This window comes from Plectrocnemia conspersa, unplaced genomic scaffold, assembly GCF_051122295.1.
Source record: "Plectrocnemia conspersa isolate PC_06_02 unplaced genomic scaffold, ASM5112229v1 ptg000009l, whole genome shotgun sequence".
NCBI classification, from domain to species: domain Eukaryota; kingdom Metazoa; phylum Arthropoda; class Insecta; order Trichoptera; family Polycentropodidae; genus Plectrocnemia; species Plectrocnemia conspersa.
The window spans coordinates 24,296,761-24,585,118 of NW_028277173.1; the positions used below are offsets into that span (position 1 = coordinate 24,296,761).

General features: G+C 30.4%; 24 protein-coding genes and 2 long non-coding RNA genes across 60 annotated transcripts; 12 read left to right on the forward strand and 14 right to left on the reverse strand.

The window, feature by feature from the left end:
- Positions 1 to 2,465: 2,465 nt before the first annotated feature.
- LOC148232348 (uncharacterized) lies at positions 2,466 to 6,421 on the forward strand. The gene is made up of 7 exons (XM_088191350.1): positions 2,466 to 2,522; positions 2,596 to 2,754; positions 2,883 to 3,064; positions 3,141 to 3,502; positions 3,569 to 3,773; positions 5,669 to 5,892; positions 5,951 to 6,421. Exons 2-7 carry the CDS (start codon positions 2,601 to 2,603, stop codon positions 6,054 to 6,056), a joined length of 1,233 nt encoding a protein of 410 aa, XP_088047476.1. The 5' UTR covers positions 2,466 to 2,522; positions 2,596 to 2,600; the 3' UTR covers positions 6,057 to 6,421.
- Positions 6,408 to 9,294, reverse strand: LOC148232349 (uncharacterized). The gene is made up of 3 exons (XM_088191351.1): positions 8,943 to 9,294; positions 7,516 to 7,989; positions 6,408 to 7,441 (listed from the first exon to the last, which is right to left on the reverse strand). Exons 1-3 carry the CDS (start codon positions 9,198 to 9,200, stop codon positions 7,121 to 7,123), a joined length of 1,053 nt encoding a protein of 350 aa, XP_088047477.1. The 5' UTR covers positions 9,201 to 9,294; the 3' UTR covers positions 6,408 to 7,120.
- Positions 9,295 to 9,497: 203 nt separating this feature from the next.
- Positions 9,498 to 12,202, forward strand: LOC148232350 (abasic site processing protein HMCES). The gene is made up of 5 exons (XM_088191352.1): positions 9,498 to 9,632; positions 10,550 to 10,778; positions 10,846 to 11,040; positions 11,517 to 11,729; positions 11,799 to 12,202. Exons 1-5 carry the CDS (start codon positions 9,613 to 9,615, stop codon positions 12,096 to 12,098), a joined length of 957 nt encoding a protein of 318 aa, XP_088047478.1. The 5' UTR covers positions 9,498 to 9,612; the 3' UTR covers positions 12,099 to 12,202.
- Positions 12,203 to 14,702: 2,500 nt separating this feature from the next.
- Positions 14,703 to 15,802, forward strand: Samtor (S-adenosylmethionine sensor upstream of TORC1). The gene has a single exon (XM_088191614.1). The coding sequence runs from the start codon at positions 14,747 to 14,749 to the stop codon at positions 15,704 to 15,706; it is 960 nt and encodes a 319-aa protein (XP_088047740.1). The 5' UTR covers positions 14,703 to 14,746; the 3' UTR covers positions 15,707 to 15,802.
- A 740-nt stretch (positions 15,803 to 16,542) lies between these two features.
- Positions 16,543 to 24,101, reverse strand: Kcmf1 (Potassium channel modulatory factor 1). 4 transcript variants are annotated; one of them, XM_088191611.1, is made up of 8 exons: positions 23,846 to 24,101; positions 20,833 to 21,000; positions 20,620 to 20,756; positions 20,426 to 20,545; positions 19,766 to 19,860; positions 19,204 to 19,381; positions 18,959 to 19,122; positions 16,543 to 18,702 (listed from the first exon to the last, which is right to left on the reverse strand). In XM_088191611.1, exons 1-8 carry the CDS (start codon positions 23,859 to 23,861, stop codon positions 18,414 to 18,416), a joined length of 1,167 nt encoding a protein of 388 aa, XP_088047737.1. In that variant the 5' UTR covers positions 23,862 to 24,101; the 3' UTR covers positions 16,543 to 18,413. The 4 variants fall into 4 exon arrangements, with proteins under 4 accessions (XP_088047737.1, XP_088047736.1, XP_088047739.1 ...); XM_088191610.1 differs by having other exon boundaries at positions 23,726 to 24,101; XM_088191613.1 differs by lacking the exons at positions 18,959 to 19,122; positions 19,204 to 19,381.
- Positions 24,102 to 25,594: 1,493 nt separating this feature from the next.
- Positions 25,595 to 34,002, forward strand: Hat1 (histone acetyltransferase 1). Its single transcript, XM_088191353.1, has 7 exons — positions 25,595 to 25,865; positions 25,994 to 26,163; positions 29,675 to 29,846; positions 30,220 to 30,376; positions 32,970 to 33,284; positions 33,352 to 33,520; positions 33,599 to 34,002. The coding sequence occupies exons 1-7, from the start codon at positions 25,808 to 25,810 to the stop codon at positions 33,764 to 33,766; spliced, it is 1,209 nt and encodes a 402-aa protein (XP_088047479.1). The 5' UTR covers positions 25,595 to 25,807; the 3' UTR covers positions 33,767 to 34,002.
- A 312-nt stretch (positions 34,003 to 34,314) lies between these two features.
- On the forward strand, positions 34,315 to 38,035 carry LOC148232354 (uncharacterized). Its single transcript, XM_088191243.1, has 5 exons — positions 34,315 to 34,402; positions 34,750 to 34,848; positions 34,911 to 35,009; positions 37,642 to 37,740; positions 37,807 to 38,035. Exons 1-5 carry the CDS (start codon positions 34,315 to 34,317, stop codon positions 37,944 to 37,946), a joined length of 525 nt encoding a protein of 174 aa, XP_088047369.1. The 3' UTR covers positions 37,947 to 38,035.
- Positions 38,036 to 38,358: 323 nt separating this feature from the next.
- Positions 38,359 to 41,619, reverse strand: sstn (stepping stone). Its single transcript, XM_088192981.1, has one exon. The coding sequence runs from the start codon at positions 41,523 to 41,525 to the stop codon at positions 40,005 to 40,007; it is 1,521 nt and encodes a 506-aa protein (XP_088049107.1). The 5' UTR covers positions 41,526 to 41,619; the 3' UTR covers positions 38,359 to 40,004.
- Positions 41,620 to 47,474: 5,855 nt separating this feature from the next.
- On the forward strand, positions 47,475 to 49,778 carry LOC148232356 (U-scoloptoxin(01)-Cw1a-like). Its single transcript, XM_088192319.1, has 4 exons — positions 47,475 to 47,685; positions 49,093 to 49,311; positions 49,378 to 49,520; positions 49,583 to 49,778. Exons 1-4 carry the CDS (start codon positions 47,602 to 47,604, stop codon positions 49,680 to 49,682), a joined length of 546 nt encoding a protein of 181 aa, XP_088048445.1. The 5' UTR covers positions 47,475 to 47,601; the 3' UTR covers positions 49,683 to 49,778.
- A 1,024-nt stretch (positions 49,779 to 50,802) lies between these two features.
- Positions 50,803 to 56,412, forward strand: LOC148232357 (uncharacterized). Of its 12 annotated transcripts, none has more exons than XM_088192239.1 (6): positions 50,864 to 50,916; positions 51,802 to 52,407; positions 54,891 to 54,943; positions 55,014 to 55,089; positions 55,158 to 55,252; positions 55,330 to 56,225. In XM_088192239.1, the coding sequence occupies exons 2-6, from the start codon at positions 52,137 to 52,139 to the stop codon at positions 55,333 to 55,335; spliced, it is 501 nt and encodes a 166-aa protein (XP_088048365.1). In that variant the 5' UTR covers positions 50,864 to 50,916; positions 51,802 to 52,136; the 3' UTR covers positions 55,336 to 56,225. The 12 variants fall into 12 exon arrangements, 4 of the variants coding, with proteins under 4 accessions (XP_088048365.1, XP_088048366.1, XP_088048362.1 ...); XM_088192240.1 differs by having other exon boundaries at positions 50,866 to 50,916; positions 52,003 to 52,407; XR_015810660.1 differs by lacking the exon at positions 51,802 to 52,407 and having other exon boundaries at positions 50,803 to 50,916; positions 55,138 to 55,252.
- LOC148232358 (uncharacterized) lies at positions 51,653 to 53,409 on the reverse strand. The gene is made up of 2 exons (XR_015810662.1): positions 53,258 to 53,409; positions 51,653 to 53,048 (listed from the first exon to the last, which is right to left on the reverse strand). It is a non-coding gene; the product is annotated as an uncharacterized LOC148232358 (long non-coding RNA).
- A 3,510-nt stretch (positions 56,413 to 59,922) lies between the features above and the next one.
- Positions 59,923 to 68,530, forward strand: LOC148232359 (uncharacterized). 2 transcript variants are annotated; one of them, XR_015810661.1, is made up of 6 exons: positions 59,923 to 59,991; positions 60,727 to 60,802; positions 60,871 to 60,965; positions 61,047 to 65,324; positions 65,537 to 65,582; positions 68,312 to 68,530. XR_015810661.1 is itself a non-coding variant. In XM_088192241.1 (4 exons), exon 4 carries the CDS (start codon positions 64,442 to 64,444, stop codon positions 64,778 to 64,780), a length of 339 nt encoding a protein of 112 aa, XP_088048367.1. In that variant the 5' UTR covers positions 59,923 to 59,991; positions 60,727 to 60,802; positions 60,871 to 60,965; positions 61,047 to 64,441; the 3' UTR covers positions 64,781 to 65,535. The 2 variants fall into 2 exon arrangements, 1 of the variants encoding a protein (XP_088048367.1); XM_088192241.1 differs by lacking the exons at positions 65,537 to 65,582; positions 68,312 to 68,530 and having other exon boundaries at positions 61,047 to 65,535.
- A 1,215-nt stretch (positions 68,531 to 69,745) lies between these two features.
- On the forward strand, positions 69,746 to 72,085 carry LOC148232360 (uncharacterized). 11 transcript variants are annotated; one of them, XM_088192188.1, is made up of 6 exons: positions 69,746 to 69,820; positions 69,967 to 70,088; positions 70,168 to 70,220; positions 70,290 to 70,365; positions 70,414 to 70,528; positions 70,606 to 72,085. In XM_088192188.1, exons 5-6 carry the CDS (start codon positions 70,424 to 70,426, stop codon positions 71,842 to 71,844), a joined length of 1,344 nt encoding a protein of 447 aa, XP_088048314.1. In that variant the 5' UTR covers positions 69,746 to 69,820; positions 69,967 to 70,088; positions 70,168 to 70,220; positions 70,290 to 70,365; positions 70,414 to 70,423; the 3' UTR covers positions 71,845 to 72,085. The 11 variants fall into 11 exon arrangements, 10 of the variants coding, with proteins under 10 accessions (XP_088048314.1, XP_088048311.1, XP_088048312.1 ...); XM_088192185.1 differs by having other exon boundaries at positions 70,434 to 70,528; XM_088192186.1 differs by having other exon boundaries at positions 70,168 to 70,209; positions 70,434 to 70,528.
- A 1,546-nt stretch (positions 72,086 to 73,631) lies between these two features.
- Positions 73,632 to 81,251, forward strand: LOC148232361 (calcineurin-binding protein cabin-1-like). The gene is made up of 2 exons (XM_088192182.1): positions 73,632 to 73,744; positions 74,003 to 81,251. The coding sequence occupies exon 2, from the start codon at positions 74,004 to 74,006 to the stop codon at positions 80,307 to 80,309; it is 6,306 nt and encodes a 2,101-aa protein (XP_088048308.1). The 5' UTR covers positions 73,632 to 73,744; position 74,003; the 3' UTR covers positions 80,310 to 81,251.
- Positions 81,252 to 83,245: 1,994 nt separating this feature from the next.
- Unc50 (Unc50 RNA binding protein) lies at positions 83,246 to 84,719 on the reverse strand. Its single transcript, XM_088191589.1, has 6 exons — positions 84,313 to 84,719; positions 84,181 to 84,246; positions 83,991 to 84,111; positions 83,791 to 83,927; positions 83,624 to 83,725; positions 83,246 to 83,478 (listed from the first exon to the last, which is right to left on the reverse strand). The coding sequence occupies exons 1-6, from the start codon at positions 84,551 to 84,553 to the stop codon at positions 83,342 to 83,344; spliced, it is 804 nt and encodes a 267-aa protein (XP_088047715.1). The 5' UTR covers positions 84,554 to 84,719; the 3' UTR covers positions 83,246 to 83,341.
- A 5,800-nt stretch (positions 84,720 to 90,519) lies between these two features.
- Positions 90,520 to 113,689, forward strand: LOC148232363 (proclotting enzyme). The gene is made up of 7 exons (XM_088191571.1): positions 90,520 to 90,876; positions 109,970 to 110,032; positions 110,295 to 111,206; positions 111,268 to 111,460; positions 111,715 to 111,875; positions 111,941 to 112,194; positions 113,409 to 113,689. Exons 1-7 carry the CDS (start codon positions 90,822 to 90,824, stop codon positions 113,565 to 113,567), a joined length of 1,797 nt encoding a protein of 598 aa, XP_088047697.1. The 5' UTR covers positions 90,520 to 90,821; the 3' UTR covers positions 113,568 to 113,689.
- Positions 94,311 to 95,884, reverse strand: LOC148232364 (uncharacterized). The gene is made up of 2 exons (XR_015810592.1): positions 94,428 to 95,884; positions 94,311 to 94,385 (listed from the first exon to the last, which is right to left on the reverse strand). It is a non-coding gene; the product is annotated as an uncharacterized LOC148232364 (long non-coding RNA).
- Positions 113,690 to 115,669: 1,980 nt separating the features above from the next.
- On the reverse strand, positions 115,670 to 168,508 carry GluClalpha (glycine receptor alpha 1). Of its 8 annotated transcripts, none has more exons than XM_088192071.1 (10): positions 168,464 to 168,508; positions 143,819 to 143,914; positions 143,341 to 143,453; positions 124,677 to 124,747; positions 120,093 to 120,162; positions 119,790 to 120,026; positions 119,592 to 119,726; positions 118,965 to 119,117; positions 118,618 to 118,892; positions 115,670 to 116,470 (listed from the first exon to the last, which is right to left on the reverse strand). In XM_088192071.1, exons 2-10 carry the CDS (start codon positions 143,896 to 143,898, stop codon positions 116,282 to 116,284), a joined length of 1,323 nt encoding a protein of 440 aa, XP_088048197.1. In that variant the 5' UTR covers positions 143,899 to 143,914; positions 168,464 to 168,508; the 3' UTR covers positions 115,670 to 116,281. The 8 variants fall into 8 exon arrangements, with proteins under 8 accessions (XP_088048197.1, XP_088048196.1, XP_088048194.1 ...); XM_088192070.1 differs by having other exon boundaries at positions 115,670 to 116,473; XM_088192068.1 differs by having other exon boundaries at positions 115,670 to 116,515.
- A 17,645-nt stretch (positions 168,509 to 186,153) lies between these two features.
- mRNA-cap (RNA guanylyltransferase and 5'-phosphatase mRNA capping enzyme) lies at positions 186,154 to 193,680 on the reverse strand. Its single transcript, XM_088191689.1, has 11 exons — positions 193,431 to 193,680; positions 191,321 to 191,457; positions 191,084 to 191,251; positions 190,913 to 191,019; positions 190,612 to 190,849; positions 190,408 to 190,543; positions 190,192 to 190,337; positions 189,946 to 190,111; positions 186,837 to 186,937; positions 186,572 to 186,762; positions 186,154 to 186,511 (listed from the first exon to the last, which is right to left on the reverse strand). The coding sequence occupies exons 1-11, from the start codon at positions 193,614 to 193,616 to the stop codon at positions 186,384 to 186,386; spliced, it is 1,704 nt and encodes a 567-aa protein (XP_088047815.1). The 5' UTR covers positions 193,617 to 193,680; the 3' UTR covers positions 186,154 to 186,383.
- A 1,563-nt stretch (positions 193,681 to 195,243) lies between these two features.
- Naam (Nicotinamide amidase) lies at positions 195,244 to 207,225 on the reverse strand. Its single transcript, XM_088192769.1, has 8 exons — positions 207,030 to 207,225; positions 202,297 to 202,483; positions 199,443 to 199,547; positions 196,786 to 196,920; positions 196,540 to 196,668; positions 196,305 to 196,473; positions 196,099 to 196,241; positions 195,244 to 196,027 (listed from the first exon to the last, which is right to left on the reverse strand). Exons 1-8 carry the CDS (start codon positions 207,110 to 207,112, stop codon positions 195,938 to 195,940), a joined length of 1,041 nt encoding a protein of 346 aa, XP_088048895.1. The 5' UTR covers positions 207,113 to 207,225; the 3' UTR covers positions 195,244 to 195,937.
- A 15,163-nt stretch (positions 207,226 to 222,388) lies between these two features.
- Positions 222,389 to 224,716, forward strand: Prosalpha7 (proteasome alpha7 subunit). The gene is made up of 5 exons (XM_088192261.1): positions 222,389 to 222,512; positions 222,674 to 222,880; positions 223,995 to 224,243; positions 224,311 to 224,423; positions 224,494 to 224,716. Exons 1-5 carry the CDS (start codon positions 222,492 to 222,494, stop codon positions 224,666 to 224,668), a joined length of 765 nt encoding a protein of 254 aa, XP_088048387.1. The 5' UTR covers positions 222,389 to 222,491; the 3' UTR covers positions 224,669 to 224,716.
- A 2,253-nt stretch (positions 224,717 to 226,969) lies between these two features.
- LOC148232369 (organic solute transporter alpha-like protein) lies at positions 226,970 to 250,236 on the reverse strand. 3 transcript variants are annotated; one of them, XM_088192264.1, is made up of 8 exons: positions 250,177 to 250,236; positions 246,469 to 246,737; positions 229,572 to 229,723; positions 229,351 to 229,499; positions 229,202 to 229,291; positions 229,034 to 229,130; positions 227,416 to 227,668; positions 226,970 to 227,353 (listed from the first exon to the last, which is right to left on the reverse strand). In XM_088192264.1, the coding sequence occupies exons 2-8, from the start codon at positions 246,629 to 246,631 to the stop codon at positions 227,118 to 227,120; spliced, it is 1,140 nt and encodes a 379-aa protein (XP_088048390.1). In that variant the 5' UTR covers positions 246,632 to 246,737; positions 250,177 to 250,236; the 3' UTR covers positions 226,970 to 227,117. The 3 variants fall into 3 exon arrangements, with proteins under 3 accessions (XP_088048390.1, XP_088048389.1, XP_088048388.1); XM_088192263.1 differs by lacking the exon at positions 250,177 to 250,236 and adding an exon at positions 249,992 to 250,127; XM_088192262.1 differs by lacking the exon at positions 250,177 to 250,236 and adding an exon at positions 246,841 to 246,907.
- Positions 250,237 to 257,212: 6,976 nt separating this feature from the next.
- On the reverse strand, positions 257,213 to 263,958 carry LOC148232370 (arylalkylamine N-acetyltransferase 1-like). Its single transcript, XM_088192298.1, has 4 exons — positions 263,785 to 263,958; positions 258,500 to 258,713; positions 258,160 to 258,429; positions 257,213 to 258,039 (listed from the first exon to the last, which is right to left on the reverse strand). The coding sequence occupies exons 2-4, from the start codon at positions 258,692 to 258,694 to the stop codon at positions 257,866 to 257,868; spliced, it is 639 nt and encodes a 212-aa protein (XP_088048424.1). The 5' UTR covers positions 258,695 to 258,713; positions 263,785 to 263,958; the 3' UTR covers positions 257,213 to 257,865.
- Positions 263,959 to 268,930: 4,972 nt separating this feature from the next.
- Positions 268,931 to 271,121, reverse strand: LOC148232371 (uncharacterized). The gene is made up of 4 exons (XM_088193101.1): positions 270,915 to 271,121; positions 270,389 to 270,837; positions 269,564 to 270,054; positions 268,931 to 269,497 (listed from the first exon to the last, which is right to left on the reverse strand). The coding sequence occupies exons 1-4, from the start codon at positions 271,032 to 271,034 to the stop codon at positions 269,259 to 269,261; spliced, it is 1,299 nt and encodes a 432-aa protein (XP_088049227.1). The 5' UTR covers positions 271,035 to 271,121; the 3' UTR covers positions 268,931 to 269,258.
- A 1,468-nt stretch (positions 271,122 to 272,589) lies between these two features.
- LOC148232372 (V-type proton ATPase subunit D) lies at positions 272,590 to 274,529 on the reverse strand. The gene is made up of 6 exons (XM_088192470.1): positions 274,394 to 274,529; positions 274,051 to 274,168; positions 273,826 to 273,973; positions 273,449 to 273,664; positions 273,251 to 273,381; positions 272,590 to 273,184 (listed from the first exon to the last, which is right to left on the reverse strand). The coding sequence occupies exons 1-6, from the start codon at positions 274,432 to 274,434 to the stop codon at positions 273,098 to 273,100; spliced, it is 741 nt and encodes a 246-aa protein (XP_088048596.1). The 5' UTR covers positions 274,435 to 274,529; the 3' UTR covers positions 272,590 to 273,097.
- A 1,917-nt stretch (positions 274,530 to 276,446) lies between these two features.
- Positions 276,447 to 284,544, reverse strand: Dip-B (Dipeptidase B). The gene is made up of 10 exons (XM_088191755.1): positions 284,425 to 284,544; positions 280,316 to 280,502; positions 280,166 to 280,254; positions 279,932 to 280,076; positions 279,737 to 279,864; positions 278,275 to 278,650; positions 277,678 to 277,860; positions 277,492 to 277,613; positions 277,001 to 277,172; positions 276,447 to 276,739 (listed from the first exon to the last, which is right to left on the reverse strand). Exons 2-10 carry the CDS (start codon positions 280,499 to 280,501, stop codon positions 276,578 to 276,580), a joined length of 1,563 nt encoding a protein of 520 aa, XP_088047881.1. The 5' UTR covers position 280,502; positions 284,425 to 284,544; the 3' UTR covers positions 276,447 to 276,577.
- Between the last annotated feature and the right edge of the window lie 3,814 nt (positions 284,545 to 288,358).

The window sequence follows — 288,358 nt, forward strand, 5'->3', positions numbered from 1 at the left end:
TCAAACACTACCAATTAAATTTAAAAACTTGTTTACTCCTGCGTATATTATAAAAATCGCGAAAATTCTCATTTTGGTGTTGTATGTCCCATAATATATTAAACTGTCACACTACTGTTGAAAGAGTTACGCAAAATTAATACTGTATTAATACCGAAAAAATTGAGGTGTTGACAATGACGATAACATGGCCTAATTTTGTACTTTCTTTAGAATAACAAAAATAAAAGGACAATTTAATTGTCTTCTTATTCGTTGTGCAGATTAGGTGCGAGCATTGGTCAGAATAGTGAACACTATGAATAACTCTCCGCAGCGAATCATTTTTCAAAGAAAAAACAACAGATTTATCCTACATAAATGCACTAACGATTCGTTTTATGGAGAAAAGTATATATTTTAATACACATGTGGGAGGGCTATTTATATTATAAAACTTAGGGGCGCTGTTTTTTCATCTCTGGTTGACGCTGACAAGCTAGAAAATTAGCGGGTCCGCTCCTCATTCATTGTATATTCTAACATATAATTTCAAATTTCAATAAAATTATTACTGCAGCGGCTCAATCTGTGTCTAATTGCCACCCGTCACCTCCCGTCGGCAAACACATATCTCTCAAAACATTTTTTTGTTAAACAGCACCCAAAAGTTTAAATGTCTATGAAATAAAAAATATGGTTACTTTGAATGCCTTAATTATACAGCTTTAAAAAATCTTCAATGAAAGAAAGAAGTATGTTATACATACTAAGTATTAAAAAGCAGTAATGTTTTTATTTACGATTGATACAGTTTATATGTTTACAAAAGTAGCGCGTCCGAACGCCCGAAGATTGCCAGTGGAGAGAAAAACCGTCATACCAGTTTTACCCAAGTACCGCCAAGTTTTGGCCATAACGAAATCTAAATTCAAATATAAATAGGTCCCTATATTGAAATATAAATAAGATGGTGATGGGTGGCAATTAGACACAGATTAAGCAGCTATAGTAACACTTTATTGAACGATTTGAAGTTGCTTAGAGTACGCTCGGAATAAGGATTCCGGTTTGTTATTGTGTGCGTGAGCTGTGTGGCTCAAAACAATTTCGCTCAGAATATTTTTTTTTTATTTTAAAAGAAAATATATGTTTATTTAACCTACATACATCTGAGCTAAGTTGGAAATTTCAACGGACAATTAAAAATATATTATATAATCGAAGAAACCAGACATTGATGTCATTAATTAAATATTTGCAAAATTCAAAATCTTTCACTAGTCAAAATAATAATGAAGTCTTTAGCTATTCTTCAAAAGCAAAAAGATATAAAATGGGGAAAGAAATTATTCGCAGATTGTTTAATGGCTCGACGACTCTATTAAATCATTATAATCTATTGAATAAATTAAAAAATTATCATTGGCGCAACGATAAGAATAATAACTTTTTTAAGCTTTACAGAGAATAATGTAAAAAAACCAACAACGTACGGATTAATGGAAAAATAATTAAAATATTTTAATCCACGGGTAAGAGAACAAATAACTTACAGTGTATATTTGAAGCCTTGATATCAATGAACCCAGATATGCCCAAGAAATTTTGTTCTCTTAAAATTTCATTTATAAATAAAAAACAATGGCACGAGTTTAGTGACCTACCTATGGGACAGTGGGCATAACTGGGTTAAACCAATATCAACACAAAATTATTTAATATAAATCACTAGAGAAGATCGAACTTCTCTGCCACACTGCACTTTAATGACGAATACCAGCGTTGACGAATCAGCGACTGTCCTTAAAAGAGAAAGCGAGACAATGAAGTATACGCTAAATCGCTTCTCCCTCTCATATACATGTACACGCACACAATAACAAACCGGCATCCTTATCCCGAGCGTACTTCAGCTAGTTGTTAAGAACTAAATAAAGATGTCTATGATATTTTTCATCATTTAATAATCATGGGCTCTCACCTTTAGCACAATTTTAATGGAACCACTATTGCAGCTTACGTTTTTTAACAGAAGCAATATCAAAAGTTAAGTTCACAAGCAGTTTCTTCTGCTTTACCACCTGTTTTGAACTCACACAATTTCTCTTATTTTCTTTATTTAATTTAATAGTACAATTTGAAGCAAAATTATTAATAAAACATAAATCGGTGATTTCAAAATACAGATCGTAAAATGCACTTTAAAATATTAAGATGAGCCCAAATAAATTATTAGTAAATTTAAAAAGAATGTCAGATTTTTGTATATATTTTTTGAATAAATACAATCTCTCCTATTTTTTCTTTCTGAAAAATTGTTATTTGGATCAATATATTTAGAATAAAACTATTTATTATGGTTACCATACGTCTCGGTTTCGCACCATTGTTCCCGGCCGTCGCGCGGTAAAAAAGGTTACCGCAAATATTTTTGAACCAAAATTTCAGGGATGACCTTTTTATTTTTAGCTCCCACCAGACATGTTTGTTCGAAACAAACGAAAATATTAGCTGTCCCGGCTTAAAACTTCATAATTATGGTAAGCTTATTATTAATACTTGTGTGTAATACATGATTTGATATAAGTTTATTTATATTTTTTTTATTGCAAGTGATTATGGTATTAAAAAAAACAACCAAGAGAAGTTTATTGTCACTTAGTATTTGGCGGTTGTTCCGGTTGCGGCGTGTCGTCATGGAAGACCTCGTAGCTTGTGTAAAATCGTGTATAATATCGAGAAAGGGAGGCATACCTATCTCAGAATTTAATCGTAAGCCTTAATTTAATGATTAAATACAACACAGCTTTGTTCAGCGGTGTTTTCAATTTTCAAATGTCGTGAATTTGTTTACATTGAAAACGTAGTCAATTTTTTAAACAGCAATTTTTACATTTAAGCTGATTTCAAGAACTTAGTCGGCTATGATGTACCGTTTGAAAAATTTGGATTCAAGAAACTGGATACGTTTTTGTGTAGCATTGACGGAGTCAATATTGTGCATGGAAATGTTACAGCAACGAGTGCCAAAACAAAACATTTGGAACAATTGATTAGTAAGCAAAAGAACAGTAAAAAAAAAGTAAAATCTTTCAAAATGCCTTTGACACTCAGAATATTTTAAAATGCTTATTAATATTATTTTATAATTATTCTAGAAATATAATCAAAAGAAAGTTAAGTACAACTGCATTAAAAATATTAACGCGCCAATCGTTAAAGATATAGTAAAAAAATGTCCTCCAAAAGTGCTTGTACAAGCTGCAAAATGCTCGCCTTTAATCAATAATAACACGAAGAAGAAAATTGTTCCTCTGATGAATCTAAAAGATAAAAATATGCAAATTGGTAAAAATGGCACAAAAAATATAACATCTAAAGAATACACTGATATCTCAAAATATCACAATCCAAATTATGTCGATTTTGGACAAGTCACGGAAACTTTAAAAATCGTGGTCGATATTCTACAGCAGCTTGATTTTGTGCCACGACCTAATCGAGATTTTGTCGACAACAGGTAAATAGATTCAATGCTCGACCTTATCTCTATTAAACATTTAATAAACTTTTATTACTATTTCAGCTTCAAGTATATAATTGAAAACCACGAAATTATCGGCGACGACTGCATGTTAGATTTTGCACTTCATAGCATTTACATGTGCGAAGATATTTATTATTCGTCTACCTGCCGTTCAATATTGACCCTGAAGGATGCTATGCTTTCCGTTTTCCACAGTCAGTCACCGTATCTTCTTATATGTTGTGGAAGTGTCGATATTCATATGGTAATCAAATTTGTATATATTATGTGTTTTCAATTAATTATATTATTAACAATTATAATCACAATTCCGATCAATCATCTTAGACTAAAATTTATAGCTTTTACTGATCTCATGGATAAATACCAAAATAATTAATTTAAACCAAGCTAGGTCTCTAATATGTAACAATAAAAGTATGCAAATTGATAAAATAATAAAGATTTATTTCATTGTCGCTGCACATATCAAGGAAAATTCTATGCTGAAGTAGCATGATTTTATTCTTCGACACTTAAGTTTCAGTCTGTCTGTTATATAGTATTGCGGGCCTTTATTTTGTAATTTCTGCATGTATATGGTAGAGCACCAGTCTGAGTACTCGACCATGTATATATTCTTACCTGGCTTTGTTATATGTACTAGACTTCAACAAACTATATGGTTTAACCCTTTCATTGCGGATGACTTCTATAGTAGTCGTCTAGAAAATCGACAGTACTCATTGAGCACCGAAAGGTGCCATAAACCTTTGAGCCTAATAGTATGGTTATTTAGTGTAATTTAAGGCTGTAAATCACTGGAATTTATTGAACCATAATATTTTTTTAAATATAGCATGAATAGGTGCCCCCCATATATTAACGAATTTCGAAATAACGTGCAAAAATATCAGTCGCGATGAAAGGGTTAAGTAAAAGCTTTCGATCCATTTGTGTCACACCTAATCAATGACTTGAATTATTGCTGAATATATATTATTTTCTTCGAATATTTTATCAACATCATTTTAATGTGATAAAGTTGATCTATGCTTGAGGAAGTTAAACTGTTGAGACGAAATATCAGGTGCTTAAAAGGCAGTTTCTCAAATAACTTTTAATAACATGAAAAAGCGATATTGGGGGGTATAAAACGACATTTTTTGGCGGATTTTGGTCGCTGTGGTCTTGAGATGAGTTAGTGGGTTATCTGTAAGTCCAAGAGCCACCATCAAGCGAGTTCTAGAGTAAGTTTGTGTTGTAAGTGCAAGAGTATTGATTGAGTGTCACATTCTTTATACCGGTCCTTCAAGAAAGCTTGGACAAATGGGAGAGAAGGCAAATTTAGAACCAATTATGTTATTGTTTAACTCTGTCTCTGAAAGTTTAATTGTTTCACTTTGTAATCATTGTGTAGATGACCACTCAATAATTACAAAGTGCAACAATGCTTATTCAATGTGAGGCCATGGATATTTTTTCTAGACTCAAAGTTTATGAAAACATTGTTTAAGGAGTTTTTATGTTGTAGTAATTAATAGCATTCGAAAGTTTGCCAGGGGCTATCATGAACAATTCTCGGGTGTTTTGAAATGGCGATTTCACCAATGTCTTTTGGTTTTCTAAATGGCCATTGTATGAACCCTTACAACTTCACTTAAAGTAAATATATGCTTTGACAAATGTAAGTGTTAATAATTATCTATTGACACATTAATTTCTCGATGACGTCTCTTTATACCACATATTGAAACTACTTCTTTCAGTTTTTTTTTTAATAAATCAAAAATATGCTTACATATAAACGAGGGTTATTGATATAAACAACAAACTTGATTTAAGAGTTATTGATGCAAACAACTAACTTTATTGTATATATTTGTTGTGCCTTTCATAGTTAACCTGTTTAAAAATAAACCAATAAATAAAGGTCTGCAATAGGGAAACCACTAAAGGTGTACAAAAGAGTTTTGTTGTACTTACTAGTTTTTACTAAACCTCCTTGAATAAAATAAATTCAATTGAATACATGCCCTCAGTTTCTGCGAATTTCATCTCTGCATTATTCGGTTCGTCTATAAATCTAGATCGAGTAACTCATTTCTAATCCCTAAAAATAAGACTAATGGAATATTATAGATTGTCTTTTTCTTTCAGAATATGCCGTTAGATGTAGTGATCCATAACATGCGACAACTGTTGTTGCTAACAATTTTATCTGGTAAAAAAGTAGTTGTATGCACGTTGCCGCCGTCGCCTGACTCTCGTATAAACGATGCCATAATATCGTTCAACTCTTGGTTGCAATTACAAAAATGCGTCCAAGTGATTGATTTATATTCATTGTTCATGAAGCATTCGAAACATAAAGTGTTTGATAGGTAATTGTTTTCAATTTATTTTTTTAACATAAGTATTGTAATGTTAATTTTTTTTCAGGTTAAACATAATTATTTGCGGTTATCGGTATTTCATGTGGAGCATGAAATTTCAACGTATAATTAAACAGAAATTAATTCAAGAATTGCCTAAATTTTTTTTTTGATTTTGAATGAATGGTAAATCAATTCATTCTTATTATGATTTAATTTATTTTTTGTTTCCAAGGCACTAAAGATAGATAACACAGTCTTTCAATCGTTTTTGAGTTATGTTTTTTATACATAAATTGAGTTTATGTATTGGAACATAGAAATTTTATAAAATGATGTCGAGATTGATTTTTAAGTATGATGACGTTGCCTTTTTTAATTTTACTTTTCGCCTTTAGACGATGAAAGAAAAGCAAAGCGTATTTTGTCATTTTATTACATATAACAAAAAATGTATACCAAAGTATGAAGATGGGATCAGCTCGTCGATTTTTTGTAGTTGTAATGATATGAAAATAAATATGTTTATATTGTCAAAGTTATTTTTTTAATTTTACAACAAATTACAGTTTCATATATGTATGATATTGTATTGTAACCATATACAATTTTTAATTTTACATACATACATATGTAAAATGTTTTTTGCGTCACTAAAAAATTGAATTGTCATTTGATCTTATTAATTTTATAAATAACCTCTACCGCAATGTGATAATAACAAAAAATTAATACAAATATAATTTCAGTCCAAAATACTGAAGCTACTACATTTTAAAGGTAATTCTTAAAAATCAAATGTAGTGCATCAAAAAGTAGAAAGCTTTGTAACTCTTCACAAATTATCAAACATGAAACAGAGATTCAAATATTTAGTACAATATATTTTCGTATATTTTTTACTTGAAAAAAATATACGAAAATATATTGAAATTATTTATGGCTTTACAATTAAAAATAAAATAAGACAAAACAATAAAAATAAAATAACTATAAATGTAATACATTGTCAGATAAAATACACTTTTATGACTCATTTGAATGTAACGTAAAGATTTATAATCAACCGTTATATGAACCACGAAAATAAGTTTTGTAAACTAAAAACCGCCTTGCATAGAAGTTTTCAATATATACTTAACTCTAATTCCAAACACCACGCCGTATGTTATACATAACATAAGAAAATACTCAAAAATTTATAAAACTACATCTTTTAGTATATTTTTGCATCATATTAATATAACAAAACTGGCGTAGGTTGGCTTATATTTTCTTCACAGCCTATAACTTTCAAAAAAGATGCCGTAGAAGACGAGTTCTTTTCGGGTACTTTGCTCTGTACCATGATCGCCGATCTCGTCAACTTTTTGGTGATCAAAGATTTCAACGCCACTACTGCTTCCTTTTGTCCGCTTGCAGCGGCTATCCGCAGTAAGTCTTCGGCCGCTTGTGGATCACGGGTCAGTCCTCCTCGACCCTGACCGTAAAATACTGCTAAATTGTAAATAGCACCTGGATGATTTCGAGTAGCTGCTGCTTTATACAACTCCATTGCCTATAAAATTTTAACATAATTTATTAAATATCTATATGTCCAAATTTTTAAAGGTGTACAATCAATATGCTTACCATTTTTTCATCCCGTTTCACTCCCATTCCCTTTTCGTAGCACAACGCCAAGTTATACAAAGCTGGCGTGTAGTTCTTTCTAGCTGCTGATTGAATCATCACTACTCCCTCTTGGGCGTTGCCTTCCTCTATTGCCGCAATTCCCAATTTGTTCTCGATGGAACGAACAACATTTTTGAACTCTTGTTCAGCGCTCGACACCTCTTCGTTAATGTGAACGGTATCGTTGGATATATTAAATGGCACGGCTAACTTATTAATGTTGTTCAATTTGAATGGCTTAACGTTGAAGTTGTCCTGTGACTCGTATTGCGAGAAAGCAATAGGAGACAGAGACAAAGAACGCATATCTTTGATGTGGTTAACGATGAAATTTTGGTAATGGTGATTGTTGAGATCCTTGTCCCAGACAATATTTCTCTTGCGTAGGCATGTTATATGACTAGCGTACCATCCTAGCACTACAGCTCCACTCTAAAATATTCAAACAATTAAATTATAGATACAAAAATTACATCAATATGTGTATATCGTTAATTTGGAAGAGTACTGTCTTGACTATACTTCAATCCGATTATTCGAATAATGAATATAATCGTATATTTTTAAACAATTTGTATAATTGCATTCAAACATGTTTAATTCCCCCTTGATGTTTCACTGAAGTATCACCATAAGTTTCTTAATTTTATCATACCTTCCCAGTGATATTTTTATCACTAATTTATCTATATGAAAAATTTGTTGGAAACTATTATTCTAGTATTTAGTGACGACTATCAAGCTCTAAAAAAATGTATGTAATGTTTATTGACACATTCTGGTCAATAAATATCACATATACAAAATAAACGCTTTTCCCGAATCCTGTTTAAACGTTGCTGGTTCCAAGAATTAATATCTGGAATTAATTTTAGTGCATTTTGGCCAGAATATTTCGTGTCTATTCAGAAAAGCACGTGTGGATTTGTGTTTGTCATTGTTTTGAATTCACATTGTATAAAAAGTGTTTATTTATATTAAAACTGATTATTTTAGAACTATTGTTTATGTACAGACTTGAACTACAACTTTAGTGTAAAATTTGAATGAAAGAATGTGCACTGGAATCTGATTTTTCAAAATAGATTTGTAATAGAAAAGAGCCCAACTATCAACCGAGAAAAATATGTGGATGGACTATTACAATGCCAAATGTGTTTGTTTATTTATACTGTGTTTTTTGATGCCAAGAAATTCAATAGAATCAAAAAAATGTTTTGTATAGAAAAGTTAATTTATCTTTATTGATAAAATTTGAAATAGTTGGCAGCCCTTGATGTGTATTTATTATTATTATTATTATACAAATTGATAAGATGTTATGCCATGACAGTATTCTCCTTACCCTAGGATATGTTTATAGATTGAGAAAGTATGAAGGTTACCCAGGTAAAGGCGTTGATCCAAGCCTCGCAGAGGTGCCTCTGGAACCAGCCGTAGGTGTGATGCTTTGTGTGCGAGCCGCCCGCGCTGCCGCAGGGCCCCCGGGGATCGGCGACGGAGGGCGGATTCCCCGCGCATCCGGCGTCGCCCCCGCGGGGCCCCGGGCCGTTGGCCGCGCTGCTCGCTCCGCACCGGACGTCTACGTGACCGACGCCTCTTTGAAAGCCTTCTCTCACGCAGTTCGCTACGTACCTCCACATCGCACGTGCTACTCTAATTTCATGGCGCACTAAACCTACAACTGTCAAATGGCTGCTCTTATCGCATCGACAGCTGCAAGGCTAAAAATAGAACGACCGTCCTTCCTCGCCATTTTCTTTATTTTCAGCGTGCAGCTCGTTGTTACGAATGTTCGATGAAATAAAATATAATATATGCACTATTAATTAAATAAATAATTTTACAACACAAATAAATGATGAATCAAATTTAAAAATTAAATTTCATTACATTTAATTGTATTGTAAATCTTCAATTATTATATACATACTTATATAGGTATATTTAAATAATAGCGTTACTTTAACATTAATTAACGCATGTTTTTTTACGCTAGCAACACTGGACCAATGTTATTGTTTGACAGTTCAATTTCATCTTTAATTCGTAAACATGTGTGGGCGAATTGCTTTGTAAGTATGAAACACTAATTTATCTGTCATTCAACCATTTTTTGTCAAAATAATTATATAGTGACTGTATGTTTTTTTAATAAGTAAGCTAGCAATATATATATAGTATTTTTTTACTATTCATTTTTATCCTTTTATAAATTAAAATATAAACTTTCCGTAAATTAAATTAATTCCGGATAAATATTGTTCCCTGTGTTGGTAAGTGGTATTCTGACCTTTATGTAGACGTTCAATTTGTTCGACCAAGGATGGTTTTTATTTTGACTAGTTGAGAGCTTTAAATTTTGATATTTACATATTAGGAGTTGTCTCAAAATTAATGTAATTTTTTCAATAATACTCATATAGAATTATTCAGTATTAATTGCATTTTTTATATATATTTATAATATAATTTCCATCGTCTTTCTTTCACCTCTCTAATAAATCACCGATTCCCTTTTAATTGGCCAGTATAAACATAGAAAGGTCGGTGTTTCTTTTCAATTTGATCAAAAAACAAATAAATCTAATGGATGTTCAAAAACTATAATAAGTTTTAGAACCTTCATTAGTTTAGGTTTGAGTTTGAACAGCAAATGGACGTTTGCAACTGTTACAGTGAACGTCGTTTTTTACATGTATCATGCCAGTCAAATGACATTTTAGAGCTTTAAATATTTTGGCCATGCCTCAACAAAGCATCTCTAAAATCATAATGTTCCCCCTGTAACAAAAAACATGGCCTCCATGAAAGAATTAAATAATAGAAAGAAAGGACATTTCAAGTACTGAGAAAAAATTCATCAAGAAATCGTTAAATATTAATAATATGAATTGATAAATAGCATAATAAATTTTGATTAATTAATTCTAGTTTTCTGAATCTAATATCCACTCAGTCTCTAAAACAACTTTTGCTTTTTTTAAAACAGAACTTTAGATCCTGCACTCGTTGTCGCTGCTTGTGCGTACAAAAGAAGAGGCGAATCAAAATTCAGCAAACCTCAATGGAAAGATGAATCAAATATGAGTAAAAAATATTCTCCATCATACAATATCGCACCTACCGATGTAACTCCAGTTATGCTACCGGATTCAGATTGTAACAATGCTTATATTATAAAACCGATGATGTGGGGAATGGTACCTCCTTGGCACAAAGTATTCACGATTTAATATTTTTTTAATGTTATATTTTTACATGATCTAAGTCCATCTCACTCAATAGGGAAGTTATAAAACTCACGGCTTAACAACAAACAATTGTCGTTTAGAAACAATGTTAACATCAAAATTGTACGGAGCGTCCATAAGAGAAGGAAAACGTTGCATAGTTGTAGCCGAAGGATTTTACGAGTGGCAAACCGTAAACAAATCGAAACAACCGTATTATATTTTTTCACCTCAGATGGACGATGTAAAGGTAATCGAATAAGTTACGTTTTATTCAAGGCTGTGGAGTCGTTGAAAATTTTTCTCAAGGTCCGACTCCGACTAAAAATTTCTATAAGATAATCTTAAAATATTAAATTTATTTTTAAATATTTTATTAATTTATTTTCCTGTAAATAATAACATCTTTGTTATTATTTACATGAAAATAAATAAAAGAAGGAACAAAAAATAAATACATTAATACTTCATAGGATTAGTGCCGCTCCATTGTACGCCGGCCGATGGTCGGTCGACTGTTTTTGGGTATTTGATTAAGTATGTAATAATATTTTCTTACTTCATATTACCGACTTAAAACGCATGGCGCACAACGAACAATTAAAGAAAATATTGGTCGGGGTGGAAAGGGTTAAAAAGAAGTTGGAGTCAGTCGATTTTTACGACTCCGGCTCCATAGTTCTATTTTAATTATAAAATATATTAAAGATACATAATTTATTTTAGATGTACGACTCGAACACTTGGTCTAATACATTTGACGAAGCTAAAGGTTGGAGCGGTGTTAAACTTCTTAAAATGGCTGCATTGTATAATACGTGGACTTGCGATGGTGAAGTTCTGTATAGTTATTCTATTATCACCATGGAATCAAACGATACAATGAAATTCATACATCATAGAATGCCTGCATTTTTAGAAACAGATAGTCAAATAAATGTATATATTTTAATATACTAATTTTTATTATTATATAATTTAATTTAACCACATGAAAATTTATTACAGGATTGGTTGGATATTAAAAATATTTCTGCAAAAAATGCAATCGATTCGTTGAAACCAGTGACTGAGTTGCAATCGTATCCTGTTTCAATGTCTGTGAATAATTCTCGGTTTAAAGATTCTATTTGTAACAAACCTATAGATAAGTTAGAATTGCTGAAACCTGTAATTAAAAGCAAGCAAAACAACAACTGTGGATCGAAGAAATTAATGAATATGTGGTTGAAAAATGAATCTACAAATAAAATTAAATCCGAAGATGATTTGTTACAGGAACATATTAAAAAGAGGAGATTAGATTAAGTTTCATTGTATTTATAATTTATAAATTGATATTTGTATATTTCAAAAAGTTTTGTTTACGTTGCTATAATTTATCTATAAAATAAATATGTAATATAGAAAAATGAGTTATTATTTCCTTGGTAGGAAAATATTTAATAAATCAAATAGTTTTAAAGTAATGCAATAATTATAGATGCTATATGAAGAGAGGGGAAACATATTGTTGATTCAAATCATATTGTAAATATGCTGAATTTAAAATTGTACCCCACTAAGCTCAGAAAAGCAAGGTCTATATTTCCCGTTCCTGTCCAACAAATCTTGGACAGGAACAGTAGTTGAAAAAAATGAATCTACAAACAAAACATAATCAGAGGATGACTTTACACACAAATATTCAAAAAAGGAGACTTTGACAAACTAATATAATACAAAAACCGACATTTATACGCAAAGAACTGTGCCAGTCCTAATCTAGCACTATTTTTTTCTTTAATCATTAATGAATATTCTTTACAAACAACTTCGTTAACAATAATGTGTGTGTATTTGTGTATGAATTAGTATTTAAACAAAATGCTGTTTCGTGAAATTAAGTGCATTACTGCTGAATTTTTGCTATCTTATTTTTCGATAACGCTCTTTAAAAATCAATTATTTGCTTGTTTAAAATATATACTCATAATTTTATATTACCAACTTGGCGGATGGGTGACAATTAGACACAGATTGAGCCGCTGCAGTAGTATTTGATTGCGAAGTTTATAGTTACATGTTAGAACATGAAAATGAACGATGCACGAAGTACCACCGCCGAAGTTCACAAAATAATCTGCTGCCGTCACATCAGTGTTACCAGAGTACTACTAAGTTTTGGCCATAAGATAAAAAAACATACATATATAAATAGCCCACCACACTAAGAATTTTTAATTGATTAGTAAATGAAAACAAACCGATTACGTTGAAAATACACATTTGAAACCTTAAAATTATTTACTTATCTTTATATTCTTTTTATTTCTGAGCTGTTTTCTTATATTAATTACCATAAATCATAAAATGTATACTGAGAGCAAAAAATAATTAATCTTTCACATGTAATATATTGATAATAAACGATATTATGGGGGCCAATATAGATTTGTTATGGCCAAAACTGGTCGGCGCAGAAATAGCGGTGTTGTGACGGCTCCCTCTCTTCCGGCAAGCTTGTAAGGGTTCGGACGCGTGCCGTCGCGCGTCCGCCCCATTCTAACCATGTAAACACCGTAAACCGTTAAATAAATATTACTGCAGCGGCTCAATCTGTGTCTCATTGCCACCCGCCATCATCACAGCCCATAAACTGGTGACCCCGACGTGATCCTGAGCACGTACATGGAGTCAGATTCAAAATGGCAGACACAGACGCCGCTGCAGTACAAAAGCCGAGCCGCTGCTGAGCTGTTTGCTGCCATCCCGCCGGTGCTTCCCTGGACCCGGACTCGAGCTGGCGGACCACCAAGACGATGGGCCTGCGCCCCCGACCATGTGCCGCCATCGTCAGCCACCGTCGCCACTGACAGACGCCGCCACCGACCACGTGACCCAGGAAGCACCCGGCGCCGCCACGCGCCTTCAGCGGGAAGCCACCGAAGTGCTGCCGTAGACCAGGCTCGAGTGGACCACGCGTGACCCGTCACGCACCCGTAGGGCTACGCCCCCGCGACTCCGAGCTCGAACCGCATGTTCGGGGCCCGTCACGCGCGCGCCCTGTGTAGCTGCACCGACGCACCACAGGGCCCCGAAAGGTGCTCCCGGACATGCCCGTTCTTCTCGCGCCCCCTGGAGCCCTACGCGCCGCCCGGGTCTACGCGTGTTCCACTCGGCTTGGAGCGAGGCACGCCGCGCGTCACTGGAGGCCGCGCCGCCACACCATACGTCACGACTTTGCTACTTTTGCGCCGCCAGCATTTAATCAACAGCAGCGCCAAGGCCCCCATACCTCCCCCTGGTTATAGTTCGCAATTGTAAATTGCTAGGGCCGGAGCCGTATGGGGGCCAATATAGATTTGTTATGGCCAAAACTGGTCGGCGCAGAAATAGCGGTGTTGTGACGGCTCCCTCTCTTCCGGCAAGCTTGTAAGGGTTCGGACGCGTGCCGTCGCGCGTCCGCCCCATTCTAACCATGTAAACACCGTAAACCGTTAAATAAATATTACTGCAGCGGCTCAATCTGTGTCTCATTGCCACCCGCCATCATCACAGCCCCTAAAATATTATCGATATAACTGAATGACTATTGATGTTTGGTGCGCGGGTGGAAATTAGACACATAATAATCTGTTGCAGTATTTCATTGAAGATTATAATAATTCAAATTTTATTAATATAATAATGAATGAACGGTGAACGAGGCAGCATCGCCGCGCCTATCCGTCAAAATCCATCAACAGAATATGTCGCCGTCAGTGTTAGTATTATCAAATTGCTGGCAAGTTTTGACCATAATTAAACCTATACATATATAAATGGGCCCCTACAGATGTATTATTAAAAAACGTGTTAAAATATTGTAAAAGAGAAAAGATTTAAAACAAATTATTTATTTATTAAAATAATCATGGTCAAGTTAATTTTGTTAGGACCGTGTTATTTTGTTGGACGTTAAACGTCAAAATTTCATGACAGGTTATTTCTCTTCGGCGATGAATAACGAACATTTAAAATGCGCAGACACCGTGAAGGGTATGCATCGTCAACTACGCGAAAAGGCTGCTGCGTTAGGACCCGAAGAAGCCTGGAAACAGCATTTATCACAATGCGAACAGAGGAAGCACTACGCCTCCACTATGCACCGGCTAGCCATTCTTTGGGAGGCTCCTTCGCGAATTTCGTGGATCATAGCCAAAGCTCGAGAGTATTTCTGCGAAAAACTATTACTGCACTGGCGGCAGCGCGAGCAGGATCTAGCGGCTCGCTTGGATCTACCCATATTTACAGAATTTCTTCAACCAACTTCAACGCCAAAGACCCTCGACGTTGGCAGTTGTTATAATCCATATTCTAACTGTGATTTCATGGACGTGACACCGATAGATCTTACTCCTGCTGTTCCCAACGTTTTCACGTGTGACTTTTTAAACGTTTTCGTGGGTGATAAAACTGAAATATGTAACGATACTATCACACAATTTGAGATGAAATCTTATGATATTGTTATATTCAGTTTGTTTTTGGAATATTTACCAAGTCCCAATATGCGCTCTAAATGTTGTAGAAAAGCTTATGAATTGTTAAAAACAGAAGGCATTTTATTTATAGTAACTCCAGACTCTAAAAACGTAGGAGCAAATGCTAAATTATACAAAAATTGGCGCTACGCTTTAAGTCTTATGGGATTCACTAGAATCAAATACGAAAAACTTACATATCTCCATTGTATGGTATTTAGAAAGTCGATTTATGTTGAATTGCCGATAAGATGGGCTTCGCTACATAAAGAATCTTATATGAACGAAAATATAAATATACCTCAAGATTTTCGAATATTAGGTCCAGAAAAATCAATCACGTTAATAAAATATGATAGTGAAGAAGTTTCAAACCTGTTTGAAAATTTACCAAAAGAAACAGATTCATAATATTTTTGAACAAGACCAGGATCGACTTTTGTCTATTGCAGATTTATATAATTTTTAATTGTTTAAAATTAATAAAAATAGTATATTACTCATAAATTCATTGTTTTATTATTTAATCCTTTGGGTAAAATTAATATGATATTTGTTTTTCATTTTTCTACATTGTATTTTATTTCTTGAAAATTCTCGAGTCATTGTTAACACGTTGAATAATAACTTTGGTAGATCTAAAAAGATATGTTTGGGATTGATTAATGTGTAAGAAGGCTGCCAATTGTGATGAGATGTAAGTAATAAAAAAGGGACTCAAAATGTATTCATTACATAGATAAGTGAGATTTTTTAGTAAATATATCAACACATTACGGTCCATTCACAGGTTTTCGCGTGTTAGTGAAATTTAGCGCCTTTTTGATAGTTACAAATAATAGAACTTAATTTTGTAAAAACATCGTATGAACATAAAGATTTTTATCGAGAGGCGGTAATAAATATATATTTATAGTTATTTTGATAAAAGTCACACTGTCAAAACATTTTTTTTTTTGCGAAAGTAGCTGTCTGTAATGTGTTAACACTATTTTTAGGTAAATCACTAAGTAAATGCGCATTAACATCATCTTTTTTTGTATAAAGTAGAAATGATGGGACATGCAAATTTGTACATACAGTATTCAATGTTTTAATCATATAGCACTTAAACAATAAAAGTTATACATTAGCATATGAACGTATTATTCTATTATTACAGAATAGCTTCTGTGAAATAAAAAAAGGGGGGGGGGGGTTAATTAAAAACAGGGTTTCACAGTATTAGTGCATAAAAAACAAACAGCAAGTTTTATTATTTTTATATTTATACAGATATATTGTTAACATACCCTCTTCATATACATATTTACTGCCGACGTTGGTATTTTACCAATGTAAAGCAAAAGATGCTGTCCTTTTTATTTTAAATTGAATATACATAATTTAATATTTTAAATATAAATACATATGAACAATTAAAGTAAAACCATACAAACAACATTTTTTTCGTCAAATCAGCAATATTATGTTCTTACATGCTGCATCATCAAAGAGTATAATTATCATCGATTTAGCAATAAGCAATTACGTCTGTCAGTTCAAAGAAATTAAGCATCATTGCTCTAACTTTAAATATTATTTCAATAGACTGCCGTTTATAAAATTTAATTTGAAAAGTTAGTTGCATTTTCGATAGGCTCGGTAGAGTTCAATCTATACTAAGACGTAAAATGCAAAAACCTTTCTTCTTCGACTCTCTCCGTGTCTCATCATTGCGAGTAATAAATTTCTATAACATTATTAAATAATAGATTTATCATTTCTCTCTCGAATTACCCATAAATTATTCAAACTAATGTGAAATATTTGTAAACTATAAAGCAAATGGGGCAAAATCAAAATCTACCAAGTCTACCGTATTAAATATTTTAAATTTGGGCCTCAACATGTTAACCGTCCGTATCATCTAAATATAATTTATAAAGAAAATCTAATTTATTAGTTGATGATACCTAAAATATATTGAGAAAAAATAATTAAAAAGTAAAGCAACACATTTAAGACACTATCAAAATAAGTCTTGACTAGACAGTATTTATAAGCCTGTGATTTATACGCTATTCCATATTTTAAAATAAAGAATGTTTTACTAACGAGTTATTTATATTATCCAATGAAAAATCATTAGTGTATTATCTTTTAAAGTAACGCCTAAACGTGACGTATTGGAGGATATTTTTACACGTTTAAAATTGAGCCAGCCTGTACATTAATTTACATGCTTCGATAGCTTTTTCACAAAATACAAAACGATCTTAGGCAATTACAAGCAATGACGAAATTTCAAACCCAATCCCAAAAATTAAATTTCCGTTCCATAAAATACAACAATATCTATTTACATATTGATAACTGACAATAATAATAATATTATTAAATAATGAATAAATCATCATTTATTAAAAACAAACATAAATTATTGTATAGAGACACGTTGGTATGATATATCTACAGCAATAGTGGTGTGTGTGTGAGCGTGATCGGATATCAATTCTAAAGGATCTTTCAAACTTTTTATCAATACGCATTTTATATACATATGTAAAAGATCTTAAGGAATTTAAACATTAAAAAATGTAACAAAAACGATTTTTTGTATATAATTTAATTTGAATCGTAACTTATACTTTTAACGTCTATCAATTTTCTTCGACACCGTTGCGGATGTTTTCATCATAAAACGCCCCGATAAAGCTACAAAATATAAATTTTAACATACGTAGGTATACGCATACATGTATTTAAGTAACCGAGTCTACAGGGGCAACGGTTTTGGAACAGTATGCTATTTTATCTCGCTTCGATGTTCATCTAAAACTACTAGTAATAATACGCAAACGAACGCAATACGTGAGTATTCATATTTTGAAAAAATTTAAACATTGCAACAAGTATTCAATATCCACGACACATCTTTAGAATTAAAATGTAAAGGTGCACTTCTTGTTCATATATTTAAACGAAAGTAAATTATAAACAAAATGTAATTTGATCACGAGACACCTACATATGACTTGGATATATTAGTTAAATACTACTAGTGCTTGAATTTCCATCTCGTTGCGCCCCCAAATGTTAGACCCTGTTCGGCGATCGCGGCGGACATAGGCAAAGCCTACCTCCCCTCGGGCAAGTGAGACGCTCTCGGCGGTTCTGGCGCACTTTTCAGTTCTTTGCGTTGGTGCGGCGCTGGGGGACGGCACTTGCAAGGTGGAGTGCGGCTCTTGGTGGCGCGAGGATTGGGACGCGCCTGGGGCTGCACGGGGGGCGGGGGAGCGGTCGCAGGAGGCGGCGCCCCCTCCACCAGTGATCCCACTATTATGGACTGTACGAAGGCGGCTCTCTCGCGCATCTCTTCCTCGGCGGCGGCTTGCTCTTCTTCAGACGGACTACTGTTCAGGAATCTGCAAAACAAAAAGAGTAATCTAAATCATACGGTACACACCGAAGGAATTAAAGCTGCTTGTTATTTTATACATTACAGATTTTACAATAATAACGAGTAATAAAAAAATCATTTCTGAGAATTGTTTCACTTTTTTACTGATGAATTAAGTAATAAAATCAAGCAGCTCCAACCCTTTTAAAATGTTAATTCAAACACAAAAAACTTGTTAAGATTTGGTTAGTCAGTGACGACACGTGATTTTAATTAAATACCTAGATAATAGAAACTGTGATGATACGGATGGTACATCTGGTGCCGGATGAGGAACACTCGGTACAGTTGCAGGAGCGGCCGTCGGTTGGGCGTTATTGGAATTTCCAGTTAGCGCGGCGGCTTGCCTTCTCGGCAATCTATCTAGTTGTTGTTGTCTAGCCGCCTGTTTGTGAAAAATGTTGTCTTGTAAATTTCCAATAAACGTGAAGTTGTTTATCGTTGATCGTTTTCTTTGTCCACTTACTGTAGCTTGTTGCCGCTCTAATTGTAATTGCATTTGTAGCTGTTGCAACTGTGACGGCGCTTGCGAAGAATGGCTCAAGGGTCTACGCACGCCCGACAGCTGCGATAATAATTCGGCTATTGGATCGACTACCGCATCGCGAGATGAAGGCGATAATGCGCTAAGACCACCAGATGTACTAAAATTTGGTAAATTAATAAGTGTTAATATCGTCGGAATGAGCTGCATTTGTTACAAGGCAAACGTCACAAATCAGTATATATTTCTTGTGAAGAAAGATTGCCTAGCTAATACGATGCAAAGCTTTATTATTATTTAGCAAACTACAGCGATCACTCAATTAAGCAATCTTACAAAAAGAAGCGTAAATATAAATACAATAAAACCTCATGAGGTTTTATCATATACAATTAAACATAATGGAACCCAATAAAAATCAACATTTTTACATCATAACCAAGAGAATTGTGCAACTTTTGTTAACCTATATGAAATTAAGAAGTAAAACTTCATAATCATTGGACTCCATCGTTAAATCAATATACATATTGTTTAAATATACCCGAAGTGCATATTAGATCTTCTAGCCCGAGTACCTCCTCGTCCGGAGTGCGGTATCCTTCGAACGCCTCCATGCCTAATAGCACTTGGCTCATCGTGCAAAGTGGTTAAGGAACATGTTGTATAGTAAAATTATTATTAAAAGCAAGTATCGATGTATCAAATTAATACGCTTCTTATTTATTCAGTTTTTAAAATTAAATGCAAGACAATAATGTGCTATCTACACATAAGGAAAAGATTGAATCGAACATCAAGTTTAGCAAATTGCTCGTTGAGCAATGTCTATTTATTAATTTATCACGAATATTTCTGCATATGGGTCAAATTGTGTGAATATGATGTACATCTAATGATAGTATATAATAATCAATATATACCACCTGTGAAGAAAGCGTATAAAATATTACTTATGAAATGAGGGTCACCCTACATCTATCTAAGTAAAATAATCAATTGTATTGCTAGTTTTAAACTTAGGTTGTAAGCTAAATGTATTTATTCACTAATTTATTAATATTTCAATATTTTTTTGATTATAGATATATGTAGAAATGATTAAATATCGATAGTGAATACTATCAGTTCATAAATATTTATCCAAGATTATTATTTTGCGTTACTAATCAAAAACAAGTTCATATAAAATTAAAAAGGATATCAAAAATGAAATCAGGTCTCTGGGTCCGGCGCGATGCTCTAAAGTCAAGTGACCGGCAAAGTCATCAGTAACTAAATTTGGTTCTCCTCCTGGCGCAGCCGCGCACACAGGACACACGACCTGTTAAAAAAACGTCACCAATTAAAGCATAACATAAAATTTAAATCAAATATAAAATGAGAAAAACTCGTTACTTCTTTGGACATTTCTGAGTGCTCGTTGGTAACGTGCTCTTGAAGCGTCACATCGGTGAAGCCCATCCGATTGCAAAATGGACAAGTGTACGCTTGTGGCTGTTCTACTCCTAAAACCTCGCCTCCGTAATAGAGCTCTGAAAGATTAATCAAAACGGGTCAAATAAAAGTACGGTCTATAAACTATTAGCCGTACCAATTCAGATAACGTACCAAAGTCCGATCTTGTTAGAATGCACTGCATCGGATGCTCGGCTGTGTGTCGAGATCCGGCAGCTCCACTTTCGTAGCATGATGCGCAAAGATCGTAATCGTAGCAAATAAGGCATTTGTATCGTCGTCCTCCGAAGTTGCTTTTTAGACAAGAATCACAGCTTACGCCTAAAAAATATGAAAAAATATATATTATTATAAGTAAATAGAAACATCGATGATGGATGAATGTATATAAAATATAGAATTGAAAATTTTTCATTTTTATATAATTCTTGAAACAGCTTTTGCTGATTGAATCTTTAAATAATTGAATAGAGTAAGCATCGATGCTACATCAGCACGTTTGTTTTTGTTGTGGCTATTCTGCTGCCCAGTGATGAGTTGCAGGATTTTTTGTTGTTGTTAGCATTATATACGAGACTGAAATAATCGTTTTCTTTGGACGACATTCAGAACTAATATTACGTATTAATTTATTATATTATTCTGATTCAAATATTTAAAAGCAAATTTAATGTATGTCATATTATAAATAAGCTTATCTTTGTTCGAGCTGTTTGAAAATTGACCTAAACCGACATCTAGTGAAACAAACGTGCTATTGATCATTAACAATTAATACATATAATCACTTTTCGAGATAGTTTTCTACAATGAAAACGACTTGCAACATATGAGAGACAAAAGCTTCTAAATTTTTCATATTTATTGAAAGCATACATTTAAATTTCTACAATTAAAATATAAAACGTAGATAGTGATTGCATCTTTAGAGCAATAACACACATAAGAGAATAACAGCAACGGACCAAAATTCGATCATTGAGGTACTACAGAGCATGTCGTTTGTGATATTTAAATTGTTGCCTATCCAAGTGATTACGAAAGAACCTCGTTAGGTCGTCAGATAACTAGATATTGTTCAATTCGTGCATTTTTGAAGGAGAATTGCAACAAATAATTAAGATGTAGTTTATAAACATCTAAATTAGAAACGAAATAATAAATACTTTAAGCTACTGTGGACATTTTGAATAAATTAAAAATAGCCACATTTAGTTTATATAAAGGTCATTGTATTTTTATTAGGATAATGTAATTTAAAATCCCATTACTGGAGTTCCACAAAGTAATAAAACAACAGTATCGAGTATAACATATTCGAAAGTTATAATTATAACGCAATTCTTTTTCAAAATAAATCTCATTGATTTATAAAATGATCTTTCAAAAGAACAACCGACGGAATTGTTTATACAAATGAAGGCAATCGAAGGAAGAAGTCGATATAAATATTTGGACGTGCTGATATTCTTTTCAAAATATCATCATGTCCATATAAGTAATTATATTGAAAAGATACAGTAGTAATTAATCGCTGAGTCTTCACTTAACACCGAACGATTGGAATGATTTTTGGCAGTATAGTTCTTGAAATAAATTCGTTTGTTAACGCGCGAAGAAGAGTGGATCATTTACAACAAAGCCACAAAGCATTTTGTGAAACTGAAATACAATATTTGGCAGTTTACACTAAAAATGTATCAAGAATTGTAAAAAAAATCAATTCTCTTGAACGAAAATGTCAAGTCAGTATATGAAATATTAACTCATCTGCTATACTCTGAAGACATTTCGCCAAAAGACTATCATTTGTTTAACCCCTTTAATGCCAGAGGGCTGAAAAATCGGGCCACACTACTTATGCAAAAACTGCATCGGCTGATTTTTCGGACCTGTATTTTTAAATTGTATTGTTATTTATACCTATTCAAAATTTTTGTCATATGGAAACTTCTAGATTTTCTATATATTAGGCATAGCTAATTTATTTTATGACATTTCCTAGTATTATTTTTATGTGTGACAAAGTAAGTAGCCCTCGGGCATTTTTTTGAAATGGGATGCCAGATGAAGCAAACAAAAAGCGAGTATTGCAGAGATGTATATCTTTCACCAATTTACACATTCTAGTCCCCATTTAAATATTTTACCCAAAGTGGATATTTCATAATTTTACAAATTATATTCATTATTCAGTAACATTTATAGTATATATAATTAATACGTTTGTAAAATGAAAAAATGGTTATTTTATTATTTCATCAACTAACAATGGATTATACTTTTACTACTACGTTGTATACTGGAAACTTGGTTTTATTTGTTTTTAATTTTCTTTTTTTAATATTTTTTTATTGTTGTTCTAGTTTTGTAAAATATGGATAGTATCTCCTATTATAATTATAGACGACATAGAGAACACACGGATTTTTTTTTAAATGGTAAAAGATGATTTTTCTATAGTTACCTGGTATTAAAAGGATTAAGCATTTAAACAACGAATAACATTAAAAATATTAATTGATTTAAGGACATAAAATAAATAGGTGTCCCTCAAATTTAACAATAATTGGAGTAGTTTTTGGCTTTTAAGGAAAACAGTAGTGAGATTTATGGTGCTCACTAAGCCCGTCGGACCATACCCCAATAAAAACAGTCAACAAGACATCAGACTGAGTTGTTAATTATTAATCAACGGATGTCTAGGTGACATCAGGAAACTCTAGAAATGATCTCTCACACCATATCAATTGAAAAATCGACTGGTGATAATAACTAATAAATTATTATAATTTTTCACTGCACGACCAGCACAGCAGATTACAAAGTATTAAAATAAGGAGCACAATTTGAACAGAGGTAAAAATGTCACAATAGGTGCGACCTTGTCGTCGGAAGGAGAACGCAGAGCGCAATTGCGGTGCAACGAGTGCAATCCGTCTAAATATAGACGGGAAAGGGGTAAAGGGGGCAAAAGGGTCGAAAGGGGCAAGAGGGGCAAGAAGGTAAAGAGGGGCGGCGGAGGGTGAAGAGACGCGAGAGAGACCTCGGTGCAGCCTAGGGGGGCGCCGACGGATGCGGGCCGCGACCTCGGACCAGGTGGGGGCGTCTGCGACGGAGGCCTCGCGACGCTCGCGCAGCCGGACAAGGGCAGGCGGCCACTCACCCTCGTGTCGACTCATGACTGCGGACGGTGCGGGGCGACGGGCGGGCGGAGGCCGAGACGGCGGCGGGGGCGGGGGCGGCGCCCAGACCGACCTAACCCAACTGGCCGTGACGTCACGCGACCATGGCTCCGCTGCAACTTCAGACGGACGGGGGGCGCACGCGCACGCGCACTCGCACTCGCAACCGACAATTTTCACGCCTTGTCACACTGCGCAATTCGCCACTGCTGTCGACTGTCGTGCTCCCTTTTTGTCAAAACTCTCTTTTTACAACAGGTCACACTATTACGGCAATTTCTAACACTATTTTTTATTTTATATTTTATTCATTTTTTCTTTTTTATTAATAATTAAATTGCGGTATATGGCCAATTAATTACAGTTTTCAAATTCATTTCTGTTTATTTATTTAGTTTGTCTTGATAATTATATAAATTCGCTAGCCTAATGCAAACTTCAGATATTGGTGCATTTTTTTCTCAACTGTAATCTGTTAACACAGTCACAAAAGTTCAGAAGAAACCTTCTAACACTGATTTACTTCGTTTTCATTGAATTAATCGCGAGAAATGATTGATGGCGGAGTAATATTTAACTCTAATATTTATTTATTAATTTATGTACATTGAATTAAGACCGTCGTAACTTAACAAGTTACACCAATGCGTCACGATGGTCGAAAACAATAATTGGATTATTGCAATACACAAAAATATATATCTTCAAAATAATGCACAAACAAATAATACATATAAGGAAACAAACAAAACTTATCACAAAATAATACAATTAAATGATGGGAACCAGACCAGCTCCTCGCAGCTGACATTAAACAGGTCGATGTGCAATGCCAGCGTATTGAGGAGCCAGATGGCGACAGCCAATCATCTTGTTTTTGCCTGGTATGTTAAATAAGCTATTTTATCCTGGAGACTTTCATCAATATTGCACAATTTTAATATAAGAATTTTTTATTCGCACTATTTTTATTGATTTTAATGTTAAAAACACGTTGGTTTGAATATTATTACCCTTACTGCTCTGCGGATAGGAGCATACTGTATGCTCCTATCCGTGGAGCAGTGAGGGTAATAATATTCAAACTAACGTGTTTTTAACATTAAAATGAATAAAAATAGTGCGAATAAAAAATCCTTCCCTGCGCGATGTGAAAAAAAGTGTACTCTAAAAAATGTATAAACTCATGATGATGCTGGGACAATCTTCGTCGAAATATAGAGACTCATTCAAAAAACAAAATGAACACGAAAAAAACACGTAAATATTTTTTTTAATGTATATGTATATAATATTACATGTGGAAAAGTTGAAGTCATATCATTAAAAAATATACGTAAATATATTTATTTATATATCTGTTGGGGAAAATTCATTCCCATATTACATATTTAAAAAAATATTTTCGGGACTTTCACGACGACTTTTTTAAAATTGGGGGCGAAATTGTAGTTTTATTTATGGTTAGAGGAAATGCTAACCAGTCAGTGGTGTTTTTTGAATATTTAAATTTTACATAAACATTAAATGCCATGCACTTTTATAATCAAAGTCAAGGGGAACAAATGCTCATAACTGTATTTTTTGTGATAAATAGAGTCAAATGATAAATAATATTATGCAAAATATTATAATACAGATTATAAGCGTTTTATTTCGAACCTCTTACAAAAATATTTAGGATAAAGGAAACGACAATTCGTTCGTCAATGGTCACAAATAGAGGTGTTGTGCCCAAACGTGCGCGAAGACTTCTCGGCGGCAGATTATCGGTTGCCAGAGTTTCGGCGTGCTGCGCCTCGTTCGCGTGTCTTGGCTTCGCCGCTTCGTCTCCGTTCGTTTCATAAGAGCTACGACTCCGCTGCGCCCCGTCGGTCCCCGCCCACCACTCCTCCCGAAAGCGATTTCGATTTTGGCGGCAATTTAGTTTGTAGACATTCGCCATGGAAGAATTTACTCACTTGGTCGTCGACTCCAATGAGGCGATGGAGCTCAAATTAGGTACAAATCTTTCGATATAACTCGCGGTAACTCCCCAATTATAAATCCATAGGCGATTTATGTGTTTTTTTACCTTCCACACTTTACATAATTCTGACATAAGTTTAATTAAGTATGCAATTTTTTAGTTCGCACTGTTGAAGACATCGAGGACGAAAGTAAAGCTTTCAAGCCGGAAATGTCGCATCAAATCTTCGGCGAAAACGAAAACATCTTCGGATATTCAGATCTTCGGATTCGACTGTACTATACGGCCGCTTCTCTACAAACCTTCTTAGGAATCAGTTATTCCCATAAAGTAAAACACTTTTCATTATGTTTTTAACCTTTAAGCTACTTTTTTGTTATTGTACGTTTAGTTTATTAAAAAAATCCTTTGTTTATACATTTTATTTATTTATATACATCACTGTTCAATGCTACATATTTATGTAGCAAAACGTTTTGCTACATAAATGTCATTTATAATAATGTGTATAAATAAATAAAATGTATTAACAAACGAAGAAATATTTCTTAGAATAATGTTACCTGATAACGGGAAAGTACCGCTTTTTTATTAGTTATAATGGTTAAAATCATGACTCATTTTCGGGTTTAACACATTGTTTACGGAACACGTTTTTTGGTGACTGGTGATGGAAGTCAGATAACGTATTTATATGGGTTATTTTCACGACGGATCATTGCTCTCCGTTAGATCACAGTTCACACTACAAAAAGCACTTCCATATTTTTTGTATATGATTAATTGTAATTTAAATCAATATAGTTTCAGTTATATATTATTTTGGCCAATTATAACTGTTTTTTTTTGTTTCATATGGTCAAAACCTTGAAATAAATAGTATCTGCCAGATTTTTAATGGACTGCTTTTGTACTGCAATTCTCTCCAAACCTTTCTGTTTGTACCTGTGTAGGGATGGTTTATTGACATGGGCTTGGAGAAAGGGATTTTTTTTGTTTTACCTGTCCATTTTAAATATAAATTCTCAGAACAGTTTTTTTCCACTTATTGCTTTGTGGGTCTTTCCACAAAGCAATAAGTGGAAAAAAAAGCCTTTTTCTAAAAGGTTCATTGTTGACAAGCTACTACCTGCACTTGTGATAGATAGATTGGCTCTAATCTTGGGAAAGGTATTTTCTACTTAATTTTGTATTGGTTATATACTTGAAACACAAGTTAGATCAACCCACAATATTCATATACACTACACGGTACTAAGCAATTCACAAACATATTTTGTATATGTAGCTTATACAAAAATATTAGTATACGATAGTTGATCTTCTTCAGGAATAGAAATGCACTTTCGAGGTGTAGCCTTTTTGCCGAAAATCAACTAATTTGTTTACTAGCTTTCACAAATTTTAGGTGTGTCTTTCTGCGTTTTTTTTGTTTTATTATATATAGTATATAGGAATTAATGACACACGTCCATCCCAAAAAAAGTTTTCTTCACCACTTCCGCGATTTCCGCAGAAAACAATAGATTGATGCATATTGATCAGCACGATCCATTCCTCCCAAACTTTATGTAATTAATAACTATTTCAATTACTGATCCACAACGTAGTTTTCTTTGAACCTTTTTGAATCCTGATTTGTTACATGTGCTTAAAAAAGTTATATTTCTTTTATCCTTTCATGAAAGTAGCAAATTTTTACCGTTTTTTATATGCAATTATGTTTTTTCGTAAATTTAGGTTTTTTAATTTCTTCTGGCACACATTTTCTATTGGTCATTATGGTTCCGGCTAGATAACATTTCATTTTCATTAATTCGTCCGCAAGTTGTATACTATACTCTATTTGCGTTAACATAGTCAGTTAGAGAGCTATCCATTTCATCATTATTCATAATTGAGAAAGAGATGGCAAGCTTTGGTTATAATATAAACACGATATTCCTGTTTATATTTGGAACAAATTTATAGAATTTAAAATCATTACTATATTTTTTATGTTTATCAATCGGAGTAATGATACGTATATTGAATGTATATCCGTATTGTGTGCTTTCGAACTAATAGTAGGGGTGTATACCCAAACAAACTCTTTCTCAATTATGAATAGTGATGAAATGGATAGTTCTCGAACTGACTGTATTAACGCAAATACAGTATAGTATGAAACTATCAGTATAAATGTGATATCCTTCGGAACCTGATTTTTTTTATATAAATGAATTCGTATTCTACAAGTTACTGGTTATTACTGCTAAAGAAAACTCATCTATACTTGCATAATATGGCAAAATAGAATAAATATATGCGGTCTCTGTTTCTAAAATTACATGAATTTAATGGGTTTATTCGGGTTATATGTAATAATTTTACTACAGATTCATCAATTGATATATTTTTATTTGGTATGAATTTTCAATCTGAATAGTTAAGGAAATTGCGTATCTTTTTATTAAACTTCTCAAACTGTTATCTGGTAAATTTATATTTAAATGCAGCTTTCAGAACATTTGCGTAAATTTTTCCCTTTCGAATAAAAAGTGATTCTGCTGTTGAATTTCGTTGATTATAATTTCTGGAATGTTAGCAAGTGGCATCGTCCCCATATTTAAAATAACACCAATAAATGCTAAAAATTCACTTCCTTGCACATCAATCCACAAGTGCCAAAGGATCGTCTGACTAATTGCATTTCATCTATTTTTTCTTCGCATACTAATTGATTTCTTTCACAATATGGTCAACCAATTCCTCGGTGAAGAACAAATTAAAAAATCTACGGGGACTTTTATATGTGATGGAATTTGTGGTCCAATTGTCTTAAGGAGTTGAAATTTATTTCATATGGAACATGATCCACATTTGCCCATACATCTCCAATACTTATTCTTGTATTTACTGCTCCATTTGCTATTGCTTCAAAATTTTCTTGGGTTGTATCACATCACTGCTATTGTTTTCACTATCAATGCCTGTATCCTCTGCATTATTGTACACAGCAAAAGTAAATTCATCATCTCCACTAGTTAGTTTTTTTACGTTTATTCGACATTTTTTGGATTAAAAAGATTTTTTAAAAACGGCTTAGAAGACGTGCACTCGATCGATCAATATTTCAAACTGACACGAATAATGTTTTTCGGATCGAGAATTTTGAGATACCCTGTCACATAAATTCCCATGTTTATTACATATGCTGTGCTCCAATTCAAAATAAAAATAAGCAAACCAAAAATTAATGAATTGTAGTAATAATTCATTTTTGTTACCCGAAAAAATTCGTCGAAAGATAAACATCCATTACCACAATCATTTTTAAATTTTATTATTGATTATTACGAATAATATATTATTTTATAAAATACAAAAGAAATTGAATAATTTAAAACAATAAATAACATTAAAAATTCTACTGATGTATCGCATATGAGATTCTAATGTCGCAACGGAAAAACGATCATGCCACCATAATGGTGGCATAACAAAGGGTTAAACATTTTCCATGTAAGTTTCTTATTAAACCCGAGATCGTTGATTATTTACATAAATGGGTAACACGTATATCGTCGTCAATTAAAAATCCTAATGTTATATTAAAATTAATATTATAAAAAACTATATTACCGCATCTGGTTTAAATAAAAATTTGTAATTCTTTATTTTCAAGTTTAACCGATACTTCTTACTAAGAAGACAATGGCGCTTTTTTATGACTTATAAATGAGAATTAGACAAAAATCAATAAAACCGTACCGTAGCCATCATAGTGGAACATTTAGTAAAAATCGATGTTCGACCTACCTTCGAGTTTTCAAATATTATTAATTTTTTATTATTTCAGATTGACCCGTTGCAGTTTGACGGAGTAAAACCAGATGACATAACCGAAAAATTAAACGAAGTCCTAACCCCACAGTATCATACCCACATTGAAGGTTTCATTAAGAGTCTAGCAAAAGAGGATTCATTTGTGCCGTATGGAAAGCTGTTACATTCATTCTCTGTGCCTGAAGGTGACTACACTTACAATTAGTTAATTTACTATTGAAAAATAAAATTTGCTCACGCTTTGATCTACGTCGAAAGGTTGATATAGGTTCCGCAATTCTTAGTAAGCGAACGAGGTCTTCTCTACTCCACATAATGACTCTTACTAATTTTATTTCACTGTTTATTTTTATTATACAAAATATTGATGTTTGTTTTGTGATGAATTTGCATTTTGATTGTTTTGTATGTTTCACAACTTTGAATTGCGTAATCAATTAATCAGCAATTTTTTGTTTATAAAATAATTACCTTTAAATCTGAGAAATAATACAATAAAATTTGAATAATATGTGTTTATCGTTTTATAAATCTTATTAATTTAACTTTTTCTTTTAGATAATGTAACCGAGAGAAATTTTGAGGTATACTACTGCGAAGTAGACACTCGTGGATTTTTGGACTTTCACCGACGTCTTCAAACATTTTTACTGTGGTACATAGATGCTGCTTCTTTTATAGATGTTGAAGATGATGAATGGAGCTTTTTCATAGTGTAAGTTAAACAAAATATATTCATCTAATAAGATTTCCTATTAGTATATATCTTGTCCAGATTATTTGAATAATGTTCGAGTAACTTGAATTTAAGACTAGAAAGAAGTGGCGTTTTTTTTATATATTATATTTCTCTATTTCAACCATACATTTATTTATTTTAAATCTTCCGTTGTAACCTTCCGTTGTAAAAGACATAAGACCAATCTGTTACAACGGGGGTAAATCTGTACCAACCGAGTAAGTCAATCAGACATTATGAATACCTACAAGTAAGTATTAGCTACCTGACATAGTTTAAAATCATAAAGAAAAATTATATAAAAATATTGGAACAAGCATTATTTATTAAAAAAGCAATAAATTTAATTAACCTCTAAATTAAAGATTTAATTAACTGATGATGTTACGATTGAATAAATTAAAACTAATTACCTGAATTTATTTATATGCGAGGGCAATCCTTCTAACGCTCTTGAATAAATTTCTTAATTACTGTATCGAATAAATTTGTTCGATTCTGTATTTTTCTAGTAAATTTTTTTTTTGACATTAGTGAAAGCGTGAATAGCCTGGTTTTACCCTGAGTATTGCGAACTAATGTTTTTATGCGTTTCAAACATGAAAAGGTACGTACAACTGGAATAGTGGAGATCAAGCAACAAAGCTTATACATTTTTAAAAACAAATTCTTAAAATTTCTTTTTAAGAATTTCATAATCCCGTAATTGTTCTGGCAGAAAAATCCAGAAGACTATATATGCCCATCAATTCACATTTGAATTTTGATGAATCAAATAAACCTCCATACGTCGATTTCATGGGAAAAAATTCATAGGGTAATGAAGATATCAATTTGGAGAATTTTTTGGAATCAACTAATACTTACATTCTACTACAGCAGGCATGGCGAACCTAGGGCACGCGTGCCCGAGGTGGCACGTTTGAGAATTTGGATTGCACGCGAACGATTTCCAAGTTCAAAAATATTTTTTAATTTGAAATTTAAAAATTAAAATCTTGATTAAATAACCCGTGAATTATTTATTTATTTCATTTTATTAATTATCAAATGTTTTCTAAGATAAACGACAATCGTTTTAAAAAAATAATTATTTATTTTTTCTATCTTGGTAATTTTTTTACTCCTTGGGCACGCCACACAATCGAGGAATAATATTTTTTTTTTTTTGGAGGATTTTTGGCACGCGAACCCAAAAAGGTTCGCCATGCCTGTACTACAGTGTCAAATATCTCATTAAACAAGCGCAGATACTTTTTGTCGAAATTAGCTATATCATCTTTACGTCATTTTTTGGTGGCTTGATATCTTTTCTGTCTTTTATTAAAAATCGAAATCTTTCGACGATGATCCATAACATTTAGTGACCATAAATGTATTTGTATCATCGATAATATTATAAAAAAATTCGATTAGTTCGAGTTTATTCTCATATATTACACAGTTGGAAATCATTTCTTAACCTCAGATGCGAGTAACGTGTGTGTTTCGAATCTATTCTGAAAATATTTGTTAAAATATGTCATTTCAGTGAAATCATATCGGAATATATTTTCTCTGGTAAATATATATTTTTACCAGTGAAAATATAATTTATCTAGCAGGTAGGTGCTAGTAAAATTATATGATTCACTTTTACATACCGTTCATTATTTATTTATGTGTAAATGTTACAGCGAATGTGTATTTTTCAGTGAAATTATGTTTTTACTAGTGAAGTTCAAATACATTTTCACTAGTAGATATGTATTTCTATTAGCAAAAATATAATTTAACTGATAGGCGTTAGTGAAATTACATGCTGCCCTTAAATGTCTATGAAATTCAATTTGACAGTTGTAAAACGTCCATTTGCTGTTCAAACAAAAACCTAACCTAAAGTTAATTATAGTTTTAGAACTTTAATTAGGTCAAGTCTAAAATAAATAAGCGTAAGAAGAAGTACAGAGAGGCGTTACATCTCGCATATTGCTCCATAGATATGAGTGTTTATATCAAAGTATATTCAAACCACTTCTGAAATAAGAGCGTTGGTCAAAGTATATTTAAATCGAATTTTGGTCAATAGGAGGGCGCAAAAACAATTATCACTTCGAGCGTTCCCACTTTTCCAAATTTTTTGTTCCAATTTTTAAAAATAATATTGCAACAAACTAGTTTTGCTCGTTGCAATATTATTTTTAACATCCAAAATTTTAGAAAGGTTTACTCTTATGCTCCGAATCTTTACTAATTAATCTAGTCTCATTGGCAATTTTATTATTTGCATATACATTAAAAAAGTATAGTTGGTAAAAAAAACAGTATTTGACATTCTTTGTCTATTTGATTCAACTTTCATTTCTATATTTTTCTTGTAATATCAACATGTCGTTTATAGCAATAAATAATTTATCCAAATTTAGTACGTTTACACTTTAATAATCCAAACGTGTTATCCATATTTTTGTTCTAATGTTCCATTTTATGGGTTTTGTAATATTACAATAAGTCATCCTAAGAAAATGTTATGTTTAACTTGGATCTACAAATCGATATTATATAAAATCATCTTTTTTATATGTTGTAGATACGAACGTTATAAAACATGCTCTGGAGACACAAGATGGGCTGTTGCTGGACTGAGCACCGTATATAGATATTACGCTTATCCTTGTCACAAACGGCCTCGCATCTCACAAGTGCTCGTACTGCCACCCTTCCAAAGAATGGGAATCGGAGCTCAGCTTTTACAAGCTATATATTTTCATTTCCAAGCTGAGACTAACGTGATTGATATAACAGTGGAGGATTCGTCTGACGATTTTCAACGTGTAAGAGACTTTGTCGACGCTCAAAACTGTAGTGCGTTACCTGCGTTTGATCCTAAAAATTTAGCAAAAGGGTAAATATTTAACTGCTTTTAATATAGAAATATAGTTTGATATTTTTTAATTGTTACTCTTTATTAGATTCAACGATGAAATGATCACACAAGCTCGAACAAAGTTCAAAATAAATTCTAAGCAATCACGAAGAATTTACGAAATACTTAGATTAAAAAATACCAATTTAGCTAATCCTGTGGAATATAAATCTTACCGCCTTGACGTCAAGAATAGATTAAATGCACCTTTCCAAGTATGTGTACATTTATACGATTTATTATTTGATATTAACTATGTGATGTTTATGATATGTGATATAAAATTGATTTAGAAAAAAAAGAATGACGCCTTAAAATTGAAAAAGGCCCTCAAGCCTGAAGAATATGCTGCCACCCTCTCGTCCTTGGGCACCGAAGAAACTTTTCAAAGGCTCCATGTCCAATATCAATCACTGGAAGAGAGTTATAAAAAAGTGATTGATCGATTGGAGTCATCCTAAACTACCATGGGTTGTGAAGTCGTAAAACTGAATGTGCCGTAACCATTGCACATATATTATATCTTTTAAGACTGAGTCATTGTTGCCTTTTGGTATTTTTTTATTGTACTCAATCGAGATTGATCGTTTCATACATGTTATATTTTAAATGTTGTCACCATTGAATCTTTATGTGTATTAATTTTATATCTGTACTTCATTTTCCACGACTTGTGTACGTTATAACAAAATAAAAATATAAATTTAAGTATCTCGTTTAATTTACAAATCGAATATTAATCATCGATGAGTATAAATCGAAGCTATTTTACGAAGGATTTTTTTTATCGAAATTATAAATAATCAACTTCCATATTAATATCAATACAATATTTCAATTATTTGCGATATGCTTCCACTTAATTAACTATGAAGTGTTTTTATTATATTATATTTATATATTGATTTTATAACTATTTACCTTAATATAGATAAGCTCTTATAAAAGGATGAGCTTTTGGACGATTGTCAATAGTTATCCCTGCGTCGAAGGTAAAATAACAGTCACGATGAAGGGATTCATATTGTGTCTAACTGCTCTCGCATTAATTGAATGTGTTTGTTGCAAATCATTCAACGATCAGATATCTGGAGCTGGTGAGTATTTCATATTAAATTCATTATTTTGACCAGGACGATAGATGGGTGGTTTAAGTCTGACTACTCACCTCAAAGAACTGGGCTCGAATCCCATACAGATCTTAGTGCTTTTAAATTTCTATCGTGTCTGGGAGATCGGAATTAGTGATTATTATATAATTGTATTTCCGATCGATCATCGCAGATCAGGTTTACCTAGATTTTCCTAATCTCACGGATGATTAATTAAGTCATACATATCTGGTATTGAAAATTCTCTAATTATGAGTTAATACAGCTCATAAAGAATATCTTATATGTATTAAAAAAATATAACGAAGCAATTCATCTACACTTCTGTTCAGGCAAAGATGATGACTTTTTAAACGGAGGATTTAATCCTGGAAAAAGATGCGTTAACATGTGGGATGATGGCTGCATCAATGGACAACTTCCTGGGTCAGGTATTTCCACCTATGGTCATAAATAATAATTGATCATATTGTAGATTTTAAATTTATTATAGGCAAAGATGATGACTTTTTAAATGGAGGATTCAATCCCGGAAAAAGATGCGTAAACATGTGGGACGATGGTTGTATTAATGGACAAATCCCTGGATCAGGTATTATTATACATAATTTTTCATACACTTGAGTACCCAAGCTTTTTTAATCAATTTAGTTCTTGTAAAACTAAATTGATGTAATGGTTTCTCCTTACCTTTGGTTTGTTAATACATATGTTATGCAAATGCAAAAAATAGGAATAAGGATGTTTTTATTTTAACACATTGAATACTGGGCATTATTCCTAAAAATGGAGCCGTGCGGCGGGGATTATTTGCGAAATTTAGGATACAAACTTATTTTTTTTAAAACATCGTAACTCTTTAATTAGTCAACGTTTTAACGTCAAATTTTAAAAACAGATTTATAATGATCGTTTTTTTGTATTCGCAATGATAAAATCAGTAAACGTCAAACTGTGGATCGCGTACCAATAAAATAAAATATAATTTTTAGTTTAGAATAACCAAATATATATATTTTTGAATAAAAACAATAAAGATAATAATAAAATGATGATAAAATACTGTTGTATATAATAAAAACCGAAAATATCTAATTTTGTGACCCATACAATCAATTCAAAATTTTTAACACTTGACGGTCAAGTTACGCAGCGATATTTGCACGACACCCAACTGTCCAATTTCGAACAAACGTAACGTTTGCCTATGGCTAAATGTAATCTTTTATTGTTTATGTATTATTATTTTATATTTCTGTTATAATTTATGTATTATTATTTTATATAGTATATTTAATATAATTAAAAATTATCAGTGATTCTAAACATTTTATTGCTTTAATATTATATATTTACCACTTTTTGTATTTTTACCACACGGTACGCAATGTGTTAAAATAATGAAAAACGCGCACTTACTGTATACTTCGCATCCAATAAAGACTCGAACCACCAATGTGCTTGGATAGTTACACAAATTAAAGTCCTAATTTTTGCAAATAATCCCCGCCGCACGCTCCATTTTTAGGAATAATGCCCGGTATTCAATGTGTTGGTAATTGAAAACATGTTGAGAACAGTTTATTTAATTTGAACAGATCGGGATCATTTCAGGTCTAAATATTATAAAATATCACATTTGGGATTGATGAATCTGCATTTAAATGCCCACGATACCTCTACATACATATATATATATAGCAGAAAAACATTATATTTTACATTATAAAAATATGAAATTAATTTACTGTAATTTATTTCTTAAAAAATAGTATCAATAAATGAAGGAGTACGAAATAAATAAGCATTACAAAAATATATTGTAAACCTAACCAAATATAATAATGCAAAAAGTTGTAAAATAAATTAACGCAATTAAAAGTTGAGAATCACTGATTATTTTGTTATAATGCTTCGGGTTGATAATATGTACTTAGATATTAGTTCTAGCTCAACATTTCTTTTTTTTATGCGGTTACCTTTGAATATTTTGGGTTTTTTGTAATTTTGTAGATAAGAATTTCAAGAAACATATCTCTAAAAAAATTACCATCTTTACCTGAATCAAACCGATAAGGTGGGGTTTTTCGTTAACATTTTTTTTTTAACAGCGTGCGCTTAGCCTAACGGAAACGTTACATTTGTTCGAAATTGGACGGTTGGGCGTCTTGCGAATATCGCCGCGTAAATCGACCGTTAAGTGTTAAAAATTAATTAAATATATTTATATATTATTGATATGTGATTCGCAATTTGGTATTGAGTGATTTCACTGTTTCTAATAAATAATATGTGAGATAATTCCATAGAAAAAAATTGTATATATATATATGTAAACATAGATCTTGAAACGAATTTATTTTACCCGAGTTTTGAGCCTCTGGAATTTAGAATTTCTACTTTTTTGAACTATTTTTAGTTAATATGATATTAGTAACATCTGTAGGTAAATCCCTAAATAAATACGTTACAGTAAATACGCAGTTTACGTGGGTTTTTTTCGTATGAAGTTAAAATGACGAAACGCACAAATTTGTGCACACCGACGCAACGGAAGGTTTCTGAAACGCACAAATTTGTGCACACCGTACGCAATGAGTTAATACTCATTTAAAAATCTGTACAATAAAATGTTTGCCATTAGCATGTCCTGCATATGTGTATTGTTCATAAGATCCATTAGGTCCATTTTTTTTCTTTCTTTGCGTTTAGTAATATTTTATTATTATAATGTGTATTTGGTTTTATTTCTAAGAATTTAAAGCAATGCAACAAAAATGGAATCATATATTATCAATCATTATTTCTATTGTTCAATTTCATCATAAAAAAACAGGTGCAATTTAACAGAGAATTATTTTAATTCCGTATAACGAATTCTTTGTGAATTTATGTCAGATAAATCAAATCTTCGGAAATGAGTTATTCATGGGGTGTTCACTGTTCTGACCAATGCTAGCTACGCTAGCTTGCATCTAATTTCTCCAACAGTAATGCACAAACAGCTCATTTTAAAGAACAATTATTTTATATATTGCTCATTAAAATTGTCCTCTAAAAATTGTTTTTTTGAGTTACTGTTCTGAATTATTTTTTATTATTTTTCTGTTGCTTTTGAAAAATATTTCAGGCATGAAGTGGTTAAAATGTTTTAATTCTAGATATAGCTGTATTTTATTGATATAAATTAAAATAATCGTGTTACAACTGACATCTTGTTAAAGGCAAAGACGATGACTTTTTGAATGGTGGATTTAACCCTGGGAAACGGTGCATCAACATGTGGGACGATGGTTGTATTAATGGACAGATTCCCGGATCAGGTGCTAATTATTTCATTATTATTTACCTCATACTACATATTTATATTCAATAATATATTTTTATAGGAAAAGATGATGATTTCTTAAACGGCGGATTTAATCCCGGAAAGAGGAGCATCTACGAACAAAATGACAACGACCGTTTGAAGAAGTTAATAGCTTTCAAATATTTACAAGCAAAAATGCAACGACACAATAATTATTAATATTCTTTTAAATTCATGATAATGATGAACATTTCCTTGACATATCTTATAATTAATGAATAATAAAACAAATATAGCATCATATAAAATTTATTTTATTAATCTCTTCTATGTATACATATCTTTCATATTATTATCAATTTGTAAAACAGTTTTTCTTAATATTATAATATTAATTATCTATTAATATAAGGCACTCAATCAGGCACGGCAATTTCATCAGGATATAAAATTATTTATAGCGAAAACTCGTACTGGCAAGCTAATACGATTTAAATTGTCATGGTTTATATCAATAATAATCACATTCCGATAAGACGGAACGTTTTAGATAATTCACAAGACATTAACGAGGTTCCGTTTTACATTTAAAGGTGGCAATTGTCATGTTAGTACTTTTTTACTATAATACTTTTGTTTAATTATTGACATATATATTAGGGTACCCAGATGTAATGTCGTTTTTTCTGGTGAGCCAGTTCGGACTGCGGTACGGAACAGACGTGTTATAGAAATTTTATGTTAGAAGACTTTGGTTTTACAACTAAAAATTGCTCTCTTTACCATATCTTGATTAATGGTAAACTGTCCATTGAAAGAGCATTTACGGAATCGCATGCTGTACGAATTCCATTTAAAAAGAAACGCAAAAATTTGTACTGAAAACATGAAAACGTAAGGAAATGTCAAAGATGGTTTAGAAAAATCAAATCTGGAAATTTTGATTTAAAAAATAAGTTTAAAAGTAGAAGATATAGCTTGGTTGACAAGAGCCTTTTGCTGTCTGGAGCTAAATCAAATCAAGGATGTCCATCGATGAATTGTTCAGGAGAGTTGGGACTTTCTGGTCAACATCCAAAGATACCTTCATATATCAAGAAAAAATTTGGAGAGGAGTTTGGGTTCCTCACGACTTATCGGACCAAAACAAGGGCACTCGCCCGCCCTCATGCTGCTAAATTAACTTAAAAAGGTCATTATTTCTGTGGGAGCTAAAAAAAGATCATTTCGGAAACATTTGTTCAAAAGCTATCTTGGAAATTTTTGTTTGAGGTCAGATTGCCGCGAGGCTAAAAAATATCATTTCAGAAATTTTGTTCAAAAGCCATTTCTGAAAATTTTTTGATGATAAATTTATAGGAGAGTTTAAAAAATGGTCTTTTTGGAAATTTTTGAAAGAGGACGTCTGGTCACTTTTTTAACTCAAAATCGAAACAATTTTATGAAAAAAAAATTATTTGCCTAAAAAGTGAAAGAAAGTGTTAAAAATGATGGAAATTATATCATAAAAAATTATTGCAATAAACTGGTCAAAATACTAGCTGATGTTTCATTACATAAAATCAAATTACATCTGGGTTATTATTTACATAAATTGAAATACAATAGAGCTCTAATTATCCAATCTTCGGGCAATACTGATATCATATTTATTTAATTATATAGACAAATGTACAGTGCACATTGGACTTTAAGGAATTCAATAAAAGTTGTTTGTGTTTCGGGGAATGAGCCAAAATAATTGCATATAACATGTTTTATATTTTCCGTGAAAGACCGTTCGCTTAAGAATATATATTTCATAGAGAAGTTGCTCAAATATAGAGTAGTGTTACATAAAAGTTGAATAATTATAGCTCTAGTGAATTAAAAATATGTTTAAACAAAATCGGTCACAAGTCAAGGTACCAAACAATAGTAGCTTAAAATAGGAATAATAAATTTATATTATATCGCCATTTTAGTATCAACTGTTATCGGTAAGTGGCAGATAACAATGAGACGATAAGTCAATTGAATAATAAGTTGGCACCATATATTTCATATTTATTTTTAACAATAATTACTTTCATAAAAATATAATTTTTAACACGGATGTATATTTTGTAAGATGGTATTATAATAGTTTTCATATAATACTTTTGAGTCATATAAATTTATAATAAAATATATTCACAAGGTGATGTGAAAACAACATTATTCTAAGTAAAGCTATTTGTAAATAAATTTGTGTTTTTTACTATATTAATAATATATGTATTAGAATAAGGAAATAAATCATAATTGGTGGGAATGGTTCCAGTGCTCCATATTTACCGATTCCGGTTGTTGCTGGACGTTTCTCATTGGATTGCAAGGCAAAGGTGCCTTCTGTTTTTGCACACTGTTATTATTTTGCCGGAATTTTGTCGAATACTTGTAAAAATCTGACATCTCGAAAGGCTTAGATACTTCTCGATAAGGAATCCACTTCCCGGACTCGACAACCGTGCAATTTTTGGGCGATTCGAACGCCACGTCGGGACTTAATCCGCTCTGCGAAGTCGAAGGGCTGGTTAAAGGAGTCGCGTATTCAACATTAGCGTTCATGTCTTGGGCGCTCCGAGAAGGCTTCTTTGGCGGAACATAAGACTCTCTCGATAGATTCAAACCAGCGCCCGAGGGCGAATCTAACGAAGACTCGTACCATTCCTTCTCCTTCACCTTTTGATCGTGCATTTCTTGCATTTGATTAGCGTAAACGTTGTCTTGATACATCTGCGACGAGTTACTCGGTGCTAACGAATACGACGAAGCGTATTGAAAGTTTTGTTCGTGTGGTTGCGGATAGAATTGTTCGCTAGGCGCTTTTCTCATTGTCGGCATTGGAAATTGTGACTCGTTGGTCGACATGGGATACATATGCGTATGAGACATAGTCGGAGAATGTTGCATGATTGATTGTGTTTCTGTATGATTGTTATAATCGCTGTGCGAAGTCAAATGATATGTTTGCGTCCTTTGTAAAGTGTTTCTCCGCGAAGATTCGCCTTTCTTGCGATGAACGGGCGGACCCACCATATGGTGAGCTTTCAACTGTGACGCATATTGATAAATCAACGGAACTCCGTCGACGATGGGAGAAATGGGCTCGCTAGACATACCCATTCTAGTATATCTGGTCGTGATATCCGGATGACTCGAACTGAAATGTGTTTCATGAACTCTAGATAAATTGCCGGTTTCGGCGTTATTGTTGTAATACAATTTGTTCATTTGCTCAGTTGTTATTGTGTGATGTCTAGAATAAGATATAGGCAAAGTTTCCGCCGCCGATGGATACACTCGCCTTCGATCTCTCGTCTGAGTGCGTTCGACTGTCGGCTGAATCGCGTGCGAGCTGTGCAGAGAAAAGGTATCGTGCGAAGCGTCGGGTGAACTACAATCGGATATAACGACGGAAGCGGAAGCTGAAACGGGAGCAGGCGGCGCCACTTGACCTAGACTGGAAGTCGATCCAGAATTAGGAGCCGATAATCTATGAGATAGTTGTCTCCTCGCTGTGCCGGAATCTATCGTTTGTTGTCTGGGCGAATGGCGGATTTTCCTGTTCGCCGCCGGGGGAGGCGCAGGCGGCGCTGCTCTCTCTGCGACGGGGGCTTCGGACGGGAGCACGCCCGTGAGTCGAGCTTCTTGCACACATAGTCGGTACAGCTCTTCGTTCTTGGCAGCCAATAAAGATTCCAATTCTTTCTTACGCGCGTTGAGCTTGGCCGCGCGCTCAGCGTGAGACTCGTTGCCAGCAGTGCTGGTGCCCATAACGCCGCCGGCGCCCCCGATTCCTGGGGGCTTCGAGGCAGACCGGCCGAATGACAGCTAGCAATTAGATGCGCTTTGCTTTTAATTTTTTAGTCTTAACAATTTGGCCATAACACCTATGTTATGCAATAAAAAAATCATAAAATAAATAATACTAACTATTATAAATTCCAATAATTTTATAAATTTACAGAATCCATAAATATATATTTTTACTCTTTATCTGCAATTTGTCTGTAATGAGGGCAATAAGCAGCATTTATGTCAGACTGAATTAACCTGAACTGGGGGAAGAAGCTTACTATTTCCTGTAATCAACAAGCTACCAAAGCTAGTGTGTTACTTTTTAAATCTTGTTTCAAAATTCATTTGCTGTACACGTTTTAATCTTCTAATGCGATTTCTAGGTTTATTCCTACGTAATTGGATGATAACGAGTGGCAATTTGACACATATTATCCGATCAACTCTAGTCGCCAAAAGTTTTTGAATCGTCATCTTGCCGATTTTGCAATCACAAAATGTCGAAAAATTTGTTTGTTAGAAATGTGATAATATTATTTTTGGCGTAGTGTTTTAAGATATTTATAATCTTAATGCATTTTAATGCAAATCGATAAGTATATTATATTTATAAATATTTATTAGAACTATTTTCAAAATAAAATATTTACTGTTTTTAGAAATTCTATTACATTTTAAAATTCCCTTACAATTTATGACCGTTTCTCCGTGTTATAGACATACATGATTATAATTTATAATAAAATAAAAAGTGACGATAAATTTAAGTATTCTATTTACAAAAACTGAAATGCCTCGGCCCTGCTTGTAGCTATCATACCGAGTTAGGATGATTCTCCAGTCAATTGATATATTTAACGAGATATCTACGAATTTCACCCTTTACCGAGCCTATGCCGAGGTCTCGTAGCATCATTAGGCACATACCATGGTGCGTCTACAATAACAGTAGTTTACAGCGATTTTGACCCATTACATTTGACAACATTTCTTATGTGAAATCGCGCGCTGAATGAAGTCAAAAATTAAGAAAGTAGATAAGAATTTTGGATATTGCTAAATTTCCATATTTTTTATTAAAAAAAAAAGTGTTTTTACCAAATTGCAAATATATCCAGTTTCAGTTGATCGATTACAAAGAAAAGGATGAAACATTTCGAGTTTTCTATGTTAGTAGGAATGTAAATCAGACAGTTGTCAATAATCACGCGTGTTAAAAATGTCAATGTTAGTTTGCAACATCAAATTTTATTCCCTGATCTTAATCTTGGGGATGAAAACGATAACGTAAAAAGTATATTGAAGATTAATATTTACTGCGCTTGTCATAATGTCATTTAAACTTTTATTAATGTAAACAAAATCTATGATTATGTTTGTTACAAAAATTAAGTTGTAATGGTAATAATAACAGATAAACATAATAAAGAAATATGGGCAAATGCATCTTTATTCAAACTATCAATACCCACAAGTTGAAATAGTCTTTTAAGGGTAAAAGGGTCTCTACATGAAATTTCATTAAACGGCTAATATTTCAGATGGAGAATGTGGTCTAACCAGCAATTGTACGATATACTTAACCAACTTTTAAAGATTAGCCAATATAATTGAGCTGGTTTTATGTAACGCATACAAAAGGATAGACAAATACAGAATTTTTTAGACAAGATTTTTGAGCGGAGAAAAGCTTGAAGGCCTATATTGAAGTGTATTACATAATTATCAATTTATTAACAATAATATATTATATATAAAGTTAATAAGAATAAAAAATAAACACTTGATATTGTCTGATCAATTCTAGAGATATCCACATTTAATTATCCAACTGAATTTCTTCAAGCGTTTAACCCAAAACAAAGCAAATTTATATAAAAATTGAACGGATACAGTGTATTAAAATTCAAGAAATCATAGTTAGAGATCAGATATACAATAACGATAAGTATACAATTATGGTGTTTGCTTTTAATTATCGTCCCAATTCGCATGTCTCTGCTCTTAAAATCCTTCCAAATGAAATCTTTGAGGTCATCTTATTTTACGAAAATATCATTCAATTCTAAGCGTATGTTTGATGCCTAATATGGTATTATATGAATAAAGTACTGTCGATTTTCTTTCATTTTATTGCACATGCATGAACGTATATATGTTTATAATTAGTTCGCGTGTACAAGGAGTTTAAAAAGTAAACATATTTGCATGTGAAAATGAGAACAAATGTTTTTTATAGTCGAAGGACAGACACAAATCGAAAGTTAACGTGTTTATTTTTTACTCTGTTCATTCACGTAAAACACTGTATAGCTTATGATATAAACTTGAGATTTCGAAATTAGGCTACTGCTACGTATTCAGTTTAACGGCAATAGGGTGGTTCAGATGTTACTGAGAAAATTCTAAGCAAATGAATATTTTACTAATATGAATTAGAACCACATTAAATGTATCTTCTTACATTACGACCATTTTACCTGTACCTGTTCTTGGCACATGCGTTTATTCTTAGTTCAAATTACAAAAGGTATATACAATATTTCAAACAGTTGGAATATGGGCGTACGATTTGTGCACTAAATGAATATTATCGTAAAGATACGTCTTGTCTATGCAATTTAGTTAAAGTATTGAAGGTAAATGTTTGTCTGGGCAATACTTGGAGTGAAAGTGGAAGCGGCTGCTTTTCGTTGTTTGCAATGGTGTAAGCTTTGCTGAACTCGAGTTCAGGGCTAAAATATCGCATATTTGGAAACGAAGTAGGAGGTTCAAGACTGTTGACTTACAAGCGTTCTAACTTAAATACTATCGGGTAAAGAATCAACGGTATCTTATTTGACCTCAATAACCTTGAGCAATCTGGATTATTTAAAGTGCAACTGAAATCTCTTTTTGTATATTTTACTTATTAGACTTTCTAGCTGTTTCAACAGACGATCTCGTTTTAAGTTGCACAAATAAAGTGTGGAAGTTTCACTACCTGATATTTGCTTGAAGAAATGATGCTGATTATTTTTTTGTTTATTTATTTTAAAGCACGCATTATATCGCAGTTTCTTTACAAATATAAGAAGCAAAATTCCATTCGTTTCTTTAAATCTTTTAAGAAATCTTGTTTAAGTTAATATGTAATACGGCGATTATAGATAGGGCGCAGCAATTTTAAAATTAAAGTTTTGTTCATGCACGTGTGCCGAATAGTTTTAAGAAGAGCTTTGGGATATCGCGAGGCCTAAGGTTAACGAGCAAAAATGACTACTATGTAAGATTCTAAAAATAAAAACAAATAAAATGCTGTCTAGAGTCACGATCGCGTCCTCTTCCGATGCCCGTTAGAGCCAGATCGCTGATGGCTATCGCCGTCCAGCTCCTTAATACGCCGTGAGCAATTGATTTATTATATTATTAGGGTTAACATGCTAAGTCACGATATTCTTAATTTTAATTAAAGTTCTATTGAGTTGACAATATTATAAAATTTTGATTAACTGATGATATAAATGGCAGTCCAAATATACTTCTACCCAAAACAATTCAAAAATAAAATGTTTTATGTTATTATTAATTTTTATACTGAATTTTATATTTATTTATTCACAGCAACTATTATTATAATAATAAAAAAAATAAAGAAAGTACTATTTAAAATGATAAACAATTCAATATAGTGTTTTCACTTTTTTGCTCATTGATTGAGCTTCGGTTTTACTTCCCAATTAATGAATAGTGTATAAATATATCTATTTTATTATGTTGAATCATTGTCCATACTTAAATAACAATGTTTTTTTAATATTCAACGAAATGAAAGTTCTGATACTTAAACTAAGCTGACTGAAAAATCTAGAGCTAAAAATTGGCAATTGGTCTAAATTGAAACGGATCAGCTGTACAATTGGTCAACTGATGTTTGTTGAATAACAAAGCTGAAAACAAATACATACTCTGTAATTTACTGAGTTATATACATATATATTATAATGCACGTGCATAATCGAAATAATGAAACTACAGAGAAGCGTAAACGAAAGATCATTGTGCTTCAAGATGTCACTTTCATATATATTACAATAACGCCAATTACGCGTTCAGTGAAAGTGAATTGAGTTTGTTCTGGAACACCTTGTCGCGTGTGTTGCCTCAGACTAGATTCGTTTACCTCTCGATAATGTGTAATAAATGCCCGAGGGTTTAACACGTTAAGTGCAGCATATTTTTGTTATCATAATACATTTTAGTGTTAACATTTTTAATACTAGAAAAGAGTCGAAATTTTGTTAATTTTATGATATTTTCAATATAATAATAAACGATATTTTGTCAAGGGAAATAAGTATATGTATTTTTATTTTAATGTATTACACACTTATTGCGGTTTTTTTTAGCAAGTTTTTTTCTATTTGAAATGCCTTTTTACATTGTATATTTTATAAAAGGAAAAATAAATCTATTCCAATGTAATTATTTGCTAATAATTGAATAGTGTAAATACAGTAGTGCAAATACACAGAAAGTAAACTATGCTGTTGCTACAACTTTGTGCTGTTTTCGGAATGGAAATATCAAACATAATTTTTTTATAATTTGTTAGATTGGACACATTGATTAACACACTATAATAAAAAAGAGCCACCTGAAAGTCATGCGGTAATTTTTCTTTATGGTATGAGCATTAAAAATAAGTTAAGTGAGATGGAAAAAAATCTTAATTAAATTTCTATACATTTGCAAATGCTTGCCTGTAAAAAATGTTATTCATTTTATTAATTGGGATTAAAATTGTGTTAATAAAGTCAATATAAAGACACCGCAATAATTTGATAGTCTAATTTAAATTTATATTACTTTTTTAATTTCTTACTCAAGATTTTTTTAAACCATGTAATCATATTTTTGTTGAATAGTTGTCATTTTTAAACAATATTCAATGACTAATAAACTTAGCTGAGATATTTACAATGTATATTTTTTAAAATAGTTTTACGGTGATATAATTAATATAATCAAAACCGTTATAACGTGGTTTTAGGGTCTCCTGGAAATATTTGATAAAACTGCATTGAACTTTTTTGAAGTCGCGTCTTTAGGGCCTCTGCAATAGTATTTTTTAAGAACTCTAAAGAACTAATGATTCTTTACATTCTTCATTCTGAGTTTTGCTCTAACAATTTTTAAAATGTTAATTATTGAACATCATTTATAATAAAACGTATTTGTAGAAGATCCTATATCATTACCCAGTAGAAAGCAATAATTGAAGTGTTTTACCAAACATAAACATGAGGAAAATCATTTGGTTTGGAACAACCAAGAATTTGAAGAGATTTTACTGCAAATTTTCAGAAATTATCGTAACCAAAATTTTTAACGGTTCCTTAATTTACTACATATTTTATTCATGGTCTTAGACACATGCCTAGAAATCACTAAAAATTGTCTGCAGTATCATTTGTTATCACAGAAAAGCGATCACAATGGTTTTGCTTATAGAAAGTCACACAGGATACATACTTTTACTTTATTAAAGGAATTTTACTTTACAAGCAGATTTTTACATTATGGCTTTTAGTCTAAATGAGTTTATTTTCTTATTTGTCCAAGCTTCGACATACTTGCTAACATCATGATTTTTAGGAGAGAATGACAAGATAAAAATATAAAACAATCGATATAACAACAATAAATGGTTTCATTAAAATTCACACGAGAAAACACTGGATTTGATACAGCTTTATCTAGACGCACATCTTTAAATGGTTATTAAAAAATATGCTAATATATTATAAATTTGAGCATAAAACAATAAAAAAGGTAGAGAGCATAAATTTAATTAATTTAATTTTAATATGCACTTATTTTCACAAATCATTTGACAGTGAAGGTGTTAACGTTTTTTTACTTTTACATTAAACGATACTGTTCTTGGCAGTGTGCAGAGGTTATTGCTAGGTAGTAGACGCAAAGCTCTCGTTGAAAATAGCTTTAATAATATACGAAAGAAAATTATTGCTTAATACAAAAATCTCTGTATTAAAATTTTAAAGTAAAAATGAGGAATCTCGAAAAAATATCGTTGCTGTTTTCAGTTTCTTTAGCTATTGTTTTGATTTATGCTGAAGCTGTCAAAATTCAGGTGAATTGTTTAATTTTTATTATATAATATTTTTGATAAAAAGTTGCATTGTTGTAGATTTTCTAAGTCATTCAACTAATTTTTGCTTAAATTACACAATGATATTTAGAAATATACATTTATAAATATAAATTAAATTCAATTTTTGATATAAATATTTTTATTTTATTGGACTTCATTTTTAATATATTTATTTTTTAAAGAAAATAAAGCTTGTTAATTAATATATGTACAATTGCATTCAGGTCAACATTCACTACCTTTTTAATATCTATTGATATATTATATAAATTTATTATTATAATAATAAATATTTTTAAATGTTATGTTATTATTTTCAAGTGTAATATTTAGTATATTATAAAAAAATGCTTAACTTTAAATAAATCTTATTTATTTGCTAATAAAATAATTGCGATTTATGACCTTTAAAATTAAATATATATTTTCTCAACAAATAATTATCAATATTATTTAAAATAAGTAAAATTTGCATCAACATATTTTTAAAAATTGTTTGCCATTTTATTTTGTTGGTGGATTAAAATTCCAGAATTCTAATTTGATTGATTATTAAAATAAGTATAGTGTTTAAGATATATTTTTATCTAACCATTGTGATAAGGATCCTCTTTTATCGCATGTTAGAATAATATCAAGAAATGGATCGTTTCTGTTACGTAAAAGAAACGCAAAACAAACTTTGTAGCTGCGTTTTATTTGTGGTTAAGGTTTAACACATGAATTATTGTTAATGGTTCTGATTTAACTAATGTCTTTAGTTGCCCGTTATCAACTGAAGAAGAATAAATACCACCCGTTTTAAACTCACAAAATAATATTTTATCCGCTATTTCTTAAACCTTTAATTCAATAGTGAATAATGAAATGACACCGTAATTGTTTCCCTAGTAACCTAACATAAAAATAAAATGATAATTGTTTTGTTTTAATGTCCATTATATATAATAACCAAAGCAAAAACCAAAATATTTATTACTGCTATTCTCAATCGCAAATTATGCAATTTATCGATTATCAACCTGAAGTTATTACGCATTTTACTTCACGCTCGAGTTACGTTAACAATGCTGTAACATTTACAAATGTGCAAATAGGCAATCAACATCTATTGTAAATTATATATCATTCAATTGCAGTGAATACCAGTAGGCTATCCAGCCAATTATTATTTACAAAATATTTGCTTACTCCAAAAGTTAATTTGAAACCAAGCATGAAATCTTATGCAAATTTTGCAAAAACTTTCATGTTGTTAATTATACATTCAAATTGTGTGTTTTCAAACATGAAACCGAGCATAATTGCGATATTTCATAACTTGAACTGTTGCACAATACAGTACAGCGTAGTTTTATGCTTAATTTTATACTATGCGCTTTTTAGCCAAGACAAACTTACCAAAACTACCACTACGATGATTACTATGAAGTCCAACCTAAAAAGCCTTTGAGAGAGCACGAGAAACCGCAAGATTTGAGCAAAGTTCCTGGAGTTCCCGGCGTCGATTATCCTATTTATCACTCTGTACCACACACCAACTTTCATTGCGGAAATGTACCAGTTCACCCAGGAATGTACGCCAATGTCGAAACTGGATGCCAAGTAAATAATTTTTCTATACTACATATTAAAATTATATTTATTATTTATATTGTTTTACCTTTAAAGGCATACCACATTTGCCACGATGGACGCGAAGGAGATCAGGGAGCTAAATTTTTATGCACAAATGGAACACTATTCAACCAACATATATTTGCTTGCGACTGGTGGTACAATGTTGATTGTTCTCAAGCACACTCTCTCTACAGGTCCATATTAAAAAAATATTTTATAATAATTATTATTTTAATACTTATTTTTTTATTAATAGTTTGAATGCCGATCCAGAGAAGAATCCGTTCGCACCGAAAGTCAAGAAAGTTCCACAAGAAGAAGTAATAAAGGGAGATTACTACAACGAATACTATTAAACAAATATATTAATTAAGATCTAGGTGTATGTGAATAAATATTTATTTCATAATATATGTATGTAATATATTTCCTAAATAAATGATTTGCTTGTAGTAAAGTTGTTTTCCTTTAAATTGCCCTAATTATTTATTTATTTTAATTAGGATCGCGGCCTTAATTCGTCATGATTGTATAAGATAATACATAATTGTAAGTAAAGGTGATCCAAGTTCAGATTCTGTAAACATCTAAAATAATTAGTGATCATGTAAATCATGTAAATCAGCCTTAAGTCTGATTTACACGATTTACATGATCACTAATTATTTTAGATGTTTAGTTGTACGTAACAATGAACACAATTGGCATTACGATAAGCTTGCAAAGAAACAAAGGTCGCCTTTTCCGCTTCACTTTTAAGTTTTTCTAAATACACTTTATACGTGCAGTCTAAAATTACATTATTGTTAGTTTTTTACGATTTTCCGATTAACTATAGATATTGTGTATTGTTTATGGACGTAGTAAAAAAATACTTTTAATATAAATTATAAAAAAACAGCAACAATTATTTAATATACTAAATAAATACAATAAAACTGATCAACGACGAGGAAAAATTAATAAGACAGTGAAAGAACCATGCGCTTGTACAAACAATACTGGGCCAGAATAAACTAGCCCAAAATTATGGAATTGTATGCGAACGGACCCGCGTCAACCCTTCTTGCCCTAACGACGGTATAGCTCTAGTAGCTTAGTAAGACACACACGCGCCATAAAAATGTACTAAGCTTAGAGGCAGAGATTACTAGCCTTAGCAGCCGGAATATACGACGCGTAGTCCACGTTGGTCACCGATGTTCCCACGTTTAATTATTACGTTTACGTAAATAATAATTAATTAAATAATGATTGTCAATTAAAAAATTGCATACTTACAATGATATACTTATTTAAAGCTTTTTAATCTATATTATTTCGAATAATTCATTTCAATTATTGATAAGGCCCAGCCCCTGGGGATCCTAAAGACAAGCTGCCCTTGCTTGCACTGAGCATCAAAATCCCTAGTTACGGCACATTCCGACACGTATTTATTATTATTAAAATTTATTTTGTACTGGCAATATTTTTAACAGTTTAAATTCATATTGCTCAAACCTAATTCATATTTGGACCAAAAATAAAATCTGTCAGTTGAGATCTGACGATTGTTATTGAAGTGACTGCCGCATTATATTAAAATTGGTATTCTATCAATCCATTTAATTATTTTTGCCTTGTCTATGTATATTGAAGTGGTCCTTATTTTTCGACTTTAATTTTTTTTTTGACGCATACCCTTATTTTTTCGTTTTATGATTATGATTTCACTTTAGTATCACCCCTCACGCTGAGTACGCAAATTTTGTCAGTGTATGCGCACATGCGCGCGCACATCAGTGGCGTAAAACATTTTATTATGTATTTTTAATAATTATTGTTTAATAGGCACGGATATATTTATGAATTTCAATTATTGCCTTTTGTAATTCGGTTAAGATTTTCATATAAAAAATAACTTTACACAAATTACATGAAAAATAATACACAATAAACAAAGTACATGTATTAAAATAATCTCACTAATTACACAAAAAAAAATCTTACAAATTCATAAAAAAATATAAAAATATAAAAAAAATATAAATTATACAAAAAAAGATAAACCTTATAAATTGAATAAGTTTACAAAAACAATAGAAATTATTTTAACCCTAAGGTTTTTTTTTATGTGTAACTTATATTTCTTTAATGTTTTTGTATTTTTTTATCTTTAAATAAAAATATTAACCGAATTATAATATGTAGTAATTGAAATTCATAAACCTGTCTAGTCAGATATCGGTGCCTATTTTACATAATAATTAATTAAAATACATAAAAAATGTTTTAAACCACTGATGTGTGTGACGCTTTACAATGTATGGGTGTATGTATGCCTGTAGTGACAAAATTCGCGTACAAAGGTGTGCTGGATGATCCTATAGATTATTCCCAGTCACATTGTGGCGTTTGTTTAATCAGTATTGTAGTTCGTAACAAGCATCATGTCCATGGAATTACAAAGTTCGAAAAAAAATATATTTTTAGTAGGGGACTTGTGTCATCAAATATCGGAGTCCAAACTTCCGTCAAATCGCCAAGTTCTCTCAGTGCTATTTTATTATATTCGTGAGGTTAAATTAACGGTCAGTGAAAGTGCAAATCTCACCATTCGTGAATGTGTTAAATTTTGGGAAAAGGCAAGAATACCCACGAAATCTTTACCTAATTGCGTAAAAAAACTTTTAGTCTTGTATCAACTTTGGAGGGATCTGCAAAAAGATGCTAAAAAATCCCAAGATGTTTACGAGCGCCGTAGAGAAAAGTTTAAAAACAATTTAGAGAACCTATTTGATATTGCACATGCAGATGCACTTCAGTTAATGAATATAGAAGAAGATAAGATCTTTTTGCAGCAACAGAGAGAGACAAGACGGTCCAATTACTTAGCTGGAGTTATTAGAAAAGTTGTTGAAAACGAGGAAATTCAGCGAATAAAATATTTTTCTACTGCATCAACTTCATCGACAGCGTATGATATTACAGTTCCTAATATACAGGACGATTCTATACCCAGTTTAGATGAGGATGCTGCAAATTTGCAAGAGAAGTTGTCAACTACAACCGAGAGCGCACAATCTATAGCGAAACGAGGTAGGAAAGATTTTATTACTCCAAAATTAGCATCAACTTTAGAGAGTTAGTTGAGTATAAGAGACGCAGTTTTTATTCTGCAGGCAACAATCGAGGCTCTTGAATATAATATAGACAATTTTCTAATAAATAAGTCATCTATCTAATGAGTTCGTACAAAAAACGATAGGAACGTGCCAGAGCCATTGAAGTTGATTTTCAAAGTAACATGCTAGAGGTTGCTACTCTTCACTGGAATGGTAAATTGCTACCAGCTCTTAATGCTTGACGTACTAAAGAAGAATGTCTTCCTATTATAGTTTCATATGGAAACAAGGAACAACATTGCTGCACTGAAATTAGACAATTCATCCAGTAGAGAGTAGGCACAAGCTTTTTGGAATGCGATCAGCGATTGGAATCTCGAAGATAAAGTGCAGGTCCTCTGTTGTGATTCCACGGCCTCGAATACAGGTCATTGAAAAGTGTGTTAGAAGCTAATATTCACCAAGTTAAGATATTTCACTTTTCAAAATGTTCAAAGAAAATCGGGAAAACGTTAATCCCAATGTAATTCAATCCCACTGAGAAATCGTAAAAGCACATTTTAAGAATTCCGAAATCGAGGCATTGCTACGACTACTGAGAGTTAATAGAGCTATCTATCTTATTTTAGGCGGTGATGTTGATCAATGTGAATTGAAAATTAGGCCACCAGGTGCCATGCACCAAGCTCGTTGAATGTCAAGTGCAATTTACTCTGAAAATATCGCTACTCAGCTCTCAGTTCAAATTAACCTAGAAAGACAAGATATATGTCCTTGTTTATTGTGACATCATATGTTAAGTCACGAATGCAATGAATTTCAGCAGTAAAATCTCCTTACCTAATTCTGTGCTTCATTATATGAAAATGTTAATGAAATCATCTCAAAAGCAGCCTTAAAGAAGTCTAGCCAGCAATTATGGTATTTAACTGATAAAATAGCTGTCTTGTTAGAAAAAAAAACAGAAAGAAACAAATGCAAAATTTGAACAAATAAAATATTAAGAGTTTTAGGCATCGATACAATCCGTCAAAAATAGAATTTAGCGGCTCATTGTATGGTGAGCTTATTAATAAATTAGACGTTGTTCATATTTACATATCCTTACTATTTATAAAATTACTATTGATTTTTTTTAGATAAAAACGTTAATGATTTCATATCCATCGAGAGTAAGAATTTTCTCTCTCGTCTCAAACTTAATGATGATTTTCTCCACGAGTGTCCATCTTCATATGAAACCAACGCTACATTTTTGGAAGCCAAAAATAGTGTATCGTCGATTAAAGCAGTGAACAATGCTAATTCAAAGCTCTGATTACAGTAGAAGAGGAACAAAAACAATATTTGCTTCGTTGTGTATAAGAACACAGAGATGAACCCCGATTGTAAAAAAACACAAACGAAAATATCCCCAGTAATTACTTTGTTTAAATGAAAAATGTTTATCAATTCATGATTTCAATACTTTCTGTTTTTTTTCCTGAAATTGCACGAAATTTGAAATTTTGCCTTACAAATTGGTACTAATTTCCATTTTTTTAAACATAGAACATGTTTTTGCTTTTACTAACCGCCTTAAAACATATGGAATAAGTATCTTATTTATCTATCGAAAATTTGCAAAAGCATCTTCCATGTTCCTTAGTTTCATACGTTCGGGGCAGAGGCTCACGGAGAGGTGCGAAGTGCCGATTTTTTTCCTGTGTTGTCTATTCGGCACGGATTAACGTTACCCTAGGGAGCTGATATTTCACTAACGAGTGTTTAGGGTTAAATATTGTAGAATAAATTTAAAGGGTATGCGTATCGGATTTTGTAAAAAAATATATTTTGTCTGTATAATATACGTTCAATATACTTATCATTTCTCCGATTGATTGATAAATATAAAAAATATAGTAATGATTTTTATTTCCATAAATTTATTCAAAATATTAACAGGTAATGATAAGTATAACGAACGTATTGTGTGCTTTAGAGCTAATAGTAAACCCAAACCTGCCATCTCTTTCTCAATTATGAATAATGATGAAATGTATAGCTCTCAAACTGACTGTGTTAATTCAAATAGAGTATAGCTTGTGGTTACCGGATACGACCACGAGTGTCACTCATGGTTTCAACGGAAGAGGTTAATGTGTCTTCGAGTATAAGAAGAGTATATGTTAGAGATAGCCAATTTTATTTTCAGTTAATATAACTTCTCAGTGTCATTATATAGCAACGTGGCAGCAAAATCCACGCACCATATTTTTGTATAAAACTATATTTGAAACACATTATTTTTACATTGGTCCTAAAATGAAGAATAAGAAATTTATTATTATTTATATTGTTTAACGCCCTGAAACTGGTATGTGGCATATTCATTCCACACGCCTTCTATAACTTCTTGTTAATTTTAATGGTTATAGATAATGCTTTTGTATATTTTTAATCACTTTATCTTTGCAGAACATGACATTGAAACATTTGATACTATTAACACAATTGAATGTAAAATTGAAGTAAATAAAATATAATATGTTACTGCATAGTATATAACTTAATCTTAAATACTGTTTTCTCCCTTTCTAGTATCTTTCAAAAAGCGAATATGGTGACTGCAGTGAAGATACAAATATGAACAATGTAGACGACATGTTCGAAATAGGTTATACATATAATACGATTACATTATAACATATTGTTTCATTTATAGATTATTTTATATGATTTCAGAAATGCACGATGTTAAAGATAATATACATAAAATAGATAGAATTGGTGTGAATATTTTATCTAACCAAATTTGTAATGTTCAAGAGAAAACGCAAGTATTAGTCCAATTCATTACGATTTATATGTATTTTAATATATACAACTAATATAAGAAATACAATTTTAATTTTAGATATGAAGAAATGAAAAATGTATTAGTGTTCAACTTGGAGCCGTTGATATGAATGGAAATTCTTATAAATTTGACTGTGAGACTGAAACAAAACTTTCACAACATATTCATACGTGATTCGACATTTGTGACTTTAAATCTGATAATAATGAAAGATCTCAGAGGGTTGCTAATAAATTTGCATAAGAAAACGATGGTAAAACATTTAAAACTGGTCAATATCTTGCAAATCATTTGAATACTTATAATGATGCTCGCAATTTTAAATGTTTAAAATGTGGTAAAACATTTATAACGAATCAATATCTTTCTCGTCATAAAAAAATTCATAGTGATGCTCGTAAATTTAAATGTGAAAAATTTGATATAATTCTAATTATTCGAAAACTTATAGGGATGCTCGTAACTTTGATTGTGATAATTGCGATAAAACATTTTTAACCAATCTATGTATTATATGGCATATCACTACTCATAGCGAAGCTGTTAACTTTTAAAACCAATGAACGTCTTTCACGTTATATGAAAACTTATAGCGATGTTCTTAAGTTTGAATGTAATTTAAATAAGCTAAGAATTTTGCATCATGACAACGCGAGGCCTTGACTCAAGAAAAAGAAATAAGGAAGTTTGAGTTGGAAGTTTTACTCCGTCCCCCATATTCACCATATCTCGCACTGTCTGATTACCACCTATTTAGGTCAATAGAACATCTTTACGGAAAAAAATTTAAAATGTTGACCAGGTGAATTTTTTTAGAAGTCTTTTTATAAAAAACCAAAAGAGTTCTACAAAAAGGAAATTAAAAATTTGTCATTGATAATGATGGAAATTATTTTTTAAATTAATATTTAATATGATTTTGCAAATAAATGTTTTCTGCAAGCAAACAAAAATTTTGGTTACTTTTCGGTCTCCCTAATATAATATAATAGAAATACCGAAAATCCTGGTTTTCATAAATTCAATCCTGGTATTTTGAAGCATCCGTTTTAGTCCGGTATTTTCTTGAGTCGGCATCCCGGTTTACAACACAAAAGCTTGGTGGGCTGCAGGTTCAATATCGCTGCTATAATCCAAAAATTAAAAGACAACTTTAATTTTATTATTTATTTAGTTAATATAACTAAATATTTATACACTAAAAAATAACAATCGAAATATACATATAAAATATAACAAACAGAATGTATAAAAAATATACACTAAAAAAATGCAATCAAAATACACATATAAAATATAATATAAACAGAAGTACATAAAAAACTAATATTTATTTCTCAATGCATGAAGGTGTTTCTTTATTCCATAGAGGAAACCCTAGTAATATATGAATTCACACCTCCGTACAATATCCCTCTGGCGGTACTCGTTCTCTTATACCTATCTAGCATTAAATTATCTCTATAGTATTAAATCTATGTACATTTTTATTTCTAATTAAAATACTCTTATAACATATTATTTTCTGACATATAAATACTAAAACATTATTCAATATTCCTTGAAATATCCAACCATTCCAATCTTTCAATCATTCTGTAACTACTAAATCTATTTTTATTTAAAACTACTCCTATTGCCCTATTTTGTAATTTTTGCAACATCGCCTTATTTAATTTATAAGGTATATAAAATATTGTCGTACAATAATTTTAGTGGTGCAATATAATACTATTGTAGATTATTTAAATTTTATTTTATGTAATTACGGTGTTCCTTAAAATTAGATTTTATATACAATTACTTATAAATATTTAACATTTTCATGTATTTCTATAATATAGTTATGTGTAACTATTTTTATATTATTATCTAACATATCTTTATGATTAATAATAAAATGTTTATTTTAAACCATCTTTCTATTATACTAAATTTGTTATTTACAACTTCTTAACATTGTCATCTATACAATAAATTAGTGTCGTCTGCAAACAGATGTATTTTACATTTTCCTATTTTAATTATATCATTAATATACAGTAGACTCCTCAATAATACGGTAAATTGGGGATCTGCTATTTAGGTACCCTTACTTTATGTGTGAGCGAGTCAAAGGGAGGATATCTCACAACACTGATTCCTATGTATGTATTGCAAAAACATGTATGAATATTTTCTGGTCCCCGACTACACCCAACAAAATAGCACGTTCCCAAATTACCGTGTTATTGGGGGGGTCTACTGTATATATTATAAACAACAATGGTCCTAAATTTGGACTCCTGTGGTAAAACACAGTAAAAAAAATTAAAATTAATTTCTTAATTTAAGTAAAACAAATTTTAACAAACAAGGAACTAGGACGCAGAGTGTGCTTCTTCTTTGTCATCTTCAATAGGAGATTGGTCTTGTATCAATACAGGTGGTTGATTGTGTATGAGAGGAACTGATGTAGGGGTTCGATTACGTGAATTGTATGGTGCAGGAGAACGTATAATTTGTGAGTAAATAATTGTTATGTGATGCAGCTGATTGGTATGGCATAGGACACTGTGACATATCATGGCGATGGTGAAGAGTAGAATTCAGGGGAGTTCTGGGATGAATAAGGTGAACCGTCTGATACAAAACAAACCCCGTTCCTTGTCAATGTGCCCATTGCGCCTTCGAAAAGTACATCAGCGACTATTTTTTCTGCATAATGTTTTTGGTTGGGAGCTAGTCGATTTAATCGTATACCCCAGCTTTTTGCCATTAGATCAGATTCACATTCCGATCTTGTGAAACATGCTGTAGTTAAATCCACTAAAGGATCAGTTGGTGTTGTTTTTCTTTCTTTCTTTCGAAGTTCGTCCTTGGTTTGCTGTGAAGGCGACTGCTGTAATAAAAATAACATATATTTGTAAGTGGACTTGAAATCATTTTTATGTTCGAAAGTATTCTTTTGCGAGCATGCATTCTCTGATATCAAATATAAAGAAGATTCTACTCTTGAAAATATAATTTGATTTGCAATAACAGATATTAACATGGACATAAAATAAGTTTGCCGTAGCGAGAAAGGTATTGGAAGAAATACGTAGAATGAACATTCTAGAAAAATATTCTCAGTTCCAAATCTGATATGATTAAAATATACATATAACGATCTACTATGTAAATTACTAAATAATGATAATAAATATTATTTAAAAAATGTTTAACTAACCTCATTGCCTTCTAAAAACAACATTTCATTGTAATACCAAAGCGTTGGCTGGGGTACAACGTCAGCAGAGGCGCCAGACCGTTTTATCGAAGCTATTTTGTTTTTTTCCTTGTTAAAATTGGTTCGTAATGTGTTTATTTTTCTTTTTAGTAACTCTTCCGTGAACTCCGGTTTACAAGTCCGTAATAATGTCGTAATTTTTTGTAATGCAACGGATCGTTTCTTTTTATCCAGGTAGTCGAAACTTTTGACTTTCCATAAAATAGGACATTCTCTATACAATGATATTAGTAACAACACAAAATCGCGTTCTGTCATATCAGTGTTCGCCATGTTCGCGAGCACGCTTGAGACTAAAGGCCGCTATACACGGTCCTTTCCCCTACTGTGGCAAATAAATTTGCGCTTTACTGTGCTGTGTAATATACACACATGCAAAAATAAATGATTTTAAATTGCAATATTTATAAATATCGCATGTAATAATAATCAAAATTTACTTGCTAAAAATAAAATATAATCGACTGAACGGCACAAATAGTTTAATAGAATACATCTATACTATTTTAAATCATCTGTATACGGAAGAAAACTTGAATTTGTAACTGCCTTATTTATGTCATTAATAAATAACATAGAGAGCAGAGGGGGCCGGTTGGATCCTTGAGAAGCTCCCGAAGGGATGAAATACTATTTTGATAATCGGCCACCATATGTTACAAAGCTGTTTACGATCATTCAAATAACTTGAGAATAGCCGAGTTAAATCATCAGAGTAACCCCGAGGTCCGACAATTTTTTTAATAATAATCCATGAAAAACCTTGTCAAAGACCTTCTCAAAATCTGTATATACGACGTTTACTTGAATTTCTGCATTAAGAGATTTACTCAACAATATAATGGTGTGGGGACACGACGTTCCACAATTTACGTTTCTTTTTTTATCCGCTTCTACAAAAGCGTCCGTGATGCATTGGGGCTTTACTCGAATCGCCAGTTACGAATCGTTCACTTCTCTTTTCTTTCTACTGGCAGCACTTAAAGTCATTTTGCCTCAGTGGAAATAAATAATCATTTTTTCAAACTAAAACAATATTATTTTTTTAATTATGTGCTATTCGTGCATTTTTAAATCTAAAGCAAATAAGGTTAGATCTTTAAAATACCATTTATTTGTAAAACTGTATTCAGTGTGTCTATTAAAATTACGACTCACTTGGGCAGTATTTATGGGAAAAAGGGGGGAAGTAAAAAAATATGTTTGCACCGGTTGTTAAAATCTCTAGTTACGGCACTGTCTAATATATATGTATTACAATAAATTTTATTTTTTACGTGCTTGTAAAAGCTGTAATTAAACTTTTATCAGAAAAATTGAAACATCTTAAGTATATACTGCTCAAAATTATTTCATGTTTGGACCAATAATAAAATCCCGCCAGTTGTGATTTGACGTCTACTGCTGCTAATTTGTCGCAATGTCTTTGCCGCATGATTTCAAAACTGGTAAATCCATCTAAATAATTATTATAATAATGATTATGCTTTGCCCAAGCAGATGTATTACCGGTTTCAAATCCATATCAAATGTTAGAGTAAGCCATATTGATTTTCGGTTAATATGTTCTCAGTGCCATCAGATGTCATTGTGGCGATAAAATCCACACAAACATTTTCTTATTGTACATATTCATTTCACACGCCTTCTTTAAATTCATATTACTTTTAATAATTATACATAATGCTTTTGTATATTTTTTTATTACTTTATCTATGCAGAACTTGTCATTGAAACGCTTGATACTGTTAACACAATGGAATGTAAATTTGAGGTAAATAAAATGTACTATTTAAATTTTCTATATGTATGCTAGAAATACCATAATAAATACATGTTTTTCAAGCAAAAAAAGTAAGTAAGATAGTAAAAAAGGATTTGTAACAAGAATATATGTGAAGCAGTGGCAGTCGATGAAATACTTTCCCTCTCTATCGCTCGCGTGTTAGTATCTAGAGTGAAAGAGATGTGAAAGTATTCGCTATGAATGCCTGTTCACTTTTAATGAACAGTTTATATTTTCCTGTTCGTTTTTGTCATTATCGTTACTTGTTTAACATAAAATCTAATTTTATATAAATATGTTTGAAATTTGGTAATAAACAACAATTTTTTAAAGGCTGATATATCGGTTCTATGGTATTAAAATGGTTAATCTTAAATACTATTTTCTCTCTTTCTAGTGTCTTGTAAAAAGCGAATATGGTGATTGTAGTGAGGATACAAATATGTACAATGTAGACGACATGTTCGAAATAGGTTATACATATAATACGATTACATTATAACATATTTTTTCAATTATAGATTGTTTTATATAATTTCAGAAATGCACGATGTTAAAGATAATGTACGTAAAATGGATACAATTGGTGTGGAAATTTTATCTCATCAAATTTGTAATGTTCAAGAGGAAACGCAGGTATTAGTCAAATTCATTACGATTTATATGTATGTATTTTAATATATACAACTAATATAAGAAAAATAATTTTAATTTTAGATACGAAAAAATGAAAAATGTGTTCAACTTGGAGCCGTTGATATGAATGAAAATTCTTATAAATTTGATGGTGATACTGAAACAGGACTTTCACAACATATTCATACGCGGTTCGACACTTGTTACTTTAAATCTGATAATAATGAAGAAACTCAAATGGTTGCTAATAAATTTGAATATAAAAATGATGGTAAAACATTTAAAACTAGTCAATATCTTTCAAATCATTTGAATACTAATAGTGATGCTCGCAACTTTGAATGTTTAAAATGTGGTAAAATATTTAAAACAAATAAATATCTTTCCCGTCATAAAAAAATTCATAGCGACGCTCGTAAATTTGAATGTGAATTAAAAACTAATGAATGTCTTTCAAATCATATGAAAATTTATACTGATGCTCTTAACTTTGAATGCCAAAAATGTGGTAAAAAATTTAAAACTACTCAAAGTCTTTGTAATCATTCGAAAATTCATTGGATTACATACATTCGAAAATACATATAATCACCCGAAGCTAGCCAAGAATTTATTTATGATTCTGACTCGGACATGGAATTAAGTGAAGATGAAAATATGGATCTTACGGAAGTTGATATTGATGAACTGAATCGTTCTGAAGTTGAAGGTACAACAACAGTTCCTCAAATTTTAACATCATGGTCATCCAGACCCTTCATTCCAGTAGTACACGAATTTCATGCATCTTACTCAGGAAATACTATACTACATTTAACAGAAAATTTGTCTGAATTAGATTTTTTGAATATTTTTCAAATAAAGAAAGGACCAGCAGAGTTAGACTTTCAAGTCTTTGAGCTGAGATTGAACAATAGATCGCGGAAACCTTCAAAAATAGAATCAGCAGTTCGTGCAGCTTTACGAAGAAGCTGGATTAAGAAGAATAACAAAAGAAACTAGAAGAGGCAAGGATCGTTAGAGTCAATCAACAACTAGAAGGACCTGATCAAACTGAGAAAATTCTCTTATGTGAATCGATGTAATATCAATGTTGAAAAAAAGAGACTTAGTTTGTGAAGAAAGTTTATTAAATTAAACAATTAAAGAATTGATCATTTGAATACGGAAGAAAGAAATTCGTGGAGAGCTGCTCGCCGCTCCTCGGCCGTCTGCGAGCACGGCCTCTCTGGCCCACGAGCCCACCTTCCAGGTACATCGAGCTGGAAGAGATTACTTCTCGAACATCGACCTGTGCTCTCGTAGCACAACACCCTGGTCTTTGAGCTCTACCTTGAGGCGCAAGAATCGCTCCCACCGGACACATACCTCTACAAGTCCGACAAGGCGGACCAGTCGAGGTTCGACGCAAGCCTCCGGACCCGCAGCCTTGTGTCCGTGTAGATAGATCTAGTGACCTCCGGAGGCGAGGTCGAGAGTTTCTCTAACTCTGAGGCACAAACGTCTGGAGGCAAACTTTTTAAATTAAAACTTTTGGTAGATCACGCCAGAAAGACGTCAAAGACGTTTCAAATGAAAATCTATGTATAGATGAAAGCATAGTAATGTTCAAAGGTCATTGATTTCATAATTTATTGCGGCCAAGGGGCGGATATTTCGGATGAACAATGTTTAGGAGTATCAGGTTCCGTTGTCAAAGATTATGTTGGTAAAGGCCATAACCTTTGGGTGTACAATTGGTATAGCAGCCCATCATTGACAATGGGAGTCACAACATTGTGGACCTTTGTTAGCTTTAAAGTGGCATGATAAAAGAGAAATGCATATGCTTATTACTCTTCGCGGCCCGAACTGCTCCCGACGGCCCTCTACAATGCCGCGCTGCGAGCAGAACGTTTTCCCTGACTGGAAGACCGCAGTCGTTAAGGCGATCCCCAAATCCAGCAAAGATCCCGGATCGGGCTTAGATTACCGTCCAATCGGCCACCTTTCGATCTTCGGAAAGGCGCTGGAGAGACTCGCGACATATAGGGCGACCTACGCCATGCGCCCCAAGCTCAGCAGGCTGCAATACGGCTTCACGAAGCAGACGAGTTTTACGGGCGCTCTGATGGATGCCGAGTGCCACATCACCCTTCATGCCACACAAAAGTGACTCGCGACCGTCATATCCCTAAACATCAAGGGAGTGCTCGACAACGCCTGATGGCCACTCAGCTGATTGCTGTCAGTGAAAGAAGACTGCTGGTGCTCTCGTGAATTTTTCCGAGCTTTTCCGATATTTGGAAGGCCTTAGTAATTTTCCGAAAAATTATCCGAGTGCTGCATGCAACACGCCAAATTTGGACTTTTCTGGAATTTTTCGGGGAAGCGAACTGTTTTTCGCGAATTTTTCGCAGCCATTCATGTTGGAAAATTATGAGATGGAGAAGAGCAGGTTGCGGCTTAAGGCTGCAATCGCAAACCTTGAGTGATGTATAAAGGAGCACAGAAATGTACACGTCCTCATCAAAATTAATTGAGGCAAAATGTGTCTTCATGAAACTAGAAGACTGCATAAGGCGCGCTGCGAGGGCTGTGGGAAAACACTCCTGTGTCTGCTGAGTCCGCGCCTGTGCCCGTGTCTGCGTCCGAGTCTGTGTGTGCGTTTGCGCTTGCGTCTGCGTCAGCAGATTGGAAGATTGCAAATGCAAAAAAACAGAAAGAGGGCGCCAAGGAGCACAGCGGAGAGGGTTGCTCAGGCGCAGGCCAGGAAAAATGCCCAGGCAAAGTTAACACAGGCAAAGGTCGTCACGACGAACAACACAATTTTCAGCACGGCATAGAAGAATGCTCCTGTGAAGTGCGCAACGACAGTACGAGTCCTCCAGGCCCCGAGAAACGAGGCAATCGCCGTACCTAAGGGCGCGGCGACGTATGAAGACGAGCTTGAAGACAGACTAGCGTCTCTTCATCATCAGGAGGGCGCATTCCTTAACGGACGGCAGACCCTCAGGGTCAGCTGATTGCTGCCAGTGAAAGAAGACTGCTGGTGCGGTCATGAATTTTTCCGAGCTTTTCCGACATTTGGAAGGCCTTAGTAATTTTCCATCCTCTACGGGGCTCCTGAGTGGGCTGACTCCACGAGGGTGGAGAGAACTTGGCTGAAGCTGGCTTGAGTTCAGAGAACGAGCGCGCTAAGGGTCGCTTCGGCCTACCGCACGGTCTCAGAAGCAGCCATACTGACGGTGTCCGGCATACTGCCGAATGACCTCCTCGCGTTCGAAAGGAAGAACATCCACAACAGGCAGCCGAAGGACGACGCCAGAAAACTCACCTTCGAACGCTGGAAGGAACGATGGAACGCGTCACCGAAGGGTCACTGGACACACAGGCTCATTCCTGACCCAAAGGCCTGGAGCGAGAGGGGTCGCGGAAAACTGAGCTTCCACCTGACCCAGGTGCTAACCGGACACAGCTGCTTCGGCGCCTACCTCATGAGGATAAGCAAAGAGGCCACGGAAGAGTGCCAACACCGCGGAGACAAGGTGGACGACGCCAACCACACGCTGTTTAAGTGCACAGCATGGATGCAAGAAAGGACCTGGCTGAAGGAAGCCCTCGGCGACGACAACGACCCGTTCATGCTGCAGACCAAAGAAAAATGGTCAGCTTGGACGGCGTTCGCCACGACCGTAATGCGGGCCAAGGAAGAGGACAAGCGAAGCAGACGACAAGCTCGCAAGCGCCGAAACACCCGCGTGAACTACAGCCGCAACACTCGCATACGAGCAGCGTCAGGAGCAGACGATGACTGTCAAACGGTTCACAACTAGCTACGTGAGTGACAGTTGTCGCGCGCACATACGGGTGCAGTAGGAGCGGAGGGGGGGGTTTTAGTGGGTAAGAACCCCACACTGTCTCTGTAGAAACAGTGGTGTCTTATTGAAGATTTCCCACCTCAAAGAAAAAAAGGGTACTCGAGCTAAAAATATAAATATGGATTCAGTTACGACGCTTATTTTATATAATAAATGGGCGCAAGGATGCAATGCGCCACATGTGATCATCCAATGCGCCACGTGTTGGCCACCGCTGTGTTAGACCAATATCTGAAATTGGAGTACTGACATCTTCTATCATACCTAAGTTTTGCGATACTAAGCTCACTATGCAACTTGTGAACATTAGGAATAAATTAACAAATGAAAATTCATGGATTTTTATTATTAGTAAGTCAGAAATTATCACTATTAATTGCAAGAAAGAGAAACCTTTTTATGTAAGAATTTCAGGTTTAGGAATATTGAAGCTAAACAAAGATTGTATCGCATATACTAAATCTACTCAATTAGTTCCGACTAGACTTTATACAAGTCAGTTTTTACAAATAATGCCTCCTTTGAATATTTTATTCGATGATTGTTGTAACGAGAAAAGAATTAATGATACTATGGAAAATGTATATTTGTCAACAATGTATACAGCCAGTACTAATTTGAATGATTTATATTATGCATCTCATAAAATAGACATGTTTAATGAAGAATAATAATATGAAATAAAGTTAAAGAATATAAAACATAATAAAGGTTATGGTTTTTTCACTTATTATTATCATCAATACTAGCTTCTATTGTATCTGTTAACCGCTAACAACACACCGGTGGGTCGCCTGCTTACTTACCGCACACGCTAACGACACACCGGTGTGCAACGATGATTTCTCCATCGGGTAGATAAGTTTTAAACCTCAAATATATAATATAAATGTGTCATCTATGAAGGAATCATAAGTTTTCAAAAGTTATAATTTTAAAAGTTTTCATACATAAATTCAAAGAAAATCGTATAGATGGCATCAGGGTTGTCAATATAATTATTTAGGTAAATTATTATACAAGATGTAAGCAATTTTACATGTTTAAGTTCAACTAGGAGTCAGTTGTGGGATAAATTAAAGCATTGGAATATCTCATTAGATATTTCCTCTTCCCATTCCCTTCTTCATCGAAGGGATACTGAAATTAAAATATTCTCATATATTACGTGTTGTTTTTGCTCTTAAGTAGGCACACATGTTTATCATTTATGTTTTCAAGATGTTCCAATATACAGAATGATTTTTTTTCTAATTTTGACCTCAGTCTATCGGCGAATTTGTTCAGATCGGCATCGGTTTATTGTGATCGTGACATATTTTCGGAAATTTTGCTAAAAATCTGTGATAAAATATTTCTAAATTTTTGAGAATTATATTTTCTAATAACCCCAAAATGGATAGTGACAATAGTGATAATTTATTACAAGACACATATACAGATGAGGAATATCTCATTTCCAAATTGGGAGATAATGTAATTTTTGATTTGGATGAAAATTATGAAGATTTGGAAGAAGATGATGGTGAAGGTCTTATATCTCAAATATCCACTGGCGATGTTTTTACTTGGAAAGAAGATGAATTTAGTCCAACAATTTACGCATTCGACGATAATCTATCTGGATGTAAAATGAATAATATAAACGAAGATAACAAGGAAGCAGATTTTTTTAAATATTTCGTGGACGAAGAAATTATAACTCACTTGGTTACAAAAACTAACCAAAGATATGCAAAAATTGCAGAAAATCAAAGCAATTTATCCATGCGCCTAAAGCGGTGGGTTGACACAGATAATGATGAAATTCATGTTTTTTTGGCATTGCTTTTGCTGCTGCCACTAAATTCAAGAAACTCCCTCGATTGTCATTGGTCCACCGATCCATTACTATATTCGCCCATTTTTTCTGACACAATGCCACGAGATCGCTTTCTATTACTCTTACGAATATTATATTTCACTGATGAAGAAGAACGTCATGTTGGAGTCCAGCTTACGAAAATAAAGCCAATTTTAGATATGTTTCGACGAAAATTTTCAACAGGATTTGTTCCATATCAAAAAATTTGTATAGATGAAAGCCTTCTATTATTCAAAGGTCGACTAATTTTTCGACAATTTATTCCATCCAAAGCGAGTCGTTTTGGGATAAAGCTATTCGTTTTATGTGATTGCAAAACAGGCTATATTTTGGATGTAATTGTCTACACTGGAGCGACAACAGAATATGAGACCGTAACGGATATGGGGGTAGGAGCAACCGTTGTCATGTCACTTCTTTCATCAAAATATTTAAATATAGGCCATACAGTTTATCTTGATAATTGGTACACGAGTCCAAAATTATTTCAAGCGCTTCATGACAAAAAAACTAATGCCGTTGGTACAGTGCGTAGAAATCGCACTGGAATGCCAAAATTTGCGAAAAAATTAAAACGTGGCGAATCAATAGCACTTCACACAGATACCATTATGGCTCAAACTTGGAGAGATAAAAGAGACGTTACTATGCTTTACACTATTCACACCGCCGAGTTTATTGAGACAGGAAAAACAAACTATAAAATTGGAGAAGCTATAACTAAACCAAGTGCTGCAAATGACTACAGTAAGAATATGGGAAAAGTTGATAGGAGTGATATGATGATATCGTTTGTAAAATCGACCAGAAAGACCATGAAATGGAATAAAAATTGTTTATGCACCTGATTGATTTGTCAATGTTCAATGCCCATGCCATGTACATGAATAAAACTGGAAAACGCGTATCTCTCGGAGAATTTGCTCTAAAAGTCATACAGCAATTATTAGATCAGCATAAACAGCCCCAATCTCGTAAGCGGAAGTCTGTCTCTACATGCTCGTATAGGGGCTAATACCCATTTTATGGGTTTTTTGCCAACTTCTTCCTCAGAGCCGTCTACCAGCACGAGAAACATAAATAGAAGACGATGTGTCGTGTTTGCAAAAGCCAAAAAAAGAACGGCTACTGAATTTTACTGCAAACAATGTAATGTGCCAATCTGTGCAGTGCCATGTTATGAAATATATCACACAAAAGTAAATTTTTAATATTTATGTGTGGTGTAATTGTATAAACGTACATAAAAAAACAATGTTATTTGTGTTGAAAAAAAATTAATAATAATAATAAATATAAAAATAATAATAATAAAATAATCCTTTTAGGATTTTTGTAGTTACTGTCGCTATATAATGTGAATTTTTTATTTGAGTTATAATAATAATTCTAAAATTTTATTATAAATAAAATGTGTGTGTCAACCCTAACGCCAGATTCGTAAACATGTGCTAGAAGCCTCGAGTTAAGGTCTTTTGAATAGGATTTTGTTTATTCAGGATCGGGAACATCTGGAACACATAACTTTTGTAGGTAAATTCTAGTTTTGACAATATTTTTGCATTCCGAAATTTCTTAGCGTACAGGGTATTATAGTATAAATTACTTATAGCGGTTAACAGGTTAAATTAATTCGTTACTGTTATAATAAATTTGCATAATAATTTGTTATAATAATTAATAGTTGTAGAAATGTTGAAAAAGAATATAGTTCAGATAATTCAGAAAATAATGTTGAACTTCAAGATATTTCGCCAGAAAATTATACAGAAAGTCCAAACCTTAAACGAAGAACCAGACTAAAGAATAATGTCAGATAAATGTTCAAAAAGAAAAAGAAAGCAAATATGTAATTATTTAAAATATCTATACTTTTGATGTTATCTTAAAATAGTACACTGTAGTTCATTTTATTATATTTTATTGTAACACTGTATTTTCTATTATGTAATCGGAAAAAGAAAAAATATTTTATTAATTAAGATAAATACTTAATTATGTAGTTTATATATGTATGTTGATCAGAAAAATAAAATATAATATTGAATTAATGGTAGTGTTTATTGTGTAATCAAGAGTATCATTATTGTAGTTTATAAACACGAAGAATGTTATCTTATGTTTATTCTTATAATATATGTATTCTTAATATTGTATAATTTAATATTGAGACGAAATTTCTTTGCTGCGACGTAATTTGTTTTATATAAATAATACAATTTTATATTTATACATCTGATTTATTATTTAACCTTTTCCCAAACAAAAGTATACGTATTTGTCATTAAATGATCGATATTCATGGATCTCACTAATCCGGTATCACAATTGGTGCTACTCCAGATCCAGACGCGCCACTAACGGAATCTTAAAGAGCACCTCTTATAACGAGAAATTCGCATAACAAGCAAAACAAATTGTAAAAAGTGACTCGCTTAACGAGTGTCGTTTCGCATTACTAGTGATTAAGAGAATACCGAGAAATCTTTGATTATGCCAAAATCGTTCTGTAATAAGACCTGTGAGCGTAATATATTTAGCTGTCAAACTATATCTCCAGCTAATCATTATCGTATTTATATTGATTCATATGATACAAATTGTTTCGATTAACGAGTGTTTCGCATTACGAGTAAGATTCTGGGACACTTAAATATTAAAGTAATATACATACAATATAAGTTATTTATTCTATAGTGAAAATGTATAATTATTTTATAAAACCAAAGCAAAATTAATATTTAAATAGTGTGTCAATAACGCATTTTTACAAATAGTGTGTATAATATAATATATCTGGAGAACTGTATTCAGTTCATTTTCGCTAATTATGATCTTTTATTTTTCACTAGGGCAGTATTGAGGGAGAAGGGGGAGCAATAAAAAAAATACTTACACCGGACTTCAAAATATCTAGTTACGGCACTGCCCGACATATTTTTATGTGGATTATATTTGATTCATACATGCTTGGAAAAGCTGCAATTTAAATTTTGTCTGAAAAAATTTCAAACGTTTTAAATTCATATTGCTCAAAAGTATTTAATATTTGGGCCAAAAAAGCAATTCTGTCAATTGTTGCTATTTGACGTCTATTGTCACCATGGCTTTGCCGCACTGTATCAAAACTGGTATTATATAAATCCATTTAATTACTTTAACAATGATTGTTTTGTCTATGCAAATATATTTAAAGTTTTAAATCCATATCGAAAAACATTAATGTGTCTTGAGTGTAAAAAGGCTAAATGTAGGAGTAAGTAATTTTGATTTTCAGTGAATATAATTTCTCCATGACATCAGATATCATCGTGGCAAATAAATATGGTATTTACATTGATCCTAAAATGAAAAACAAGAAAATTGTTATTATTTTTATTGTTTAACGTAATAAAACTGGTATTTCAATTCAATTATTTTTAATTTGAATGGTTAGGTATTGTTTTTGTATATTTTTTTTATCACTTTATCTTTGTAGAACCTGATATTGAAACGTTTGATACTGTTGACACACTTGAATGTAAAGTTGAGGTAAATAAATATATTATGTTACTGCATAGCATCTTATTTAATCTTAAATACTGTTTTCTCTCTTTCTAGCATCTTGTAAAAAGTGAACATGGTGACTGCAGCAAAGATATAAATATAAACAATGTAGACGACATGTTCGAAATAGGTTATACATATAATACGATTACATTATAACATATTATTTCAATTATAGATTATTTTATATGATTTCAGAAATGCACGATGTTAAAGATAATATACATAAGATAAATACAATTGGTGTGAATATTTTATCTCACCAAAGTTGTAATGTTCAAGAGGAAACGCAAGTATTAGTCCAATTCATTACGATTTATATGTATTTTAATATATACAACTAATATAAGAAATACAATTTTATTTTTAGATACGAAAAAATGAAAAATGTGTTAATGTTCAACTTGGATCCCTTGATATGAATGGAGATTCTTATAAATTTGACGGTGAGACTGAAATAGAACTTTCAAAACATATTCACACGCAGTTCGACGCCCATAACATTAAATCTAATAATGATGAAGAATCTCATAGGGTTTTTAATAAATTTGAGTGTAAAAATTGTGGTAAAAAATTTAAAACTAGTCGATATCTTTCAACTCATTTGTATTCCCATAGCGATGCTCGCAACTTTGAATGTTTAAAATGTGGTAAAATGTTTAAAACGAATAAATGTCTTTCACGTCATAAAAAATTTCATAGTAATGATCGTAAATTTAAATGTGAAAAATGTAGTTTAACATTTAAAACGAAACAATGTCTATCACGTCATAAAAAAATTCATAGCGATGTTCATAAATTTGAATGTGAAAAATGTGGTATAACATTTAAAAATTATCAATATCTTTCAACGCATATGAATACTCATAGCGATGGTCATAAATTTGAATGTGAAAAATGTGGTATACAATTAAAAACTAAACGATATCTTACAAATCATATGAAAATTCATACCGATGCTCTTAACTTTGAATGTCAAAAATGTGGTAAAACATTTAAGACTAGTCAATATCTTTCAAGCCATTTAAAAACTCATAGAGATGTTCGTAAATATGAATGTGATAATTGCGGTAAAACATTTAAAACCAATCAATGTCTTCTACGTCATATCACTATTCATAGCGACGCTGTTAGCCTTGAATGTGTAGTATGCGGTAAAACATTTAAAACCAATGACCGTCTATCACGTCATATGAAAACTCATAGTGATGTTCGTAAGTTTAAATGTGTCATATGTAGTAAAACTTTCAAAACTAATGAACATCTTTCATATCATATGAATATTCATAGTGATGCTCGTAACTTTGAATGTGAAATTTGTGGTAAAACATTTAAGACTAGTCTATATCTTTCAAGTCATATGATCACTCATACCGATGCTCGTAACTTTGAATGTTTAAAATGTGGTAAAAGATTTAAAACTAACTCGTGTCTTTCATTTCACTTGAAAACTCATAATAATATTTGTAACTTTGAATGTGAAAATTGTGGTAAAATATTTAAATATAGACAATCTATTTTTAAACATATGAAAATTCATAGTAATATTCATGTCATTAAACATAAACATATCGATGAGCAATCTTTCATTTCGCAAGAGAACTCATAGAGATTCTTGCAGCTTTGAATGTGAAAATTGTGGTAATACTTATAGATAGACAATGTGTTTTGGAATGTCAATTAATATCTGATTATAATTTTTTAATTTATGTATAAGAGCACTTTCTTCGTCAATGCGCCAATTTACCACAAAATGTAGTAAATCACTTACTAATAATATAATTATAGATATAATTTTGTGATGAAATATTTACTATTTCAGTGTAATAAATTTATCAAATTATGACTAACGACTTGTTATTATTAATAAGTTATTTATCTATTCGTCTAATCAATAATTTTCCAAAACCTAGATATGACTATCGATGTATATTTTATAATCGGGTATATCTCTTTCCATATACATGATATCCCATATTAATCTCATGAAATTTATTAATGATGCTGAAGATTTCCAATAGTATCGCACTGATTTATCTAACTGTAACGATACGAACCTACGACTTTAATCTCGAAAAGTATGACTTATACCATTGCGTAATCATATGATAAGAACAACTTTAAAAGTTCGCAGCATACTTAAACTTAACACAATACAGGTCTGATTACTCAGACAGCGGAAATAGTTATTAGTTTACAAGCACCAAGAATTGAGAAACTAAGTTCGTTACAACTAGAAATATCCAGTCAATATCCGTCTATCTCACTTCTGATAAAAAGAAATAAATAGAATTATCAATTATCGTGATATGTTTTACGTTTTAATTAATTTCACTTAATGAATCTACAACTTCATCGATTTTTTTCTGCGTAATATAATTATATGTAGTATGTTTTTTATTCCGTCTTTTTATTTGTTGAAGGCATCTGAGCTTTTTATGACGATTTTTTGAAAAAGTGTAAGTATTTCATTTTCGCGCGTAAAAGTCTCTTTATTGGGGTAACTTATAAACTTATTTCCCGAGGTTCGGAAACAGTATCTAATAAGCAAAAACTTTATTTGTATTAGTCGTTTGTAAATTATTTGAATTTACTGCATGTTTTTTGATTTTTCGAAAACCATTTGTGATAGTGTTATTATAAATCTAATGAAAAATGATTTAAACGAATTGTGCTTTTATCGTGAAGAGTCCAAAGCGCCTATCAATGGCAGTCTTTAATTTATCTTTGGAAAATCTGAAATTAAAACAGCGATATTAAAAAAAATACAGTTTACACAAAATTTTAAAGATGTGTTTTAATTTTTCTAAATAATCCACTGAAGATATTTTTAATATAAATAATTTTTAAGTCGGTAATAAATCCAGTATATAGTTGATTTAAAACTTTTATTTATTTGTATTTGCATATTTCATCGAATAAACGTATATGTATATATAAATATTAAAAATAAATTTGTATATTTTAAACATCGGTTAAGTTCGGCCCTGGAAACACATAAGCGCTAGGTAAAACGTATTAATTTGTGTTTATACATGGAAAGTTATGGAATTTTTATTCTTTGATTTTTACACCCTATAACTGAACACCCCCCTCATAATATTTAATACACAACTGAATTTTGCAAAAAATAATGCGAAGATCTGTCACACATGGCGTGACAAAGCCGTATAGACGTTACGACTTGGACGTAGTTTGTTTTTCACCGCGAACGCCGCTTCTATATATTCTCTATTCTGTGGTTGAAATAAAACAGTGTTAGTACTTGGAATATCCTTCATTGATTTTACCAAAATTTGTAATTTATAATGTAGCTACGCAATTGTCATTATTTTCAATTATTTTATATTATTCGAAATCACGTATATGAACAATTTTGTTTCGTTGGCCAAAATTAAGAAAAAAATAAAAGAAGAAGAAGAAGAAGAAGCGGTTGCTCGGCGTCTGACGTTTGTTGCCGGCTGTGGTGGGGGTTTGCTGTTTGCTGATTTTGATATTTGATTATTCAGGTAAATAATTAAATTTTATCTATAAAGCTATTAATAGACACCTAGACTAAAATAATCAATTAAAAGTTGCATACATCTAGTAATTTATTTGTTTATTATGGATATTCTTTAAATAACACAAGTGTCATAATAGATTATTTATATTATATCTATACTGCAAAATTGAAATATTAATAGAAATTAATACGTTAAACATTAATTATATGATTCAGTGTTATGGCTTTACAGTAAGATGCATCAAATATTATTTTGTTCTAGAATGATACGAATCGCAGCACTGAACGAAGAATCGGAAGACGAAAGCGAGTCTGAAAAAGAGGAGGTAACCAGAGAAGCTTTGGAAGAAATCGCCTTACAACAGTATGCAAGAACTCTAGAATTACAGAAGAAAGGAAACTACAAAGATGCGCTCAAATTGCTCCAAGATTTGCTGGACACTGAATTGCTGTATGAAGTCGAGAAACCGCTGGAAAAAGATAATATAACAAGACCGCTTTTAAATTTGAAATATTTGTGCTACCGAAATGTAGCTTCAATTTCATCACAATTAGGAGATTATGAATCGGCTATAGAAGCTTATTTGGAAGCTTCCGAATTGGACGATAGTGATATTACACTCTGGTACCGGCTAGGAAAAATTAGTCTTCAGTGTCAAAAGTTTGAATTGGCATCTTTTGCGTTTCAAAGAGGCGTAGAGTGCAATCCCAAGCACTGGCCTTGTATTGATAATTTAATTACGGTGTTATTAGGCTTGGGAAATTATAACGATTGTATTTATAACATTTATAAAGCTCTCGAATTAGATCCCAATTATTTTAGAGGTAGAGCATATCGTAAACATATCTTTACAGATTATAAATATTTACACGAATATCTAATTATCATCAATCCTATGTTCAAATGGAAACTAGAAGACGATGACAAAATTTGCGGTGAAAAATATGATAAGTTAATCAAACAAGCATATGTTATAAACGAAGAATATATAAATAACGTTAATAAGAATAAGATTGTTGAACTTCTTCCCGTGCTAAGTCTAAATAAGCCGATTAAAAAATTGTCTTGGTTAAGTTTGGGAGAGTCTTTGACGGACATGCATTTATATATTACGGAGAATCTATTGAGTCATGCTTCGGTGGTTGAAATCGGTTTTCCTGATAAGAAAATCGACGATGTAGCTATAGAGCCGATGGATGTTGATCAAGAAGTTAAAGTTTCATCCAGTCCGTTGACAGAAAATGCTACTTCGGATATTAAAATCGAAGTGGAAAAAGTAGACGATAATAAAGCAAATAGCGAAACAGAAAAGGAACAAAACGATCAAGATAATCAAGGACAAGAAGGGAATAAGTCGGGGAATGAGGGTAAAGATACTAAGAAGGGATCGACGAGACGCAGAGGTAGCTCTTTGAGCTTCTTGGAACAATGGGAGTGGTGTACTAAGAGAAGATCGTCAAGAAAAAAGACAGTCAATAGACAAGATCGAAACGATGAAAATGTATATGAAACATTAAAGCGTGTCTTGCCTAATAATCTTTTATCGGATGATATGAAACCTAAAAAAAATAAAGAGTTAAATGCCGACAATTCAATGGATACGATGGATATTTATAAACTATTCGAAGAGAAGGAACAGAAAGCTTCTGATATATTAATCGAAGAGAAGATGTCTGATGATACTTTATATTTCAACACCGATAAAGAAGAGTCAGATGTTGAAAATTTCATTAAAAAATACATTGAATTTAAATGCGATATAATAGAAATGTTAGACGAATACGTTTTGATCTTGTCAAAGTATTGGAACGTTAAATTGCCATCAAATCTAGGTGATGTATTCACAAAAGCTAATAGATGCTCTAAACAACATTATAATCCTCCGCACATTTACGATAATGCAGATGATAAGATCAACAAGTTCATCAATACTAATTTGCTCCATTTAGAAGTCGAAGTTGACGGATTGTTAAGGAAAGGCGACGATAAAAGCGAGATTGTCGATGTGGAACTGATTGATACTTTAAGGTTTTTGTGTACGAAATTCGAAGGTAATGCAAGCGAAAACGTGGATGTTATAATACGATATCTTTGGGTTAGATGTCACGCGTATTTATATCAAGATAATACTGAATTCTCTCTCGATTGCTTGTATCAAATGATGTATGAATTAAATTGCTTAGAAGATAGTGGAGAATCGTATGCGTTACAAGTGCCAAATTTCATCTGTAAGCCGTTGATAAGTAAAAATGTCATTATAGATTTGTTGAAGTCTTTAGAGACGAATAAAAGATTATCGACAGTTTTGCATATGTACGAGATGGAAAAGTATGAAGAAATACTGCCGATATTACAGAATTCCTTTAAACATTGCCAAATGCAAGCCAATAAGCAAGAGTGGTCAGAAATGGGTCTAGATTGGGCCGTTCATTTAGTGATATTGTTAGAAATACTGTGGAATCTAGAAAATACAGAGCAGTGCTTCATTTGGGCGCTAGCTTGTTTGCACGAAGCTTTAAAACAATATTTACTATGCACGCCTGGAAATACGGATTACGATAAATGGTCAATGACGGTAATCAAAATATTGATGACTATCGAACATATCGTTAAGAAGGAAGGCAGTTTTTATTTTGAAGTTCTGCCGAATAAAGCTCTGGAGCTTCTAGTTCAAGACATAGTCCAAATTATCGTGCATCAATTAGACGATTCAAACTCAACGGAAGAAATGCCGATTAAAACGGCAGTTCCTTGGGTACTTCTTCATTATATTTTGCAACGAGAAGAAGACTGCGGAAGGATGAGTAAAAAAGTTCTGGATAATGACGCGGCCGATAGAGAAGATATACCGCCTTCTTTGATGGTTTTGTTTACCGGACATGATTATTTAGGAAAGAAAGGTTGGTGCTGTGTAAATGATGGTTATTTATTATATTTTACGTTGAATACTGTGATACCTCGATTACGATCGCCGGCTTTGCTCAATGTCTTAGAAACTGTAAGTCAATGTTTAGAGCAAATCGTGTTCTGTTTATTCGGTCATCCATCTAAAAAGACAAAGACGCGATATTTATACGATCATAATGTCACTCCTTCTAAGTTAGATTGGAATTTAGCTCAACAGATATTCGAATTATACAGACCTTACGAGATGCCGGAGTTTAATTCGTATCGATTAGGTTCGATCTCGTCGGAAACTGAGCAATTGTTTCAAAGGATGCTATCGCTCTTGCCGTCTTCGTGTGATCCTCAGCCTTATATCGTTGAAGTCATCGCCTACATTGAAAATAAAAAAGACGTTCTCCCCTCGGTTACTTTCAACTATCCGTATAAGATACGCGACGTATATTATCTATTGGCGGATTATTATTTGAAGAACAACGAAACTATCAAAGCGCTCAAGTATTACACTTACGATATTGTATTAAGCAAGTGTCGTTTCAATTCTTGGGCAGGTATTGCGTTAGCTAGGGCAAGTTTGCTCGAGACGAAATTAAATTCATGCGAAACATTCAAGACTGAAATGGAGTATCTTAATAGAGCCGCAGCCGTCGAAAGGTGTTTTAAAAAAGCGCTTGAAATTGACGCATCTCATTCAATGCTATGGATAGAATACGGAGCTTTTGTGTACGGAGTGCATTCGTTTTGCTCACGCATGCTGAAACAAGCTAGTGAGTCGTTAAGTATGGAAAACTTTGAAACGCTAGAGAAACGCAAGAACGATATGTTGAATACGGCACATAAATGCTTCGTATCCGCTAATCGCGAATGGATGATCGAGTTTGAATCCGAAGATAAAACATTGCAAGACGAACGATGGCTCCATTATTATATGCTAGGAAAAATATCTGAAAAAATGAGCGATCCACCTGCCGTATACTTGGAACATTACATAAAAGCCGGTAAATTTTTATTAGAAAACAATGCCACATATCCATCTAAGATCAATTATAACAATCCTCAGAATTTATCCGTTGAAGCGTTGGAGATTCATTACAGGATTCATGCTTCTATTTTAAAATATATAGAACAGCACGAGAATAAATCAATTTTGGGAACTGTGGGTAAGTCGTTCAAAGACTGCTTGGCAAAATGTTTATCGGGTCCGTTTTCAAAGAAGAAGCAAGCAAAAGAGATACAAGGCGAAAAAGAACCGGAAATATCCAACGTAGATAAAGATGCGGAAAATGTAAATCAAGAAAAAATTGTTAATGATGCGTCGAATAATAAAAGATCTTTGGAAACGAGTGACGATTCAGAAACATCAAATAAAAAGCCGAAGGTAAATGAAAACGTTCCGGTTGAAAAAATTCCAGAAGAAATAACCGATTACTCGAAAGATTTGGTGAGGGGTGATATGTTAGAAACTGCCGGAGAAGTCGTTGTTTGTACAGAGAAAGATTCTACTGAATCTATCGAGAATGGAATTACAGATACAAATGAAGATAATATGCAAAACGGCATTCAAATGTTACAGCCGACCGACACTATTGAACAGAGTAATGAAAAAGATAAAAATATAGAGACAATCGAAGCCGCAATCGTATCGACGGAGATGATTTCTAACGGGGATGAGTCGAAGAAAGATGATAAATATGTAGTGTCCGATAGTAGAAGGACGTCTCAAGAAAGCACGACAACTAACACTGCAACATCAAAAGACGATTCTAGCAGCGATAGTAGTTCGTCGTCGAGTTCCGACGATTCTAGCTCTGATTCGAGCAGTGTCGATACTAGTAATGAGAGCAATGCCGCTAAAACTGATGCAGAAAAAGTTGATACTACAGAAATGACGCATGATGAAATATGCGAAATAATCGCTATATGTTTAGATAATTTAGAAGATTGTGTGAGTAGATTCCCGCAGCATTACAAAGCGTTATATAGATTAGCGCACTATCATTTTTATTATAAAAAGGATAAGAACGTCGAGCGTTGTAGAGATTTGATGCTCGGGTCTTTTGTTGGACGCAATACTGTTAAATTACAAGGATTGTTTTGCGAGAGGAAGAATAGTAATTTTTTCAACGCTATCTGGCGAATACCGGCGAGTGAAATAGATAGACCTGGAAGTTTCGCTTCGCATATGAGTCGCTGCGTCTTGATTACGATGGAAATACTCAAAGAAGTCGACGATCATAAGACTTTATTAGATTTGAGTATGCAGTTACAAAAAACACCCGAAGCCGAGAAGAAGTATTTACGGGATTCAGAAAGATCAGAACTATCTCAGCAAGCGTTTTCATTGTGTACACGGTCACTCAAAGCTTTGTTCGCTAAGTACGGTCAGCAATCGACTGGGTCTTTATCTGTTCAAGATAGAAAGAGCATATCTAATTTCATGTTGGATGTCTATCGATCGTATCAAAAGGTTCAGAAGCATAATCCTTCTAAAGTCCAAACGTTTTCGTCGCTTTTAATCGATTGCCATAAACTGCTCACCACCGGTTCGACGAATAATGAATCAACGTCTTTAGAACATAGTATCAGGTATTGTCAATCGTATATATCTGTAATGAAACAACAAGCTTCACATTCGGCTGCCGTGTCTTCGAGTACCACTTCAAATAGCACGGTTACTGTGATTCCAGTACCAGCTAAAAAACCGGCTAAACAAGTAGAACAGATGAAACTGGCAACACCGGCGATTCCTACAACCAGCTTTTTGCCGACACTAGATCTCAATCAATCATTCGCTAAAAATATGTTTAATCAAAATATAGCCAACCCTTTAATGAACTATATGCCTACGATGGATCCTTTACTATCGGCTATATCGTATCATGTTTCAAATATGGAAAACATGGGTTATTCGCCCAGTACGAATGTCAACACTTTTAGATCATTACAACAATTAATATCTTCGTCACTAACGAATACGTTTACCCCTCATAATATTAAACCGACTCCCGGAGTGACGATCACGAAATCGAAATCATCTGATTTACTAAAAAATATCAAAGCATCGCAGACTTCGAACTTAAAAAGATCGTTGAGCGTAAATCACAATTATATACATAAACCTAAAACTCATAAGAACGCCAGTTATTATCAAAGCTTTAACGCCTCTCAAATGGGAACAAGCAAAAGCACTACTTCAGCCGGAACTTCGTCCAAAGCTACAGTTTCACAGTTATTAAAAAGCACAGCTGCAACTTTAGCAGCAATGCCGGGTCATTCGTCATCTGCTACAAATATTTATAACGTTCAAATGAAAGCAGCTCATACTCCGATTCCTCAGCCAGTAGCTAACAGTGCAGGTTTAGCGAAACCGGCCCACATGAACACGTCTAGCACGGTGGGTGCCGCCCTTCATACAAAACCGCCTTTGCCTCATCAGCAGATAAGTCCAGGAAAAACGTTGCAAGAAAAGTTGGCCGAGCGACAAAAGCAGAACCCGAATTTGCCGAAGAGTTCAAAGAAACCGAATTCGCCCATGGCTATCGCCACTGCAGCGTTTTCCGGTAAAATCCCAGCTTCATTGACTATCACAAAATCGGCGACTGGAAAACCTGCTCCCGTTTCGAACGTAGATACGTCTGAAGTTATCATACTTGATGATGATTAGTATTTTTTTGTGTTATAAAATTAGTGCTGCTTTACAATTATAATTTTGGGCTTTACTTTATATTTCTACCTTGTGAATTTTTTATGTATTGTAGTAATAAATATGAATATTTTGTAGATTATGGTATGAATATAATAAAAATGTTAAATATAAATCACTTTAAGAGTTTGAGTGTTTTTTTTTTATTAAAAAAAAATACTCAGCCTCGTAATTTAAAAGTCAAATTTCACTTTAATTTAATTTTAATTACATCTAGAAAAACACGTTAACTTGAAATACTGTCTTTTTGCATATTTTATTGCATACTAGAAAGAACATATTTGCCAAAAGTCATGCTGCTCGAGAATTTCAGAAACTGGAAACCTATTAGCACATTACGTGCCATATTTATGTATTATTTTGTAAAACTATCGTTAAGAGCCACTGATTATTTCTGAGTCATTTATAATTCTAATGCCTTTAATGGCTTTAAACATTTGATATTGAAAATTTTGTATAGTTAAAAGATTATAAAAAATATTTGTATTCCCATAATTACTTATTATTTTTAAGGAATTATTTATTTTAATTGATTTTTAAGAATATAAATTTTAGATCTCTCAAAATCATAACTAATGGCAAAGCGGGCGTAGATGGCCTTTAAAGTGTTAATAAACCTTTTTTTTTATTTTCTACAAATTAAAAATAACTTCAATAAAAAGACAGAAGCTGTGGAGCATTGCTCGTAAATTAAAAGTCATGGTTAATAATTATAATTGATTGGGTTTTCTCAAATTTTTCTAATCTAAGCTAGATTTATATAGAAGTGATTAATTATATAAGCTACGTGATAAGTACTGAAATGAAGTGTTCCACTATGGGCTAATGAACTTAGCTCATTAGAGTATTAGTACTATATATGTATAGAAAAACTATAAATATATAGTATCCAAGTAAGATTTATTCGTCTTTTTATTTTTCTCACAAATTGTTATCTTCCTATCCATTACTATTATTCTGTATTAATAATGCCAAAGGGCATAACCTCTCTATTATATAATCGTTATCGAAATATTAACTGATTTCATTTTGTCATTAAGTTAGCTGGAGCATATCGATGGCTTAAATCAGGGGTGGCCAACCTGCATTGCCTTGAACATTTTTCCGGACCGCGAGATTCATCACACTTTTACAAAATATATTTACTTTATAATGGCCGATACCTATAGACAATTTTTTACTCCAAAAAAATGTCTATTGTGTATGTAAATCTAATATGGGGATATATAATTTTATGTGGCCCGCGGAGTTATGATGCATTTCCAAAGTGGCCAAAGAGAATATCATATGTATAGGTATAAAACAAATCTAGTTCTAAGAAACAGTGCTATTTCATTTTATGACGTGTTACATTCATATATTATAATGGTCTTCGAGAAAGCTTGTAGAACTAGGTGAAGCCAATTGAGAGTTATTGGGCACCGTCCGATAAATATATAAGATCAGTGTTTTCGAGTTTATAAGCTTATGTAGAAAAGGGCTTAACCCTTTGAGTAGTACCTCTATACAAGTACGGTGGTCGATCTTTCAATGTTTTAAGGTACCCCAGATAGTTATATATATAAGTGAGAAGTAATAAATAAAAAACATTGTATTTATATGTTTTATTAATTTAATTTAATTTAAATGATTTTTATAGAAAATAATAATAAAGTACGAAATATAAATAAACATCATTCAAAATATTTTATAAAAAAATATCGCGAGCCTCTGAATTAATAAAAAAAATTCCACAAAAGCCAAATGTATATAAAAAAATGGGTCAAATAATTTGATGAAATTTAATAATAAAAAACATAGTGTAATATAAAAATGCTGACAAATTATGGAGCAATATGTAAGATGCGATGTCTGTCTGTATTTATTCTTCTGCTTATTTTCCTCTGAGAGATGAGTTGGCTTAGTTTGTATTTTAACTTGAATTAAAACTATAATTATTTTTAGAACTTTCATTAGGTTAGGTTTGGGTTTGAACAGCAAATGAACGTTTCGCAACTGGCAAATTGAGTTTCATAGGCATTTTAGAACAGTATATTAGCGCCTATCAGTTAAATTATATTTTCGCTAGTAGAAATATATATCTACTGGTGAAAATATATTTGGACTTAACTAGTGAAAATATACCTTCACTGTAATAAATTCGTTGTATTAATGTATATATTATATTACTAAGTCATATAATTTTATTGAATATACATATACTTGAAGTCTTATAATTTTACTAGCACCTGCCGGATAAAATATATATCTACTGGTGAAAATGTATGATTTTACTGAGATGACATATTTAAAAAAATATTTTCAAGATAGATTCGAGTCTATTTTTTCTAGATTTTCTTTTAGGAATAACCACATGAAACTTAATGTATTATTTATTTATTTTGCTGCATTAAATCCAGTTGTCAAATTATTGATAATACAATCAAATCTTTTTTTTATATTGAAATTTGGGTCTCCATGCTTTGCGTAACTACTACGAGGAAGCCATGCCACTGTATCTTACATAGGAAAGTTAATTTCATTAACTATAACTTAGATTGGCGCAAGTATTGCTTCTTTTTGAAGCCATTTGATTAGATGCTTAAATTTAGATGTTTATCTTCATAATATTATTTAAAAAAACAAAGTTGTGTTGACTTAGAAATTTACAGCAGGATGTTCTGTAAATATTTATTTTAATAAAATAGACGAACTGAAGGATATATTTTTAATATTATAGTTATATACAATAGATATGAATAGAGAATATAAGAAAAATATTTTAAAATGATTCAAACATAATACTTTATTTAATTTAGTATGCAGTAAATATAATATATATATTTGTAAATTATAACATTAAATAATTAATTGTAAATTATTGCTGAGTTATAGTAAAAAAATATTTTCTTTAAAAATTTTAGTGTATTGTTAATTTTTAATGGTTTTAAGCAATATCATACAAAATAAGTCTTTCCATTCTAATTAAATAATATTATATATGACATAAATATTTATACAACACGAGATAAATAAAAATGAGTTAAAGACAAACTGATGTTCCAGCCTAACGCTAAAGTTACAAAATAAACAATCATCAATATAGGAAGAGGCATCAGTAGTAATCTAGTGTTTTGAATATTCGGCAAACCTGAAACAGACATCAAACATTAAATAATATATTAATAATAGATTTAAACGTTTTTTTATCATTATTAAAATCAAATAGGTAAATCATCTCAAATTATTCAGAAGCTCAAAAATATTATAAAAAATAATTATCAACTTGTGCTTACAATTGTATCCTAGAAATGTAATGTAAAAGTAATATCCAACAGATGTTAACCAAAGATAGTTTCCGATGATACATGAAAGAAAACCGCCGCTACTTAAAAAATCTGAAATTTGATAAACAAATTATATATAATTATGATAAATTAATCGTATCTCAGCGATGACTCACTATGAAATAATACTAATTGAAAAAAGTGTATGAGAGTGAGCGGTGGAAAAAATGCATTCATATGAACATCAAACGCATATCCCCATTCTACGTCTTGGCCGAGTGTATCTTTTCTCAAGTATTTATTAGTGATAGACCTAAAAATAATATTAATAGTCAATAAAAATTATTATAACTATAATATAAATATTCAAACGCACCAGAAGAGCGTAGCGACCAATAACGCAGCGCCGATGAAATCGACAAATACTACATATAGCAAAAACACCACAAATTGGCCAAACGTTAGATTTAAAGCGAATGCAAAACCAATGGACGTTACTGAAATATTAAAAAATATATTAAAATTGTAATTAAAAACAGTTATAGTTCCTGCAAAAAAATAATTACCACATAACCATATGCTTAGTAATACAAAAAATGCAGGATCGTCCCTCGCAAATTGTGACTTCGTTTCTAGAATTGAGATAAAAATCGTATTAAAAATATGAGTTGCATTTTAAGCGTTTGCTTGAAACTTACGTTTTCTATATTGGAAGTTTCTGTAGACTTTTTGCGGGGCGATAAACAGATAGAGCATTTGCCACAGGCCGTACTCAAAGTCCATTTGTCGAAATTTGAATATCCGTCGCAGATATTTGTATCGTTTCGACGCTGCAGTTTGCTCGTTCGATTGATAGTTTACTGGAGCAGGCAATGGTGAACTACTTCTTGGAAAGTTGTTGAAACTAGTGCCGGGAACGGGCGACGTGGAATACTTCATTTTTAGCGATTATCGAAATAAACTTTTAGTTGTCTTTTAGGTAAATGTATTCATGATAGAGTCTAGATAAAATATAAACAAGTGTCAAATGATAGAATGACGTATAAATGAGCAATAGTTAACCAACACAAAGATTTGACGTTTGTGATTATAAATATAGTATGCCATAATAACACGACGAAAAACGACCATGAGCAAAAATTAAATATGTATATGCGAAAAAATAAAATTTATACTTTAAATAACATTTATTTTATAATATTGCCTTTATTAAAATAAAAGAATAATAATATTATATAAGACTCGATATTATAAAACTTTTATTAAATACTTTGACCACGGTTGACACCGATAGAAGTCATCAAGAAAATCGCCAGTATGAATTAAGCACCTAAAGGTACCATGAACCTTTAATTTAAAGTTAAAAAACACTTAAATTTATTGATATATTATTTAAATAACGTATGGTATAAATAGGCGCTCCCCCACATATTAGCAACTTTTGAATAGGCGTTCAAAAATATCAGCCGCAGTGAAAGGGTGTATTATAACAGTAGAAAAATATATTTGATTTATATTGTAACGGCCTTAGTAAGCGAGGGCCGGCCCTAGAATTTTTTAGCGAATCAGTCAAAAACTATGTTGTCTCCCCCAGAGTCCTAGCCAAGGAAATTGTGTGGGGCGGGGAACGATGATGATTCTTTGATTCGATTATTCGTTGCATTGTAATCGTTATATAATAAGAATTTCAATTTGACGATTCGTGAACTGTTAATAAACTGCAGTGTGATAAACTGTTGTGTTAATAAACTCGTAAGCATTTATACAGATTCTTCTAACTGTTGCAGTATCGAAATTTGTGAACGATCATTCAGCAAGTTATATATTATTTTGACATATTTGTGATCTTTAATGGAACAAACAATTTAAGGCGGCTTTCATAAATTATGTCACGGACTAAGAAGGAGCAAGGGGGAAGGGGTTAGTGACTTCGTGACGGTGTGAAACAAGCAGGAGTCTGACTCATTGACATCAGGTAAAAAATTCGCCAAAAACCTGTAACATCAACATGGAAGCCGCCTAAGACGCTTTTTTGCTTTTCTTAGCATTGAAAAAGTAACATTAGAAAGAAAAATACAATAATATGTTCGATCAATTTGCATTATCAAATTCAAGAAAAATTAGTATTTCATAAACTGTAAATTGATTTTTTAAATTAAAATGATGCTATTTAAAAAACAAATTTAGCTAATCTGTGTATTTGCTTAGGTACTTGTGTTTTGATATTTTATATGTTTTTTATTTTGCTGTTATATGATTAAGTGGATATTTACGTACAACTCAACTAAAATGCATTTAAGTGGCTAAGAATAATGTTCGATGACTAAATTTGATATAATTTAATTCGTTTGTCTTTTATTTATGTTTTGTCTTAATATCAATATTGTATTTACTGTCAATTTTTTTTAACCATATATTCAATTTTTTCTGCCATAAAAATTAATGTTGATAATATTTAATCAATTATCACTTAATATACGTATTTAAAAATTGTGAAAAAAATTAAAAATAAGAGGGGGGGGGGGCGTGGAGTGCCAAATAGAATTTTTGTTTTTAAGACCTAAGGGCAACTGACACTTGGTCGTATATATAAGTACATGAGCTATAGAATTATTTATTATATTATTTTAAAATATCATCCGTTAGTTCTACGGAATAATTTTGAGTGGTTATTAATTCTCATTGATCTGTGATCGCGTGTACGCTGTTACATGTACGCTCGCCAACCATTTTTTTAACATCATTGTTTAAAAAAATTAAGGAAATATTACGCTTTTATTTCTTTTTGGCACACCCCTGGAGCTGGCGCCCCAGGCAATCGCCTGCCCTATTTGTCAGTTTAAGAACATATATTTTTTTATTTATTAATTAGAAATTATAATATTATGACTTGATAGGGTGGAAGCTCCAAGATTGAGTTAGGTAAATAGAAATTGATATTAAAAATGTATATTGTGAGATTTTTATTAGGATAAAAAAAATTTACAAATATATGTTCATCTATTTTATTAGTATTTTTTAAAATTGTGCTTTTAGGTTTTGCTGCTGATGGGGGCTTTGCAGTCAAAATAGATGTAAGAAAATCTGGTAACAGTTTATTGTTATTAAATATAGCTGATCACAGAGAAATAATGTCAAATTGTATTTTGTAGACTAAGTGCTGGTGGATAAGCTGATGTAGAAGTGATGCCCTCTGGATGATTCGCTGATGTTTTTCGTGTTGAAAGGTTTGCTGTTTTAACTTTTTATGTTGTCTGCCGTCTCGAATCGTTTGATCGCTTTTTCTCGAATCGTGTGATCGTCTCTCTTTTAGTGGCTTAATCGCTTCCTCTCGAATCGTGTGTTCGTCTGTCGATGTGACAAAGCGACACATCTGTTATACTCTTGATTCGAGACAGCTCTGTCGAATCACGTATGCGGATGTTGGTGAGCCAATTGCATCGCTTGATTATTCAAGCAATGAATTAGCTTTCGAAATCGTTAATGCAACGGGTAGATTACAATAGCGGTTTTTACGCTGGAAAAACGCATTGTCTATCGCATTCTTTACGCACAAAAGGGTAGTTGTTATGGTGTTTACGAGGGGTTAATGGGCGGATATGCTAACAGGGAGATGGTCTCGTGAATTTATGCAATTGTGATATTAAGTATTCTCCTATTGTTAGTTAGGCCTTTTGTCAAAACAATTTGCTATTTATTTTTATAATATTTGAAATGGTCGTTTATTTGACCTTAGCGTTAATAATGTACCTGGTTGGAACTCCCACAGTCATATTTTTAATACAAGATAATATAAAAAGAGGTTATTGGTTTCAATTTAAGGGAAAGCACAAAACCTTTTATATCTCGAATAAGAGAAAGAGCCAAGATTAAACTGTAAATTTTGTCCATTCTTAAAATACTTGCCTTTTTAGGTTAGTGGTTGAGTGCATATCGTGAGAACCGAATAGTTTTTTTTATATTTTTACTATTCAGAGATTTCTTTAACCCTCAACCGGTCGAAATATTTTTGTAACTCATCCGGTTGAAGTGTCTAATGTACACATAAGAGTTTTTGTGACACATATTAACTGTTTATCTATCTTACTAGTATTACTTTTATTTACAAAATATTTCATATTTAATTTTAAAATATATGTTAACATTATAAAAGTCGCGAAAATGATATTTTTAATAATAAAATTATTTTCAGTTTTCACATAATATTTTTTTTAGCATGTTTATTGCAAATATTTTGGCAACATTTATCACATGTTTGTCTCTGTTGCCTATTTTTAATCGGTACGCAAATATCACATTTTCTTTCTTTTTATTCTATAATTTTCAGAAAGAGCGGTTTCATTCTCGATATTATCCTACAAGTGTAGTCATATTTTATACATTACTTTTAAAATCAGGCGTTGCAACCCTACGGTCCTTCGTCAATTAATTTTATAGCAATTATTCATAATTTTACAAATTTTATACATGCAATTTCAGCAGCGTCTAAAATATTGTGATAATACATGAATGTCCATCATCCGTTTGATCAAATGTATCTACTCCTCTTTTAGTTGAGTTACATTAATTAATAATTTTAGGCTTACTCTTATTTGTTAGATTAAGCTTTTTAGAATGATATATTGATGATTAATACTAATTAATTTATGACTTTGCACTTCTAGGTACGTAAGACACCATCGAAAACTTTTTAGTAAATCCATACAAACTATAATTATAATTATTAATAATTTTATCCGAGTAGTGGTGGAGAAGTTGGCGGAGGGATGACGTTCAGCGGATGGTCCTCGGATTTCTTGTAGTTGTGGCAGCAACGGTGTAGTTGCTGTCTGTTTCTCTCTGCCTTAGTCGTCTCTGGGAGCCTCTCTCTGGCAGTCTCTGGCCGTGTGTCCTTCGTTCCTTGGAGACAGGCCTTAAGTATCATAGCTAATGAAAACTCTCGCGAATCATAACCGTGCAGCGATCATTCAGCCAATTCTTGCTCGTTTATTCGACCAGCGAAATATGTCTTCCGCAGGTCGAATTGTGCAACGGGACGAATGTAACTTTAAGGTGCTTTTTGTCGTCTGGGGATATGTTGTTTCCGCGTCCGTTACACAACAGAGAAATATTCTTCCTATGCATCGGAGGTAATTACAACGTGTTATTAATGTGTTACCTTTTTTCCCTTGGACTAACGAGGGGTTTTGTGTGGTCTGTTCAGTTACACTCTTTTGTCACGTTAATTTTTATTATTGTCGTGGTTACTGTGATTAAGTGCGCGAGTTTCAAGAAGAACCCCCCCCCTCACAAAGTCATTAGAGTTTATTTTAAACGTGTCTCAAAGATTATAAAAAAACAGTTTAAAGAGTTTTTATGGTGATTGGTGGCATTTAAAAGTTTGCGTGGTTATTGTGCAATTCTGGGTGTGTACACTTTCTTTTGTACACAATCAATCAATATCCTTTTCACACCTCAGATGCATTATTTTATCACTAATAACTAGTTCAATCCTAAGCATAATCATAAACAACATTTTAAGGGGAAATAATCGACTTGCTGTTAATCTATCGATTAATTGACATTCAATGTCAAATGAAAGTTTTAACGCGCTGTGAAACTGTAGAAGTCGAAAAGGCAAGACGAGAGAATTGCTTTGTTAAAGAAGGTTCGTCAAAACCTACATCGATACAGTTCTAAAATTGATGGTTTTACTAAATCTAATCCCATTCGGTATGATACTTGGCATTTAGCAATTCTATATGATAGCTTAATCATATGAGATTCACTTATATTTAATTTATTCCTATTTTTAATTGAAATGGATTCCTGTTGCTTAAAAAAATCGGTGTCTTCATTTGCCAATCTAAAGGTGTTTTTTTTTTAAATAATGAAGGTTTCATCAAATTATTTGAGAATATTCGATGACAATTGACGCATTTGAGAAGGAATGATATTGATAACGTATGATATTGGTAAATCCATATTTTATAAAAGCGGAATTATAACAAATTTTAGCTAATAAGAAAAAATAATCCAGACAAATAATGTATTTTGTTCCAATTTTGTTCCAACAAGACAATCAGTTTCTTATGATGGTAGGGCATTTTCAATTTTAAGAAGTCATAATGAAAAATTGTGTAAGTACCGAATCCACAGTCAGTTTGCTGTTAACTGATACATTAAAAATTCGTACCGCAATAGTGCATCGGCATTCTTTTTGTGAATGCATTGTTTACGTATGCAGATGTATACGAGGGAGAACCGATACACGGGCTTAAGAATATTTGTTGTCTCGCTTGTTCTTGCTTAAGGTTTTTCGTTTGTGTCAGATCCGGCTATAAAAATAAATATTTCGGACCATTTCGCACAAAATAAATAATATATATAATCTCAACTCATACGGTATGATTATGTTAGATTAGCGTGCGTGTGTTTTAGATAAAAAGTGGAAGTTGTGACGTTTACTGGTATAGCACTGGTACTAGCTATAATGTTTCCGGTTTTACGTTAACGTTTATTTTTTTTTAATTTTGACATGAATATCGTAGGTTACTTTTACTGCTTTTGTGATATTTAATAACAAAATTTAAATTATAAAATTTTGTTAAAGATTATAAAATTGAAGTTGTTAACTGTTTCATCGACATCCTATTACCAATGAGCACGGCGAAAATGATGCATCATTTATGTAACATATTTGATGTAAACATTAAACATCCGCATCAGAAGTGATTGTAATTATGCGCATACATAAATTTGATAATAAAGAGAAGAGAAATGGCGCCCGGACGGAACGAAAAGAAAATTCCGGTAGGACAACAATGAAAAGTCAAGGTAAAAAGGCGGTGATGTAATCGTCGAAAAGAAGAGACGAAGTGGGAGCGACAGACTGAAGCTACTACCACCAAAGAGCTCGGGCGGCTGTCTCTCACGAACCATTAGCCAGTAATGTTGGTGGCACTGACAAAACTCTGGCTGCTTTTACTTTCGTTTGTGATCAGGATAATCGTTTAAATAAACTAAAAAAAAATTGGTTCAGAACTAAATCAATTTATTTTTTCTAAATTAATAATACACATTATGTAAAAATTTGCTATTAGAGAAGAAGAAAAAGAGTAAACGCTTTTGTTATGTGGTGTTATTGTTTAGTGATTTTGTGAGTGAAGTTAAAATATTAAATTGCAAAGAAAACTCAAGTGCTACCATTGTTGTAAATTACAATAAAATGGGTGTATTAGATAGCGTTACGCTATGGATGACAGTAAAATTTTTCATAACAGGTATTTATTATTGATTTTTTTAACTTTTACTTTTCACCGTTTATTTGACGCTTTCCCCTTTTCTCAAAATAATCAAGTCACTGATCTTGCGAAAATTTTCTATTTTCTTATTATCGTCTGCTAATCCTTCAGCTGCTTTAGAATTAAAAATCACACTTGTTTCGCTTGCATCGCAATGCAACAATACACAAATGATTTTTAACCCACTTTTAACTCTATACGCAAATTGAAAGTGTCATTTTTATGTGTAATAAAGATATTGTATTTTGTATCACCGTTTCAATTCCGGTTCTTCAGTGCGTGAATCAATCGCGATCGAGTTTTCACTTCTCACAATATTCAGATTTCACGTCCGAACTCTTTTTTGCACATTATATGCAAATCCGAGTGATATAACAATGATAATTTATCGCCTGAGAAAATCTGCACAATCGGACGCAAAAAAGAGAAAATCGGGATTTGTTCAAGGATCAGGATCCCATAAGAGTTTATTGCCTTTTTAACGCAGAATCGACTTTCTAAAGTGACATGCGAAAGATGCTATTTGTGCTAAGAAGCCGGATCTTGAGTCCAGGTGATTTCGACGCCTCCATACACCGAATGGGCCATGTGCAATTTTTTTTTTTGCTTTAGTGATCATGATTATGTGATAAAATGGAAATAGTTTGCATACTCGATTTTTAACGGAAAACTTTCAAACGCGTACGAATTTGCATCTTAAGGCCTTTTGTGGTGTTCTCTTTCGTTTTCGATTTGGAAAGGAAATAAAGACAATAGTTTGTTGAATGTCTAAAATCGGGTAGGAGGAAAACATGGAAAAGACGGGTGACGCGCCGCAGAGAAACTTTCTACTCGTACACTAATTCAATGGTACATCTTTATTGTTCGCTAAAAATAAAATGTATTATAATGGCTTAGTGTAATTGAGCGATTTCACAACCCTGTGCAAAAAAGACGCAATTTCACGCCCACGTAACACCTAATTTTCTAGAAATGGCGGCGATAAATATTTATATCAGATGCTCGAGATGATGTGGGTCAACGAGTCAAGGTTCCAATTGTGCAACGCCGCTTATATTATAATAACATCAAAGGGCAATTATGCCACAATTTCTTTCGTTGGTATACCTGAAAATGCGGAGACACAGTTAGTTATTAAATATTATACCGAGCTCTGTTTGAGCTCACGTTTTTTAATACATTATTTTGAAATTAGCCATATAATTTATCCAATGGAAAATAAATATATATGTACGTCTATGTCACCTAGTCTTTAAGTCGTATTAAAAATCGGTAAAGTTTGCCTTGACTTCTAAGGCTCGTCTCGGTTGATTCGGTGTAGCTCCGTTTCGTGCGAATTGCGATGAAGCGTAGTTGTGGCGGTAGTAAGCTCCTGACCCAGTACCAAGTCTACTGAAAGGAGAGGGGGAGAGAGGAAAAATTCCCGGGGCCCGTTCTCCTTGAGGAGCCCAACTGAAAAAAATCATAGCAAGAATATATTTATAAAAAAAGTAAAAACCGACCTCAAATAATGAATCTGAACTAAAGATGTTTTAGATGTACCTATATACTAATGTATTTCAGGTATAATTTTCTTTAGTCCCTTTTTATACATATACAATAAATAAAAGGAGCGGAACATTGCCTTCAAAAGCTCCCACTTTATAGGTAGTTCTTATACAATAAGCATTAAAATTTGTTTGCAAATTATTGTTGACTTTATTGATTTTTGTACGCTTAAAAAATATTAGACATGAGAGGAAATATTAAACGAATGTAAATTAGTAGTAATAGATTTAGGTATTCGATCTGAAAATTCAGATCGTATTAATCGTATTAAAATAACTCATATTTATTAGAATTATGCACTTCACATCCCACCAAATGCAATACATTATACTTTTAGGGTATGTTCGGGGTTGAAATTGCGTGTTGATTGGCATCGCGTGTTAAAGTAAATGATCCACTTCTCATCTTCAGTAACAATTCGACTCAAAAATTAATCTTTCTGTTCTAGAATCATTAATTATTGGCATATTGAGATACGCTGCGCGAGGTTTTTCTCAGACAATTTGTGAGATACATATATTCTGCAAATTAAAACCTGTCCTATTTTTTAAATAGCTGTGAATTAATGTAGATGACTCGTTGAGCTTTTGTGCTAGCTTCTGTATCGTTAATCTCAGACCTGCGTTGATGGCAGCTCTAATATCCTCACTAACAACCATGGACTACCTGCCCGTAATGTTCAATGTCAAAATTCCCGGAACGAAATTTTTAGAATCATATTTGACATTTTATAAATTTAATAGCATCCCTGCCCATTGCATTACAGATATTTTCAACTATTATGGTCGCATTATGATAGTTCAAACTCACACACGTATAGCTTAACTGAGATTATTTTATCTACACTGTCATTTTTTATTTGAACACCGCAAGAACAGTGAAATTATTATTTATTTATAAAAAGCTATACATTTTTGCAAATGTAAGAAAAATACGCAAAGACCGATGGGATAACCTGACACATTAGCTATTAAATATTGGGCCCCAAAATTTACGATGGCAGAATTTTTACCAAATGAACAAATTATACTAAAAACATTTGTGAAGTAGTAAGTGATTAATTTGATATCAGTAAATAGCAAAGTAGGTTTTAAATTACGATATGAAGGGTAATCCTGGATGTGGGAGACCAGCAAAGATACACGATGATGTCCTGGCTGCAGACATGGAAGCAAATCTTACTAAAGCTATACATTGTGTATACAACAGTGCATAGGCACATTAAGAAGATTGGGAAGGTTTGGTGGCCAAGTTTATGGATTTTATACGAATTGAGCAAAGAAAACATAACGCAAGATACGTATCTTCATATAGCAAGAGCTTCTGGATTTTGAAGCTGATCGCTTTTTTTCTTAATTATTTAATAACCGGAGATAAGAAATGGATGTTGTCCGACAAGACAGTGGTTGTTAAAAAATCAGGTAGAAAAATCTACATCAAAGCCAGGGCTCACTGTATAAAGAGTTTTTTGTGCAAATGGTTGGATTGAAAATATATTGTGCATTACGAAACTCTTAAATCGGGCCAAAAACATCAGCAAGCTTGTATTGTGATCAGCTAGAACGCTAAAACAAGGAATTAAAAAGATACATTTTGTATTCAATAGTTATACAAGACAATAATGCGCGTCTCCAAGTGGCGAAATCAAGGAACAAGGAAAAAATAAAGGAATCTATTTATTTGTAAGAGTTAGTATGGAAGACTACGCGCTGCGTGCTGTGTTAGCTTTTAAAACGACGGAATAGCGTAGTCATTAACGTCTCAGATTAGTAACTCTGAGGTTGCGGGTTCGAGCCCCAGCAGCGGCACTCGAATTTTTATTTATAAAAAATGCACTATTATAAAAAAACGGCCCCAGCTGCAATGACATCTATTGGTTATAAATTATACTACACATAATAATTATTAATATAGATGTCACTGATTCCCAGACTTTCAGTCTGATAGTTAATACTTACTTGTAGGTATTCATTATATCTGACTGACTTACTCAGTTGGTATAGATTTACCCCGTTGTAACGCATTGGGCGTGCTCCTGTGCCTTTTAAATTTACATCTATAAATATATTTATCATTTATTATTAATTTATTAGGTAAGATCAATTACTATATTTGTTTTAAGGTTTAATGTTTATTTTATACCCAACCTATTAAAAATGAATAATATTTTTTCTTGATCTATGAGATTTAAAACTAAAATATTTCTGAAACATTGTATTTGGGATTTACTTCAGCTTGTGATAATTTAGTAAGCATTTCATAAATAATAGTCATCAATATACCAACATTTTTTTTTTGCCATTAAAGCTATATAATTTAAGCAAATAATTTAAACAGTAGTTTTCCATATCACATCTTTACTTTCAGAATATCTTACACTAGTTTTAAGTCTTTGTGACTTGAGTCCTGTAAATAATTGGGCTCTTGCTATAGTGTAACCGCGGACTGAAGTAAGCACGACCTCCTACTTGAGCTGTCGCGAGTAATTATGAGGTGAAGGCGAGCCAATAGATGGTTTCCTAAATCACTAATCAATTTTGGGAAATGGATATGATATCATAGGGATTAAGAGGAGAATAATAGGTAGCGGCGAGTCGCGCTCCGCATATCAAAAAAAGAACACTCTCATGAGAGCAGCTACAATTGCAAGAAGCTTGATATATCCATAAGATAATATCATTGAATCAACTCTGAATAAAAAATAGCACTAGTATAAAATTATTTTTAGTACTAACCTTATATCTCATATCTTAATTTTCCGAATATGTTTAGTAGTATTATTATTATCAAGATGGCTTTATTTTAATGATTGCAAAATAGAAAAATATATTTATGTAAGATTTTTCCCTTTTCATAATCTCTTGTCTTTGTTTGGTTTTTATAAATTAAATTCTCTGTACGTGTCCTGCATAGCTTGCGACGTTATACGATGCAAGTTACATAATTTAAAAATTAGCGTTCGTTCGATTCATCGCTCTTGTGTAACGAAGTATAAATGTATTTGAAAACAAAGAGGATCGCCCGTTCTGGTCGAACGCAGCGTAGCGTTCATTTCTCCGAAGACGAAAAGTGAAAGCTGAAGTAGCTCTCGCTCTCGGCACAGATCCGCCTCGGGCTATGGCGAGGTTACTGCACGAGATTCGATAAAAAATATTATTATTCAACATGCTCTTTACGCGACACGTAACGTTATTCAAACGCGATCTTCTTTTCGGACTGCTGCAAGGCTGGCAGCTCGGAACCGGTCTAAAAGCGATTTATGGATGCCAAATGTGATCACTATCAATTTTATACTATCAGCTGGTCCAGACTTTGTTATAAGGTGCAATGACAACAGTTTTCTTTTAAAGCCTCATTTACAAAAAGAGATAATACGATTTCTTTGCACCCTAAAAAAATGTTTTTCATTTAATAAAATACTATAAATTTAAAAAAAAAACAACAACTGACCAAAAAAAATTAGACATGACGTCTCTAATTCTAACCTAAAAATTCTCGGGCTATACCTCAAATAAAATCTAAAAAAATAGTTTTGAATCTATTCCGATTTTTTTTTTTGAAATATGTCATTTCAGTGATTATATTGGAATACATTTTCATCAGTAGATATATATTTTTACCAGGGAAAATATAGTTCATCTGGTAGGTGCTAGTGAAATGATATGATTTCAACTTTTCCATATGTAATAATATTTATATACATTTACATACTTCACTATCATTATTCGATGTATAAATGTGTATTTTTCAGTGAAGTTATATTTTCATTAATAAAGTTCAAATACAGTTTTACCAGTAGATATATATTAGGGGTACCGGAAAGAAAACCATTATTTTAAGCATCATAGGTTTTATTGAAATTTTATTTTCATACTATTTTACATATTATAAAATATAATCCCCATAGTTATCTAGAACTGTTTGCCAACTTTTAGGCATTTTTTGGATTCCCGCTTTATAACAATTTGGTGGTTTCGAATTAAAATAGGAATTTAAATGATTTTCGACTTCCTTCAGATTTTCAAATTTTTTGTCCTTAAATGAATGTTCCATAAATCTAAAGAGATAAAAATTAGAAGGAGCGAGGTCTGGCGAATATGGAGGATGCTTTAAGACTTCAAAATTTAAATTGCATATTTTTTCACGGTTCATCTTTGCACTGAGAGGGTGCGCGTGGTCGTGTAACAGAATCACTCCTTTTCGGTTTATCAAATTCGGACGTTTCACTTTAAATTTCTCATTCAATCTTTCGAGTTGTTGACAATAAACTTCTGCAGTTATCGTATCACCCAGTTTTAACAGTTCATAATGGATAATTCCACGAATATCCCACCATACACACAATAAGACTTGCGAAGGGTGAGGTCGGGCTTAGGGGTCGGAACAGGTACTTCTTTCTTTGAAAGCCATTGTTTTTTTCGCACCACGATGTCGTATACTATCCACTTTTCGTCACTAGTCACAATTTGATCCAAATATAGGTGAATTCTGTTTCTTGACAACAGTGAATCGCACGTGTTCATTCGCTTCTCTTTGTTCGCTACGGACAGCGCACGGGGAACCCAAACACCCATTCGATTAGTTTTGCCGAACTTTTTTGTGTTCTTGCACTGTAGACCACGGAGCAGCAAGTTTTTGGGATAAATCCTCGATACTTTGACGAGGATTTGATTACAAAATGACCTTCAGCAGTTCATCGTCGAATTTCGAAAGTCGTCCTGATTTCGGAACGTCTGTTAAGGTCCTATCGCCAGATTTAAATCGCCGGAACCAAAACTGGCATCTGTTTGCTGTTATTACTGCTCTGTCATAAAGGAGCAAAAATAATGTTCTAAATTCACTTATTGTAAAATCTTTTATTATTTTCATTTGTTGTCTCTAATAAATATTTGAATTAATTATTTACAGTCGAAACAACGTCTAGCGTTCGGCCTCCGTTCACAAATCCCACTCTGATTCTCCTTTTTACCAGTGGGTCGGGCCTATTTATACGGTTACATAAAAATTGAGAAATATCCTACGATAACATAAACAATAATATAATAATATATATAAAAGGATACTTAAGTGATAACATTATCTGTATATTTATAACAGCTCCATAAATTTCAATAATGGTTTTAGCTGCCTTAGTTGCTTTCCAACCTTGATCGAAAAAAAAGTAGCATGCAATGCCGTATGTATTGTTCGATTGCTTCTGGTTTGCTAATTTTACCCTTAAAATTAAAAAAATATTTATGGCGCAAAAAGAAAGCCAAGGAACAATACTATAGAAAAAAAAACTTACAAAGATGCTCACTCTACCTTGTCCAGGGTCAAACTGATCTCAAACAAGGAATGTAAAAAAAAATGGAATCTTTTCCGGTACCCCTAATATTTCTACTAGCGAAAATATAATTTAACTGATAGGCGCTAGTGAAATTGTATGCTGCTCGTAAATGTCTATGGAAGTCAATTTGACAGTTACGAAACGTGCATTTTCTGTTCAAACCCAAACCTAACCTAATGAAAGTTCTAAAAAAAATTATAGTTTTAAAACTTTCATTAGGTCAAGTCCAAAATACTAATTAAGCCAACTCACATCTCAGGTGAAAATAAGCGGAAGGAGAAGACGTCACATCTCGCATATTGCTCCATAGTTTGTCTGCACTTCGATATTACACAATGTTTTAAAAATATGATAGCTATTCGTACCAATATTACTACGGACTTATGATATGAAAGCATTAGTTAAAGTGTATTCTAACCGAATTTTGGTCAATAGGAGAGCGCAAAAACAATTATCACTTCTTAGAAGGCAAAAGCAATAAAATCGGGTCGGTGCCGTCGCAGTGGCAACGTTCGGCAACGAGCGTTCCCACTGCGACGATTTTATTGCTTTTGACGTGGATTTTTGACTTCTGAGAAGGGATAATTCTTTTTTACGCTCTCTTATTAATCAAAAATTTGTTTTAGCTTTTCTTTATTTGAGGTGTCTTCCCTGTAATTATTCATTAGTAGCCATTGTACATATTTGTTTTTAAACAATGCAGTATCATATTTTGTATTGGTTTACTTGACCTCTTTTTTATGTTCGGTAAAAACCCGTAAATAGCTGTTCTTGTTATTTTAGTATCTGGAAAGAATCGATAAAATTTTATTATATTGTAGTATGAAGACTGTAAACAAAAATAAAGATTATGTTGTAAAATATGCCAATACACAAAAACATTTAATTTATAATGTAAATTCTTGTACGATATAAATGCTGCTTGATATAATAACAACTTTTACATTGATAATATATTATATTTTATAATTGCATTCCTTGAATGTAATAAAAATCTTAATGTCTTATATACTTGGCAATATTATTTAATATTTGCCTCGTAATCAGAAAAGTTTTCGTTCTATATCAATTGATTTATCGTTATTAGTGTAATGTATTCATATTAAATACATTGGATTAAAACTCTGTGAAAAACATATTTTATAAAAAATATTTATTAACCGATAGAGAGTTGATAAAATCTCTTTGTTCTAATAGGGGGACGGGTGGACCCCAGACATATCCAGAATTCTCTTAAGCAATGTATTCATAAATATCCAAAAATTAAGGATAGCTTATGAGTAGCTATATTTTTTATTTTCACAAACATCTTAAACGGTTATGTTCTTGTTGACCTTACGTAATAGGATTTTGCCATTTCATTGCCGGTGTTAACACCCTTCTTTGATCGACTGTAATGCAAAACCACTTTCCTTTTCCTTTCGCCTTCTTCTGCATTACAATCGTGAAATTCTGCTGCCATCTTTATACTTTTTGGGACATCGACACTAAAATAAGATTTAATCGATCATCAACCGTTTTAATAAAAATATAATTTTAATAATATTAGTAATTATAAATATATAGCAAAATCATTTGATTATATAGATATTGCTTCTTTTAAAAGTAGCAATATTTAACTAATAAATTATATAATTTTCATTATTAGGTATACTTTTCTTCCATCAATTTAATAATTTCTTGAGGTTTTAGGGCGAATATTTTGTCGTTCTCAACAGATTTTTTTTTATTTTGATTATTTTTTACTTTCGATCTTTTGCGATATAAGAAGAAGGGAGAATATATTTTTTAAATTTGATTCAAAATTTTTTATTATAACTTACGATATTGCTACGTGAGATTAGGTAAATCAAGGAAAACTCAATCTAATTATAATTATATATAAATCATTAAATTTGTCAATCGTGCTAGCGTGAATTGTTTTGTTTTATTTTAATATCCAACATAATTGTTGGGTATTAAAATAGGGTTGAGTTGTGTATAATTTTTAACAACTCAATTTTAATGTGACATAAAAATGGTTTACGATTACATTATTTTCAAATAAATTATGCGGTACCAATGGGCTCAGCTTTGACATCCTCACAGTTATAAAGATTGATTAAGCAATATTAATTTTTTCTGAATTTTTTTTGATATAAAGCAAAGGCGCTCTTTCAAGCATAAATTTCCAGTACGTTATTCGTGTATTTACCACATCTTCACCGTATATTTAACACGCGTTTTTAGTCGCGGTAGTCGCACTACTTCCTTTTTATACGTCGTTAATTTTTATTTTATTTTGGATAATGGTATATTTTGAGTTTTTATTTTGGGATTAAATATAAGAAAACTGTTTCAAATCAGGAACGGCATAAATGTTTGAACAATAATGATAATCTGCAGAATATTTTAGAATTGCAAATGCACAGTTAAATGAAGTTTGCTCACTAATAAATAAATGAAACTAATGTAGTTTGCGATGAAACAAAGGGGCGATCAAAATTTACTTGAATTAAAAAACAGTGAAAATGCCTTTGTATTTTTAATTTGGCCAATGAATCCACAAAATATTGTTGCCATTAAATAAAATAAAGTCACATTTAACCGGTATAGTTTTATTGGGCGAATTACTCACAATAGGGCATATTAATTAAAATGCTTTTTTATTTAACAGATCGCGTGAAATTTCTTAATTGAGACGATTCCCACGTCTGCTATTGTTACATTTACAACTTTTTATCCGGTCTCGAGCGAATGCGACACAATTTTCGCCAGGCATTGTTCTCATAATAAAATATAATAATAAAAGTCATGCGAAATTTCTTTATAAATTATTCTACTATTAGTAATAGTTTTTTTTCTATTTACGTACATATATCGCTTGCGATAACCGCAGTTATACAATGCTGTTTGAGACGTGCATTAATGCTCGATTGACATGCGAACGGTGTTTTCTATCTGGTTGCGTGACTCGCAGTTACCAATATTATGGGCCGAATAAGCGCTAACTCTAAAATCGCATAATATCCATTGAAGAATTTCTCGTTTAGAGTTTATTGCTTTATGTGCGTTATGATGGATTATGATAGCGACTTTCTTTCTTCGGTCTTTTTCTTGACCCAATTCGCGTCCGGTAAAAACCCATACGTGAGTCATTGCCGTTACGTTGATATTTGTGCGACAGTGATGCAACTTGTTTGTGAATCGTTTTCGAAACGATTGATTCACGGCTGTCGTTTAAACGATGACCGTCTTTGAACGGAACAGGAAGCGTGAGTCGAGTTTTTTGAAAACGAAAGTGAAAGAACATTCACCACCGAGCTGTTGGTAGACGTGGTCTATTGGTCACGAATTAAAAGTTCAATGTGAGGCTATTAAACTTTTTTTAATTAGCATTCTTGCATTATATATGTATATGTACAATCATTACTTTCCTTTTCCTTGTGATGCTGTTGACTCACAACATGCCGTGTTTTTGAAATTGTCTTTCAAGTCATTTTGCTTCAAACAGAGGGCAGGTGGAGGCATTTTCCGCTCCTTGAATTTGGTCAGAAAAACGCATGGCATTTATTTAAATACTATGAATCATAATGAAAAATCCCTAAAAAAAAACTATAAAAACAGTCTCGAATCTATCCCGAAAATATTTAAAAAAATATGTCATTTCAATATAATCATATCAGAATATATTTTTACCAGTAGATAATTTTTTTGACTAGTAAAATTATATAATTTTAACTTTTCCATATAAAGTAATGGTGAAGGGACTATTGCACACATGGCAACTGTTCACAGGAAGATTGCTCACACGAATATTAGTCACAAAGCAACTGCTCACACGAAAATTGGCTACAAATCGATCGCTCACAAGACACTTTACAGAGTAGTTGCGAATTATGACGGGAGTTAAAAAAAACAAATTTCTTATATACTAATTCATTTTATATTTTTTTTGAACGAGCTATAATTAGTATAATATAAACAAAAACTGTAACTGAATGGACCACTATAATAGCCCTCGTTATGTTTAACGATCATTTGGGCATAAACAATGCGTTGTAATTACGTTCTAAATACAGAGGAAAATATTTATTGTGTTGCATAACGATTGCGCAAACAAATACGCCATCGGGCGACAAAAACAACGTTAGCATTCAACCTGAAAATATTAATTAAACAAATTTTGCCTGTAGAATAAACAAGCGCAACAACTGGTTGACTGATCGCAGATTTGTTATAATTCGTCGAAGAGCTTTCAAATCTACGATACATAATGTGGGTCTTCAAGAGAAGATCAGCCAGAGAGGAACAGAGACCGATCACGACTACACTCTGCTATCAGAGACCTCAGAGGATCATTCTAAGGACATCATTTCTCCGCCGGCTCCTCCACCAGCGCTCGTAGAACGATCAGCTATTTTATAATTATGTTTATATCTATCACTGTTTATTGATATATTTAGTTTAACACATCAGATTTAATCACGTTTTCATATTTAGAATGATCGATTTTTATAGCAATCTAATTGCTACATTATTATTTTACCCGGATGTTTTTCTTGTAAAACAAGATAAAAAAATAGTACATAAATATTTATTAATTTCTTATTTTAATCAATCACTTTGCGTCCTGTTTATTTTGCGATCGATTTGTGACCAATTTCCGTTGTGAGAAGTTGCCTTGTGACTAATGTTCGTGTGGGCAATAATCCGCATGACCGTAGTAATATATACATTTACATACTCATAATTATTTATTTACATGCGATGTAAAAATGTTACAGTGAATGTGTATTTTTCTGTGAAGTTATATTTTCACTAGTGAAGTCGAAATACATTTTCACCATAGATATATATTTCTACAGTGAAATCATTTGCTGCTCTAAAATGTCTATGAAGCTCAATTTGAGAGTTTCGAAACGTTCATTTGCTGTTCAAACCCAAACCTAACCTCATGAAAGTTCTGAAATAATTATAGCTTTATAACTTTTACTAAGTCAAATCAAAAATACAAACTAAGCCACTCAACTCTCAGATATTACTATGGACTTCTAATGTAAGAGGGCTTATCAACGTATTTTTAAACCGTACGTTGGTCAATAGGAGATCGAAAAAATAATTATCACTTCTCAGAAGGCAAAACTTCACGTCAAAAGCAATAAAATCGTGTCAGCGCCGTCGCAGTAGGAATGCTCGGTAACGAGCGTTCCCACTGCTACTAATAAAATATGTACTGGGGATATGGAATATGAAGCACATTGTGCAGGGGCGCAGACCTTTGGCGACTGGTAGTGTTTTGGTGTCGTGGCGCAGGCTTATGATAGATATTCTTTAATGGGCCTCATTTCATAGAAGCAGCTTAAAAGGCTGCAGCCTCGATGAAAGAAGTCATCTACGGATAACTAAGCCCTTTACAGATATCTTATTAAAATTCTTAGCTGCGTTAATTCATTTTATGGAATGTATAATCTGAGGATGCTGTTTTTAGTACTAGTTCAGCGGAGATATGCAGCGACCCTCGGATACAATAGTTTATGCCAATAAGAAAAACTTATTTTCTTATAGATCCAAGGGACATAAATCACGTTTTATAAAACTTTTTTTATCAAATCTTTTATAACTGTTCAATACAAAAGCTAACATGTCATAAAAACTAAATGTAATGATATACATTTTTTAAATATTTATTCTTTGACCTTGTTCAAAGCATAATTTCTTTGATTTAACTGTGCTTGTCACTAAATGTTATCCGTTTTCAATTTGGCTTAGTTGCACTTTAGGAGCATGATAAAAATATAGTCACCATAATATTTAAATTTTTGTTCTTTTGTATGACCGTATAGTTGTGTACACCTTTTTCTGATCTATGAATATATTAAATAAAAGAATTGATTACTTTCTCAAATAAAACACAGATTTATCATAATATATATAATCCTAATCTAAAGAAACGCTGGATTTGGAACGATTTTTATATTGTATTGTACGATTGATAATGAGACCAAAATTTATACTAATATTATTATGACAATAAATTTCGATTGTCTTTGATTTAACTAAGCTTATCTTAATTAGCTAAAGTCGTTTTAAGGCGCTATTGTATATTATTTTTTAAGTGTTAACCAGCTTTAAAAAAACAAGGTATTAAATATAATGCGCTGCAAATATTTTTTTGACAAAAACATGATTGTGATTATATGTGTTTATATATTTAAGTGATCAATTTCTTTCTCTGTTTTTCCATAATTGTAAAATTACATAAATGCGTTAATAATTTTGATATCTAAATTTAAGAAGAAAGTTAAAAATAGCAAAACAATGCATGTGCGATTTTTTGCTCTGCATTTAAATACAGGCTGATTATATTTAATTTATAGTTGCTTATACATCATGGTATAATTAAATATGTAACGCGGTTACATCTCTGTAAATAATTTGATAAGACCAACATATTGATAATAGATAAACTAAAATTTTGACCTCATTCTATACAATATACTAATTACAGTATAATACATTTCTTGAGGGTGACAAATTACAACCGTAGTTGTAAGTTCTTAATATAATAACTTAATCGCACACTTGTAAACATAATATTTATGTTTGCGCCGACTTTAATTATTGACACAAATTAACTCTCACTCGGACGCTGCAATCTCGCATTGCTCCCGTGCAAATAATGAGGTGAAAAACGGTGAAAACCTCATGTGAAAACGACCTTGTGACGCCAGTAAATTATAAACAACAAGGATTGCTTCAAATGGGCATAAATATAGGCGTTCTGAATAAATTATGATAATTTATTTTTTTAGACATAATTATTTTTTGCTGTGAGGGTCAAAAGCCATAATCTTCATATTTTTTGACCTAGGAAATGAATGCAAATATATTAATAAAATCAACATTGGTTTACAACGAATATTTTTCAGAATTAATCATATTAAATTTTAACGTAAAATTATTTTGAAGAATCATTTTGTAATTAACAAAATAACGATTTATTTTCATATGCTATGTTTAACGGCATGAAATATATTTTAGTAACTGTTTCATTAAGGATACTTATGAACACTCAATTATATTGTTATAAAATTCATCCGCAGCTAAACGCTAATTAAAACAATATTAAATTTTGATTGAGTGCATTATTAACAACGAACTGCCTTTCACAAATGTTTACGATGTCATTACAATAAACATAAGCAACTTGGCTATGATTTTTATAGCCAATGGCTGTTTTAAGCACAACGTTTCTGCGCCCTGATTTATTTAACCAGACTTGAAATTTAATTTTCGTATATTCCTCTTTATTAAAAGTCGTATAGCATACATTATTTTTCTTTTGTGATCGTATGGAGACTATTCATATACTTAAATACATATGTATTATATATAAAATAATTTTAATTATACTTAATATTAATACAACCAAATTCGTTAAATAAGCAATTCATTGTACTATAAAACAAATTAGCATAACAAATATTAAAGTTGATTGTGTGCCAAAACACAATTTTTAACAATTGAAAAAGTAAAATCAAGGTTTATTACGTCATTGGTGTCATTACCAAGATCTTCACATTGAAGAAAGTATTTTTAATTTTGGTGATTGTATATTGTTTGCGAAGATATTTTATCTAGTCATAAAACATATCATCGTATGTTTTAACTTTTCAGTTTACAAATTTATTATTTTACAGTTTTTTTTATAGTACTATAATTGTGAATTTATGGTGCTCTCTAGAATCTCAATAATAAAAACAACTTTACTATTGATTTTAAATAAAAATTGCGAGAGAAATAATACCAGTGGTTTGAATCTCATATGAACCTTAGTGTTTTTTTTATAATTTTTATCGTATGTGGTAGATTAGTGATTATTATTATATATAATTATAATTCCGATCGATTGTCCGGCAGTAGTTGAGAGACTGAGAGTGTACGCGATCTGCGTCGCGTCGCATGGCACTCCATCTGGCGGCTATTTGAGCCTCGTGCTCGCCCTTGCTGTCGTCGTAGAAATTATTATGAATTTTAATAAGATAATTATATTGTTTCTTCTTAAATAAAAATTCTATTTTTGTCAAATAAATTTCTTTAAATTTTGCGAATTAAAAAAAAAAACTACCCATAGTTTGCGCACCACTGTGTTATAGTACTAAATATATGTAATTGGAATATTCATTTGACTAACAGCTTTTATTCATAATGCTGTAAACGGGTGCTTCTAATGCAAGTCTAGGTATTGACACCGACTGTATCTATTATTTAGCTGCTTAAGCAAACTGCATAAGCAATAAGTTTTATTATGCTCCTCGTCTTCGCGGCACATTTAGTCGCACGCTCAAGAGGTATCTTATGAAAAATCTTGAAAAACAATTAAAAAGTAGATGAATAACACAGTTTTATATTATTTTGAAAAAGTCAATTTACACTTAAGCTTAATATATATGTAAATATATATATTTTTATATTAGATTTATATTATAATATTATTTTAAAATGTACGAAACACGATGACCGACATTGATTTTTACCTGTTTTTATCATATCTAATCATGATTCTTATCTAAAACATATTTCTGGTGTATTAAAATAAAGTTCACTAATAAAATAACAATACATAAAAATAATGTATATTATTAATAAGTTGTTTTACACCTATGCTTTTCGTCAGTAAATCGCTAAGCGCGAAGTATTGTATATCAAGTATACAACCTGATATTATAAAATACAACAATACGATTCGCAGGTTTTTTATTATTATTCATAAATTAGAAAAGCAACTTATAATTAATATATGGAACTATATACAATCTAGCTCAATTTTTATTTAAATTATTATTCCGCATATTCATCCGTGAGATAAGGAAAATCTAGGAAAACCTAATTTGTTTTAATCGATCTAAATTATAATTATATTTTTATTCTCAATTCCGATCTACTATTTACGATATAAATTGAAATGCTATGGTATATATTATATTTTAATCCAGGTCTTACAAATATTAGTCATCTACATATATCAGTGGTTCATTAAAAGCTAATAATTATTAAATACTATTTCTTAACTGCATATTGCTATATATTGTAGTAGCATAATTAAAATTAAACCTTTTAACATTTATTGAAATATAAATTAATATAATCTTTATTGCATCTATTAATGTTTAGCTTTAGAATGAATAAAACATCATGAAGTTTATATTATCGACACATAACGTAACATAAGGTTTAATGTATAATTAGCAATGTCATTAGATGAAATTGCTAACTGTAAATATTCAGATTTATTTTATTGTTCTTTAGATATATGTTACGTAGTTTTGTTCATATATTTAATCAACTCACCTAACATTTTGAGTTTTACTAAAAGCCTAATAAATTTTGAGTTATAATGTTTACATGTTATGTAATAAAAGTTAGTAATATAATGTGCAATAATAATTTCACAGCCTCTACTCTTTAGTCATGTATTCAATTTCCTTTTTGAACATTTTGGAAATTCCATAATTGTGCGATTTGTGGTTTGATTTAGCAATTGACCACGAGAGAAATTTACTTAAATGATGACTATTCGTGGAAGCTGTTACGGTCGTATTATATTACACATTCAAAATGTATGTGGAAAGTTTCCGCAAAAATTTATTTGCCTAGCATTTTTTTATTTCTTTTTAACTTGCAAAATTATCTGATCTTGAAAATGCGTCGGTGGATTGTTTGGAGTTGATCCGTGGCTGAGTTGAATTCTCAACTTTCTACTCTCGTTTTTAATCAAGACAATAAACCCATAAAGCAATAAGTATTATTAGATTAAAATATTAAGGCCACGAAAGTTCTACAACCAGTTTATTATTATTATTATATATTGTACACTTAGCACTGCAACTTGACAATGGATAAAAATATGTATTTATATGTTTATATTACGCTAAATTAGTATATATCATATTAATAATTATTTCGTTCTTAGTAATGCATTATATATTGGGTTATTTCATATGAAATGGCTGATTCTTTTAGTGAGATATTAACCCAGATATGCCCAAGAAATACTGTTCTCTTAAAATTAAAAAAAAGCAGCACAACTTCAACAGACGACAAGCAACACTGAACTTAACAATATTCTGGATTTTATTGTTTAGGAGTGATTATTAGACCCATTTTATGAGTTCATTCACGTTTTGACTCATGTAAAAGTTATAAAAACGTCATAATTGTTAAAAGCAATGGCACGAGTTTAGTGACTTACCCATGAGACAGTGGGCATATCTGAGCTTATGTTCCATTTACATAGTGAATAATTTAACAATGAACGTATAAAAATGTTTATTTTTAAAAGTTGTGAAGTCGTCATTATTTTTTAGAATATCACTCTGATTACTGACTTTACCTACTTGTTTTGAAGAAATAATATACATGTTTAAAAATGTGGTAATCTGTAAGGGAACGGTCAAAAGTCAAAACGAGTCAAAATTTCCTATCCTAATTTGTTTATTTTTGCAAGTATGAGTTCTCGCATAACTGTGTATCAATATCGCTTTAATCTGTTTATTTTATGGTTATTTTTATATGCATGGTTTAAATTTCCATACAATAAAATTATACTGTAATAGTTTACGCTGGTTTAAGACACTTTTGAAACATGTTTTGTAGCTTCTTTGCCATTTAAACACTGTACTCATCTCTTACGGTTATCGTAGATAATCGATTTCTGATCGCAGGCACTGATTCACTATTGTTATTAAGAACTTCAATTCGTGCGGTACCCATTTGTCTATTCATGGAATCCAAACAATTGTCTGTAGATTAGTTTCAATACTGTTTAGATCAAAGTCTTCATGGGGCTTATTTTTAATTTATAGAACTAACGCCTTAAATATTCTCTGACTAACTGTACCTTCGCTAAATCCTAAATTTCCATTTCTCGTGCCCTGCGTTGAATTGTATTTCAATTTGAACTCGCACAAAAAAGGTAAAAGAGCGCAAAAAATAAAATTTGACTACAAGTCAGGCGCGTACGGTGAAATACATTCCCTTTCGCTCGCTCGCATGTCAAGTGACGAGAGTGAGAGAGATATGGGCGTGCGTTACATGCGTACCGCACGCTTCATAAGATTCCCATGTCGTCTGGACGAAGTACCGTTACACGAAATAGCATGCTTTATCTCTTTCTTTGTTGCGTGCGACACCTCTCCCACTTCTATTTCTAGGGGATCGGCATCAGTTCTGGATTGTTAAATAAATAAATTTGATTAATCTACAATACCACTAACTTTATTGCATAAGTTTGCTACTTATGTATCTGATTTTTTTTAATTTTGCGCAGAATTTCAAAGATTTTTTAAATAAATATAATTATTATAGACATTATTAAATGTGTTCCTACTATTGTTGTTTCCAAAAGCAATAAAATATTTGTATTTATTATAAGAAAAGGGCATTTTTATATAATAAAAATAAAATAGTGAATATTTCTTTAGAAGCGCAGGGTAACACCCCCACGGTGTATGGCTGAGAGGCAAATAGTAGTGGATTCTAATTAGAATGTAACGGTAAACCGTCGAGCTCGATAGGGAATCTTATGATGCGTACCGCACACCCACTTCTGCGAAAGAAAATGTATTTGCTGCAAATAAAACAAATAAATAAAGAACACAATACCCTTTTTGAAATAAATAAATAGTCTTTTTCCTGAATGAATAAAATTCGTCCACTTGATATGAAACAATAGTATTTTGTTCAGTGACATTATCAGTATCTTTATTAATATTATAAATGGCAAAGCTTGTCTTGATTGACTATTTTACAATTTAAAAAATCAAAACTATTTTACCGGCTATTTAAAAACCTAAAAGGAGTGACTATAAAAATTAGCAATATAAGATTCAATAAAATCAATTCAGTGATTAAAAAAATGATGGCAGTTGCAAAACGTACAATTTACATAATTGACAAGATAATTTATGATCACAGTACAAACTAATACTAACGTTAGTAGCCCTATTATGCTCGCGATTAATTTAACTTGTAAAAAATATGCTATGAAACGCAGTTTGCTGTAAAAGCAATAAGTACATTTAAATTCTTCATTTGATAATTTGCTTTGTCAGTATAAAAAGCAGTCTATCATTATGATATGAATAAATGCTTACCTCATTTGATGTGCATTGGTTTGTCAACAAAAAACTTTAATCATGTTTCATTCCACAGGTATTTTGGTACTGTCTACGGTTAGCTGCACAAAAGAATATTCGAGTAGATCTAAGAGGCAAGGTGTGTACTATCTTATTAATATATATATATATATATATATATATATATATATATATATATATATATATATATATATATATATATATATATATATATATATATATATATATATATATATATATATATATATATATATATATATATATATATATATATATATATATATATATATATATATATATATATATATATATATATATATAGAAAGTTTTAATGAATGAGTAATTAGGCATAGTTTGATGTTTAACTAAGAATTTTGTAGTTTATTCATTCCAGCCGCAATGGTCTTCTCCAAATGGAGGATTTGCTCCTTCCGGTGGAAGATGGGCACATCAATTTCGCCAACCAGCTCCGCGAAGATCTCAGAGTTACTATTACAACACAGACGATCAAGATCAGTTTGAGATGAACACTGAAAGATTGTTTGGAACTTCTTCTCAAGGTCGGCAACCAAACACTAAGACGAGAGTGTATCGCCAAGATGAAAACGTAGAAACAAACAAAGCGTTGGGTATAGCTGCAGAAGAGATTAGAGGAAGCAGCAATGACTCTGGACGCTTACTTTCCGACACTGCATTCTCGACTATATCAGAAACTCTCAGTGCCATAAATACAGTAGGCCATTATTTAGTAGGCATTGTCGATAGACAAGAGAGAGACGAAACGTCTGAAGATTCGAAAGCTTCTCCAGGGAAGTTACCAGATGCCATATTGACAATAAGTAAGAACGTTCTCGGTAGGAATGTAACCGATACTTTAGCTCCATTCGTTAGACAAGCGTTGCCTCAATCGAATAAAGGAAACGATAGGATCGATCCTGGAAGTAAAGGATGTACAACACCAGAAGGCAAGCAAGGCACTTGCGAAGATCTCAGCAACTGTCCTCAGCTCCTTCTCAATTTAGGAAACTTGAGACAATCACTTTGTTTCAAGAGCTTATTCGTTCCTGGAGTTTGCTGTCCCATCATCGGAGTCGGATTCAACGAGCTACCTATTACTAGTACTCCAACTTATGCTTTCCCTATAACCACTAAAAAACCTTCGATTATATATCAATCGTACACCACAACTACGACCACCACACGCAGGCCTGTCACAAACTCCGTGCTTTCACCGGTGTCCAGCTCGAATGTGGCAAATCAGTTTAATTATACCAATTACGTTGATCCAGATGGTGAGTGCAATTGATATTGTATTATTCAAGTTCTAGGTGTTAAATTGAAGAATGGTTTTAGAATGTGGCGAGCCAGAAAACAGTGCCGGTAGAGTAGTCGGAGGAACTGAAGCTGCAAGTGGAGCTTGGCCATGGTTAGCTGCCATTTTTTTGAGTGGTCCCACGCGTACCGAATTTTGGTGCGGAGGTGCTTTAATCGGGGTCAAATATGTCCTGACTGCTGCTCATTGCACAAGAGACACCAAACAAAGGCCGTTAGTATCCTTACATATAAGTCGTTTTATCATTAAAAAAATAAGAAGTTTCTGTTATATTCATAACGAAGAAACCCATAAAATTAGCTATATTTTAAAATAGCAATTAAATACTTTATTGGACTTGAAGGACCAGCGAAACAATTTAATATTTATTTTAATTTAAATTATATAAACAGGAAACAAAAAGTTGCTATTTTTAATAGTTAAAAAAAATAATAGATTAACGATACCATTGTTTTTACCTTTTATAGATTTTCTTCAAGACAATTTACAGTGCGTTTAGGCGACGTGGATTTACAAAGAGAAGACGAGCCATCAAGACCATCGACTTTTAGAGTCACTGAAGTCAGAGCCCATCCAAATTTTTCAAGAGTTGGATTTTATAATGATATTGCAATTTTAGTGTTGGATGGTTAGTGTTAGATTAAATATGTCTTAGACTCCTTAGATATTTAATACTAATTTTTTTCACTACAGGTCCGGCGCAAAAGTCTAAGTATGTCATTCCAATTTGTTTGCCACATTATCAAAGGGCAGAACAATGGTCTGGAAGGAGAGCTACGGTTGTAGGTTGGGGAACTACGAGGTATGGGGGAAGAGAGTCTACAGCACAAAGGCAAGCCTCATTGCCAATTTGGCGTAATTCGGACTGTGACAGAGCATACTTTCAGCCAATTTCTGCTGGTTTCATATGTGCTGGTTATTCCGAAGGCGGTGTTGACGCATGTCAAGTAAGTTTTATCATATGACTAAAGATAATATTAATATTGAAGCTAACTTAACCGAAAATTTAATACTATATTGCTAATGCAAAATTTTAGAAACACTGGTGAACGCAATGTCCATCGTATAGTTTATATGGTAACCGGACTAAACAGAACATGTCAAATTAGAACTGCGACAAAACAGAACAATGACAATTCATTGTTCATTTAAAAAAATAAAAAATTGATTAGTAAAATAAAATAAACGATCAGAAGAATAAAATCAATTCAGCTGTTGATAAGTTAATTAAATAAATGAACAATAGACATAATAAATTGCCATGTGATCAGTTATTGTTAAGTCTTGTACTCCGTTAGCGGATTTTGTTTTAAAAAATAGTTGTATGGTGATACATCAACTGTTAAGGCTAAAATGTTCCGAACATACATAAAAGTTGGAATTAGTTAAATTGAATATGATGTTTTAAACAAGATCTTTAGGAATAACTAAGCAAATTAGGTAATAAAGATATTATTATATATTTATTAGTATTGTAAGTATAATAATAATTTAAATTTTATATAAGAGACATCTAGCGGAATATTATATTATTAAATTGTTTTAATGTATTTTTGTGCTGGCAATATAGAGCTATAATGTATACAAATTTATTCAATTTTAATTATTATATAATTATTTTTTTGAATTCACATTTAATCAATAATAGTAGAGACATCTAGCGGAATACTATATTATTAATTTGTATTTTATATTACATGTAAAAAGTGGAGGAGATGAGACTATATTATAATTCGGCATATAATATACATTTATATCAGAGTAATAGGGTTGGTAACATAAGGTGCCTATTTTTTAATCGGGGTCTAAAAGAATAACTGTGCGACATTTGATTTAGTGTGCTTAAGGGTTGTATTGAATAGATATCATACATTTAAATAATACAATTAACGACGTACAGCACATCACTTTATTTGTATTTTATCTATGCAAAATTTTGTCCAGGTATGGTGAAGATGTTAGGAAGATTAAGTATATAATATAGATTTATATCAAAGGACAGGAGTTGGGTGACCTAATATATATGTTTTGAACATGATCTTAATGATTAACTGCTTTTAATCTTATTTAGTTCGCTTAAAAGTTGTATTGTATGGATAATAATATCGAAACCACCAGTGACATCTAGCGAAATACTATATAATTTTTTTATTTTTTTTAGGGTGATTCAGGAGGTCCACTGATGCTTCAAGGACCTGAAGGAAAATGGTTACAAGTTGGAATTGTGTCATTTGGAAACAAATGCGGTGAACCGGGTTATCCTGGTGTGTATACACGAGTCAGTGAATATTTAGATTGGATTAGAAGCAATACTAAATAATTGTGCATTTAAATTTTAATAATAATAATATAGTTTGGTTGAATCAACCAGTGAATGTATTTTTAATAAAGGAAAAAGTTTTTCTTTTAAATTAATATTTATTATTGTTATTGTGTATTAAAATAATTGTAAATATGGCAGATATAGGTATAGGTAATGATTATAGCCATTTTTATGTTTTATTATATAAATAAATAGTTTAATTAAAATTATGTAAATATTTATATTTTCAGTCATTGTATGTGATGAATATTTAAGAATAAAATAAAAATAAATTTAATAGGTGTTCATATTCTTTATTGATTTTTTCAATGTTTTTTTATACATTATTCAATTATAATAAAAATAAAATACTTAAATAAAATATGTATATTAAAATAAAATATCATGTCAGGAGATAATTAGACAATGAAAATGCTGTTTTTTAATTAATATAATGTTTAATACGAAAGTTTATTTATCATTAAAAAAATGTTTTCCTCATGGTTTACACATAAGAAATGGAGAAACTGACGGCGGACTACCATCGAGTGCTGTAATGGACTGCTAGTTCGGTTATTCACTTCGGTTTATTTAACAGTACATTGTATATCTTTTCCATTATTAACTTTAGATTGTTACATTAGATATATAAAATGTAATTGATTTTCAATTTAAAAATTACATTGTAATTGAATCGTAAAATTTCATTAAAAACGCTCGGTGTTGGGTGAAACAATGCGTATTGGCAACCTATCCGTTTAACGGCGCCAACAATAAAAGGCCACAGACGCCTAAACGGTAATGAAATATTACACGTTATAATGAACTCAATCAAAAGGTAGAAGAATGTGTGTAGAATTTACCTTCACACGCTGTTTGCAACAAATTCACAGCCGGTCAAATTTCTTTTTGTTTTTCATAAGTTTGATATCTAATAATTGTGCTTAATAAAAAATCAAGATAAATAATTAATACAAAATGCATTTTTTTCATAATAAATAAATAATTCTTTAAATATTATATAAATTTTCTAAAAGGTACAACTAATTTAGTCGTAATGATGATTTTTAATCTATTATATTTACTACTGAATAGTTTATTAGGAAATAATATTTGTGTATATATTTATTTATTTAATATTAACTAAATCTTTGAGCTTCATTACTTCTTTTGATATATATAGAATATTTTTTTATTATAATTCAATATATTTGCATAATATCGTCTAATAAAACAATGCATATATATATTTTCTCTCCATTAACAACTTTTGTAATGCTTATCACAAATCCTCTTGAAGTTAAACTTCTTCATAACAGTGTTAATAAATATACACATTCATTAATAAGATTAAACGATAAAGTTCAAGGGTTTACATAGAATGTATATAAAAAAATAATAAATACATTAATAATTAAGACGTTCAACATAAATAATGTATACATTTATGTATTCTCTAGTACCTATAATCTACACGTACATATGCATATGTATATTTATATATTAGCATATATACAGACACACATGCTTTTACACATACATATATATGTATATACATTTAATGTACCCTAGATATAAACTCATCACAATTCTTTAATTCATTAGTCACATTTATACGTGCATAATCATACATCTGCGGGATGGTGATGGTGAATGGGAGTGTAATTTTATGTATTTTATTAATAAATTAAATATATCCGTATTACATATCATAGAGTATATAAGTATTGACGACGCAGTTCACTTTTCTTGGTTCGTAACTAGGAAAATTGGCACAGAAAGTGCTTTGGCAATTTTTTTTCATCCAAGGCAAAAATTTTAATTGAACAATCGTTGATATATTTGTGTGTCATAGATCGATACAATTATTATTTTCATTTCGAAACAAATTTGTATATAATTAACATATTATTTAGTTATTAAATTAAATGAATATACGGCTCGCATGGAAGACTTGTATATGTACACGTTTTACGTATATATTATACATACATAAAAGTTCAAATGGTGAACGGTGACAAGATAGAAGCAATCGATTCAAAAAGTAGATTAGAGAGTAAGTACAATAAGCTATAACTTAAAACAAGTAGAATCAGTATTGAACACATCGTTAGAACATATTTTTATTGTGAGACAATAGCATTAACAATCATATGTATGCGCTTGTTCTAGATATGCGGGGTGCTTTATTATTTACATAGTGAAACACAATTGCTAAAAAAAGAAATGTAAATATCTCTGTGTTGTCTTTCAGCTTATAGCAGATCAAAACGTTATTACCGTGGTAAACGTAATTCATCAACAAATATGTTTTAACTAACGTTAGCGATTCTTGCAAAACTAAACGAATAACTAAGATATTAACATTTCATATCGTAGCAACGTTCATGCCGCACCTTATATATCTTTCATATAGAATGGTAGGATATGATGAGTTTAGATCAGTATATTAGTTATCAATCAACACATAGTAATTGTTCACAACATGTACGTACATATGTAAGATGAGATATATTGAATATAGATTTATTTCAAAGTTAAAATACAATGTAGAAATAGTTCACCATATTTCAATAAATTATTACCTTAACGTTTATATATATGTATATAGATATACAATAGAAAGTTCTAAATTTTGAGCCTTATAGCTCTCCCTGTTTTAGTTCCACGCAGAGTATGAGCATGTACACTACCATAAAACCGAAGCATACTGCAGCCATCATTAGAGTCCATCAGTTCTCCTCGGTTTCCTCCCGGAATAGATAAGTCATCCAATACACGAGGTTGAATAGGGCGAAGACCAGCGGGAACGTGATACGCGAAATGACATCGATGCGCTTAGACCGCGTGGGGAATTTCGACAGCCAAATTTTGCAGCAGTTGGGTCTAGCGGGTTGCATATGAATTTCACATTGTCGTACCTTCTCCATAGCCAACGGGTCCCCAGGATGCCGCACGAGCGGCTTCTGGAGAGTATAAAAAACTATCAGGTGTGTTTACCAATAAAGTGGGTATAGTATATTGTTATTCGATAAGCTGAAATGTTCACAACTGAAAAGACTAAAACATACATGAGTTTACTATAACATCTGAAGTCGATGATTCACTAGTGAAAATTAAAAATAAATATTATGTACAAAAATCCTTGAAATCCAACTGTGTTAAATAAAATATAATTTTAAGCTTTATATATTTTTATGAATATACCTTGAAAAAAATTAGAGTGCTAGTTATTAAAAATATCTTACTATAGTACTTCTTATACAAGCTTCCAGATTACATCTTCTGCCGATGATTTCTAAAGCACTTTTTCACATAAGTTAATTTTTAAAGGCGTTGTTTGAGACCAATTTTAAAGACGGTTTTTTATATCCGTTTTTGCTCCGATTACTTATTAACTTCCAGCTGTCTTTTCCAATAAAATCCAGTGTTCATTGTTTGAGTACATTTTAACTCTGTATCCCATTCATTCATATTTGAGATTTTTTGACGTACTTTTAAATTCAGTGGTAGCAAATCGTAGGTTTCAGTCCTTACATAAGTTTAAAAAGGGTTAACACCACGCGCTTCTGTCCCACTACATCACTGTTATCATCACAATCAAAATAAATGTGATTCTAAAATAATTGATATTCTACATACAAAAATACATCAAGGATTTTCAGTGTATAATATTTATATAAATAAATAAATATTTATTTATATACATATGTATATAAAAATCAACCAAAAATATAACATAAAATATTTCTTACATTACACAAACATTATTTTATGTGTTGAAATTTCATATGATCAAAATATTGTTATAATCAAAATTTATATTTTATAAAAATACTCATTTCAGAAAAATAATTCATTGTATTGTATTCATCACTGTATGTGTATGTATGTATATACGGTTTTCTTCATCACCCAATATAATATAAAGTATATGCAAGTATAACATATGCAGAAGAAGTGGCTAAAAATCCTACACAAGAGAAAAAAATGTATAACATATTCTGAACATACAATATATAAAATGTTTAAAATAGTATGTATATGGATGAATATATCATTTGCCCTGCGTCTTTACAAGCTGTGGAAACGCCGCTTTCCTTACTCTATTTTTCAATTATTACAAGAAAATATTAAAATTTAATTTTATATTTTTAAGTTTACGATCACAAAGGTAACTATAACACTCGAAATATATTGTTTTTGTGTATTACTGTACGTCATATTCGAATATATGTATATATGTGAAAAAATATTAGGAAGACAGATGTTATGTATGTGTATCAGTGGCGTGCCGTCCATAGATGCGGTAGATTCAAAACGCCACCAGCATGAACGGTTGATGGCGAGCGACTCAGCCGATCACGTGATCGTGTTTATATTCGCTCGAGTTTATAGTCGATATGCTAGTACCCACTAGTATAGCCGACGACCGAAACTATGCGAAAAAATTATTACCTGATAGTAACCGCTCTAACTCGGGACTTCGGGAATAAACGCCTAATAAAAACAAGACGTTAATAAAGTTACTGTTGTTTCTGAAGTATTTCAAAATTTTCGAATTTAAAGTATTAATCGAGTAATTTTCAAAATACTCGATTAAATTAATTTATAGATAGTAAGGAAGAAAAACAATTGTAGATAGTAAGGAAGAATAGCAAAGATTAGACAAATAATGTGTCGTTTATACATGTTTACGTGTTCTCTTTCATGTTTTAGAAATATTTGTTATAATTGTATGTGTATGTACGACAGTGAAATTAAGTCCCTTAATAAATGTATGTGAATTATAATGGTTCAAAAAAATATTTTTATAAAATGAGCAATTTATATTCACACTGATAGTCGCAAAGGTCTGATCATATATTTTCGTTGAGAAACAGTCAACACGATCTTTTACAGCACCGCACCCATTCTATAATATATGGAAACGCCATCAAAAATAAAGTAACTCGAAAAGAAAATAGCATATGTAGTACTGCAAGAACTTAAAGAGTCTACGTCGTAATGTGATGGTGAAGCGCTGTAAACGTTTTAAAGATTTATACTATACCGTGTCTGGGCTCACCATTGCAAATGTTGTATTACTGTCGGTGTCCATGAGGTCGGATGCGGCGTCCATGCTCTGAGCGTTCTCCATCTCTCTCCGTTTCTTTTTCATGTTCTCTCGGTGCATATCCGATCTAGAGGCGTAGTTCACTAGCGCAAACTCTAGTAATGCACCGAACACGAACGTTAGACATACTCCAGTCCAAACGTCGATGGCTTTGGTGTAAGAGACGGGAGGCAGCGAGGCGTTTATGCCGGAAGTCTGAGTGGCCATTGTCAAGAGCGTGGTGACTCCTGAACAGTTTGATAATTGATGAGGCACAGATTTAATATGTATTGTTATTGTGAAATGGAGAGTTAGCTTACCTAGTGATACGCGAGCAGGAACTGCTCCTTGGTCCAACCAGAACGATACCCAAGAGACGATAACCAGCATGCAGCAAGGAATATAGATTTGGATCAAGTAGTAACTGAACTCTCGTTTGAACAGAAGGTCAACTTTAAGGCAACTGTATTCACCTGTAATAAATAAATTATTGTAGAGCAGCATTATTCAACTAGGTTTTGCGTGTTGTGAAATCAACAGTTATTTTTATGATTAAAAAAAATGATTAATATAGTACACCAAAATCAATTAATCTCAACTGTGATGAGCTGTGAACTTTATTTAATCGTCTTTATGAAAATCTACGATAAGTTGATCGACGAGCAATTGATCTCCTCGTCGACCGACCACAAAAGTCAGCGAGTATCAGGTCTCGACCACATGGACCACAACGCTTCTCACATTAATCAACCTCAAAATAAGATATCCGTTCTGCAAATTCCTATTTTGAAGGAGATTAATTTAAATTTGATCTAAGCTAATTACTTTATTCATAATAAAAATTTTCACCGTACTTTTTGAGCACACCTTGTATGATAATAAAACTGTGTTACGGCTTGATATGATTTTAATTTTATAAATTACTAGTAAATATTATTAGCACTTACCAGTGTTGGTTTTGCTGTTGCAATAATCAGTTAAAAACTTTTCAAGCGTGAAGCGTGGTAGGTGTAAATTTTTGACGACTTGCACAGGATCACCTTCTTTCCACAAAAACACCAAATCATCTGTAGTCCATCCATCTGTAACCAAATACATTAGCTTCCTTTGTATACATTGATTCTTTTTTAGCTCATTTTACTTACAACTGGCCATTCGAAGCGAGCACACTTGTCTATCCAAAGGATATAGCTTCAAGTTCATAGGACATGCTAGAGTCAGTGATATACGGATACTATACAGTACAGATCCATACGGGAAAATTCTAATGTACACATTTGGCATGATTATATTGTGAAAGTGACCTTCCTTCTCGTTGGAAAAGAACAAATCGGGCATCCATACTCGACTTGCCTCTGTGAGGGTTAGGTATTTCAATCGACCTGTAATTGTAAATCAATGTGAGTATTTGCAGATACTTTTTTTGATTTGTACAGTAAAGTATAAACCTCCAAAATCGTTAAATTTTAACCGCTCGTCTGTCCATTGCTCTCTAAACGTTAGCTGGACACTATATTCCTGAAAAATATAAATATAATAAGAATCTTGTCTATTGACTTATACATATTTTATTATTAGTGGTTAAAATAATGAAAAAATTATGTATTATTCATATAGCTGTAAAATGTTGATGAGTTTTTACAGTGTTTAATGAGTGTGTGTTTTGCGTGTATTATGTACATTTTGTTCACATACATTTTACTTGAATGTATGTTAATTAGTTATTATTTATTTTATATTATTAAGGCAAAGCAGCTTATAAAAGTATATATGCGTTTTGTTCATTTATAGAATGACTTTCATAACCTATAGTATATAAATTCCATTAATATTATAGTATATTATATTAAAAAATAAATAAAAAAATATAAGAATAAATAAAGATGAAAATGAACGTTTTCTATGAATGAACATCTTATTTTTTATATATAAATTTACAGCTATATTTGATGTTATTGATATAAAATATAAAAATGATGCGTGTCTAAGTATTCTGATATGAAAATCTCAATTTAATGCTTGAAATATATTTTTATTGATTTATAAGATTTACAACACTGAATTGAGAGCAATCTAAGTTGATGATTTGTAATGTATCACTTATTCGACATAGTTAGAATGTGTATTGTGTCGATTTATTCAGTTGATTATTTATATTATAATTTTTTAATAGTTCTTGTATTAAATAAAACATAAAAAAGTAGTAATAAATTAATGTAATCAATAAAACAAATGAAATTAATTAATTTAAAGTAACACATTAAAAAAAAGCTATAACAAAGCCACAATTCACCATGCATAATAATAGTAACAGGCACATTACCAAACACTGGCAAGATGCAGCAACATCAAACAGCCAACAATAATTCCGGATGCTCTCCATTTATGTATTATATCATATATTGCACGTATAATCTTATAATTGTATAAGTGTGAAGGTATCAATTGAATGATTACAACACATACTGTTTTATTGATTGTTTAAAAAAAATAATAGGATCATTCATTTTGATACCATCAGTCTAAAATATCCATACTGAGTGAAGATTTATATATTTTACAATATTTATTTTTATCTGCATCGATTAACATTTATTTATAAATTTATATATATACATCTTACTCAGTAGATCAAGTAAGAGTAAAAGAGTATATATAAGTAGTACATACTTGGTAAAGAAGTAGTTTCAGGTTAATAGATATAGATTTACAAAAAAGATCAAAATTGTTTCTCACTATGTATTGATTGAAACATAAGTAACATTTTTGATCTTTAAGAGATATTTATGAAAAAATAAAATAAAAATATATATAAATTACCCATCATGCTTGCTCAATCTCGATGATGGAGATTTTGCCTTTACATCTTCATTCAGTTACGTATTATACCGAGTGCTTTAGATATCCTATGTAAACAAAACATTTACCTCGTGAAATAAGACGGGGTTAGTTGCCCCAGTTTATATCTGCGGGTGACAATCGATTTAATTTCTTACAACCACATAAAATGTTAATACACAAAGCTTGGCAGTCAACATACACCATATTCAATATACAATAATAACATTCGGTGTCTGTCCCTAAGTCAATCGTGGTTCAAATGTCTCGCTTTACGATAAGTACTACATAATATATAATTGTTGATTTGATATGTTTAGCTAAAGTACCGTTAAATATAGACATTTACAACCATAATTTTCGGGATCTAACAATTAAACTTATAGTTAATTTTTTTGCATCACGTTAATATTTATGATTATGTTAATTACTCGCTCAGATAATAAATGTACTTTATAGTAGTAATGAACGGTTAAAAATGATGATAAAGATTGTTATTACACCATTGATGAAATGTTGCGTATGAAATTTGTTATGAATTTTAAGAAAAAGAGACGCTGAAGTATAATGAATTTTTGTGTTGTTAGATACCAAATTCGGCCAATATACTTATGTCGATGTTCATATTATATAATAAATACAACACCTGGAATCAATATCTTATGTAATGATTAGAAAAAACTGTGTATTAACGTCATATGTATTAAATTAAATTATATTTTAAGAAATATCATTTGACGATATATCTAAACTATTTTTACTTGTGTTTTATTATTTTTCTAAAATAAAAATATAAAACAATATAAGCAAGTAATCTTCCGATTATGTGACATTTTTTGGTAAGAATGATCTATTTTAAAATATATTTACATTTATGTATAGATAAGTAAACATGTTTTATATTGATTCTAGATGTCACGAAAGATATAAAACAAATTATTTCAGATTCAGTTCTATTTACATATCGATGTTAATAAAAAAACACTGCAGTAAATATTTATTGATGAAGATTTTATGGGTTGAATTGTAATATTGTAATATATGTGTTTTAATCCGAGGAAATTCCTAAAACATTACATTTTATCTTTACCGAAACTACGCCATTACCCAGAAAGCACCCCTCCCTCCATTCCGGGAGTTTTGAAGAGACATGGTAATACCACCTCTTTTAAAAAACCTACTTTTTTCAAAGCCTTGAATTTAATAAAGTAAGTCGCAAAAACTCAAAAGGAAGATGGACCTTCGGACGGTAGACAGAAAAGAGTTTATTCTCATTTGGCTTTCTTTGAATTGCTTGTGCCTTTGGTTCTGAAAGGCTCACTCTTTTATATTTGTTCTAGTAAAATAGATTTGTGTGGGGATGGTTCTGATTTTATGGATCATAGTTAAACTGGTGTTAGGCACAATTTGCTAATAACAAAGCAAACATGCACTTGGCGTTCTTAGCTTATTATCAAATTGTTGGTGCTTAAGAATTTAAACAGTCATCCAAATGGTTTCGTTGGTCCTTCGAATCACCGTTATGATGACATTCTCATGAGTGTCAAGGTCGCACAATAACATAAAAAACGGCAAATTATATTTGAAAAGAAAAGTTAAATTTTAGACCTTTCAAGCCAGATATATATAGCATAGAAATGCGCCAGTTTCAACATCTCTTTTAGTATGGATATATAATTTGTTTTTAGAACAGATTAGTCGAAAAAGTCTCGAAAAGGAACGTTGTGAGACATGAGACCTCAGATGTACGGAACAGGCGCATACGGTGAGATACTTTCCCTTTCGCTCACTCTCGTCACTTAACATAAGGTAAAGTATCTCACCGTACGCGCCTGGTACGGAGCCAACGTTTTCTTAGCGTATTCCAGGAATATGAGAGCAGCTAAGATGATCTGATGTGGAGGTTACAAAAATATCGTTCCTTCAGCAACGTGGAGCTGAAGAAGAGACTGCGTCCCGCAGCCTGCGGTGGCAGCGCCTATGCGATTCTCCGCTCCATGTGGATTCCACTAAGAAATGCTGAATCTTAGTGGAATAGTGTAAATTTGTGTGTGTAAAGACATCAAAAAAATAATTAGTCGATCTGAGACCAAACACCCAGAGCATTCATATACATGCATTAAATTACAGTTGTTTAAAAAATTATTAAAAATAAGAGGTATACAGTTTTCTTAAGTTTAATACATCAATAACTTGAGCGAATTTGCTATCTAATAACACATCTATAAGTATACAGATTTATTTTGTGAATATGTAAAATAGTGAATTTTTTTATCAATTGCCGTAGTTTTAATTCAATAAGAGTTTATATTTATATAATATTTATAAAAATAAGTTAAGATGTAATTTTGTATATATTTAGGCAAACTTTTTCAACAAAAATGTTTTGGTTTTGTGTAGTATATAGTGCATTTGAAGAAAGCCTATCTAGATTGTCAAGTGTAAAATATTAATTTCAAGGAGTGAAGTATATTAAAGTCCTTTTGTGCTGTATATAACATAATAATATATTTATAACATTAGCTTTACGTGATTTTAAGCAAGTATCTTACTGATTTTCCTCGACTCAATGGGAATTTGATTCAGTTTCTGTATAAAATACATATAGTGTGACTTAACCAATGTCGAGTGGAAATGAAAATATCAATATCTGAAGTTATATTCAAATGTAATGTAATAATAAAATATATAATCTGTTATAGATTATCAATATTTCCATATCCACTTTATTAAAGCAATACATAAAAACATTTAAAATCCATCACGATTGAAGTTTTTTATACACATATTCAAGCGACTGTGCTTTCATCAGTTAATGTGAAACTGTGTTCTTATATAGTCTCGTGTTAATATATATCGAACACGTATGTAAAGCAACATTTGCCGTTCAATCCAAACGCTGTTATAATATATTTAACAAAATTACGAAAAAATTAAATTAAACAATGGGTTAATTATGATGATCATGCAGGGGTAACATTTTCGATGCTTGAGTGTTTAACTTAATTTTTTAGTTATAATTTTGCGAGACTTGTGCGTGAAGGACGTTACGGCAAGTTAGTACAAAACGAAACTGTACATACAATGATAAGACTGACAATTATCTGTATATAAAGATTAGTATCCAATATCCAATGTTATTAGTATAAGCATTAGAACACGTGATGACGTGCGGCATCAATGGCAGCACTCACCATTTTGTAATCATCGATTTTGCTGATGGAACGGAGGAAGAAGTTGACCCGAACAACAGTTGGATCGTCGCCTTTTAACAAAAATAAATTGCTAATCAATGTGTGAATGAGCATAAGTCAATTGAAGACCCCGCGGCAAGAACTAGTTAGTCGAAGATACTATGTGTGAGAACATATGTTTATTATTTTATAGATTAAATATATTTAGAAGAAGAGAGAAGAACATCTTAATGGGTTAAGATTTTTAAAGCTCGGATTTAAAACTAACTATTTTTTTTATATAAAAATATATAATAAGTACAACATATATATAATATAACTTCAATCCGTAAGACTACTCTTTTCACCATATAAATCTTACATTTTATATATGCTATTTCAAATACAATTATAAAAACAAAAAAATTGCGCTATGATCAAACATTAGTTGATAGTTTGGTTAATGGAACGTACATGTAATTAGCTAGCTGCGGTACCTCACGATAGTGAGGGACCGACCGAATAAATACTCTTAAGTGATTTTACATACATGTAGTATACTTCTAAGTGTGTTTATTAAACATGTTTTTAATTAAAAATATAAACGCTTAAAATATAAAAAAATATTTTTCTTCTTCTACTTTTAATTAATATTATTATTGCCATTAAACATGTTCTTGCTATGGGGTCTTCAATTAACAACAACTTCATCGCTTCAAATAAATACTGGTGTTCCAAAACGACCACTGCCCGTTGATACTGTCTTCCTTTGGTTGGAGCTAGAAATGTATATCGTAAAACTCTAAAGTAATTAAGGTAACTAAAAATATGCATAGCACGTAATCTATAAGGATTTATATTGACGATTTTTATGTGTTTATATAACAATTATTTTTATACATTCATAACCTTTTGTAACGACATATAGACATTGGTTCAAATTTGAAATTGTTCAACCGACAAATTTCAAAGAGCAAATGATGCAAACTAATGCGATGATGATGATAATGATAATGAAAGATAAACAAATTAGTCTGAAGATATTTTTTTTGCTAAAGTATTCTCGCATTATCGAATAGCTATTATTTTCTCTCTACACATTTATATTTATAATGTAATATATAATAAGAGTCCAAAAACACAACAGAATGAAAAAAAAAACAGCCAATAAATATTTATAAGCATCTTCAGCCAAAAACCGGTGTGAGATATGTCACCTCTCTCAGCACCGACTTTGTTAACTTTCAGTTTGTCTTACTTATATATGTATGTATATGTAAAAGATTTACTTTTGAAAATATAATAACTATAATAAACACAATTAAAAATAATTAAACTACAAGATTGCCAGAATTCGAATCACAACAGGAACAAGAAAAGCACACCCATCAGCACGTTGGTAGTGTCAGGTGATATTGAAATGGAAAAAAGTATAAAAATAAATTAAAATTATAAAGTAATGCAATTTTAATTTTTTTTTTATTATTTTACGCACGATGATTCCAATCGCTTATTTAAATATAAAAATGATAATGAACATTTATGCTATGATGTAAATTTTGATATGAATTCTTCATTCAAACTCAAAAAAAATGATTGTGATATATTTAAATAGACGATAAAGTGGAATTGGTTTTCACAAACAATCATAAAAATGAAATAATAAATTTATGAATAAATAATAAAATAATAACATAACTACTTAGTAATTATTCTAGACACTTTATAAGAAGTCCACATGTAAACAAAACGTATCAAAAATACTATAATATAATGTAATACATATTAGAAAAATCTATTTATTTGCTTTGTCAATAACACGTCACGAATAAGAAATTGTATTTTTATCATTGAAAGGCAGGAAAAGGATTCGATACTCATCTTATATTATCATTGCCTTAAAAGAGCAAAATCAGGCTCGTTCCTTGTGCGTTAGACATTCACAAATTCAACAGTGGATACTCATTGCAGACATATAATATAAATACTTTACAACAGTGAATGTGCGATTTTCAACGTAGACGGAACTCGCCCATATAAACGAAACTTGTAATAATTAACATACATGCAAATAACATTGCTGTTTTTCTTCTCCAAATTTATATGATTTCAATGCCTGAACAGCAAATAGTATACATGTATGCGTAGTGTTTTCCGTTGTGTACGAACAAAATTTATTTTATTTGTGGAATTATTGGAGAATAGTCATTGTGCGAGATGTAGACGCCTCTTTACCCAGAACAGGGCGGAGGAAACTTACCATAGTGACGTCATCGATCTTTGAGATACTTCTCACAAAAATGTTGACGCGGACTTTAGCAGGGCCATCTGTATTGTGGTCATCGGAAAAAACAAAGAAAAGGTTTATTGCATATTGATTTCAACAAAAAAAACCCTCTTGAATCATAAAGAGTTGATCTCTATATTCGTGTTTCACTTTCCAATATAAAGATATGTTCACGAATATTGCTACAACCTTTTTATATATTTTTTTATTGTAAATCTTTCGTTGCAACATCACAAGCACTAGACTAACGTGTTACAACGACTACAAAAACATTTAATTATTCATCACGATATTATAATTAGAATTATTATTATTATAATAATAATCACAAACAATAAAATTTGTATAAAGAATTTGAACCAAGATTTTTCAGATATTAGTCACTGACTTATACCTCTATCTATCGTGCTAGTTATTATATGTTAAATTAAAAATTGAAACGTTTTATTGCATTATTATTGCTTTAATAGACTAGATAAAGATAAGATAACTCAGTGTATTTATGCATAAATATATCGTCAATTTTTATTTTAAAATTTACTGCATATATTATAATTTATTGTATGACATGCTTTTGCTTAAAAATTATATGTTGAAAAAGAATTTTAAATTATACATTAAATGTAAGAACAATATTTTTTTTAACGCATAAGCATCACTTGTACCGGTACGTGTAAGTACACAGGGAAGTATTGATTTGCTGTTTTCAAGGTACAATTGTCAAGATTCGCCTGTTATACTTATTTTTTTAAAGAAGTATTCTGTGGATATTGTTAATAAATTTTGTTCCTGTGCTGTGAGCTTTTGAACAAAAAAAATTGTATTTAAAAGTTTCACTTAAGTTAGATAATTACACAGCTATTGTTATTTATTATAAACACTACTATACAAAAAAAATTAGTACTTAATATCAGCATTTAATTGAACATATACATCGAGTTATCGTATCTTTGTGGCAAAATAAAAAATAGAGTTGCTGCCAAGTGTAATGAGCAGGTGCGTGCGGTGCGCATGTAACGCACGCCCTTATCTCTCGCTCACTCTCGTCGGTAAATACGCGAGTGAGCGAAAGGGAATGTATTTCACCGTACGCGCCTGGTAATATTATGATAGTAAATCGTAAAAAAATATAAAATTTTGCCAAAAAACAAAAATTACAGCAATTGATTTTTTATTTTATTAAAAAATCATAAATAATTTCATCAGCAATAACTTTGCTTTAAATAAATAAAATATGTACTATGTATTAAACTTTATTATAATCGAAAGCAAAATTGTAATTAAAAATATATTATTATTAGTTTAAAATTATTATGAATAATATCTGAAATCAGCATTAAATTGTATATATCATTGAGTTATCGTATCGTTGTATCAAAATAATGACATTATCTAATTTAAAAATTCATAATTAAATTTCAACAGTAATAACTATGCAATTTTATTATTGCTATGATAAATTGTGATATTTAGTATATATTACATCTATTTAAAGCATGCTTATTACTGTTGAAATTTAATTATGAATTTTTTAATAAGATAATGTCATTATTTTTAATACAGTAGTAGTATTTTTAAAGCATTAACAATAATACTTTAAATGAATATTGAATTGTCAAAAAGAAAAAAAATTGCAACCTAATTTAATTAAGCTTTTAACATATTTTATGGTTAGAATTATAATTACAAAATAACTAAAAAAATATGTATTGAAAATGATTATTTATTTTAGCATAATACATTTTTTTTAACGTTATCTAATTTAGTAATATATATTAATAATATTTAACAGTAATAATTCTGCTGTAAATGAATGCAATATGTACTATGTATCAAGTTTTATCATAATTGATAGCAAAAACGCAAATAATTTTTTTTATAGTCATTAAAAAACATAATCAATGATACCTAAAAAAAAGCATATACTACATAAAAGTATTTTGTAGCAAAATAAAAATAGAATTACTGTTTAATGTAACTATTTTATATCTTTTACAAGTTTTTGTCTTATTTTATAGTTAAAATCAAAGTCACAAAATAACTATAAAAACATGTATTGCAAATGATTTTTTATTGCAGTACAATAATTTCTATAAATAAAAATCATGAGCTATGATTTATATAAAATTTGCGTGTCACTAAAATGTCACTAAAAATTGTGAAAAAACCCATATATTATTGTAGCAATATTCGTGTCTTATCTTTATATAATTTTATCAAATAAATGTTATTTGTAAAATTATTTTTGGGTAAATTATACGGATTTTTGAGCATTATCAATTTTATAAAATAATTTTGAATCTGCTAAGTTGAACTTAAAGTTTTTTAGTTAGTGTTTTAATCTTAATTAATAATTGATGATCGTTGCTGAAAAAAAGTAACAATCACAAAAATGTTATTTATAAAAAAAAAATACATACACAAGTATACATACTATATACAGTAGTACATAAACCTTTTTTTATTGTAACTTACTATTCGATAAAAGATGAAAACGACGTTGGACCGCACGTAAGTGAATAAGAAAATTTCTTACCTATTGCAATCGATGAAAACCGTTTAGAATCTGTAAAATATTATATCTAGCAAAGACGGAAATAAACATGTTGCCGAAAAAATAAACGTTCATATTAACTATAATTTAGTTCTTTCTCAAATTATATGTATATATAATATTTTAGAATTAAACGAAATTAAACAGAACCAAATAAAATAATAATTCATTTGCATTGTTTTATATAGCAATGAAGAGGACAATAAACAACATTGTAATCTAAGTTTACAGCATCAATCCTTCTATGGGGCAATCATTTATATCAAAAAAACACTAAATTTTGTGCCATACACTGAGAGGGAGCATAAAATCACAATTGAGTGGTTTTTGACCATCGTACGGATTATGATATATTTTTAATCTATAGGCCAATTTAAATTGAAGAAAAAACATACACACGCGCCCAAGAATATATTGAAACGTTCAGATCAATTAAATACCAGCAGCGGAAATAATAAGCGGCAAGTCTTAAATTGATCAAAATTTCTAAATCAAATAATAGAGTATAACATCGATTAACATTTTTTTTTGTATATATTTATGTAATATTTTATATTGTTTTATAAAATAAATAAATATGTTTGTCTATGTATAAAGTGTGAAACTCTTTCCAGTTAGACTTATGTAGTTAAATATTAATCTTATATTTTTTTCCGGCGAAACTTTGATCGAGAGTTTGATAAAATACGAGTTAACTTTTTATAATTGAGCTCAAACAACTGGAAAAAGTTATTGCATGCAATAACCATGTTTAATGAAAGTTTATTTATTTATTTTTATCGTTGCCTGTTGATTTTGTTATACGTTAATGTATGTGCCCTTATAATTATTGAATAAATAAATAAATAAATGATCTTTTAATATAATTTATTAAGCATAAAAAGTAATGATTAATGCATGTTTATAATATATATATGCAAAAATAATTTTGGTTATATTTTTACAGAAACTATTATATATACAAATACTACTTATAAAAGGTGTTCACTGAACTTCTGATAGTATTTAAATTCTGTGCAGTTTGGATTTCAACAAAATAGAGGCATATTTAAGGACGCTACAAACTAGCGTATCGTATAGAATGCAAATCAAAGAAATTTAAGATTTCTGAATATTGACAAATCATAGCCTAGAACGAAAAAGATACGTCAAGTTTGATCTAACATCAAGGTTCTTCTTATTTTTTTCGATTATAATGCTATAATTTAATATAAATTTTTTAAACTCTCTCGTATGGTTAAACCTTGAGTGAAGAAATCTGAAGAAAAAGACTAGAAATGCTTACAAATAACTATTTTGCACTACGATAACGTACCAGCGCACATAGGAATTCTTGACCAAAACAATTATATATGAATGACAGGGAAACAATAATCGAATCGTTTTAATGAAAGCACTCTGAAGAGTCAAGATAAAAAGTACGTCAAGTTTGATCAAATGTAAATGTTCTTCTTATTGATTTGAATGGATCCACTATGAATTTTCACTACCATGTCGTACGATTAATACAAAACTATATAGTACTGAAATTACTAGAATTGTGTGCAAATTTATTGATTTTGTACCAAGATAAAGCGCCGGCTCACAATATTGATTCACCATATATGGCTCTCTGTTTCTCTAAATAAAGAAGATATTTTAAAGAAAACGCTTTGCGACCATAAAATAGTTATAGGCAAAATTTCTGAGCTAGCTAATAAAGAATAATACTACATAGTGCATTCCTCAAATGTTTTTCGGATTAGAAGAAGTGTATTATATCTAATAGGGTCTACTTTGAATGTGAAATTAAAATGTTGATTATTAAAGAAATACTCTTTTTATCACACAGCTTTACAATTACATAGTACAGAGGTGGCAGTAAGGTTGTTGAAGTTCAGTCGGTGCATATTATTTTTTATGCATATATACATATTGATGCAATATTCATTACTTTAAATTCTTTAAACACATTTATAATGTGTTTTTATATTGATACTTATATCAGTGAAAATTCGATCGTTTCATAACAACATCTATAATCATTTTCACATTATCGATTCCTACATTTTAAATTCAACAAATCGGTCTAAAAATCAAATCTAAAAAGTAATAATAAGTATATTAAACACACCAAATAAAAATATATAATAAAATAGTAAAACACACGCTTCGTATATAAGTATACTAAATAAACAGAGAGCACACACGCAAACTGATAATATAACGAAATAAGGAAATCCTCAACAGTATGCTGAATTTTTATTTATATTCTTACATTGCTCGTTATTTATATTTTAATGATTTTTATCATATACATAAATGTATACGGCACGCTTCGATGAGAAAATATGTAGAATGGAAAAAAATAAATTAAAATTGTATTTACACATATTTTTAATATAGTTTATTGCTCATATATAGTAAATCTGTTCGGATTCAACATTGTGCAATGATAACGTGAGCTCTAAGTAATTAATATGCGTGTGATTATATAAAGAAATAAATCGCTTCATCGCACTATATTGTTATCCGTGTCCCAGCTAGCTTGGTGTATTTGATTTATTTTATCATTATTTGTTATGTGATGTTTTTATTATTTTTTTCTTATCTACTACGAGGACTTACCATCTTGATGTCACTTATGGTCGCAATGCTTCTCACAAACAGGTTAATTCGGACTACGGCGGGACCATCTGGAGGTTGAGCGAGATAACAGTATGGCAAACAAAACACGTACATACACATAAATCATATCCACATTGGAAAACCGAATCAAGACTCATAATAACAAATATTTACCCAAAGTGATTGTCGAACTTTACATCGTTGTAATATATTAAAATATATACAAAGAAAAGTCAGTCAAAAATGTAAACACCAAAACAATGACAGTAGGAAAAATTGGGGCTTGTTGTTACATACATATTTATCTCAAATTTCTTTCATAGATTTTTTTTTGTTAATAAAGTAATATTTATGTGCTATAAGTTGTATTTCATGAAAATTATTAAAAAATAATAAACATAAAAGCTTCTTACGTGCAAAAGAAGAACTTCATTGTCAACTAATTATATTAACAGACAAATGCTGTCAAAGTTAAAGGAGTAATAGGTAAATTTGACGTTAAAGCAGTAAGAACTGTTTATATAGAGGTTAAGAAAATTCAGTCAAAATCAGAAATTTGTGCGTTGGGTGTCAAAAAAAGAGAGCAAGCGCGATACGTACATAAATTTTGCCATAAAAAAATCGTTAACATGACATTTGTATTTTTAATTAAATAGTTTTCTAGTTGTCTAAATATTTTCGTAAAAACTTTACTACTGTACTTTGTCCCTATAAGAAAGTTTTTGTTTTGTATTTTATTCGCTCCAGATGACTTGGTTACGTATTAAAAATGTTTGAGGGTTCTATATATACAATACAACGAATCGAGCAATTATGATTCTTGAGAATATTCTGCACATTTCAATGCAGTTTTTAATATAAGTTATATCCATGATTATTACTGTAGCTTTTCATCAGCTAATATTAAAGTCATCTAGAAGATCTGGTTTAATTTTTACATTCTGGTGATTTGAATTTTTAGCACCAAACATTCGACTTTATATTATCTCCTTATATATTTTTTTAAAGTACTTAGTCACCAATATATAAACCAATTAGTTCTATAGGTCCTTAGCAAGTCAGCATTGTCTTTAACGACACTTTAAGTGGTCTGACTTTGCAGCCAGAAATACGCCGTTGGAAACTGGTAATAATTTATTATTTAATATTACATATATTGCGACAAACTATGGTGGATGAGTGTCGTTTTTCTTTGAGCAGTGGTGGAGAAGCTGGCGGAGGGATGATGTCCAGTGGATGATCCTCAGAGGTCTTGTAGTTGTGGCAGCAACGATGTAGTGGAGGTTCGTTCCTCTCTGCTGCTAATGACTCTCTGTGTCTCTGCCCTCTTCCCATTGGAGACCTTAAGTATCAAGGATTTGAAAGCTCGCTGACAAATCACAACCATGCAGCGACCATCCAGCTAATTGTTGCACTCGTTTCTTCGTCCAAAAAAATGTGTACACGTCTCTAGAACGTAACATTTGCTTAATGGACATCCTTTTGAGTGGTGCAACGATAATATTGTGGCTTTACGGTGCTTTTTGTCGTCCGGTGATTGTTTTTCGTGCCTTTTTCGCAACAAAGAAATATTATTTTAATGCATCAGAGAGTGATTACATGTTATTTATGTGAAACTCTTTTTTTTATATACGTAACGAAGGCTTTTGTGTGGTCAAGTTCATCCTTGTTGTTACGAATGGTCATCCTTAGTTACGGTAATTGTGCGAGTTTCAAGAATAAGATCCTTCACAAAACTATTATTACAGCTTTGAAAGTAGTTATACAACATTCCGACACTGTCCTGTGTACTTACACATATCGGCAAATCCTTCACGGCGACCTACCAATCACAAGGCACGTGATAAACACGCGTTGAACGATGTTATTATGCACTCGCTCTTGATGTATATATTGTTTTGCAGTCCTGTCACCTACTTTTCCCTGGACATAACAAGGGCTTTTGTGTGCTCCTTTTCTTAACACTATATTGTCAAATTCATCCTTTGTACTCATATTATTTTAAGTCCAGGCGGAAGTGATTAATTGCAGCTGTGTTCAAGCTTTCATATCGATGAGGAATAAGAGTAAGATCTGCTTTAATTCTTGGATTTCAGTACTTTTTTAGTCTGATGCTAGTGGCAGTTTCTCTGGCCTTTTCATGTTTTTTAGCTTAGCTCTCGTTCCAAGTTGTGAAGCAGAATGCAAACTAATTAAGTATTCAGTGTTCCGAGCTCATATGATACTATATTTAAGAGTTGAAAGTTATTTGCCCTTTCAGTCATCGATATTTTGACTAATGCAGATGATTCAAGGCGAACCAGATTTTTTCTGTGTAACGGGAAAATTGTATTTATTTGGCAATGGAGTAATCCTTTGAAATGTACAATTCGTGTGTGCTGTACCTGCATGATACTGCAATTTTTGCCGTTAAAGTAAGATCCAACGGTTGCACTATTAATATATATCTACGCAGATAATTGCTCTATTGTTTATTGCGCCGACCATTTTAACACTTTGTATGCAATAGTTGTGATCACATGCGAAATAGAAAGCTAATTAAAAAATCATGAAAATGAAAGTGCTACATAAAAATAATTGTTCAGTAAATCAAAATCTTTTTCGCCTAATGATTAATTTAATTCTTAATTTATTTTCAAATCAACAAAATTATTATTTATTTATTTTTGTGAATTTACTTGTAATATACTATAATACATTTTATACATAAATTGACTATATTATATATTTCTGCTCTAAATTGTAAATATTTACTATAAGAAATAGGCGCAAATGAGTGAAATCCCATCATTATAAAGTACAAATAATAATTTCTGCTCGTGTCCTGTTTTTAAGCAATAAGATTCTCGACTTTCGCATACATAGGGTTGAGTTTGATAATAGTCGAAGTCAGCACTTTTCTACTTAACTTATCAGTAGAATTTAAATTTACTGATGAAAAATGTTTCATCCTCAACTTTTAACATACAATTTAGACGCTTATGTATTATGGGATATTGTTCAATCAAATTCATATTTTTGTAACAACAAGCTCCACACTATCGCTTATGATGTAACAGATTTCTCGTTTAGTCAGACTTACCTAAAGATTATCATATTATCTTTAAAAATATAGGTCCAATTGAAGCACTCTAGAATATGTATATTTCATAATTAAACATTGAAAAATCAAATCAAATAAAATACGCAATATATTTATTTGGTGTGTTTGCATTTGCGTTTTGTATATAACATAAAACGTTAGAGGGTTTCGCGATGATGAAAAGTACACATTGCGAGAACAAAGGACGAAACGAAATCCAGAATTTTTCACCATAATGGCCGCTGCAAAGTGTGTAAGGACAATGGGAGAAATGTTAGAATGGATTTTTTTTTATTATATTATATAAGATATTGTATATAAAGGCACATTTAAATTCAAAGGCTATATTTCATCATTAACTTATTCTTGTCAAAATAAACCTTTTTAAATGTAATGATATCATGAATTGACTTTAATGGACTAATCACTAAAGGCATTGTTAGTAAAAGTAAATTTCAGAAATCACATTAGAAATACATATAAAAAATACTTGAAGTCTACAGTTTCCAATGTAAATAATATAATACATATCATGCACATTTCTTATTGTTTAATATAAATGGGTATTGAAAACATGTTTATTGTCTATAATAATATAAAATTAAACCTTCGCACATGGAATCATATACCTGTTTGTGTTAAAAAAGGGAAGTTAAAATCCCACGCAAAACACTATTGGCTAGCTTATTATGCTTTATATATATATATTTTATCCTATATCTAATGACTGATATAAATTTTTCGGCCGCCTATGCAGTAGCCATTACCGCTTGGCGATCACTGCGTGAGATTACAGTGTGGCTTTTAAGTGCAAATCGAGCAATTTTCCTTACACACTGTACCCGCTAATGACACGTATAATCGTATGAATTCGCTACAAAATTGTTTTTATCCACAACACGTTTTACATAAACCCCTAATAAAATGTTGAATAGTTTTGGCCTTAGAAATAATTGAATCAAAGCTAATAGTATATAAATTAAAATATATTACTGTATATTTTATATAATTTTTAATAACTGCCTTGTATGCTATATACATATAACAGTGTATTGATTTAAACTGAACTATTTGACTCACCTATATAAACTGTTTTTATATAATCAACGTAACATAAATTTGGCACTTTGTACAATAGAAGCACTGTGCACCATTGACGTCAATCTATTTTTGATACGCCCTGAACACTTTTCTATTATATGTTTAACCTTCCTACTTATTTGTACTATGCTAATTTAATACAAGGATAATAAGTGTTGATTGTATAATGACGTGCTGATCACACGGGAGCGAAACAATTGTTACAAATGAAAAAGGGAAAATGCTCGCATGCAATTCAACAAAAGTTTTACACATATTTGTAAGAAAGACTTATTTGTCTATAATATCATGTTAATGAACACTACCATTGCTTAATACAAAAATATCATCATTATCATTATCATCTGCTTTGAGAAATGGGTATACATATAAAATCAAATAAACCATGTTAAGTACACATTAATTAGTCATTGTATAATAAAAACATTTAACCGTCTTGTTATTAAGGCGCTGTAACTTCATAACTGCGGAAACGCGGCGTTTAAATCCTAAATTTCAATCCGTTGATATTCTCCAAAGTCACGTGATGTTTTTTTTTATAATAATTATTTCTTGAAAATTGCGCGTTTTGACCCATTAACGAACGTACGCTAATTGCGGCCGTGTGTATAATTTATGCGTTTCTTAGAGGGTTTAAGCAGTGATTGTCAACGTTTTAAAATAATTCTAAGCAGTAGAGAAATTTAGAGCGGCGGCTGAAATTAGCCGGTGTGACACGTTTCGGAAATACGTGTAAAGCTTTTCACGTGTCCCATGTCGGAAATATTATTAATTGCATATTTTATGACACTACATTTGCTTGGTATTGTTTACTTTTCAGGAATATGGTCATATAATCGACTCGTGAATGTTTAAGTATAAAATTGCCGAGAATTGAAAGCAAATTGCGATGTTGCGTTTTTGATTGATTGATGGCCGTAAACGCTTCCTGATATGTTTGCAACCCATTTTCGACTAACATTCAAGTTTCACAGAAGCGATTATGTATCCACATTGTTCGGAACGAATTTTAAAATTTAATCACCGATCGAAGCACACAAAGCGGAAAACGCAGACAATCCTGGTAATAAATCGATTTTTTGAACAGCTATTTTCAACTCCACAATAGCTATCTTATGCAAGTAAGCAGCTAAATACACAATTTAGATGAACGAGATATTGTTTTAAATAACATATGATCAAATTTAGTAAATATGCTGAGAATATACTATCCTATATTATTTACAACTTTGCTTTGGGCAAAGTTGTTGGTATATGCAGATGAAGAAAGCAGCGGAACAGATGGGTCATTGTGTCAACACCCAGAAGACGCACAAAAACATCTAGAAAAACATTGCTATGAATCAGTCTCCCCTTCGTTCTAAAATTGTATATACGCATGCTTTTGAAAATATTTTACATACCTAGGATACAAACGTTAATGCCAATTAAAATAAAAGAAACGAGGATGTATTGCTGTGACTCTGAACTATATATAACCTATTTAGAAGTCTAAATGTTATCCAGAAAATTCACTGAGGTATAAAAGTAGCGTATACTTATGATTAAAATTGAAAATTTTAGGTGCTTTGGAGCAAATCGAATAAAAGTAGAGACATACGCTCTATAAATCACATGACATTTCAACATAAATAAAAACCATTAGAGATACAAACCAGAATTTCTCGGGTTATCTCTCAATAAAAATATTATTAAACATGTTGTTGGAATTATATCGGAATCACAGAAGAAAGAATACATAGAAGTCGCGTTCGCGGTAAAAAAAACAAACTTAGCTTTTGCAAATATACAGAATAGACAGGAAGCTTTAATACATTAGAAAGTTTAATTTATAGTCGATTTTAACTATAATCAAGACATATTCATCTGCTAAAATTAATCTTGAAATTTGTATTATATACAATATTAATCACACTACTTATTCCTTGTACAACAAATAGGTAAAACGATGATTTGTGAGAGTATTAATAATATTTTTTTATGATCGGTAGAAAGCCATTAATAGCTATTTTTAGCCTAATTTTTTTAATTCACTATTCTTCACAAGTTTTGTAATTATCGGACGGATTCCCAATGATGGAGGTAAAGTTTAACCCTAATTGCCATTGATTAAAATTTTTCCTGATTTTTAATTTGTCTCATCATTATAAAATATATGACGGACACAAAACATTTGCCAAAAAATCGAAATATGGCAAAGTAAATCGATGCTATTCCACAGAAATGTTTTCAGCAATGTATTGCTATCAATAGCCGCTATTTAACTGTTTTATATGTACTCATAAGAAATATATACAGTTTTTTTCTAAATGACTTCGTTACATTTTTGTGTGCCACTTTAAAATGTGGGATATATTTATGTCCTATCCTATATTTATTTTATTTATTAATTGTAAGCTGACAGGCGTAAACCTAATGCCTTACAGCGGGGTAAATCTTAAACAACTGAGTAGTTCAATCAGATATAATGAGCACCTACAAGTGAGTATTAACTACCAGAATGAAAGTTTAGGAATCGTAAGAATAATAATTATAAATTACTATGTGTAAAATAATTTATAATCAATAGAAGTTACTGCAGTGGGGCCGGTTTTTTTTATAAATAAAAATTCGAGTGCCGCTGCTGGGGCTCGAGCCTGCAACCTCAGAATTACTAGTTTGAGACGTTACGGACTACCCTATTTCATTCTTGATATGTTAAAAATAAGGTGTATTATATAATAAGTTAGCTCAAAAACAATATTTGGCAACAGTTTTTACAATGCATACTTAGATATTTAAAATCAGAGAAATTATTTAGTCAGTCGCAGTTTGCAATGTATCTAATTACTGACACCATCATGTGTGAGGTTTATTCAGCAATCCATTTCCACACAAGAAATTCATTTTATCTGTTTTTAAAGATAGAAACAGATAAAATGAGGCAAAGTGGTGTTGTGAATATAAAGTAAGAGGAAAATAGAGTGGAAAGACATCCATTGTCAGTGATATACTGATTTTAAAAATATGGAAATCAAAGTCGAAAAAAGAACAGGCGTTAGACTTTTATGATGATGAATCAAAAAACGTATTCATAGGATCATCAGTTTAGAATAAACTTCACTTTAAAAAATACTATAAAACAACCTTTATATATGTATATACAAATAAGTTCTGTTTATAATTTTTATATTAAAATTGTAAATGAGATTCCAAAAGTTTTTCAATCGTAAAGCGACTTATATCAAATGAAAGTTACATTAATGACACTTTTTTATGTGAAAATTTACCAATTTTGTTTCAGGTGTACAAAATTGCGTACGCAAGTTGCGTATCGTCAATGTTCAATTTCCCCTAGCTTCAATTTTGCGATAATGCACGCCATGATATATTATTGTACATTAGCCGGCGGCCCTTACGAATTATTAATATCCGGCCAAAAGTTTTCGGCAGGGTCATTAATTTCGCATCGGAACAAATTGCAGGGTCCGTTGCGATTTCTGCGATTTAATTAATGCCCCGGGATGTCATGACTCGGCGTAACATTTATGGGTAAATAGCCGAAAATCGGGAAAAACTCGATTGCTTTTTGCGGTGGCAAAAAAAAGCTCGCTCTGAAACGAGGTCTTTTGTTAAAAGTTAATCGTCCCGCCGTCGCTCGCGCGACTAAAGTCATTTTTCTTGATTCTCTTTGTTAGGGCTACGCACATACGCGTGTGTGCCGAATCGATAATTTCATTAAATTCGACGGATAATATACAAAGAAGACCGTTTCTTCAAATTTATGGTGTAAAATCAGACACATTGGCACGTTCAGACATTATGCGATAAACGCATTAACAAGATAAATTTAAAATTAAGGTTAATGTAATACAGAACTAAGGGATATTATTGTATTTTATGGTTTTGCATTGATTTTGAATTTGACGGTTGAAACACTTGGTTGTAACTATTTAAATATAATACATACATTAAATACGTGACATATACGTGTATAATGCATGAAGTTAGGAGAGGGTTTTAAACTTAGCTAAATATATTTTTTAATCATTTATTTTATATTGATAGTACTGATTAAATAAATCCAAATATATTATAGATTAGATAAAAATTACAATATTTGAGCAATTAATAAATATATACGTGTTAATTTAATTATTATTTTTAATCAAATTATATTGTATATCTATATGTATAAATTCATAAATAATATATAAGACCCTGTTTTCTCTAAATACAGTGAAATCTCTTTGTAACGAATACCGAAATAACGAAATTCTCAGTATAACGAATTTTTAATTTGTCCCCGAAAAACATTCATACAAAATGTTTTCATTGTAACGAAGAATGTTCTTAGTATAACGAAATATTTTGATCCGAATTTAAGAATGACGTTACAACTTGTTCATTTTTGACTTTTTTTAGCAAATTTTATTGTGTTCATCACAGTCACTTAAAAATTGACAAAAAACGATCTGTCAATCTTGTAAGAGGTTATTTTGATGCTATAGTAATATGTTAAATAAAATAAAATTAAAATATAGCATCTCACTTATATTCAATTTAACGAATTTTTTCTTCGGTCTCGTGAGCTTCGCTATACTGAGATTTCACTGTATTACCATAGAGAAGAGTGAAGTATTTCATCATGTATTTTACATGAGAATATATATACAAGTTGCCAAAAATTAAATGGGTATTAAAATGCTTATATCTCTTAAACTGTTTTACAAAAATCATTTTTCTAATTAGCGTTAATAATATGTATCACAAAATAATATTTGAGATATTTTATAAACTGCCAAAGCTGTTTTTAAAGCCAATTTCTATTGTCGTTATATTTACTTACTATATTAACACTTTATGGTAATTATAGTGAGCCCTAAAATTAAAAAATCCATGTTTCTGTGAATGCAATATCAAAATAAAATCAATGAAAGAAACATAATTTTGAAAGGATCATAAGGTGTTGTCACTTAAAATGTTATATTTATTTATTTTTAGCAGAAACATTATTGATTTGTTTTATTGACAACAGTAAAAAATATGAGTTATTTTCCTGAAGATGCAGAGAGACTTTTTGGCAAAATGTCAAAAGAAAAAATTTAACTGAACTCACCGTGGAATAAACTGTGATTTTTATTAAAAAAATTCAATTCTATCGAAGTACTGTGTGATACAATTTGCACCGAAGCTATTCATTGCCGAATAACATTTTCGGCGAAACGTTGGGATGAAAACCCCAACTGAAAAACATTTTTGCCAAAACGTTCATAGAGGAAACTTAAATTATTTATATAAATCGGCGCTTAAACATTATTAACATAACTTAACATAATATAAAATTTTAGTGCACATCTAGCTGTAAAAAACTGTGCTTTTCATATAAAAACCAAATTATTCAAAAACGTTTTTTCAATTAATTTTGTACTAGGATAAATAAAGTAATACAATATTCTCTTGAAGGTACCTAAGGATATTTTCGACGAAACGTCAAGAAGAAAAATGCAATAAACCCATAGAAAAAAACATATAATTAAAAATATAATAATTAAAACCAGCAATAATTAAATTAAGAAGCCAATACCTTCGAAACACATTAATCTTGTGCTTGGATAAATAAAGTTTCACCAAAGTTGAAAGCTATTTTTAAATAATATGCACCGAAGTTTTTCTCTAGAAGATGTCGAAAGACATTTTTGGCGAAACGGCGAAAGAAAAAACTCGGAAATATCAAATTGATAATTTAAACCAGGGTTAAGACATTATAAAAATAACACACTTAACCGCAAAAAACTAAATTTATTACAAAAACATTTTCTCAAATATTCTCCAAAGAATATTAAAAAAAATACATTTTAGGCGAAAATATCAAAAACTCTAGCTGAACAAGAATTAAAATTTCTAAAATATAAAATAATCATCTCTATTTGAAATATTGTTTGTAAAAGCTACCTTATACTGGTTTTTGAGATGTTTCGTTAACCGTCAAAGCCATAATAAACAATAAACGTTTATTAAAAGTTAATTTTAAGAAATTTTCAATAACAAGATAATCAGATTTTTAAAAACAATCTAACCTAACCACGAAAAATTCGTGCTTTTATTTATAGGAACGCAGTTTTTCCAAAAGGCATCGTTTTTATAAAATATTTATGCAAAGATAAATAAAATGCACACAATTAACTCTTTAGAGAATACCGATTTTTTTGCCTTAACGTCAAGAGAAAAACACAGAGAGAATAATTTGCTAATATAAAAATATTCATCTCTATTTAAGATAATGTTTGTGAAAAATCGAAGCTATTACAAAAAAATAAACTATTATATATAAATATTATTTGATCATTATTTCTGCTAAAATAAAAATACAGAAGCATCACTTTATGTCTAATAATGTGTTGCATCACAGAAGCTAAAAATGCTTTTTTTCTTGGTTTTGTATAATATTAAAATATTTTAATTTTTTTTTAATTTAAAAAAAGTGACATTTCATATAAATATCAAAAAATATAAGTTGAATATATACTATAGAATAAATCATATGCAGTTTATAAGATATAAGCATTTTTAATATATATTAGATATTTAAACCGCTAATGAATATATGTTCAAATTTACTTGAAAAATAGTGGGAGATTTTGAGAGTTTAAAACAATGTCGCAGTTACTTTTCGATAGCATGATGTTAGTTTAGTGTGCCTTTTGTAATTAAACTTAGTTTAAAACTGTTTGTAGATGATGTAAGTATTAAGAGTTTAAAGTTATGACGGAGATCGACTATTCGTAATGGGACACATTTCTCAAATTTACATAAGATTTAGTACAACGAATTAATATTAAATATAAAATAATATAAATGTATATAAATATTTATATATCTAATCAAAAATGTCCTATGCTTAATTAATAAGAATCTTAAACATGTACGCTTTATTAATAGTTAATAACATGTTGTTTTTACCTGATATATAATGTATCAATTGTAAATTATTATAACCTTATATGCGCATATTATGTTAATTAATTTATAACGATCGATATTATTATTTTAATGAATATATAAAATGTCCTACCGGTGCCGTTAATTCCTGATGGTCTGATTCTGGCATCGTATCGACCTGGTCCCAAAATTTGATCCAAAACCTGCTTTTCTTTCTCACGAAAGTTAATTTTGACATTGTTGCATCTGAAAATAACATTAAAAATAAATTAGAGATTCTATTTCAATCCTAGACATACCGCTATGTTTCAATGTTACATGTGTATTATGATAATTCATAGTATAATTTCTGTACTAATGGAATAAACCGTGTTTATTTGAGAGATTGGACAGCTGTCTGCCCACTCTGATCGTTATTCAAGTTTGCATTATAAATTCTTGACTGACGATCGCAAACTATAATATAACCAATCAGACCAATTTATTAGTTTAATCTGATATAATCGGTATATTTTTAAAATCAAAAAGTTTAACTTAGTTCATAAATCTATTAGCGAATTAGCGTGTTATTGAACTCAGTCAAAAGCATGAATAATTAATTATGTACTTACAGTGTTGCATGGAACAACGATATAAAAACTACGAGCACCGCCAGCAACCAAGGGCGACAGGGTGCTTGCACCAAGCCCATACCTCCTACCAGCACTCTGCAATTAAAAAATTAAAACTATTTAAACATACGTTTAAAGTTCAAAGGCAGTGGATATAAACCAACATTTTTTTTTGTACAATTTTAATCTTTGATATTTTTTGTAAAATGTATTCTTAGTATACAAATAATCACTTTTACAAGCTTATTATTATTTATTACTGTTATAGACTCTATGAAACCACCAGTTAAATAAAACGCAAGATGAGAACACCAAGAATTAGAGATCGCCAAACTTTCGTAAATATAAAACATAAACGTTATAAGGGACCCTTCAAAAATAAACGCAGCATACTTTCAAACAAAAACATATCTGTTTCGCTGTTCTAAGAAACGAGTACATCTATTGGATGAATGATCGGTGCATGATTGTGATTGATTAGCAAGCTTTGAAGCCTTGTATACTTAAGCTTGGACTCCGATGAGGAGAGGGCAGTGACGCAAACAATATATAATCATGGGCGCTCACATCCAGAGAGGGATTTCTACATATGAGCACCACCGTAGCAGAGAAGGATCATCCTCCGCTATACTGTTAATGCCACGCCACCTAGAAGAACTTTAAGGACCTCCCACGGACATCATTCCTACGCTAGCTTTTCCACCACCACTCGGAGAAAATATCTTTTATCGTATGTCGCAATATCGTATGTTACCATTTATCGTATGTCGCAATTGTAATATAATCTAATAAAACTCCAACTAGATTTAAAATACCATTGACATTTACACAAAAATATAGCATTTTACATAAAAATGTTATAATATTTTATTGTACCACATTTTTAAAAATCTTGGGTCAAATAATTCTGAAGCCACCCTTTTATATATAGTCTTTAAATAATTATAGTAAAATGGGAGTTATTATATGAAATAAATTATAAAGACTTCGAAAGGGTGCAAACTATGAATGGAGCATCAGTCTAGACGTTTTCAACTGCCGCAAAATGTGTAGGGCTTCTAAACCCTACACATTTCCTATTACATTGATAGGCTGAAATTTACCCAAGCCGTGTTTATTTATGTAAATAGGGTTCGCTTCGTAGATAATGGCAGCAATTTGCGGAAAAATATGAACCGTAATAATATACAGTTGTCAATAAAAATAAATGTTGGTGTATAATTTAGTATTGTTAAAGAACTATGCTTCTAAAAATCTTTGATGTGTTATAATTTACGTTGTTTTCTTTGTTCACACTGTCTAGGGGACTAGGGGTTATTATAAATCATTTATTCGTGGATTAGTGCCAATTACTATAACAAACATATGTACAGCGAAAGGGTATTTTCTTGTTACGTGAAATTTATTACCTCGGTTTTTGCGGTATATGAAAAATGCCAGGAAATTATTTATGCTCTGGTCGTATAAATTTCGCTTGATGTATGTCCGTTGTGGGGTAGCAATCTTTTAAAAATGTGCCAGGGAAAACTTCATACAATACGTGACTTTATATTTCATACAGAGCGAGCCAGAAGCTTCCTATTTGTATATGATTATATATTTAATAGCCAAGCGTACTTTATCTCTATCTTTCCTGAGATGTATTAAATTCATAAAATATTTAGAAAAGTTACAAATCTAATGATGTATAAACGCTAGAATGACAACAAATATAAATATAATAAAATTCATATTTTTTTTATATAATTGACCCCAAAAACCTTGGTAGCCTTTAATGATACAAAAAATTAACTGTATTAGCTTATGGGCAAGGCGTATATATATAATAAAATCTATTTATTTGTTACCTTAAAAATATATGTTTTAGAGGACTGTGAATAATAGAACTCTAAAGAGGCAATAATTTATTATTATAATCGAAAACAACAAACATGTATTGATTTACTCGTTTCTATGATACATAAAATCCAGAAATAACGAACCAATTTTAAAATTCTGATATATTGGATACATTCATGGCATAGAAAAAATAACGACAGAATAAACCTTATCTAAAGTACTTTTATTACAATAAATGTATAGTAATAAGGTTATAGAAGTAGAACCATAAAATGCGCAGGGTAATCGTTTTATAACACATGTACCATACAAATCTAAAATATAATATATATAATATATTAATATCAAACAGCATAAAAATATTGCCGTTCTTTAACATTTTTTTATGGTATGATGGTTTGATTTTAATCTCTAATACTATAAACAAGGTTAAATGAATTAAAAGTACAATAAGAAACAGTAAGCATATGGTTTTATATACATAAGTGGCTAGATAAAAATATATTACATATGCATTCTACGACTAAAAAAATAAACATAAAAATAAAGTTGAAGTATTTTTGATAAATGGTACCACTCATTGTAGTGGTACAATTTATTAAACATTTTTTTAACGGCTGTCGTGTGCACTGTAATGATGGTATGACATCAATATCTAATACTTTGTACATATATAATATTTTATAAATTGTAGATATATTACAAAAAAATATTGCTAATATACCTACATATGCATTTATTTATTAGTTTTTTTTATATAAAAACGAAATATGTTATAATAATTTTGAGATCAGAATACAAGTAGAGCGTTTTAAAATATATATACGTTATAAATCTATGTAACGTACATAAGGAAAAAACAGTAAAAGCGTTTTTTATATGTTTTAAACGGCTTTTTTATTTTTTCTGTAATGTGCTCACGAGATTTTACTATAGCAACTAGATAAGATCTGCATTCAAAGACAAAAAAGAGTAACTTGCTAATGTAAATTTTGATAAGTTTTTGTTTCGAGACCCCCTTCCTTTCGCCAGATACCAGAGATACAATATATTTGAGCTTCGGTCAGCAGTTATTTTTTACTAGTCGCTGAGGAAGAACTACACATCACTTGGATTTTTGGGTCCCCACAGAAGCAATTTAAGAAGTGAATTCGATGATTATCACATCTCGAGAAATGAAAATCATCGAGAAATCAGAATTCCTAGTCGTAACGCAAGGTTGCGATGGATGATTTACAAAAAATAAATATAAGAACTCTTTTTTTTATTTTACTATCTTAATTAATATCTTTTGAAGGTCCAGAATTACTACTAAAAGTCTGAAATATTTAAGTTAGACTTTTATGAATATTACTGCATAGCACTTTAGTTTTAAAAAGATGTGTAGACATACAAGCATATAAAAACGTGATCTAGAAATGTTTAGCTTTCGCTGAAATTTGCAAAATCATATACTACCTTATACTTTGTACGTAATATGTAATATATGGATAAAAAAACCTTTTGTCTCTTTTCTTATGTAACATATACATCAGCAAAATATGCATTGTAAGACTTTCGTAATTTACCAAGATGAAAATATTCTAAGAGCAAAGTTAGCAGCTGTACGTGATAGATTAATGGCTTACGGTCTCGGATGAGTTTTCGGCTTATGCGTGCCTGGCTGCGCGTGAATTTTTTTCGCTCGCAAATGAAAGATTGCTTTCGCTGTATTCATACATTTTAATTAATCCAACGACAGTGTTCGCATCTTGAAAATTAACGAAAATAATAATCATCTCGTTTCGCGGAATCGCGAAAAACAAGAGAGCCACAAGTTTCATTAATATACACCCATCCATCCCTTTGCCATTTCCAAATATCCATATCGATCCCGCTCCTGAGTAAAGTTCTCAAAATAAACCACTCGCAAACAGCGTTTTCGATTTTAAGACAAAGTTTGAGGTCGGCAGTGGAAAATAATATTTCGCTTAATTAAAATGCTTATATATTTATAATTTTAGCTCTATTTTTAGTCCAAAACATTTACCTGCCTTTCATTCCACCAAAGAAGATTAATAAAGCCATAAATTTAATGGAAATGGTAAAATGTAAATCTCGGCCGAAGAACCTTTAAAAGATTTATAAAAAATATAAGCTAAAAAAATATATTATAAGGGCTCAATTTTATGGACCGTTTCGTCGCGTTTGCTGCCTTTTTTCATCCATCTATATACTTAAGATTGGCATACAGAAGATATTTTGGATGAAATAGAGTTTTACTCTTTAAAATTACAAAGTATACTACATATTAGTATAAGCAACGTTGATTTAAAAAATCAAGGAATATAAAAAAATATTTTATTAGGCTCTACGCTTCGGTTAACTTTTTACACAATAAAAAGAATATTATAATTATATAAAGATTAGGTTTTCGGGACCACTCATAATCGTCACGTCGAAATTAGTTGTGAAATATCTGTAAAATGGGTCGTTATATCATACTTTAACAATTTTAACGAAATTATTTTATACTCTACGTGGCATTAGAGCGGTTAAAATCCGGTTTGCGTTCTCTTATTGATTAAAATAAATCGTTTTAATTATGCTTTATTCGATTCTCACTTATTGTAAGTCATAATGTTATTATAAAAAACCTAAATAACCGAGCGATATTACTGCGACGGCGACAGCACTATTTTATTGCTTTTGACGTGGATTTTAACCGTTCTAATGCCACGCGCTACATGCGGGGCTCAGTCATGGCCAAGAGCTACCTACGGGGCATTTACAGAAAGCCTCTTTACCGAGCGTTCTTTTTATACTTTATTTTCGTTAACACAGTCAGTTTGAGAGCAATCGAGAGCACACGGCTATGAAGAACTGCGCGCGATGGGTGCCAAAAAATAAAGTAGTCGCGAAACTTATGATCATTAGAATCAAGAAACACGTTTTTAACCATCGAGCTTTATAGTATTTATGATAAAAATAAATATCATATTATTTTTAAAGCAATGTTAATCAATCTAAAAATAAAATACTAAAAAAATATTTTGCGATAATCAAAAAAATATAAAAAAATAAACGTACGTATGTAAATATTAATCATTAATAATATTTTTATTAAATAAGCATAGGATTAAAAATGCAATAAAATTGTCAGCAAAGCCTTAAACCCTTTTGCTTTTAAGCAAAATAAATAAAACTAATTGACTTATTATGATTCACATTTCAAACGCTGAATGCAAAAAAGGTGCAGTATTATATTTTCTCTGTTATATTGTAGACATATAGAATTAAGCTGAGAAATATAGAGTTATAATCGAAAAAGTTTTCATGCTATTATACATTTTTATATTATTATATAATGCATGATTTTTATATATTTAGATTTTGCGCTATCAATAAAAAACCGGCCCCAGCTGCAGTGACATCTTTTGGTTATAAATTAAAATACACATACTAATTTATAATTAATATTATATATGTCACCGATTCTCAGACTTTCAGTCTGGTGGTTAAAGCTTGTAGGTATTCATTATATCTGATTGCCTTACTCAGTTGGTACAGATTTACCCCGTTGTAATGCATTAGGCTTACGCCTGTCAGGTTGCAATGGATGATTTTTTGAACTAAACGCGCAAATCGACTAAAGCCGCACGATTGATTTTTTTATCAATTTACGCAAAATATTTTTTTTCTTAATAAACATAAAATAAAAAAATCAGAATATTTAAAAAAGTAATAAAATTTCCATTTTTCGAAACACAATTTAATATTAATTTTTGGCTAACGCGTCCAAAGGGTTAAAAACCAAGTTATTCTCTTATCGATGTTTTACAAACGATGCGTATCTGAGCAGATATCCATTAGTATCCAAAGCACTTAAAAAAATAACGGCATTACCTGAACAAAGCTTAAGTGTCTGAGCATAATACGATGGAATGCTTTGAATATCTGTGCTAACAACTAAGTAAGAAGCTTAAAAGTATATAATTACAGCATTACATTACATGACAATAACAAACTAGTGCTATAAATTAATGATTAAAATTAATGGATTCGATTTCCATATAAGTTCTAAAAAAATTAATTTGTCTGTGAGGTCGGTGTTATCAATTATTATACGAATATAATAAATAAATAGTTTTAATAAATTTTTCTAATCATGATTTATAATTAAGAATTTCACTAGGTTATGCATAATGACATCTATTGATTGTAAGCTATAATTATAGTTAATAATTAGAAAGATAGATAAACGGACTTTTATTTTAATCTGGAATCTCACTATTAGCATATAGCTATGGTTTGAAAACTCTCGATACCTGAGAATTTCATCTTGAATTCTGGGTATATCATTTAGCAGATAATTAAAAACCGCTAGTTAGAATATCATCCGACACGCAGTTGATCCATTACTTTATTACCAACAGATAAGATTTCTTTCGAACTTCAGTAACATCATTTAAAAGCTTATAAATAATGAAACGATAATTATGATTCAATATTATTTATAACCATTTTAAATTAAATAAGTAATTTAAAATGATATTATAGTTTAGGTTTTTTTTAATAATTTTAGAATATTGATTTCAAACTCTATTGTAAAGCTTGAAGGTACTATTTGAATTCAACATTTAATTGAGGCAGTGCTCTGATGAGATTCATAACTTTCTCTTTTCGCTACAAATCGCCTTGCCAATAAATAAGTCATAAAAAACTTTACAAAGATCATACGTGAGATACGTTTAACGTCATTGACATTGCAAAAGTGAATTTCATTGTGAATTTATCTGGAACGGTGCCAATACTATGCGCCGCTAGTAATTTGAAAACGTCAATTAAATAGGAACAAAGACTAACTTTTTCTCATAATAAACTTACGTGAAACTTTCGCCTCCCGTGAAAATTAAATGTAATCGTTTTAAACGAAAATCGATTTAATTTGTCAGAGAACCTTGGGGGGAGTGGTAGCTTTGTTTGTTTGATGGAAAAGTGCACCGTCCTAAGAAGGCTGAGGATTTGGCACTTGGCCAGTTTAGGAAGTGGGACGCGATCGGCTATTGTTAGGGAGAAAAACACGAAAAAGTTACAAATGAGGGTGTTTTCTTATAAATACGTATATTTTTATGCCCAATGTAAAGCGTTTTTATTACATGCTTGTGTTACTTACTTCTAGAGACACTGAAAATAGCTCAAATAGGCAGAGCAATCAATTCATGAGTAGATAGCTTGTTTTGTTCGTTGAGGAGCAATTTTGCAATCAGCTTTATTAAGAGTTATTTACTGATTAAATGAATATTCAAAGAATATATATTCTCGTTGCGAAAAATAGGTTATCAACTCATTTATTATATTATAGCTATAGCGTAAATTAAATAAGTCTTAACTTATGTAACAAATTACATTTATACAAATGTAGAAACTAGTGTTGATTCTTTTCCTAATTAATTGTAATCGTTAGAGTTAAAAAATAACTTATGTTATCTCGTTTTTCTAGCTCATCTTTTGTCAACCGTTCGTTTGCCAAGAATAATGCTAAACATAATTAGATTGAAGCGCCTGATATATTTGTTTTAACATTCTATTTCTTGTCCATGTTCATGGTATCGTGACATGATATTGATTTTGTTTGAAATCAAATTTTAATGTAAATAAAAAAACAAACGAACAACCATCCTCGCGTCTCCATAAATAATATTAAATTATTTTTTCGTATCGTAGGTATCGCGTTTCACATTTTTTGGCCCAAATTCAATATGAATAACGATCATGTCCGAATAGCTAACTCGTAGCGTTTATCTCGGCATCTAATGAATTAATGTCTTTATTTTCTTTCGATCAATTTTTAAAATGGGGCACGCTACATTTTCTTAATATAAGATAATTTTTACAATTTTTGTTAATATTTGTTTACTTAAAGCTTGTTTAACTCATTATTGGTTCAGTGCTTTTTAAACTGTTTAGAACGATAAACTTTACGACTTACTAGTTAAATTTAATTATGTTAAATGATTGAAATAATACTAAAAAATTATATTTATAAAAAATAAAAAAATACAAATATTCACTTTTACAAGAATATATTACCCATATGCACAAACTAAAAAAATATACCTAAATATTACGTATATTAAATGAAGATTTACTATATATAATATATAGCAAAAAACAATATTACTAAAATTTAGTAAAATATTAGTGTTAGTAAAAATATTCAATAATAAGACTAAAAAAATAAACACAACCTTTACGTTGCTATCTTAAAATATAATTTTCATCATAAAAATTATAAAATTTGATAACTATTTTAAAATAGTCGTTCTCGTAAGAAAAAACTAGCAAGCGTTAGCCCGATACGTTACAATACGTATAAGATACCGGACTTAAATCAGAGTCCTTATTCATTTAAATCTGTTATTACAGCTTACGTTTGATAGATGAAATTATGTACGAATCAAATAAAAAAATATTCACCTGAGAGATAATGCACTTCTAAAAATACCTAATCTGTGATGCTCGATTAGAACTATAATTATGTAATAATCACTGTCCGGATCACATTATTTGACCGTCAGAAAACTTAAAAGACTTGTTAAAAGCATAATAAATAGTTTTTTATTAGTCTTTACGACTTGCTATATTTGTTTCGCAAAACTAATTTGCAAATACAAAACAATGTTAATTGTATAGCTAGTTTGCTTTCCGGATTTCAAGCACTACGATGTTGCTGAATATATATTGATTTAAACAACGGTGTCTAAATTACAAGTTAATATAAGAAAGGTAACAGACAATAACAAATCTGTTTCCACCTCTAAATAGTCGCATTGGTCATAATGTTGAGAGTATGCAAATCAAAAGAAACTCTCCTATTTCAACCAGCATACATCACACACTTTCATTCGGAATACAATTCCGTTCACTCTTCTATCTATACTTTTCACTTAATACTTCCGACTTAGGACATCAAAGTATATTGATATATAATTCATAAACTTCTATTTCCATTAAAGAAAATGACAATTTTTATTTTAAATCTGAGCCTGGGTTCAAATCCCATGTGAACGCTCGGTAACGAGCGTTTCCACTGAGGCGGTGCCGACAGAATTTTATTGCTTTTGACGTAGATTTTTGACTTCTGAGAAGTGAAAATTATTTTTGCGCCCTCCTATTGCCCAAGATTCACTTTGAATATACTTTGACCAGCATCAAAAGCTCGTAGTTATATCGATAAGGATAACTATTACATTTTTAAACTATTCTCGATTTGCGTTAACACCGTCAGTTCGAGAGCTATATTCATAATTAAGAAAAATATGACAAGTTTGGTTTTACGCCCCTACTATTAGCTCTAAAGCACACGATATGGATATACGTTCGATATACTTTAAGTTTAACATGCTGCGTTTGCAGCAACGTTAGTTTTTAAAATGGCCGTGTCAATTCAAGCAAAAGTACCTAGTATTACTTATGTTTATAAACAAGCAAAATGCTGTCGTAGAATTAAAGCTAAGTGTGGTTCACAATGTAGAAAGGATGGAAGGCCATCCTTGGTCACTGATGAACTGATTTATGTTTCAGCACGCACTTAAGAATGAATGTATCTATGAACAATGTTACGAAGAAATTTTTTAAGCAATCATATGTCGTTTGAAAACTTGTTTATAAATTAAAATAAATATTGGATATTCTAATAAAATTGTACAACTGATATTTTGTGTAATAAAAATACTATTAATAATTGTGATATTTTTATGTGAATTTATTTTTTGTTAAGACTCCGTTACCACATTAATCTCCAGCTGTCGATTTTTTATGTTTTTGCCGGTCGTTAAGTCGCTAGGGCGGAGTTAGCGCCCATGACGGGATTTAACTTTGGGGATGGACTTGGGGCAACTTGGGAGACGGCTCGTTAATTAATTACGGAAAGGGAGCGAACCGTCACCGTTAACGACGCCTTCGTTAATAATCTTCGAGGATAATTTGCTATGTCCACTTCTTGACGAAGTAGAAATTTTAAAGTCGCAGAATAAAATAAGTACATCAATTATTTTTATTATATTTTTAGAATAACGACTGTTTTTTATCATAAATAAAAATCATGCGTGTTAATATCAAAACGATCCTCTTCAAAAAATCATAAAATAAAATTTTATGAATACAAAATGCTGTCAATTTATAAGAAAAATGCGAAATAAGATTCACTTTTGTATTTTAAAGACATAACTATTTGTGATTTTTAGCAAAATTGTCTTGAAAATCGAATCCAAAATACTCTCAAATTATATTATGAGAGCAATGAACGTTTTGGCTACAATACAAAATAAATTATGTAAGTTTTTAAATTACCATATTTTATATTAAGTTCAGTACTATTAACCTTTTAAATTACAATTTTTAAACCTTTTAAATTAATACATTATTTAGAGAAAAGATAGATATTACAAGAGATGTATTAAAATAATAATTATTTTAGTAATTAAAAATAAAATCCTGACTTTGATTCTCAGATTAGTGTCAAAAATCATTCAAGATGATCATTTTACAATTTTTAAAACACACCTCAACACTTTTTAGTGTAACATTTTGCCATTTACTTTTCCGCGAGAAAATATTTTTCGCCGCTAATTGTGACGTTATATTATATTTCGTGCAAAGTGAAGACTAGCGTGAAATAAAAAAAGCTTTACGAGTGACACTTTTTGTCAGAAACGTCAGGCGCTATAAAGATGGCCAAAGACAATTAAATTTGACGGAAGACTGAAACGACGCTGTTTTATATACACTATGTTCCAAAAAAAAGCTTAATAGCCCGCAGACGAAAGCTCTAGTAGCGAATCGAAAGTTTTACGTGGTGATTAATGCATTGATTCGTCGTGAATTTCTCGTAAATGTTTTTTGCTCTTTAACACTCTGAATTTATGGTTAGTCCTGTCTGTGTGAGAGTTTCGATCAAAGACAAAAAGTTATTTGATCCAGAGCCAAACAAACGCAAAACAATCGCGATTCCGGCATTTCTTATTTTTTTAAGAATTTTATAATTTATTATCTAAATCTCTTCGAGATAATATCTAGCTGAAGATAGAACATAATTATTTAAATTATGAACATATATTAGATAGTAGCAATAAATAATAAAATACACTCTGGGGCTCTGAGTAAAATATAATTTAGTTATTACCCGTTTAGAACCACAATAATGGCTTGTCTAATCTGTTTTTGTATCTAAAAAATAAGTATTTATTAATAAATATATATATTGGCTAATATTTTAATAAATAAATAAATAAATACACTTAGATTAAGATATACATACATACTGTATACTCATAAAATAAACAATGTATTCTTTGAGAGATTGTATGTATACATGTTCATCTGATGTAAACAAATTGTTAAGAAATATTAAATAAACCGAAGAGCGATTGATTCGCCGCAAATCTGATTGAAGCAATAAATAGTAGATACATTTTCAATAAAATAAACAGCACATGTATGCGGAAAGAAATATATACAATGTTTCAAGAGTATTTGCATGTTATAAGCATTTCTATAATGCATACTTTAATATTGATTTATTAAAATAAATGCTGTGGTATCATAGCTCCTAATTGTGTTAAAAGTAAAAGTAAACTTTAATCTATTTTCTCGTAAAATACATCAAAGCTAAATGTTTTTCCATTCAAATACACGCTAGATAAATTAAGATAAATAAAAACCAATGAAAGCTTTCACGTTCAATTACCATTTTAATCGCCGATTTTTAATTCGGTAAACGGTTCATAAAAATGGCTTCGTAAACACACTGTAAATAATCGGGCAGAACCCCAACCGGGGGTGGCATATCAGATTTTGATATCAACGTGTTTATTGTTGGAAAAGAAACGCAATCCGTATTGCACAGAAATTTGATATATAATTCATATAAACAAGGGTCGGGTGATAAGTTCAGTAATAGAAAGCGTATTTATTGCGTGTATCAAAACAACGATATATGAAATGCTAATATATACAATTAAAGTTAATAATAATACCTTTTCATCGATGTATAGCAATGAGCAAGAAAGTCGTTTTAAAAAATATAAATTACAATAAATAGTTACATGAAATTTTTTTTATAAGTAATCATGGATCTTATTGTCTCGTAAAAAATACTATGATGTATGTAAAATTTATAAAAAAAAACAAAAATAGGATCAAACAAAACCTTTTAGGTATATTTTTTTTATTTTCTGTAGAAAGATATTATCCTAAATGTGACGTAAAATATGCAAATAACCTACATCTTTCTTTTAAAAATTGTGGGTTGATTAATAGCGAAGATATCAATCTTTTTAAGAGTGCAAATGTAAATTTATTTATTGTATTTCTTAAATATTTAGAGTAATTTTGGTTTGCAGTGCGAATTTTTTTACCATACAGTAAAAGGCAAACTTTGTTTATTTATAGCTCAATTATTATTAGAATCATATATAAAATGTCCGATTTTATTTGGGGTAAATAAAAATAGCATTCCAATAAATTTCATTGTTTTTAGATAATTAATCTTCGCTGATATTAAAACGATAATCAAATTTAACAAATTTTTTCGGATATCATCGAAAATTAGTTTAATATTCTACTTTAAAGCCATCTCTATAGCTTTGTGGGTTTTGCATAGAGAAGTAATTAAACTAAATTCCTTATATTATAAATATATTTTCGCGACGTAATGTAACGTAATGTACTATTTGCGTCATTTATTTTTGAGACGCTTTAGTAAAACGTTACTGAAAATTAAACTACAGTTAAAATGCTTTAAAAGCTTTGGTTAACATAGAGAAGTGAACGCTATTTGTGTAGAAATAAAAGGTTTTTCAGTTTTTCCTAAACCAATAAATAAATATTTTGAAAAATATCTTTTCTTAATAAATATTTTTAACTTATACGATAGTGTAAAGGATTTATATAATTACTTATACTAATCATTCAGAAACCATTAAAATTAAAAAAAAACACTAGGGTTCATATGGTATTCGAACCTAGATCTTTCAGATTTTATTCAACAACTGTTTCTAATTAAAATATATATAATATATATTAAATTTCTATGGGCTTTGTCAGATATATTTTCTTGAAATTTGAGCTAATGACTGTGACCAAAAATTATCATTCATCAACAATTGAGAGAAACAAATAGTGTAGAGAATGGGACCACACAAAGGCCCTTGTTACGACTAGATAAAAAAAGGGTTTCACATAAATAACACGCAAGGATTCTTCAGTGCATTGAATGAATATTTATTGGGTATGAAACGGTCACGAAAAACAATATATCACAGGAAGACAAAAAGCACCGTAAGGTCAAAATATTCCCGTTGCACAATTCGATCTCGGAGATGTCTATCAAACATGTCACTTTATAAAACCGTATACATATTTCATTAAACATAATTTCCGTTAAATATGACTAACGTAGCTAACATGAAAAACATGGATAACTTTTGTAACAATATTACGACTAAGTGAGAATCGAATAAAGCATATCTAAACCGAATTGTGACCAATATGAGAGCGCAAAAAACAATTATCACTTCTCAGAAGTCGAAAATCCACGTCAAAAGCAGTAAAATCGCTTATGATTGTTAAACATTTCTAATATTTGATGAATGTGTTTAATTTCTCTTTATATTTGATTTATGTTATTAATTAATTTTGTCGTAATTCTACACTTTTATGTGTAGTGTCTTTATTTAATTATTTACGTAGTTGGTTTTTGTTTTTATATTAATATGATTATTGAACATTTTTAATATTTGATAGCTGTGTTTAATTTATTTTACATTTCATTTTTCTATATTAATAATATACAATAATTGATATTTCTACATAATTTTACACATAAATAAACATATTTATTTAATGCCAAATAATTTTTAATGCATACATTATTTTAATCCTTTCGATGCTACAGACGTCAGTTGACGCCAACATAAGATGTTCCACCAATGCCATGGACGTCTAATGACGTCAACCGTTTTTAAGCGTTTTATGAGGCTTAGAGGGGTCATATTTAGAAAAATTATTGAAGAAAATATATTGTCATCCCTTGAAAAAAGGCAAAAAAATTGTGTTTTATATATTGGTTTTTGACGGTCGCATACAAACTTCGCGAATTAGTGTTGCCACATGTGAAAAAACTCTGGGATCGTGAGAAATTACCGAATTTTTTACCATTTTACTTCAATGAATAAATTTAGTTTTAATCGCGTGTTTGCAATAAAAAAATGTTACGTGCAGTAAATAAATTTACTATATGACAACACAACTAATCATAAGGTAAATAATATGAGTAAATATGTTTAATAATTTTTAATGCCTAATATGTCGCATGAAATATGATTTCAGAAAATATTTTTATATAGATTTGTAGCATAGAAACGTATATCTATTAATATTTATTTAATAAATTATATTACGATGTAAAAGATACATAAATGCCATTTTTTTAATGAGGTCCGGAAGCATTGTTTTCCATCGCACTCGGCGGCCCAGTATGAGCTACAACACTGCCAAACTTAATATTTTTCATCAATACATATACTAGAACTACCATTTTGTCTTTGTTTAATATAACGAAAGTTCAGTCTCACTTGCAGCAAATAAATCGACCAAGAAATATTTTTTTGTTAAAAAAATTTATTGCCCAGCGCTTATTTCAGCTTTACTCAAATTTTATTGAAACAAATAAAGTGGGAATACGCTATAGTTTCTTAAGTGACAAAACTTATCCAGTATTATATATATATATTACCTAACTTCAAAGCAAATTATTTTATTTAGATGATCTGTACATATTGCGTCAATAGAACATTTGCAAGCGTCGTTTAATCTCATCGCGAAGAGAGAAGCCGGAAATAAGAATGCAAAGGTCGAAATAATTTATTTCCTCTATCTCGGTTAGCACAAACAGTTGACATTTGCCTTTGGCTGGGGAGCGAAATTTAATTTCCCATCTACGGGAGATGCACTCAGCTGTGAGTTCGAGTCGCGATGCCATTATCTAAAAATACGATCGATGTGCGGAATTACATTTCGCTCGGCCGGCGAACTTCCTGCTCGGAGGCTTTTAACGTGAAGAGGATGGAAAGCTTTCAGGGCGGCAGATACGGAAGCTCTCGAAAGCCGCCGATGTTTTATCGACTGAATATTGTGCGTGATGCCGAATAGAAAACGGCGTCAATTTCAATAATTATCCGACGTTGCCTTTGCATACCCCTTTTTCTTTTTAGGGCTGTTCGAAAAGTACAAAACGAATTATTAAGTTGTTTTTATTTAATAACTAACAAGTATTTATTTTAGAATATTTCACTCAGGGCCGCCGAGAGCAATGAAAACTCCCGCGGAAATCATACGGTCATGGACGCTCACATCCTGAGAGGAACTCCACCATACGAGGGATCAACCTCCGCTTTATTGTCGCTGCCACACCAATCAGAACTCTAAGAATCTACCACTGACATCATCCCTCCGCCAGCTACCACACCACCGCTCGGAGAAAATGATCATAGTTTGTCGCAATATGAAATATAATCTAATAAAATTCACACCCCTTAGGGTTAGAATCCCGAAAGCTTAATTTGCTTGATTTTAATTATTCATCCGTGCGATACATAACTTTAAAAACCAACCTTATCTAATCGAATTTTTTAAATTTAATGACAGATACTGATTTTATATTATATATACTTTCTAATGATTACGATTTGTATATGATCATTTTACCCATTATAAATGTTTTATAAATATTTATTCATGTGAAAACCATATTATAATAATAAAAATCGATTTCGGCATTCTATAAAAAGAAGAGTTTATTTTTATCAATAAAATACTGAATCACATAAAATTTTCTCCAAGCTTCTATAAAATTTAAAAATAACTCCGACTTTGACAAACATTATGGCTCAATTAAATTTAAATATGTACTAAATCTACAATAGAAAGACCTTGACGAAAGACTAACAATAGCAATAATTCGCTTCGTAGAGAATCTAAATATATAGTAATAACATTTCGTGGTAAAGCAAACATCATTAAGGTATTCAGGAACACTTTTGAATGCTATACACAAAGTCACGATTAATAAAATAAAAATAGTAATTTAGCAAATCCGTGACTGTGAATAATGCAGCAAATATATTAAACGCACCAAAAGCAAAGAATTCGTTATTTGCTGAAATTGAATCTTGGAACCCTGCCCGTCAATTTGAAGCAGTTTCAACGACCGAAGAATGATATGAATTGGCATGAGGAAAAACAGTCGTAGCCATTTTTCGTACAATTCTGTACCAAAGCTCGCGCGTGCCGCTTTTGACACAGTTATGTTGAAAAAATCGGGGTTAATCGATATATCGAGGTTTTATCCTTTGATCGCTGGTCACGCTGGTAGTTGAAGGTTGAAAGGTCTGGAAGGTTGAAGGCCTATTCTAGCGAGGAATTGCGTGAAAGTGCAACGAAACGATTTATATGCATTTTTCCTGTTTCGAGCAATAAGGTCAAACGGATAGCGTGAATTGTGAATATGTGGACAATACTGTATTGGAACATATGAAAGGTTGCCCTCTAATGTAGAATTGTATAGAAAGAATAACGTGCCTTTGTATTTACAACGAATCAAATGTGCGTATACAATATGAGTCGTTCAATAGCAAAAGTGGTCAATATAAATACTTTTCTCAAAGAATTTCCGTTAGCAAAACATTTATTCAAATACGGATGTATTCTTTAAAGTTGCAGTCTTTCTGTTCCAAATCAAGAAATTTTTGAGATTATTATTACACACTTTTAGATGGCAACTTTTGATTTTAAGCGACTCATATGCTACTTGCATGAAACGCATTTATGAGTTATATAATATGCGATTTACTAAAATAGATATAGGTCAGGTTCATAACACTATTTCTGCATATGTTGTAGGAAATGTATTTTAATAAGCAATTATTTACGATTGTAAAACCATATGCATAAAAAGAACACACTGTTATTGTAAAATGTTTATAATAATATTTCATAGTAATTTAAAAAATATATTTTTGTAATATAAAATAATATTTTATATAAAATATATATGTAAGAAACAATTTTAAAATTCTGCATAATTTTTACATTAATTTAAACATGCGAGTTGAAGTAAATTAATGTAAAAAATATGCTAAATTTATAATAATTTATATAGCTATAAAGTTAAATTTCACATCGTTAATAAAATTATATGTTTCATATTTGAGTATATTTTTTATAATTATTTATTTATATGTTACATATTTTAAGTAAAATAATCTTAAAGGCAATATAATAAATAAAATTTTTAAATGATGTTAATCACTGCAAAAATCAAAATTATGTTTGTGTGAAAAAATATTTTTTAGCAAATTTTTGACTATTTTTTTCAACTTACAACTATACTATAATTAATTTTACACAATAATAAACATGTAATAAAAAAAATTGTTGATGTAAAACAAAACTGACACCTATTTACATTTGTATAAACTAATGGTAATTGTGTACATATTTAAGTTAATTGCAACTATGTTGAAAAGTATATAAATAACTATTTTATACATATTTTAATAGTTAATTCCAAAATAAAATACTCCATTTAGCTCTAATAATATATATATAAACTAAATCAGCGCCGGTGCATACAGCGGGGGCGTGCTTCTTGGTGTTTTTCTTACATAAAATTAATTTAATGAAATTGTGGGGTAGGCACAAATATTCTATTCAAATTTACTCATATTTTATGTGTTAAAAGCAGGCGCGTACGATGAGATATGTGTGCAACATAACTGCTTTTTTAAATGTTTTATTGCATAATTATTTTTTAATAATAAATATAATGACGCATTGAGGAAACTTGTCAAATTTGTAATAAAAAATAAAAGTCACTTAAATATTTTTTTATCTATGTACCATTTACAGGCGTGTACGGTGAGATACTTTTTCTTTCGCTCGCTCGCGTGTAAAGTGACGAGAGTGAGTGAGAGATAAGGGCGTGCGTTCCGTAAGTATCTCACTGTACGCGCCTAGTTAAAAGCACCGTAAACCAAATGCCAATCATAGTCTACGACACGCCAGATATTTGCTAGGCTTTTTTTATGCCATGAATAACAATAGAGGGATTAACTAAAAGCATACCTTAACAGCCGTTAAGTGCAAACGTACAAAAACGTGTATTACATAATATACAAATGGCCATGTAACATAAACAAATCTTCGTAATAAAAGTGGGATAGCAAAAAACCTTCACAACCAGACCAAGCATATAAAAGCGCATTAACTGCCACTTCCATTAAGAATTCACTATCATCAGTATTTCATTAAGAACTTTAACTTAATATCCTAGAATTGGAGCGCAAGAGAGTGCGTCCTCTCACCAAAAAGATCTAAGCCGACAGACTGAGAAAGCAGCTGCTTCTCTCTTCCCGTTTACGCTGATCTGATATAAGATGCAGACAAGGCTACACGAACTTTGCCTATATATAACTATAATTGTATGTATTTTAAGTCACCTAAACTTTAGTTTTAACTAAATACTTTATATAATATATTAAATATATGTTCTAAAATGGGATCAAATTATAAAAATTGCTATTTTTATTAATGGTAGGATATCACTATGATTATTGTTATTAGTGCATTTCTTATTATAAATAAAAGTTAATCCCATTATTTGCCCAAGATCTTAAAAATCAAAATAAGTATTTTTTTTTTAAAGAACATGAAGCATTATCATAATATGGTATAATATATTTTATTTTACCAATAAATAAGTTTATGTAAGATTACATCTGTTTGATCAGATTATCATATTATATCTCTTGAAATTAGTTTCTTCTTTAATTTAAGCATATTATATAATATAGTAAGAAACTTGCGCGCGACATTCTTCATTGTTTCACGTTAAAGTTTATATGGAAAAACAGCGTGTAAATATCGTATCGCGTGAGTTTAACATACGACGACTTAACCATTTAAAGTTAATCCGAAAAATTATGTAAATCGCTAAAACACGCTACAACAACCCGAAAATATGGTATACCTATATACGAAACGCATTCACGACCGGGACGATTAAAGAAAATGTATTTATCGTCGTAAAGCGTGTTCTGCTCGCATATCAGCTACACACTTTATAGTATGATCCAAAAATAAAAAATAAATGCTTTTTTGTCCACGCTGTATCTACATGTACATATAAACACTGTCACATATACATTTAGGCCATTAGGCCCACGAAAATAGCATATATGCAGTCGACTGTCAAAAGAAAAGGTTAATCTATTTAAAATCTGTTTAGTAGTATGCAGCTTTATAGACATAAATATTTACGATATAAACATATTAGACGATGACTTTCTGTTTATTAAATTTTGTAGTAATATTTAGATACAATTTAGAATCAGATGTAAAATTAAACAATTTATGTTTATGTTTACAATGCATATTTTATTTAATTTTCACATATGAAATAGTTTTGATGAATATTTCTATCATCATTTCAATTGTCAGTTATGCTATTTTATTATGATACATGTGCCAAAAAAACATTCAAGCTTCCAATTTTATTTAGTTTGTCACTCATCTGGACAGAGAAAGGAATTTGTAAGAAAATTAATTAAAAAGTGAGATTATCACGAAATAACATTTTTATATATTTTTTTAATAGTCCATCGTAAAAGTTAATTCTAATGCTAGAGTTATTTTTATAATATTTAAGTCTGATACAAACAGTTTTTTATGTTAGAAAAGACAAATCGTCTACTGTCGCTTTGTGGTATGGCAGAATAACAAATATCTTAGACATTAGTAACTATTTACGATATTGACATTTGTCTTGTAGTTTGTACTGCATCAGATTATATTTTACCGATAAAAATTGTAATTGCATTAAAAAGCTTCAAGTTATAATATTATAATACAAATTTAATTAATATTACAAAACACTCCAAAATATATCTAGAAACTGCTACATAGTATATATTGCATACATTTTTACCTAAGCTTTAAGCTCTAAGTTATAATTATGGATATTTAGAGTCGTACAATTATTTTTCATAAAAAAATATTTTATATATATTAATAATTACTAACCATATAAGTATAATCATATTTAATCATTGTATTTTGAAATAGTATTTAAAAAGCATAATTTTTAAATATTTTATAAATACGAATAAGAAAACCCCTAATATATTAGTTTATATTACTAGAATTATATGGTACTTATAATATCATTGTATTTTGAAATAGTATTTAAAAAGCATAATTTTTAAATATTATATAAATACGAATAAGAAAACCCCTAATATATTAGTTTATATTACTAGAATTATATGGTACTTATAATATCATTATCTATTTTTCGTTAATATCTTTATTAATTTATGTTACAATTTTGTTTTCATGCATTTTTTATGATAAATTAATATAAAAAAATGCTACTTTTATTTTAAGCTAAATTGTTATTTGCTAGAACCTCTAAATTATTAATAATTATATTTTTAGAACCATCAAAGCTTATTATTTAAATAAAAATACTTTGTTTCAGAATAAGACTTGTATCTTATTCTTAAGAATATGATTTAATAATAAGTTTAAAACTACTAGTTTTCTAATGAAGTATTTTATGTTATTTTAATCATATACTATATACATTTATGATACTCAAAAATAATTTTTAACTGTATTTTTATAATTCGTATCAAAATGCTTCAGTATTTATATTGAATTGACTTTCAGTTGAGCTTTAAGCTCTAAATTATTATATATGGATATTTGAAGTTGTTAAAGTATTTTTTAATTAAACAATTTTACAATATTACAAACCTAATTATATCAACAACTCTTGAAAATCATCATACAAAACAATTTTATTTTATCAAATATTTTAAAAGCTCGCTTTAACGTACCATTTTAATAAAAAAATCTAGTGCTTTTATTAGTTAAAGCAATTTTAATAATAAAAAGAGCTTACTTTTCAGCTATTATTGAACTGATGTTGAATTAAAGATAAAGAAAATACTTAAGACACAATTTTTACCATCATAATAAAACTATTTAATACTTCTATTAATTATTGTCGTTTTGAATAAAATTAAAAGCTCACTTTACAGTTCTTATTTAAACAAAAATACTTTGTTTAAGAATAAGAATTTTATAATGCTTCTAAAACTATAAGCTTTTTATAGCTATTAATTAGTAATATAAATTTTGTGGTATTTAAAAAAAATATTTTAAATTATCTCTTACTAAAATTAATAATATTATAATTATTTATAACAAGTAGAAGTATTTTTTTTATTTTAATCATATATATGACACTCAAAAATAATTTTTAATTGCATTTTTATAATAAGTATGAAAGTACTTCAGTATTTATATTGAATTGATTTTCAGTTCAGCTTTAAGCTCTAAATTATTAAATATGGATATTTTAATTCGTAAAAGTATTTTTTTAATTATGTTTTTTTTCTGATAGTATCTTTTATGTTTCAATATTACAAACTTAATAATGCCATTAAGCTATGGCAGGGTTTCCCAAACTTTTTCAGCGACGGAACACTTGGCGAATCCGAAAATTTTGGCGGAACACTTAGCTTATTTTTTAGGCTGGGTAATTCATAATAAAATAAAACATGTTATTAAAGAAATGTTATTAAATTTATTTAATAAACATAAAAATACAAATAAATAAAACTCCTAATGACTGATGATTTTGGGTTCTTAAATAACAATTTTTTTTATATCAGGCACAATTTTGGTTAGTTGTATTTTCATATCTGCCGTGGCGTGGAGTCTATTTCTGTATTTTGTTTTTGTTGCAATATACTTTAAAAAATCCCACTTCGCATAAATACGTCGTGGAAAACGCAAGTAAAAAAACCAGAGCTTGTTTTGACACCTCGGGAAACTCTTCAGTCAGACTCGCCCAGAAATCATTTATTGGCTGATATTTTTGTTTCAAATCAGAGTCAATAACTAAATTCTCATAATCCCTTAAGCCCACTGGTTTTACTTTCACGGAAAATGGATTCCGAACCCAGGAATCGTCCTTACTAGTTTTCGGAAAATATTCCGAAAGAGTTATTTTCAAGTAATATAGGTGTTCTAAAAATACTTGTGAAACTTTTTTATCTACTTGAAAATTCAATTCATTTAAACATTTATATCCAAGACAGGAAAACAATCAAAATTATTAGATTCAACCGATAAAATCTGAAATTGTAATTTTTTATCAAAAGATTCAATTTTATCTCTCATATTAAAAATTGTTATACTTTTTTCTTGTAATTATAAGTTAACATCATTTCACTTTGTAAAAATATCCGCCAGATATGCAGATGTATCAACCAGGAAGGATTTGTTAAAAAAATTATAAAATGATGTTGCAAATAATTTTGTGCTTTCAAGAAGACTAATAATTCATTTCAAAGTTCATAAAGTCTTAATAGTACTTTTCCTCTGGATAGCCATCTCACTTCAATATGTAATAAAAGTGCTTCATGTTCACCACCCATTTCATCGCACAAAATTTTAAATAATCTGGATTGAGTGGTCTAGATTTTACATAGTTTATCATTTTCACGGCTACTTCATAACATTTTTTAAATTTGTGGAAATTTTTTAGTCAACAGTGCATGCCTATGCAAAATACAGTGACTGCTAGTAGCATATCTAGTCACATAAATAAAATTCGTATAACAAGCACTAATATCGTGTGATTAATTAACAAAAAAAATATTGTTTAAATAGGATCAAATTTTAAAGTTAAAAAAAACAACACCGACTTATGAAACTTTTCCCTCCAGATTTTATACACATCAATGTTGAATATTTAACACATATTTTTAGGCTTTTTTATCAGATTTATGAACAATTTTTATGTATTAGCAAGACTAACAATTTTTTTAATCTACTCTAAATTTTTGTGAAATATCTATTTAGGCTTCGCGGAACACCTATTTTGGAACATAGTTTGGGAAACCATGAGCTATGGGAATCGTCATATAATATAATTTTATTTTATTAATATTTTAAAAGCTCACCATTTTATTAACACTATTTAGTGCTTTTATAAGTTATAGCAATTTCAATATTAATAAAAGCTCACTTTTTGGCTTTTATTTAATCGAAGCTAAATTAAAGATAAAGATAATCCCTAAGACATAATTTTTACCATCTTAATAAATCTGTTTAATACTTTTATTATATATTGCAATTTTGAATAATAATAAAAGCTCACTTTTCAGCTATTATTTATACGATGTTTAATTTAAAATAAAGAAAACCCTTATGGATATTTGAAGTAGTAACATAAGTCGTAAATTAACAAGCCATGAATTAACAAGTTATTTTAGAAACATCATACAAAATAATTATCAAATTATATCAAAGCTCACTTTTCAGCTATTTTTCAACCGATGCTTAATTAAAGATAAAGACAATCCTCAAGACATAATATTTTGTCATCTTAATACAACTATTTAGTACTGTTAATTTTATTAAAAAGAGTATTTCTTTGCTATTATAATTAAATTTAAATATGATTCGAATATATTTTTTAATTGTATTGTCATTGTTTGTTAATCGATTAGTAAATTCTATATAATATAAATTGCATTCATTTTAAGTTGAGCTTTAAGCTCTAAGTTATAATTCCTTATAATTGCAGTCAAAATATTTTCTATAAATAGTATTAATTATAAATATGACACTATTTATTTTACTAATCAATAGCCATATAAAAACAACTGTTTAGATTAAAAAAAAAAATATATTTCTATTAAATCTCTTAGATACAAAAATTACTACTTAAACATTTGAACTATTTTGTAACATGGCGTAGCTTTATAATAAATAATGTGGGTATTGAACTCAGTTTGATCTGGTTATTAACCCAGTCCCTTGCGGATTACGCTACTCAATAATTTAATAAAATAAAAATGAAATGTAATTATTAAAGCAATCTATCAAGGATTTAATTTTTAATCCAATAAGAACATAAACCAACACCATAAGACTTCTTAATAACACTTTTTTCTAACAAATTACTGTTTTATTAAAAAATAAAATAAACCACACACATAAAAAAGCACATTGAAAGCTTTTAACGTTTCGCGTGTACGCAAATACTAATTTCTCCACGTCGAATAACGCCATTAACCATCATTATAACATATACATATGCACGTATTCGTAATTTTTATTCCCCATAAATCATATTTATTTTGTTTGTAATTTAATATGATTTTATTTCAATAACATCAAGTTAGTAATCTTTTAAAAAATAAGCGAGATATGATCTAGTTTAGCTTAGGGGTAACGCCCTTTTCTGAATGGGGTGTCAGAGAAACATGTAATATTAAATTAAATAATAATAATTAAATAAACACATTCATTCAATTATAAAATATTGATTAATTAGATGTTATTTTATTATTGATATTAATATTTTTTTTTTTATATTTTTAATTTATTGTTTAAATTTATTATATATGAAGCTGATTAACTTACGATTTTGTTTGAAAAAGAATAGATTGTTTATTTAATTATTATTTGGTCCATTTGAGATTACCGCCTATCTCGTTACGGATTCTGCGAGCGTTGCTCTCAAAAGTAGAAATTTCACACACAAGATCAATAAACTGGGAAGCTGCGTTTGGCGAGTCGCGCGTTTCGTATTATTTTTTTAGTATTTTCGCGTTTATGGTTTTTAGAGTTGACGGTAAAAAATGTTGGAGTTGGGTGGAGTAAATACAATTGTCGAGGACTTACCTGCCTCGAGCCCAGCACACGACTGCCGGCTAGAAGTGGAGCTGGTGAGCTGGCTGGGCGCTATCGATCATCGCTTCCACCCGAACAGATGAACCGCTGTGATATCGGCCCAAAGGTGTTCTGTGCGAAAAAATTGCATTAAAATATGCAATTAAACTTCATAAGGACATGGAAGTATTTTGTTATTACTAAATGGATAAGAATTATATATATTTTTATTTTTGAATAAACAAATGTTTCCCTCGAATTACATAATAGATATGTTTCAGCAGAAGCTTCGTAAACAATAGAGCTTTCAGGAATAGTATTTGACAAATATAATAAAAATAATGTGATGAGCTATGAGATATCATGTTAACAAAAACAAAGTATATTCGAAATGTGAAGAGCAAAATCTATAAAAACAGTAAAGTATTTTATTTGGGTAAATCGATATCTGCTAAAGTATAATAAATAATAAATTGAGTGTTAAAATTGATTTTAAAATTACTAAATAAAAAAATAATATAGTGGACCGCTAAACAGCATTGAATAAATAGATGGCATTCCAATTATTTTCTTACCATTAACATCAATTCTGTAGTAATTTATTAGTAATTTTATAATAATCATTTATAAAATTGTGTTAAATTTTTAGAATGACTTAAGAATATCCTTCTTAACACAAAACGAATTTTCCCTTTGTGCGATTAAATTGATACAGCCATTTTAAGCACACACTGAAAACACAAGCGTTACTGCGAATGAGGCCAAATAAATTTTGTCACGCAAATATTAGCGAAAATGGCTCATGTATAAAAGTATATTTACAGCTTTAAAAATCCTGATATTGACAATGACAGTGACTAGACTCATGCGTTTAGTTGGCTCTTAATCTTACACTTAATGTAACACTTAACGAACTTTGAAGTTGATATCTCGAAACATACGTATGTTAAGTTCACACTTAAAATCGACATAGTATCGTTGCGATTTATTAGAAGCAGTGGTACAGACACTGAATATTGTAATAATATGTTTTATAAAATACTTTCTGTAAAATTTCTGTAACATAAATGTTATAGCTCATTGATACTCCATTATTTGATAATATTTTGATGATATACTTAACATGAGAACTATTTCTATCAGACTAAAGTAAGCGATTCGTATAAATAGATATTCTTGGCTCACGATAATTCGTCCGTAAAGTATGGCATTAAATTGAAACCAATTTTAAAACTTTAAAAACTCACTCTGTAGCAAATATTTGAACATGCGTTTGGCAGACGATCAACATATTTTATGTGCAATTAAAACAAGTGACTAGTCATCATATATCAATTAAAATGTCATTGGCCCAAATAACATACAGGTACATTTTTCTGAAAGAATGAAAATATTCATATTAATTATAAGGTTCGTTGATTTTTCAATAATACGATAAGTTACAAACAATGTTATCGGAATCAAATGTAATAAATAACTATACTTTCTGAATAAATCAATGTAGGAATTTTGATTCTATACACTTTTTGGAATCCAAAACTTCGGGACTTTCACATTGATAAATACCAGGAATTCAATATTTTTATATTGCATATACATACATTTAAAATTTTGTCTTTTGAATTTAACGTCAAGTGCTTCATTTAAACACTTATAAGGCGGTCAGGAAAGATTAATGTCAATCCTGACAGCGCGCTTTTTGGCTGTTCACATTAAGTGCAGACACATAATTTGATCTTAACAACTTACTACAGAGCACTACATTCCTAAACCAAAATATATATTTATATGTAGAGTAATTTTATATTATTATATACAATATATATATGAAGTGCAAAGATATATGTATTTTTCAATTATATGTTTTTTTGCTTAGTAATTAGTTTGAGATAAGCTCTCTAAAAAAAAGAATGCACCAAATGATGAATCTGAGATTTTGTATAATTTTTTTGTTGTAAAGAAAAATTGCGTTTACTTTCGTAAGCATTTGCTTAGTTGAGCCGTTGTTTTTTAAAGTTGTAATAGTCCATTTATTCATACATATTTAAGGGGATAAAAATATTGGCCAACGGAAATATTTTGAAATTTCAAATTTTAACTTGTTAATTTTTTTATAAAATAATAATTAATAATCATTATTTTAGCTACAAATAGACTTATACCTCTTTCAATAATAGCAAATTATGAAAAATATAGACAATAGCAATTTTAATTATATATTTTTAAAGTGAAAAATAATAATTAAAATGAAGACTTATATGAATATGAATAATCTAGTTTATTAAGAAATAATTGAAGTTATATTAAAATTAATTTATAAATAACAAGTATGTAAAATAAATTACCCAAGATAACTGATAATAATAATTTTATTTATAATTCAATCTTATTTCCCCTTTACATTTAATTATGGTGATTATCCGGTATGTAAGGCAGTAAACTCATCAGTTATAATTATTACGAATAGACTTATTCCACTTTCATAAAAAAAAAAATTTATAGATATTTTATCTGACTAAAACTAACGTTTACTCATTTTTTTTCAAAAATGGACTTATAGCACTTTAAAAAAAAACAGCTCAATTATTGATTAATTTTATTTTTATAAATATTATATATAAAACGCTATACCTTACTTATTAGGATTTAATCCGTAATTATTGAATCAGTGTTTAAAGAAAGTTTTTCATTTAATAAGAAAAATACGGATTTAAAAAAATATTTTTAATAATAAGTTCAAATACTTTTAAAATTAAAAATTGTCTTTGAATAGTAATGAAATAGTCTAGTAATTAGTATAAAAAGATTTTAATAATTAAAAATGGCAGATTCCTTAATATTATTATTTTTTCATAAAAAAATATAATTAAATAATAATATTAACATATTATATTATATTTGCAATTGAGAACTATATAAAATATAACTTACATGAAAAACAATATATATTTGTATGTACTTATATGGATAAGCTGCGTTGTTGTGTTATCGTCTACTGCACGACGTTTCGCTAAAAAATAATTAAGCATTATTTGGTGATTTTTTACATGATTTTTACTTGTGCATACTATGTGGTTTTACACAACGTTTTATTATTCTACACTCTTTTCTTGCAAATAAAAAGTGCTAGTTAATACTGTTTAACGTTTATTTTCTTACATTTTTTGAACAAATTCATCAGTACCATTTTAATAATTTCCTCATCGTGAACATCACATACTCTTGATTTTAATCTATGACTATTTTAGTATTTTATTATAACCTTGAATTAATATGATCTAGGGCATATTTAAAATGGCTGTACCTAACTTGAAACCAGAAAAGTATAGCAAACGCAACATGTGATTTATCATACTTTCTCCACTCAATAATCTGACAGTGACTAGAGCCATGCTTTTGGTTGTATCTGATTCGCAAACACTTTGAAGTCGATTATTTCGAAATGTGCGTTTGCCAAGTCAGCACTTAATATTTGACACTGCAGCAATGCGATATCGTAGAAGCAGTGGTACAAAGCACAATATTGTTTCATTATATTATATACAAATACTATGATGCAATCTTATACAAAACTGTGTGATGATGTAAAACAATTAAGATTATTTTAAGGTTAATTTACCTGCAATTTGGCTTAGCTCGGCTTCGAACATGAACTTCATTTTTGAGTAAATTCTTAATTGATTAAAAAAACACAACATAATAAAAGAATACAAATGAAAAAATATTTAAAACAATTGAAAAAATCTGTGTTTTTTAATGTTTTATTTTTTTCCACCCAAGCATAGCTCAATTAATTTATGTAAAATAGATCAAGAAATATTCGTTTGCTAATAAACATAGGTTATTTTAAAATAGTGATTTACACTAAGTGCTTTGTTTGATTTAAATTTATTAGTTTATTTCAACCATAATGTACACAAAGACAAGATGATTTTAATGAAACAATAATGTCTTATCAAATTATAATTTATATATATATGAATATATTGATTAGCTTCTACTAGTGTTTCTACATGTCTGATGATAAATAAATCATTAAGATTGACATAGTAAGATAGTATTTTCTAGCTCCACGTGCGATTTTGAGGTCGTTTTATAAGGCTCGAAGGACCAGTGACAACACTTTTTTTTTATTTCCGTCTTTCTACATACTTTACAATACGTAAGCTTATTCTACATCCAAGCTTCTCAGATATTAAAGGTGCAAGAAAGAGCGGAAAGCTCCCGCTTGAGTTAATCCAAGCATCTTATCAAGCACTACCTTATTTAATAATTACACTCAAGCAATAAAAACATCAAAACTCAAAATATTATACATCATAGCTATCTTGAAACCATATATTTTTGCAATAAGAGCAAAAATTCATTATTTTATAATGACCATTAATTTGTATTAATCAAGAACGAATGAAATATATATTCTTATCAAGCCTTCTTCACTATCATGTGCTTTTAAAGGCATAGCACCATTGCAATGGGAACTTCAGCTATTTACCCAGTAAGACTATGAGTACCTTAATAAGAAAAATTTTCATCTACTTACAAATCTCTCTTTTTTAAAAGTAGTAATGATACAAGTAAATAATATACTTTTAAGTATTGAGTAGAGCATCTATAAAGGCGTGGTGCACGATCCGGGTCCATCGGACGGCGCCTGCGTCCCGGAGCGTAACCATGGCGACCAGCTCTCTCTCAGGTGAGAGCTTTTCCCGCCTCTCCACCCATTCCACCCACCCCAGAGTTCGCTTTTCCCGCCCCGCCAGGCTGTCTACACCGTTCGCTGCGTTTCTGTTCTCTTCCTTAATTGGTGCGGTATGAACTCGCCTCTACATCTTGCCAATGTATAATGAGAAGTTAACACAGGTCTTCGCGCAATACGTGGAACTTGGGAAGAGAAACCTGTATAATATATGCATTAATTAAAATATGTAAAAAAATGTTATTTTGCGCATTACGTATTATTTGCCCTAAATAATAAGTGAAATGATTCCACCCTGTCGACCAGATTATCGTATTATATTTAATTGTCTACCCACTCACTGTATAATTTTTCTAACAAAGAACGGGTCAACACACTCCACAGATTTTTATTTTTAGCTTGCATTAATTATCAGAGCTACGTGCATATGATATTATAGCCGAGAGGCTGTGTCGTATAAGATAAAGTTTAAGATATATCATATACAGTGGGGACTCGTACGGCGAACTTTTAATACCACCACCTTTATAGCAAATTGAAGTATTCCATTAGATATTAGCTATGAAGGATCTGAAGGGGGTAGTCGGAAACTTTGGAGTGGGGACTGATATTAACTGTGTCAGAGCAAGTGCTAATAAATTTACCAGGAAGTTTTATATGCTCGTGATAGATACCACAGCAAGAGTTTTTTTTTTAAAAAAATTGCAAGCTATACCAAGCCACAGCTTATGTAGGACGTGCTTTGTATAATTATAAATCGACAAAAGCATTTGAGAAGAAATATAATTATAAAATATTATGTGTAATATAATTTATAACCAATAGATGTCACTGAAGCTAGGGCTGATTTTTAAAAAATAATATCGCATTTTTTATAAATAAAAATGTAAGTGCTGCTGCGGGGGCTCGAACCCGCAACCTCAGAGTTACTAGTCTGAGACGTTACGGACTACGCTATTACATCCTTAATATACTAAAATATATATTAAAAATAAAATATGAGCGACCTGGGTTCGAATCACATACGAACCATAGTATTTTTTTTAAATTATATAAATATAATTCCGATGGATTAGGCTAAGTTTTTCTAGATTTTCCTAATCTCACAGATTAATATTGTATATGATTTAAACCCAGATCTTTCAGGTCAATATTCAGTGATTTATACCACTCGTGTTGGCTTATTATATTTATTTAAAAACCGCTTTTAGAATTAGGAAGGCAGTAAAATTATGTACGGAAGATCATTTATGGAAAAAAACCGGTAGTATTAAAATTTCTTCAGAAATAAAAATATCTATAAGCACTTAATTATTAGTATAATTATGTATATTTATATTTACAATTTACTTTTCTAATATTATTTTTCGTATATATGATAAATTTTGTATTCAGAAAATAAAAAAATGATTTAAGTAAAATCAGATCAAACAGTATATATATATATAAAATACTTGAAATGTAGCTTTTTGAATAAGCGTTTTAGTGTACTATAAATTCAGGTATTTACAAAGAGTAGTTTAATAATTAATTTACATACTATCTTAAGAAATAACAACCCTTGTACGAATTACAATAGTATATGTGACATTGCATTAAATATTAAGAAAATTCCATTAAGCTGTATAATAGAAAATGACTTAATGGAGACAAAGCTGGATTAGTATTTAAATTTACAAGAATTTTAAATATATTATCAAGCATGTCAAGCCCGCATTAGTTGTATTAAATTTGTCTGTAGTTGTCAAAAAAGATTAACGGAAAAAAATATTATCGTATGTATGTATGTATATACATAAGTACGACTTTAGAGCTAGAAAAAAGGTTGATATATATTTATTTATTAATTTAAAATCTTCTATTGCAACATAACAGGTGTTAGCCCAATGTTATACATACACAACAACAACTAATAACCACCACCACCAGACTTAAATCAAAGTCTATAAATCAGCGAAACATATTTCATTAAAAATAAAAATTAAATTATTTAATACGATATTTATAAGTGAAATATCTAATCTGTGATAGTCGATCTGAACTTTAAATATATAATAATCACTAATTAAAAACAGTTTCAATACGAACACAGGTCTTTCATAAATATTGAATATGGTAAACTTTCGGTTAATTTATACTACTTGTATCTATTTACATGTATGTATGTATGTATGTACATAAATGAATATATATAACGTTAATGCTTCTTTTTGTGCTCTCGCGTATATTTTAGTAGTGTACATTGTTCTTGGTAATAGCCGGAGGAGGATTTTGTTGTCATGCATAAAGTTCCAAGATATACGATACTTTAAAAGAAGAACAGACAGGACAAAACAAAACACGATGAGTGAATGTAACACTATAGATTCTTGTAAGAGCAATAATTGATATTGAAAATATTTTTGATAGCATGCTTATTGCAGACCCTGAACAATATTTGGTGCTAGGGATGTAATTATTAAGTCAAGTAATTCTTCCAACTGCAAAATAATTTAGGGTTTCAAAATATTTTGTTCTAAGATGCTTTTATATATTGTTGGGTTGATACCATAATGAACTACCAAAAAATGTAATTACTTTAAAAAATACATCGTCATTTTAAAAGTTTAACTATCAACAATTTATAATTAATGAATATGTTGCAACTATTTATATAAATAAAATTAATTTAAAATACTTAGTTGAATTTTTAAATGTAAGCTTTTAAGTGATTCAATTTATAATAGAAAGCTTATTGCTAAAAAAATATACAATAATTATTATAAGCTTAATGCCATATTTACAACCATAACTAATGTATTTGAATAAATGTACCAAATTTAGGCTTTGTATATTTTAAGATATTTTTAGCTTATAACGAGCCCTCGTTATAAACCGAGTTCGGCACGTATTTATATTTTAAAAATAAAAGACTTCAGTCGAGATTTCATTTGTAAGTTTTGAAAGTAACGAACCGTAAACGATTGCTCACCGGTGCGAAAAATGTATATCAAAGAACACACACAATATAAACACACACTTAATAAAATATATTTTAAATGTGGTGAGAAAATCTTATATAGGTTGTGACTTTTAGAATTGATGCATTTTTTACATTATTTTCAGGATCGTTTTAAACTCTTCTTAGACTCGCAAAAATATAAAATTTGACAATAAATTTATAAACACCCTCAAAAAAGATTATCAGCCTTTCTATAATCAATCCTAAATAATCGAAACTAGCTGAATATTTTTAGACGAAATCAGAATCAATCCTATTGTGTTACAATTTCAGTCGAAACCGAAACTGAAACCATCTTTTTTCTCAGTGTGTTGAAAATATAAAATAAGCTTAATGTGTGTATTAGGTTTCTAGGAAAATAATAGGTAAATTATCTTTAAATTCGAATACATTTTTCTCAGCTAATGATCAATTGTTGTAGTCGTAATAAGCACCAAGTTTACGAGCAGCTGCTGCTTTACAAACCATTTTAAACTTAAAAAAAATGCTCTTATTTGATTATTCTTCATCTTTAATTCAATAGCCAAATAAAAATTCTGTTTACATCAATCATATTATAAACACGATTAAATATCATTATCATTGAATAAAGCAAAATTTAATTTATTTAATTATAAAAAACATTATTTTCCTAGCAACCGAATACGTATGCAACATTATATTAATATATATTTTTTTATATTCTAAAAATAAAAGTTTTACCTCATTTTTCACGAGCACGTTTGACCGCCTGTCTGCATAAATTTGTCCAACCGAGTTAAACTGACAAGCACTGGTGACGCTGATTGGTGAATAGTAGCAGTTATAGTAGAATTCTTTGACATGTGTATCTATATGTCTGAAAACAAATGAGAAGTATATTACAATCTAAGCTCTATACGCTATAAACGCATATATTGTTTTGATTTAAATGGTATATGCCCATTATAAATTTTGTTATGACTAAAATCTTTACAGCAAACCGAGCGGGAAATTTCTGCCCGGTCTGTCTTATACCACTGGTCTCCGCAAAGCGAGAACGCGATGATGGGCATATGTATATTTTTTCTTCTTTCTGTATCAAATTTGTAAAAGTTTTTATGTATTTTACCATGATTTTTTACTATACTTTTTTTTTGTTAACAAATAAAATGGTTATGAAACAGCATTATGTATATTGTACCGACGTATATTTTTGATATAAACTTTTATAAGAAATATGATTATTTTGCTGGTCCTTCGATCCTTGATAAGTCGGCCTTCATACGTGAGTTAATGTCGCACGGATTAGAAGGATCTTTAGCACCCTGATGCAATTAATACAAACAAGTGTATGTAGCATACCTCATTTTCTATGCCTTGTAATATATTCTTAATTACTAATATTTATAAATTTATATATTATTCCTTAAAAAATGTTACAATACAGTTTTATTAGTTTTTATTCGATTATGTCTCCAATAAATTATATTTGTGGTGAAATGTGTCTTTCGGTATATTTTTGTATATTTTAGTTTAAGGTTTAACACAAAACCCTTTGTTCCTTACCCACAAGCCGTACAAAAGGTCGGAAAATACGTAGAAAGGATCTTATCTAATGAGTGCGAGCGATTTAAGAACAAAGCTTTCACGCATAATATTTGCGCCCTCTTGAAACGACTAACCAAGGTTATATTGATGTTCATTGTGTAATTTCATCGTCACATTTTTAAATAGCATAAAATTGTATATATTGATCGAGTTTCTGTGCAGTATAATTATTGTATAACAATAATTTTTCTCCATAAATTAACAAGCTTGCCTTTAAGCTTTTGCAAATTTTATCGATTGCTTTTACATGTACTTCACTCCCGAACAAATAAAGGACATTCATAGAATTGCGCTAGGGGCGGACATACACACTCACTCACACAATTACTTCCTGGTAGGGGATGTGACGTCACAGGCGACCTACAATGTTGTCCCGTGACGTCATCGGTAGGTATACGCACGGCAGAAAAATTTCGGAAACCAGGTCAGTGCAGGGGAATGAATACATTTCGCCAAGCTGAAAACATCTCCGAGGCGAAACACTAAAAATAGATTATGTATTTCTGTATAAACAATTTAAGGCTATACAAGGTTCGCCTCTCATCGCTCCCCGCCGCTTCCTCGTAATAAAAACATACTGTTTGTGCATACATAATTATTTTATTTCAACCTGGTTACACATTTCACCATTGTTAGAGATCGACTGAAAATATGAGTTTGTTGAGAGGTGGAATTTATTTACATTGCGACATAGGCGTAGAAACAGCTAATGCGAGTCCATGTCTTAAAAATATTTTTATCAAACCAGCTCTCCTCATGTGCCTTATAAGTTACAATCACTGACCTGTCACTTAGTTTTTGATTCAAGTTTTTAATATCAAATCTTCAAGAACACTACCATGGAGCATATTAGGTAGATAAGCTTGTTGAACTGACTAGATTACTTATTCAGCTTTAACGACAGTAAGCTGTTTGAAATACACAGGATAATTCAATTCAGACAGCTGTCAATAATCACGCGTGTTCAAAGTGTCATTTGTTAGTTTGTTACAACACATTTACGAAATGGATCGCATTTATCTACAGAAATAACATTGAAAAAATAACATGAAAATTACGGGAAGTTTATAATTAATTTCATCGTACTACTGAGCAAACAATTCGCAGCGTAGTGAAAAAAATTGAAGAAACTGGAATCGTTGGAGATAGGGTAAGGCATGTACATCAAGAAGCTGCTGTAAATGAAAGTGTGGCTGAAGACCCGGAATTCCTCGGCTTTTGCAGTTTTCGTATGGCTCCCTTTGGCGTATTTTGCATCTGGATTGAAACCCAGAGACGACAGACGGCAAAAAATTTACGCAGTACGGTTTTAGAGTATCAGGAAATTGATGCCGATTTTTCAAAGAAAATTATTCTTTGATAAGGCAAATTCCACCTTTCTGGGTATGTTAATAAGCAAAATTGTCTCATATAAGGCAAGAAAAATCTTTATGTGATTTACGAGAGAGCATTACATATCCAAAAAATGACTGTTTGGTGTGCATTATGGTTAGGTGGCGTCATTGTGCCTTACTTTTTGAAAACGATGAAGCTCGGATTGTAACAGTATATGGTGAGCGCTATAGGAGCATGATAACCGATTATTTTTCACATTGATAATCAAAGATATCGATGTGGAAGACATGTAGTTTAACAAGACAAGCAACTTGTCACACATCGGGTTCAATGTTGATATTTTATCTGTCTTAATCTGTCAAAACGTTCATCCCTGAGATTTGGCGTTCATTTTCATTTTGATTCATTTTTGTATTTTGATATTATTATTTAATTCATCTATTTACTTTTGCCAATAAATTCAATATTCTGAATAAATATCAAATGGTTAGAATAAAAGTAGTATACGGTCAGAATAGAAATATAGGACGATCATGCGAATTAAAAAAAATATTTGACAGTTATGAATATAAATGGCAATAAATTATTTATTTTAGAAATATCTTATAAAATAGCCCGCACAAATCAAAACTGTTGGACAGTAGTTTGGAACAGTGAATAACTTGATGAATAACTCTCACCGAATCTACGTAATCTGAGCGATGAATGAAGCGAGAATAACGACAGAGCGGTGGTGCAGAGCACGCTTGGCTTGTTATGTTGACATCTGTTAATGTTGCCAGCCCAACCAAATAAGTTTTCCCTTAAACACTTTGATATTGAGAATGATAGATCGACCACTTGTACCAATATTTAGCGTTACAGCAATAATAAACACTATAAGATAAAACTATTGCCAACTGAAAAAAATGGTTCTGACCATCTGTCAGAATAATTTTTATCATTTAATATAAATTCTTACCAGTACAACTTAAATTCTAACAATTTAATATAAATTCTGATCAACTAGTATATATTTTGAGCATGTAATATTTATTTTGGTTGTTTATATTTTTACATTTTAATATAAATTCTGACCTGAAAAATACGAACTTTTGAATTTCGCTGTTGTTTATACTGTTTTCAAGTAGTGAGTCCGCGAATTCAATTAAGGTTTCTTTCAAAAATGATTACTCGCTCGTAAAGAAATTGTTGCAGCCTAAGATTTGTCTTGAAAACATATTTTGTTGTACAATTAATCCAGATTATAGTTATAGCAACTAATTTTTCCTTATTTTAAAATTAATAGGAAACTCAGATTTAAATTTAACATGTAATATGTTGAAATAACGCTCCAAATTCCTTTTTTTAAGTATTGAGACGGAAACGCTACATGTTAAAAAGTAACATTTATCTTTTACAATGACGAGGAAAATGCTTATTTTCATATAAAAGGTCGCGCTAGAGCATACATTCTATCCTGCACATAATAATATTGTTATTTTACACTTTGGTTACCGATCGCCGCGTGACTATCTGGGCCGTTTTTCTTTTAAGCAATGAACACATTTTGTGTGCCTAAAAAACGATGCAATTAGCTCATAAAAATCCTCATCTGCGATTCCCAAGAGCTGTCTCAAACCAGCATTATACAATATATGACACTAATGATAAGATCATGCTCAGTTTTTTTAAATAATCTTTTATTATCATTATTGTGACTTATGGACCAACATTTGCATTCGCAAAAATCTACTTAAATGCTTGAATAAATGCTAATGAAAACGAAATCTGAAATGCAATAAATTAATAATATTTTATATATACATAAATTCATATCACATAATATATACATATGTACGTTAAACAGTTTAGTTTATATTAATAATAACGCCAAAATTGATTACGTAATATGCTACCCCTAATCGACCTACAAATTCAATTATTTCGGCAACTGCTCTGGGAAATCACTAGAACGAGTAAAATTCAATTAGGGTAGATATGTACATAAATGTGTTATATATACATACAAAATATCATCACAAATATTTATAAATATTACAAGTTTAGATAAAACTTTATTATTTTAATATATTTTGCTATAAATTTGCGGATCTTGATATAGCTCCCATTTATCACTAATTGTATATTAATCATATATATTATGTCTAAGACGAAATTCAATGACTCTTCTCAGCTTCCAGGTTCAAAGTTAATCGCGAAAGATTTCGAGGGTTTGAGATCTTCTAAATAAACCTTCGATAACTCCAACATGTTTATTGATAAAATTTTTGACACGACATAACAAAATTATTGTTACTGTTGTAAGCTAGTTGTGATTCTGTGAAGATCTATATTTTCAATGTCTTGACACACTATATAGTACGGAATGCTGTATGGTAAAACTTCTAAAAGAATGGGACAAATATATGAAGAAATAGTTCTGGTCTCAAATCTTAAAATTACTATAATATGTAGCGTTACTGTAGACTACTAGTCAAATAAATCTGATGGTCAATATAATAGAAAACACGTGCATCTTTGTCCGAAATTAAATTTCCAATTTAATCAATTATTTTTAATGATAACTGATTTTTTAATTTTTTTTAGCAAATTTAAAAGTAATACAATTGTATTTCGCTGCGTGAGCATTGATGTCAAATTATAAAAATAATCTATTTCATATGTCCAAAAACATACTTATTATAGATATGTGGATAATTTTGAAAAAATGATTAAATCCTAGTTGTGATCCTTGATCTATGGAATTTTTAGTTGAAGTTGACACATATGTAGGTTCATATTATATCGGCATTTTGGAAATTTATTTATAGATGTTTTATATGGCGACACAACTCAAAAGGAACATTGGTTCGTATTATAACTGAATTTATTAGAGCGATTGGTATAATGTAATGTGAAAGAGGAAAACTTTGGAGCTGAAAGAATTTTTTCTCCATTTGCTGCAGACTTCAATAATTTGCTAATTCAGCACATAATTTCAACACAATATTAGGATCGATAATTCTTAAACATTTTTATATTCTTCTTATAGTTAATCGCATAAATAGTATATATACTATAAAAAAAAGTTAATCTATATATTGTGCATAGATATAGTTTTCGAGTATATTTTTGTAATATTTCAAATTATTGATAAATCTCTAAAATATGAGTTTTATAAAGTTTCTCTATAGGACCTACTTATGTAATTGTCTACTACGTGACAGTTGGTTTAAAATAAGGAAAGTTGTACGTTTAAAAGAGTTATCTGTTACTTCCATTTTTGCAAATACTACTTATAAAATCATGTTGAGATGCCCGTACTGTTTATCAAAACTGAAATCTGAATGCAAAACGTTTATTTTACGTGTTTAAGTATTCGCTTCCAGTAAGGCAGCGCTCGCGAAATCATGTCTCAGTATTTGACGTGCCGAACAAGAGTATTCGTTACGCCAACTTACGTGATGATTAAAAATTTAACAATAACTTTGCCTTATTGTTCAGCGGAGTACAAAAGTTAGTTATAATATATAAAATTACAAATAAATATATTTTTTATTTAAAAAGTTATTCAATTTTTAAATGTTGATATGACTTACTTTTACACTTTGTATGAACTTATTTGCTTCTTTTTTTCTTATAGAGAAATGTTGTATTGCGGTAATGCAATCAAATTATTCTGACGTGGATTTGTGGAATTTATCGCACCCGGGCAATATTTTACCAAGAAAAGCTTGCCGCCTTATTGCAAACATGCGGACGGAAGAACAAATTTAATATGAGCTTTACGTTTCTTATTTGCGGTAAAAATAAGTTTTGCGATCCAAAAGTTTATTCTGTGGAACGAACGAGAGAAAAAGAGAGATGGAGGAAAACTTCAATAATATACGAACTAGCGTGCTTCTGGGGAACTTTGCTATACTGTTGTTCACTTGCTGGTCTCGTATTTTGTGACATCGCTAAAATAAAACTATAAATTTTGTGACATCGCTGAAATTAAACTATTATTTTTCAACAAAACTTTTTAAAAGTTTATTCTTATCTGATAACTAATTTTTTCCATACTTACATTTCTATATAAAATTGTAATATAAAAATTGACTATTTTTAAATAATAAAAGGATACGCTGAAAGCATTTTAAATGGCCTTACTTTTAACGATTTTTTTATTTTTTCCGCAACGTCAACTTCTAATAAGTAATTGCGGTTTTCACACTTTACAAACAGCTGAAGCGCTGAAGAAAAAAAATGCAGTTGAATTTTAACCATTTGCCCTTAATTTTTGCTCAAATAAGCGGGAATAGGAGGAGTATATATAGAGTGGATAATAAAGGAAGATTGCGCATCAATCTCAATCTCAACTATAGTTACATTTAATTATTATAATCATTCATCGTAGTTCTAATATAAATTATATTAGATTTGATAAATACAGTTTTTTTTTCCAACACTAGCTGCCTCAATTATTCGGTCAGTACGAAATATTCCATAGTTTTTAAAATTTATATTAATCGATGCTGTAGTGGGTTTCAGAAATATAAGTTTGGTGAACGAATGGTGATGATCAGACACAGTTTGGGGTCCTACGGTAAAAGTTTATTGAATGACGTACAGTTTATTACATGTTAATAATGTATTATATATGATACGAAGAAGGGACTGACGAGGCGCCGCCGGTCGAAGTCTTTCCGTCGAGATCCGCCAAAGAATGTCTTGCTATTCGCCATCACCACGCCAGTGTAACCAGATTGCCGCTTAGTTTTGATCCACTATTTGTTCGTCGATCAAAAACTGTTGAAATTATGTTTTTCTATCGCGTAAACCGTTAGCGTTCCATGATATATTTTTACTTGATTGCGGCGTGAGTTTAAATTTGAATAATTAGTTATTTAAATTAGCTGCAATTTAAATAATTTAAAGCAGTATTTCAATTATAGTTTTATCCTTACCTGCTATTGTATCAAACGCAATAAGGGTTTAGTATTAAGTTAAGAATTCAATTTTTTATTCAGATTTTTAATACAGACTCTGTAGCGAGTCAATGCGATTACATGCACTGTTACTGCATACTTGATTTTCGTTATTATTCCCTTGAGGATAATCTAAATTCTAATAACAAATGATTTCCTGTGAATTTAACGCAAATATTACAGTAGCCGCCCTGGAATTTACTGTTGCCATTGTTTCTAAATTGATTAACGTTGTCGGACGTAAAAATTAAGAGAGCACAACTATGTTTTGATCTTTTCAATTAAAATAAATTGCTGCCTTTTCCTCAAATATTAAAGTAAAGGAAAATTACCTTTCATCTAAAAATTGTTTATTTTACGGTGGGCTTTTACTGAAAAAGGCTTACTTGGCGCAATTCATTTATTTAAATTAAATTAAGACCATGGTAACCTAACAGGTTACTCCAATGCGTCACGATGGTCGAAAATAATAATTGTATTATTTCAATACACAAAAAATAGTACATGTAAAGAAGCAAACAAAAAATCATAAAATATCAAAATTAAATTATATGAACCGGACCAGCTCCTCGTAGCTGATATTAAACAAGTCAATGTGCAATGCCAGCGTATTAGGCAGCCGGATGGCCACAGCCATAGGCGAGTTAGCAAGTGCGGACGTCCTAGCCCCAGCGGCCATCAAAAGAGGACGTGGTCGTGATTCTCGAAGACGTTCTGGAACTCAAAACTGGAATTCTTCGAGAATAGTTTTATTGTCCACAGCACCCAATCAGTTATTTATTCAAATTTGGCAAGATGACTTAAAATAAGGTGACCATATTTTTATAATATTAAAGGATGACACTAAAAATACATTTCTTTCAGAATTTTTGTTCTCTAAATGAAAAATTACAAGATGAGTGTCCTCATTAGATATTTTCAAAATCTGGTCACCTTAATTTAGAGATGTTTAGGAAAGCAAAAAATGGCATTTCGGAAATTTTTGTTTATTTAAGGATGCTACGGGAGCTAAAAAAATTTGTTTGAGGACGTCTGGTCACCTTACTTAAAATCAGATAATTTATTTAATATTTTTGGGGGAATTTACTTTCTTTAGACTAGCAGGGAAGTCTGTACAGATATAATATTCAACCGATGATGTTCCTTTAAAAGAGTTATAATGCTGTTTTTTTTAATTTTATAATATTGAACTAGCCCTTAATTAGGAACAAGAGTTGTCACTTTTGCGATTAGAAAGTAGACTGTCTCCGTTTGCAGCTAATGTGCGACTCTTTACACACACGTTTATATTTTATATGAAGAAAACAGCGAGAATGATGTGGTAAAATAGAATTAAAAATGAAAATTTAAAACAGTAGTCAGTTCAATACTAGCAGTGTGTAGTTATTGGTTTGGTAATGTTTGCTATTTTTTATGTGTATTAATTAATGTCGTACTCTTAAAATTAAACATATTTCAGATTAAAAAATATTGCAAAAGTACCATGTTCGACTTTTGCAAATTCGTATAGGCTCTAATGCGAAAAATGTAGTTTTTATATACGTTGACCTAAAAATTAAATGCAGTGCGAGTTATAGCAAGCTCCAAAATTATTGAATATTTATAGTCTTTACATTCTTCATTTTCTAGTATCATTTGTGATTATATCTAAAAAGCTAAACAGTCTTGTCTTCAACAGTACTATCTACAATAGTAGCTTCTGTATTTAAAAAATATATAATTGTAAATGATAGCAGCATCAAGGTAGTACTATTATGTTGCTTAGTGATTTGAATCTGACAAAACTGTGTTTATTCTCAAATCCTATTGATTATTCTTTTCACTTCAGGCGACTTCAATTTTCAGTTTAATAAATGACATTCGGAGATCTTTTCTTATGTTTAAGTGTTAAGGAATGCAATATAACTAATATACGAATAAACAAAATAATATATGACACGTTACTGAAATAAAAATATTTGTGAAAAATAATTATATTTAATTAATTTAAAAAATATTAATTTAACAAAATAAATTAATTTTGCAGTGATACAATAAATTACCACAAATTAAAAATAACCCATTTTAATTGAATTTGCATACAATTGTTTCTAATATTAAAACAATATATACATACACTTCAATAAAAAAATTGATAACAAGGATATTTATCATAAATAATCTCATGAGATTTATTTAATTAGCAAACATTTGCTAAATACAAGGAAATATGTATTAAATAATATCATATGTCATCAATCAAGTACAGTGTTATAAACATATTAATTTATCGCCTCTTTTTGATAGTGTTAATTGTGACATTATAACTTTCGATATATACAAATGATATAAGTGTTTCAAAAATATAATCATAACTCGGCAACAATTAAACGTCTATCAAGAGTGTCGCATTTTCTTAGGTTGAGGCGGCGGCATTCTATCGCCGTCGTCGTGAAACCTCTTGCCACTGATAAAACTCATCAAATGTTCTTGAGTCACAGGATTCGATATGCTGTTCAATACGGCTAAAATAAAAATATTATTAGTATATTTTAATAAGAAACATTGTATAATGTATTACTTACATTCAGCCGTGTTCAAACTGTTGGGGAAAGATTTATCACTTCTCTCTCTCATAAAGACCCATTTGTTGTTGTGTAACTTGCACTCGATTATTTTGTTGTCCAAGTCTTTGACAGTCTTATAATTATCGATTTTACCATAGGGCACGTCGAGTTGTCCTACGTATAAATTACCTACTGTAGTAGGTAAACATCTAAAACAGAATAATTAAAAAAAAAATGTATCACATTGAGTATGCACGATAATGTATATAATGATGATACTGACCCTTCTTTCTTTTCTTTAACAATTTTTAATCTAAAATCTATACTATTAAGATTAGCCGGTTTCCATTTTAAAACATCTTTACAGGTACCTGGCACGTAGGGCTGAAAATAAAAAATAAATATTAGATGATTCAAAAGGCCTGCTTGATAAATTGTTTCGACTTTATCGCCCTTTGACGAAAAATATATGCTCCGTAGACAATGCGATGCGTTTAGTTTAAGAATGTAAATAAACGATTTTTTTAAATAAATAATTTGTGTAGTGAACATACGCATCTTCTTTTACATGGATAAGTGCGATGGCTATCAAGGGGAATATTTGAAGAAGACTTTCATGGCGTCAATTGGTTAATCAAGGTAGTCTAACATTGACATTTTTGAATAAGTTAAATCTGACATTACGAGGGAGCATTATAACTATATTTTAACCACTTTACATGCAGTCCTGCAGGGATGTGGGAATTTAGAAATATCCATTACACACGGTGTCGAGTGCATGCGGGAATATGAAAATCGAATTTAAACGCAGTCCCACATATAAACGTGATTCTATTTGTCGTTATACTCGACTTCCGAGTCCTGGCATTTCGTTACAAGTATAAAAAAATATGTCTTTTTTTTAGCTATAAATTAGACAAATACAAGGCGGTGTGTTATTCACATTTTTTCCCCTTGAAGTATTTCTCAATTACAGTAGATTCATTGTTTATTATTGGGTTTATTCCATTTTTTTATTATTGCTTGCGATTTTTTAGAAATGGTGGAGAAAATATTTACAGTTACAGGATATCACATCCTGTTGAAAATAAAAATAATAAACTGGAAAAAGGTTGAGAAATATATATCTTCAGTTTGTTTAGTATTATATATAATATAATGTATAATTCATTCCAATATACACGTATAAATTATTTGTTTCATTAACTTTTTTTTAATGTATAAGTATTTAAAAAATATGAATAATACTTATTGGTTTTATTGAAAATATTATTCATTATTAGGAGTATATTTTTGGTCAGGTACTGCAACGTATTATTTTACATCGGTGATAGCAAAAAATCTTTCTAGCAAATTTCCCATGGTCTAATAATAATGAGAATAATAATAATAATAATAATAATAATTTTCTTAATTCTAAGTTTTTTTTGAGAAGTCACAAAAGATTTGAAAATTTAAGCCTGTTTTTAATTTTTTTTTATTGTAAATGTAATTTTTTGGATATATAATTTAAAAAAATATATTTTGCGGAAAAACATAAATTTTTGAATTTTTTTTATTTTTCCCATTTATATGTAATTATTTACTAATATAATTTATAATAAAAAAGTATGATTTTTCGGAATACTTTTCAAAAAGAAACCCGTATGTTAAGTGGTTAAATGCAAGAGAAAGTGGAAGCTGCAACGAAAATACCCAACATATGGTCCCGTCGTGTGTAGATTGTGATCGAGAATTCTGAATAATTTTCTTTTCTCGAGAATTTTTATTTTGAAATTTCGAGGATCATATTTCTCAAGAAATTGTTTATGAGAATCTCGAGAATATTTCAAATTTTTCACTTATTTATATATTGCATTCTAAATCAATCATTGTCCGAAATATCGTATACTCTGAAACTTATTACAATAGCAGTGAAGGCCCCAAGCCAAAACAATGCTAATCTTTAAAGCGCAGAAGGTATACTAATATTTTTATTTAATGCTTTCAAAGCTAATAGTACAGAAATAAGCAGGGCTGTAGAGTCAGAGCATTTTAAGTGGAGTCGTAAGGAATTGACCGACTCCGACTCCTTTTTAACCTTTTCCAACCCCACCCAATAATTTTTTTAATTGTTCGTCATGCGCCATGCATTTTAAGTCGGTAATATTGATTAAACAAAAGTTATTATGCATTTAATCAAATATCCAATAACTACGTGTGATCATGCCGGTCACCTACTGGCATGGTCACACGTAGACACATATAATGGCACGGCACTAATCCTAAAAAATATTATTATAATTATTTTTTGTTCTTTCTTCTTTGTTATCATTTACATAAAAATAAATAAATAAAATAATTAAAAATAAATTTAATATTTTAAAATTATCTTATCGAAATTTTTAAATTCGGAGTCAGAACTTGCGAAAAAGTCGGAGTCAGAAAAAAATTCCAGTAACTCCACAGCCCTGGAAATAAGCCAAGACCTAAATTAAATTTCTAAAAGATGAGATGTGACGATAATGTCATTGTTCATTTTTTTAGCACAACCCAAATTGTTTTTGAACGAATTAGAAAATTTTATTTTCATCGAGTTCAAAGGGTGAAATAAAAAAAATATTCAAAACCACATTGAAATGACATCAATAAAACACTTAGCCTGAAAAAATATGACTATGGAAATAGACATACAGCATGAAGTTGTATATATAAGAATTTAACCTTAGAAGAACAATTACAAAACTATCCTTCAGAGCAATAATACAAAGATGAACCAAATAATTTATGAGCATTTCTGGACATTGACAAGAGATAAAATGTCTAGGAAGCAACTGGAAAATTGACAGACAATCTAAAACTTCTAAAAACAGCATTAAGTAAAAAAAAAAAACCAACGTCGACACAGAATGAGAGAAACTTTTCAATCTCTGAAAATTTCATGTCGAAAAAAAGAGCAAGATTATCAGATAAATCAATAGATTGCTTTTATTTTCTAAAAAGCCATTTTCTTAGAAAATAAATTCTTCATTAAATTTCGATCATTATTCTTTAAAATAATCACATAAATTTTTTTCTTGCTAAAAAATAATAAGAATTGAATTGCTGGATAGAGATGTTGAGCCCATAATTGAACCGTCATGAGATGTGGTACTTAAAAACATCTTAGGTGTTCAAAGATGTTCCAAGTTTTAGTAGAAAAAGCGATAAAAAATAAAGTCAAACCAGATCTGAGACTAGAATTATCATATCATATTCTTCAAACCTGGAATTTCTAGATACCAAGAAACAAAATTGCATTTTTCATTTATATATTTTTCAGTTTGAGTTTGATTTCTTACCATTTTTTAATTTACTCTAATGACAAATAGAATGAAGAAGAATTGAATGACTCGTAGAAAATCAAAACTTACCTCTTTAGACGGTTGAAATATTAAACCGTCAGGCTTGTGGAGCAAACTTTTCGTAAACTTTTCACTTAATAAACTACCAGATTGCGATATATCCCAAAATTCTTTCAAGCGAACTCCAAATGGCTCTCTCTCTCTGTTCAATTTACCTTTCATGATCGCTCTATGTCTGAAATTTGAAAAAAGTTTAAACAAACTATACTTTATCAACGTATTCTAATTATATACATATAATAGATAATTAAATACCTGGGAGCAATAATTTCACTTTCTATGCATCTTAATCTATTAGGATAAAACGGGCTATTCTTTACATCCATCCCGTTAAAACATATGATGTCGTAAACCAGAAATCGTGGAATTTTAACTCCGTTGGCTACATCTACAACCATTTCCTGAAAGCAAATTCTTTATTTATAAATACGTATACTCAAAGTAAAATCAATATTAAAAATAATAACTTACACCATCCAAAAGCGTGTTTTCTAAATGAATACTTATATCCTCTTTAAATGGAAATCTAATATTTTTGATTATGTATGCTCGAAAATCTCGATCAAATAAAAACACATTATTTTCCTTATAGATCAACATTAAATACCTGGAACATAAATAATGCATTAATCCAATGATTTTTTAAATAAAAATATTCATTTCAAAATCACTTACCGAGATCCGTCTGCCTTCCAAGATACGCGATACGCTTTTTTGGCTAGCAAGCCTATATTTTTCATGTCCATCGAGACCGGCTGGGAACCGGGGAATCCGTTACTCTGCCATCCGCACATCTTTTGGATCAGTTTTTGAAGTTCCTTTAAAGTTGGCTGCTGAGAAAACTGTGGTATCGTAGATACTTCGGGTAGAAACGAAACTTCTTTATTTTCGCCAATAGCCGCATCGTCAGATTCTATTTAAAATAAAATAATTAAACTACTATATCGGCATAAATATTATAAATATAAAATTATACCTGTATGCCACGACGGCAGTGTCGGCAGATCAAGCACGTCGTATATATCGTCATCATATCGATTATACAATTCTTGTATATAATCTGCTTTGTAAATTCCAGGAGGTCTAAAAATTTGCAATGTTTAGTATGCAACGTCAACATGAATTAATTTAAAAATTATTACATTACCGTAGATTAGCAAATTCTTTTATAGCAGCGCCCACACCCCAATCCATCTTTTCGACTAAATAGGAGATAAGAAGAAACCCAGTCCTATTGAAACCGTGCGTGCAATGAACGCCGATAGCGTGCAGTGGATTTTTTTGAATGAATAATGCTACTGTATCCAAAAAAGCCCTGAAAATAATATTTAATCGTTAATAACATATATAAGTATTCTTGGGTAATTTAAAAACAGAAACATACTTGGTTTGATCCAAATCGGGCGTTTCACCGTGTCCTCTACACTTGATTTTTATGTATTTACACTCATGATCCTCTATTTCCTTTCTATCGTAGAATCTATTAGTGTTTGTTAAATCGATCCATAGACCAAGTTTAATCTGTAATATAAATTAAAGAACATGATAATTTTATTTCTAAACTGATTTTGAAGAAACTTCTTCGGCTTCATATAAATTGGTAACTGAAATGCTTTCTTCCTTAACCATTTGCAAATTTAATAATGCCGCTCCTCGACACGATTTTAACAATGAGGAAAATAAAAATATAAATAATAACTATGAAGATTTTTATTAACTACTTGGGTGATCGATGGCGCTTAAATTTAAGTTTTCGCGTACTTCCCCCCTAGCAATTTAAATTGCGAAATTAAACTAGAGACAGGGAACTCCATCGGCACATATGAGAAGTATGTATTCTGTGTATGGCGTGTGCTGCACCTTTGTATATGTTCTTTTGAAGAGATGAATGGACGGAACTAATTTCCATTATTTTTCCGCTATTAATGCAATTTTTTCTAGGTCTATATCCTCAAAAACCACAAAGAGGGTCTGTTTGTAATATGGAAATTTATATAAAAGTTTGTCAAACAATTTCGAGCATATTTGATCAAGATTATATTGTAGAGTTTAAATTTGCTTCTAAAAATACAGGTTTCGTATAAAATGACTTCTATCAATTAGTAATATGAATAGTTGTATTATGAATTAACATTTTTCATGTACATTAATTTTATTTTCAATTCATACCTTTATTATTTGATATGTTTATAGAAATGAAATTTAGTTATATATTTTATTAGCTGTATCAACTTCTACTTTTCATCGCTTTAACTTTATTTCTTGTAGACTTACAATCTTTATCTGAATCTTCTAATAATCGAAAGAATTAAAACAAGTCCTATAATTTCCAATGTTTTATATCAGTTATCCGTATAATATATTATATTCATAGATCTTCAACAATTCTGTATGGATTTTTAATCTGCGTCATCAATTTCTAAATTCAGTTTCCTCCACTGTTTAATAAATTGATTAGTTATGTCAGAAGTTTCACTTTACATTATCTTTTATAGAGTGTGGACAGAGCCTTTTCCATATTCAATTTATTATGGACTCTTTTACATCATCTCTACATTTTTTATCCAGAGTCCAGACTCTAAATCCGATAGAAGAGAATGGACCAAGAGTAAAATCGGTTGAGATAGTCATTTGGATCATCCGTACGGAGTAGAAATATTTGTATGTCATATCTGAGGTTAATTTTATCATGAGATTCATCATTATCATTAGCAATGTTTGCTTTGTAAGTTTATTTTTTCTTCATAAATCTCACGATAGCATCACCGCATTTCCGTTTCACTTTCGAAAACTTTTTAAGGATTAAATCTAATATAGCTGCATTCACTTTCGAGAACACAACAGTTAGCCCCTTTTATCTTATATGAAGGAGTTTGATTATATAAGCCTTTCCTGTATCCCTTCGCCTTCTTTAAATTTATGTAGACGAAATATTCATTTTAAATGTTTTTACTAGATTTTTGAGTCCAGTAGATTGCAATGGTCGTCTCAATTGACCATGGTAGACTTGAGGTAAACTTCGAGTTAGTCCGTCTTTGATTAACCGTTTGAGTGCAGACTTTCACAAAAATAATGCTCATCAAGAATTTTCTACTTTAGATTCCGGAGCATCCTCTAGCAGTACGTAGATATGTTTAATGCCAGCTATAAGGCACTATTGACAACGTGATTAACTGTCGAGTGTGAGTCATCGTTAAACAGTTAAGTCATTGAACAAAAAGTAGCAATATTAAATAATATCTCAATATTTTTGTTGACAAGTATTACAAAGTAATGCTGTTGGACCCCTTAAAGCTATGAATTCAACGCGTGAGACTCTCGTTGTTAAGTACAGCGTTGATAGTATTGTTTTTATAAGCATTGATATTTGAAAACATTGAAGATACAGTACAGTCAGCATTATTTCCGAATGCGATAATTTGAATATTAAGTGGCAAAAAATATTTTAGAACTAAACGCAAAGCAGTATGTGATACGCGAAAGGTAAATCTCACCTTGTAGTCCTTGATGTTGTTGAAGAGCATCTTGGGTGGAAATCTGTTCCCTGGGGGCACGAGATTGTCATACTTGGTGGAGAGGGGTGTCTTGAAGGCGAGGAACTTCTGCACCAGAAGGTTGGTCGCCTTCCTGGGGCAGTGCAGCCAGCGGGCTGGCACCTCAAGCTCGGCGCTGCTACCCATCTCGACACGCGACGGCGCGACGATGCGACTGACGTTCGTCGGCGACGACGCTCGACCGTCGCATGGCAACACTGATAACGATACGCAACACTTCCAACTATGCATCCAGCGAAGGGAAGTGAATGGGGGGAAGCTTTAAATAATATTTTTGCCAGTATTTATATTTTTATTTTTAAAACAGACTTCGGTATTAGTTAACAATATCATAAACCAATGGTTATGCACATTTTCTATGCGTTTGGCCCTAACAGCTACTAAAGCGGCTACAAAATTAAGTTTTAAATTTTAAAATGCGTTTTAAAATTTAAAACTTGTTTTTTATTATCAAAAATTGCTTAAAAATCGTCATTAACCCTTTATTGGTGTCAAAGTTTATTACTTTTAACGTTAAAATCAGAAAATTTCTAATAATTTAGAAAATATTTTATAACAGGGATAATGGGTGAAAATGTCAGTGTTTGACATAGTTTTTTTCAATCATCAGTTGTGCTTCGGCTGTCTAGTTGTCTTTATATTCTATCGGTTAGTACACACCTTTAGGACGACATTTATATAATAATTAATTTTTTCCTTATAAAATGGAGAGCTTTGTTTTAGACAAACAATTTATGCGATGTTGTATATTGCATGAATATTAAAAAAAATGTAACAACTGATATGATTGTAACAATAAATATATAAAATGTAAAAATATTTTTTTAGATTTAATTTGCCATCCGATATTAGGAAAATAACAAAATAAATTTAACCAAAAATTTTCACGTCAAAAAGTGACAAAATTATTTTATCATTCAACCAGTGTCATAACATAACCGATAGTTATGTATAAACATGTTAGGATATTCAATAGAAAATCAGATCACTCCTGAGACTAAACCAGACGCAACCAGCTTCTCTAAGACTTTATTTTATAAAATCGTGACATTATTTCCAATAATTCGCAAATTATATTAGTATTGCCAGGATTGAAAAAAATATCTATAGTCTAATTATTTTCAAGAGTCAATGCACAACAACGTCGTTCAACGCGTGTTTATCCCCACGTTGTTGATTGTGTTGACTTAGTTGTAACACATTGGGCTAACGCCTATTATGTTGCATCGAAAAATTAATGCGTAGCCAAAATTTTGCTAAAAATGGTAGTTAATTATACACATATAATCAACTAACATTTTTAGTAAAATCTATATTAGCTTTTACAAAACAATTAATAAAGATTTATTTGGCTGACCAGCAGATTTTTTTAAAAAAGGTTGTAAACTTCAATGATAAAATTCTACTTAGAACGGTCTTTGGTCTCGGTTTTTCAAAGCTCGTTCGATCTAGTCATTTTTATATTAACATTTTTCATTTTTTGCCATTTACTTTGTTTACTTTAAGAATAAATATTGAAAAAAATCAGCATTTCAGGAAACCTTATAGATTTTTCTGCCTAAAATAAAATTTGTAAAAAAATTGATTTTATAGGATTTAATTTTAAGATATATTCTGAGACACATTGATTTTAAATACTCTTGTAAGTAAACCAGATGTAAATGTAGAAATGATATATTTTACTAAGGTCCTGTAGATCATATAATTTAAAAAAATTGAGTATCATATCTTTTTCAAAAAAAGTCAATGACAATCTGTATTTGTAATACTTTATTCGGTGCATAAAATAACACATTTCCAACACTGTAATCAGCATACATACATATATATTTTTCCTATAGCTAATAAGGCAACTCTTATACACTATTTGCTATGTATAATAAAATTAATACACAAATGAATAAGGCTTAGTCGCTTAGTACAAGTGTTTACAAAACTTATAACATGCGTTTATCACATACAAATATGGTCTTCTGCTACGATCACAACAGGATCTATAAAGTATACATAAAAAAGATAAGGTTGTATAACAAGGAACTATTTTTGTTATGTATCAATGACTAGGAACTTTGAAGCGTTATTGGAATTATCGAGTTAAGTATACATCATAAAATATTCTTTAAATACTATGTATTATTGCTGTAGAACACGAGGCATTAAACTATTTCTGCATATTAGACATTAGCATACTATACGTATTAATTAAAATTTACAATTTTTAAGAAAAATGTTTAACATTAAAACACTTAAAAAACGTTTGTACATTAATACACTAAATTTAATTATTCACAATGGTGATCAAATTTCTTTTATCAAATATGATATTTTATACATCGACATCGTTATTTTGGACAATTTTAACAATTTTTCTCAAAAGTATAATAGCAAAACAAGTATACTAAATACAAAATATACATATGTATCATTATTTACTATGTACTCTGTGCTCATTTTTTTTCTTGTGCTTGTTTAAGTTCCATTGCCAATTTATAGCCTAGCTCGGGTCGTCTATCCCGTCCCTCGACCATTCCTAATATCTGTAAAAACACATAATACTTTATCAATACAATCTATAAATCAATATTATCAAACATATTATACAACATACATCCTCTGAATTCACAATGACGCCGTTGTTGCTAGTTACAGTATTTTTTGTCTTCTCTATATCAACTAGATCGACTCCTCTACTGCAATCATCTATCAATATAGTGCGGTATCCGATAGCCAATGCGTCTATAGCCGTTGCTCCTGATATTAAATGCAATATTAATGATTATCAATTATTTATGTTATTGACCCCGTAATACTTACCAACACAAACATCGTAAGCCAAGCCGCAAACATAAATATCCGTAGCATTTTTCATACGCAATTGAGACGAAAGGGTAGTTTCTGTTAACTTTTTATTATCCCAGAAGACTGAATAAGAATCGACTTCTGCATTCGTTCCCTTGTATACTTTTATTGCATTTTCAACAACCTATAGATTAAATATATATATATTTATTAATATAATTTAATTTTAAATATATTAATATATACATACTTTTAAGTCTTTATGTAGTTCAGAACCCCATGAGTCTTGTACGCAGTGTCTGGGCCATAGTCTTTGCTTCATCAACGGAGGACCGGCAAATATTACAGTGTCGTAGGTTTGAGCTTTGTCGGCAGATACCTAAAATTATAAAATATAATTAATATTTAAAGGTGTGCCGAGGGGCCGGTTGATTCACAACCTGCGAACGATTCACGCGCGCGAGCGTGGATCACTTCATATACAGAAAATACTCACCGGACTAGTATGATGCAGCTCTCTGAGTGGCAGATTATCAATGAAGGACACGTGGTCACTGGGATGCCAGTCCAGCGAGTAAACCACTGCGTCGAAGGGTATCGCATTGAGCAATTTGTTGATCGGCGCAATAACCTAGAGAGGGGTGTAATAAAAAATATCAACTTAAAGTAGAGCACGAGGGGGTCAGGGTGGTTAAACAGTAGTGGCAACTTTGACATTCGTATTCGAAAAGTTTGAGGCCGTAAAAAGAGGCCGCGCCAATCAAAAAGCTTTTCGCGCACACAATTGCATGCCGGCGCAATATCAGCCCGTACCCGGGTACACAATTACATCCTTCAGTTCGACTTAATTAGAGCATTCGCGAATTTCGCGCCTATCGCCGAAATTAACACTTTCGGCGATAAATGAAGAGCGTATGAGAAATCGCGTGCTGATAAAACGTACTCTTGCATTTTGCTACTGAAGGCACGATGGAGTAGTGGTGTAAGTCATTGCTAATGAATTAATGAGCTTGGGCTCTAGTTTTTTTTTAATCTATTATCGTATCTGTAAGACTGAAATTATTAATTAAAACTCATAAGGTTTTCCTAGATCAATCTACATGTCAAAAATCGGTTAAAAGTTCATATAAATTAGAATGCTATTTTCTTTTGCCTCAAAGGATCACTATGTAGATTTTACAGTATTTCATAGTTAATTATCAACTTGACAACACTAACAATGTTCAATTTTTCCAAGATTTATAGGCGTTTCCGCCAATGCAACAAATCACATTAAAAGTACGACTACGAAAGTCTAACTTCGACCACATGACAAGGTTAACTTTTAACAAATTGTATCCAATTAGGCTACGCCAATGTTGAATGAAACCTATTTTTCATATAGCTCGCGACAAACCGCAACCAAAACATGATTTTCTTTAGTAGATTATAAATCGACCACACGTCACGGTATTTCGCTTTAATACATTAAAAATATACATTTAATTTATAGTAGAATTATACTTTTTAAGCGATTCATATTTGTCCAAATATAAAGCACTTTCTAAAATATACTAATTGCATTAACAAAACATACTTTCAAAGACAATTGTGAAAATTTTGAGCCTTGAAATTCTATCGAGACTATTTAGTAAGATTATGGAAATCCTTCTTTACCCAACAATAGAAAGTAGTTGGTTAAGCGAACGCTTCTATCAACAGAACACGATAGTAATTTGCCAATCAAAAGCATTTTCTCCTACTTAATATTACGTAATTTACTGAGTAAACAACGCCGTAATAAAAGCGCTCGAAACCCTATTCATTATTTTAGTATTCAACAATCTGTACGTTTATTGTTACATCGCACTTATCGATAGTCAATATTATATACATAAAATATAATACATAATTAATAAAAATATTTCTAACTATTTTATTTTAAGTTTTAAATAATTATTTTTATATTTGTGATTTTTTTTCTCGACGTTTCGGTAATAAAAAAAATCGGCATTCTCTGGAGAATAACATATGTATATACATTCATACATATATGCTTCTTAGGAACGTTTAGAAATTAAATTCGTATAGTGCAATGTCTGGGATGCGAAACCTGGACTTTTGAGATATATGCTAAGAGTTCTAAAGATTAAGAGTGTCTCCAATAACCAAATTTTATTTCCGATAAAAGCGAGACCTTTTAAACCAGCAAACGAATGAAGGTGAACTTAAAAATATTAGTTCCTTCATACCGCGATAATGGGAAAATTTACAGAAAAAACAGATACAAAGAAAGAACATGTCTCAGTTGCGAAACAAACGCCTGTGGACCAGGGACATCTGAGGGAGGGGGCAGATGAGGAATTTTACACGTTTCTAAAACAGAAATTCTCGGGTTATCCCTCAAAGAAAATAAAAAAAAAACAGTCTCGAATCTGTCCCAAAAATATTTTCTTAAATATTTCATTTCTGACGTCATCAAGTAAGTATACTTTCAAATACAATATCTCAGCTAGGCCGAACTCTGTCAATATTGAAGAAATCAAATACTCCACTAATGTGATTTCTGAATCTAGTATAACACCCGTTATTGAATCAAAGAAAATAAACTATGTTCTTGACAGCTGATCATACTTAATATAATAATATAAGAATGGGTACTTATCCACGGCCATTATCTGCACGTGTCATAGTTCATTAGCTACGTTAATTGTGATTCAATACTTTCAATATCAAATAACATATGTACATATACATATTGTTAGCATACATAACTACCGATCCAAAACAAGCGTCGTCTACGTCGAACCTTATTACGTATGATTTATCAAAAGGTTAAACTTGAACCACTGCCACCCGTTACGGAGGCCTTACACGGGCATTATGATACGTACACACGTAACGAATGACAACAATGGGGACGTGTGTGTCCCCCGTTATGTACGGCACTGAATCATGCAAAAGTAATTTAAAAGCAATATTTAACATTGCCTCCATTGGCATTTGGTTCGCTGCACTCGCTATTCGCGATGTTAATGAAATGGGAGGCTCGGGGTCGCATTTATTTAAATTCTAAACGGTTAGGGTCAAGGTCTCGCAAAAAAAACCTTAATGGATTGTTTGTGTACCGTAAAAATGCAATTAGTCAAAATTGTGTATACATACAACGCTTACCTCATGACCGTTTTGTTGGGCGACACAATTGCTGATGTTCAGCGTGCCGGAAATGAAATCGTTTTGAACATCGACGATCAGGAACACGCTCACTGGTCTGACGATCTGTGTGGAAAAATAAATTAGAAGTTAGAATTTCGTTTATTGCATAAAAAATAGTTAGTAGTACTATTAAGCCCCGATTCAACCGAGGCGATAATCGGCAGCGATTTTTAGTCGGTCGTAATACGAAAATATAACTTTCAATGATATTTTTTTTTAATATTTTAGAGATATCATTTGAAGATATGCAATCTATTCATATGTATATTGTAGTACTAACTTTCTAAAGTGTTTTATTGTATATATATATATTTAATTTATCTTTTTATTTTTTTACTACTATAATGTTTTAAAAATAAAAAGAATAAATTAAAATTATAATTTATTGGTTTAATGTGCGATAAAAAAATTAAGCTTTGTAGGGGTTCCTACATAATTTCGCATTAAAAAGCAACATTTAAACAAAAAAAATTTGTAAATCAATCCTCGAGAGCGCTATTTAAACAAAACGAAATATGAGAACCACCAGAAGTAAATATTGCCAAATACTTTAACGAAAGATTTTTGATAAAACTTCGTAAAAGCAAAGCAGCATACGCTTCAAACCATAAACATTAACGTTTGTCACGTTTAACAATATAATGACCAGCACTATAAACTAATGATATAAATTGGTGCCTAATACCTGAAAAGACTGGGTTCAAATTTCATATAAACCTTAAAGTTTTTCAATTTTTATAATTTCAATCGATCATCACAGATTAGGTTTTCCAAGATTTTCCTAATATGTATATCATAATGATGAATTCAAATCAAGTTAGGTCGTGCATAGTGATATATATTGATTATAACCTGTAGTTATAGTTCATAATTAATCAAACAGATGTCACTGAATTACAGACTTTGATTTTAATCTGGTGTCTCACTACTTATTAAATAGTAGTTGCTTGTGTTTTACCCGTTGTAACGCATTATGTTAATGCTCGTCACGTTTCAAGTATGATTACGATAAATAAACAAATAAATATTTTTCAACAATTTGCAGTAACTTTTAAAGTAATTACTTTAAATTTATTTTTGCGAAGCGATAGAAGTCAACAAACATAAGTTTGTAAATTAGGCAGGTGTTTTCAACTTTTAAGCTTAAAAAAAATAGACGATTGTCTTATATTTTGATTTTCATGGTTTAATAGGGAGTAAAATATTTTTAACTATAAAATAAATTTGATCAAATAAAAAACACATTTATATTTAAGTGCAATTATAAGAATGTATGTGAAATTTTAAATAATTTCTTTTGATATTGAATGACGTATATTTTCGTCAAGGGTTCCTAAAAATATTTTTTTGCAAATAACATGTAAAAAAAGGTGTACTTGCTTAGAATGATAGCGAAACACTAAAAAACCAATGGTTATATATTGGAATGACGCATATTTTCGTCAACGGTTTCTAACAATATTTTTTTACAAATGACGTAAAAGAAAGTCGATTTAAGATATGGACGCTCATCAACACAGTATTGGTGAGAAAAATAATAGGGTGACATTTTGAAATTACACGCTCAATTAATTTTACCTTTTTTAATTTAATTTGTTGAAGAAAATGTAAAATATGACTTACTTACTTATATTGTTTATTTATATACATATTTAACTCAAAATATTGTTTGACACTGTTTGTATTGAAATTTATGTTTTATATATTTGGGGTATAATATTCCAAATTATACCCTAAATATTCCCAAACTTGATTTATGAATTTGACCTAATTTAAAATACACAAACAAATATTTCAGGGACAGTATATGGTCATAATACCTACCGGGAATTTTGAGATACAATTAAATAATAAATATAAGCGCAGCGATATCAGTATCAACATTATTCATGGGTTGTACGTATCAGGATGTGAATATTTAATACTATAAACTGAACATCTGTATTTATCAATGCCAGGCATAATATAAGTTTTTAATAAAAATAAAGGTGAAATTACGTCTAAAAGTGTTTTATTCACAAGTTTTTAATTTTTAAATATCCTCTATATTGTTTTTTATGAATAAAAACAAAGAAGGTCACGCGCACGTGTTGAGTTGGAGGCTCGCCATTATGCACTTGCTGGGACGACGAAAAAATACACTTTTCCCAGAATTGACGCAATTATACATTCCTAATTTTACAATACCCGTATTAACGGAAAACGAAAGTTAACAATATTTATCTATTATAAATTCAAAAACGTAAAAAATCCTTCAAAGTTAATAAAATAATCAAAATATTTATAAGAACCGCTATGTCAACTTTAAATTGGCAACAGCTGTACATATTTTAAATTATCATTTATTTATTAGCTTAATTTAAATTAAATTAAATATTTGGCTTATATTCGTAACAATGTACAAATAAATTAAACATTTAACAAGTGTGAATAATTTGGTCTGGCATAAAAAAAATAATGCCATGATATATTTATATTTTTACATATATATTTTTGTATAAACCTCATATCGCTCACAAATATGTAAATGTGGCTTGTGTAATCAGGTGATGTTTTTTTTATATAAATTGTTTATTATCTGTGAAGTACTGTTGAAATGAAACTATTTACAAACGTATGTTTTTTATGTTCGTGTTATAACTTGTTAACATTTGTATTATTTTGTAATAACTTTTTAACTGTATAGCTGATAAACTAATAAATATTTTTTCACAACACGTAATCTTAATAGTAGTAGACATGAGATGAAATATTTTTCTTTGTATATTGACTAATTAAGTTTAAAATGATTTTGTTTACAATTAATACTTACAACTTTGATCCAGTGATTCCAACAGAAGATAAACTCGTCTCTATCGATGTATCCATCGTTGTCTTTGTCAAATACTGAGAATATCTGATGCGCCCTTTCGTCGTCCAAAGGGTATATGTGTCCTTTATCGTTTCTGAATAAAGCTCTGCAGATTAGGCGAAACTCGTCAGGGCAGAGGCGGCCGTCCCTGTTTAAAAATAATTTTAGATGAAAATCGGTTTAATACATTTTTATACATATTTGGAATTTATTTATTTTTATATTTGCATTTGAACAATTGTTCATTTCTATCAGCTTTTCGCGACAAACTTGCTTCGTGCCTATGGATAAGCGCAAAAGGACATAATTAAGTATTACTGAATTAGTATACAATTAGATCAAATTCAATAACGCGAAATCTCGACACGAAATCATCAATGTCACTAGTAGTGCGTGACTCTGTTATCATTGACTCTATTTTTGCCGCTACATTCAAAGTCTGGTTATTTGTGAACCGAACGGATATAATTTTATGCATCATATTGCAAAAATAAAGAATGCAAATACAATGTATCGAACGCTAGAGACGGAATAAAAAGTTCAGAGACCATAAAGATGATGGTTTTACGGCCGACGCGATTAAAATTGACTTGAAAGGAAAGTTTGAACAGTTTTCTAACTTGCCAATAATTTATGACATGTAATGATATACGTCAATAATTTTGACATGAAATACACGTGAATGAATTTTCAATATATTTAAAATATAGACTGTTCAGAAAGCAAATTTAATAAATCGATGCAATTAAAAAAAAAGTCAATCGAATTTACACGAATATATACCACACGCTTTTATTAAAGGTCACATATTTACGAAAAGCTCAGTTTTATGACCCGAATTTGTGTATGAGATAATAAATTTCATTCAGGCATGAAAATAAAATGTGTATCTATAATAAAACCGGATTGATGAATAAGTAATTTCCATTCGGCTTTAAATAAAATACCTGGGCGACGTGACTTTCATTGAACAAACCTGAATATAAATACAATAGTTATTACGCAGGGGAAAATATTTCTATGAAAATTAAGTTATACAATTTAGTTTTAATGATTTTTGATACAATTTTAAAAATTGAAGCAATTTGTTCAAATTATCTTCTTATCTTTAACAAAAATTGAATTGTGAATTTGATCGATTAATAAAAACATAATAAGAATTAGGGTTAAGTATAAAAAATGTACATACATAGTATTATGTTAATAATATAGTATTTACATTTTATTGGTTAATAATACAAATTTATAAATACATTTGTTTCAACATAATTCAGAAAAAAAATCGGATACAAATTTTAATTTTAATTATGTAAATTTTTCTTCCCTTAAAATCTTAAATCTAAGCCCTCTTTTATTTACTGACCTTTACACTAGTGAGAGTTCGTTAGTATATTTAAGTTCTATTTAGATTGCAATACTACCTATATGAAATTCTACAGATTTTTCAGAGAATTTTGAGTCTGCGGCGAAAATATTTGTTTTGCTGCACTTATCAGTAAAAAGCGAGGAGCAGGACGATTTTTTTTGTACTACAACGTTGGGATTTTATTAATCTACGTTTATCTGTAGAATGTATGTCAACAAAGTCGGCCGAGTAAAATCTAATAACACACATCTGGTTATAATATGTCGCACGTTTATTATAAGAAGGTTTTGAATTCATCCATATTTTATAAACACCCAAATAAAAATATTTTGACTAACTTATCTCAGTCAAAAAATGTTTTTTTTTCTCTCAATAAATAATATGTAAATTAGTTTATTTCAGTTATTTGACAGTGCAGTGAAATATTTTTAGTATTTTATTTTAAAATACTATTACTTCAAAAGAACGTGATTTATTAAGTCGCACAGTGAGTAATATGAGTAACTTGTTTTCAAATTTAAAATCTATAATTCACTGTTCAAGCTTAATTATTCGTTCAATCGACGAATCTCTTAGACATTTTTCAAGAATTGGTTATTTTATATATTAGGCTCTCGTTTTTCTATTTATTATTTTACGTTTACTAAATTAATTTAAATATAATAATTACTTTTATAATTGCGTTCTGATTATTTATTATCTGTGGGCACTCGGCGATCCCGCACGTGACAAGTGCAGGTGTATCGAACATTTAAAATTTGTTATTGATAAAAAAGCAATTCCGAAATTTTCAGAATAATATTCAATTCACGTATATCTTAAATCTTTCGGATTCTCTAATCATATTTAATTAGAAAATAATATGTTACCAGAGAATTTATTTAAAAAAAAGGACGTACATAGATTAAATACTAGAAATAGAGACAATTCAAGGATCGTTAGATATAAGAAAACAAGTAAAACAAAAAATCCGAATAAAACTATTTAATTTTTACTTTTAAATATTGATGAAAGAGATAGAGCTCCACTCACTGTATTTTCTGAATCAAGTCTTAAAAATTGAATTGTAAAGCTTAGCCTTAAAGCAAAACAATTCATTTTAATTTAGTGGAATATTTATTGTGTTAATGTTATAAAGAAGTTTAATTAAGCTAGAATACTGTAACCTATACCGTTATAAAAATGGGTTCCGTGAGAAATTTATGTTCCCTCGGAAAAATAAAAAAAAATATTCGCTTCATTAATTGAAATTTTTAGAGCATTTGGTTTATTATTTAGATATACAAAGCTCACGTAAAATAGTGGCGGAATAGATATCACCACACACGAAGTGTATATTTCGTAGGCTTAAATTAAGGGTCAAGCGACAAGGTGAAAAAAAATCCCAATAACCGCAATGTGATATTCCGAATTAAAAAACTTATTCTTAAAACATTACTAAAAAAATATTTATCTTATTTAAATTATTTTGCAGTATTTAATTAATTTTGCTAATGCTTATTAGTCTCGATATAACATGTCAAATAGTGGTGAGGTAGACAGGACCATACACAAAGCGACTGTCAACGCCATTCAAATTTAGTGGATATTAAACGGCAAAAATATTAAAGGCATTCCATTATGTTGTATAATATAAACATAAAATGGTTCTTTGACTAAATTGGAAAAAGCTGATTTTATTACCAATATGATAAGAAAGTTCATAGATATTAAAATTGAAATTTGTGTTTCAGTTTACTTCTAAAAATGTTGTTTAAGCAACTGTGTTTTTTGTTTTTTATTAGTGACTAGGTACTTTTAATACGCAAATACAAATCCTTGTTTTATTTTTTAACAATAATTCTCATAAACGTTAGTTTTATATCTATAAAACTACTGCTTTGTATTTTTTTTAATATTCTTGAATTCTAGTTAAAAATGTGAATGAATAATTTTAATTTTGTTCCACAAATTTTGAATATTTGAAAACTATTTCGTATTTATTAAAACAAAAAAATATTTTCTTTGCATTGTTTTAATCTAAAAACTGCATATATTCCCTTTTTGAAGCTTTTAATTTGTAGTTTATATCTGGTTAACTGATAACAAATAGTGGCAGTGACAAGACCACACACAACACAATTCTTAACGCTTGAAAAAATAGATTAACGAAAGCCCAGTATCACAGTACAAAAAAGTTTCATTCTTGTCTCCCGCTTTTAACCAATGAAAGAAGCGAAACGAAGATTCTCGTATTTTTTTTATTAGTTCTATCGTCTCTAAATCCGACTTCAAATAAATAGTATTTCAATCTAAATATGATTAAAATATACTATTTACTCTCCCTAGCACTAAGGTCAGTAAAAGTCTGTAGTAAATATTAAAAGGCTAGAATATTAAAAACATATAGTATATCTGCTTTACTGTCAATACGATTTAATTTTACTTCTAAATGTTGTAAAAACAACTTTTAAATATGTTTTAATAGCTAAGAAACCGCAAATACTATGATAATAAACTAATATATTTACAATATAAAACTAATGCAATGTACATATTTGAATTCCAGCTAAAAATATGGTACTTTTCTGTTATCAGAGGCTAAATTTATTTAAAAAAATATTTTATTTATTTATATACAATTAAAATGAATATAAAGCCGTACAATTCCAGCGAAAACCTTATTTGTTGTGTTCATGGGGTATTCACTGTTCTGATCAACGCTCACTCGCTACCGCTCGTTCGCGCCTAAGCTGTTCAAATTTTTAAATGTAGCAGAACTACGTGAGCGGTGATCAGAAACGATGAACACCCCACTAATAATTATCTGCAACGAATCTATTTAAAAAAAATCGTTTATAATTGTACATAAATAAATATTTTTTTTAATAAACATTTCAAGATCATACTAATATTGTTGTACAAACTCCATTCAATTAAAAAATAATTCCAATTTTTACTAGTTGGCTATCGCTGGAAATAATAGTAAATATTGTATAATACGATCGATAAAGAAGTAATCTACTATTGTATTAACTGTTTGTTTTATAAAATTCAAATGAAACAATATTTGAATTATATTTTTTGTTTTACAACCATTATTGATAAAATTATAAAATTTTATTTTTATTTGTCGTTAATCCTAACACTTCGTTCGTTTTACTGTCATGTAACGTCGATTCAAAACAAATATCGATAAAATGAGATTTGTTTATGTTCGAATCGTGTGCGGAAGGTCGTCGCGAAAGTGACGTTTACGAATCCCGCTTTCGCCGGGTGGTCACAAAACCCGCGACCGTCGACCATACCCGAGAGCTGTTGAAAACGATTGACCTAAACTTAAACTCACCCGTCTTTGTCAAACGTGGAGAAGCAGGCGTCCATGTCGGAGCGGAGCGAGGAAACGTCGTCGGACCCGTCGGCGCCCCCCATCACTCGCACGACCTGGAACCGAATGGCACCATCGGAACGAGCGAGCCTCTTATACCATCCCCACCGCCCGCCATTAACGCAACCCGCTGAAGGGCAAACTATTGCAACTTTCACAACGCACATGCGCGGAGACAACAACGTGTAAAAAATCCTGAAAACTTTCTTGTATCGATATATTTTGTTTTTTATACGTTTTAAATTGTTCAATGTTGGTATTACTAATATTTTTTTTTTAATTTTAAGTTGTGACCTGACAGGAGTAAGCCCAGAAATCAGAAATAATAAATACATACAAGTAAGCACTATCAACCAGATTGAATGTCTGGATATCAGTGATATTTGTATTAATAATTATAAATTATTATGTGTAATAAAATGTATTTATTGCCAAGGGGTTACTATGACTACCATGATAAAAACTATAAAAAATGGAAACTGTAAATCAAAACTGTTATCATATTAACCAAGAGCTTTAAAGATTGAAATTTTAAAAAAAATATTAATTTATTGTTAATCTTCCGTTGCAACATGACAAGTGCTAGCCCAATTGGGAGAGGCAAGTCACATTTGTTTTTAAAGCATTAAATAAAGTAATCAATAACTGTTGTCACTAAATGTAGAAACGTCACTGACGCGTATAACAATGCAAGATTAAGTATTATATAAAGCGCTAGAAAATAAAAATGTGTTGGCTATCACCGTTGCAATTGTGACGAATGTTATTCGGCCCATAATTAGCTTCGTTCTAGGTCTTTTGGAGTTTGTCAAAATGACCATATGTACCATTACCTTCTAATTATACTTAATGTAAATGTTTTTGTTGGTACCGCACACAACTCTAAACTGAATATTACCTCTATTGTTATAACTTTATGTTGGTAAGTTACATATCATTGCTGCGTCGTATCGATATCTTATCAATAAAAAGTTCGCAAAAAGTAACAAAGTCAACACGCACGGTTCAAGTTGTTGGAAATGAAAATCAATATTTTGTAAATTGGATATCGGTTAAATTTCGAACATTCCTTAGATTTTAAGAAAACGTGTTACTGTTTTTAATATATTTTTAAATAAGTACAATCTAGATAAAACGATAATTATATATTAAATACAAAACTATAATATATTAGTATGTATGTAATTCATATAAAGGTTGATTCAACTTTAGTTTCCGAACTTTAAAAAAAAAATTCAAGGATATCTTCGGATTTTTTCATATTAAATTTTACATTCGATGTATATCATTAATTATGAAAAATAATATCAATTAAATGGTCACCTCTGGACCTTTTCAACAGCAGATCCTTTCGATGTAATTTTCGATACCTTCTTCATACACACGGGCGATATCTCGCTATAACTTGTCGGATGTTGGTTTTTATGTGCTCAAATATTTCGGGTTTGTCGGCGTAGACACGACACAAAAAAATCAATGGCGTTAAATCGCATGATCTTGACGGCCAGTTGACGTCACAAAAACGTGAAGTAATGTGACCTGGAAACTTTTCATGCAAAACATCCAACGTTTCACTTGGTATGTGACAAGCTGCGCCGTCTTTTTGAAACCACATGCCTTCCACGTCAATATATTCGATTTCATGCCAAAATTTTCGGTTATAGTGCTCACCCTTGACTGATACAGTCCGACCTTCCGACATCGTTTTCAAAAAAGTAAGGTTCAATGATGCTGCCTGACCACAATGCGCACTAGTCACTTTTTAAGCATGAAGATTTTTATAGTCTCATAAGCGGCAATTTTGCTTATTAACGTACCCAGAGAGGTGTAAATGAAACCGAAGGGAGCTATAATAAAGCCCCAAAAAGTGTGAACACCGACAAAACGACAATTCCGAGTCTTCGGCCACATTTTCGCTTATAGCAGTAATATTCTCGGCTAAACGGGCGCTACAATGATGCACATATACTTTCATTTAAATCGATGTATTATTTCCGTGTAGTGAAAATGTTTTTAATTGCCGAAAAAGTGCTTTTCTACCAACTAAAAAAGGACAAAATTTGTCAAAACATGCGCACCACCACGGCTATTTAAAAAAAAATTGCTTTGCAGCTATTTTATACTTTCATATAATTAAACCCGACGGGAGTTGACGGGTGGTAATAAGACACAGATTGAGCCGCTACAATAGTATTTCATTGAGTATTAATGAAGTTACATGTTAGAATATTATTATGTACAAAGTGTGAGCGGACGGTGAGCGAGGCCCGCACTGGCGTGCAAGCCCGCCAGCGTTGCCATGAGAAGAGTAGTTGATCACGCAGTGTTACCAGATTGCTGTCAAGTTTTGGCCATAATGAACCTAAATAAATACATATAAATAGACCCCCTACAATTTTAACAAGAAACGAGATTTATATCGAAATTCAACAAGTAGTAAGACAATGTTTTATTTTATCCATAATAATATTATTTTCCCCATGTATTCAGAAGTACTGCTGAACTCAGATGAAGGGATAAAAACAAACGAAGTCGTACTCAATAACCTGAAATACTGTGATGATACAGTGCTCATAGTGCACAGTGCACAAGTAAAGTAGCAGAAACATGTAAAAAAATATTAAAAATGCAATACTTATAAAAAAGACAGACGACTTGACCTGCCATATAGAGAGTAGAGAATGCAACATAATACATATATTTGCAATACATTATAGACGAAGACTAGAACCACATTCTAGAGATAAAAAGCCGGATCGAGAAAGTAAGGACAATGTTCATCTGATTGAAGATGGTCCTTTACGGACATGACTTGAGGATGCTTTTAAGAATGAGAATATTAAGTTGTTATATGTTATCTATCCTTTTATAAATAGAAAAGTCGTGGATGCTCACAAAAAAAAAAGCGAACAAGCGTCTAAAGGCCCTTAAATTTTGATATATAGACGCATGCTTTATATCAATTAGATGTACAGAGTGAAGTGATGTCTCGAATAAAAAATGATTGTTACGGATAATAAAAATAAGAAAGATCAATGGTAAAAATGTACCAGGAATAAGAAAAACATACGACTGTGATTTGAAAAGATCACTATATGGTTTTTAAAAATATATGTAGCCTTAATGCTTACCATCGATAAGAAGAATAAGCTTAATATAAAGTAGTTAATTTATTTTAATACGATATGTCAGCAAATTACTTAGATTTTTTTCTGTAATCGAAATGGCGTATGCGACACATAAAACAATTTATTAGTACGAAAGTTTTATTTCATTGAACATATTTTTTAAGCCGCGATCACGCAACCGTTTATTTTTTATCAGCATCGGCATGAGATAGTTTATATTATATATTGAGCATGATTTTATCGAATACATATGTAAAAATACCTTGTTTGTATGTTAACGTGGTATAACGTAAAATATACGTTCATATAAATTCCAGATTGGTGCTGCAAAAGCTCATGCATCGTAACTCGAAAGGGGTTAAAGAGGAACGATTGGTGCCTAGGTACGAAATATGTACCGTTCAGTGTTCGAGTGGAGTGAGATACTGCAGTAATTACAAGTAAAACACATGCACTTGCATTCACCGCCATTTTAATTGAAATGGCGTTAAAGAAACGACCTTGCTGAAAATTTATCGTTTGTTTGTTTAATACAACAACCTAACAACATATTTGCAATTGTCAAACTTTGATACATCTTATTAATATGTAAACAATTTATCTTTGACATGTTTATCTTGGTCAGTTAACAAAATTAACATAATAGTATAATTCACAATACTTATGATTAGTGTTTCTTCTCGAGAATTTCTCGAGAAAAAATGTCAAATCGAAAATTCTTATTTTGCGAAAAATTAAAATTAATAAAACATTTTTTATTATACAAAATTGAATTTGTACGAATATTTTTAAATGATTTTCAATCACTGCCCTTTTTATAATGCAGCATAAGTAAAGGCTGGTTCGTTCCTAATATGCATACTTCTTGGGAGGTTTTAATGGATATGATAAAAATATATTTACAAATTTTTAACCCTGGAACTCGCCTTATTTTTGCTTAATTAATAAAAGAAGACATCCAGATAAGAAACATTTCCGAAGGTGTTCGTGCCAGATGTTTGAAAATATGCATATGTTCTCGAAAGATTTTTTTTGATTGATTTTGCGATTTTTTATTACTCTAACCGGGCGGCGGCTTTATCTTTGCTTTGGTGATGTAAGAACCCGCTCCGATAAGAAGAAATTACGAAAAATGCCAAACGATTTAAAGCTATCTTTCTTTTTCGATAACCCAAAAAGTTTTTTTTAATTGTTTTTGTGTAGTGGCAACAGCTGTTCTTAAACAGCATGATCAATTTTACATGCCAGCAATAATAATTCATTGCATCAACATCAACTGCCGCAAGTGGATTCTTTTCAGTTTTAGTATATACATTTGCCACAAGTGATCAAATGATCCAAGTCTATTCATGCGTTAGGTCAATTTTTTATAATATTTATTGAAGTCAAAAATAGTTTTTTTTACCTATAAAATAGTAGCTTTAAATGATTTAATTTTTCGTATTAAAAATGCTGAATGCATAATATACGTAACTGAAAAGTAGTATTTAAAAGGCAATTGGCAACGTATATGGGGTCCAGCCATCCCCCTGTTCGTACAGTGAGCATTATTTTTAAATATCCGAGGCTATGGGTTAGTCAACATTACTTTATATTTCAATTTAATACGTATAATATATTTTTTTTAAATTTAATCATACAGATAATAATATGATTTGAATTTTATCTTTCAATTGTTTAAATGATAAAATGGGAAGGAGAATATGTTTTATTTCGAATTAAGCATTATAAATAAGTTCATGCTTCGATTACACGAAAGCAAGTTGATCGTTGGCGCATTACATAACAACAATAGGTAGGTATCTTCTTGAACAAATTAAAACTCAAACTCAAACAAGCATCAAACCATAAAAACCCCATTAGCCCGTCATAGATTTACACCAAGATTAGCGAATTGCGCGATGAGCTCGTGCGTATGCTTTCATGCCGCGGAGCTTCGTAGTCGATATCTTATAGCGATGCTTATAGGGAAAAAAACACTTTATATGTGTCTATATACAGTTTTAGAAGTTCGTTTCGTACGAATGTTATTATTAACTTCATTGAGGAGCAAACGGCCACTCCCTCCAATGAGCGAAACCGCTTTTTCCGTAACGTTGGATTTTCTTTCATGGTTCTTGCGTTCGTTCACGTGCTTGAGAGTAATAAAGTAGGAAAGGTTTTGGATTAATCACAAACGCGTGACTTGTCCCTTATAAAATGACGCGATCCGAATAAATCGGCGGAATTAACGGAACAGCCGTTGTTTAGCGGATTTTATCGGTGGAAAAAGTTATGATGACATCGATAGTGAAATGATAAATTTCAGCGATGTACAATTTGTAAAATTGTATAATTGTGTATAAAACATATTTAATACTATACAAATAAATATTTTCTACGCATTAAGTAATCTGTTTAAATCTTACGTTACCGTAATACTATCATATAAACATAAAATGTAGTAAATCAATACAAAAATATTTATTTTATTTTTCTATGCTTAAAAGTATATCACCAAATACCAAAATGTTACATATTGTTTCGTTGTAGTTTTGCCAAAGATGTATACAGAATGTTATATACAAAAACATGGTATATTTTCATGGTTGTCAAATTCTATAAAGTATCGATTTAGGACAACCTTAATTTAGGACAACATAGTTTTTAATACAAGGCGGTAAGAACATATGTATGTATGTGAGAGAAAGCGAACATATTCGTAAGCAAAAATGTGTTATTTATTAGGTTATAAAGTTTTAAATGTTTAATTTCTTTAAATATTAAGTTTGAGTCGATATATCTGACAATTTACATTGACAGTGCATAGTTTTTTTAGATCGTTTAGTTAAGTATTTTCACTAACACCTGCTTAATGCGTCCCATTCGATTGTAATTTTTCTATAAATATATTTTTTAAGTAATATGAAGTCAAATTCTTGTTTGTTTAAACCAGTACATCGCAATCGACCAGTCGACTGTGACTCTATTTGCAATCGCCCGCGTTTTGTATCATATTTTGTATATTTGTTTTTTTTTTTTTTTGTATTAAATTGTATATATGATTTAAAATTATATAAATGCATTCGATCTGTTGCGGACTCCTTCTCTCTACAAAGTGATTTAGACTCTCTGTGGAGATGGGCTTCCGTTAACCGTCTGCCCTTTAGTGTCGGAAAGTGCCATACTGTGTCATTTTCTCGATCCCGTTCGCCATCAGCTTATTTCCACCATCTCGGTGGTAACATTTTGACTAGAGAAACTTCCATTAAAGATCTCGGAATCACTTTCGAGAGCAAATGGAGGTTCTCTCTACACATACACGACGTCTGTGATAAATCTTCCAAGATGCTCGGCTTTGTTATGAGGAATGCCTTTCACTTTGACGATCCGTCAGTTATTCGCATCCTCTATGACACCTTAGTTCGTAGCATTCTTGATTTGGGATCTATAATTTGGAATCCCCGAATAGCCAAATATTCCCTTTTAGTGGAAAAAATTCAAAAAAGGTATTTAAGATACCTTTACAAAAGGACATTTGGTTATTATCCGTACTTATATCCCAGCGCCTTTCTTTTAGGGGCGTTGGGATATGATTCGCTGAATTCTCGCAGAAAGCTGTATGTCGCTAAGCATTTTTTCAAACTACTAAAAGGTGCTGTCGACAATCCAGCTATTCTCGAGGAATTCCAGTTTTGGGTTCCGGAACATTTTCGAGAATCACGATCGAGACCTCTTTTGATGGCAGTTAGGGCTAGGACATCCGCACTTGCCGACTCGCCTATGGCTGTGGCCATACGGCTCCTTAATACGCTTGCATTACATATTGACCTGTTTAATGTTAGCTACAAGGAGCTGATCCAGTTTGTCTCATTAAATTTTGATATTTTATAATTTTTTGTTATGTTTATTATTTTTAAGTATTGTTCTATTTATGTATATATACGTTTTTTTTTTTTGTTTTATAAATTTAAAATTTGTTTTCGACCATCGTGGCGCATTGGGGTAACCTGTTAGGCCACGATGGTCTTAATTTAATCTAAAAAATAATCATTTTGTTAAAACTTATAACTGTATAAATTTTCAAATATGTGAGATTAAACTATAATTGAATTTAATAATCACATTTGTAAAAAGCAACACTAGATAATATATTTATTTAGTTATAATTATAATATTGAAAATTCAACTTTATTAAACGATCAATAATGGTAATTACAATATGACAAATAAAATCATGGGAATTTTTAGACAAACATCCCCACACTTTCACAACCTCTATTTAACCCATACCTAGCTTCGTGCAATTTATAGCATTTCCTTAAGTTAAAAGGTCATTATTACTGGAAAACATCCAAGAATTGTAACCGATAAACTTACACAAAATAACTTCCATTACTGATACGATTAGTTAAAAATACAATCGAAATCACTGAGTGACTTTTGAGGGTCATACTGGTAAGTCACTCAGTAAATTTACCAATTATTAACCAATGTGATAATTTATTATTTTACGTGTGTCTTATTTATATGTATATATATATATATATATATATATATATATATATATATATATATATATATATATATATTTAAATTCAAATTTAATCCTGGCATTATCAAAATTTCACTGAAAAAATCATATTAGTTTTAATAAATATATTTGTTCCCACTATACATATGTATATATTTATACAGTTACTTTATTTTAGCAAAGAAATAACGATACTGACGTTCAAGGCCGCTGACGAGGGAGGGACATATCTATGGCGTAAACCGTTCTTCTTAATCCACATCCCTTTTTGTATGTATACATTTAATTAATTACTCTTTTATCGTACTATATGTGACATAGCATGCCAAGTATTTAGAGCAATATCCTTCAAGGTTTCTTTTAAATGCTTTCTTTATACAGTTAGAGTAATGAGGAGAAAAAGTAAATGTAAAAGTAATTCTCGTATGAGTAAAAGTAATGGGTGTTCCAAAATACCTATTTCACTATTGTTTTATTTAGCCAAGCCACTGCTTCTTTTGTGTAACTTCTTAGAAGGCAATTGTTGAAACATCTACAGTATAATATAATAGATATTAGTAATTAGGTATAATAAGGCGATTTCGAAAAAACATAATTTGTCGAATTCGAGACACTTGTGATTTTTAACTAATGTATATATTTTAGACAAAAATGAATATAGATTTATCTCAGAATTGTTTTAGACTGAATATTGCCACCATAACATATTATCACCATTAAGCATAGCACTACGTTTTAATTAGAAATACAGACTAATTAGATGTTTAAATTAATCAATCGCTAGAACTACAGGATCATACAGTCGTATTATTCACGGAGCATCCTTACTCCCCTTGCAGTTCCATAACATTCACCCATCTGATACAAGGCGCAGCAAATTGATTATACGTATGTATTTAATTAAAAAAATGATTATTAACTTCAATTTTGTCTGTGAACATATTACACACAAACTTTCAGGATTCTGGATGTTGTATAATCAGCTTTCAGGAGTTTTGGGATCTAGATAAAAAAAATAGGGAATATGTGAAATATATTTATTCATAACATATTTATAAAAGCGTTTAATTAAGGCATGAAATAATCTTTATTTATCTTTCAACATTTTTAACGTCCGAAAATAAAGTCTCGCGTGTTTTCTATATCTATAAACACCCAACGAGCGCAAAGTTTCCAATTGATCTTTTGATAACAGTTTCATAACAGTTCTGAATATGTTGTGCTATTTTTAATATTCTTTCCATCGATCATTAAACGCCCAAATAAAACTGTGGGGATCTCAAAATAATTACCATCTATAAAAACAATAGAACACAAATTAAATACAAGTGAAATCTTAATTTCGGAACACTAAAGAATAAAAGCCATTAACGTTGTTTACTGCCACAAAAATACACATTTTTAGTGATTTAAAATCTTTAATTCAAACAATTGTTAAGCATCATAAACATTATAAATCCAAAGTGCCACAAAACTATTGATATTTTTTTCCACTCGTATAAACTTCATCCAAAGACTCACTCACATGGAGACCAACTCACACACTCAACTCAGTTGATCACGACGAACCAGAGACCAGAGAAACTTTATTCTTTCCAATTTTATAATAGCACAACTACTCTACATCGACCCATACCGCTTTCTACACCCTCTTTTGAATCAATCTGGACTTGTAACTGCGATTATATCATTGTAACTGCGATATATCGATATAATTTATATTTCAGTGCAATAAAACCGTATATAATAAACAGCTTAAACGAGTTCATCAGTAAAAATGAATAGATTCTGCCTAAAATTCACGACATCATTTTACTACATAAATGTTTAGTGATAACGTCATTCTCTTTTGCACTCAAGAAACTTCGTTCTTGGGCAGGATGAGAAAACGACATGACAAGCACAAAGTCGATGCGAGTGGAACCTCAACTTTCTGTATATCCCTTATAGATATGAATATAAAACAATGCAGTAGTTTTCTTATATCTAAAAGAATAGACACTTCAATTTAAATATATAACACAAGTTTATTATTAAAACAATAATAATTATTATTATTTCCAATCTCACATATAAATCATGTGATTTATTTACAAAAAGGGGATCCAAGACTATTTACTCGGTAAACAATTTCATACATTAGAATACATTGCAATGATTTTTATAGATCCAATTTAATAATTTTGTCCATATTTACCTAAAATTACTATTGAAATTAATTTACGTAAAAAACATGACGCAATGCGAAATCGTGTGCTATATATACAATATGTTACACATATACCTATCTATAAAAGTTTTATATCTTTTATCACGCAGGTTTTTTTTTATTGCTCAAACAAATCATTGATATTATTGGAGGTTAAGAGTTTCGGTAGCATGTAAAATTAATAGAAAACATTCATGTAAAAAGAATAAAATGTGTATTAAAAGATCAATTCCATGTTTTGGTAATTTTTCAATCGTCATTTCACCTTATTGGGTACGAAAAAAAATACAAAAGTTAATCGATACTTTTGATGTGTTCGGCATTTAGATATAAAAATAGTGTAAACACCAACCAAAATAGTTAAATTACGTTTTCGTCTAACATGTTCTACACAATAATGTTTTATATAGGATGTACATAGTATATATATATATATATATATATATATATATATATATATATATATATATATATATATATATATATATATATATATAATTTCAATATCGATACACTCGATTATATAGAAAGCATTGTTATATATTATTAATTTCATATATTACATGATGTATTTTAAAATAATTAAAAACATATGTAACATAATATATATGTATGTATGTATATACATGGATCGACATTTATATATATATATATATATATATATATATATATATATATATATATATATATATATATATATATATATATATATATATATATATATATATATATATATATATATATATATATATATATATATATATATATATATATATATATATATATATATATATATATATATATATATATATATATATATATATATATATATATATATATATATATATATATATATATATATATATATATATATATATATATATATATATATATATATATATATATATATATATATATATATATATATATATATATATATATATATATATATATATATATATATATATATATATATATATATATATATATATATATATATATATATATATATATATATATATATATATATATATATATATATATATATATATATATATATATATATATATATATATATATATATATATATATATATATATATATATATATATATATATATATATATATATATATATATATATATATATATATATATATATATATATATATATATATATATATATATATATATATATATATATATATATATATATATATATATATATATATATATATATATATATATATATATATATATATATATATATATATATATATATATATATATATATATATATATATATATATATATATATATATATATATATATATATATATATATATACATATAAATGTCGATCCATGTATATACATACATACATATATATTATGTTACATATGTTTTTAATTATTTTAAAATACATCATGTAATATATGAAATTAATAATATATAACAATGCTTTCTATATAATCGAGTGTATCGATATTGAAATTATTAGATTAATAATTTATATTGTTGGCAGAAAAATTTAATAATTACCAAAATCTTTCCAATTAAAAAACATATTTTATTTTTTATGATGTAATAATTTATTATGAATTTTAAAATATGTGTATATTGTATACTTAAATGATATTAATTTATCGTATACAAAGCATGATGTACTATTTAAAATAACTTTAAAATAAAGTAATAAGTTCATTGATTATTGCGTAACACATGAAGTTAGTTAAAAGCGAAATATTCAATTTTATATCAATAGTTTGAAAAGTTATTAACAAATTGTTTCAATATCTATTTGTATCAAAACATATATGTAAAAATATAAAAATAAATCTGTATATATATTTTTTGATTGTACAACTATGTGATTCTCTAAATATAGAAAACTTTCGGTTAGTTTATAGGTACGACTTAACGTATCTGTATACGATAATAGTATTTGTATTTGTATATTGCTAGTGAAATTATATGCCGATCTAAAATGTCTATGAAACTCAATTCGACAGTTGCGAAACGTCCATTTGCTGTTCTAACCCAAACCTAACCTAATGATAATTCTAAAACTAACTACGGTTTTAAAACTTTTATTAGGTTAAGTCCAAAACACAAATTAAACCAATCATCTCTCGGGGGGAAATAAGCGGAAGAAAAATTACAAACAGACTTGCGTATTGCTCGATGGTTTGTCTGCACTACGATATTACACTATATTTTAAAAATATGATAGCTATCCTTAACAATATCAATACGGACCTATCCTTACCAATATGAAAGTATCACTTCAAGTATATTCAAACTGAATTTTGGTCAATAGGAGGGCGAAAAAATAGTTAACACTTCTCAGAAGGCAAGAATTCACGTTAAAAGCAATAAATAAAAATTGTTAGCGAAACCATTGTGGTCTCTTTCTGATGATAGCAAAATATAACAATGTTATTCATCATGCGATATTTAAGGTTATGTATAAATTATACAGATTGTTACCAAACGGTTAAGCAGTTTTGCTTAGAAAGATTAACTCTGATGGTCTTTAGTCTCTCTTCAAATATTTGGGTGTTCCAAATAAAAGCATTTCTCTCTTGCTTTGGCATGTAAGGCGCCGTTGTTCAATTATCGCTTTCTACTGTGAAATTATGAAGGATGCTCTGCAATAGTTTAGACTTTTTTAAGAGTAATTTATGCGGTTCGCGAGATTAATAGATATATTTCTAATTTGTATGACTCTTAACCGACTTCAAAATGGCTGATTTTGCCAAAAATGCATTGATTCATTATTTTTTTAATAAAGTGTAAAATAATTGTTTGGATTGGGGAAATAAATAGAAAATCTAAATTGGAGTAATTGGAATCTGTCGTACTCTCGCAATTTTGCCCTGAAAATACTATGTGTAATACTATGTTTTCAGAGACTTCCCAGAAAGCTAATTTTGTATTGTATAAAGCATCGAAAAGTAAATTAACGCTTCTCCACGTTCAAGGGGGTGAGTCTGGAGATATTTGCAATAAAGGAAAAATTGGCAAACTTTTCCCAAGTGCCAAAAATTGCTACATATAGACGGCCGAGCTTGAATCAAGCACGAGCTCATTAGCCGTCTGAATGACACGGCAATCAAAGTTTTGTAGTCGATTAGCCGCGTTGTTTGCCGTCGAGCTGCGGTTGCCAAAAGGTTAAATATAAGCAAACGATCGCGAGTTCGCACATAATATGGCCACTCGAGTACGAAAACTCCACTATGTAAGGGTATTGATCAAACTTGGAGTCATCCACGCGTGTGGATACTCCGCAGCCTAGTACTACATACACAAATCCGCCTCAATGTCGAATGATCACATTAGTCAAACGTCAATCGATACACGTCCTGTGCTATTTTCGACGACACGATAAGCTATAAACGGACGATTTGATATCGAACAAACTCGAGCGAATGTCCTTGATAAAAGGACTACTGTCCTTGGTTGAAATATTGTCGCGATTACGAGTCTTCCTCAAGTCAAATAAGTATATGCAATTTAATATGTATTATACATTAGATAAAAACAATATAAATATACTGGTCTACATGATGTACTAAAAATTTTAATACAGGCACATCAAAACAAAACTCCATTACCTAATCTGATTGATTGACATATAAAGTTTACTAGTTCGTGTAACATAATACATATAATACAAGAGACTAATAAAACTTTAATAAATATATTATATTATAAGGAAAAACATGTTTTTACTTAATTAGATACCAAGCAAACATGTTTTCTATTTCTGGGGTTTATCGGTTTTAAAGAACTCGGATAAATTTGTAAAATTTAAAAAAAATATAAAATAAAAAAAAAAGTCACGAGGACTTTTTTATTTATTTGTGACTTTTAATGACAATGTGCTTTTCTGTGTATATCTAATTAAAAGCATTGTCATAACAAGCCGGACAATTGGTGCCAATAAAAAGCCAATATATTGCTGAATAATACAAAATGAAATGCGTTGACAGGTACCTAAACACAAGATTATTAATTTCATAAAAATTGTGAAGTCTATCGATGTATGAAACATCGCCGTTACGCTAAGAATAGTAAAATGATATGTTTATTGATCAATAACAAATAGTCTGTTTCTGCCCCGGACCATCGAATTGACCAGACGACCAAGAACGGAAAGGGCGAAGGACTTACTTGTAAGAGTAAATAAGATTTGCTTCATGCTTTGGCACGGTTAACTGAATTCACTTTCTTTAGAAACTTTCAGTCTGAACTTGCCAATTCTGAGAATTGGCTTCCGACTCAAAACAGACGAGTGTACAACCCAACTCTCACCAATTTAAGCCACGCAATATTTCAACCGATAAGACCAAGATATCAGCTACTTTCACATCAAATCAAGTCCAGCTAAGAAAAAATGCGGCCTTAGGGCGCAGGTTCCCCGTCCGTGATCTATACCAACTAAGTAAGTCAATCATATATAATGAATACCTACAAATAAGGGCTGATTTACACGCTGCCAGTTGCTGGCATGCCAGCTGGAAATTGACTGGCGGGTCACTGGCACGCGACGACTGTTATTCCAGTCGTACCGTTTACAGAGTGCCAGCAACTGAAAGAATTATTGTTGCGAAAAATCGCTACTCGCCTTGCGCCAGTACGGTAGTGTGGTGGAAGGGGGAGCTGGCGTGCCAGCAAAACAAAAATATTTGTTCTGCTGGCGCTGCCAGCTGCTGGCATGTCAGTGACGCACTGGCTTTTCCTGTGACTGGCCTTAAGCGTTTACACGGTGCTGGTCGCTGGCATCCAGTGACTGGCCACCTCAACTGAATCGGTGACATGGTTATGAACATGTTTTGCCCTAACGTCTGCGAAAGTGTTCAACATTTTTTTTACATAAATACGTTTAAAAAAAATATACTTAGTTTTTATTGCCATGTACGTGTTTATTCCCCAAAATTTGCAAAAAAATCGTTCATCAGTGTTATCAATAACACTGAATAGCACCTAAAACTATTAAACGGTTAATTGCAATTTTAACTGATGTTTATGGAATAAACATGCGCACGGCGATACAAATCTAGGTTTTAAGTTTTAAATTAAAAAAAACATTTATACAGCAAAACGTTGCTGGCCACTTTTGCATACGTTAATGCCAAACCCCAAAGAATATATGGATAACAATCTGGTTTCTGAGCGTGGTGCCGATACAATTAACAACTACCGTTATTTGTTTAATAAAATAGTATAAAAAATATTATAAAAGCACTAAAATTTATATTTTTAAATCTAAAATAAATATTACAAAGATAATCGAGCTTTATGTATTTTTTTCATATGAATTTATAGGGGGATCAGCTTTGTTACATTTTCTTTAATTTAAAATTCTTTATTAATGTTATTATATCAAATGCTTAAATTTTTTTAAACAAATTATGCTTACAATGTTAAAATAAAGTCTTAAGACGTCATATTTTTTACACAGGCAACACTCAATATTTTAGCGTTGTCATTTGTCAGCGGCATTCTGTTAAGTCGTTCAGTTACCGCTACTTATCTTATTTGAAACAGTTTCGAGTCACTCTGAACAAAAATGAGTTCAATAGGAACTGGGGTATGTACTATTTAAGTATCGGCATATTTGTAGTAGGAAATTAGTTGCAAATAATGCACTTATTGAGGTTATGTTAGCTCCTTTGCCGATGCAAGTCATACATCATTCGCTCAATTTGTTGATAGCGATAATCCTACATTATATTCGTGCTTTTCTTTCAGTACGATCTATCAGCTTCGCAGTTTTCGCCGGACGGAAGAGTATTTCAAGTTGAATATGCATCAAAAGCAGTCGAAAACTCTGGAACCGTCATTGGCCTTAGGGGAAAGAACGGAGTCGTCCTGGCCGTCGAGAAATTAATCACTTCCAAATTGTACGAACCGGCTTCCAACAAAAGAGTATTCAACGTGGATAAACATATCGGAATGGTAAATATAATATTTTTACTTGCCTATTCTATTGATAAATAATGCGTAAAGTTACATTTGCGGATTATTTAATCGCCATAATGTAATTATACTGTGTCATTGTGAGTGTGGCTATCTAATGTAGAGTTTTAGAGAAATTGCTACTGAAACTAATGATGGCAATCTACCAATAGTAAGACATAATCTCATAGTATTTGCATAGCAAGATTATAATAGTTATATTTAAAATCCAAGAAATATGTGAGGAAAATTAATATTTTTTGATCAATATTGGGTGTAGTTTTTTGAGATAATGATGACATCAGTACTGACTCTAAATGCTCATTTCCTTATCTCAACCTGTGTGAAGTCTTATTAGTCTTTAAAAGAGAAAATAATTGTTGACATAGGTATGTACTACCAAACATCTTCAATATGTTTTCTGCAAACTTATGCACTTCAATAAAATATAAACCCGGAACACCAACTTCCATTATACTTCTATTTTAGCACCATGTTTCACTGGATTGGATCGATTCCATTTAAATGTCGCTTTTTCTTCGAATTGTATCGAATCCCATTGTACACGCTTGTGTACAGGGCAATAAAATATTACCTAGCGCACAGTAATTGAAAAATATTGTTTGTTGAGTGGTATCACCGTACATATACAGTGGTCGATCTATCACTGTTTTGAGGTATCCCAAGCTGTTATATATTTGCATATATTATATAACTGAAGAAATAATAAATAAAAAACATATTTATATACTATTATTTTTTTATCTTTGATTTAATGTAAATGATTTCTCTAGAAAATAATACCAATAAATTAACATGGCAAAAAATATTGAGAGCCTCAGAATTGATATAAAAAAAATACCACAAAAGCCGTATAATTTATAAAAAAATATTTAAAATAAATTAACGCAAGGGTTCTACTGAACCAACAAAATATCGATTTATTTCGGTTCGATCCATGTTAGCAAGACTTACTGTTATGATGTTATATTTGATTTCTGCTAATCTTATAAACTTCTTCTAGACTTTTAATAAAGTGATAAACAACGACTCATAATAGATCACTAGAGCAATTTGATCCTGAATAAATGTATTTAATTGTTCATCTTTATAGGCCGTAGCTGGTTTGATATCCGACGCAAGACAAATCGTCGAACGGGCAAGAAATGAAGCCACCGATTATCAAGCAAACTATGGAGTACCAGTTCCGTTGAAGTATTTAACAAGACGTATAGCCATGTACTTGCACGCTCATAGCTTGTACAGTGCCTTGAGGCCATATGGATGCTCTGTAGTTTTGTGCTCTTGGGATCCTTTGGACGGACCCGATATGTATATGATCGAGCCGAGCGGCTGTAGTTACGTGAGTGCCACAACAACTTTTGTATTAAAATTCCTTATAAATATAATACTTACTTATTAAATTTCAGTCGTATTTTGGTTGCGCTGTCGGCAAAGCAAAACAACAGGCTAATACGGAAATTGAAAAATTAAAATTGGCTGATCTTACAAAGGAAGAGCTTGTCAAAGAAGCCTCTAAAATGTATTTATATTTATAATATATAATATCTAATATTCTCAATTTAATTTATAATAACGATTTTTTTATATAGAATATATCAAGTACATGATGAACTTAAAGATAAGAACTTTGAGCTGGAGCTATCGTGGATCGGAGACACAACAGACGGAATCAAGAAGGTACCGCAACCTTTACGCGATGAAGCGATCAAGAAAGCGAAGCAGGCGTTGCAAGATGATTCAGATTCCGAAGACGAAAAGATGTAATAGTTATGTATTTTTTTTATATTCACAAATAAAAATTATTACAAAACAGTTCATTGTCTGTTTAATATAATTGTCTTAGCATTTAATTTAATATGTCTAAATTTATTTTGATTTTTAATTAAAAATATTTTATAATACGGTTTGTATTATTTATTTGCTTATATACTTAAAATTATGCGATGGCTAAAATCAAAATGTGATATATATCATGTTTTAAAAAAAATATCATTTAAATTCTAATAGCTAAAATATAAGAAAGAGTAAATCACAAACAATTATATGTGTGATAACATCCAAAATGATGCACCTGTTTGACATGAGAATGTTGAGGATGTATATATGTAATAATTTATTGTTTGAGTGTTGATATTTCCATCACACAAAATAATAAAATCAGAAATTAATACTTTTTTACAATAAATTGAACCATCATTTTTTTTATAACATAACAAAAAAAACTTCAAACCTGGGTAATATAGATAAATTCTTAATATAATTTGAAATAAATTCAAAGCTCAGCTGCACATAAAAATCGCAATTTTTCATAATTTTTAATGTTCGACCATTTCAGGACAAATGTGCATTTAGCAGTAAATCTTTTTCTTTCAAATTGAGCGTTTGAATATTTCAACAATGGCATTAGAATCATCAAAACGACAATGGTTAGTATAACAATAAAAGATAGACAACAATTACCACAAAAAATCTTTAAACCCTTTTCTGCATGAGCTACGAAACTTGTTTGTAAAAAACAATCGAATAAACATTATTTGAACCACCTTTTGTAATTATCGGACAGTCATCTAACTTTAAAACAGCTTTCATTAAAGGGGATGATGGAAGTGAAGCAAAAACCTAATGCAATTAACTCAATTTGGCTCATCTTCTATTTGTCCAAGCTTCTTCAAAGAACCATTATAATATATACAACACTACCATTCAACACATATTACTGGCAGTAGCTCGACAAAGCAATCAACAGACAGCAACTACTCATCACCAATCGAATCATCAAAGATTCAGTATATTATATATTTTATACAATAAAATATTAACAGCTTTTCCGGCATCTATCTGTCTGCAAACCTCACACTACTGCAATCAACCCCGACATTTCCATTTTTGACAAACAGATTGCTATTTTATTACGTAATCAAGAAAGCAAGTTTTTATAAATGAAATATGTCACAAATTTTCAAAATTTAATTCTATGATGTATAAGGACTCCACGTCATACAATTGGTACTATGAAATATATTTAGACAAATTCCATCGGAGTCAGACCTTAGCCACGGAACAACATTCAACTTCAATCCTTAGATTTAATCAGGATTCATGCAGCAAGAAGTTTAATACAAGACTTAAGACAACTAGCAATTCCACGATCCAGAACTATTGCACAAACAATCAGCTAGCTACTGTATTTGATCTATCTTAAAGGTTAATTAAAACTCCTTCATCTTGTCTATCTGTCTTCAGCCAGCATTTGCTCTCTGTTGCTAATTATGCTTAAACTAATTTCTATGCCAAATACTACTGCTTCTTTTCTCAGATTTGCAGCGTTATATGATTATCTGTTTAGATTTGCTTCATATGACTACTATACCTTTCACATACTTGAGTTGTGTTAGTCTATTCTATATCGAGCATGCGGGTTATTAAATCCAGTACTAAATTGATCATGGTTAGTCTAACCCAAGATTTTACATGAAAACTCTCAGCAAGGTCATTTACAAATACTTTGAATTCCGATAGTGCGGTGATTTTAGTTTGACATATGACAAAATAGTATATTTTCATTATTCACATTATAAATATATACCGCAGTTTTATTTTGTATTTATAGAGCTATTTTAATACAAACTTTAATAAGTGTCGACTCTTAGAAATTATCTTTAGATGTACAATAATCTACTACTCTTGTTTATTCCCCTCACTATTACTAGGATGTAAAAGTGCTTTAAAATATTTTTTCACTATTCAACTATATCATTACTCATTGTATAGAAAATGTGGGAGACAGAAGATCAAATTTTTAAATTACATATGACGAGATAAAAAATCATGTTGTAAGATTAGTTTGTATTTATTCATCATATTTTTCATCACATACACTTAACATAAACACACGTGTCCAAATAACTTGTATGACTAATTAAAAAGTAAAAAATGATCCTAAAAATCTTTGGTACATTACGTTTACATCCACATATCAATAATCCATACATTAATAAATAATATACCTTAAAAATATAATGTTAGTTTATTATAATATATTTTAAAAGTAAAATGAATCACTGGTTTGCATAAACATATTTACTAATTTGTTTAAATTCATAAATGTGTATTATTACAACTTGAATAACATTTACTCTAAAATCTAAAAGCTTTTGCACATTGTGATTTTAGCAAAAGTGACATACAACACTCGTGTTTAATTTTAATAAAATTACAGTTGAACGTCGACAAAATTCTTATTATCAACGCCTATTGCATTGTTATTTTTTGTCGATGTATCTCCTGTTTCGCATTGCTTCTCCACCATTGTGCACAAAGTGGGTAGTGCACAAACTTCTTCCACGGTAAAATTCGGTCCTGACATTTCTGGTAACGTTTTCCTATATAGATAACGCGCCCAGAATCCCAGCAGGATCATTTCGATCAACATGGCCGTATTGTAGATTACTGCAAAATAAAATGAATTAAAAAATCTTTTATTTACTTATAATTATAATTAAATAACTTACAATTGCCGTAAACTGGTGGAGTTATCGGCGGATTGCACGGCAGTACTCCGGCCCAAACTAACAGTCTGGCTAATAATCCTTGCAGTTTGGCGAAGAGTAAGACTAGCTGCAATGCCAAGAATTTTCCTTGCAGTGAATGAGATCCGAGAACTTCTCTCAGCATTTTGATGGACATGACAAGTCCCCAAACACCAAGGAATATAGACGCTACCACGAAGGGCTGAATGTACATGTAGTTTACTTGATATAAACTCTGTAAAATAATTTAGATTAAAAATATATACATGAACATGTGTTATACATCTATCTATTTTGTTCTGATTATGATTCTCCGACTTTAGGCGAAATTAAATTTGAGACATTCATTACTATAAAAATAATATTAAAAATATACTGGTAGTATATATCATGCTTTAGTCAGGATTAATAAATAAATATATTTTAAAAAATAATCTATTTAAAGTATTGAAAATTAATAAAATAGTGTATTTTAAAATACATAGATTGGAAGGCATTTCCTCACAATCATATATATGTTTCCTTATTAATAAGGAAAGTCTTAAGAATAACATTACTTACAAAATTTATGTCTTAGTAAGGAAATAGTGAAGTATGGGAGTTACTTTGTTTACCTCGGGGTCTTAGTGTGCAACTGAGTAAAATTTGGATTAGATAGCATTTAATAGAATACACATTATTATAGAGTATAAGAAATAAACATATTCTATATGCTCAATATCTACGCTGAACAGGTATCAAACATCATGCATTTTAGTTGGTACTACACTTCAGCTTTTTCCAGGGGGGGGGGGGCAAAAATTGTCCAGTCAGTGGTGGTATTTTTAATATTTTGATTTCATTAGGATTCACAGTATTTCATTAAATGACATGCATTTTTCTGACCAAATTCAAAAAGGGGGCAAATGCCAAATTGGACTCTGATTTCCTCAAGGATATATAAGCTGGAACACGGCTGTACTAAATCACTTCTTTCAGACAACTTTGTCACATAGGTAACACAGAATTCCCTTTTACATATAGATTGTAGGTATATAAATGCTAAGATTAATCATATTAATTCAAAATATATTGCATTAACTCTTAACGAGTTGCGATATATTTAAAAAATGTTTTTTTTATATATACAGGATTAGGATATGACTTTATTTTAGGGTCAAGTGCACTCAGGATCCTAGAGTGCACTTGAGCAAATTTAATAATACACATCTCTATTGGAGAAGAGAATGTTATACCCATTTTGTGAGCAATGTCTTAAAGAGTAACTTTATAAAATTTAATTTAGAACAATAAACATTTTGTTTCATTGGTTATTATCTTTTTTATTAAATTTAATAATAATCTATAAAACATAACCCTATCTCTTAAAATTAAAGTTATAGTGTTATATCTTATTTTAAATATAACATCAGAACCCTCGTCTTATACGATACTTTGATTTTCAGATCATATATTTTTCATTTCTATTGTGCAAATGTTCGAGGACATTGCCTAAATTTTACTCAGTTGCAACTATTCACCTAACTGTTACAAACTCCATATCTTTTTATTTTATTAAAATAGATAGATCTTTTATAGATTATATACAAAACTAATTTACTTCTTCTTCAGCCCACATCACTAGAAGAATCATATACACCATTCCTTGAACAACTGGCAGTTGCAAAACGAGCATTCGTAGTAATAAAACATTACGTCTGAAATAATACACTTAAAATTTATATTTACTGTTAAATCTATTATACATTATTAATAAACATGATCATACTTAGTAACCGAAAGCAATGGTAATAAAAAGCAACACGGCCAGCAACAACACGGTGCCACTCTGGTATCTAAAGAATTAGGCTTAACTTTTCTAAAACAATAATAATTCATAGAAAATATATTATTATTAATATAAATGTTATATCATACCTAATGAGTTCAGCTTCTCCTCCACAATAAGCTACCATTAAACAAAATAGTTGGTACATAGCAAACGTGAACATGCCCTGAGCTACGGCTTCGGCTAATAGTTGAGCTCTAGGGACGACTACGGCGCAATATGTCGCTATTCCAACTACCTGTTTTATATTTTAAATAGCATATTAATTATTGTATAATGATGTTTTATACTTTAAGAATTGTATAATCACCGGATAAACGCTAACTACAAATGCGGTGTGAGTTTTAACGCCAGACGAAGCGTTCTTCATCACATGTCTTAAAGTGTCTAGGTAGAGTAGAAGCATTATGACCACCGCTAATGCTCCAGATGTGAATAATACGTAGCCATATAGGTTGATAGCTGTGAAATTAAAAAATATAGTCATTAATAATACATGCTGCTAGTTTTCTTATAAACGAAAGTTCTTAAGCTATAATTGCTATAAAAATATTGCTTAGTATATTTTTATAATTATAGAAATAGAGACAATTTGATCCTGAAATAAAGGTTATATTAATGGGCAGCTAGTTTTTTTTTATTTATTAATGATTCATTGGTATTTTATTAATAAAATTCATGGAAAAAGTTAAGTATTTTTAAGTATTAGTTCATTAAAAAAAATCTCTCCCTTTTTATTTTTTGTTTCAAAATTTACTTATAACCTTAATACTTTGCCTAGTTTTATTATTTTATTAAATGCATTCTTAGATATATTGTAGGGTTTGGTTCTTATATACAGCCTTGGACATAATAATGGGGCACCCCTTATAAATGTTGTGTAACTTTTTACAAGTGCATAGTCTCACCCAAATATTTTAACCATACTTCTGAGACCTATACAAAGGAGTATGTCGTTTTTAATTGTTCACTTAAGATAGAGATAGATTGTCTTTCCTAATCTACCGGTAGATAAGGATAAGCGATTAAGAAATAAAATAAACAAAACACAAGTGAAATCGTTATAAGGAACACCAAAAAGTTTGCCCACAATAGCCACGCAGACTTTATAAAGTAATTTTCATCAAATACCACAACACAAAAACTAAACCTTAATTTATGAAAATAGTACTGCTGTATAAATCTATTGTCATTATTAAAAGATCGCCCATAAATAACCACCCGTGCGTTATGCACTTTTACAATAATGCTATTAGTCCTAAAGTGCTTTTCAATGGAAAATATAATATAAAAGACTTGACACTTAGTCACATCTCTCGTCGCTATTCGCGACTCACTTACAGAGGACTCACAACACACTTACATTGAGTATCATCAACTCGGCTAAGCTGACCAGAGACCAGAGAGACTCGTATTTACAATTGCATTTTAATTGTATATCGGTATAATTTATTTATTTTAAATTTTTGGTGTAATAAGCTGCATATAAAATAAATCTTTCATTGTCTGGCTAAATAAGTTACACCATTTGGCACACAAAACCACGAAAGGATCATAATCTCAAACTTAAGCATATGTATATAATCACGAGTGTGTAATTACATACAATAAAATTAGATATGCACTATCCCACAGGAATTGCTCCAGCTCCTCGTAGCTATCGCCGAAAACATATTTGTGTCTGGCAAGCATGTTAAAAATATTATGTTAACATAAAATATTTTAATCTTTTGAAAAAATCTTCAAGAATTAGCAAATCATCCTTTTATTATTTGTCGGTTATGAAAAACTAACTTTACACAACTCAGGAAATGTCTGTTGTAAAAACGCCTCGTAACTAATAGTTTTCATATGTGAAAGAAATTTACGCACTGAGTGCTTCCTGAAGTTTTGCAAGAACAGAAAAAAAGCTAACGTTCAATGAAGCACAGCGTAAAATTTAACCTTTATCTCCGCTTCGATGATCAAATATGGGCGTTTAGAACGTAGTAAATAAATAATTATATATGCAATTGCAAAAATTGCACATAGATTGTTGAAGACCTTCATTAACCAGAACAATGAACCGGTGAACTTGTGGTAATTAAATACTATCCTAATATAACAATGAAATATCAAGTAGTTTGGATTATAAGTTTAATATTCTTATAATATCCATTACTCAGTTCATTCCGACAAAATAGAGAAAAATAACTATAAGAGTGTAAATAAGTTAAATTAATATTTGGAATTCTGTTAGATGTGTTGGAGATGAACCAAAACCATTGAATCAAAACATTGAATATAATTGTTGGGTGCCTCCCCAACTGACACTGATGAATCTAATGCGAATGCTTCAACGCTTGCAAGCTTGCTTTCAATTATGCCAATAATAAACGTCATGAGAAATTAAGACGGATTAGGAGAAAGTATTAAGAACATATTAAGGTAATTGCGTTTTAATTAATCTTTCAAATATGATAAGGGAACAGCTGTAAAAAAATGCTTAAATGTATTCCTTTTGACATAACCTATGATTACTTAAAGAATATCAACAATATAATCCAAATGAAGAGAGATATTAGATATGATTTAAATGGTTGAGGTATTTTATAGATCACAAAAAACGAGGGTACGTGTCTCTTATTGCCTACTTTTACACTACACAAGAGATTGTGTCCTTTTTTGAAAGTGCATTTCGTAATAAAATACCTGTTTAATATACGCAAGGACAGAACTGAACATTGACTACACATTATGTACTTTATGGTTACGAAAGAAGCTCTTTTCTTACGATCTCAAAGTCGAGTTATATAAAGTTGGCCATAAAAGTATACGCCAAAATAACAAAGTCATTAAACAAGCGAGTAAGCGTAGTATGAAATTTTGTAATTTTTGACCCACATGTGAAATTATATCACACAAGAGAAATTGATGCAAAATGACCAATTCTCGTTACAACACAAACGTGCGCTGGAATAATTTCGATACATATTAATTTTTATAATGTGTATTTTTTGTCAGAGTTGAAGGCTGTATGGGTTAAGAAAAAAATAACATACAAAATAAATTCCTTGAATATTTTGCGGTGTAATGACGAAGAAATTTATAAACAAATAATGGGTAAAAATATCATACACATAACAACACTGCATAATAAATATAAAATAATAATTTACTAGTACGATGGTGAGTCAAATAAAATAAAAACAGCAGTTTGTCCTGTAAAATGTCAGAAGTGGTAAGCAATTTTATAATAAGGTAACTAGACATGCAACACAAAAGGCACAACAGTACAGTCATACCTCGATTTGCACGGTAGATAGGTTCCGCGAAATTTCGAAATCGAGGAATACAACACATACAAAAATGGAAAATAGCTTACAAAAAATAAAAATCTCTGTAAATTAGGACTTAAAGCTCCATACAAAATTGGGAGATAAATTACAAAAAAAAACTAGGAACTTATTTCATATTTTTAATGATGTATATTTAATTTTCATTAAAGAAGTTCTTCCTTAAAAAATGTTATATTTAAATTTGTCTACAGCATAATATTGATAATGATCAAGGAATATTTTTAATTAGGAAGAACAAAACTGACTATCATGAAATGACAGGTTTCTCCAATGCGTCATGATATACAAAATAGTTCAAATATTTCATACATATACTATACGTAATCTCAAACATATACACTCACTTTGCCACACCTATTCTTATTGAAAATACACACGAAATATTTCATTACGATTTTTTTTAAAGTAGACAAGTTTTTTTCTGGGTAGTGAAGTGAATTTGTATCACTTTTGAAATGGAATTATATTGTGGATTTTACCTAAAAATATTCAAATTACAGGTTTCTGTGGAATGAGCTTGTGAAAATATATTGAAACCCTCCTTCGCATTAGATCTTATTGCATACATTTTCTTTATACAGATTGCTTAACATCGGTAAAATACACAATCGTTTTATTTGGTAATCAAGTGTTAAAATTTTTATTGCATTCGAATGATACCATTAAGAAATAGTATATGCAAACTAAGTTCATTTTCTTAAGAGAGTAACATTAGTTGTCCTTGTAGTCACAGATTTCAAAACCAAATACAATTTCGTATACGTTTAACATTTTAAAATATTGGGTTGCATTGTTAATTTTGTATTTCATTGTTAAATCTGTATTTCCGTAACTTCAAATTCGGTTTTAATCTTAATTGTGCTTCAAATTAGGTTATTGAATTAAAGATGGGGAAAAGCAACTAAGTGCATTTTTGTATGTTAAAGATCGTACGGTGCAATGATGATTCCAAAAATTAAGAAAGTCGTAGGTGTTCTGCTTCGAAATTAAAGGCAGTTGAATCAAAACCATATACATATACAAAAAAAAATCATAAAAAATAGACATTTATAATTTACAGTTTTGTACTCAACAACAAAAAATAATCCAAGAAAGATTAATAAAAAAGCACTGTCATGATCGTCCATAATCGTTGCGTGGATATTATATTATATGAATTTACAATGAATCTGAGGAATTTTTGTCGGCATTAAAACAAAAAACAATTTTTTAAATAAATATAAGAGCTGAAGTAGTTTATAATATTACTTAAGAATTTTTAATACCTAATATGTACCACCAAACTCGATTTAAATTTATCATCAATGATGTCCATTAACGGTATCCATTAATAGTTCCGAAACAACTGCATTAAAATCATTTAATCGCCAAGTCTGGTAAGATATGTATTTGATAAAAACAAAAAGTCTGGTTCCACCTTGAATCATCTGCATTGGTCAAAAGATTCTGAGCCTGAAGGGACTTCCCACCATTCTTCAAAAGTATACAGGCGGCCCTCGACTTTCGAACGTTCGACTTTCACACAATTCGCTATTTCGCACATTAAAAAAAAAACAATTTTTTAAATTTTTTTTTTTTTAAAAAACGTTTTGATAGCGGTGAATCTTTTGCTTCAATCGGACGTTCGTATGATACAAACAGATCTACGATATGTTCAATTTTGCAAAATAAAAATATAATTAAAGAATACGTTCAAAATTGTGGAAAATAAAGATATATTTCCACAATCTTTAATGATATGTTTCCAAAAAAACACAGCAAAAAAAACATGGATGAAATGGAAAATCTTTGTCATCGTAGATCGATGACCAACATCAAAAAGATGTCCCTCTGAGTATTTCAATTATTCAAGCAAAAGCTCTTAGTTCGCACAAAGATTGGAAGGATAGATTAAAAAAATATTTTAACACGGTTTTTCAAGCAAGTACAGTTGGTTTTACAATTTTAAAATGAGGTATTCTTTTCATAATATTAAATTTACTGGAGAATCGGCTGAAGCGGATAAAGATGCTGCAAAAGAATTTATTTCCTAATTATCCAAAATGATTGAAGATGGAGAATATTCCTCTAGCCAAATATTTAATGTAGATGAGACAGGTTTATTTTCGAAAACTCTTTAACAATGAAAAATATGAATTAAGCCTTCACGCACCATGACAAATTTTTAAATATTATGGAAGATTGTGATCCCAATGGAGAACACATATCTCAAGTGCGTGGGGCGATCAATAAAAACATAACATGTTATAAAATACTATATGAAAAAAAGAAAAAGAATAGTGGAAAACAGTTAACTCTTAATAACTTTTCAAATGAAACACCCGCAAACCCCACTTAAGTGTGTCTCTTAAACGCCTCTTTAACACCTTATATTTACTTGATAAATAAATATTTTAAAATACACACAATTTCAATTTTTTTTACTTCCCTCGACTTTCGTACATTCAACATTCGCACACATATTCAGGAACCAATTATGTGCGAAAGTGCGAAACTTAATCACTTTTGTTAGGACTTTCACCAGAACTTCAGACACTTTCCATCCTGAAATTGACCACAGAACTACCATTTAGTTTTGACTTGGAACAACAAGAGTTAAGCCGAACACCACAATTATCTTTCCAGGTTCTAGTTACCTAATAATAGGCTTATTTGTATCTCAAATCAATAGACAGTAAGAATCAATGAATTGTTATATTGCTATTGAACATATTTATTTATTTATTTAAAACTGTTGCACTATGTTTAGCTATTTTATACATACATATATTATTTCTTAAGCATTTTAATAGCCTGTCAATATGGAATGTATTATGCAATTGTACGACTCAATGTCAATGTCTTATACTTCTTTCGCGACTATTTTGAAACAAACCGGACACTTTAAAGAGCAGTTGAGTTAGAAGAACATTAAAAGTAAACGTTGCGCAATATTCGAAGCGAATAGTTTGCTATCTACGTGACGTGATGAAATGAGAAACATGACATCTGGAAACGATTTGCAATAACAGGTGAACTAAACTTCGTCATTTGCTTTAGATAAAACCTTTGGACTTAAAAAATAATGAAATTATGTCATATTTCGTGATGATTTGTTTAAGTGAGATTCGTCTGTCATCAAAACATCCTTCAAGGCCTTATTTTTGCACAATCGTGTCTCAGATCCTAAATAATATTTTTTCACTAGCGTTTCTTAACTAAGGTTTCTTTAAAATATAATGTTTGATCATGTGATAAATTTACATTTGTGAAATTGATTCATGTAAGAATTTTGGAGAAATTTATTCTTTTCAAGTAGCGAAATATTCGGAAAGTGTTCCGCTTGATATTTTTTAATTATTTGTACTTCCTACACGCAATAAAATTGTGTACAACGCGTGCAATGCATGTGCATTAAATGCTCCAAATGAATTCCAATAAATGACATCTAATTATTAGTAGACATTATTAAATTTATTCTCAGAAACATATACACAATATTTTAAATTTTAGTTTGACGATCTTAATTATACATTTGTTTAAATCTTTCGTTAAGAAATGTGTTTACATACCACACGAGAACAATCAGATAACACATCCTGTATCAATACCCAGAAATATCTTTTTAGATCAAGCAGTGTGAATAAGTTTTAAAGTAAACGATTCTGCCAATTTAATGTACCTCGAAAATTATTTCGTAACAGTAGAAAGTTCTTGGTAGCGATTTTATAATACCACATATACGCAACGAGCATCGATCGAAAAATTTGCGACGATTTCAGTGAAATCTTCATCTATGTAATTTTATGCAATGCACTTGAAAATAAAGAAAGTGGTATTAGTCATTCATAATACAGAGATGATGAATAAGTTGCATTGGCATTGAAGAATTTGAAGATTGCGCTTTTGTGTTTGTATTCATGTATTGCATAGTATTAACAGTAAAATGCTTGATTGATGAAGATTTTGAAAGCGTGTGTCGTTATGGTCCCAACGGTATTCTATTAAATGCTTCGATGTTGAGTAATCAGAAAACCTGATTTGTAAAAAGTGCAGTTAACGGTGTTGTTTGACTTCCACCGACCAGCACCAAGAGAAAGTACAAACAATTTGACAATTACTTTTAGACGGTGTTTATATCTTTAATTTTTTGTTGATATAAAAAAACAGCAATTTATTTATTCTAATGTAATACACCTACTGGTTATATCATACTATTTACGTAATGATCAAGTTTGCTAATGATAATCGCAGCTTACCGATTATTAGCTTTAAGTTCATTGCAATAATCTAAAATAATGGTAATCTTATATAATTTATTGCAGATAATTTTAGGAAAGTCGCGATTAGAATTTATAAAAAAATCATATTTAATTAAAAATCTGCTAGCTTATTCTTTGACTATTATCTTGTTAATAGAGTAAAATAAACGTGCTGTTGCTGACAAAGTCAGAGTAATGAAAATGATTAGCTTTAACTAGTGTTGTAATTTTAATAAAAAGTATACATATTACCTATCATATAATAATCTATTTGTCAATTTATATTTACCTAAAATTCACAGTACATTCTGTAAAAAAATTATTACTAGAGGAGCATTTTATTTTTATTTTAGTAAGAGAATCTATATATATTTTGTACAACATACGAAAGTTTGACATATATTTTTTTATATATATATATACTATGACTTTATATGTGGCTCTGTATACTCACACTAATATTTGACATGTACTTTTTTACTGTGGGTTAATATTGTATTTCATATTTACAAAGCCCTTAATTTTACTTTACGTAACACCGTTCGAGAAACGCTTGTTAAGATTCCAACAATGTTTAATTAAAATATTTGTCAAAAGGGACAATCGATTATCAGAATCAGAATAAATGGATATATAACCCATAAATGCCTAAAAATAATAAAAAAAAAAAAAAATTGTAATATTTGGGACTCATTAAGCCCCTATTTTTTTGTCCCAAATAAGGGACAATCGATTATCAGAAGAATTATAATGTATAAATAAATCTATAGCCAGTGGCGTAGCTATGGTAAGGCGGAGGGAGCGGGCCGCCCCGGGCGGCACTTGCTTAGGGGCGGCATGGGATCGTCTAGTGTGATTCTTAAGCCTGAATGCACTAAAACATATATAAATCCAAGAATAACAAGATCTTAACACTTTACCGACCGGCAGTTTCACTGCCAGACTTACGCTAAATACCGGCACCTTTTCGCAAATCTTCGCGAATTTTACCTTTTTTATTTAAATTTATGTATTTTTTGATACGGTCCGAATATTTAGTTGAATTTTTCTAAACATGTTAAAAATGTATCAATGCATCAATTTAAGTCATTATTAGGTGGTTCTCAACATGTGGATCGCCGGAAATAAAAATGAATTATTACATTTCCTTATTATTAGATTTTTAAAATGATTATCTTGATTTTAAAATTATAAAAATGAATAACCTAGAAATTTAAATAAAAATAATTTAAATTGAGTCATCCAGCGGCTCTCAAACTTTTTCAAATTTAAAAAAACTTTTTTCAATCACACTTTTTTTTCGTATTGTGATATTTTGTGCAAATGATTATCTACAAAAATGAGAAATGACATTTTTACTAATATGAGTTTACTGATATATAATTCAATTGCAATAAAATATTCACTCACCATTGTAATTCGCTCCATCGTAATGCGAAATATTCCAGGCACATACACAGATATTGTACATTGTCTTTCACGTGTAAATCACTTTTCACAATAACTATTTATATAATGCAAGTTTAAAGTGCACTCACCATTATAAATTTCTCCACACTAATACGGAATATTTCAGGTACACACTTTATTATTATTCAATGTCTTTCCCTTGTAATTCACTTTTCACAATATTTAATTCTAAAATAATACCAATACGAATTATCAAAAAAATAAAATTCAAAATTCACAAACGTTATTTTTATTATTTACCTAGTAATGTTTCTTCAAATGATACGAGGAGAAACATTCACCAACATGTAAAGCTACTTTACATTCTTTGCACATGTAAAGAGAATCTTTTCTTATTTTATGTGCGATACAAACTATGCATCTTCTTCTTTTACGCTCATTAGTAGATGATATCCTGACTAATTGGTGTTGTTTTAAACTGCCTGAAAGCCTTTGAAATGAGGGAGCAGTGGCGAATGTGGATGTCGGTTGTGAATTTTCAGACATTTCTGAAATTGTTGGTGTTTCTGTTTCTGGTGTTTTTTCCTCTATCCAATATTTTGCTATTTTCATTAAATAATCATAAAACTTTATATTGCTGTTTGAATTTACACTTCTATACACTGTAAATGCATTGAATAATGCACAGTTAAATAAATACATGGCCACTTTTTTCGTCCATTTTTTAGTTTTGCGATATATTGGATAGTACGAAAGGTATTGATCAGCCCGATCTACTCCCTTCATGTATTTATTGTAATCAATTATACAAATTGGTTTTTTTATACGCAGCTCAGTTCTTCTGTCAGTTTTTTCAGTGTTTACAATATTTGTATTATGGATTGTTGATATCATTCGAATATCTCTACTCTTTACTGTTTTCCACAATTGTAATAAAATTTCCCCGTTTCGCTTATATTTACTTTCAAATATTCGTAGTTTAGCCTTTTTTAGAATATCCGGTAAGCCCCACATATTCTTATTTTTTTCTTGTATAATATTTTTAACTTCTTGTTTGTACTTATTCCAAGTTTGAGCACTGTATCTATTTGTTTCTTATGAAATAATGCGGAACAGGTCATCACCGATAAATTTTTCGGCGATTTCTTCAGAGCGCGTGATATCAACATCAAAAGTTGCTCCCGACAATCCTTCAAATGGCTGGTTATGCCTAGGTGTATCAGTTTCACACCAATCTAATGGAATATCATCATCCTCAGTATCTTCTCCATCGCTAATAGGCATCATTACTCGAGGACGATTTCTTTCATGAACAATCGAACTTGTATCACTATCACTAAAGTTTTCGTTATCACTGGGAATATTTGAATCATTGTCCGCGTAATTTTCCTCTACAAAACTATCTTCTGCCATTTATTTATTTGGGTTATAATTATATTTAAATAAAAACTATATTTTTAACACTTTGTTATATAAAATACACTGTATTTATATTTTTATAGACACTATATTTTATAAAGAGGCGTAAGCGTAATATTTTTAAAGAATCACTGCAGCACAAAATTCCTTTTATTTATTTTATTTTTTTATTATTTTTAGAATATTCACTCGAGCACACGAAAACAAGATGCGATTTACACGACAGCGTTAGCTAAACTGAATTATTATTCATATTTTTTTAAGTGCATCATATTATTTCTTATCTCAAAAGAAATTCCCAATTTCAAAAAAAGAGTCACTTCTGAGAATCACTTCCAGTAAATCGGTGCTATCTCGTGATAGATAAAATTCACTCAATAAAATAAACGGTCGAAATTTCCAAATTACAGGACAGAAAAAATACGATATAATCTCGCTAATCTGTCAATTTAGAAATTCGGGAAACCGGTACTATCTAATAGATTAACTTACAAAAAATGTTAGTGTACTTAAAAAAATGCAAAGGAGAAAGAATTTACAAAATATATTTGATATAAATATATATTTTTTAAATGGATTTTCGAATTTGTATAGATAAACAGTACCTGATTATATTATAAGACACAAGTAAAGAAATACAAAGGCAGCTCAATTATATTTGAACTATATCTTTATTATATATGATTTTGTTGTTAATTTTTACTGATAACACTGGGAAGATATTTTGCATACTTGCAAAACAAAAATACCGTCGAGAATATTTGGGAGCATTTGAAGAAGAGATTGATAAAATCGAAATAACCACTAAAAGAGAGCTAATCGAGAAGGTGATTCGGGAATAGAATCATACTTTGAACCTTCAAAAATTAAACAACGTTTATAAAGTAAATTCAGGCACTTATTTAATCTAAAGAAGGACATACAAAATATTTCAAATATAGTCCCGAATTGCATAGTGAAAAATATTTTTATTTTTGTTTTGAATTAAAAAAATAGAATTTATGACTTCTCACGACTAAATTAGTTCTTTTTCAATAACTAATGCTATAAAAAATAATAAAATAGCAAAAAAACGAATTTCTGCTTTAAAAATTATAATATATAAACAAATTATAATATATAGACAAATGTGTCTAATAATAAGGCCAGGCACAGTAATTAAATATTTTTTTTCAATATCAAATGAAACTTCATACTAATATTTAATTTTTTTCAAAAAAAAATCTTAAAAAATCTCTAAGCATATATTTTTTATTTGATAACGAAATTATAGCTACCGCTCACTCCATATGGCGTGCGCGGTATTTAACGTTCGGCAGGCTCGCACTCCATATGGCGTGAGCGGTCGGTAAAGTGTTAATATTAACCATTTTATTATTTTAAGAAATGCTGATTTTATGACCCTGCAAAAAATCTATGGGGGGGGCGGCGGCAATTTTAAGGATCGCCTTGGGCGGCACATACCCTAGCTACGCCACTATAACCCATAAACTTAATCGGGACACATAGGAATATAAATATTTTGTCCCAAATAAGCGGCTGGTTCTAATCAGCTAAATTTAAGGTAAAATTAAAAAATAATATAAATTTAACTTAATTAAATTTTTGAAAAAAATTGAATTACAGAAAAATAAAATGTAATTATTAAATATACATATGAGTAGGAAAAAATAAAATAATAATAGTATTAAAAAAAGAATATTGAACAAACAATTATAATAACAGTCATCAAAAAAATAGACATGTAAAGAATGTTTATAAATATTTTTGCAAGAATAGATCATTTGTCTTTTTTTCTGGGGCGTCTTTTCAGTTTTTCCAGGGGAGGGGAGGGGCAATGTTGGCCAATTAGTAGTCATTTTTTAATATTTTTATTTCATTAAGATTCATAGTATTTAATTATATTACTTTTTCTGGTCAAATTCAAGGTCTTTGATTAATAAAATCCACGTCAAAAGCAATAAAATCGTTCCGTCGCAGTCACTCAGTATATTAATATTACGACTTATAATAGGAGGACGCAAAAAAAAATTTTCACTTCTCAGTTTGTTTTAAAAAATACGAAACAACGAATCAGTATTTCGTTGTTTCGTAATTTTTAAAACAATGAAATCGCCAAGCGTGACAATTGCGTCGTCAATACTTGACTCTCAAACACAAACTACTTGTCTAATATTGATGTGCGCATCAAATATATTCTAACAGTTCAACAATAAAAGTAATATGTCGTTATTTTTTTATCACACTTCGTGTGTGCAATAATGTATAAATAAATTCATTTCGTTTATTACATTGAAAACACTTTTATCTCGTGGAAGAATGAGTAAAGATCAACTGGAAGACTTTTTAAAAATATTTTAAATGCAACTTTCAATGGCGCTTTTTGGATCATATATTAAAATAGAATAGTATCTTACGTAGATTGCTCTTTATACTATTTTTATGAAGATTGAAAGTTTCAGATTATTATCAGATGAGAGCTAAATCTCAGTGTCTATGAACAGAATGGTGAGAGTCAAATTAATAAATATAATAACCATACAACCATACAATCAATATAACAATGATAATTGTTAAACTCATGTTTATTTCATTCAATGAGCAAAATTATTATGTGTTCAAGTTAACAATAGGTAATTAGTATGATTTATTTAATTTTATGCTATTTTTTCACGGTTTTGAGATTTATTATTTATATGACCGAAAATAAATAGTTTCGTTCTCAGAAATTGAAACGCATGCAGAATAGCATCCTCCGTAACGTCTCAGACTAATAACTCTGAGGTTGTGGGTTCGAGCCTCGGCAGCGGCACTCGAATTTTTATAAGAATTTAAGTGTGAACCTTACGGCTGAAGATTATTTTTTTGCTGCGTCACGTAATTTTAAAGTCATCTCTGAAGATCGTGTTTAACTCTTAGATTTCTGACTTTATAGCTGAGCTAGGTTTGACTTAAGGTTCTTCTTAAAGTCGTCTTGGGAAAAACACAGCTTAGTTTCACTTGGTGCGAACTTTGCTGAACCCTTGTGTGTTAAATCAGAATTTGGGGTGAAACAGATTGTGTTATTGTCTGTTACTCATCTTATAAGAATAGCCTTTTCCGTAACTCTAATAATTCAAACAGCTGGAGATTTGGCAACGCTGTCATGAAGCACTTGTAATTTGAGTGCATGCTAAGCAAATTCATTTTTTTTAACTTGTACAGTCACCGATGGTCCTTTGTTTAGGTCCATTTGTTAGGTTAACTTGCAAGTGGACTAATCGGTCTAAATAGACAATCGAAACGTGGACATGTATAACGCCGACGTGACACATAAACTTGTTCTGCAATTTGCAATTCATTTTATGTCTTTAATAAACAGTTTAAGTCTTACAAATAGTCACAGCTTCGTAAATTTATTTTGTCAATTAAATATAATGAACGTGCTGCAACTAACATACTCTCTTAAAAATAACTTATTGATTATATGCTATTTCATATTAATTTTTACAAAATCTTTTACTTAAAATATGCATTTAAACAAAAAACAGACAGAAAAGAAACACTCTGATAATGCCAAAAAATCTAATAGAATAAATATATAAAAAAATACATTTTATATATATATATATATATATATATATATATATATATATATATATATATATATATATATATATATATATATATATATATATATATATATATATATATATATATATATATATATATATATATATATAATAGAAATATAGTTTGAAGAAGTAGGTTATACGGGCGCCACGCTTGCCTTATGGGATTCCTTGCCTTTAATTAATTTACAACGAAAGTAGATTTTTTTTATTAAAAGCCATTATGTAAACTTTACACTGCGTCTTGCGATTCGCTGTTTGCCTTAAAACACACTTAAGCTGTTACACAGATGATATTTTGCAACAGATAACTGATGGAAATTCCACATGAGATTTACTGAAAGGCAATGTGGATACACAATATACATTAAATATTTAATTAAAGAGAAAGGATTTATATATCTAACATATTAAAAAAATATTTCATATTTACTTCATATTTTCGCCAGAATTAAATAAATGTTTCCTGATTATATGAAAATATTCTTAAAGAAATTTATAATTATTATAATTTAAAATAATATTTAATAAAAAAAAATATTATTTCATTCAACACATTTTCATTAAAAAATGCTTAAAGTGAAACTCTTAATAGAAAATGTACTTTTAATAGAAATATAATCTGCGGAAGTGTTATATTGCAAACAGCTTTATTAGCTTAGCTAATACTTCGTTTAAATTATCTTATCATCAAAACTTTTATGGAAATAGCAAACAAATCTTAGATACCAATTGCAAACACGGAATTTTCAATATTTTCTTTCATTGCTCTTAAGTCTACCTGTTTTAGAGTTTGGTCAAATATCTATATACGTATTACAAGTTACGACTAGGAATGTCAACATAATACACTGCATAATCTCGTATTTATCGTTTTAAAGTAATTAGGTATTTTCTAGAATGACTCTAAAAAGTACCATTACATAGTTTTCAATTTACGTTGAAATGTTTTTATTCGCGTATCGTGTTTATATAGTAATATAAAACACTAATCAGAAATCCATTATCTAGGTGTGACTATAAAATATTGACGCTCACTAATTAATATATTGCTTTGCCCTAGAGCCTAGGGTTTAATTTATAGAGTAAATTTACTTACTATAATATTTTTTTAGTACACAATACGAACTATTGTAATGAAAATATACACAAATATAATTAAATTATTATTTTGGCTTACGTGGATTACGCTTTTAATATTTGTGTGGGTTAAATCCGTATAAAAATCTGAATTTTTTAATAGACCCTTATTAATACAGTTAAAATGACAGATACTCTGCAAATTTATGAATCAACTGATGTTTGAACTAGTGTACGTTTAATTTGCTTTGTTAAGTATACATAGATATGTATGAAAATTTAATCAACATATGTTAAATAATTAGAATTCGACGATCAACGCAACTGGCTCGGAAATGTTTTAAGTAATCATCGAATACATAAAAAAATAATTTGCATTGGTAATTCATTGTGTTAATCATTCATTAACACTGACAATGTATGTCATGATTCCTGAATAGTAAAATATTTGTATAAAATGGTTAGGGACGTCATTTCAGATTTGGGATTTTCAGGAAGGGGGTCAAAAGTTTTCGTGTAGTTTGTGATATTTTTTTAATATTTCCATTTCATTAAATAATGATAATAATCAGAATGATATTCTAAAAGACTTTGACGACTTCATAATTTCTATAAATAAATAAAAATTAAACAAAGAATTCATTCATTGTTAAATTGTTGTCAAAAAACTTTCTATAATTTAAAAAAATAGGGTTTTACAAAAATAACTTACTAAAAATATCCTTATATGATGCAATTTGTCATATTTTATCATTTTTTATAATATACAAAATTATTTTTAATAAATATTTCTTGAATAATTTATTTCAGAAAATTTGATTGGTCATTAGAAAATAAAACTATTAAAATTTTGTATGACTTTTTCAATAAAAATATATAAAAATATTTCAAGCATTGTTTGTTCTTGGCCTAATTCAAGGGAAATCCATGTCAAAAGCAATAAAAGTGTGCCGTCGTCGTCGCAGTGAATACGTTCGATTATCTAGCGTAAATTATAAGACTTTTTATAACAATATTACGACTTACAATAAGTGAGAATCGAATGAAATACATCTAAACTGAATGTTGACCAAAAAAATAATTATCCTTTCTCAGAAATCAAAAATCCACACCAAAAGTACTGACTCGTTGTTTCAAAAATTTTCTCCACGCCTGTTTTTGAGATAAGCGTTAAGCGATAATAAAGGGCGGGCCTTTGCAATATTTTGTTTCGTTCAATGAACGAATTCTGCGTATTTCGGTCATAGTAGATACGAATGAAAAAGCATTTTTTTGTTAATAAGAAGCGTCTCATTGTTTCGTATTTTGAATCAAAATAAAGGCACATACATTTTGGAGCGGCACTAATCACTTTTTCATATTATTCACGAATATTTTACAGATTTTTTCAAATTTCCCTTTAGATATTATTCATGAATATTTTACAAATATTCGAACATTTATATAATTGAAAATCGAATAAAAATTTGGGATATTAGATTGATAACCTTACTAATAAAATTACTAATAACTCTTACATTTTACACTGGCTCACACTTAACAATAATTAGTGAGTTTTTCACCAAAAATTATACTGTTTTGACGTTTCAGAAATAATATTCAATAGATGAGGCATAAAAGGACAATGTTTTACGACCATAGAGAAGATAAAGACAAAATTGTCGAGTGAGCTGAAGACTATGCCAAGTAGTGCTTTTTAATGAACTACCAGAACATAACTACAGAAAAAGAGTCCATATATTTTATCTAAAAGCTTCTTGCTATTTTTTAAATAATTATTAAAAATTGGACGTGTGCCCTTTCTGTTTTTAGCGTTGAGGTCATTGTCACACATATGGGTCAATCGTTGTACCAGTTTTATAAAATAGTTAGTTCACTTGACTTAGTTTCCAAAACTTATAAGAAGCATGTGCAAATATTAAATGATATTAATCTGTAATATTCGTAAATAATCTAAGCATTTCTAAAATAAAATTTATAAATAATAATATTAAAATATCTGATATTTTTAATTACAACATCTAAAGAGTTGTTCATCACCTTTTTTAAATATGCTTTAATATCATTATTATAAAAACAATACTATTAAATAATATTATAAAACTCACCTGAAAGGTATGAGTGAATATCTGGAAGTCCATTGTTGTTGCAAATGTCGTAATGTGGAATTCTTGTGCCATTGCCGAAAGTCAAAGGTTTGCCCAACCTTCCACCCAAATGTTTGGCTATCACGTCTTCTTTTTCTTGTTCGTGCTCAAATAGAATTTCCATTTTTGTGGTTATTGTTTCTGCGTTTATTTTGTAATGTGATGAAGATAACCCGTCGACGTTTTAACGACTTCAGTTCAGTCAACCATTAACCGCGAGATGTTCCATTCTGTAAGTTGCAAGTAAATACATTCACATATTGTATTTATCATATATTCATAAACCATCCGTGTATTGATATTATTATTATGAAATATATGGATAATATGTACACAATGGAAAGTGAAGATGTGCGCCTGCCACGAAGTTCGCGAATGGACTGAACCACCTCTAGTTAATTTCTCACTCTCTCCCACCCTATTGGTAGCTAAAGTTACCGTTAATCTATTTGTTATTTGCGTTTACTCTAACTAGTGCTTATTTTAAATGTCAGTGTCGGATTGGAAGAGTTAGTTTCTTATAATATTTACATTTATAAATATGCTGATTTTAATTTGTTTAACAATTTTATTTCAATTATCAGTTTTGTTCAAAATTGTGAAAACTTACTTTAAATACAACATAACTAATTAGGGTTTAGTTTAATTTTTAGTGTAGTTCTATCTTATCTTAATACTTTGCTCTATAGTATTTAAAATGTAAATGGCAATCACTTAGTTTTGCATGGTTTATAATAGTACATTTTTTTACATATTTTTTTGATAAATCTAAACTCGTAAGAAAAGCAAAAAATTAGGCAAAACAGTCAGATAAAAGTAACATTGCTCTATACTTCTTAAAGTTTGCGCTAACAGTCAATTAAGACAGATTTTAGAAGAAGTCAATCCTTACAATTTCATTACATTATTTTAACAAGATTGTCAATGTATTCAAGGAGTTAAGAAAGACTTATTTGCAAGAAAGGCATCTATTCCCAAAATGCAGATTTAACCTAAGATTATTTTAATAATTACTATACTACCTATATTCAGATAAACCAATTAAATTCGACAATTGAAGGAAAATATTCTAGCAAAATTATAAAAGAAATCGAAATACTATAAAAACGACAAACGAGTAGTCAACTTTTGTCCCCCCCTCCCCTCCCCTAAAAAGCTTAAATTACGCCCTTATTCTAAACCAGAAATTCTCGGGTAATCCGTCAAAGAAAATCTAAAAACACGGTCTCTACAATCTAAAAATATGTCATTTCAGTGAAATCATATCGGAATACATTTTTACCGGTGGATATACATATGTATATATATTTACAAGCTAAAATATATTTTTTCTGGGAGTAGCTAAAATATCCTAGCGGAATTATAAAAGATTTTTTATAAATTATTTTATTACTTATATATAAATCACATTTGATTTGACTAAGAATTGACACATTAAGGCAGAAATGTCATTTGGGGGGCAGGTGGGTGGCATTTTTCCTTGAATTTGTCCAAAAAATGCATGTAATTAATTGAAATAGTATTAAAAAAAGAATCGAAAAAAATTGAAATATTAAAAAAACGACCACTTACTGGCAAACTTTTGCTCCCCCCCTCCCTATAAAAAGCTGAGTGATAATATATTCATTTACATATTAATTATGATTTATTTACAAGCTATGTATATATGTTAAATTTTCACTTTTCATTATTGGTGAATTCCAAATACATTTTCACCAGTAGAATATATTTTTACTAGCGAAAATATATTTTAACTAATAAACGCTAGTGAAATAATATAAATATATACTAAAATGTCTATGAAACTCAGTTTTCAGTTTAAAAACGTCCATTTATCACTTCTCAGAAGTCAAAAATTCACGTTAAAAGCAATGAAATCGTATCATCGCCATCGCAATGAGAACGCTCGGTACATTTTTTTATATAAAGTTATTTTTTGCGTACGTGAAACGTACACTTGCTGATCAAACCCAAACCTAGCCTACACAAATTAACTAAATTCAAATCTATAATTAGTTTTAGAACTTTCATTAGGTCAAGTCTAAAATTCAAACTGAACTAACTCATCTCTCATAGGAAAATAAGCGGAAGAAATAGTACAGACTGACATCACATCTTGCATATTGCTCGATAGTTGGTCTGCACCACGATATTACACTATGTATTAAAAATATGATAGCCATCCTTACTGATATTACTACAGACTTAATAAACGAGAGGATTGGTTAAAATGTATTTAAAACGCAATTTGCTAGTTATTTAACGTATATTTGCTGTTCAAACCCAAACTTAACCTACAAAAATTATCCAAACCCAACTTGATCTAATGAAGGTACTAAAACTGATCATTAGGTCAAGTACAAAATAAAGCTCTCGGGGTAAAATATGGATAGCTATCTTAACTGATATTACTATAGACTTTTGCTATGAGAGTATTGGTTAAAGTGTATTTCAACCGAATTTCGGTCAATATGAGTGCACAAAAACCATTATCAATTCTCAGAAGTAAAAAATTCACGTCAAAAGCATTTGAATCGCGTTGGCGCCGTCGCAGTGGGAACGCTCAGTAACGAGCGTTCCCACTGCGATGGGGCCAACACGATTTTATTGCTTTTGACGTGGATTTTTGAGTAATTGTTTTTTGCGCTCTCCTCTTGGTCGAAATTTGGTTTAGATGTGCTTCATTTATCTCACTTATTGTAAGTCTTAATATTGTCATAAAAAGTCGTAATATAAACGCTAGATAACCGAACGTTTCCACTGCAACGGCTTTTATAAACAGGCCCTTGAATTTGGTCAGAAAAATGCATGTAATTTAATGAAATACTACGAATTTTGATGAAATTGTATTATTAAAAAAATCTGAAATAAGGTCCCTTTATTAAGTGTGATTATTTTACAAAAATCTTATTGATTTATTTTATTATAGAATTAAGGGTCTATCAAAATTATTCGGTAATAAATTACCGAATCTCACAATTCATCACTACATTTATATAATTCCAAAATAATTTTATACTGTTCTATATCTACATTTAAACTTTAAAATAAGAGTTTTTATAACAAAGTTAAACAACTAGACATTTCATTAGTTGAATCGAGAACAATGTAAATGAGATAATAAAACATTTATCAATGTTACAAAGAACATATTCAAAGAATATACATATAAAACATATAGCTTGGTAGAAACATAAAAGAATCCGTAACTATTATATTATAAATTAAAACAGGTAAATTTAGCAGATATACTTTGTTGAACAAATTTGGAGAAAATTTTTACGCAACTCAAGAAAAATATGAATAAATATTCACCAAAAATACATTTACCCCTTCAATCCGACACTGAATACTTATTCAGAATTAAACCGATCGCAAATAGACTTTACACTTTAACTTATAACACCTTCGCTAATCTTCAGATCAAATATTGAAACTAGACACTGTGGTAATAACTTGATGTTGAAGTTATTTCGTTACAAACCTGGACAGAATCACCGTTACTCGACAGCGTTATTTCACTCACTCACAGGGGCGTTATAATTATTATTGTGGTGATTTTATAAGGAGAAACTTTTTAGTATTATATAATAGTAAACAATAGAAAACTGCGTGGGATATGTCACTTGTGCAGAAGAAGAATAAAACAGTAATAGAAACGGAAAGTACAGTCGGCGCGGGTTCTTCTCTTCGTTACCGGTTTCGCTCGGCACGTTCACTTTCTTCCGCGGTCGACCGTGGAAGTAAAATAGAAGCTAAGTTCGAGTATATCATCTTACTCTGGAGAGAGGGAAACCCTCTCTAGAACCACTCTGAAATATTGCCAAACCTTTGCCGAGAAGTGCCTACCAGCTGCCTGCATGCAATGGGTTTGAGTCTTCCTCTCGAGACAACATCGGTATTAAGCCAATCGTTTTATTATTACATAACATTAAACTCTACGAATTAATTTACACCCTATTCTAATATTTTTTTATAAATTAAAAATAAGTCAATGATTAACAATATCGCACTCTTACAATAATTCGAATTAAAAATAGACCACCGAAAATCTATGAAATATTAAATACAATCGTGGGGAACATTTGTAATGCCTAACCGTTTCTCAAACGAGATAAAAATCGCAAATAAAAGTCATCTAAACCCTCTTTTCTCTGAAATATCCAAGATAACAGATTCGAGCTACGGTCGAAGCAGTCGTGGCAGCATCAGAGCACTTTGAGACTGCAACCTTAGAACCACATACACGGAGAGAGACTCTCTTTGAGCGCCATTCAAAAGATAGCATCTCTATGCCTTTTAGAGGATCGATTTCCGCAGTTTTAGATGCTGCGTCGCCGTGATCTTTCGTACGTTATATCGAAGTAAGCACAATCAACACTTACTAAATAAATAGTGAGACACCAGACTAAAATCAGTTTGTAAATTAGTGACATATATTTTAATAATATAAATTATTATTACACATAAGCACGAGCTAAATTAATTTTATTTTCATTATTCTTAGTTAGATTAAAAAAAACTAGGAAAACCTATTCTATGATAATTGATTGATCTGGTTGATGAAAAAATAGTAATATATATGACACGAGCCTATGTTTTTCATGTATTAGTCGTCGACTTATACCACTGGTCATCTGTAATTGTTTTATTTGAAACGCGGAAAAGAATAGGTGAATATTTTGTTTTTCTCACATAATCACAAGTACACAGCACACCGTCAAGAAGCCGGAAGAACCTATACCTTCCAGAGAGACTGCGCTAGTAGAACACCCGCTGGAGACTGCGCCTTCAGAACAGGTAAGCTATAAAACTCTCTATAAAACGGTTTACAAACTAAATAGTCAAAGAGCATAACATTATGTAATATGTTTGAAAAATACTTAACATTATTTAAAATGGTTGAATTGCTTTTAATTAAAGTCAGTCACACATTTTTAGCAAATAAAATATTAAATTTGATCGTTAAACACGCGAATATGTATTATTGGACTATTTAAAAATATAAAATAGATAATAATACGTTTCCATAGTAATTGTTAGATAAACAGATTTGTTTTTATTAAGTAAACAAGCAAACTTATAAAATAATAATCAAACGATGGCATCTGATTTTATTTATTTTCAATTGTTTGTGTTTGATCTTTTTAAAATTATTTTCTGCATTTTTTTATAAATTATATTAAATAAACCTAAATATTAAATTAATTTAAAATAAAGCCATACAAATAATTTATAACACATGTTTATATATGTACAATGAAAATCGCCACTGCTTAGATGAATGGGCGCAAGCCAAATTTAAAACCAATCGCGTTAGTGTTAAGCTCTATTTCTGATCCATACTTTTGTGAAAGTTAACGTTTAAGGTAGCACCACATTGGGTGAATATCCGATAATTACAAAGGGCAGTACCAACAATTGTATTTCTATACGAGAGTGCATAGTATTTTTTTATTAATGTGTATCGAAGTTTATTTTTATAAGCTATGAGACACATTAATAAAAAAAATACTAATGCCCTCGCATAGAAATATAATTGTTTGTAAAAATATTTTTATGTTGTGGTCATTGTGTTACCTTTGACTTTTGAAAGTCTGTGTGGCTATTCTGCAATTCTTGGGTGCTCTAAAATATCGATTTCACTAATGCTTTGTTAAGCCAAACCTTTATTATATGCAGATTTCTGACCGTTGTTGTTGGTACACTTCCATAATCATACTGAAAAAGTAAAACTTATGTTGCAAAATTGTAGGCATATATAAATTGATAAACATAGCCAAAATATGTATTTCAATTTACTTATATTTTTTAACTAAACTAATAAACAATAATAATGATGAATAATATGTTTAATGCTTTCTGGACTGAATCTAAAATTTGATGTGAAAGCTGCTGCTATCTTTGGTATTCTAAGGGCTCTCTCGGTCAGTTCGGCGTAGCTCCGCCTAGTGCAAATTCGGCTGAAATCCTGTTTATTCCAAGTTGAAAGTTAAGTGGTAATCCTGTATGAAATGTGTGTAGTATTATGGCTTATGTAGTCCAGGGTCCTTTTGTATTTGGTTCTCTGACGATGATTCGAGGCGGAACCAGACTCTTTGTTAATAATACAAATATAATCACTCGTTGTCATGTATAATGGCGTTACGTTAGAGTCTAAATCAGTTTATTTGACTATGTTATTATCTTTTAAAATGCAAAGATTGATTTATTAAAATATGCTTCAGGATTTTGTTGCAAGTGCTTTGAAACTGTTTATAGACGTCCGCTCGGACACGCATAAAGGTTTGTTTGTTGCGCCGACGAAGTAAATTTAGTGGATATTGATACATATCTTATTATCTCTAAGTTTCTTCTAATTACACAACTTACTAGACCGCTATCTATTAACATTGCTGAGGAAAAAAAGATTGAGAATTTAGTTAGACCCTTTTAGCAAGTCTTTCGTGTCTTATTTCGTCTCTGATTATGAAAACAAATGATTACAGACGGTCCGAACACTTGATACAACAATTATTTAAATGATTAGTTAATATATATCAAAAACAGTTTACGAAATACATGAATATATTAAAATTAGTTGTTCCACTTTTTTTCAAACCATTCCCATGTCCATTAAATCAATGTTATGACTTTGTATTTTCATAAATTTAGTATTTCTAGTTTTATATATTGTTAATAGTAATTATAGATGAGCATTTAAAAATATTTCAATTTTGGACGAGAATATTAATGCTGTTTTAATCAGATTAAGTGAGCATACGGAACGCATGTAACGCACGCCCTTATCTCTCACTCACTCTCGTCACTTAACACGCGAGCGAGTGAAATGGAATGAATCTTACCATACGCGCATGGTATTAATAATTCATATATAAAATTTGCTTAGTGCTATATTCTCTATTGCCTTTAGTTTTAACCAATTTATTAAATATGTTAATTTATTTATATTTATAATCTATTTTGATTTATACAATAATATACTATAAAACATAAATTAATATATAATATAATTAACACATTTGCTTTTGATGTGTACATTATTTTCTTTTATTAGATTAGCTATGATATTTATATAATAGTTATTGTGTCTCTTGTGAATTTATCAATATTTAATTAATAATATATTATTATGTATGTTATATAACGAAAGATATAATAATAGTTTAAAATAAATATGTGGTATAAAGCTGCGTGTAAATCATTTTCGTTATTGTCCATAATTACATTCATTATGCTCCATGACCAATAACAATAGAAAAATTATAAGTTCTTCTAAAACCAGTTAAAAAATGAGGTCAAAGTCACACTATAAAATTCAACAACAATTAATATATAATTAATATAAATCTATATAAAATATATGTTTTAGTTCTCTGGATGAATTCCAAAAAAATATATTTATATATGTATATACATTTTTTCAAGGACAACATATGATATTTTAAGTAACAAACGTCTGAATACGTTTACTTTTCTCATTGAAAATGTTTATCTACAAGATATACATTGATTTTCATCTTAATATACAATAATATCTAACATGAAAAAGAATGATAGATGAAACGTGTATGTCCATACGTTACACCTTTTATCATAAACGTTCTTATTAGATTTTAAATAATATGTTTTATAAATGAAAGTGCACGTGGAATTATAAAAATAAATTGGCATAACGATCAATGATTTTCAAATAGTGCATCCAGAGATAAATCTTATTACATCATCGTGGTCCGGTTTGTTACACCACGTAGAAATGCTTTTTATGCAACACTACGGTTTGCAATCGTACATTACTTATTAATAAAATATTGAAATAATGAATTTATGTACTTGTATACAAATGTACGTGAATGTGTGAACAAATATGTACACTGTTGGTAATAAAATAATAAAGTACATACACATAATAAGTGTTTTTGATTAATCGAACTAAATATACAATATACAATATTACCTCATCGATTAGATTCGCCCCTCGTTAATTTTTATTATAATTATACTGAACCACTTTGTATATTTTCCAAGTAAATATATGTACTAGCACATATTAATCATATTACTATTTTTTAAATTAATATGAAAAATCATACATTGAATAAACATATACTATAATTTGTTCATGAGCTGCATTCTTAATTTTTTAATATTTCATTATTTTTCATATATGTCAAAAGCATACCAAATTTGTATCATTATAAAATGCAAAATAATTATTTGCATGGTTTATTTTTGTATGGATTGTAATTAGTTTTTTGTAATACTTTAATATACTACTGGTATGGTGGAGAATTTCTTAATTCAAAGCCGCATTTTCAAGTGGTCCTAATCCGCCTAAAGAGGCAATCGAAACGTGCGCTTGTATACCGCCGGGCGGCGGCGTGCCAAATAGTTGTTCTTAGCAAGTCGCAAATGACTAACAAGTAATTGCGATAAATTTAGAATAACGTTTAAGGGATGGCCCCCACAAACCGATCAATTAAATCGGTTGAAAAATAATTTGATCAAGCCAAATATTTGAAGTCCATAGTTATATCGGTAATGGTAGCTATCATATTTTTAAAACATAGTGTAATATCGAAATGTAGACAAACTGTGAATCAATATATGAGATGCGATGTCTATCCGTACTTATTCTTCCGTTTATTTTCCCTGATGAGTGGCTTAGTTTGTATTTTGGACTTTTATTAGGTTAGGTTTGGGTAAGAATATTAAATGGACGTTTCACAACTGTCAAATTGAGTTTCATGGACATTTTAGAGCAGCATATTAGTTAAATTACATTTTCGCTAAATTAATTCGTTAAATTACATATATATCCACTAGTGAAAATGTATTTGGACTTAAATATTTATTATATAACTTTACCAAAAAATACATATTCGCTGCAAAATTTATACATCAGATATAAATAAAGTATGTAAATTTATATATTACTATACATAGAAAAGTTGAGATCATATAATTTTAATTACACCTGCCAGATAATTTATATTTTCACTAGTAAATATATATATATTTACTGATGAAAATGTATTCCGATATGATTTTACTAAAATGACATATTATATCAAATATTTTTGAGATTGATTCGAGATTATATTTTCTAGATTTTGTCTTAGGAATAAGCACATAAAACTGAATGTATTATTTATTTATTTTGCTGCATTAAATCTTGTTGTCAAATTACCGATAATTAAATTTATAAAAATATTAAATATATATAATTCGGCTGTGCTGTTGTTGATTTTTCGTTATTTCTTTGCTTCTTCCTCGGGTATTTGATCTGAATATTTACATAGAATACCTGAATTTACAGCTACTAATTTACATTCGTTGAATATTTTCTCTCATGTCTAATATTTTTTAAACGTTCAAAAAGCAATAAAGTCAAATTAATGCAAACGGAGCCGTCAAAAAACTACAATCTGTCCCTTTGAATAATAATGTTTATTGTGAAAGTACTACTTAGAAAGTGGGTGCTTTTGAAGGCAATGTTCCGTTCCTTTTATTTCTCGTATAATATGTATAAAAAATCAGTATATAGGTACATCTCAAACAATTGTAGATTAATTCAGATACATTATTTAAGGTCGGTTTTTACTTTTTTTATAAATATATTCCTAATCAATACTTAATATGTACTTAATCAATTTTACAACCAGTTATTTTCCGCGAACTTAATTTTTAACTTAAACTTTTTATTCAACATGGTTTTAATATTAATTAACTTATTTATTATAAAATGTAAGCCATCAAAATATTCAACCATAATGAATACAAAATCATTGTGTGCGTGAAAAAAAATAGTACAATTTAAACTGCATGCAAGATGATATCCAAATAACATTACCCACCCTATTCCATCAAACCTTAATACGCAATGAGGCTGCATTCTCAGGGCCATCTTACATTAGACGTCTTTGCTTTTTAACGTCTAGGATACACATAAAAACAAATTGATAGGCCCAGTGGCGGATTAACTAAATTGAGGTCCCTAAACGTAATTTGATTCTGGACTTATCCTTTTGCACAAACGAAGTGCTCCACCTCTGTTCTCGACCTAAGCCGTCACGATTGCAGCCGGGTTCCCAGATTAATAATGATTAGTCTAGAAGGATGTAGCCCGCCTATTAATGTACAACTTCCTGGTATATTTTTATAAGCGAAACCATTGTGGTCGCTTCTCAATTATGACAAGAAAATACGTATAGTATTGTTTTTAGGCACGTGTCTCCAAAATCATGAATGAATAGATGTTCTTAGGGCGGCTAAGTAGGTTTTGTTACAGTAATTAACTCTAATGTTTTTTAAAAATGTATTTGTTTGGCTAAGCACCTTTGATTGATTATTGCTTTCTACTGAGAAATTCAGTATGAACCATGCGCGTACGGTGAGATACATTCCCTTTTGCTCGCTCGCGTGTTAAGTAACGAGAGTGAGTGAGAGATAGGGCGTGCATCAATGCGTTTTGCACGCCCACTTCTTCTCACTCACTCGAGGCACTTAATACGCGCCTGATATTTACATAATAATATAAAAAACTAAAAGCACGAACAATAAAAAATACATATATTTTTCAGACATTTATTACAACATTTTTGGACCTGCCAATAAATAATTGTATAATATAAATAAACAATATAAAAAATACATATAAATAAACATATACATCACAAATGTATAAATCAGTTCCACCAATTATACAGGATTGTGTTTTATACTATTATTTTAATTAGTTAATAAAAAGCTTTGGTTAACATACATAAATTACGTAAAATTTAACGATCGAAAACGATCAGCAAAAATATTAAAATTTCTTATAACAACGACATCTATATTAGTTCAAAAATTATTTTCGAGCTTTTCACACAAATACAATGTATTATTATATAATATAATATAATAGTATACAAAGTTTCTAACAATTACACGATTTCGTCAGATATTTATATCTGACTATAATACTGATGTGTATACTAATATGTGATTAAGAACACATCGTGATTTAAAATCACAAAAGCTCATATTAATATATTATATTTTTTGAGTGACTAGTTCATTCAATGAAATATATAGTGATATTTAAAATAAAACTCTACACAAATATTGTCATATTTTTATAGTCGTCGCAATTTTAGGCCTTTTGCTGCTGACTGTAGATTAATTTGTATATATTTATAATAAAATTGTATAATTTTCAGTTTTTATTTATCAAAGCAAATTGGAAACCCTACTCCAGAATTTATCACATTGAATTCTAGACGTTTCACAATTTGTGTTTAAGATTTGGTCATCTCAATTTTGGGATCTCGAATGAATTGAAAATCCTACTTCGAATTTATATTCGTCGGTTATTTAAAGATGTAAAATCATTATTTTCAAAGATTTGTGTGGTTCTTCTATGTCGAAAACAGGAAGACCAGTTTCAGAATCTAGATAATCTTTGTACAATAACTCCAGGATGGCTTTCATGCCATACTTTTCGCAAATCTTCTGCGAAAACACCCCAGTTGCATCTCCTTTCATAATCTAAAAAATATTTAAAACTACGCTGTAGATAATTGAAAATATTTAAAATTAATTTATATATTAAACTATATACTACTAAATTATAATGTATATCTACACAAATCATAATTTCATTAATACCTCGAATCCTCTGTCCTTAGCCATTTGTATGGTCCTTCTCATTAACTCGCCTGCCAAACCCTTTCCCCTAGCTTTGGGGTCGACTGAAACGATTCTACATTCGAAAATGCTATCGACCTGGTACTTGTTGAAAAGGTCAAGGTCCTCAGTGATGCTGTAGAGCAGCGAAAATATTTTCGTAAATTTGTCATCGTTGATGGTCTTCAACTTCGCAATGGATTTAATGGTGTCATTCTGCCTTAGAACTCCATTCAACACGACTCCTAGCACCTAAACAAAATTAATTTGTAATCGGACGTTCGTTTGATAAGCACGTGAGCGAAAACCGTTTATTGATTACCTCCCCATCCTCCAGTGCCAAAATTGAATAACCATCCCTCATGGTATCGCAACAATGATGCTCGAGCGTTTCGTGTCCTTCTCCATTTGGGCAAAGTTCAACGGCTTTATTAAGAGGCTCGTCTATGAAGAAAGTCCTTCGCAAATGGTCAATGACCAACTGGTGATCTTTCTCTTCAACAATTCTAAACTCCATCTTTGGTATATTTTATATCCTATAAAAAAAATATTTTAATTAAAAAATAAGTTTTGATCTTATTATACAGAAAAAGACATTCATAATAATATAATTATTAGTTAGATCGCAATGCGTCCATCAACTGTAGTCCAATTAAATTGCAAGTAGTCCAATTAAATTGCACACAAAAACAAAGATCTTCCAGAATCTCTAGATTATGTATATTCCCAAGTATACTCGTCGATGCAACTCAAGGGAATCATATACCAACATACCTTATAAAAATTTTGTGGAAAATAAAAATGGATAATATTTATATTTCACGTGCCGGTATCTAAGTTCCAGAATCACATTTTTCATTGACGATTTTTCGAGAAACTGACATACTCATTATTTTTACCTTTACCAATGGTATATATCGATGACTAATACCTGATAAACTTGGGTTTGAATTCTATATTTAGTTTAGAACATCACAGATAAGGTTTCCCTAAATTTTCTTAATCTTGCGGAGGAATATCATTAAGAATAATAAAAAAATAAAATCATTGATTAACCCTCTGAGTAATGAGTTAGTCTGTAAACATTTGTTAATTTGTTAGTATACACTATAGTTATACACCTGGAAGTGAGTTCATTTTACGTATATTTCCATAACTATTTCTGTTGTTATTTATTTATTATTATTTAATATTACATACTAATACATGGATTCTATTATTTTTATTGCTTTAATTTATTTTACTATTTTTTTGTATTAGTATGTTTTAATAATTAATTATTTTTAAATTTATTTTACATATTTATTATTTATTATTTTGCTTTAGTGGATTTTTTTATATCAATACAGGGACTACTATTTTTTATAAAATTAATATTAATTTTTTTTTATGGTAATTAAAGAAATCATTTACAAAAAAATAAATTTAAAAAAATATTATATTAATATAATATTTTTTATTTCTACAGTAATATATATAACTATCTAGGGTACCTTAAAACAGCGAAAGATCAACCGCCGTATATGTACGGCGATACTCCTCAAAGGTATATATTATTAATATTTTTAATATTTAATAATAATCTGTTATAATAGATTAAAAATAATAAAATAGGTGTCACTGATTTCAGTCTGGTGTCTCACTTCTTACTTAGTAGTAATTGATTGTGTTTACCCCGTAGTAATGAATTTGGCTAAAGCCTAATATCTGGCTAATGATTTAATTTGATAATTTCAATTTAATTTGATAATTGAATTGTGTTTGCCCCATAGTAATGAATTTGGCTAACGCTTACGTTGCAACAAAATATTTTCAATTAATAAATCAATGTGATTTCTGATAATTTTACGAGCAAAAATAACAACTATGAAACAGTGTTAGAAATAACGTATATTCACTTTGTCGTAAACATTTTTACCATAAACAAATTAAAATAAATACCCACTTAAAAATAATAATATTCATTTAAATAATCTTCACTTACTATATTAAATTACTGCTATTAATTTTCCTTATAATAATTGACACCAAAGCATTTAAACGGCCATTAACACATTACGGTCCGTCCGCGCATTTTCGCGTGATAGTTTTATGCCAATTCCTCATTCCTCATTCTAGCATATTTACATGAATAATTGTTTTTTTGATACATAAATTTGTCGTTACTATTTATTTATATAAGCCGCTTTTAAAAATATTGAAAATAATGCCTTTTTTTGTTCACTAAATTTAAATTTTAAATTTTCAACACTAATTATCTGTTTGTATTGTCATGTTTAACTATAAAATATCATTATACACAAAACATTTAAACTTTTCCTAAATACATACATTAAAAATTTAAATTTAAAAAAGGGTTTATCAGTGTAGTCTTTATATGACTGTATCATACACAATCCAAGAACGTTTTCTGATTTTATCTAGAAAAAAACGATCTGCACTAATTCAGTCTATCCGTAAGATAATGCGGCACCAAATATCTGAGCTTTGAGAGCAACAACAGTTTATGAAAACGTATTATATCGTTTAATTCATATTTATACAAGTTTGTCGAGAGTCTGCATCAACCGTGTTCTTGAGATGTTCGTCATCAAGTTTGGGCCTTATTTTCCAATAGTAAACATCCAGAAAAAAAACTTGTTGATCTAAAAACGTCATGTTTTTAGTCGCTGTAGTTGCATTACTTCCGTTTAAAATTTTCGGCCATTGATTTTTATTTTGGATTTCGTTCGTAGAAAGTGTTCTTTTTAAAATGACCGATAAAACAACACTACCTAATACAGAAAAGTGTTAAATAAAACCGATTTGAAAATTATACAATGTACGCATATAAAGAGCTTTCGGTTCCATTAAACATAAAAGCTTTTAAAATCAGAACTAGTACTTGATGAATACTTACATTGTGATAACTAACTGTAAACTTTGTATAAAATATTCTCGATTCATACTGATGATGTTATAACTAAGCCCTTATATAAATTCTTAAGATTGTATCTACTATCAAAGTGCGAGCATACGCACAGAATTAATTAAAGCTTCAATTGCGAATGCAATAACAATTAACATCATACAACAACGCAGAAGTTTAAGTATACTATTGGATAACACGCAAACAGAAATGTCGTACAAAGTAAATATACTGGTGTAAATTGCGATTAAAATGTATCATTGTTAGCAATTGTATTTATCAATCTTTATCTGACTTCTTACAATTAATGTATGCAGAAATGCGCATTCATTAAACTCTATGATTTTTTTGTGCTACCTTTAAGTGGAACATTCATTAAAAATAGCATGAAATAAATATTTTTGCATCTTAAATTAATTTACAATTAATAACATGTTGGCTTGTATTATATAAATGTATACGTAAATTATGATGATGATGACACATTATGTTTGCAAAATGTATAATAAACTTCACTTTTCAGCATATAACAGTGATTTATGTATATTAAATAATTAATCTTCCTGTTAATGCTTTCAATAAATATATCAGCGGAAAATTTGTCACAAATTTTCCGCAAAATTGCTGTTTGCAATGTTACAGATTAATTATATCTTGGGTGGCTTAAAACATATTTAAATGCTCACATATATCAGAATTTATTATTAATACATTTCCACTGCCAAAAACACCTTTTATCCATCCCAAATATAAAATTTTATGTCACGCCGGTTGATACATCAATCGAAAAAACTTGAAATGAGTTTTGATTTATTGCTTTTTATATTATCAATGATTTTCTTTTCAAATTGTCTATTAAAAACATGATTCGATTCTTTCATTTTTCAGTAAGTTTATTTTAAAACAAATGAATTAAATGATGACATATTATTAATAAAATAAAACAGATTTTTCATCATTATATTTACTTTAAGAACCTCATACTCTTTTATTGAATATCTCTTTGCTGCTATACGAACGCCGAGTAAATCCCATAAGTCCTTTAGGGATGTTCCTTTTTTATGTGATTGTTTATTTTATCTTGAGGCGATCAGCTTTCCTTAATTAAGTCGTTTCGAAAATAACACTGGGCCATTAAATTTAACAAAATTAACATTGTGAAAGGTCGAACTTTGAATCCTATAATATTTTGCAACCACATTGCTAAAAATATTTTTAAAGAATCTTGTATTTATAATAACTAGAATCGTGACGTGCGAATATATTACTTAATAGTTAAAAATTGTGAATCTTTTTAATTTATACATACTTATTATTTGCAGATTTTTCAATATATTTTTATGAATGTATATAATGAAATTTATGAATAAAATTAGCAATATGAAACATATAATGATTATCTCTATCGATTAAAATAAATATTTTATGCGAAACGTGATTTTTATATATTGTATAATAATGAATATATTGTAAAATTAATAACGTACAATAACGAATAAATATTAAAGGGAAACCTGATATATTCTTTCGCGTATTTTTTATCAAATAAAATACTGCCTATTCTATTGACGCAATCAACGCAAAATGGGTTTATTATGTAAGAAAATAAATTTGAGAATCACAACGAATACCAATGTAACATATTTTTTTTTCGTGATATAAAAAAATACAAACATATTAAGAAAATCAGAAAAAAATTGTAAGCACTCTTTATTTTTTTCAAAAAAAAGTCAGGAGCCCAAAAAATAAAATTTCATTCAAATCAGAAGAACAGCATGTTAATGCACTGTATCTAACATGATTCACAACATGTAGCGATTGAATACAATTTATAAAATTGCCTATATTGTATTATTAGATATGTTTCATAGAATTATCTATGTTGCCTAAAAACTTAATCTTACGGTCCTAAACCAAAGCCGATTATATTACTAAAAAAATAACCAATATTGCGAATAAAACAGGCAATTGTATTTACCGAACATAGAGTAGCTTTGATTTATTCTTTCCAAAGTAAATACGATAGTAGTATTGAACGTAAATCGAACGTTTCGCTTTTAAATGCTACCGGCATTGCGACCTTTAGCCCGATATTTATTTATATAAGCGCTTTGACCACTAAAAGTAAAACGATACTTAATAAACAATTAGACAGACCTATTTTAACATGTGTTTGTCCGGTGTAGAGTAACACCATTAGCACTATTTTTTCTAAGCTACAGGTCATCCAATATAAAGCCAGAAAAATAATTAATAGTGTACCATTTTATTCACAATAAGCAAATTATACACATCATAAATACTACTTACTTAAATATTTCGCGTAATTATACTTATTTAGAGACTAATATAAACACATGTTGCTTTAGAGGAAAAAACACATATTTCAATATTTCCACATATAGGTAAAAATATAGTTAGTCTTTAATCTTTAGTGGCTTATTTGTCTCAAATTTATAAAATGCTTAAAAAATAGTTTCACGTACTTTATTTAGTTTAAAATATTTAACAAAAGTAAATGAAGTTTAGAGATTTATTAAAACACTCTGTGACGAAAAAATCTATATTTTAAATCTCCAAAAAAATTAGTTAACTTGAAAATCTCATTTTTAATCTCTTCCGTTCAATGTGGATTAATAGCCTTCGCCCCTATACAACCTAATTGATTGCTATCGGAAAAATTATAATCTATTGCTCACCTTCCTCGTTTTTGAAAGTCAAACACCCAGCTTTTCGTCTGGAACCGTTCGACTGCCTGATCTCGATAAACTTTTTTCGCTAGTCCCGATCGACTGATCTGTCGCCGGGGGGTGGTGACGATCGTCGTCCTTTGTTTTCCTGCGAGTCCTTGCGGGAAAATTGGGTCGGCACGTTTTCCACCCGCCGGGCCCAGCTGGTGAGTGATTGTGCCAGAGCGGGAGGAACTGTGAAAGAGTGCCTGTTCCTCTCTCTCGCCTACAGGGGGTTCACACGCTGACCCAAATCTTTTGATTCGTTGACCCGAATTAATATTTTTATGACTTTTTAACCAGAGCGTATTCGTAATGAGGTTGAGAGGACTTTGAGCTTATGAGAGAAAGCCAGAAATTTTCCGACCTTTTATTCATTGGTCATAAAATCGGCATTTGTTAAACTGTTCACATATTCAATTTAGCTCTTAGCTATTCGTGGATATATATATATATATATTAGCGCATTAAGTTTAAATACGAACAGCCCTTCCATCGCAAAAAAGCCGCACCCAAACACGTGCCGCCCAGGGCGGTCCCCCACTCACCATGGCTACACCACTGCCATGATATAACGTGAAACCCAGTAATAACTTTTTACAGAAATCTATACAATTAGTTATTAATTTTTGAAAAAATATTCGCTATTTCGCAAATTGTACTTGCTAGAATTTTCCATATGATGTCTAGAGAAAACTTGGATTCAGCTAGAGCGCCGAGAATCGAAAAAGTTTGCAAACCATTTACACAGTTGCAATTGTATAAATCTCTGCAAGAGTATTTGTGATACATATTAAACTAAAAAGTTATTGTAATAGGAAAATTGTATCACTTGTTAATGATAAGCCAAAAAGTGTTGCAGCTGTCAATTCGTTATACTGAAAATTCGTTGTATTGAATGTAAGGAAGATGATATCTATTTTTATTTTTAATTACCATATTACTACAGCAGCAAAATAACCTCTTACAAGATTGACAGATCATTTTTTGTCCATTTTTAAGGATACTGTAATGAACACAATGAAATTTGTTAAAAAAATATTTCATAAAAAAAGTTTGAGGGTTGGCGAAACACCTTAAATGTCACTTATGAACAAAATATTTCGTTGTACTAAGTCTTCGTTACAATGAAAACATTATGTATAAAAGTTTTTCGGAAACAAATTAAAGATAATTCATACTGGGACTCTCGTTATTTCGTATATACACTTATCCCTCGTAAATCGAGGGATAAGTGTATATACTATTTACTTAAGTCTGGAATATATTGTTTTACTGGTTCATCAATGTCAAAAATGGTTCAAAAGATTTAAATCTGAATTTTTTCTTTGGAAGGCAAGCCTAGAAGTGGGACACAAAAAATCATCGATGATGACAGCATAACTGCAGAGATTTTGATTAAGAAGTTAACAGATAAGACATGATATGCATGGTATAGCATTCAAAGAAGTTTAAAAATATTGGGAAGGCGTGGAAACTAGGCGTATGTGTACTACATACACTAAGCGACGAGAACAAGGCGACGCGCCTGCCTCATACTGCGATAGAAAAAATCAATGCTATCAAATAGAAAACTGTTGCTCACCCTTTATATTCTACCGATACAGCACCATTAGATTATTATTGATTTAGGTCTCTACAACATAATTTAGATAGTAAAAAATTGAATAGTGTTAGTGAAGTTTAAACATTCCTTTCTGAATATTTTAATTAGCAGCCAGTCAGTTTTTACAAACGTGGGATTAAAAGCTTGCCTGATCGATTACATTTTAACCGAGACACAGATTAGCCGCTGTATATATGTATTGCTGGTAATGCTTACATAGTTATAGTAACGCGCCGATCGGCGAGACGTCGACCAACAGAAGACCCATTACAATTCATAAACCCTTTATTTGGACCTAGCATTTTTGCCAAAAGTTCACAATGGTTAAAGATAATTTTTCTTGTTTCGTGGGGAATTTGATATGGCGGTTCTATATTATTTTTGTCCATGAAAACCTATCGATTAAAATAGTTAATTAAAAGCATCTGATTATGTGTTTTAGTTTTTTATAAAAAATATAAGTTCAGTGTCAATTATTTTTGAGTCGCCCTGTACAGAACCGACAGCTCCCCATAAAGGTCTGGGAGCTCGGCTCGTGTCCCGTCCCCGTCACGTACTACTACTATGGTTATGCGTACATATACACGCGTGTATACAAAACCTTATAATACGTATAGTAGAATAGGGACGCCTATATACATATATTTATATCGAATATTGTAAGTTCAAAGAATGACCTGTGCTGGTATTTAGACATTTTCATGAACGTGTAAATCAGTAGGGCTACCATCGTTAATTAATATTCTAAATAATAAATGCTTTTCCGATACACTTTGATAAATGTAATGTATTAATTCATAGGCAACTCCTAAAAAAAATCGATACATAAAAATTCAATAATATAATTTCAATATATATGAGAATATTATAAATATGTCGTTTTGTATAGTACTGACACTATAGAGAAGATAAATACAAAATAGAAATATGTATATTAAAATTTGTGGCAGCCCTATGTGGTTAGGTACGCCCAGAGTCGGGAATTTTCTGAAAAGATGGCGGGTGAATATTCTCTTAGTACTTCCAGTTACTTGATAAACGCCCCAGTTTATGGCATTAAATTCCTGATCTCGAAAATTTTTCCGATAGGAATTTTATAGAGCTCGAATTATATTTCGCCGAAAATTATAGATATATTGAAGACCCAATTATATTAAAATTAAATCAAAAAATAATTTAGCAGCAAATTAAATAAAATAGTTTTTTACATGAAACGTCTGTAATATCCAATAATGTTAGATTTAATTTTCAAAGATTATTTTAACAATACATTACAACGCCATAAATATGTACCACAGGGTAAATCAATCAGATATAATGAATACTTACAAGTAAATATGTATTTAAGCCACCAGACAGAGTCTGGAAATCGGCGACTTCTATATTAAATTAATTATTATAATTTATAATCAATAACTGTTATTTTGCTGCTGGTGTCGGTTTTTTTAATATTTTTTTTAATAATATGAGTCGCTGCCGTGGCATGAATTGCCAAATAAAACCATACGGACTACGCTATTCCGACCTTTAATTGTATCTGATGTGAAGCCAATAGTATTGTTTCCAGTCTTAAGTCTCAAAACTTATAAAGATTTGGTTTTAATGAGTCGGTAATTAATGATTATTAATGGTTGAGTGGCTATTGTGCAACTCTGGGTGTTCTCATGTTTATTGTCGAACCCTAAATCAAGATCGTCATGATGTCTAAATGTCATTGTTGAAACCCCCAAATACATATTTTAAAATTGATATGTAATAATAATAAAACTATTAAAGTATCTAAACTATTTTGTCGTGCCGGGACCAATCGTAATCGTTGTGAAGAAATTAGTCTCAAATGGCCCGTATAACCAACTGATTGATTTGTATGCCTTGGATCTTCTAAGAAATGACATTTTCTCATCAGTATTATACAAACAGTATTCCGTATCTGAGCGTATATCCATTAACAGTTTCAAAGCACTTGCATAAAAATCGTGAACAAAGAATTGGCCGATACATATCTTCGCCGAACAGGTACCAAGAATCCAAAGATTCACATTCCATAGATTGATGACTTTTTCTGATTTCAAATAAACATTATACAATTGTACGGTCGAATTAAACATGTATAAAAGCACTCGATACTCTGGTTCCTCCCCGAATCATCAAGATTAGTTAAAGGACCGAAGACCAGAAAATACATTGCACTGATGGGCAGCATGCATTTTTTCGAAGAATCATAATGTTCATAATAATACTTTTTATAACTATATTACGACTTACAATAAGTGAGAATCGAATGAAGCATATCTAAACCAAATTTTGACCAATAGGAGAGCGCAAAAAGCAATTATCACTTCTCAGAAGTAAAAAATTCGCATCAAAAGCAATAAAATAGTGTTGGCGCCGTCGCAGTGGGAACGCTCGTTACCAAGCCGACACGATTTTATTGTTTTTGACCTAATGAAAGTTCTAAAACTATAACTAATTTTATAACTTTTATTCGGTCAAGTTGGTTTGGTTTATTCGTGTAGGTTAGGTTTTGGTTAGAATAGCAAATAGACGTTTTGCAACTGTCAAATTGAGTTTTATAGACATTTTAGAGCAGAAAATATAGTTCAGTTGAATTATATTTTCGCTGGTAGATACTGGTTAAAATGTATTTGAACTTCACTAGTAAAATATATAACTTTACTGAATCAGAAACATTATCCAAGCTTTTTTTTATTTCGATTTCATTACTCATAATGACCAGAATATTGATATATGTTTTTTATGGGAATAAAAGTAAAAATAAAATACCTTGAATATGTTTTAAAAGACTTTACAATTTATTGTATTTTTAAATGCGTACATTGTAATGTTACAGATTTAAAGTAAAAACTTATAAAACAATAAAAATAAGTTTTATTTATTAATTTTATTATTAAAAGAACATAGCTCTTAGAATAAAATAAAACAGTAACACCTCAATAAATTATCTGAACATATATTATTGATATAAAAATAAATTTTAAAAATACTGGTCCCAAAATGATACCATTTTTAAATATAATAATTTTACAATGTAAACGTTTTTCATATGGATGTTACTGTATAATAAAAACAGCTATAATTTAATTCATAAAGTACATTTTTCTAATATAGAATAGACTATCAATTATAAGTATAAATTTTAAAAGAACCAATAAAAATGCACCATATTTGTTAACAATAAAAAATACTAAGTTTGTTTATTAAATAATAGCAAGAAATACTTTTTTAAGACCTAAATATTTTCGGATATTTCTATACATACAATATAAATATAAAAAAAAATCTATGCCGTTTATTTACAATCCGCGATAAAACATTGCACCAAAATTTTCTAAAATAAATTTCATTACAAATTTATCAAATTATTTAATGAGAGCTCTATTATGAATCACAGAATTAGTTATTAATATTAAAAATTTGATCAATATTGTTTGTACTTGAATAGAATTTTAGATAAGAAAAATGTACATATTTATAATAATATACACAATATGCTTGAAATTTTAATCATAAAAAAATGCAAACATAATATCTTTACATTTATAAGTGTAAAGCAAAGAACATTGAATAAAACTCTTATTAAAAATCCACATCCAGCAATATTTAAAAAATATTATCAAACAATACTAAACAAAGCATAAACGATAAAATATCTAGATTTAATTACTCGTAACATTTTTAACACGCAGCATTCAAATCAAGTGTAAACTTAACTTTGTCGATAAAATAGAATAATAAATTGTAACACGTCACTATATGACATTAAAGTTTTATTTTTATCAACAGTCTTTTTTACTATGTATATAACGTTTAATTTTCATCAACAATCTCTCAATAATTTTAGATAGTTAGGTTTCATAGTCGCCTTAGTAATTTCGTCCAACTCGGACATCCTATGCTGCTTCATGTGGCTCTTCATATTTCCGCGTTGAGCATATCCTCTTTTACAAATGGGACATTTGTATGGAGTCTCACCAGTGTGGAGCCGCATATGTTCCTTTAAATAATCGTCATGGAAGAACGCTGAATTGCACACTGTGCATTTACTCGGACGTTCGCCTGTAAAAAATGAAATGTATTGTTAGAAAATCATCAATCGTTCAAATACGAGCAAATGGCACAAACCTGTATGGACAGATCTCACGTGAATATCGACTGACTTCTGCGTTCTATACTTTTGAGTGCAAAAGTTACATTGCTTCCAGACCAAATTTTCCGAGTGAGATTTCATGTGCTGCTTCAAACTGGATATAAAAGCGTATTGTTTGCCGCACTCGTTGCACACGAAATCCCTCTTTGCGCTATGGCACCGTTTCACGTGTCTGATCATGTAATTGTCCAGCTTGAACGACTTTTTGCAATCCGGGTCGAGGCATTTTATCGTTCTTCCGCCGTCCTGATGCTTCAAAACAATGTGATATTTAAGGTGATATCTTGACTTGAACGTTTGACCGCACGTGTCGCACAGATTGATAGTTTTGCTCTTTTTGTTCTTTAGCAATTTTCTTCTCGCTTTCTTTCTTTCTTTCGCTACGATCTCTTCATTCTTTTCCTTTTTCACCAGCGACACTTTAGCTATTTGTTTCAATGTATCTTCTTTCTTTGATAATTCGAATCTAAAAATATAATATAGTATTTCATAACATTGCCACTCAATGACCAAATTTTTTTGTTGATTTTACAGGGATTTTATTAAAATAAAAATAAACATATATGTAATTTATGTTTCTCGTTTGTGTTGAACAAAAATTGTAATACTTATCAACAAAAACCTTATTTAGCATATTAGAAAAATGTTTTTCGTTTATTAACCTTTTTACTTTTTACCACAATTAAAATTTTGAACTATTTTTAATGTGATTCATTTCAGAATTTAGATATATATAGATTTTTTTAAGACCTTTGATGGATAATTAAATTTAACCGCGTTAGGTTAATGTGATTATATACCTCCATTCGTCTCCGTTCCACATACACTTGCCTTCCAAGAGCGACGTAGCTATACTATTAGTGACAACTTGACTCTTGATTTTAGTGATTATTTTTTTCTTCTTTCTCGGATCTCTTTGAGGTATGGAACTATCTACGGGCGACTTCCATTTCTTTTTTATCCTCTTCTTTTGCAACGGCAGGTCTTCTTTCGATACTAACGGTTTGACGTCGATCACCATGGGAAAGGATTTAACGTCGTTCTCGACAGTTACATAGTCTTCGTCGAATATGTCGTCTTCGGGAAAATCGAAATTATAATCTTCTTCTTCGACTTTGAGCTCGTCTTTTGGTAGGCTTCTAAGTTTCACGTCGGACGTTTCGCATTTCCTTTTGAACTCGAAGGCCGTATCGAGCATTTCATAACAGGCAGAACATATACAACTAGGAAATCCGTCTTCTTCGCAAATCTAAATATAAATAAGATACGATTTGAACAAGAGCTGTCATTATACTTTTTTATATATGCGCTTTTGTGAAGAGTCACCTGAACGGAGGAGCAGGCCATGACTTTTATATAAGTCTTCGTGTCTTCCTCGCCGGAGAAGAGGGACAGCCGGGCTCCCTCGGCGAGGCAGACCCGGCAGGTGCCTCCCGCCCCCGTCATACCGATAACCTCAGACAAGAAAACAACTAGATAGGGATGTTCCGTAACTTTGACGTTTGCTTTTACTCACTCGTTACTTTGGATCTCAGCTAATTATTTAATAATATTTAATAAAAACGAATCTCTTTTTTTTAAAACAAGATTTTCCTTACGCGCACTATAATCATATTACAAATAAGTAAATAATAGTGGCACAAACGAAAAAGAGATGTTCACAATTCGAAATCAGTATTAACTGATATTAACTGATAAAAACTGAAAACCATTAACAATTTGACAAAAATAAAAAACAATGGATTTAAATGTGAACTTCTGCCTCTAAAGCAATGTATGATGTTGTAATTGTAATAATATTCAATAAAAATATTATTGCAGCGGCTCAATCTGCGTGTAATTGCCACCCGTCGCCAAAATTTGTTTATGCCACAGTGAACGTCAGATCTTCCACTTTTTATACAAAACACACGAACACAGGAGTTGACAACCAGTTACTGTGATATTACATAAATATATTTGTTTTATTTAATTATAACAACACATAATTGAATTTTCGTGCGACGTATATGACTTTCTTATTATAACTCGGCTCTAGCACGCACGAATTTATGTGTGTAAAAATTGGCTTTCACTGCCTTATAATTTAGTCCACAATATTTTGAAAAAATAAAAAATCCTGGATGTCTCTACGAGGAGTACGGGTCGTAAATTAAAATACAAATTTATATTCGTACAAATAATGTAAAATTTATTCTAATTTATCCTAGGAACGAGTCGAGGCAGAATTATTTCGCAATTTAATGCAATAGTAAGTTTTACTCTTTCAAAAATAGTGTATGAAATACTAAAACTCAAAAATATGTCTTGAAATTAAGATTATTACAAATTAATAAATTATTAAATATATAATTTTCTTTTATTATATAATATAATCTTAAGTACCTAAAACAAAGAGACCCAATAAATATAATATATTCATCGATACTCGACTTACTTCAAAATACATGAAAAATTATAAATATCTCAAAACCTAACCTAAACGAATATAATAAAGGTATAGTGGTTAATTTGTTTATGTAATATTGGGTTTGACAGCACGTAACAACTTATGGTTTTTGAGTATGGCGTTTAAGCTTCCAATTTGTTTTATTTCATTCTAAAGGTATCTAAGTCGGAATATATCTTCGCAAACTTACGTGAAATTGTTTCCTAATGTTCGTTTCACCCAGCAATAAAGGGATCAGATGACAAGATATAACAAATCTTTTAAGCCAAAGAAATTTGAAGCAACACCTTTCAAGATGTAGGTAACGATCAGAAATGTAATTTTCTTACTTGCATTTATTTATTACAATATGATATTTAATATAGGAACATTATTTTATTATGGGAAACGGGAGTCTACCAAATATTACTAAAGTTGAGCTTAACAAATTTCACTAGAAATCAATCCAGCAAGTTGAAAAATTCTAGTCGTCAATATTTTGCAAGAACTGCATTATGTATTAATAAAGGAGACTAGTAGATTTTTTTTTGTTTTAAATAATATTCGATTAAATACTTCATGGCAAATTTTTATTCAACAATTTACATTTAAAACACAACTGTATTGTTTTAATAAATTTACTAGTACATTTAATTAAACATTTAACCATGATTCAACGAATCAAAATTTAATTTTGACATACTAATTATTATCCTATAGATTTTCATCAACACAGTTTCTATTGTTAGTTATTGTTTTTAAATACATCCCGTCCACAACGTCACAAATCAAATGTTCTTAAGCTTCAAAAATACTAATATATGTGTATACATATTATTAAAGGAATGTTCAAATATAACATTAGAAATATAAATTTGTTTATATATTTGTAACGATAGCAAACTATTGATAATTTTAAATATTCAGCTTTTAGACTGAGATTACATGAACATTGTGATAATAATAAATAAGCTGAAAAGATATATACAATGTTACACAGTTATATAATAACATATATAATATAATATTTTTATTAACACATTTGTAAATAGATTTTTTTGCATCACAAAACGGTAAATATTTAGAAGAGTAAATCATCGTCGCCCTCGTCCAATAAGTTAGCAACATCGCGAACATCGTTTCCACTTGCAATCATTGCGGCTTTCAACTGGTAAAAAAAATATTTTTTTTATAATTGGATTAATACAAATAAAACATCAAAAAGTACACTTACAACTTCAGCTTTCTTTCTCGCTATACGTTTCTTATCCTGAATTTTCTTAAGACGATAAAACTCTTCACGCTCCAGTTCGTCCAATTCTGATATGATGTATGCCAGTGTACGTTCGATTCTTGGAATGATTACTAAAAACGAATAGTTGATTATAAAAAATATAATTTACTCATATTTTTACGTTGAATAAAAATTTACCATGCTCGATAGCGTTGACACGTCTGTTTGTGATTTTGATAACATCATCAAGAGTGACGAACGATGTTTGAAGGGACGCAAGTTCGACCAACAACTTGACAGCATTTTGGAAGTTCTTCTTCAATTTCGCGAGTTGCTGTCCTCCTTTTGCCAAGCAAGTGAGTTCGTATGAATCCGTTCCGTCTTGATACGATTCGAAAACAGGTAACGTAACACCTGAAATATACAAATATATCATTTGAACAATAAAATTATATTATAAAAATAATTGAACAAAACAGTTTATATTATTAAATTTGATTTGGCTGTTGTTGACATTTTCATATGCTAAAGTAAAAAACCTTCTATTTTTGTTAATTAAAATTATAAATACGAACCGGCAACATTATCCTTCTTTGTACGAATCTTAATTTGAGCCTTAGTGACGTTTTGCAGAACGATATGATTGAAGTCTCCGGATGCAAATTTAGCTTCTGCTAATGAAAACGCAGCTCCTTTCATCATCTCGCCCATGAGTGTTTTCGTCTAAAATAATCGTAACAATTTATTAATCGACAATATTGTAATTAAACATCTACATAAAAGCATTTATTTCATTATACCTCGATGATTTTGCTGAGTATCATCCGGAAACGCATCTGTAGAGCGTCCGCCTTCTTTTTGAGCAATCCATGTCCTTTTTGAGCGCCGGATAGACGACTTTTCATCAACATCTGAGCCCTACAAAAATATTAATTTGACATTTACATAACATTATCAATTAAGAAGTTTCCTGTCAAAAGAAACAACTGCGACTAAATGGGATATTTCTAGTTATTATACGATTAATTTTAGCTAGTACGATACTATAATGACATTTAGGAGGTACATATATATTGATTTTGTTAAAGTCGCAATAACAAGGGTAAATATATATATACATATGGAGATTAGATTATGACTCACCCCCTAGAGGGGAAGATCGGAAGCCTTTCCTTTCCCGACATGTCGTTTTAACGTTCTGACGGAAGCCCTGTGGATTGACGACTCCGCCTGGTCAGCTGATTGTCGTCTCGTGACGGCAGTGCTGCCAACGTAAAGCAGTTTATGTACGAGAGCCATAGACTACAGTAATAATAGACAATGTAACAATAGACAATGTTAACACATTGCTTTCGTGACAGGTAATACTACGTTTTTTTACTTTTAGTGTAATGTGGGACCCGTAAAAATACGGGGTCGGTAGATTGGCGCTCGGCGTTGGATCCCGTGGTTAAAGAGGTATTTTAAATGATATCAAACTGTAAAAAAACATAAGCACTAATTCCTCTTGTGATTAAGAGTTGTATACATCTACTATTCAATTTTGTTCGTACTAACATATATTTATTATAATAGTTAGTTTTTTTCGTAACGTGGTTTCAGTAATTATCTAATAATTATTTAGAATTTAATAGTACAGTAAATGGTTTCAAAATTTATATTTCACTCAATTATTTTAGGAGTTGTGATTTACAGTAAATTAAAAAAACTTCTATGAACTCAGGCACTGAGAAAACAAAAATGGCATTTTATATGTTTTTTAACATCGTAATATTAATTATTGAATAAATAATAATAGGTACGAATTAACCCTTTCAATGCTACAAATAAATATAAAAATTAGCCACCGTTGCAACATATTTTATAAAATTATATTTTATGCGAAATATTTTAATTAGGCATTAAAAATATGTACTTATAATATTTACCTGATAATTAGTCGTGTTTTTTTTGCTGCTCAGTGCTGCCATATAATGAACTTCCAGTCCATGTCAAAAGCAATAAAATCGTGCCATTGCGGTAAAAACGCACGATTATGAAGCCTTTATATTTAGACTTTTTATAACAATATTACAAGTGAGAATCGAATAAAGCACTTCTAAACCATCGTCGTTGTAGTGGGAACGCTCGTTACCCGACGGCGCCGACAGGATTTTATTGCTTTTGCCGTGAATTTTTGACTTCTGAAAACTGATAATTGTTTTTGCGCTCTCCTATTGACCAAAATTTGGTTTAAATATTCTTTGACACACACGTTTACAGATAAAGTCCGTAGTAATATCGGTAAAGATAGCTATCATATTTGTAAAACACAGTGTAATATCGAAATGCAGACAGACTATGGAGCAATATGTGATATTTTATGTCTGTCTGTACTTATTCTTTCGCTTCCCCGTAGACTAAAAAAAGATCATTACTGAAATTTTTGTTCAAAATTCATCTCAAAATTTTTTTTCCAAGTTCAAAAAAACGTCTTTTAGAAAATTTCAATTCAAGGAGGACAAAGAAGAATAAAATGAAAAAATGAAACCTTTCTATACCAATATCACTCTCGTACAAATCAAAAAATCCAACTAGCAGCACTCAAGCGTTTGCCTGCATTGGTGAATTAATAACCGATTTTATTAAAAGAATAATATTTTTTGCAATAATTACTAACATATTGTAATTATTTTCTTTAATATATGATTATATCGTGGAGGAACACGTAAAATATTACCATTTTATTCGTTATATTTATAGAAATATCTATACAATAATAAATATGTACCCTCGGTGTACATCACAGCAAATAAAAGGTTTAACACTGTTTCTTGCATAAATAATATAAATATTATAAAGAAAAAGTTAATGCGCGCTTACTTTATTTCTTAAACAAATATTATTGACTAATCTATGTGAGTATTTAAAAACTTTTAGCGTATTTACTTATTTTAAATAAATTATATACTCTACGCTATAATTATATTAATATTGAATAATAGCATAGAATGTAAATATAAAAGAATACAAAAGAGAATATTTATTGTTTTGAAATTGAATAAAACACAAAATATTATTAATTGTCAAATGTATTAAAAAATATATAGAAAATACAATTGATCATAATTGTTTTATTATAAATTGAAAATAACTAATACAACTAAAACATATTTAATAAAACATCAAGCATTATGTATGGATATGAATAATATTATTTTTTTTCATTCTCATAAATTTTATTCATAAGGTTATAATTATGACAATCACAATATTGCATTAAGACAATATTTAAGCGCTTAAATGATTACGATACATTGAAACTAAAATTTTCTATATTCGCGGATGTTAAACATCTTTAAATATCTTGTAATGCTGAGCAAGGGCGAGCATTGGAGCAGCTGTCGGCTCTTTAGGAGCTATGCCAGCGCTTGGGGCCATATCGATATGGGAAAACTTAATATTTTCGTTTTCCAAGCCTGATGCCATAATAATGAACGCAGCTGGACCCTAAAATACGAGCAATACAAAAACATTAAATAGTGAAAAAATAATTTATATATGTATATTACGATTCTTTAATTGCATTTAAAACGTCAACAACAGAAGTGTACATAAATAAACTATTTTTTATGTGACTCAAAAACAAGGCTTACAAGAAACCAATTAAAAGTAGTCAACTGAATATCAATATTTTAAAAAGCATTACATGTATTTATTATTGATTTTTTAATACATATTTATTAACGGATCATATATAAATATATTTACTTGATGTCCTCGATTAACAGCAGTTGAAGGTGGATTTAGAGACTGCAGAATATCGTCACCTTCAAAAATTCCCCGGTGAGTAGCAAAATCTTCTTTTCTCAACATTGAAATCTCAAATACATCTCCAACCAGATCGCCGCTCTCTTGCAATCGTTTGCTGTGGTCTTCATTCCTTAAATATTAATTTTATTGATTAACAGTATCTTATATAAAATAGTATTAGCGATATCTATAATGTTGTATGTAAATTAAAAAATCTTACTCCCATTGTCCCTATGAGTTGGGACATTTTGGAATGGTACAAAAATGAAAAAACATCCAAAGATAAAATAATGAAAATTATATGTTTTATTACTTACCAAAGTTATATATTTTTTTAATATCGAATTGAACAAAAAATTTATACCAGAATTCTATAATATTTTATTAAGTCGACGGTATGTAAATGTTTTGGATTTGTTCGAGTTTGATATCTAATAACACATAAATACCTTGCAGCAAAATTGTCGATGACAATTGAATATCCAACTCCAACAGTCCTGACCGAATGTCCAGTCAGAGTGGCTACTGTGTAGATGTGGGGGTTTATCTCCGACGGGCACTGATCTTTTAACTATAAAATGACATCATTTTAGTTTGAAATTTCCGTATAAAACAAACAACTCAAATTAAATTACCATGCAAACCACATCAGCCATGACCATCCGACCTTCAGCATCCGTATTGCCAATTCGGATCAATTTTCCGCTGCGTGAAACAATCACTTCATCGGAAACGTAACAGTTTTCACCAACAGAGTTGCGCACCATAGACAATACCCCAATCACTTTAACATGTGGTGGCTTCAACATGGCACACGTCTAAAAAAAATAATATATACATAATCATCGTTCTTAATTACTAGGAAATTATATGTAACGGTTTGCCATTGACTTCTACATTGCATTTGTTGATGTGATAATATGTTTATCAAAAGGATTACTAATACTCCCATTGTTACAAAAAGTATTTTCAGCAGTATAAACTATCCCATGTATACATGCAAAGGCGACATGATGGGTTCATATTATAAAATACTTAGTGTCTTTTAAAGGCATCTTAAAATCTGCTTTGATCTTTCTTTATAAAAAGTAAATTAAAGTGAGGGAAAGTAAGCAGTGTTGAATAGTCAAAGCAACTGTCAAACGAAGATAACAAAAATATTGATTCACCTTCTAAATATGAATTAAATTTGGAAGTAATGAAACACTACAGTATTATGTAATAAATTATACCTTTAAGAACCCAACGACGGCTCCAGCGCCGCTTTTATCACGAGACATTCCAGCCATGACTCCTCCGGCTTTGATATCGGCGCCGCCGGTATCGTAGCTGACTCCTTTTCCGACTAGCATGAGCGTATCTGTAATCTTGCTGGTATCGTTCGGAGAGTAAGTCAAAAAGATTATACGTCCCTTGTGCCTCTCGATCTCGTTTGCTGCTCTGTTTACCGCACCGAACAATGGGAACTTCTTCTCAATAGTTTCAATGTCAGATATCACTTCAATTTTAATATAGGGATAAGCTTCAAAGTGCTGTTTGACGTACGCTTCAACGTTGATTGGAGACATCCTTTCTGGATCACCTCCAGCAACGTCACGAGCAATTATACTGCAATATTAATTTGATCTTATTGATTGATGGTACTGATATACACCGTTGACAAGGATACATTTTCTGTACATACTTATGTACAGAAAACATATCAAAGAAGTCTGCGAATAATCGCCTATGACTTATTTACTTTACTTGGTCCAACGGTATGACATAAATCGATGACAAGTGTTTCTATAGTTTACGTTAAATAGCAAAAACTTCGTTCTTTGAAAGCAATTTTGTAATACTTATCGTCAAAAACCCATGAATTTTATTTAATCATATCATATCACTCACTTAGAAATATATAATTTGGTGAAAAAATATTATAAATAAAATTTGGTAATATATTTATTTATTTATTTATATTAAATTTTCCATTGTAGCCTGATAGGCGTTAGCCCAATGCGTTACAATGGGGTAAATCTGTACCAACTGTGTGAGTCAATCAGAAATAATGAATACCTACAAGTAAGTATTAACCACGAAGTCTGAGAATCAGTGAGATCTATATTAATAATTATAAATTATTGTATAATATAATTTATAACCAATAAATATCATTGCAGCTGGGGCTAGTTTTTTTTTTAAATAATAGTGCATTTCTTTATAAATAAAAGTTCGAGTACAACTGCCGGGGCTCGAACTTACAATTCCATCCTTAATAATAAGGTAATAAAAATAAAACGTAATAAAAATCTATATACAAAGAGGTACCCAAAAGTAACGAGACTCGGGCTGTAGAGGAGAGGGACGTTAGGTGAACGAGTTCTAGATGATGGGGTGTTGTAGAGGGAATCAGTATGAGTTAGTATGTGACGTTTCGTCGCTGTGAGAGTGCCTATTCGTGCGTAGCATTTTTTTACCAAAGCAATATTTTTCGCACGTAGCGAAAACGTGAAATGGCTGACGCTTGATACCAACACATGGCAGTAAAATTTGGGGGAAACGGTTGTGACAACTCTTTCCGCCCCAAATTATTGCATTGGCAAAAAGTTCTAGAGTAGGAAAGAGCCTAGTATCACCCCTATCTCAAAAAGAGTATCTAAGCGCGAACATTAGGAACATTTAAAATTGTCTACGAAAGGTTCAAATACATACCGCCCTTCTTCCAAAGCAATTGCATTCTTAATAAGATTTTCACAGTTTTCATTTGCGTCTTCTGCATAAAAACCGAGCTTCTCAAATTTGTGCTTCTTCTGCGTGTAGAATTCGCGGACGGCTATTGGCTATATAATATTTATATCGTTATTCATAATAAGCAGCAAACAAAATATTCATTAATAAAGTATTTACCACATAAAGAGCTTCTAAGGCACCGAGTATAGTTACAAGATCGTTCTGTTTAAATTCAGGCACGTTCGGAAGTATGATCAAAGGCTTTTTAATACCTGCTTTTAAGGCCCTGATCATTCCATTTTTAGCAGCTTCTTTCACAGATCTACACAAGTACAAAAAAATGAAGCATTAAATGCAATATAAAATTATACATGAAAAAAATGAACACAAGATAAAATGTTATATTTATACCTCACATCGTGATAAGGTGTGATTGGACCTGTTGGCGATAAGACCAATTTGGATCCAGACACTTCAGAGCAGTTTATAACCGCTACTTCCTAAAACCATACAGTGTGAAGTTGATAGCCACATGTAAAAAATAATTTATAAATTCTGTACCGATTCTAATCCTTTGTCCAAATTCAACGCGGACTCGACAACTGCTCGGATAGGCTTTGGTGTTTTGTTGGTTATATTTTTCGGATATGTAACCAATAAAACGCCGTCGAATTCTGAAGATTTAAGGCTCCTTTCAAACAAAACGTTGGAGCCATATTTTAAAAAGTTTGTCTCTACTGATGTCATTCTGTAACAATAGTATTTATAATTAAAAACATAACTCATATATGCAATAATATAATCTTAGTTCATTGTACAAATACGTAATATATTTATAATTGTTATTTGTTATCTTTATGTATTATTATAATCATAAATGAGTAAATTGAACTCCTCATACAATACTTATTAACGCAAAGTTCAAATTCGTACATAATGGACTTTTGTAAAATTAATCACATATTATAGAACATTTATCTTGATTTATGTATTTAAAATTAAATAGTTTATTTATATTCGCTACTTACTAACTAGAAACCAAAAATATTGCATTCAGTCATAGTTTTCTCTAAATATTTGAATGGAGAAACGGTGAATGTTTTATCATTTCTGATATTATTACTTTGTACAGTTGTTAGTAGTTAAGCAATAATAACAATTAGTGTTTATTAGTAAATACAAATCTATTGAAATGGTTTACAAACAGTAAAATTTACAACTGAGTATCTAATTATTTAGAACAATTATGCTACTTCGTAGCATGGTTATGTTTCTAGATTATGCAATGATGTAGCACTCTTAATGAATTATAATTTTTATCGCAGACAATGGTAAATGAAAATGCATTACAATAGTAATTTATGGAATGTGCGGATACACAATAAAAACAACATTTGTGTTAATTAAAATCATTATAGTATTTTTACATTTCTCTAGTTTACAAATACAAAGAGTCCAAGCAACGCCAAGTATTTCCGCCAGTTATATATGTAATATATAATAATAGAATACGACGCACTATAATAAAATGTACTGTATTATCAAATTTTAAAATTAGACATTATGTTAAATTAGGAAAATACTGTTTGATAAAGTCATGAACTCATTTTTTAGTGTTTATAGATAGTACACATTGTGGTGATAGTACACATAATCAATATCATTTTACATTAGTCATGTACACATAATTTTTAACACATTGATTACTAACCAGAGGTAACTCATGGTTGGTATTTTGCTGGTGGACGACCACCACGTTGTAAACGTATAATAATTCTGTGGAATGGGCGTCTGTTAAAGGTTCATTACTAACAAAAAGGATTTATTTATTATGTAGATTTAAAAAATAATATTAAGGTCAACAAGACAATAAGAGCAAATTTTAATTATGATATGCTTTGGAACACTGTTCTACACATAATAAAGGCTTATCTTCACATACTGAGCCAAAATATCGTGTTTCTCGACAGGCGGTGCAAATACAGCAGGTTATGTAGGTTAGGTATGCTCTCCAAGTAATGAAATTCAGTTTGTTTTGGTTCTTTATAGATGTGTGATCAATAGTTCTCTAAATTTTATATATTTAATGTTACTTTCTCTGGCTTTACGAAAAATTAAATGTGCATTGTGTATGTATATTTTAATAATGTGTAAAACTATTTTTTTCGACCACCAAATTATTTTTCTCAATGAGCTTAGCATCTGATCCGACTGGTATTGATTATATTTGGTTTTTGGGTAACTTTTCCGGTCTGTTTCTAACTTCGAGTATTTTCACCTTATGCAAATTCGATATTGTAAGGACATCGCCCTCTCTTTCCACTTACACACAACCGCCAACTTATTTCTCTGCCATATCCCTTTTTTAGTGTTTTTGCCACTATGTCTTTTAGATTTTATACGCGGTTATTGACCACAACAACGTTTATGGTGGCGCGTTATAAATTACATTCTGTTTCGGAAACGCCCGACCATGAGATAATTCGAATGCATTTTTTTGCAAAAAAACAAATAAAATTAAAGTCATAATATGAATATTAACGTGTTTGTTTAATTTTACACAATAAATTAAAGAAAAAAATGTTGACCTCTAGAACAGATTTCTTCAAAATAAGCTTGGCAGTTAAAGTGTAAAAGTATATAAAAAAAAAACATAAATGAATAAAAGTTAATTAATTAATAAATATAATTAATTAATAAACAGAAATCAATTAATGAAAATTGCATTATATTAAAAGCATTAAAAATGAGAAAACAAAACTAACCTTGAACTTTTGTACTATAGTGAAAGAAAGTTATTCTATGTTCAAATAAAATAAATTATTTTAACGGGGACGAATGATAACAATGATAATAATACCAAATCATTACTTTATCATATTGTCAGTTTGGAAAGAGAGCATCACAACTCCAAAATGGTAATTTTTTAAATTTTAATATGAAGCAACTGGACATGGTTAAAATTTTAATATTGCAGAGAGTTGTAAGTTATAAAGAATTTAATTGTCATTTATTGTAGAAGCATCGCTCCTCCTTTTATAATCACTCTGTATCCCTTTTCTAAGCTCTATATATATAGGAACATTATTCAATAGAGATAAACCGGAAAAGAATATTATTTTAAAGGTGTTGTAAGTGAAGATTAACTAGTGTAATCACGTTCTAAGTGATTATACACATTTTTTATTTTTAATGTGTACATGTGTACATATTTTCGACTATGAGCATATTTTGAATGTAAATAAACATATTTTTACTGTTATGTATACACACAGATATGTTATTCAAATAAGCTTTACTGACATTACAAAGCATATTTCCTATAATCTTGACATTTCTTAATCTCTATTAGTTTGATTTAATTGAGGTTTACTGTATATAAATTATGAAGCTAATGAGAAGGAACAATATGAGGGAATGAAATAAGTTCTTGAATGTGGAATTACTTGGTGTGGCAATGAGAAAATAATGATGGATTTTTATCTTATAGTAGAACATACAAATATCATAATTAATTATATCCATTCAGAAATTTAATTGAATGTTAGCGAAATTCAAGAAATCCTCACTTATCTACACGACTAAATAATAGTAACACTTATTTAGTAAGTAAAAAGGTGGCAAAGCACGTTATTTGGAATAAATGTGCCACGAAAATGTATGTGATAAAAACATCAGTAACATATTTAAAAAGTAAAATTACAGACATGAGAGTTTAAAATTTAGATGATGCTAAAGTACAAAGTGGAAAATATGTTATATGATAATAAGTATATAATGAAAAATGTAGATGTATAATATATACATTGTAGATTTAAAATTAAAAATAAAAATGATTAAAGGGTAGATAGAAATAAAAAAAATAGTATAGTCAAGGAATATTGTACGGAGGTGTGAATTTATATGATATAATAATATTCCTGGGACAATCCGCAGAAATAAAAATTTAGTGGGTTTTATTAATGGAATACAGAAATTAAATTAAAATATTATATATTATTTATTATAATATACAATCAGCACTTAGCTAAATAAATTAATAAAATTAGAAATAAATAAATAATAATTATATATTATAATTTTGGGGTTATCACATTATTTTAAACTCAAGTAAAAATGGCTTTTTTCTATTTTTTATCAAAAAATTATATAATAATGATCAATCAGATATTATTACTTTATAGATAAAAAAGAGTGTAAACGATATCGCTCGTAATAATTATTATTAGTATTACCTTCTGATAGCATATATTAAGATAATAATTACTGATATAGTAACGGTATATTATCATGGTACAACATATCGATTGCTTGGTAGCCACATTTGTTTTAGAAATACTTTTTTTCGTAATTATATTTTAAACCTAACCTAGTATAATATAATGTAAAGCGAAAAGAAAAACCCTATGTCAGAGTTCACGAGCTAAACCAGTATTCAACCTGAATTATAAATAACTGCACATATCCATTTATAAATGCTCGACAAACCAACAAACAGTTATCCTTCGACTTGTCAGTTAATTGGCTGCAAATTATAACCGTATGTGTGAAGTTGTTCGGTCAACCAATAAAATGATCATTAAATAATTTGTTTTATAAACGACGATAAAGATAAAATCTTCACCTTATCTAATATCTATGTATATGTATGTATACAGAGCAAAAAATACCTCTATAAAAGGAACGTTACACTGCAACCGGCGGCCGGCGACTGAATGGTGTCGATACAAGCATAAGTGGGTATATGTATGTATATAAACCAGATGGCTCTTGCTGAATAGACATTACAGTTTTATATATTTTTATATAGAATATTTTTTAATTTAAAAGTTTTATATGGAATATATTTTTTATTTTTAAAATAAATATATATCTACATAGAATAAAATATTATACAGAAGCTATAAAGATATAATCTAGTAAGTTAGCCGGAAACAATGGACTATAAAACCACATAATATGTAATAATTTGTACTCGCTAACGCCCTTTAAAATATATTGATTTTAAAATAATATATATATATATATATATTGTTTGTAAAAATATATTATTTAATAAAAAAAATATATTTCTAAGATGTCAAGTATTTCATTCTGAGCACGTCTACAGATTATTTCATTACAGTAAATTTACCATTCGCAAGTCAGTCATTCTAGTAGTTAGTGTAAAGGTACGTGCCCGGATAGTAATACATTATCAGAACAACCGGAGTTCACAATATATATTATTTATTTATAATAAATGGGTTTTTTTTTTATATATTATAATAATTAAATAGTTTAATCTAAGCCCTTTCTTTACTGCATAGTATTGTTTTAACTAAATAATATTTTATATCTTAAATTAAGATAGTAAAATATTGCCGACTTTATTATTTTTAGTTCAATTGTTTAATCAGCAGAATGATGACATTTATATCAGTGTTACACTATTTTATTATTTTGAGATATTTTGCAAGGGTTGCAATTTTAAATTTATTATTAATACTCTGCATCTTATGAAATATGTTGTTAAAATTTCATCAGATTTTCAAGTTAGTGGTAAATATAATAATAATTTATGAACGCACATAGTACGGAAATGGTTAATCATTTTCTCAGTATTTGTTGACTTGCGTTTTATAAATAAGATAATTTGGTGGACAGATGGTGATGGTGATGGTGAAAATTAGGCACATATTGGATCGCTACAGTAGTATTTATTGAGAGTATTTTTATTTAATAAAAATATATGCAAGTGAACGACGAACGAGGCAAACCCGGCCGTTATCTTCCCTTCGAAGTCACCAAAAAAAAAATGTACCGCCCTCCTTCGCCGTCATGCCAGTGCTACCAGTGTACCGGCAAGTTTTGAGCGTAATGAATGAACAAATAAATATATAAATAGGCCTCTACAATAAATTGACAATAAATGTAGTTCTTTGTAAAATACTAAAAATTTTAATTTTAGTCTATTCTTCCACCTAACATTTATTTTTTAAATTGTGAGCATTATTTTATCGTGCAGCGAAATATTTTAAAAACGGTGAATTCATCTTTAAACAAATATTATATAAAGCTATTATAATAATATCGGGACCATTAATAATAATCGCATTTTAAATAGTTTGTCAAGATCACACATTGAGCTTTGAGACTAATTTTTTGCAATTACTTGGTATCAACATTAATAACTTTTTTTCATGGTAATTTGCGAATTACCAAGGACAAGTATTTGTCATCCCGGCGTTGGGCAAGCACATATTTAAAATGTTTAAAGCTAATAATTAAAATTTATTAGATGTGGATGTTCAAAGGTGCTACGCACTAGAAAATTATACAAGGCTCCTCGATTGACGCGCGTATCATAAAACAAATCTCAACTTCTTTGAGGCTTTATTGTTTATGTTTTCTAAGCTCTGATAGGATATGTATTTCTTTTGAAATAGGACATCCATATCGGTTAAAGCCCATTATTATTCATTTTAAAATCAAATTTAAGTATTGTTTTTGCTTTAGAATAGGTCATGGAATGACATTTTTAAAACTAAATGGTAATCTTAGAATTCTCAATAAAATCTATTTGATGGAACACTTCAAGGTCTAAATATTTATTCACTTTGGCCAAAACTAGGTGGCATTCTGGTAACACTAACGTGACGGTGGTGTAGAACAACACATTTGGCGGATCTCGACGGTAAGACTACGACCGGTGTAGTCTGCCAATCATTATTTACATAATAACCATGTAAGATGTAACTATTATGATTATCCAATGATATATTACTGCAGCGGCCCAATCTGTATCTTATTGCTACCCGTCACTATACATTTGCCAAAATAGCATTAATAAACCATAAGAAACATTAAATGTATTCAGAAGACTTGTATAACCCGTATTGAACAAATTATGGGGGACCTAATTATTTATTGAATATATCCAAAACTAGGCGGTACTCTAATAGCACTGACGTGACGGCTGAGGGCAGCACATTCGTTGGAGGACTGCGATGGAAGTTTGATGGCCAGCGGCCGAATCTGTGTGTAATTGCTGCCCATCACCATCCGTCCACTAAAATATTGATGCTAATTTGAAAAGTATTATTAAAAATACTAATCATTTATTGTAAAAACCTAAACCTATTTATTGTTTTAAGAATTTATGTATGGCAACCATTATCAAAAGTCTTTTAAAAACCGGTGTCGGCCCTAGGTTATTTGGCGCCCCAGGCAAAAATTAAATTTGCTCCCCCTCCTATTAATACTTAATTAACTCATTACATGAGCTCAATAATATAATGCAAATTAAAGTAATCTAATATTATATTTGACACTATATTATTTTTTGCGTTTGTGGGTATTTAAGAATTTGTAGTTTTTTTCATCGCGATTTTTAGCACGTGAAATAATCTAAAAAGTACACAGTACATAGGGTTTACTACAAAAACTAATATCAGATTATATTTTTTAACGATATTGTTTGATAATTTTAAGTGAATATTGCGCTTTTATTTGATATCATGGCGCCCCAGGCAATCGCCTGTACTGCCAGCTTCTCGGGCCGGCCCTGCGTCTAATTGATTGTCTGTATCAAGATTTTTTATCATAAAATTGGAAGAACAGAGCAGCTTCGTTAATATTATATTTTTTTTAATTTTATTGCCTTTCGTTTTCATTTCCATATTTAAAAATAAAATTTTACTACATTTACTTTCGTTAAATTGTCAATTAAAAAATATTAGGAGCTGAAAATATGTAAAATTTTTAAATATTTTTTTAATATTAATTAATATACGAGGGTCATTTAGCAAATAAGGTTACAATATTTTATAAAATCGAAAGGTGTAGATTGTAACACATGTATATATTTATTTTTCTACATAGTCGCCGTTCAGATCGATGCCTTTTTATAGGCTTGGCACCAGCTTTTGTATACCAGTGGCAAAGAACTCACGCTACACCACATTTAGTCACTTTTAAACCGTCTCTTTTACCTCTTCATTGTCAAAAAAATATTTTCCAGCTAAAAACTTCTTAATTTTAGTGAAAAGATGATAAGCGCTGAGAACAAGATCCGGACTGTAAGAGGGGGGGGGGGGGTGAAAATATTCCATTCAAAAGATGGAGAAGGTTTCGGGTAAGGTGTGCGGCGTGAGGCTTGGCATTGTCGCGAAGGAGGCAAACACTACGGGTCAGTGTTCCTTTACGGCAATATTTTTATACTTTTCCGCAATTTTTTGGGAGTTTCACAGTACTCGGCAGAATTGATTGTGTTATTTCGAGGCATGAATTCCACTAGCAATACACTCTTCCGGTCCCAAAAGACACCTTTCAAGATCTCACCTCCTTTGGGTGGGATATCGTTACCCCTTCCCCCTTATACAGTTCAAATCTTGCCCTTAACGATTATAATTTTTTCATTAAACTCAAGAAGTTTTTAGCTGGAAAATATTTTTCTGAAGATGAAGAGGTAAAAGAGACAGTTGAAAGTGGCTAAAGAAGGCGGAGCATGTGTTCTTTGTCACTGGTATACAAAAGTGCATCCGTCTGAACGGCGACTATGTAGTAAAATAACTATATAACTCTATAAATTTTATTTAAATATGTCTAGTTTTCGATTTTTAA

Coding starts and splice junctions, on each gene's coding strand:
- LOC148232348 (XM_088191350.1), top strand. CDS start 2,601: ATGGTATTAAAAAAAACAACCAAGAGAAGTTTATTGTCACTTAGTATT. Junction 3,774..5,668: donor GAAGTGTCGATATTCATATG/GTAATCAAATTT, acceptor TTTTTCTTTCAG/AATATGCCGTTAGATGTAGT. Junction 5,893..5,950: donor AAACATAAAGTGTTTGATAG/GTAATTGTTTTC, acceptor ATTTTTTTTCAG/GTTAAACATAATTATTTGCG.
- LOC148232349 (XM_088191351.1), bottom strand. CDS start 9,200: ATGTGGAGGTACGTAGCGAACTGCGTGAGAGAAGGCTTTCAAAGAGGC. Junction 7,990..8,942: donor GGATCAACGCCTTTACCTGG/GTAACCTTCATA, acceptor TGAATATTTTAG/AGTGGAGCTGTAGTGCTAGG. Junction 7,442..7,515: donor TGAAACGGGATGAAAAAATG/GTAAGCATATTG, acceptor AAAATTTTATAG/GCAATGGAGTTGTATAAAGC.
- LOC148232350 (XM_088191352.1), top strand. CDS start 9,613: ATGTGTGGGCGAATTGCTTT. Junction 9,633..10,549: donor ATGTGTGGGCGAATTGCTTT/GTAAGTATGAAA, acceptor TTTTTAAAACAG/AACTTTAGATCCTGCACTCG. Junction 11,730..11,798: donor AAACAGATAGTCAAATAAAT/GTATATATTTTA, acceptor AATTTATTACAG/GATTGGTTGGATATTAAAAA.
- Samtor (XM_088191614.1), top strand. CDS start 14,747: ATGACAGGTTATTTCTCTTCGGCGATGAATAACGAACATTTAAAATGC.
- Kcmf1 (XM_088191610.1), bottom strand. CDS start 23,861: ATGAGTCGACACGAGGGTGAGTGGCCGCCTGCCCTTGTCCGGCTGCGC. Junction 20,546..20,619: donor ACTCAGAAATGTCCAAAGAA/GTAACGAGTTTT, acceptor TTTTTTTAACAG/GTCGTGTGTCCTGTGTGCGC. Junction 18,703..18,958: donor TCACAGTTTCTATTATCTAG/GTATTTAATTAA, acceptor TTTGTTTTGCAG/ATTCCTGAACAGTAGTCCGT.
- Hat1 (XM_088191353.1), top strand. CDS start 25,808: ATGGAAGAATTTACTCACTTGGTCGTCGACTCCAATGAGGCGATGGAG. Junction 26,164..29,674: donor GAATCAGTTATTCCCATAAA/GTAAAACACTTT, acceptor TTATTATTTCAG/ATTGACCCGTTGCAGTTTGA. Junction 33,521..33,598: donor GATTAAATGCACCTTTCCAA/GTATGTGTACAT, acceptor AAATTGATTTAG/AAAAAAAAGAATGACGCCTT.
- LOC148232354 (XM_088191243.1), top strand. CDS start 34,315: ATGAAGGGATTCATATTGTGTCTAACTGCTCTCGCATTAATTGAATGT. Junction 34,403..34,749: donor CGATCAGATATCTGGAGCTG/GTGAGTATTTCA, acceptor ACTTCTGTTCAG/GCAAAGATGATGACTTTTTA. Junction 35,010..37,641: donor TGGACAAATCCCTGGATCAG/GTATTATTATAC, acceptor ATCTTGTTAAAG/GCAAAGACGATGACTTTTTG.
- sstn (XM_088192981.1), bottom strand. CDS start 41,525: ATGGGCACCAGCACTGCTGGCAACGAGTCTCACGCTGAGCGCGCGGCC.
- LOC148232356 (XM_088192319.1), top strand. CDS start 47,602: ATGAGGAATCTCGAAAAAATATCGTTGCTGTTTTCAGTTTCTTTAGCT. Junction 47,686..49,092: donor CTGAAGCTGTCAAAATTCAG/GTGAATTGTTTA, acceptor TGCGCTTTTTAG/CCAAGACAAACTTACCAAAA. Junction 49,521..49,582: donor CAAGCACACTCTCTCTACAG/GTCCATATTAAA, acceptor TTTTATTAATAG/TTTGAATGCCGATCCAGAGA.
- LOC148232357 (XM_088192236.1), top strand. CDS start 51,759: ATGTCCATGGAATTACAAAGTTCGAAAAAAAATATATTTTTAGTAGGG. Junction 52,408..54,890: donor ACAATCTATAGCGAAACGAG/GTAGGAAAGATT, acceptor TTATCTTTGCAG/AACATGACATTGAAACATTT. Junction 55,249..55,329: donor TGTAATGTTCAAGAGAAAAC/GCAAGTATTAGT, acceptor TTTTAATTTTAG/ATATGAAGAAATGAAAAATG.
- LOC148232359 (XM_088192241.1), top strand. CDS start 64,442: ATGAGGATAAGCAAAGAGGCCACGGAAGAGTGCCAACACCGCGGAGAC.
- LOC148232360 (XM_088192184.1), top strand. CDS start 69,793: ATGGCTTTGCCGCACTGTATCAAAACTG. Junction 70,221..70,289: donor CACTTGAATGTAAAGTTGAG/GTAAATAAATAT, acceptor CTCTCTTTCTAG/CATCTTGTAAAAAGTGAACA. Junction 70,529..70,605: donor ATGTTCAAGAGGAAACGCAA/GTATTAGTCCAA, acceptor TTTTATTTTTAG/ATACGAAAAAATGAAAAATG.
- LOC148232361 (XM_088192182.1), top strand. CDS start 74,004: ATGATACGAATCGCAGCACTGAACGAAGAATCGGAAGACGAAAGCGAG.
- Unc50 (XM_088191589.1), bottom strand. CDS start 84,553: ATGAAGTATTCCACGTCGCCCGTTCCCGGCACTAGTTTCAACAACTTT. Junction 84,112..84,180: donor ACTAAGCATATGGTTATGTG/GTAATTATTTTT, acceptor TTAATATTTCAG/TAACGTCCATTGGTTTTGCA. Junction 83,928..83,990: donor TTGGTCGCTACGCTCTTCTG/GTGCGTTTGAAT, acceptor TATTATTTTTAG/GTCTATCACTAATAAATACT.
- LOC148232363 (XM_088191571.1), top strand. CDS start 90,822: ATGGGTGTATTAGATAGCGTTACGCTATGGATGACAGTAAAATTTTTC. Junction 90,877..109,969: donor AGTAAAATTTTTCATAACAG/GTATTTATTATT, acceptor TTCATTCCACAG/GTATTTTGGTACTGTCTACG. Junction 112,195..113,408: donor GCGGTGTTGACGCATGTCAA/GTAAGTTTTATC, acceptor TATTTTTTTTAG/GGTGATTCAGGAGGTCCACT.
- GluClalpha (XM_088192066.1), bottom strand. CDS start 143,898: ATGGGCTTGGTGCAAGCACCCTGTCGCCCTTGGTTGCTGGCGGTGCTC. Junction 120,163..124,676: donor AAATCGATGATTACAAAATG/GTGAGTGCTGCC, acceptor TATATTTTTCAG/GAATATAGTGTCCAGCTAAC. Junction 119,118..119,591: donor CAACAGCAAAACCAACACTG/GTAAGTGCTAAT, acceptor TATTTATTACAG/GTGAATACAGTTGCCTTAAA.
- mRNA-cap (XM_088191689.1), bottom strand. CDS start 193,616: ATGGGTAGCAGCGCCGAGCTTGAGGTGCCAGCCCGCTGGCTGCACTGC. Junction 191,458..193,430: donor ACAACATCAAGGACTACAAG/GTGAGATTTACC, acceptor TTTATATTACAG/ATTAAACTTGGTCTATGGAT. Junction 190,850..190,912: donor ACTGCCGTCGTGGCATACAG/GTATAATTTTAT, acceptor TATTTTAAATAG/AATCTGACGATGCGGCTATT.
- Naam (XM_088192769.1), bottom strand. CDS start 207,112: ATGGGGGGCGCCGACGGGTCCGACGACGTTTCCTCGCTCCGCTCCGAC. Junction 196,669..196,785: donor AGCTGCATCATACTAGTCCG/GTGAGTATTTTC, acceptor TTATAATTTTAG/GTATCTGCCGACAAAGCTCA. Junction 196,028..196,098: donor TCATTGTGAATTCAGAGGAT/GTATGTTGTATA, acceptor GTGTTTTTACAG/ATATTAGGAATGGTCGAGGG.
- Prosalpha7 (XM_088192261.1), top strand. CDS start 222,492: ATGAGTTCAATAGGAACTGGG. Junction 222,881..223,994: donor TGGATAAACATATCGGAATG/GTAAATATAATA, acceptor TCATCTTTATAG/GCCGTAGCTGGTTTGATATC. Junction 224,244..224,310: donor AGCCGAGCGGCTGTAGTTAC/GTGAGTGCCACA, acceptor ATTAAATTTCAG/TCGTATTTTGGTTGCGCTGT.
- LOC148232369 (XM_088192264.1), bottom strand. CDS start 246,631: ATGGAAATTCTATTTGAGCACGAACAAGAAAAAGAAGACGTGATAGCC. Junction 229,131..229,201: donor CCATTGCTTTCGGTTACTAA/GTATGATCATGT, acceptor GTATTATTTCAG/ACGTAATGTTTTATTACTAC. Junction 227,354..227,415: donor TCCACCAGTTTACGGCAATT/GTAAGTTATTTA, acceptor TTTATTTTGCAG/TAATCTACAATACGGCCATG.
- LOC148232370 (XM_088192298.1), bottom strand. CDS start 258,694: ATGGAGTTTAGAATTGTTGAAGAGAAAGATCACCAGTTGGTCATTGAC. Junction 258,430..258,499: donor TGGCACTGGAGGATGGGGAG/GTAATCAATAAA, acceptor AATTTTGTTTAG/GTGCTAGGAGTCGTGTTGAA. Junction 258,040..258,159: donor CTAAGGACAGAGGATTCGAG/GTATTAATGAAA, acceptor AATATTTTTTAG/ATTATGAAAGGAGATGCAAC.
- LOC148232371 (XM_088193101.1), bottom strand. CDS start 271,034: ATGACGGGGGCGGGAGGCACCTGCCGGGTCTGCCTCGCCGAGGGAGCC. Junction 270,838..270,914: donor TGGCCTGCTCCTCCGTTCAG/GTGACTCTTCAC, acceptor ATTTATATTTAG/ATTTGCGAAGAAGACGGATT. Junction 269,498..269,563: donor CGTGAGATCTGTCCATACAG/GTTTGTGCCATT, acceptor CATTTTTTACAG/GCGAACGTCCGAGTAAATGC.
- LOC148232372 (XM_088192470.1), bottom strand. CDS start 274,434: ATGTCGGGAAAGGAAAGGCTTCCGATCTTCCCCTCTAGGGG. Junction 273,974..274,050: donor TACTCAGCAAAATCATCGAG/GTATAATGAAAT, acceptor CGATTATTTTAG/ACGAAAACACTCATGGGCGA. Junction 273,185..273,250: donor CGAGAAAGAAAGCTGAAGTT/GTAAGTGTACTT, acceptor TTTTTTTACCAG/TTGAAAGCCGCAATGATTGC.
- Dip-B (XM_088191755.1), bottom strand. CDS start 280,501: ATGACATCAGTAGAGACAAACTTTTTAAAATATGGCTCCAACGTTTTG. Junction 280,077..280,165: donor ACACCTTATCACGATGTGAG/GTATAAATATAA, acceptor GTACTTGTGTAG/ATCTGTGAAAGAAGCTGCTA. Junction 277,614..277,677: donor TGGCTGATGTGGTTTGCATG/GTAATTTAATTT, acceptor GTCATTTTATAG/TTAAAAGATCAGTGCCCGTC.